Genomic DNA, 271,431 nt, shown 5'->3' with positions numbered 1-271,431 from the left:
CATGGGTAAAATTGGATTGCTATGCTCTTACATCAAAAATTTCTTAACAAATTAATCTCTGACCGGTTAGACTGTGCTAAGAGAGTATCTCATTCAGCTAGACAGTATCCGTTCTCAATTTGATAATGGTCAAATTAAATAATTGAATTTAGTGGAGCAACGTGGAAAATCCAAGAAATCAATTTCCCTTCTCATTCGACATTAATATGGGCCTTCAAAACTTTTATTAAGAGTTATCAGTAGCTGAATCATGTTGCTTGGCGTTGCAGTCCCCATCCATGGCATATTGTTGGTCAATATCTCCAGAGCCAGGATCTGGTGTAGTATTATAAGTTCCACAGTCAACAAGCTCCATGTCCTTGAACAATTCTGAATCCAAATTGGCAGTGAGAAATACATTATCGTCATTCTCTTGTGAGCCTGAAGCTGATTCAGAGGCAGTCGCTGAAGTAGTGCAGTCATTACTGTTGTTAATGGAAATAACTTTGTCAGAACCCGAACTGAAATCAGAAGGCTCAAGGAGATTCCATATAAGATCTACATCAACTTCGACTGGAAAATCCATTCCACTATCAGCAGTTGAACCATCAGCATTCCAATATGAATCAGAATAATGAGCACCGTTATCTCCTACAATGGCAGAATTCTGACCGATTTGATCACCACCCAAGCTAGATGAAGAATCATCTCGGGGTTTAGGCTCTAAAGCCAAAAAATCATAAGATCTTGGCTCAACAGCAATGCTTATACCAAGATTCCCAGTTGTGTTATTCATCATCTTATTCTTGGCCTGACCCAACAAACTTTCCAGGATATCTACAACATCTTGCAACTCCTCAACTAAAGTACTAGACTGCTCAATCTCTTCTAAAGAATCCCATAAAACCCCTCCAACGTTTCTCTTCTTGTTTCGCATTAGAGTATTAACATCACCCTCCAATGCCTTGATTTCTTCATAGAGGGAATTACTGGCTGACTTGATTCCAGCTTCGTATGCTACCGCTTCCGGGGCTGCAGTAAAATTGTAGAGGAACCTGTCGAAGACAGCATCAACGGAAGAGTGGCCAAAGGTATAAACTTTTTCTTTGGACCCTGTTGAGGAGACCATAATGGCAATTTGAGCATCACAAATCCTGCACAAATCTGCTGCTTTGTTGAAAAGACCTTGACGTCTTTTAGTAAAAGTAACAGACCTTTGCTCTGCTGTTTCTCGCTTCACCATTGGAATTTTTCTTGTTCTCCCCATGGTAAACTACTGCAGATAGCCCTGATGGGTTCTTCTCTTGCAGCAGAGTTCTTATCTTGTAAGAACGTGTCTACCTATATAGTAGGAAACTGGAAACTATGCGGACTGGAGCCCCTATCCTTGCGATTACGGGACTTCTTCCTTCCTTGAAGAAAGGGGACAAAATAACAACCCAGCAGCGTTGGCCCAAAATAATAATATATTATAGTATTCACAAATTGTTTTTTAATAGATTTTATTGTTAACAAATTCTCTTATATAATACAAATATATATTATGTGAATCACAAATTTATTTAGAGCTGCATCAACTAATATTAGAATTAAAAATTTTCTAAATGCTTTTATTTTGAAAAAAAAAATCAAGAGGAAAAAAATAAAAATCTTAATTTGAAGTAAAGAAAAAAATAATTTTTTTAAAAAAATTATTTTTAAAAGGCAAAAACAAACATGCTTCAATAAAAAAATTCAACCCAATCTCAAATGAAAAAAAAAATCATATCTATTTATTTCTTCTTTACTGTATGAAAAAAAACAAAAAATAAAGTCCTGAGTGTTGCATGGGCAAGACCCAACTTTAATGGATCTTGCAACATCTAGGCTCGTTGTTGCTAGATCTTATTGTACTCCTAGACCCACCATCATTGAATCAGGCGAATGAGCCAGGCTGAATAAACCTGGGTCTGGCTATGAGTAAGACCTATTAAACTTTGATCTTGGTAGAAGGATCCAACAACTAATATATATTTGGATTCAATGTTGTTGGATAGTAGACCCAGCATTATTGGTCATGCTTAACATAAAAAATAATGCTTAACATAAAAAATAATGAACCTAAAATCATTGGATCATTATTCATATTAACAAAAACTCTAAACCAAGTGGGATTTTTACTAATACATGCATTGTGAACCAAGAAATAATTAATTGTGGATTTGCACTGTTGCTTTCCACTGCTTTTGCTTTGCTTTTCCTCTTAAGTTACTATAAATAGACACACACGCATGAAAAACACTGTCATCCCGAACAAAGCTAATGTAATCTCTAAAAAATAAAATGTCTGCAGCTCTTCCAATGCTGGAAAAACACTGTCTGCAGCTCTTCCAATGCTGGAAAAACACTTAGGACCCGTTTGTTTGCAGTAAAGTAGTTTTTTTTGGAAAAGTGAATTCCAGGGAAAGTGAATTCCGGGAAAGTATTTTCCGATGTTTGGTAGTGTAATGGAAAATGAGCTGGAAAACACTTTCCAGTGTTTGGTTATGTTATGGAAAATGAGCTGGAAAATAACTTATTAATGTTTTATTTTTTCAAGTTTATTAAAATAATGAGGAACGAATCTTACAAATTAAAAAGTTGAATGAGAATGAAATTGAAAAAAAAATATAATTTCATAAATTATCTCAAATAAAATAAATAATAATCAAAATAATAGAGATTAAATCTAAAAAATTAAAAAAAAATGAAAAGTGAAGAAATTAAAATAATAATAATTAACATTTCATAAATTATTTCAAATAAAATAAGTAAAAATCAAAAGAATGAGGACCAAATGTGATAGATAAAAAATTTCAATAAAAAAATGATAAGGAAAAAGCAAATAGCAATTACAAAAATAAGGACCAAAATTAATATAAAAATTAAATTTTAAGAGATGAAATTAAAAAATAAATATTCAAAACAAATTATATATAGCAATCAAAAGTTTGAGGATCAAATTTGATAAAATCAGCAAATAATGACATTTCTAAATTTTTCACAACTTCCGGAAAGTGTTTTCCGCCCAAATTTTTCAGGAAAACACTTTCCTGAAAACCAAGCCAAATTTTCCTTTGACTGGAAAGTGTTTTCCGTTGACCAACTTTTCCAATGGCAAACAAACACATGAAAGTTTGGAAAGTGGTTTCCTGGAAACCACTTTCCGGAAAACAAACACAGCCAAAAGGGAAAACACTTTTCTATAAACCAAACTAAATTTTTCTTTGACTGGAAAGTGTTTTCCGTTGACCGAAAAGTGTTTCCGGTGACTAGAAAGTGTTTTCCGTTGACCAACTTTTCTAATGGCAAACAAACACAGGAAAGTTTGGAAAGTAGTTTCCCGGAAAATGAATTCCGGAAAACAAACATGGCCTTAAAGTCAGTTCAATTTGGTGTGCATAATGATATAGTTATCCTTTCCATTTAATGCACAGTGATTACCAATCGCAAAAATAGATCCAAGAGACTTGGCTCCATATGTACAAGCCAGCCCCAAAAAACTTGAGTTCGGTGATGCCAGACCTATGAGACTTAAACTACCAGTCAAGCCAGTCTTGGATATTATCTTGCTGCCATGCTAGACCCACCCAAGTAACTTGGGTCATGCAGGGAAGGCAATCCTAAGTTATTTAGGTCTGGCATCTGCGCCTAACCAAAGTTAACCAAAGTTATTTGGGTCTATCCCTGTGCTAGATGTAAATTTCTTGGATATAACATTTTCTTTGCATCCAAGTAATTTGGTTCATTTTTGTAGGTAATCTTTTTTTTTGCGCTTTGTGCACCCAATCATTCTTATCTTTTCTTGGGATCTGCTGGGTAGGACCCAAGTCTAATGGTATTCGATACCAAGCTGATGCTTTGCTTAATAACTGCTCATTGAGCAGCTTCTCCTTTTCCTTTTCTTCAACCGGATATTCATTGTAGCAGCTTGCTTGGATCCTGTTGTGGGCAGGACCCAACGCCATCGATCAAAAAGAGCCGTTGTTTTTTTTTTTATAAAAACAAAAAAAAAAAGAGCCGTTGTTATGTGCCTTTTTAGCTTGCGTTTGGAAACAGTAGGGATAATAATTTGTGTATGTACATAAGATTGTTAATAATAATAATAATAATAATAATATTTGTTTGTAAGAGAATGGATTTTTATTATTAGTTGTAAGAAAATGCTGGATTCATTCAGCATATTTGATTGAAAAAAATTAGAAAATGATAACGAAAATAATAGGTTGAAATGTGACGAAAGTTAAAAATGATATAAAAGCCTTTAACAGTAGTCAATGACTCCAATCACAAGTCTTGATAAAAATAAGTCTGACAAACTCTTCAAATGAAAGGGCAAAGCCCAGAGAGATAATTCTAAATTTTAAGCTAAATGGTTGAGGAAGTGGGGATCCAAGCGTTGAACCTCCAACAGTTGTTAGGCAGAAGTTTTTTGTTTCTTTGGCACTCTGTAACTACCAACGACGCAGGCATGGTCTCTCTCAAATCGATCCAATGTCACCATCTCTGCAGGCTTCAGCAGATCCGCCCTCAACCTGTCAACTTCACTATCGTATACTTTGCCAGCAGGCATGGTGGAGTCGATGCAGTTTGCCTTCAAGAAAAAGAAATCTATTAGCTGCTTCAGATGGCTAAGTAATGGAAGGAAGTGCAGAGCAGAGGAACAATTAAATGCTAGATTAAACCTTTATTGAGAGCACAAAATGACCTCCTGTTCTGAGGAAATAAGCTGCATTCAAAGCTAATATTCTTGCCTGCAAAGGAAAGAATAGCAAAACAATAGAGCAAAGCTGCAAGGGAAACCTGAGTGAACCAAAATGTCAAGAAGCACAGGAAAGCGTATCCTGTGTCTTCTTCAGCACCATATCTTATAGTCTAACTGTGTATCAACGATATGCATGTCTTAGCATTTAAACCCATGCTATCCTTCAAGTCACTGGCAAAATGAAATGGTGAAGACAGCAATATATATGACAGATTCACATGAGAATGAAGGAGCTGAATTTTGAAACCATGTTAAGTGAATAAAAACATGGAGAGTGTAAAGTTAAAATCTTTTGAAAAAATATCTCAGTGATCGCATCAGAAAAGGGCCAATTATACCTTCTGGTGAACCAACAAAACGAGAAATTACATCATAAGGCTAGTGGTTTGATTTTTATATTTTTCAGTTGGTTACTACCTCATTTTATAATTTATTATAAAAATATTTTTTTTCATGTAGAATTTAAAGCACTTTAATATATATTTACATTTTTTTAATGTGTTATAATACATCTTTTTTGTTTAAATACAAAATAAAGTGACACGACGGGTTAAAAAATTAAAAACTAAAAAAATAGACAAAACATTCTTTTTTTTTTAATTTTGTTTAAGAGTCTTTTAAAAAACTTTTGATTATTTGACCTGCGGCGAAGTGCGGTTTATATAAATAATGCTAAATCTATTAGAAAATGATGTTATTTCAGAGTTTTTTTAAATTATAAAATAATATTATTTTAATTTTTTTATAAATAAAACAATATTAATTTGAAAAAAAATATGAAACATTATTATTTTAAACAAAAATTAAAAAATAATTTTAAAGTTTATTTAATTAAGTTTTATCTAGGTTTGATTGAGTCAACTCACCAACATATTTGAGTTTGAAAAGTCAAACTTCTAATTTGATTAGAAAACAAAAATAATTCAGACCATATTTTAGATAGATAGATTACCAGGCCAACCTGTTAGTTCCACCGGGTTTGGTATCTATATCCAACACCATAGTGTAAACATGCAAAAAGCTAAAAGTTAGAGCACTCGAGAAGTTAATGTCTGATAAGTGTAAAGATCCTGAATTAAAGCCCTAAATTAATCAAACAATATAATCTTGAATAAACACCAAAGATTCAGCGAAATGCCATCGCCGAGTATCTTTTTCTCTGCGTCAATAGCTCCACTGTGGCTATCCATTAAGCTGTGCTTTGTCGGCCGAAGTAAAATCCTTTCCATGAGCCATGCAAGCAAAAGCAATCAATCTATCCACCAGATACTAGGAAATATTTCTCAAACCCATTATAGCTATAGCTTTGTTTCCTAAATAAGAAACAGGAAAAATTATTGCAGCAACTAATTGTTTCCTTGATTTGGAAAGAAAATCAGTGTTAGTGGTCACGGAAATCTTTTATATTTCCTATATAATGAAGGACCATAAGGTTATAGAAATATAATTGTTACATTGAGTGCTGTATTAGGTGTTTGGAGTTCCTAGCAGTCTGCCATTAAAGGTACTTTCTTCTGCTTTCTATTCTTTTGATTTTAATTTTTTTTTCTTTCTTTGTCTTTGTATCTTTTATAGTAATAATAACTGTTATTTTTCATGAGAAAATTAGCTCTTTTTTTTTTTGTTTGGAAGGATAAAATCTAGCTTCTATTTCAGGGTTGCATGAGAGCTTAAAGCTTTTTACCCTTTAAGCTCTTCCTTTCATATGCTTTATAGGGTTATAGTTTTTTTTCTTGATTTTAATTCTAATTTCTGAAAATTTAGGTTGATGTGGAACATGTAAATATAAAAGAGATGAATACGTACAGAAGAGATAGAGATAGTAAAAACATCATAATATATTTTTGTCGTTTCAACTAAACACGTTTTTGTTTTTTTGTGATGTCATTGATTCTTTGTGTTTCTGATAATTGTCACCAATGTGCTAGATCAAACAATGGGTCAAAAAAGAATCAAAATGGAATTGATAAGGAAGGAGAAATCTCGTATGCTTACATTCAGGAAGAGGAAGGCAGGTTTGCTTAAAAAGGCTTCTGAGTTCTCTATTCTTTGCGGTGTTGATGCATGCGTAATAATCTTTGGACCAAAGCAGAAGGATGATCATCAGCCTGTAGCACCTGAGACTTGGCCTCCAAATTCTGAAGAGGTTAGGTGTATTATCAATAGGTACAAGGGCAGTGATCAACCAAGAAGATGTTATCAGGTCTCTGACTACTTTGCTGATAAAAAGAAACAGATTGATTCTGAGCTTGCAAGATTGCACAAGCAAATTATCAAAGCTAAGTACCCTGCATGGGATGATCGTCTCAACAGCCTTTATGCAGGTCAATTAAGGGTTCTTGTTGGTCATTTGAATGCTAAAATCGATCTTGCTGACAAGAAACTTGGAAGTTTCAACGCAAATCAGTATGTCATGGGTGCACCAGGGGTGCAAGCTGCCTCGCTTAGTCCAAGCGTTTCTCACGACATGGAAAGCTACAATTCGAATCCCTTTGATGCTCAACCACCTATGGTATTCTACCCTGAGCAGAGTTCTCACGTGACCAACTTACTGGAGAGGAAGTATAACAATGGCTACTCAACAGACTTGCAGGTTTACTATGAACCAAGGCCTCTAGATGATGAGTTACCAGTCGGTTTCCAATCTAAACAGACTTCTCATGGGAATGCAAGTTTTTGGGAGAGCAACAATGACAACTGCTATCCAACAGACCTGCAACTTTACTTAGAACCAAATCCATTGAATGTTCAGCCACCAATGCATTTCCAACCTATGCAGAATGCTCATAGGACTTCGTCATATCTACATGCAATGGAAGATGCGATTATGAAGATGGCTTGCGATCAGAATACCAGCGATCAATTTGGTTGTAAGCTGTCTAGTAGTAGTAATCTGCCTTGTGCTAACCGCACACCATGGATGTGGGATAATGTATGGTTCAACAATGCTGATTCCTCAGTGAGCTATATTGCTCCAACCAAGCAGCCAATTATGCCATCTATACAATTTCCCATGTCAAGCTTTCCTCATCAGATGCAGTCTTCTGAAGCAAGTGATTAATTAATTCACTGGTAACCTAATTGAGTTTAGAGGGAAGGGTCAATGCTACAACTAGATGCATGCAGGATTTTAAATTTTTTCTTACAAATTATGCTTTAATAACTGTAAGCTACCACTTCAGGTTTATTGAACAGCTTTGAACAATAGCCCAGATCTAACTACAGTGATTTTTAGTTCTACATTTTGATGTATGAGGTGATGATTTGGGAATATCAAATTATCATCCATAATTACAGTGATTAATTTTTAGTTCTACATTTTGATGTATATTTGTGGAGACCAAGACGTTTAAAGAAGTTCAAAAACCAAAAAATATATATATAGAGAGAGAAAGAGACCATCGAAGCTCTCTCCCACGTCCCTTGCAAAAACGTTGTTTTCACCTTTAAAACCCACCAGTAGCTGTCTATTATCACTTATCAGTCTGGATTTTGTTCTTGTTTTCGTTTTCTATTTTTCTTATTTTCATTGCCTTCGCTGCTGGTGTGGGCTTTGATTATGTTATTTGTGTTTTCTAGTTCATGTATTTTGTGCATCCATTCATTCTTATCTTTTCTTAGATTCTATTGGGATAGGATTCAATTCTAATGGGCCAGCAAGATCCAATACATTGAATCCTAGTTGCAGTGTGTGCGTGTGTGTGTGTGTGTAATTTAAAGGAAAAGCAGAGTAAAAGCCGTGGAAAGCAACTGTGTAAGTTCTAAAAATTCCACACGTTTTAGAATTTTGTTAATAATTAGTAGTAATAATAATAATGTTAATGTTAATAATAATTTAGAGTTTCTGTTAATAATAATAATAAAATATTTGTCAGGGATTACTACTAATTATTTTTAAAACTGGAATTAGAAGAGAGGATAATTGAATTTTTCTATTCAAATATAATATTTTTAGTTTTTAAAATTTATACTGGTTTAAGAAACATATTTTAGATGTTTTCTACAATTTTTTCTATAACTTTTATATATAAAAAAAGACATGAATAATACAATTTTTATATACAAGCATTTTTAATTAGTGTTATAAAAATTAATTTTTTATTATAAATTTAACATAAATATTTTTTTTAGCTAACAATATAACCTTTTTATGATAATTTCTAATTTGAAGAAAATAAAATTAATTTTTTTAAAAAATAAAGAAATAAAACCAAGTAATTTGATTAGATTCAAATTCTTTAAAAATTAAAATTTAGTTTTATTGATTTTTTTTATTCCAAACCAAACTTTCAAGCTATATCTTATTTAATTTACAGTAAATAAAATATAAAAACAATCTATTAACATGTATTACTGTTAAAGCGATTGCCTGACATGAAACGAAAGGCTGAGAACGGCCCAGCTAATAACACTGCAAAATAAAATTATTTAGCCCACAACACAGAACCAGAACCTTTGAACTGACACTTAAAAGCCAGCTTCCTTTTTGGCTTCGCGACGACAGGAACTTCAATCAACAACTTGGTGCTTGCTAACTATCTAGCTCTGTAATTCAGACATTCGATTCCCTTCTTCCTTATCTTTAACTCACTGAGTTCCAAGATGGTATTGGTGGTGGCTGTTTGGTTTTTGTTTAGAGTGGAAAAACAGTGAAATTAGTTGTGTGTGTTCTTTTGTTTTCTTAAATGGTAACGGGTTTGGGTTCGGGCTCAGGGTCTGATCCGAATTCAGACTCAAACGGGTGGGGACGAGCTCGAGGGTTAGCGCTGAAGTCTCTGGTTTTGATTGGTGGGGTGTTACTAGTGAAGAGACTGACGAAGTCTACTACTCGTTGGGACCATGCGAAAATTGTAACTCAATCACTTACTGGTGAAAAGGTAACGTTTTTATGCTTCTTCTTTGTTTTTTAGTGATTTGGAATTCTGGGTTCTAGTTGAATATTGATTTTGATCTTCTTTTTTGGTAGTTTTCGAAGGAGCAAGCATCTAGAGACCCTGATAATTACTTCAATATCAGGTACTTTTTTTTTATTATTGTTTTGTTTATTTTTTAATCATTTAGTGAATGTTGTGTAAATGATGAATTGGAGTTTTAATTGTTTTGGTGAAATGAAGGGCAGTTGTGTAAGTTGTGGATTGGATTGGAAATTTTAATTAAAGTTTTGATTTTTGTGAAGTGAATGAATTGCTTTCAGCAACTTTAGTTGAGGGTTTTTGTATTTGGTGCAGAATGCTTACTTGCCCTGCAGCAGAGATGGTGGATGGTTCAAAGGTTTTATATTTTGAACAGGTTAGTTTTGTTTACTGCACTGCTTTTAGGTTCAGGTGACTGATTTCCGATTTAGTGAAAATTATTAAATGTTTTTTTAGGCATTCTGGAGAACTCCTCAAAAGCCCTTTCGGCAGGTATGCTGTTTTTGCTGCAATCTATATCAATATCAATACATTCGTGTTAAGGTCTAAACAATGGCATTTGGTTTTTGCTGCAATCTATATCAATATCAATACATTCGTGTTAAGGTCTAAACAATGGCATTTGTGGCAATTGTGTCCCCATTCAACTTGTATTTTTGCATAAGTTTGATATTTGCATCAATATATCTTGAGGGTTTTTTTTATTAGATTGCTGTTCCTTGAAAATGAATTCCCACGAAAGGCTTTTGCTATCAAGGTTAAGTGGTTGACTGGTCCAAAAAGAAGATATTGTTGCGAAAATGATTTAAAATTTAGTTGTCATGTTATCCGCTTTAATTCCTTACTAGTTTACATACTTTATTCTCTGTTCAGTTTTAACAATGCTTATGTTGGAGATAACTGACAAGTTTATTTTTATCAGAGGTTTTATATGGTTAAGCCTTGTCCAAAGGAGTTGAAATGCGATGTTGAGGTGAATTTCTTCTTTGATTCATTGTTCTATCAGTGCATAATATCTAACTGTGCTTCCTTATAATGTGAACTCATGTTTAAATATGTGAATATATCTCTCTGTAACTTTTTAGGGCGCACTTGGAAAATCTCCAGCATCAATATTGTTTATACTATTAGTATAATACTGCTATACATATTTAGTGTTTGTGTCAAAAGAAGTGCCTTTTTTTTTTACTGATTATATTATCTTCTCTATAACTATTTTTATTACCTTTTGATCCTTTACAATAATGGTTTCTGAAATTTTATCAGTCTCGTTAATTTCATCAGTGTTGTGATTCATTATTTACTTGGAAACATGTTCAGACTTACCATCAAACCTTGCATGGACTTCTTCTCATAGATGCTGTCATATGATTTCTTACTGTCATAAAACCACGAAAACTATGTATCATCCATGGATACGGTGCAAAACCATTTCCCTTTTGGCTTACCATCAGTGTTGTGATTGAATGGTTATTTATTTGGAAACATGATTCTCAGACTTACGATCAGACCTTCTATTTTCCCTCTCATTAAGTTTAATCGGTGTTGTGATTCAATTATTGTTTATCTGGAAACATGAATTTCATTCTTGCCATCAAACCTTGCATGGGCTTCTTGTTGATGCTGTCATAGTTTTCTTACAGTAATAAAACCACAAAACTATGCATCATCTGCGGATATAGCATGAAACAATTTTCCTTGAGCGCTTTTATTAGTGCAACTATAATACTTCTTTGTGGATTCTCAATTGTAAAATTCTTATGAATGATTGACTCCTATCTCTTGTCCTGTGATTAAATTATTGCCTCTCCCTTTGCTTTCTGAGATAATTTTAGAACACCTTAAATGGTATACAAAACTTTCTTTTTTATCTTCTATTCAATGGACAGGTAGGTTCGTATGCCATTAGAGATGCAGAGGAGTACAAGAATTTTTGTGATCGATCAAAGGACCAGCGCCCACTGCCAGAAGAAGTAATTGGTGTAAGATTTCTAGACACATTCAGATTCTGATTCCATGAGGTATTGGTTTTATTGGTTTTTGGATTGGACTTTGAGGAAAACCTCAACTATGAATCTCTCTACGTCTCTGATTAGGTGGGTTTTGAACCTAGGTGTGATCATAGTTGAGTCGGTAAAGAATGGCCCAAGACCTGCAACCTAATAACCTTGGAAGTCTCCTTGACAAATTTGTTCAGAATACTCAAAATACTCAAAGTAAAGACCACGTTTCTTTGTTTTACTAATGTAAACCAGATGGCTAGAATGTGCAACTGTTCCCCTGTCCCACACTGCATCTTTTCTCCCTTCCCCATCCTTGTAACATACCTACATCATTTGGAAAACTGTTGATTTCTATAAAATGCTACATTTTCTTTAGAATAAGTAGAGCAAAGCCTAGGAATGTTTAATAGTGACTTATGTTTTGTCCTGATCTTATGAGAAACGATTAATTTTAATTTTGTGAATAAATATTACCTCTGAGACTTCTTAATGAATTTGCATTGTTATGCATGGTGCAGGACATTGCAGAACATCTGACAACAATACATCTCAAACGCTGTGACCGTGGAAAACGCTGCTTATATGAAGGCTCCACTCCACCTGGTGGATTCCCAAATTCCTGGGTACTTGTTTTTCACCCTCATTGTTAAGTTCTCTATTTTCTCAGTCCTTGCAGGCATATTTTCTGACACCTGAGAGCTTTAGATCAATGCCACTTGTTTTTCTAGAAGAAGAAACAAGTTACATAGTATTAATATGGTCCTCCTTCCTTTGACAGAATGGAGCAACCTACTGCACTTCGGAACTTGCAATCTTGAAGAATAATGAAATTCATACCTGGGATAGGGGATACGATGACTGTGGAAATCAGGTTGCTTTCATGGTTACGCTTTTGATTTGAGCATAATTTTATTTGGGAGTGAAGTTGGATCTTATCTTTCTTTTTTTTTTTATTCCCTTCATTTTATGTTAACATTATTTTTGGTTACAGGTTTGGGGAGTGAAAGAAGGACCTTACGAGTTCAAGCCTGCACCAGCTTCTAGTGTCAGTGAATTATTTTCTCCTGTAAACCTCCCCCCTCTCCAGTCGATGGAGAAAAGAATAGAAGGTTCATTTGTTTTGCAAGTGTGATCGCTTGCTACATGTATAATCAACCACGGCATGCAACGTATCAAACTTCAAATTATTTAACTAATTTTTCTTGCCCCCCCCCCCCCCCCCCCCCTCCCGTGAGACCTTTCAGCAATTTTGTCTGGTTGTATAGTATCCTGTTATATTGCTATTACAATTTACAATCAATGAACGTACCTGGATTATGGTTGAGGACTTGAGGGATTAAATCATGATTACTAACAATCATGTTAGGATTTGAGAGGCATATAGACGGTGGCGAAACAGCTCAGAGGATTGGGCATATGGTGGGAATGCACAAGTTGTAGCTCCAAGGAATCTTATCTAATTTAGGTCAATATGATCATCTTCAGGAAATGGAATGTTTGTCTCTCCCCTTTTATTATTAGGCGAAGCTATTTGTCAAAGGAGATGTTGCACAAATTTCTGACTTTGTTGATGCTGCAAGCCCATCAAGCTTTTGTCTTATCGCCAAATTACCACCTTGAGGATCTCTAAACAAGCTACAACTCCAACCACGACTGGGATAGGCAATGCTCGCCTGACAAGTTCAAATACAAATCATTAGTACGAACTACATCAAATAAGCTATAAACAAAGTACTAAAGGAAGATTGCATTATTTCACCAGTTGTAAGGAATCATGCATACCCAATTGCTTCATCTCTCTGAATCTGTGTTTTACGTGCTTTTCAAACATCTGTGTCATTATCATTTTTTGCCACAGCAGGCATGTATTCCCTAAATCTCCTTTTAGGAGCACCACAAACTGCAAAGCATAATTTAACTCGGTATTTACCATAACCCTCCTTGTAATTGTCATCTAAAAAGGCCTTTAAAGGTTTGAAATTTATCACCATCAATTATTTATATTTTTATGTCAACTGCTTTTCCAGCATTTCCTTTATGATTAGATTGCAATGCTTAAATAAACCAATGAAATCAGCACTCTGTGAACAAGGCTATCTAGATTCCTGGGCATCCAGGACCAGTTTGCACTTGAAGCGAGGCAATTGTAAATGCAAAACATAACCACTAATAGCAGAAACTAGACATGATCAGTTGACTTCTTGAGGGTTGGCCACAACGTATTTCTTACACTGGAGAATGAAGATTCAATTTCCAGAGATGGAAGTTACTGACCAGGGCAGAAGTAATTATCAGGTAGCTTTTCAAATGGTTTTCTGTCACTGTAAATATACCTGCACCACCATGATTAATGAATTATATCAAATTCCAGTCATTCAACTTTAAAATGCTAAAACCAAAGCAAGAAACAATCAAGAAATAAAAGAAAAGGAGGGGGGGGGGGGTAATACCCGCAATCTCTACAAATGTAGGCTTGCTTGGCTGCAGCACGGATGGAGAATCTTGGAGCAGCAGGTGCAAGGGGCTGCTGCTGATGCTTATAAGAAGTAATCAAGAGGTGAAGTGAAGGAGAAAAGAAAGATGATTTTAGAGCAAAACGATCAGTTGGTCCTCTAAGGCCAAAATTGTTGCCTGTAAGAGATAAAAGACAAGGTGAGGTGATGTTTTTGTGGCTGGAAGCCTCGTGGGTGCATGCAACTATGCAAAGGCCATTTTTTCAGGACCTTCTCTTCTCAGTCTGTCTTTGTGTAACAGTAGTGAAGAGAAAAAATATGTAGTGATGAGTGAGTTGTATAAAGAATGGAGGTAAATAGTCTAGGAGTATACGAAGTTTGGAGAACAAGCGGAAGCGTGGCTTCCATGCTTCCCACACAGGCAAGCTCTTTCTTCTTCGAATGATGATAAAAAAAAGTACCCGTAGGGAAATGTCCATTCTAACAACATTATTTTGATTCGAGAAACATGAATTAAAAATTTCCAATCAACACATATTACAAGGTTTGATGCTGTTGCTTTAAAAATATTTTTTAATTAAAAAATATTAAAATAATAATAATTGTTTATATTAATATATTAAAATTATTCAAAAATACCTCAAAAAACATCAATTTAATACCTTTTCACATGAAAAACAATTGAAAAATCATTTAAAAAACAAGTTATAATGCAAAAATAAAACTCACTACTATGCTTTGTAGTGTTGATTCCAATTTCAAAACAAATTAAAATTGATTAAAAAAAATAAAAATAAATCTCTTCTTTATTTATGGATACAATTTTTTTAATTAACAATGGAAATAACTAAAATTTTACTTTTTTAATCTCTTATTTATTTATGGACATCATTTCTTTTTAATTAACGAAGCAAATAAAAAATTAACTACATTTCTTGAGGGATATGTTTGTTTGTTTATTTCTTCCTTAGTTTTTTCTTTCTTTAACATAATCATATTTCTTTTTTGATTTCTTTCCTCTCTCTTACTTTCTTTAGTTTTAAAACTTTTATTGTTGGCATAAATCAGAAACCCTAATAACAATTTAAGCTTTGTTTCAGAGCATGGGTGATATGCTACAATGAGGTTGTCAATCAACGGGATCAGAACATATTGCAGACCCCATTTAAGGTTTCTTCACCCAAGGCAGAATACGTCTACCAGTAACATCCTTGACCCTACATAATGGATGCTTAATCTGTGACTTATTAAAGTGAAAAACCAAGATTTACACTTTAGGTAAACAGCTGCCTTGATTAAACCAGCTTTGTCGGAAGGACTACGGGAGAGGCTGCTAAGAATCTCTTCAAGAAGCATCCTGTTATGGCTGCTACCAAGGTTTCAGGTCACCAACTGGACCTGCAGTCCAGTTTAAGATCTTCTCACCTGGTCTCAGGTAAACACTTCTATCATGAGGCAATTTTCGTGCAAGTCCATTCAATACTTGATGGAAAGCATCTCCTGGTTGAGCAGGTTGTGGGAATAGCATAGCCTGCTTCATTGAAGGGTTAGCGAGCAGTCTCTGCTTCCTCAATATTACTTCAGGTGGAATGGAAGTGAGTATGGTGTCCAAATTTGGAACATCTTCCTCATCTACATACACCCCAATTTCTTCCCATGGGATTGCATCAGCAAAGGGTAAAACAATGTCGTCTGCTATAATAACAGGGATACAGCCAAATATCACTGCTTCAACCAATCTTGGACTCCATGGGGCCCAGCCAAGGGGACACAAACAGAAAACAGCCCGCTGCATATCTTCGTAATATGTTGCTGGGTGCTCTGTGGAAATGTCAAAAAGCGGATTGTCCTTGAAATTCTCCCAGACCGCTGCTCTAGCACCTCTGTAAACTCAGAAACAAATTGATCAGCGATCTCCATTTAAGACTATCACATAAAGGATCATTGCTAAAACATGACATGTATTCTTTCTCTTCCACTCAGCTTAGAATTGAAATTAAGAAGTCCATGTATTTGACTTCTTTCAGTCTAATTGAAATACAAGAAAGGATCATGATTCTAGTTTCACAACCCATACATAACCTACCAGGTTTCATTTCTGTTGGCATTGTTCAAAAATAGACGTAAGCCTTCACATTCTATGGAAAAGAGTAGAAATAATCGAACATCTAATTGCTTAGAATTACCTTGCATAATAGCCACCTTCTGGGTCATTTCCTACATCATAAAACAATCCTCTGAAGTACACAAAAATTGACCTAGGAGTTTTCTCAGGAATCAGGTGGGTTTGCATTTTCTGTGGAGGAGCATATGGAGGAACAGTAATGGAACCATCTTTTAAGCAAACATGATTTCTTTGTCCAAAAGTTTGCACCAAGGTGGCACGTTGGAGCAAGGGAAGAATTCCTCTTTCAATAGCCTTCTCTTCCTGCAAAAATCATGAAGAACAGGGGAACATAAAATAAGAGTTGATGGCAATAAAAAGAATTGCCAGAGTACAACACTTTATTACTTATATACATATGCAATTAGATATAACAGAAAGATTGAAACCCCATTAGCTCTTCAGAAAACCACAATTCAGGTCAATTGATTCAAAAATCCAAATGCATTGAAAAAGATTGACAAAAGAATCTGAGGGAAACAAGGGAAGGTAATGAAAAAAGAAAAAGGTTTACTCACTTGATAATGGAAGCATGCTCCAAAGTCATGTGGCACTACAAAAAAGTGGTCAGCACCTTCTGTCCGATTCCAATAGGGCCAGTTTGAAGAAATAAGTTGTATTGCACTTCTCATCATTCGCGGTGATTTGAAAGGCAAAGGAAGGCCATTTGTTGTCAAATCACAGGTTGTATATACAGGAGTATAAAACCAATCAGCTTCATCGGGGTTTAGGGTTCTAACAGGGCTAGATAATAGAAACCGATGCATAAAGATCTCAGCTGCGAACATGTGGGTGAGGCATCTTGGGTCCTTTTGCAGAATCTTTTTATTGTATTTTCTTGGAAGTTCATAGACAAAAACTTTCAGCCTTCCAACAGGATCATCTTCCAAAACATCACCAGCACTTCCTGCATGTTGTATAGATCAATCATACCTAAAGATTTCTCATATATTGAACTCCAAAACAACTTCTATAGTTTCAAAAATCTACACATTACCAAATCTTGATGCAATAAATCTCCTGTATGTAAAAGAAAAAACTTGACTTTCATTTTAGATAGCAAGAATAAATCTTCACTTTACCCTTTCCTCGCCTCCACATTTACAAAATTACATCTCATATTGCCAATTGTTTTTATTGTCACATTGTTTTCCACGAGTCTCTATTCAAGATGCCATGTGGATCTAACATACAATATTTGGACAGTTACATATGGCTAAAGCGTTATTACTTTCAACTTTTCAATCTCAAACTGCATACAAAATGAACCTTCAATGTGATCTAGCTTTCCAGACTTGGGCGGTTCCTTTTCATGGTGTATAAGGACAAAGCACAAACAGAAACTAAGAACTAGGATAGCTCTTTCATCATACACTATGGCCACCTATGTCATCATTAATAGAAATGTGCCAGGTGTTAGGCACTTAGCACCCATTTACACACCAAGTTGTTTCCCCAACATGGAAACTCAAGACGTTAGAAACCTAAAGAGAAATTTACTTCCAAAGCACACCCCCCCCCCCCAGCTAAAACTGTATTTCAGAAGGGTGTTCTATCACTCAAAAATTACTGGGAAGCTAAGCTATTCTGACTGTAAACCACTTTCGGGAAAAAATCACTGCTAGAATTCTTCACTGGGCACCTAAAACTTCATCTTTGCTGGAAGATTGCAGTTCATTTCATCAGTTATGTATAGCATCACAAATTATTGGTGCAATATCATTAGCTTGCCAGCTAAGGTTATTAGAGAAATGGAAAGATAGTGCAATGCTTTCCTTCGGAAAGGTGATGACTCTGCTGCTACAGGTGCAAAAGTAGGTTGGGATTTTGTTACCTTGCCTAAACAGGAGGGAGGCTTGGGTATAAAGAAGCCTAAAGAACTGAATGTGGCTTGTATTGCCAGAAATATATGGAGTTTGCTGTTGAAGTCTGGTTCATTGTGGGTTGCTTGGTGCCATAGCTATTTACTAAGAGAAAGAAGTAGATGGAGTGTGAGCATCCCACATGACCAACTGGAATTGGAGGAAAATTTTGAAATTAAGAAGCATGGTTTGGGATTATTTGGTGCATGGTAATGGTAGTGGGAAGTGCATTTTTCTCTGGTGGGATAACTGGCATTCTTAACTCTTTTCATGATTTGATAAATCAACAAAGAAAGATTACTTCAGTACATTCCAGTTAGTTTCAACACTGAATGTTAAGCCTCGATGCTTCAATAAATCAAAGAGATGCCATCACAATTATACTAATTTAAGATAATAGGATCAATATTCCTCCCGCAGGAACTGCTTAAAACATATGGAGAAGTACCTAAATATTATAGAGAAAATGGTAAAAAATACACAATATCAACTCATTTCTAAAGGTCCCCAAATTTCAACTACACATACTCAACTTTTACTACACTGGTGGACATTCGGCAATCAAACTAAAGTTAGCAAATCATCCATTTCACCTAGATTTAAGCAGATCCCAAAAATCCACAAACCCAAAATATGCCATACAACTAAAACAAATCCCAAAACTAACTTAACCAAAACCCTACCTTCAAATTATTAAAACCTACATTACAGTTTAAAGACCACAAATCTATCCACTAATCAACTGCAAAACTATATTAGACCCAAAACAAAATAAAAAATGATAAACCCAACAAAAATTAATAAACTTCAACAAATGGTTAATTTAATGAAATACCAACCTGAAATCCTCTCAGTGTGTTGACTCCTGCCCAGCTCCACAGCACCAGTACTCAATACAAAACCAGCATACCAAAGAACCCCAACAAAAACCCATTTCCAAATCTCCATTTTCTTGCTTCTAATCCAATGAAATCACACAGAGAACCAAGTTTGAAGAGTCAGAGAGAAGGAAAGGTGGGTTTTCGAGAGGATACACCCACAAAGAAGGCGGCTTTATTAGCTTCTGAGAAGAAAGAAGAGATTTTTAAGCTTTAAAATATTATCATTACAGTTGAAATGTCGCAGAAGTAGTTAAGAGAGAGTTTTCTTTAAAAGAAATAGAGGAAATAGAGGAAGAGCCAGAGATCTTGATAGAGAATCTGCATCAAGAAACATGCAGAGAAGATTCTTGAAGGCTATTTTTTAAGTTTTTTTATTATTGTTATTTTTGATGTGCTGCCTGTGTGGTTTGATGGAAAGTCCATCTCATTACCAGACCACAGCCAATGTTTTTCAACCTGCTCTTTTTTTTTTCCTTTCTTTTAATTAATTTCAGCTTTTTAAAAAAAAACTTAATGTGTATATTTTACGAAATTTGAGGATTTTATGAAAATAGGAAAATTATACTTGTATATTTTTTTTGATCCATCTAATTTTAGTAAAAATATATAAAGATATATATAAAAAATCTGGGTTCATCATGCATTAAATGACTTAACAAAAATGATTTTTAAAAACATACATGACTCATAGTTTATGACGATAGAGCTATCCTAGTTCTTAGTTCTTGTTTGTGCTTTGTCCTATATTACATGTGAACCGCCCAAGTCTGGAAAGCTGGATCACGTTGAAGATTCAGTTTGTATGCAGTTGCAGATTGAAAAGTTCAAAATAACGATGTCAATGTTGTATATTTATTTTTTAATGATTATAAGTTTGAGTTTTTTTAAAATAATTAAAAGTTTAGATGATTGTTAATTTAAAAATTTATGGGTTTAGTTAAAATATACGTAAGTTGATTCGAACATTCATGTTAATAAATAAATAAAAATTTAAAAATAATAATGCTTAATTGTCCAAATATTGTATGTTAGACCGACATGGTATCTTTAATAGAGACTCGTGGAAAACAATGTGACAATAAAAACAATAGGCAATATGAGCTGTAGTTTGGTAAATGTGGAGGCGAGGAAAGGGTAAAGTGAAGGTTTATTCTTGCTATCTAAAATGAAAGTCAAGTTTTTTCTTTTACATACAGGAGATTTATTGCACCAAAATTTGGTAATGTGTAGATTTTAGAAACTATAGAAGTTGTTTTGGAGTTCAAAGAAATCTTTAAGTACGATCGAGCTACACAACATGTAGGAAGTACGGGTAATGTTTTGGAAGATGATCCTGTTGGAGAGCTGAAAGTTTTTGTTTATAAACTTCCAAGAAAATACAATAAAAAGATTATGCAAAAGGACCCAAGATGCCTCACCCACGTGTTCGCAGCTGAGATCTTTATGCATCGGTTTCTATTATCTAGCCTTGTTAGAACCCTCAATCCTGATAAAAGCTTATTGGTTTTAGACTCCTGTATATACAACCTGTGATTTGACAACAAATGACCTTCTTTGTTGAAATTCAATATGAAATAGGATTTAGATAATTTATAGTTTATAAAAATTTTAATATTAGCTAAACGAGGAATTATTGATGGAAAAGATTTTATAATAAACTAGTTTATTAGAATTTTTATCTAATTAGAATATTAAATTTCTTATTAGATTAGGATTTTCTTTTAATAGTTTAATTCTTCAATTAGTTAGAACTTGAGTCCTGTAAATAGATTTATAATCTTAAGTATAATAAACAAGTTGAGAGAGATATAGAGAAGAGGTAGAAAAATATACTTTTTAAGAAAACTCTTAATAAAATTATCATTTTATCTGGTTCTTGTTCTTATAAATTAGCTATCATATCCATATTCTTCTCTTAATAAAATTCCAATCATGTTTGCTTAAAAGATGGTTCCATTACTGTTCCTTTAAATGCTTCTTCACATAAAATACAAACCCACCTTATTCCTGAGAAAACTCCTAGGTCAATTTTTGTGTATTTTATAGGATTGTTATATGACTTAGGAAATGAGTCAAATGACCCAGAAGATGGCTATTAAACAAAATAATTCGATGTTCAATAAAGCAATTAGATGTTCGATTATTTCTACTCTTTTCTATAGAATGTGAAGACTTAAGTCTATTTTTGAACAATGCCAACAGAAATGAAACCTGTAGAGTATGTATGGGCTGTGAAACTAGAATCATGATCCTTTCAGAAGTCAAATACATGGACTTCTTCATTTCAATTCTAAGCTGAGTGAAAGAGAAAGAATACATGTCATGTTTTAGCAATGATCCTTTATGTGATAGACCCATATAGCATTTTTTTAGTGGAGATCGCTGATCAATTTGTTTCTGAGTTTACAGAGGTGTATTTAATACGTGAAGATTTTCAAGGTTTGTTTTTCTCTAATCGAGAGATCTTTTTACCTTCCCCATGCGAAGTGGAACTGATTGGATTCTTTGAAACTAGTTGTCACCCTGTTATTGGAGGGAATCTTTCTTGAGAATAAAAAAGATGGCTAATCTTTAAGGCAGGAACTGAAAAGTTTTATAGGGATTCGTTGTGATACGACGGGTCCCTCTTCCACCTAAACACGTATTAGTGAAAGCAAGGCTCGGTCTGGCTAGTGTCAGACCCCGTTATATTAGGCTTGATAGTGTGCCAAACTACGGCCACGCTGAGTCTGGTAGTGTGAAATGGTTATCCTTCCTTCTGCACACCCAAGGGAGGGTGCTCATTCTGGGCTTGGCAGTGTGCTCGTTTCCTTGGGCGGGTTCAAGGAAAAAGGGTTATCAGGGTTTTTTAGGCCCGTTAAAAATAAATTTATCACTTTGTTTTCCCTTTGTCTCTTATTCTGCATCTCCCTAATTCTTTATACCCCGCCAGCCCTCATTTTACAAAAAGAACCAGAAGAAGACCACAAAGGTAACTGTTCTAGGCTTTGTTGCCTTATACATGCTTCTTTTTCGCTGTTGTTTTGTATATGTAGTTAGTTTGTCGGTTCTGGTCTTTTTGGATGTTGGGTTTTTTGTATAGTGCACAATTCCGTTTGATGTTGTTGGGTACATCTGTTATGGTTGATCTTTCTTTATGGGATATTTGATCTATGCTTCCTCTACACCTGAATTTTGGTGCTGCTGATTTTGATCCCACCTAGCACTTGAAGGGAGGGTTTTGAGACGTTGGAATCAAATTGTGTGGATTCACTAAATTTCAGAGCTTTTGTTTATTTATTTTGCTTTATAGTGCAACCTTGTAGCTGTGATTTTTAAGGTAATGGATTTCATGAATCTAATATTTTGATCCCTATGTCTCTAAACCCTAATCTATCAGGGTGGAGTTTTCCTTTAATTTTTATGGGTGTGATTTGTATTTCTTTAGGATAAAAAAAATTCTGAATTCTCTCGTCCAATTTGTATGTATATGTATGTATGTATGATCCAAAAATCATTTCTCAATTTGGAATCATGTATTTTTAACGACACAGTACATATGTGAAGCCCTAGTTAATAACTTCTTTTTTTCCTGTAAAAAGAGACCTTAATTTGATGGCAACGTGGTTAAAGAAACGGTCTCGAAAACTGCCAATATTGTCACCGGTGTCGCCCCTACCACCGCCACCGGTACCGGAGATGCAACAACAAAGTGGCGACAACATGTATAGTTTATCAACAAGGCGTAACCACAAGAAGGCAAAACTACAAGAAGTAGTTGCGACGACTTGTCAAATTAGAAGTTGGAATGAAATGGACCATGACATATTGGTTATGATAATGAACAAGTTAGTGAAATCACTTGGGTGGCGGACATTGGATGATAATACCATGTATTTCTGCAAGCCATGGCTGTTGGCCCTCCTCGATGCTCTCTTTCCTCCTGGAACAACTCTTGATCTCCATTCCTATGACAAATTTCCCCCAGATAGTTATTGCAATCGTGCACGTGGAAGGTATTTTTTTCTTCTCCACTTGGCGCTTGGTCCTTTTCGACCTCAAAACCATTACACCAAGGTTTTGTTTGGCGAATTACCCGCTGATTTCTTTCCATGGGAATATTTTGGTTCAAGGTAATGTTGTAACCATGTTTATAGTTTGTTCTTAAGTAAAACGGTTGTGTTTTTACCATCATCTCTATTATATAATTAATTATACGTACAGTCATGAACTAATATTTCTTCCATGTATATATGTTTGTTGATGGACAATAGTACTATTGCAGGTTGCCTCTGGTAAGAAGTATCTCATTTCCTACTACTAGCATCGACCAATTTTTTGTTGTGGGGGCACTTCTACCCTGGAGAAATTTGGAAGAAGTGTGCTGCAATGATACAATAGTTAAGTGCCTTGCTAGATTCTGCAAGCGTATTCATAGTCTAACCCTTTTTGGGCGCATAAGCTCTCCCACTGCTTCTTTGATTGCAGAAAACTTCCCTGCACTAAAGCGTTTGATGATTTCATCATGTGTTTTGTCAGTCAATGCATTGCCAACTATTTTGGATGGGCAAAAGAAACTTGAATATCTAGATACTAGCCATTGTTTTTGTGTTGATGAGAAACATTTGTATAAAAAACAGGCGAGGGCAAAGGAATGGAAAGAAGAGATATATGTGAAGGCCGCAAAAAATATCAAAATACATTTGCAATGTGCAAGGGAAAATTGTCCTCCTTGTTCTCACCTGTATAGATAGATAGTTCAAGTTGTTTTAATTAATTTGGTTAAGTTGACACTTTGTAGGTAGGTTGCAACGACAATATTTTTGGTCTGTTTTATTCTTGTAAGAACTCATCCACATTAAGATGTTTGGAATTTGTGTTGCTGTCAACTTGAGATTGTCTAAATTAAAGGAACAAGTTTCTCAATTTCAGTAGTCTAACCACATATGCAGTCTTAAATTGCGTCATCAACTATATGAGTTGACCTGGTGTTCTTAATATTCCTTAATTGTTTTATTATTTTGCATTTTAGTTGAGTGTTCTCATAATGATATGATACCTCCAATCAACCCTGCCGCCTCACTGAGCTAGGGGAATTTTGGAATTTTTTTTTGTATATTTTATTCTCTGAAGTGTTTTTTTTAATTGTATCCCTTAATGGAAGGAATGTTTTGTGAGTTGCTACGCAAACAATGACATCTGGAGCTTCATTGCATTGTTTATTTCTCATTGAAATGGTTGCTTGGTTTTTGAATTGGACGATATTGGGTCTTGTGGCAGCGGGGTCTAACTCTAATAGATTCTGTTGTCAGCGGGGTCCAATTTTAATGGGTCCTGCTAACAGCAGGGTTCAACTCTAGTGGTTCTGCTGATTGACAGGATCCAATTCTATTGAATCCCGGTAACCGCAGGACCCAACAACTCAGGTTATTCAAACATGTGAAACTACTGTGGAAAAACAAATCGAAAGGCAAGCTAAAACTGCACGCAGAGCAAGCAGCAACGTTGAGCTATAACAAAAAAAAAAAGAGCAGAGCAGCATCCACGTAACTGCAAAAACTGAAAAGCTCATTGATGAAATTAACATCGGAGAAGGACCACATCCAGACCTAAAACCAAGATTCAGAACATAAAGTAAAGCAATAAGATGAGTCAAGCATGGGCTGTCCAAGTTTTTAAAGGTTTGACAAAAGAAGCTTCATTGAAGAAACAGTGGCCGATAAAATTAAGGAAAGAAGGGCAAGATACTGCTCCAAACAAAGAACGCAAAGAAAAGTGAAATGGACAGCGCTGGAAAACATACTTAGTTTCTGTAACTCTCGTGACCACACCAACTCGGAATCATCAGGAAAAAAAGACAAAAATCTTGCGGTTATATTTTCTCCACGCCTAATCTTGCATTGGGCCGCTTGCGCCCAACTTCTCTTGAGTTCAGTGTACAGCTGAACCCAACCATACCTGGGTTTAGTGTACAAACTGAACTAAAATACACCTGAGTTCAGTGTACAGCTGAACCCAATTCCTCTTGGGTTGAGCATAATGCTGAATCCAGCTCCTTTTGTGCTTAGCGTACTGCAGAATCAAAGTACGCAACCAAAAAAAAAACCGTCATTAGAGGAAAACAGGGCAGGGGTCTAAAAATCTCCGAGAAACATGAAAAAGGCTAGACTCAACTTGAATCAAAGACCACCAAGCAATGCAGGACCACAGAAAATCACAAAAAAAAAAGAACACAAAAGAAACAAATCTGCAGATCCCAGCTCAAAGATTTCAAAAGATGGGGAAAAAATCAGCAGAATCAATGGGCCCTCCCTCACAACAGGTAAGCACTGAGAGTCTACCCAACTTCATCTTCTTTCGTTCTTTCTTTCCTTCCTTCTTAATGTTAGAGTCTACCTCAGCCTCTGGTGATACACAGACACGTTTGATTTTATACATTTCTAGCACTTAAAAAATCACAGAAAACTTCTCTAGAGCATATATTTAATTGGTAGATATACTTCTCCCCTTTTTAAATTCTTAGTTACCTTCTTACTATTTTGTCAACCGAAAAGATTCTTAATTTTGTCTGAATAGCATGCTCAGAACTCAATTCTAATTTCCCAAGTGGGAAAATGTGATATCAACACACTAAATTGAAAACTAACTTTTGCGCTTATTGATTTTTTTTTCCTAACAGGCTAAAATTCACTAACGATGGTGCTGGCTGCTAAGTCCGTCTAAAAAAAAAAGCTGCATAACCCAACACATACGTGCAGCAACAAAGAGACAGAGCAGACACCCAGACCAGAAGCAAGAGAAACAACTGAAAACCAATCTAATAACAAAGAGATGGCAGAGAGTTTCAAGAAAATACACCAGCCACAGCAATAGAACAGGTACTAAGGCACATGCTACCAACCAGAAAACCAAAGCAGAGAGAAGAAGGAATGAGAAAAATACAAAGAATAAAATAGATTTTTAAGAAGCCTAGAAATAAAAGTGGAGAAGCAAACCAAGAAAGCATAAAGAACTGCACCGACAGCGGGGATGAAGCCTCGGAAGAACTATAAAAACAAATTAGCAACTTATAAAGCACACACAATTGATCAAACAACAGCTCAAACCAGTAAAAGAGAAACGCAAAGACAGGAAAAAGGAGAACAGAAAGAAAAAAACGAAGTCACCAATCACAGTCCCAACTATATAGAAGACCTGGCAAAAAACAAAGGAAGCAGAAGCGAAATCTAAAGCGAAGCAGATAGCACATGCATCACAGTGTGCGAGTTAGGAAAGTAACTATAATAGGCAAGGGGAAATGAAGATAACGTCCAAGAAGATAACCCAGAAATAAGAAGACAGAAGAGCAAAAGGAAAACAAAAGACGAAAAGAATTAGACTGAAATAACAGGTCCAAGTATCAGCATATATATAGACGTTCACAAACTTCTCATAGCAGCTCCATGTCAATTGTTATTATTAGTATATAGATAAGAGCTAAAACCAGTAACAGGGAGTTGTATTTCACTTGGACCTGAGCAAGGGAAAATTTGCATTGCAATGTGAAGTTGACAAGGGAGCTTGGGTCACCTAAAACACATCATCAGTTGGTCTTGAAGCACTCCATTTCTCTATGGAACTTCCAGTCGACAATTCAAAGCCTACATGGGCGTGGAATACTGACATTAAAATGATGTAGGGGAGAAATTTTATTACCTTAAGTTCCTTCCCGGAACTCTATGAAAGAAAATCTGCCTTCCTGGAAGTTTGGGTACCTTTCACGATTGGAAACTCTTGATCTCGGCTTTAATGCTGATGTTCATTTTGACAGGCGATGTGAGTTACAAAACGATCCTTTTGAATTGGGATGATTTGCATCGAGTAAAAAATTATAATCAAAATAGTGAAGGGTGCGCAAATACATTTCCAAAAGTGGACGCGAACTACTGTTTCCTATCATCCATGGTGTTAGACCCCATCAACTCCTGGGTCTTGCTATTACCAGAGTCTGTGTACCCGGGGTTAGATAAACTGCCAAACCCATCTTTAATTGGGTCTAGCCTGAGCCAGATCCAAAATTAATGAGCGCACTGCCAAACCCAAAATTCTCGGGGCTTGGCACGCTTCCACGCCCAACCGTGGCCAGGTCTTACCAACACCAAACCCACCGCACCTGAAACTTGACACATTGCTGAACCCTGGGTGCCCGGAGCTTGGCACTCTGCCAAGCCCAGCAGTACCCGGGTATGGGAACACCATACCTTTACTTGAACGTAAAAATATATTGATAAAATCTTCGCTCATCACCAATGAAATTGTTTCTCCATAAGTTCAACGCCATTAACCGTAGAAGATCAGCTATTTTTTCTGGATTTTTCCCGGTTAATCTGTTGCGAGAAAAATCAATAACCATTAACAGTCCAAGAATGCTTTCATACTCGTACTATCATCCATGTACTAGTCTACCCTATAAGATACTTCGGTGCCTTTAACTTCATATCTAACAGCTCCTAAATCATTTTCTTTTGGAATTAACTTTATAGTTCAACCATTAAAATTCATTAGTGACATCCAATTATTTCATTTAATACATAATATTTTTTGTGAATCGAACTTAGAAAGAATATTTGTTAAGATTAGAGTTGCTTATTTATTAGTCATGACGCAAGACCCCCCGAGCCTGGGGCGTGGCAGGCTGCCAAACCCTTGGTTGGGTGTGGCTTGTTGCGATAAAAGCTTGATACATAGTAAATGATACAACCTCTCTCTCTCTCTCTCTCTCTCTCTCTCTCTCTCTCTATATATATATATATATATTATATATATATATATATATAGAGAGAGAGAGAGAGAGAGAGAGAGAGAGAGAGAGAGGTTGTATCATTTACTATGTATCAAGCTTTTATCGCATCAAGCCACAAAATTCTTGATAGATATCACAAAATAATAATAAAAAAAAAACGTCACTTTCTGAAATTAAGGAGGAATAGAGTCGTCTTTTTCAGTTTAGACTGAAGGCATGCTTTCTCGATTGGACATAGCACCTAAATTTCTTTCTCTTGCTCCTTTCTTGAATTCAAACCGAAAACAAATCCACTGACATTAAACTCATGTCTCCATGATTTGCAATGTTATTGCATGAACGCGCGTCTATTAGCTTCCTTACTCTGTCGTATTTCCCCTCCATAGGTATCTTTTTTCGATCATATTTACAAGATTCAGCCTCACAGGTTGGGTGGATCAATCCATGGATCGACAGTTCATCCGGGTTGTTTGAGGAAACATGGATTATGTAGCTAAAAAAACATTTTTTATAATACTATTGAATAAGACTTTCATTTTTACAGATAATTCCAAAGCCTAGTTCTATAAAGCAAAAGCTTGGCTGGTCTATTCATTGCGTGAATTTGCTCAAATTAATAAATGCAGATTCTATTTAATTTAGTTTCGTTATTTTTCCTTGATTATTCTACATCTTTATGATTTTTAGCAATCCTTTTGTTTTGTTTTAGGATGATGATTTTGTCTATCTTGTAAAGTCTATTTCAAGCCTATCTTTGTAGAGAGATAAACTTAGATCAATATTTTATAAATAAAATTAAGATTTTCGAATTTTTTTTTTTTTTTTGTGTTTTAACTCTATTTGAATATTTAAATGATTGTTGTTATCCTTCTTGTGCTTTGGACTGCATCAATTACATGATGCTTTCCCCTTGGAAGATCCAAAACACCACGCTGCTGCTACAAAAATAAGGTTAGCAGGTGAATGAACAAGATAAAAAAAAGAAATGAAAAGGCATTGGATAATTGAAAAGATAAAAGCATCAAACCAGCAAGGGAACAACTCATTCTAATACGAAATTTTGTCGTCCAATTTTATATGTTATCTTTTAGGAAATCAAGTTTCATCTCGATCCCATGATGAGAAACGGTGTGTTTAATTCGGGTGCACGTGGCGTTTGTGTGCTTGGGATTTGAGAGAGAAGAACAATCATCAATCACATTGAGCTCAAAGACACTTGAATTGGGTTATGATCCTTCTCTTGTAAGGGAAAAGTGGAAAATCAAGAGTTTAACACGCACGATGTTTCTCTTTTTTTTTTGAATTAATTGAGCTTTGCATTAAACCTCATTAATTGGAATATATTCCCAGGGAAAAAGCAAGGCTCTTCTGATTGCTGGTCTCACTTTCATGTCCAGGAGGAAACACAAGATTCCTCCACTCTAGATCTGGTTTTATAAAGCTTGCCGGACTTGCTTTAGAATTAAGAAATTCGTGCCCTAATGGTGGTGGGGCCTATTCAGGGTCCATGGATGTGATAATCTTATCAGAGACTTCATGGTTCAAGGTTATGAGTGTACTGATAACCTAAAAGGATTTCATACAAAGGAAACATTCAGCCATTTGTTTCCGGGAGCTAGTGTACTTACTAGTTACTACAGTAAACGAAGAACATCACCGACAACATGTCCCCACCATAAGTTCTCTCAAATAAAATGGTAGTAATCAAAGTAAAAAAAACACAGAGAGGAAGCTGAGGATCCCACTATGGAACAGTTTGCCAAGTGGTGAGCCAGTGAGTCAGAGTGGCAATGTTGTTGGTGATGTCGTCATAGAATCACTCCTTAACGCCACCACAATGCCTTCTGGATAACTTTCTTTTGCCTCCTCCAACAGGACTTGGAAGATTTCACATTCCATGTTGTTGGATATCTTCGTCTCTGAGTACCATCTTTTGTTTTGTTTAAAAGAAAAATGAAGATGAAAAAAAGATTAATCCTGACATTTGCTACTGCAGAAGCTACAAAACACACACACAACTATACTTTTAAGGACGTTCAAGATGAGTTAGATAGGCTGAACTACCTCTTGCTTAAACGATCGTACAAAACAGAATTGTCAGTTTGCAGAACCACAACTTGATCAAACCATCGCTCTGGAAAGAAATCACAACCATGATAGTCCACTATGTTTCCACCTTCTTCCATTATATCTTCGAGTTCATCACACACCTACCTCCCGCCCCAAAAAAGGCAATATAAATTTTAGAAAATGAACATCCTGAAAATTTGACTAACATTTCAAATATCCATGTTAACATAGGAAATGAGATTGAAGTTCGGTAATATATGGGGTTTTACCAGGTCTTCATTAATTATGTAGCAGTCAAACTGGTCATCCCATCCATCATGCAAGTTCTTCTCTTTGACCAAATCTCCAATATTAATGTGGCGGAACTGGGTGGCCTCTGCCAGAGCAGATGCGGTAGTTGTTTTTCCAGTTCCGGGTGTGCCAGTTATCAATATGTTTGGTTTCTTCCTCATGTCACTATCTCTTTGTGGCATGCTAGCTGCTTTTCTCACTAATAAATCTATCAATTTGGTTAATTACACGAAACTAGAAAAAACTATAATTGCATAAATCTCATACAGCACTAATAATAGCATATTAGAAGAGCAGCTCAACCCCACGTTTCCAATAATTAATTTGAAAGGAACAAAAAACCTCAAAATTTCCAAATGAAGATTAAAGCTGGGTTTAGTGAGTCTTTTTAGGTCAAGGCACCATTCCTTTGTCAAGGGCGCAATATTCCATTTGTTTGCAACTATTAAATAAAATGGCTGAATAATTATCTGTCTTTCCGACTGACCACCTCAACAGGGAATATAATAGATATGGCCATCTAACTCCATTAAAAGAAAGGACTGTTACAAGCCATCTGAACATACCATCTCCATTGAGAGGAAGTGCTACTACAAGCCATCCAGAAATACCCAAGTGGTTTGTTCACTTCAAACCAGCAAAAGGATTCCAATTGATGGAAGCATATTGCATATATCCATATAATTTACATTTACAATGACATACACAACCAGCATATATATTGTTTATTTAAAGAACAACAATTCAAAAGGGAAAACTTTACCCTTCCCAAAGGTTAGGGGTATTAATAAAAAGAATTAGACAAATGAAGATCGAAGAGTATAGAGAAAAGAACAGAGAAGTAGATAGAGTTTTGATTATCCTTCAATGATCATAGAAAGAGTGCTAGAGATTTTACTTAATCAATTTATAAAGTGAGAATGAAAGTCATGAGAGCAAGAGAGAAGCAGAGCCACCGACAAGAAGCAGAGCCTCCAACGAGAAGTAGAGCCACCGACGAGAAGCAGAGCCACCCACGAGAAGGAGGACTTTTTAATCCGGTGGAAGAAGGATTTGTTTCGATGGGGGCCAGGGGTTTTGTGACTTTTGTCTCTTAGGATGGGAGCGGTGGTTTAGGGTTTATGGATAATAGAGAGGGGTAATTTGGTGCAAAGAACATAACAAATGTGTTTCGAATGGTTCAATTGTGTTTGGCAGTGTGGTTGCGGGTGCTTTTCAAATAACTTTTCGTGCTAAAATGCATGCCAACGATGTTTTTTTATTTTTTAAAAATCATTTTTGACATCAGCACATCAAAACGATCCAAAACGTACAAACCATATTAAATTTTTTAAAAAAAAAAAAACAAAAAATTTTCAAATTTTTTAGAAACGCGGCCAAACGGTGCCACTGATAAACTCCTTCCCAATTCTAACCAGTAAACCCTTCTTCTCCATGGTTTGCAACAAGAGGTTAAATAACCAGAAAGGGCCTTTTAAGGCCCTTTTGTACAAAGCCCATAAATGGTTAATTGAATTTAGCCCATATTTGGACTATCCTCTTTCCTTTCTTCCGCTCCCATTTCTTAGCAGAGAGACAGAAATTTTAAAACCAGGTAAGAGTGAGGTAGAAGGGGACGGAGGAGAGCGAGAAAGAGTACGGCAAATATGCAACTAAATGTGATAAAGAGGCTGACTACACAGCCCCATATGGGAATTATTAGGTGGAACCGTTCCTACAGTTCAGTACCAGTCTCTTCTCCTCCTCAGCAACATAATGCAGGTATTGTTTGATCACTTGCTCTTGTCCCTGGGTAATTTTTTTTTTAATTTTTATTAATGAGAGATTGACACTTCATTAGACACTTTTAGTGATGAAATTTGTTTTTGTGTTTAGATTAATGAAAGATTGACACTTCATTATCCCCTTAGAACTTATTGCTGGTTATCAAATTATATTATTGTCATTAGTGAAAGATTCTAAGTTTAGACCTTTTTTTTCTACAATTTAATGAATGGTACTTTTGCAGATTACCAAGAACTGTATAACCTTCTTCAATCAGGCAAAACCTCAATGGATATCAAAACTCTGAGTAAAATCCATTCAAGAATTATTACATTTAGTTATGGTACCAGTCCGTCTCTTATGGCTTCTTTGATGTTGAAATATGTGCATTGCAATTGCCGTAGTATTGTTTATAAAGTTATTGATCAAGTTTTCTGTTGGAGTATTGATTTGGTGGAGTTGAATTTGATCATTGATAAGTTAATGAGAACGGAAAATTATAGGGTTGCCAAAATGGTTTTTAATAAAATGCCTGCACGAGATGTGGTTACATGGAACACGATGATTGGAGGTTATGTTAGAAAAGCACGATTTGAGGAGGCATTGAGACTTTTTAGATTTATGAATAAATCCAACGTTGAGCCCGATAAATATACATTTGCATCAGTTATAAATGGGTGTGCAAAACTTGGAGCCCTTAAACATGCTCAGTGGGTGCACGAGTTGTTGATTGAGAAAAGAATTGAGTTGAATTTTATTTTGAGTTCAGCATTGATTGATATGTATTCCAAGTGCGGTAAAATTCAGACTGCCAAGGAGATTTTTGATGGTGTCCAACGCAACAATGTTTGTATTTGGAATGCAATGATCAGTGGTTTAGCAGTTCATGGGCTTGCTTTAGATGCAATCAAAGTCTTTACAAGGATGGAGGTGGAAAATGTTTTGCCTGATTCTATAACTTTTCTTGGAATTTTAACAGCATGTAGCCATTGTGGTTTGGTTAAAGAAGGTCGCAAATACTTTGATTTAATGAGAAGTCGATATTCGGTTCAGCCACATATTGAGCATTACGGAGCCATGGTTGATCTCTTGGGTCGAGCTGGGCTTCTAGAAGAGGCGTTTGCCATGATCAAATCAATGCCAATGGAACCAGATGTTGTTATATGGAGGGCACTTCTTGGTGCCTGTAGAACATACAAGAAGCCAGAACTGGGTGAAGCAGCCATGGCAAATATATCTCGTCTCAGGAGTGGAGATTATGTCTTGTTGTCAAATATCTACTGCTCTCAAAAGATATGGGATACTGCACAGGGAGTGTGGGAAATGATGAAAAAGAAGGGAGTTCATAAGGTCCGGGGAAAGAGTTGTTTTGAGTGGGCTGGTTTTCTTCACCCATTTAAGGCAGGTGATAGATCACATCCTGAAACAGAAGCAATATACAAAATGTTGGAAGGATTAATCCAGAGAACAAAGCTGGCTGGATATGTGCCCACAACAGACTTAGTTACAATGGATGTCTCTGAAGAGGAAAAGGAGGGAAATTTGTATCATCACAGTGAAAAGTTGGCGTTGGCCTATGGGATCCTCAAGACTACCTCTGGAGCAGAAGTTAGGATTTCAAAGAACCTCCGAATCTGTTATGACTGTCACAATTGGATAAAAATAGTTTCAAGACTTTTAAGCAGAGTTATTATTGTAAGGGATCGGATTCGATTTCACCGGTTTGAAAATGGTTTATGTTCTTGTGGAGACTATTGGTAGTAGTTCCTTAAAATTCTTGATAAAATATTTGGTGCTTTTATGTAGTTCCACAACTCAATAAGCAGAGGTGGCTTGGTTAATCTATACCAATGACATCCACAATTTGCATTCCAATGAACAAATTACTGTGAAGTTCAGGAGTTGCTTGGATGTTAATGAAATGATATGATTCTGCTGAGAACACAGTTGGTCGTTCACAAATTTGGGTGAGATAGCCTGAATTTGTTGCTTGAAATAGAAGTCAAGTTTACTTGGAACTAACAGCACTAGGAGGAATTTGCTTAGATTGAGCCTATGGAATTGGGACTTGCCAAAATTTGCAATATCTGGTAGCTGAAATTTGATCACAGGAAGAGTTTAAAGGATTGGCATTGATTAGAGCTAGCCCAATTAAACTTTTGGAGGATGCACATGTGAAATGGATGTTCTGTCATTGACAGGTTCAAGTGGATGTGGAACAGATTTGCATGAACCTCACAACACCTAATTGAAAACATTCAGCAAGGTGTGTCAATCTTTACAAGTTGAATGTTTATAATTGTATATTTTGTTCTCATTGAAATTAGTTTACTAATCCTGATGTTTTTTGTTCCTTGTGCCCTTTTGCCATTACCTAAACAGCTACTTTCTTTGTGTTGTGAGACGTGAAGTTTGTGATTGAAATTTTGCTTTTATCAGAAATGATGAATGATTCATCATGAAGCTGAGGAAATCAAGCTTGGATTAGACTTATCCTATAAATAAGGAACTTATATGTAGCTAGTGATTCAATGATTACTAGCAAGACATGCAAAGTTATTAGATTAGTTAGAGACATCATTTATAAGTTTGAGAATATGTGATATTGTGTATACAGAGCAAAATCACCTGCTGGGCTCCCCTGCAATCCTTTGTTAGATGATAATAGATAGGAACCAGTTATATCTGGTGTTCTTAAATGTCATGTGCATATTGCACAAGCATGCTCCTTTTCTTATCCCTGCATCCTATACTCGCATAAATATTTTCCCCACATATTTTGTTTATTGGCCCTGGAGTGTTATCAATTTTGTGTCTGATTTCTATAAAATGTTGGATATTGTAAAGACTAGGTTCTAATTTTAATGCCCTTTTTTAGTGACAATTTAATGGTGTCTTTTAAAAATCCCTGCATCTCACTGAATATGAAAATCGTGAATAATCTTGCTTATAATTATCACTTGAGAAGAGAATCTTAGGATTTGGTAGTGGATCTAGTTTTTCACTTTTTTTTTATTACATAAACTTATGTACATTGGGTTCGCTTAATCTTGCTTATAATTATTGATCAAGTTTACTGCTAGAGTATTGATTTGGCGGGTGGGTGGGTTTCAATATGATTATTGATAATTTTATGGGACTAGGAAATTATAGGAAGGTAATAATGGTTTTTATTAGAATGCATGCTTGAGATGTTGTTATGTGGAACTCATAGATGGGAGGCTGTGCTAGAAAAGCGTGATTTGTGGAGACATTGAGACTTTCTTGAGTTATACTGACAGATTGAGTGTTGAACCAGATAAATTTATATTTGCTTCAGTAAATCTCGTGCAAGACTTGGAGGTCTTAATCATGCTCAGTGGGTGAATGAGTTACTCGGTAAGGGATTGGATTGTTCTTATTTTGAGTTTCGGCATTAATGAACATGTACTCACTATTTTTGTGTGCTGAATTCGATGATGATCAGTGGCTTAGCAGTTCATCGGCTTGCTTTCAATGAAATCTAAGTATTTTCGAAGATGGTGGAAAATGTTTTTACCTTATTCTATAATTTTACTTGGAATCTTAATGGCATGTAGACGTTGTATTTTGGTCCAAGAGCGCCACAAGTACTTTGATTTAATGAGAGGTTGGCCCCAATTCAGCCACAACTTGAGCATCATGGAGCCATGGTTCATCACTTTGTTCAAATGGGTCTTCTTGACAAGGCTTATGCCATGATTGAATCAATGCCACTGGAGCTAAATGTGATTAAACAGAGGGCATTCTCAGTGCTTGTAGAACATACAAAAACAAAACTGGGTGAAGTTGAAGTTGCCATTTCAAATATATCGTGTCAGAAGTTGAGATTATGACCAACCAGCTTCAAATTTGTAGTCCAATCTATGTGTTTACCAAATCCCTGTCACATTACCATGGCTGCACACCCCCCCCCCCTCTCTGTACTCTTTTATTTGTCAAGGTTGCCCAAAAGCTAGGGTATTAGAAGATACGAGAGCTCTCTCACACGGATTCTTTCATTTGTCAACTCCCTTTCTCTCTCACAGACTTGTCAGGGCTGCTAAAAAGCTAGGGTTTTTTTTTTTTTTTTTGAGAGAAGGATACAGAAGCTTTTCTGAAAAAAAAACACTCTGTTTTCTTTTTCTGTTTTCACTGCTCCATCTAAAATGAGAACTAATTTGTTTTTTACAGGAGAAGAAAACACTTGTTTTTTTCAATGTCTATGAATGAAATTAATCCGTCAAAACTGTCTGTTCTACCCTCACAAATCCAACTCCTTCCTCCTTTTAATGCCTGTCAAATAAATATTATTATTATTATTATTATAAAAGAGTAGAGAGAGGTCGTATCTTCTACTGATCACTGTAGCTGGTTTCTATTATTATTATTATTATTATTATAAACATTAAAGATGCTCAGGTGGTTGGTTCAGTGTTTAAATTTTAGAATTTGGATCCCATATATGAAACAATTCTCTAACTTTTATGGCAGCTTAGCTGGTTGCAGTTGGAATCAAAGTTTTAGAACCCAACCTGGTTTACAGATAGGTTAATTTAATTTTTTTAAAAAAAAATCAAAGTAACACTCTTTTTTTCCAGTACAATTCTTTATTTTTTTTCTTAAACCAGACTGGTGAAGATTTCAGGTCTAGAATTGACCCGTGCGGGCTAGGGCTAGTATGGTTTTATAACAAGGGTTCAAATAATAAAAAGAGGTTCCTATGAAATCCAACCCGGTACATACTTGGGGTTGAGTGTAAAAGCGTCTAGATCCTACTTGGGGGTGGGTATAGATCCTCCATGTTCACCTTGGATTTGTGCGTGGACGTGTCCAGATTTAATTTGAGGATAAGCGTGAACGCATCCAGCCAAGTGGTGTTTGGGTCTGCCCCTCTCATTGGAGCCATCAAAGTGCTTGGTGGCGCTCCGGTGTGTCCAAGCACCATGTGGCTCTAGTATGCTATAGCCAATCATTTTATTAATGTCAAATGCATCCCAGAAAAAAAAAATATTAATTATTGTGGGGCTGAGCTGCTATTACGTATAACTGTCTTATACGTAATACACATTAATTGTTTTTTTAAAAAAAAACTGAAATTAATTAAAAGGAAGAAAAAAAAAAGCCAGGTTGAATTGTTGAACAACATTGGCTGTGATCTGGCAACGAGATGGACTTCCCATCAAACCACACAGGCAGCACACCAAAAATAACAATAAAAAAAAAACTTAAAAAACAGCCTTCAAGAATCTTCAGTGTGTGTTTCTTGTAGCAGATTTGCTTGGCCTTCCTTATCAAGATCTCTGGCTCTTCCTCTATTTCTTGTATTTCTTTTAAAGAAAACTCTCTCTTAACTACTTCTGCGACATGTCAACTGTAATGATAATATTTTAAAGCCTAAAAATCTCTTCTTTCTTCTCAGAAGCTAATAAAGCCTTCTTCTTTGTGGGTATATCCTCTCGAAAACCCACCTTTCCTTTTCTCGGATTCCTTAAACTTGGTTCTCTGTGTGATTTCATTGGATTAGAAGCAAGAAAATGGAGATTTGGAAATGGGTTTTTGTTGGGGTTCTTTGGTATGCTGGTTTTGTATTGAGTACTGGTGCTGTGGAGCTGGGCAGGAGTCAACACACTGAGAGGATTTCAGGTTGGTTTTTCTTTAAATTAACCATTTGTTGAAGTTTATTAATTTTTGTTGGGTTTGTCATTTTTTATTTTGTTTTGGGTCTAATATAGTTTTGCAGTTGATTAGTGGATAGATTTGTGGTCTTTAAACTGTAATGTAGGTTTTAATAATTTGAAGGTAGGGTTTTGATTAAGTTAGTTTTGGGATTTGCTTTAGTTGTATGGCATATATTGGGTTTGCGGATTTTTGGGATCTGCTTAAATCTAGGTGAAATGGATGATTTGCTAACTTTAGTTTGATTGCCGAATGTCCACCAGTGTAGTAAAAGTTGAGTATGTGTAGTTGAAATTTGGGGACCTTTAGAAATGAGTTGATATTGTGTATTTTTTACCATTTTCTCTATAATATTTAGGTACTTCTCCATATGTTTTAAGCAGTTCCTGCGGGAGGAATATTGATCCTGTTATCTTAAATTAGTATAATTGTGATGGCATCTCTTTGATTTATTGAAGCATCGAGGCTTAACATTCAGTGTTGAAACTAACTGGAATGTACTGAAGTAATCTTTCTTTGTTGATTTATCAAATCATGAAAAGAGTTAAGAATGCCAGTTATCCCACCAGAGAAAAATGCACTTCCCACTACCATTACCATGCACCAAATAATCCCAAACCATGCTTCTTAATTTCAAAATTTTCCTCCAATTCCAGTTGGTCATGTGGGATGCTCACACTCCATATACTTCTTTCTCTTAGTAAATAGCTATGGCACCAAGCAACCCACAAGGAACCAGACTTCAACAGCAAACTCCATATATTTCTGGCAATACAAGCCACATTCAGTTCTTTAGGCTTCTTTATACCCAAGCCTCCCTCCTGTTTAGGCAAGGTAACAAAATCCCAACCTACTTTTGCACCTGTAGCAGCAGAGTCATCACCTTTCCAAAGGAAAGCATTGCACTATCTTTCCATTTCTCTAATAACCTTAGCTGGCAAGCTAATGATATTGCACCAATAATTTGTGATGCTATACATAACTGATGAAATGAACTGCAATCTTCCAGCAAAGATGAAGTTTTAGGTGCCCAGTGAAGAATTCTAGCGGTGATTTTTTCCCGAAAGTGGTTTACAGTCAGAATAGCTTAGCTTCCCAGTAATTTTTGACTGATAGAACACCCTTCTGAAATACAGTTTTAGCTGGGGGGGTGTGCTTTGGAAGTAAATTTTTCTTTAGGTTTCTAACGTCTTGAGTTTCCATGTTGGGGAAACAACTTGATGTGTAAATGGGTGCTAAGTGCCTAACACCTGGCACATTTCTATTAACGATGACATAGGTGGCCATAGTGTATGATGAAAGAGCTATCCTAGTTCTTAGTTTCTGTTTGTGCTTTGTCCTTATACACCATGAAAAGGAACCGCCCAAGTCTGGAAAGCTAGATCACATTGAAGGTTCATTTTGTATGCAGTTCGAGATTGAAAAGTTGAAACTAATAACGCTTTAGCCATATGTAACTGTCCAAATATTGTATGTTAGATCCACATGGCATCTTGAATAGAGACTCGTGGAAAACAATGTGACAGTAAAAACAATTGGCAATATGAGATGTAATTTTGTAAATGTGGAGGCGAGGAAAGGGTAAAGTGAAGATTTATTCTTGCTATCTAAAATGAAAGTCAAGTTTTTTCTTTTACATACAGGAGATTTATTGCATCAAGATTTGGTAATGTGTAGATTTTTGAAACTATAGAAGTTGTTTTGGAGTTCAATATATGAGAAATCTTTAGGTATGATTGATCTATACAACATGCAGGAAGTGCTGGTGATGTTTTGGAAGATGATCCTGTTGGAAGGCTGAAAGTTTTTGTCTATGAACTTCCAAGAAAATACAATAAAAAGATTCTGCAAAAGGACCCAAGATGCCTCACCCACATGTTCGCAGCTGAGATCTTTATGCATCGGTTTCTATTATCTAGCCCTGTTAGAACCCTCAATCCCGATGAAGCTGATTGGTTTTATACTCCTGTATATACAACCTGTGATTTGACAGCAAATGGCCTTCCTTTGCCTTTCAAATCACCGCGAATGATGAGAAGTGCTATACAGCTTATTTCTTCAAACTGGCCCTATTGGAATCGGACGGAAGGTGCTGACCACTTTTTTGTAGTGCCACACGACTTTGGAGCATGCTTCCATTATCAAGTGAGTAAACCTTTTTCTTTTTTCATTACCTTCCCTTGTTTCCCTCAGATTCTTTTGACAATCTTTTTCAATGCATTTGGATTTTTGAATCAATTGACCTGAATTGTGGTTTTCTGAAGAGCTAATGGGGTTTCAATCGTTCTGTTATATCTAATTGCATATGTATATTAGTAATAAAGTGTTGTACCCTTGCGATTCTTTTTATTTCCATCAACTCTTATTTTATGTTCCCCTGTTCTTCATGATTTTTGCAGGAAGAGAAGGCTATTGAAAGAGGAATTCTTCCCTTGCTCCAACGTGCCACCTTGGTGCAAACTTTTGGACAAAGAAATCATGTTTGCTTAAAAGATGGTTCCATTACTGTTCCTCCATATGCTCCTCCACAGAAAATGCAAACCCACCTGATTCCTGAGAAAACTCCTAGGTCAATTTTTGTGTACTTCAGAGGATTGTTTTATGATGTAGGAAATGACCCAGAAGGTGGCTATTATGCAAGGTAATTCCATGTTCAATAAAGCAATTAGATGTTCGATTATTTCTACTCTTTTCCATAGAATGTGAAGGCTTACGTCTATTTTTGAACAATGCCAACAGAAATGAAACCTGGTAGGGTATGTATGGTTGTGAAACTAGAATCATGATCCTTTCATGTATTTCAATTAGACTGAAAGAAGTCAAATACATGGACTTCTTCATTTCAATTCTAAGCTGAGTGGAAGAGAAAGAATACTTGTCATGTTTTAGCAATGATCTTTTATGTGATAGAGGCTTAAATGGAGATCGCTGATCAATTTGTTTCTGAGTTTACAGAGGTGCTAGAGCAGCGGTCTGGGAGAACTTCAAGGACAATCCGCTTTTTGACATTTCCACAGAGCACCCAGCAACATATTACGAAGATATGCAGCGAGCTGTTTTCTGCTTGTGTCCCCTTGGCTGGGCCCCATGGAGTCCAAGATTGGTTGAAGCAGTGATATTTGGCTGTATCCCTGTTATTATAGCAGACGACATTGTTTTACCCTTTGCTGATGCAATCCCATGGGAAGAAATTGGGGTGTATGTAGATGAGGAAGATGTTCCAAATTTGGACACCATACTCACTTCCATTCCACCTGAAGTAATATTGAGGAAGCAGAGACTGCTCGCTAACCCTTCAATGAAGCAGGCTATGCTATTCCCACAACCTGCCCAACCAGGAGATGCTTTCCATCAAGTATTGAATGGACTTGCACGAAAATTGCCTCATGATAGAAGTGTTTACCTTAGGCCAGGTGAGAAGATCTTGAACTGGACTGCAGGTCCAGTTGGTGACCTGAAACCTTGGTAGCAGCCATAACAGGATGCTTCTTGAAGAGATTCTTAGCAGCCTCTTCGGTAGTCCTTCCGACAAAGCTGGTTTAATCAAGGCGGCTGTTTACCTAAAGTGTAAATCTTGGTTTTTCACTTTAATATGTCAGATTAAGCATCCACCTAAAGTGTAAATATTTTTAAAGCACAATATCAAACATATAATTAATAGCATCAAACCTTGTCATATGTGTTGATTGGAAATTTTTAATTCAATGTTTCTCGAATTAAAATAATGTTGTTAGAATGGACTTGCACGAAAATTGCCTCATGATAGAAGTGTTTACCTTAGGCCAGGTGAGAAGATCTTGAACTGGACTGCAGGTCCAGTTGGTGACCTGAAACCTTGGTAGCAGCCATAACAGGATGCTTCTTGAAGAGATTCTTAGCAGCCTCTTCGGTAGTCCTTCCGACAAAGCTGGTTTAATCAAGGCGGCTGTTTACCTAAAGTGTAAATCTTGGTTTTTCACTTTAATATGTCAGATTAAGCATCCACCTAAAGTGTAAATATTTTTAAAGCACAATATCAAACATATAATTAATAGCATCAAACCTTGTCATATGTGTTGATTGGAAATTTTTAATTCAATGTTTCTCGAATTAAAATAATGTTGTTAGAATGGACATTTCCCTTCGGGTATTTTTTTTTATCATCATTCGAAGAAGAAAGAGCTAATTGTCCTATGGTGAATTTGAGCAGAACTGTAATCTTCGTCTGAATTCAAAACTTGAAAAGAAAATAGAAAGCTTAAAGGCATCAGACTGTCCCAGAACATTGTGTAACATGAAAAGCCACGCTTCCGCTTGTTCTCCAAGCTTCGTATACTCCTATACTATTTACCACCATTCTTTATAAAACTCACTCATCACCACATATTTTTTTATGAAATTTACAACACATTTATAAAATGTAATAAAGATGTCATGCATTCATAGAATGCTGTTACGCTTTCAAAAATATATTTGTTCATAGAATGTTGTTTGTGTTGTGGACGCCACTGGGATCAAATGATCGGAAATGAAAGGAAAATTATGCAATTGCTTTTTGTATTATTTTTGAAAGATTATTGAAAAATAATATATTGAGATTGGGTCTTTTGGGTCTGGTTACCTGGGTCTGCTCTACTCTTCAAAATCCATGGCTAAAAAACAAAAGCTCAACTCCATATCCACCCAAACAGCAGAAAGAACTGCCGAAGAAACAACAACAACAAAAAGAACCACAAAAGGAAGAACCTCAACAACAAGAAGAGGAAGAGGAAGAGGAAGAAGAATATGAAGAAGTGGAAGAGGAGGAAGAAGATAATGAAGATGATCCAGATGAAGAAACCAATAAAAAATGCTCAGATCTCAGCTGTTGAGAATCTAAACGACGACAATGACGAAGATGAGGAACCGACTGAGAAACTTCTTAAACCGTTTGGAAAAGACCAGTTGATTAATTTACTTCGTGAAGCAGCGGATGGTCACCGAGATTTTGCAGATAAAACCCAACAAGTGGCTGACCTTAAAAGAAGGACCATTAGGGCATGATCAGCCATACCCAATGCCAGACCCAAGCCTTTTGGGTCCGGCTACCCAGCCAGACCCGAGGTCACTGGGTCGGCTGGGCAACCAGACCCAAGAGTAACGTGGGGATTGGACTGAAGGGCCCCCCTATTGAAACCAGCAGCAAGGCTTGAAGATTATGATCCCCAACTGTTTGTGTTGTGGCCGCCACTGGGATCAAATGATCGCAAATGAAAGGAAAATGTTGCAATTCCTCTTGGTGATTCTCTCCTGATACATTGAATGGCGAGACCGACATTGTTATTGGTTGTGGGATTGAGTTCCCTGACTGGATTTGCCCTGGAAACCCCGATGAATGATGAGTTGTCCGTGACGAGGAAGGCCCTAAAAGCCCTGTGCTGATGTAGTCCATGGGGGTCGAAAGCCACTGCTTTGCAGCAGCTGCTTTTTGGAACAAATAAGGAATGAGTGACGGATAAGGTAAACCTTCGGATAAAATAATCTCACATTGATTTAGTAAAATAAAATACAATGGATATGGAGAAAGAATTAAATTTGGAATTGGTGTCAAATACGAACAATAAAATCAATTATTTTTTTTTACAAGATTCTTACGTTGACAAGTAAAAAATTATAGAAATTAATGATAAATAAATTAAAAATAAATTATTAATATAATAAAAAATATATTAGATCATCATAATTTATTTATTTATGTTTATACAAATTAATATACAGGTTCATCTCAACCGCGTAACCCTTGATTAATACATAAGTGTTTTCTATTTATAGTTGCATAAGTTAATAGAAAAATAAAAGAATTTTTTTTTGAATTGTATTTAATAATATTTCTAATTTATATGTATAAAGTTATCTAGTACTATTTTGTTAAAACTTTATTTAGTAAATTGAATTTAAAATATACATGTTAATGTATGAATATAATTATGATGATTAATTCATAATTATTTTTTAATTGAAGAGGAAAAAAAACATCTTGGGAATTTTTTTTTAATTTGATAATTGTGTGAATTTTATCTTAAAAGTTTGAGATGTTACTAATTTAATAATTATATGAATTTTATCTTAAAAGCTTGGGTGTTACTAATAACACACAAGAGAGTAAGAATTTATTTGAAAAGAAATCTACATGCATCGAGTGGAATAAATTACATTGATTTAAAATATTTGAAAACACCAAATGAAATGAATATAGAAATTATTTGCATCACATTAAAAATTATTTGAACTACAATGAAAATAAATATTATTACTTTTAATTATAATAAAAATAAAAATATTGTATCATAAATAATTGTAATATTTATAACACAAATAATAGTTTTTTTAATATTAATACCTTTAATTATAACATGTTGAACCTAAACGCGTCTACACCCAACCCCACGATTAGTTGGACGTGTCCCCGGCCACCCCATGTTGGGATGGAGGCGTCAACGCCCAACCCCAAGACCTGACGTGTCCAGGCTTAACCCTACATCGGTTTTCTTAATACAATAATGTGTATTATAAATATTATTATTTTTCTTATAATTCAAAGTGTTCATATTAAAAATATTATTATATGTGATATAAATATTATTATTTTTATTATAACTTAAAGTATTGATATAAAAATATTATTATTTGTGTTATAATCATAATTGGAATTATTAATAGAATTATTTATGTTATAAATATTATTGTTTTTATTATAATTATAAATATTCATATAAAAAATAGTATTGTTTGTGTTATAAATATTATTATTATTATTATTATTATTATTAGTAGTAGTAGTATGAATATTAAAAATATTATCATTTGTGTTATAACTATTATTATTTTTATTATAATTAATAATATTAATAAAATAATTAATAAATTTGAAAAAAATTATTAATAATATTAAAAAATATATTATTTTTATATTATAAATTTTTACAATATTTTTTATGAAAATAAAAAGTAAACCTGCTGTGTAGCGCGAGCATCCGACTAGTATCATCTAAACCTCGTTGTTTCTATAAAAATACAGTGTAATACCTTGTAATTTAATACTTTCTTAAAGGAATTTTGAGCCTTAATATAAAAAAATAAAGATTTTTTTTACAGGGATTTAGATTCTCCCCTTCTTAAAAAATTTTGTCCTCAAAATTTAAGTTTTAGCCTTAATAATTTCACTAAGCATTGCATTTCAAAGAGCTCTCCATCCTATAAAAACTTTAACTTCCTTCCATTCACATTTAATACTCAAACTGTGGTTGGAGTATTCATACTCAATTATGTCAACTCATTGTTTTCTTCATGTATTTTCAGAAACCTCCTTTATCTTTCGTTCATCATTTGTTCTTATTTTAACATATATCTAATACTAGATAATAGATAATATTTGAACTTTCATCATCTATCATGATCAACTGAATCTTAACTAATAGTTTTGATATCAACTGTAACACCTTGTAATTTAATATATTTTTAAAGTAACTTTGAACCTTAATTTAAAAAAATGAAGATTTTTTTAATGGGGGTTTACATACAGAACTAAAAAGTCCTTTACTTTATGCGATATTAATGGAAATAAAATATCTCTTATATATCATTAATAATATAATAAATATGATAAGTCCCTTAAAATTTTTTATATAAAATCATTACCTCAGTATGAACGATTATACTATATAGAGAGGCATGACGATTTATTACATCATTAACATTTATATTATTGATGATTGTTTAGAATCAGGCATAAAATCTTAGAATTTGATAATGTCTAGGTATTCCGAGTCTGACTTGTGTGCTGGTTCTATGTTATTTAGAAAATAACATAACAGTTTATATTTTCATGGTAGAAGATAAAATTAAAATAGCAATGATGATAATAATCTTTAAATTCTATTTTTTTCTAATATAATAAAAAAATGGCTGGTTTTATATTTTAAAATTCTTACAAAGTCTTCATCAATTTAAACATTAATATTTTTAAATTTATTTTTCATTCATTAAGTCACTGAACTAGAAGTTTATTTCATGTATTTTGTTAAAGAAGAGCTTTAAGGAAATATGGCTGAGCTAAAATGATAAGGTGGTATAATTGCAAGATTTCATAAATTGATGATTTATTTGGAGTCTTCACAATAGGTCGCGTGCTTCAGTGTCTGCAGGTGAGTTGTTACTCATTAGCGGATTTCGACTTTCAAGTTCAACCACTTTCCTGCTGGACAGGCTGATTCTCTTTAATAGAAGCCTGTGCGTTTCACGGCTGCCCTTTCATTTCCAAAAATTCAAAATTCCCGGATTTTTTTTTTAAAAAAACCCTTACAGTAAACTATTTCCCGCCAAAATGATGATTGGCCACCGTAGACCTCCGATCTCCCCGTCACCGTCAAGAGCGATTCTCCAGTCGAAGCTCACAAAACTAGTCTCTCGCCACGAGCAAATGAAGATCTCATATCAGCAGCTGAAGTCTCAAATCGACACCGGTTTGCACCAAGTACCAAATCGTATTTATCACTATCAGTTGCTCGCTTCGATTTTTTGGTTCTTCTTCGGTTTTGTAGCTAAATTTCATTGATTTTGCAGGCAGAAGAAGTGTTTGCGTCTTTGGCGATTCCGTTGATGAAGCTTGTTGGTTTAAAAACTGTGGAAATGGCCAGTGAAGGACGATTCACTACAATTGTAATCGATAATAGTGATCTTAACCAGGTAATCACATCCTGAATCCATGCTTTTTATTATTATTATTTTTAGGTTATTACATTTTGATTTAATCGATATATTAGATATGTTTGGCAGAGGAATGGAGGAGTTGCTGGAGACCGAAATAATCAGATTAGTGCATTTGAAGTATTTTTTTTCTTTGAATGTTAAGATCTTGCTGTTAATTAGAATTAGAAAATTAATCTTGCGTGAAATATTTCGACTGATTAATTATCTAACTTCTTGTTGACCCTGTGAATTTGTGGATGAGATTAGTTAATTGTGCCTCCTTTGGACCTTCGTTTTATTAAATGGAAATCTGTTCAAGTTTTATGTTCTTAGTAGGATGATACTGTTAAACCTCAGCAATCAATATTTGGTTTGGCTTAGTGTGCTTGTGCATCCACGAGGTATGAACAAATTTTTCCCACGGTATCCAGTCCTAAACATTTGTTTACAATCCCAGAGGATTAGTTGCAAGCCTGCTACTAGCATATCTGCATAAGACCTTTGTTTTTAAGTTGTTCATGTTGAGCAAAGAGTTGTTATTGCAGTAAAAAAAAATGCTTGTTTATGGTTTGGGACTCTTTTGCCCTTTATCTTAGTATGGCAATGCTGAACATTCTATTATAATTCCGGAGAATTAATTGCATGTTTGTAAGTAGAGTATCTGTGGTAATGTCGGATGACAAAGAGTATGGCATTTGTGTTAAGTTGTTTTTTATGGACAAGAGAGTTGCAGGCTGCAGCATCACAGGGATAGCACTGATAATAGATTTTATAACTATAACTAGACTTGTGAAAAGCTCAAGTGGTTTTGATTTTTTTGCTGGTTAATTGTCTAACTTCGTTTGGGCTGTTTGAATTTGGGGATGAGAACAAATCGTAAAACGATGATGTTGGCCTACAGTTTCTTTAGAGTATATGAGATTTCAATAATTATGGAGTAAATTCAGATTGAAGCTTTTGAGTGTTCACACGCATATGGGTGAAATTCTCTCATGTTATCTGGTCCTAAACTTTGCCTTTTCAATCTCAGAGGAGTAGAACTCTGCAACTAGAACTTGTGTGATGCTGTTGCATGACAAGTTTGAGCTTATCTATACACGAAACTTTTATTAGTTAACCGTGGAAAACAGAGTTGCCTTTTGCCATGTCACAGCCATAGAAAATGCTAGTGGAAAATGTGGCTGTTGGGACATCCCTTGTATTTACTCTCAACCGGTATTTCATGTATTCAGGGAGAAAATTTTGCTTCTGGAGCAGCCATAGCTGGAAAAGAAATCATAGAGAAACGGAAGGTGCAATTTGTACAGCTTGTAAAACTCCTTAGACAAATTGAGTCCCAGGTCAATTCAAGCCAAGATGAAATCCTCCAGAACCTTGATAACCACCATGGCTTCCTTCAAAAACTCATTCAGAAATCCATAGGTTTAGTGTCCACCCTTGACAGTGAAAACCACGACACCACTGTCATCACAGTACGGCTTCTCCAAACCATATCCCACCATGTAACTACAGTGCTTAGATCAGTAATGGATGGTGTGGATGACCTAATACAGGGATTATCTCAACAGATGTGTAATCCTATGTTGGAATATGCCAAGGGCCTCAAGGATGATATGAAGAATGGAGCGTGCATGCGTTTATTGGCCATGGCGGATAAGATGGAAAAAGTGATGAAAGATGGCAGGGTTGAGTTGGAGGATGCAAGGAAGAAAGCGAGACTGGCTGAAGAGAGGAAGATTGAAGCGTTATGCAAGCTGAAGGAAACAGTAGAAAGAGTGAGGAAATTGAAGGAACACGTGACCTCTCTTTCAGAAGCCAAAAGAGGACTTAGAGATTCTTCATTTTCAGAAAAGGTACATTCACTTCACTCGTTCATCCTTGATAAATGACCAATCCCTCTTTTCTTCTCTATTCTACATCAATCCTTTGTTCTCGAGCATTTGATTTGGATTGATTATTGCACGTGTATGAAATGCATTGCTTTCGTGTTTTGATTAGGAGTACTGATATGATGTAGAAGCTGGCACACAGAATCAGCAAAAGTTGATATCACTATTTCACTTGGGTAACACATAGTGGTTTTGCTAGAAAACGTAATGAGAGGTGCTGGCTTTAGCCACTCCATCTGATCATTATGGAACTACTTTGTTTCACAAGGATAGAAAAAAACTGTTATTATTATTTTGCAACTGCAACAATAATTTATCGTTTTAAACGAGAAGGAAAACAAACTCCTTGGCTGTCTTTACAAACACGCGCGCGCGCGCGCACAGCTTGTGTGCATGCTTTGTTGCTTCTTTGACATTATACTGAAAAGAGTCAATAAGGAGTTGGAAATTCCAAGAATGACAAGATTAGTGGTTTCCATCAGCTCTTCATTCTAGCAACCAGTATTTGTCTCTCCTTTGTGCTGGAAAATCTTAAGAAAGCGAAAGGTTTGACTCATTAGTTTCTGCTTCAAATCTGAATGAATATCACAGAGACCACTAAACTTGTTATCGGACACATGATAAAAGCTATTTTACGTAGGTTTGTCGTTGTTCTGTGTTTTTTCGCCATCTCCATTTATTCATGTTCTGATTGGTCAACTTAACTCAAGGAAAAACATATGAAAGCAATTCACTTGAAAACATTTTCTTTTCTTTTAGTATTTGACGGTTTTGCTGGGATATTAAGCATCTGGATGGAGTCTTGCTTTTGTGAGCTCTTGGAAACAGTTGGTAATATCTTTCTTTTCCATCCCCTGTGAAGTTCTCAGACATGGAGGAAGACCGAACAAAAGATGACAAGCTATTGTGGGGGATATTGAAGAAGAAAAGAAAATGTAAAGTACCAGAGAGCCCCTTGGGACCTGAAATGCTTTTGTATTTTGGTGCCACTAAGGATAACCATAAGCCCAAAGGGGTGAGGCCATTGTCCAATCACAAACCAGCCAGAAGGAGCTGTACAGCAGGGCTGAGTCCAAAAACTCCATTCTTGAATGCTCTGATTCCTTTGGGCTCATCACCTTCAGCGGTAAATCAACCAGTAACTTCATTGAGGCACACTACTCACTGAATACTTGCTTAAACTTGTGGATTTGCTAGCTTTCATTGTCAATGGAGTGTTTTGCTTCCTTTTCAGTTAGCATGCCTGTTAACCTTTTAACGGGCTTGCACTAAGGTGCCATTTCTCAAATTGGAAGCAAATGCATGATTAAAATAGCACAATAGTCCCTTAGTACTGGAAGAGTTCTGTATGGAAAAACAGGCTTGCTTGTTTAAAGTTCACATATAAGATTAGTTGTAGGCCATTGCATCCTGTTTGCAGATTGAGAGTGCACTCTATAGTGACACTCACAATGATTACAAGAGAGTGAAATACTGAAAAGAAACGAAGTATGGTTCCCCTTTATTACAAGTGTTTTCTACTCGTGCAGATTTTCTGCAAATCGTCCAAAAGTGCATTTCTTATCTTTCAAGCTTTTGATGGTTAGTCTTTCAGAGAAAAACAGTCACAGAAGTTAGAAAGGCTCTTGGTCCAATTGGAGAACAGGCCTCAAAAACAATATTATGGCGTAGTTTGTTTCTTGATACTATTGCACCTGATGCTATATTTTGCCTTCCTTTAGAAGCTACATGTTTAGTAATACGCAGGTAGGCGGCCGTAGCCCACTCCATTTGCATTAAATACTGAAAGGGTGACTTTTCAAGTACTCAAGTTTGAGCTGGTTCTCGTCTATATGTCAACGAGGACATAAAAGTGAAGAATAAAGGAATGGAATATATATTGACCCAAACCCAATAACCTAACTTGTTATCAGAAGGAATATTAATCTCTTGGGAATCCAATCCTTGGATGTTGATGGATTGTCTCCTACTTGGTACCAATCAGGAGAGCCAGCACTCATCGATTCTCCAAGGAGAAGATGCAAGACACGAAATTTTCACCTTCCTGTTTGGGTTAACCTGTTTTCTCCAAAAGTAGGTGCATGAATAGTTATAAACTTATTTTCAACGGGTATAAGAAAACCTTATGACCCTCCTTCTTTGGGCACGCTCAAGAGATGGACCTCCCCTCTTCGCGTGCTCGAGGGAATGAGCATGCCCTGAGTGAGGGCTTGATAGTGTGCCAAGCTTAGACATGCTAGAACTTTGCAGTCTCCCAAACCCTAACATGCTAGGTCTGGCACTAGCTGGACATAAACACGATTGAGCTTGATGGTGTGCTAAACCTCGGATGTTAGGTCTGGTGATAGCTAAACTTAGATGCTATTAGGCTTGGTAGTCTAAGCCCCGGACACACCCATAAGAATGTGCATCCCCCGAGTGGGGTTTGACAGCGTGTATGTATATTTTCAGAACATTTTTTTTAAAATATTCTTATATTTTTTCTCTCTAAAAATATATTTATTTAAGGATAAAATAATCCCCATCTCCACTAAAAATGATATTTTGTAATTACTAGCCACAAACCATCTTGGTATACTAAGCACCAATTATAAGCTATCAACTACCTGGTTAGGAAGAATAGATAAGATTGCAAAAACTAATTGATTAACCGACTATCCAATCCAAGAATCATATTCCTAAACTACTTGAATTTTTGGTACATCATCTTACAATCTAGTAGTGTATAATCTTCACCTCTCTTTGATGACCTAAACTGCAAGTAACAGTGAAGTTTCGAACATTATGAAGCAATGCTGAAAATAGGCAAACCTAGAGAACCAGGGGGGAAAGTCGTAACCTAGAAATTTCCTGGAGCACAAAGACTAAAACAACCCAGGGCCGACCATAGCTTCATATCACAGTGCTCAACCCAACTTGGCCACGCAGGTGAACTCGGGGACCCCACAAGCCGACCCCTAGACCCATTGGGTTTTGTTTAAAAAAATTAAAAGTTTTTTGGACAAAAATATAATAGATCTGAATTAACCTAGTACGTAGACCCACTGTGTTCTCTTAACTATGCTCCATATGATGTAGACAGGAGACAAGAGAAACAAAATAGTCTAAAAAAAGGGTTCCATTGTCTTCCCGCTTCAATCTCGGTCTGTTGTGATAGAAATGGGAAATAACTGTTCTTCACTTTCTTCTCCAAATGGAGACTTAAGATCCATACTTTTCATATTGAATTCCATAATCAGCACCTATATGATTCACAAGGACAATCAAACACTATTTTACTATACTTTGAGAAAGTTCGACAGACTAAATATTCTACACGAGATATGATTTTATAAGGAAGTTTATTTTAGACCTCTGCTTGATGATACAGATAATAGCTCTTCGTTATAAGGGTAAAGAAACATGATTTAAAAATGATTGTAAAGTAATAATAGCATAAGTCAAGCTAATTAATGCATGGCTTTGCACGCATCACCTACCTAGATGATGTAGCTAGAGAAGAATTTGCTGGCGTCACCATATCTGCACGCCCAAATATTCTGATCGGCCGTTGCTGCTTGGAATTTGGAAGGGACAATTGCAAGAAGAGGATGATAGAGATTTTGCTAACCGACAGTATTCGTTTTCATACATGTTTCTGCCTAAGATTTTGCAAATATGACATTAATCCGTAGCTGGACAGGTTCGTTCAGATATTTGGAGAGATCAGATGCTTGTGCTAGTCAATTCAAAACCAAGATGGATAATTTGATATATTCTTTCAGCTATAGATTCCAAGTCTATAATGTATAGGTTTGTAGTGGCCTCTTGTTTCCAGATTTCACGAGACACGGTTTCCATTGAAAGTATACATCAAGGTTGAATCCCCCTTAATCAATCTGTTGACTTTTGAAGAGGGAATAATTCAAATGAATATCTATCTATTATTTTCCAAAAGCTGGCAACTATATACTGCTTTTGCCAGTGGTTTTACAGAAAACCAACAGTAGACAATATATTTAAGTGGAAATTCATCAGTAAGCTTGGTGCATATCAGATATGATATCCCTGCACTTTACAGGTATTAATTAAGATTTGGTTATGTGCACATGAGATAATGTAGAACGATAAAGAAAATGCTTCTTTTGTACCGATGATTCCACCAGAATTCAACAGCAAGTGGGCAAAACCAATCTATATAAACGCCATGAAGGCCTGCATTTTGTTATAGCAACCGAGAATAGGGTTTCATGTATAGTACAACAATGGTTGGAGAAGCTCCCAATCTCCCTCAGAGGCTTCCAATATCTCAGTTTATAGTAACTGCTTCAAATAATGAGAATGTTGGATGCCTTTGGGGGAGATTGAGAGCTTACTCCCCACGACTAAATGGGATAGATTCAATAAATTTATAAAAATACAGTCCACGATTCCTTCTCACACCAGCACAGCTCTTTGCTTCTCTTTTTAAGGATGTTGAAGATCCAACTTCTTCTGAACTCTCTCCCTCAACCGCTACTCTAGAGCTTGGCAATCCTTGTCAATTGTTTCTGTGTAGTGGTTGAGGTGAGGGGTTCAGAACATGTTGGCTTCGATCAGCTTCGAACTCCAGGCCATTTGCTGTTAAAACTCGCTTTACAGGATTTTCTTGTTTTCTTAATTATGTCTTGTTTTAAAATTGATCATGAATAATGTACGTATAAAAAAATGTGATTTCTTATTTTTTTTTTAAAAAAAAAAACATTGCATAGACATATCAAATAACTCATAGCTTGATTTTATCATTTTTTAATGCAAATTTATTATTAGATTTTAAATAATAGAAATTAATATTCAAAACTATATCGATGCGAGAAAAAAAAACTTATTTTTACCTTAATTTAAATTTTAGAAGAAATATAAATATTTATGCATATTTTATTCGTTTTCTTGTATATTTTTTATGAAGAAAATAAAATTGACACAATTTAATTAGCCTTAATAAACATATGAGATAAGGTCATATTGATATGTGTAACACATAGTGGAATGAGAATAATGTTATCTTAATTTTAATTCAATTTATTCAAATATATATATATATATATAGACACACACTAAAGAGTAATATTCTTTACGAAAAATAAATGACCATCAATTTTTTTGAGAAATAAGATTTTATAACCTATTCCAAAAGAATAATAAATGTTTTAAAAAAAGCTAATAATTGTTTTTTTCATTTCACCAACCGGACAAATATCACGTTATGGGAGAGTATGTAAAGACAGCAGTGGTTGGAGTTGAAGCCTTAGCTAATTTTCCCAATTTATTTTTGTTATTTTGTAATTTTTTTGCCAATATTTTTTTTTGTTGAATTTATATTTTGTATTGCAATGATTTTGTTCAGTGGAATCTTTAAATGTTTGAATGACCCAAAACAGCTACCGGATTTGTTATTTACCAAAATTTGGTTTTAAATTTGGAAGATTTATTTTCAAATACTGAATTTAATGATTCAAGGAGATTAAAATAGTATTTAATGATGGGCTCGTAGTGATTTTTCGAGGGGCAAGAATGAAGAGAAATTATTTAAAATGTAGATTAGGACATTAAATAAGTGTTTGGTAGTGTAGTAATGGTTGCTTTATAAATAATTTTTTGTACTGAAATACATGCCAATAATATTTTTTTTTATTTTTTTAAAATTATTTTTGACATTAACACATCAAAACGATCCAAAACATACAAACTATATTAAATTTTAGCTAAATGTATTTTTAAATAGGTGACTTGTGATCTGTCACAGGTGGGTTAAAAATTTTTTAATGTAAAAAAAAAGAATGCTTAAATAATAATAATATTTTTAAAAGTAAAAAAAAATTGGTTCATTGATTCAAATAGGTTTAATAAACTCGGTTAATCTAATAATATGATTAAAAAAAACCAATAATAATAATAAAATGACAATGACTAATCAAAAAAAATTAAAGTTTGTCAATATTATAAAAAGATACCCTCTAAATATTTTTAATATGTTTCAATGATCTTGTTTGATAACAAAAAAAAATTAAATGAGAACAATATAACCTCATAAAAAAAAATTGAATCTCAATAACCAACAAATCAAATGTTAAAAAATAAATTGAAAAAAAAATTAATTTTAAAAAATAATAAAAGAACCTGACTCTAATCAGCATGCCAAACTCAACGACGTACTTGTGAAATCAAAATAACTTCGTACAAAATCAAACGAATAAAATAATGAAGGTCGATTATCAATCAAACTAAATAATGAAAGACAAAACTAAATAAAAATTAATTAAAAAAATCTAAGTCAATCTGGGTTAACTTGACTGACTTGCAACCTAGGATATGATATTAGGATAACCCCATAGGAAAAAAAGCCGTAAAAATCATGAGATTTAAGGCTCAATAATCTAACGTTGAATAATGAAAAATTGAAGGGTTTGATGCGGTAATCGATGAGGAGAGAAAAAAAAGATCGTCGGTGCCAAATAGATTGTCTATTCCCCAAGTGTGCTGCCCAAATATGAAGAGGACGCCAAGCACTTTTCAACGCTGCTCTAGAATCTAGGGTTTAGTCATCATGCGACACCTTACACGCCGCTCGAAGCGCACATTAACCATCCACGTTGTTGATGTGTGTATTACATGTGTCAACCATTTGTTTTTATATTATACACGCACATACCAAATTGCCTCTCAATACAGTTAGTTATAATAAAAAACCATAATGAGAATATGAAAAAGCCCTTCAAAGCTAGTTTAGTTAATTTTGTTTTTAGAGATATTTTAGTTATTTAATGGAAAGACTAAAAGCTTTTGAACACTAGTTTAAACTTTTTGTTGTTTTTAAAAATAATTAAGTTATTTTGTTGTGTTAAAAAAGTGAGAATATCGATATACCCCTAACCATTTTGATAATATCAAATAAATCTCATGAAAAAAAACTATTTTTCCCTTTAATTTTCACTTTATTGATTATTATTACAAAAGTTAAAATTATCATTTTATTATGTAAATTCACAATAAAATATGGATGTGTACATAATAAAAGGCTGAGCTTATTTTTAAGTTTTTTTGGTTCTTTGGTGATGCGAAGAAGCACTTTGCTGTTCATCACACCAACTTGATTTTTTTTAACTCATAAATCATTTGTGAAAACTTTAGATAATCGATTATGTACTTGCTTTTGACTTGTGCTGGGTATTTGACTTTATTTTTGGGCTTTTATTTTCCCATTTATTTTAGAAAAAATTACAAATAATTTCATTTTCAAAAATTGAATAGGTTATATGATACTTCCTCAGGATCAAAAAGTTTATTTTTCAAGTTTTTTTTCAAATAATTTCATATTGTGTGATATTTAAAAAGTTTGATGTTTATGTTTTCAAAAAAAAAAAAAACTAAGATTATCATTAATCCTTTTTCTTTTTAAATTGAACCAATCACAACCCAGTAAAAGCCCATCCTAGTCAAAACTTTTATAAAAAACAAAAATGACCTTCTATAAACCTTCCTTTACTATTTTTTTCATTTTCTTTATAAAAGCAATACTAAAAAATAAAAATCTAACTTGTGAATTATACCGGTGATCCGGATCGTTTCCTGGGTCGTCAAGTTCTATGGCATCTTGGATGACTACAACATCTAGAAACCAGTTTTATCATAAACTTGGGATGTAGAATTTGATCACAATGGCGAGCCGATGTAGTTATTGCTTTCAATTTTTTAGCTCGAAACCATCTCCCAAAGCAAAATCCTAATTTTCGTCCACATTAGTTGCTCAATCTCCACCTTCTGTATTGCAGTTTATATAAGTTAATTTTTTCGTAAACAGCGTGTAAAGTAATTGAAACATCACACGCACACGCACACGCACACGGAATTATTAAGTTCACAAGCAGCAAATCAGGGTAACAACGATATATTCTGCAAATCCGCCAAGCATTTTAACAGACTCGATGTCAAGATAATAACCTCAAACAAAATCGTTGTTTTGCAGATTTAAGACAAGAAAGATCCCAATAAAATTTATTTATGACAACGATAAACCCTAGGAATCATTCTACGTCCTGATCAGATCAATATTTACAAAGACAGCTAAATGATGTTGATGATCGTGGTCAAACAGTCTGGATCTATTCTGGGTCTTCAAAATTTAGCTAGGGTCCTTCACGTCCACAGCTTCCTTCTCGAACCCAATCTCAGCCTGAGAGCAGCCATCACCAACCCAAGTGAACTTGCCTCCATGGCGATCCACTCATTCCAGTCTCCGATTTCCTATCTTTCCTAACATCAGACTTTGGATTGTTGCTAGAGCAGAATTTGCTGGCGTCACCATATATGCACGCCTAATTCTGATCGGCCGTTGCTGCTTGGAAATTTGGAAGGGACAATTGCAAGAAGAGAATGATAGAGATTTTGCTAACCGACTGTGTACGTTTTCATACATGTTTCTGCCTAAGTTTTTGCAAATATGACATCAATCCGTAGCTGGACAGGTTCGTTCAGATATTTGGAGAGATCAGATGCTTGTGATAGTCCATTGAAAACCAAAATGGATGGCCTTGATGTTCTCCAAATCGCGATAATGCTTTCCAGGGATAATTTGATATATTCTTTCAGCTATAGATTCCAAGTCTAGAATGTATAGTTTGTAGTGGCATCTTGTTGTTTCCAGATTTCAAGAGACATGTTTTCCATTGAAAATGAGTCAGTATACATCAAGGTTGAATTCCCATCAATCATTCTTGACTTTTGAAGTAGGGAATAAGACAATTGAATGTCTATCTATTATTCTCAAAATCTAGCAAGCTAGGTGCATATCAGATATGATATCCCTTCACTTTACAGGTATTAATTAAGATTTGGTTATGTGCACATGAGATAATGTAGAACGATAAAGAAAATGCTTCTTCTGTACGGATGATTCCACCAGAATTCAACAGCAAGTGGGCAAAACCAATCTATATAAACCCCATGAAGGCCTATATTTTGTTATAGCAACCGAGAATAGGGTTTCATGTATAGTACGTACAACAATGGTTGGAGAAGCTCCCAATCTCCCTCAGAGGCTTCCAATATCTCAGTTTATAGTAATTGCTTCAAATAATGAGAATGTTGGATACCTTTGGAGGAGATTGAGAGCTTACTCCCCACGACTAAATGGGATAGATTCAATAAATTTATAAAAATGCAGTCCACGATTCCTTCTCGCCAGCACACCTCTTTGATTCTTTTAATTTTAAGGGTGTTGAAGATCCAATTTCTTCTGAACTCTCTCCCTCAACCGCCACTCTAGAGGTTGGCACCTTGTCAATTGTTTCTGTGTAGCGGTCGAGGTGAGGGGTTCAGAACATGTTGGCTTTGATCAGCTGCGAACTCCAGGCCATTTGCTGTTAAAACTCACTTTACAGTATTTTCTTCTTAACTAATTTTTATTTTTGGTGCTAATTTTCTTCTCATGCAATGATGGCACCAATTAATTTCTTTTCATATATGTGAGTTTTCGTCAAAATCGATCATAATTCTTCAAAATCGCATGTATGGAGATTTGATTTCATGATATGATATGTTGTGATTTGATTTTTATGTTGTTATTCTAGTTTCATGATCCATATCGTGAATTGATGAATTAATTTAGTTAACTCTAATTTTTCTTTTAATAAATATTTTTTTCAGTTTCATCATTTAACCTTGAGTTTATTGAAAATTAGATTTCATGATTTGTTTTGATTTACTTTCTATAATGTTGTTCTAGTCTCATGACCGGAATCTTGAGTTTTGCGGGTTAACTTTATTAGAATCAAGTCATTTTATTATGTCCTTTTATTTATTTATTTTCAAGTCTCATCCTTTAACAATAAATTAATTGAGAATTGAGTTTTATAATTTGTTTAAATTTGCTTTTTATGGGGTTATTCTAATATCATGATCTAGGTCACGAATTCGACAAGTTAACCCGAGTTGACTCGGGTTATTTTTTATGTTTTTTTTTGTAATTAATTTTTTTTTCAATTTCATCATCCAATATTGAGTTGATTTTGAATTATGATTTATGAATTATTTTTATTTAATTTCTATGAGGTTATTTTAATCTTATGATCCAAGTTCTAAATTTTTCGGGTTAACTTATGTTTTTTTTTTTTGTTTCATTATGATTTTTTTAATCTCATCTTTCAACATTTTGATTGAGAATTGAGTTTCATAATTTATTTTAATTTGTTTTATGTGGGGTTATCATGGTCCATGACTTAGGTCGTGAACATGGAAGGTTAACTCGATTTAATTTAATATTTTACTATTTCTATATTTTTTTTTAAAAAATATTGTTTAAATTTTTTTTTAGTCAAACTATATTTCTACTGGCAGTCCAAGTTGCTTTCGGATCTATTAGCTAATCAGGCCACATCGGATCAATCATGCACCATTTATTTTTTTTACTAGAAAAATTTTATTAATATCTAAATATTTTTTTTACATTGAAAAAAATAATTTAACTGCAGCATAACGTGGGTGGGTCATGATGTAGTCCATCATAAACAATATTTTCAACCATTTCTCTTCTTCTAAACCCTAGAAAAATCAATCCAAAACCATCATTAAATACTATTTTAACCTCAAAAAATCATTAAATACAGTATTTGAAAATAAAACTTGCAAAATAAAAACCAAAATTTGGTAAATAACAAATCCGGTTGCGGTTTTTAGTCATTCTAGCATATAAAAAACTCCATTGAACAAAATCATTGTAATACAGAATATAAAATTTAACAATAATTATTGGCAGAAAAAATCACAAAAGAAGAAAAACAAATTGGGAAAAGCTAAGGCTTCGATTCTAAATTATTTTTAAAAATATAAAAACAGGAATGGAACAGAGAACGGCAGCCATAACGTCCGTAACCATGGTGAACGGGCCCTAAGGAAAAGGCCCACGATAAAAAAGGACCAAAGAGAGTGGAATGGGTCGGGTCGGGTCGGGTCGGGTTTTAGTTGAATTGTTTAAAATCATCCAAATCCAATTGATAATAACAGTCTACTCGATCTACCCAATTTTGCCAGAACTTGCCATATAGAATTTGATTACAATAGCCGGCCGATGTGATTATTACTTTTTAGTGCCTTTTTGGCAGTTTTTTTTTTACAGTTTTTAAATTATTTTATTATCTTGATTTTAAAAATAAATTTAAAAAAATAAAAAAATATTATTTTAATATATTTTTAAATAAAAAAAATACTAGAAACCAAGCAAAATCCAATTTTTTTCATCCACATTAGTTACTCAATATCCACCTTCATATTTTGTATCGCAATTTATATAGGTTTTTTTTTTTTTTAATAGCGTATAGAATAATTGAAACATCAACGAAATACACAAGGAATTATTAAGGTCAGAAGCAGCAAATCAGGGTAACAACTACTTTGCAAATTTTCCAGGCATTTTAAAGCCTTGAACATCAACATAATGACCTCAAACAAAATCGTTATTTCTCAAATTTTATACAAGAAAGATCCCAATAAAATTTATTTATTATAACGATAAACCCTAGGGATCATTGATCAGATCAATATTTACAGAGACAGCTAAACGATGTTGATGATCGTGGTCAAACAGTCTGGATCTCTTCTGGGTCTTCAAAGTTAGGGTCCTTCACGTCCACAGCTTCCTTTTCGAACCCAATCTCGGCCTGGGAGTAGCCATCACCAACCCAGGTGAACTTGCCGCCATGGCCTCCTTTCTTAGGCCACCCACTCAATCCAGTACCTGATTTCCTATCTTTCCTAACTTCAGACTTCGGATTATTGTTGCTTTTGCTGCTCTTCTTCATTCTCACTGTAATCTCTCTCTTATCCCAACAAGTGAAGCCTCTACAATGTGGAAAACGGTGGCTTGGGCGGTGTCTTTTATAGCGAAGGTTATCGATATTGAGGTAGGTGCGTCAGCCTTTGATTCGAGAACAGAAAATGGATAAGATCAGCTATGTGAAAAATATTATAATATCATGCAATTCTGTGGGTCGGATCAATCTGGATGGCCCATGTGATCATGACTCAGGAAGTTCAAATCTTGCCAAACCCTCAAGACCCTGTTTGGATCTGATTTGATTGCCTATGAGCTCGCACCTCGATCTATACTTGTATTTCCCTCTTCTTAGAGATCTCAGGTTGAAGCTATCTTTGTAATAAAAAAAAATGATTTTGGGATTTTTTTATCTGGGAAAATTATAATGACTCTTGACTGATCTTGACTGATCATGAGATTACAAACACTATCAATTCAAATACATTAAACACTAATATGGTAATGGTTCTTGACAAAATAAAATCATGTGGCTGTGGTTCTAATTTAAATAATTGATGCATGATATTTGGATGTTAAGACATTGGTGGTCTATCTCTCGTCCGAAGTTAACATTTTTTTTTTTGTTTAATTTTTACTTTTAAAGGGAAAAGAGGACATATGTTTGAATTTATATTGTTTTCAATTCAAAAGAGAAAGAAAAGAAAAATTAATCAGAAACATGTTTTTTTGTTAATTTTTTATTTATTTATGTAGAATAGAAGTCTGCTAATGTTTATTTTAATTGGATGTGCTTTTTATCAACTTATAAAATAAAAATACTTTACTTTATTAATTTTATAAACTTAAAATACTTTACTTTATTAATTTTGTAAACTTAGTGTTCAACTATAAATATCAAATGATAAATTCAAAGAATAGATTTTATAGCCTTAAGGATAGAATATTTAATACAACCAATTACATATAAAATATTTCAGAAATAAAATGAATATAAACTTGAACAAAATATTTAATATATTTACTTGTTGAAACATTCATACCATATAAAAAGATATAGATCATGTTAATATCAAGGATTAAATCTTTTATTTTTAAGATTTTATAACTCAAAAAAGATTACTCAAAATCTCTTTTATGAAATATAAGAATCTAAGCTTCAAAATAGAAAAAATTGAGTAAAAACAAAGAAAAATAAGGAAGAAAAGCTATAATGTACCAAAGTCTTATTAACCATTACAGTCTAATGTTTATATTTCAAAAATAAGGATTGTACCTGTTGTCGGGGTTCATCATTTGCTCTAAATTAAAAGGTTTTTTTCCTATTAATTTTATCCTTTTATTTTTTTAATTTTATCCTTTTAATTTTAATTTTTTTTTTGCTAGATTACCTTTATACTTGTCAAGTTGACTAAGTCATTTTAGAACAACTATCACATGGTTTAATTTAAAACTTGGATTAGACAAGAAATTGGGTGAGGAAGTTTTTTTTATCTAACTCATCATTATTTGTTAATTTTATCCTCATATGTTTTTTATAAGTTGATTAGGATGTTTTTCAACTCACCAAATTAATCGGATCATGTCAGAACAACTTCCATATGATTTAATTTAAAACTTGTGTTAGGTAGGAGTTAAATTAGAAGGTTTCACGGTTGACATGTTACTGAATTTAATAAAAATATCAAATAGTTCTCTATAGCCTAAATATTTTTTTATTTGTTTTTTAAAAAATATCCAACATGCAATGTAGCGTATACCTATAAATTAGTTTCCTACTAAAAAACATAGGTATAACAATCATCTTTCCTCAAAATGCTTGTGATTGTTTTAGTAATAAAATTAAAACTATAGCCCATGTTCTACGAGGTTGTGGTGTTTTTAAAATTTTATGTGGTGTGTTGGTTCCATGTGATAAGTTGGCTTCTTTTTTTCCAATCTTATCATAGAAGAGTTGTGTAAGACCCAAACTTTTAGTTTAAATTCAACCTTTAACTCAAGTCAACCCAAACCTACCTAAACTAACCTAGGTATTTAAAGAAAAAATTGCTAAGAGCATTGTTTTCCTCTCATCTTTTTTCTTTCTTTTTGCCATGACTCTCATCTCCTGCACACAAAAGGATTTCAGTTTTGAACTTAAGATTTTGGTATTAAGAAAAGTTGAAAAATCAAGTAAATGGTTCCCTCTTATGTTATTTTTTATTATAGTTTGTATATAGAAGGATTAAAAAAGAGATTATGGTTTTGTTATGACTTTTTATGATGTTTGATCTTGGATTTATAATTGAAATATTAGGGTGTTAGTTAGCTTAAAACGAATTAATTTGATGTTTGGATTATGGATTTGTTGAAAAACAATTTGTGTTTTTGAGAAATTTACTGAATTGAAGACTAGCAGATCGCGATTTTAGGAATCCCGATCAACCAATCGACCAGTTCACTTGTTGCTACCATTCGATCGGTTAGTTTAAATTGGCTGACTAGTTGGTTTATGTTGTAATCAACTGGTCAATGCAGTCGACTGGTTGACCCGATAATAGAGTTTTATAATGTCTGTTGGGTTCGATCGGGTGAAAAGGTTCAGCCTTGTAATTATGATTTGGTCTCTGAGTTTAGGGTTTTAATATTTTATGTTATATTGGTTTGAGTTGTTTTTTTAGTTTTTTCTATATCTGTTATAGGTTTTACTAACGTTCCTTATAATGAGCCTCAGTAATCTCTGATTTTGTATTTGTTTATCTTTTTGCTCTATTTTTTAGGTGAGCGGAGAAATTTCTAGTATGCATTACGCGCATATATATATATATATATATATATATATATATATATATATATATATATATATATATATATATATATATATTGGTATTAAATGATGAGTAAACTATGATTATTAATTATATAAGCTTAATTGATTTGTTGTCTTCTTTATACTCATCATCCGTTGTTTGATATAAACACGATCTATATAATCTTTATATTTGTTCTGATGGAACCATACTTGCATTGTGAATTATTATTATTCAACCATGAACCCTTTACATATGACATTTATTCATTTGGAAACCTACGATTATTGTTACCTTATCGGATCGTTATTAGAAACTCCAAACTAACAGAGGATAGTTCATTACTCCATGCTAACAAAAAATAGTTAGCCTATATGTACATTATATTCTGTTTTCTAGCTGGCGAGAAAGGTGTCGGTATCGTGTGGATTGGTCTCCCACAATTATACATATATGTGTGTGTGTGTGTGTGTGTTTTCTAGCTTACGAGTAGGATATCAATAATATGATATGTAATTCTGACATGCATACCTCTTTGATACACCATTTGATATGGTATCTTTGATATACTTGTTTTGTTCTGTACTTGATTCATTTAACTGTATTTATTTATTTTAAAATGTATATTAACATGTATTATAATTATTACCTCTCATTAAATAATTGGACTCACCCCTCCATTCATAATTTTTAGGTCTTTAGTTCAATTTCAGTAGCAGAATCTTTTGACCATGTACTTCTTGCTTTTTTGAGTCGATATGCCTCGTTTGTTCCCCGATGTCACTAGTTTAATCTTTATTTGTTATTCATAGATTCACCATATAATAGTTTTTAATTATGTTTTGAATTTGTTTTGGATTTTTTTATGAAAGAGTCATATTTTAATTTATTTATTGAATTCCTCAGTATTTGATATTTTGTTTCATGCTGCACTATTTTATGATTTTTATAATATCAAATATATATGTTTTGAGACTTAGCGCAGGCAAAGCACCTTGAGGTATTATGTTTGGGTTGTCAGTCATGGATTCAGGAATCAGGTCATAACAAGTTGTTTGAACATAATCTTTTTGGGAATTTTAGGATTGAGTAGTTTAAAGGTTGAAAATAATATTTAGATATGTCCTTTTGGTTTTTTTTTCTTTTATGTAAATAGAGCAATGAAAGGGTCATTAATCCCAGAGCTATTATCTAAAACCAACCAAATCCGATGAAACAACATATTATGTGGGATAGAGCCTGTTTGGAAACGCGGGTTAACTCGTGTTTTTAAAAAAATTATTTTTTTAATATATTTTGAATCGTTTTGATGTGCTAATCTTAAAAATAATTTTTTTAAAAAAAAAATTATTTTGATACATTTCGGCATAAAAAACACTTTAAAAAACAACTGCAACCATACTTCAAAATAGGCTAAAAAAAGCACCATGGAAAAGCTTTAAGGACACCCATTCTGCCTGCTAGGAAGTTAGCATGTATATTTATTGGTCCCTCCACGTTTGAAGGATGGTTGAAGGTAAATATAAATGGGGCAAGTTGCAGAAATCCTGGGATTAATGGGAATGAGAGGCCTGTTAGAGATCATATTGGTCGATTTGTTGCTGGAGTTGCAGCATAGGAGTTGAAAGATATCCAACAGTTAAACAAGAGTTATGTGCTGTTAGATGCGGTAGATTTTTAAATGGCTTTTTAAATAGCGTTTTATAAAAATTCAATTATTATTATTTATTTAAAATTAATATTTTTTTAATGTTTTTAATTTATTTTAATGTATTGATGTAAAAAATTATTTTAATATATTTTTAAATAAAAAATATTTTAAAAAACAATTATTACTATAATTACAACTTTAATTAGCAAGGAATCTTAAGCTCGAAGAATTGAACTTGAGGTGGATTCTCAACTGATTAAAAGGCTCATAATCGATGACGGAGATGGAGGGGAGAATTTTGTTGTTGTTGTTGTGAAGCCGATTAAGCTGTTGCTAGGAAGAGGGCGGTCGGTCCATATAAACCATTTTTGAACTTGGATTGAAAGTTTTTGTATTTCCCAGAATTTTTTAAAGAATCCTCCTATAGTTTTGTTGTGGTTCGTGGGCCCTCTTGCTATACTATATATATATATATATATTCAAAAAAATAAATGCTTTCCTCCAAATGGTACTTTTTTATTGCATGATGCATACAACTTATAAGAAAAATATAAACTTAATGGAAGAAAATCTAGTAATTTAAGGATCCATTTGAGAAAATTATAGCTTGGAGACGTAGATACCTATTAATGGATAAATTCAGGACTAAGTGGGAGGTTTGCTCTTTTCTTAAACATCTTCTCCCGAACCCTAAAGTTCAAGCCCAAGTAACCCAAGTCTGTACCTTCTAGTGGGCTCGGTAAGTAACCGCCATATTGGTAGGGTGGAAGCCCGGACCTTTTTCCAGCGATGGAAACATTTGGTTTTGTTAAAACTCAAGACCCTAACACTTTACTTCCCCTTCAGCAAGAAACAACCTCAAACGACAACCTGCTTTCTCACAGCTTCAAATTTTCTCCTGTAAGAAGATTTTCTGCTTCTTTTGATTTAAATATTTTATTGCTGAATAGAAAACTTTCTGCTTCTTTTAATCGAACTTTTTTTTATTGCTGATAAACTGTGTTGTCTCAATCAGTTCTGAATATATCAATTCAAAGCTTGTTTACGAATAATAATGTTGGATGCCGACTGGATTAGTTTTGCTTCTTGGGCTGCTTTTAGAATTGGTTTTCTCTGCAAGAAAGTAATCTTAACAATATCTTGATGGGTTTTGTCTCTCTTTTTATTTTTCAATGGTATTGAAGGATTTTTTTATATATATAATTATGTGCATAGCAGTGTAAAGGGAGATATTTTGTGCAGCATTGTCAGTTTTGCATACAAACTCTTTAACTTTGGAGAATAGTTGGTAAATTTGAGTTTTAGTTTAGAAAGAAATGACTTGATCTGTCAAATTTTGATTTTTTTTTTCAAGTTTGTTGATGATGTATGTAATTTATTGTGGATTGAAGGTGATTGATGAAAGCTATTGCGTAGCTGCATCAGTAATTTCTCTTCTTCTTTTTCTTCTGATAATTAAATATATATCTTCTTTGGAAAAATGTCTGTTTTCTTTATAATTTTTGAGGTTTCTTTGTTTTGTCTCTTCAATTACGTTGGAAATACACCTGTGTCATAACAGCTTGCTATGACATTGTAGGTTTGTTGAATTCGTAAGTAATCTTTCCAGTGCCTACTGTTCTGGAATTATACATCTCCTCAAGCGATGGTATGTTCTCTTTGATTATGTTATTCTTTTTTTTTAATCTTCTTTCATGCATCACACTACATCTCCTGACAATTATATGTTTTTTTTCTCCTGTCCATCCTTGACTGTATATAGTTTTGTTGTGGTATTACCCTGTTGATGAGCAATTGAATGACTTGTTGCTGACAAGAGCTTATTTTGAGCACCATGGCTGCTGCTTCCTAAAGTGGCCTAGCCAAATCCATTGTCTAGTATGAGGGGTGTGGGTGTCGTGGAGTTGTTTGGTCTCATAGTGAGCCACTTTGGAAACTGTGTTGTCAATGCCTATTTGCTTGCTAAGTGCATCTCTTTTAGAAAAATAAAGGGGGAATAGTGCCTTTTTTATGCATGGGTTTTATTTGGTGAGAGGTAGTAGATTCCCTTATGGAAACTTCTTGGTAATTTACATGGCATTTTCAACATAACTTGAAAAATATAGATGCTTTAAGAGTGAATCTATGTGATATGTTGCTAAATGTTTTGCTTGACTAGAAGTGTCATAGGGTCAACATAACTTGAAAAATATAGATGCTTTAAGAGTGAATCTATGTGATATGTTTTGCTTGACTAGAAGTGTAGGCACCAGATATCTTTAGATGCAAATGAAGGCCTCAATTCCCTTGACAATCTCATCTTAGAATTTCTCTTGTATTATCTTGTCAGTAATATCTAGTTTCTGATTGGTGTATGCAGTTTAGCTGCTAGGTTAATATTAACCATCTTGTCTTTTGTGCTTGTTATATTTTCACATCATGGAGGTATTTTAGACTGTACAATCAGATAAGACAGGTTCACAATACTTCAATTTAATAGTCTTTTGCAGAACCCAATAGATGATTTGATTTGATTATGCTATTTAACCGATACACGTTCAATCTAAATTTTGGATAATGCTGAAGGCCTAGATGGGCACAGTAAGACTGGTTGCTGGTTTATTATTCTTGTCAGCCAATGTTATATGCTATTTGTGTGGAGATCAGTAGTAGAGTTCACCATGTGGTCCATTAGACAATTCAGAATGGCATGGATCTTTGGACCCAGCACTCCTCAAGTGAAAGTGAGAAAGGGATTATTGAAGATAAATGATTATGTAGCTAACATGCTTTTATTTGTTTGTTCAGGCTGCAAGGCTGCTTGCTAATTTGCTTGTCATGGGATCTGGAATTATGGTGAGGGCATTTGCTCAAGCGTACCGTCAGGCACTTGCAAGTATGGTTTTCTTTCCAAATTCAGCCCTTGGAGATCCTTAGATTGGGTCACCAATCCAGCAAGCCTCACTTTTAGTTATTTTCATATTGTATTTAGCCTTCTTCAATATCTGGTTCACAACTTCTGTTGCCAATTGCAGATGCTTCAAAATCTGGTGTTGCCCACGAAACAGTGCAGAATATTAGAAGAGGAAGTAAAATGATATCTGAACCAGAAGCCAGGCAAATTCTAGGCATTACTGAGCATTCAACATGGGAGGAGATCTTGCAGGTATGTCTTCAATCCCTAGTAATGTATGTCCTTGGTGGAAAATAATGCCATTAACTATAACACTATAAGTAGTTATTATTTCAGAACAATATGTTTTCTAGCAAATTAGAAATCCTATTTCAATACCTTTGTTCCTTATCGCATTTGCTTTTATGAGAAATGCAAATCCATTTAAATGAAACATCTAAGATGGTAAAAAATGAAGCATTCTGTTATGTGTATCTTATTTTTAGCTTTTACATGTTGCATGGAACCTATTCTCCATGAAATATAAACAAGCATCATAGGAGATTAGCTCTTCTTAAATTTTATATTCTGAAATTCGTATGGATTTGTGAAAATTACAGAATTAGCATTCAAGTTAGAGATCACATTGGGTTCTCCACGAAGACATGAAATATTAGGAATTATTATTTAGATCAAACTGTACTTTGACCTTTTGTTATAGTATTAGATCTCTCATGGATTCCTAACAATATGTCAATTGTTGCTTGCTTGTAGAAATATGACAAATTGTTTGAGAATAATGCCAAAAATGGTAGCTTTTATCTCCAGTCGAAGGTTCATAGAGCTAAAGAATGCCTTGAAGAAGTATATCAAAAGAAAGCTGAGGGAAATGTATGATTTCTTTAGATGTCTGATCTTGAATGTTCATCAATGTGTTGATGCATCCCTCCAGAAACTATACTTTGATTTCATAGAATTATCAGCTATGAAGCCCGTTTTGACCTCCTTGAGTTAATCTAGATCAAATAGGTAGTGATCCAATATTACACCAATTGTCAGTGTCATAACCTTAATGTAATCTCATCAGTGGACTAAATTCTTGTGGACATTAATACATCAGTTGGGGTGTGTGGGTTTCTTTTAATTGGAAAGGATACTTTTGAATTTTGATAAACATTACAGGTAGCTTCTCCAATGCCTCTGGTGAAAAGCCAAAGGTGATTGGTCTTTTGACATCTTTCTGTAACGATTTCCGCATCAGAACAGCTGCGTTTTTAATGTCCCTCTGGAATGATTGACCCTTTGTGACTGGATAACAACCGTTTAAGTTGTGCTGTGGTTAACTACAGCAGCAGCAAATGACTGGTATCCAATCGAGGCAATGCCTTATTTTCTACCAAAGGCATTGGAAAAGTTCTCTGGCGTTATCTGGATTTGGAACTAGTTTGGGATTGACGGAGTTCACACGCTGCAGGTGTCTCTGTTATTTCTGTTTCGTGGCCTTCGCTCATAAATGACCTTATTTAGAGATTGAGCTTTATGTCTTGACAATCGAAAATTATGTTTGGATATCAGGACAACAAGCATTGACTTGTGTGTCAGCCCTTAGGACCAGACAGCTGATGTCGAGACAAATAGATCGGACTTCGGTCAATTTAAAGTAGGATAGAACGAATTTGGTCAGTTTAGGTAGCTTCCAGTGCCATTCACCCTCTGCAAGGACGGGCAGGGAAACAAGCTGTCCGAGGGAAAATAATAGACCTTTCTGCATCAAGATTAATTCCGCATCTCTCTTTCTATAAGAAGCGGCTATTTTGGGCTACTAGCATAGAAAATAAAATGTTTTGCTGACATAACGCGGCAGCAAAAAAAATTTGTGAATTAGCAGAATTTGATGTTGTTATGGTTCTGAAACGTGATACTTAAATAATATCTTTGTTCTAAAACGGAACACAAAAAACTAAGATTGGGAAATTGAGATACATAAAGAATTTGGTTGATTGTTTATGGATGAAAAAATTCATCATTATCTTAAAATTATTATCATATACATTCAGTACATGATGATATTAGTATTCATCAACTTGACACCTATAAGGTACATCAACTTCAATATTATTATAATTTCACCCCGTCCAAGTCTATGACACAATTTTTTTATTTCCGCATATGATATGTCTAAATTACTATTTAACTGAACACTACTCTTGCCATTGTAGATGATACCAATGTTTATATCAGAAACAATAGTATCATTGTAATGATATAGCATAAAGATATTATAAGACATTCTGTAAAAAAAATAAAATATGATTTTAATCAATCGAACATAATTTTAACTAAATTGCATTAAATCAAACCCTAATCGTCAAAATTCATAGAAAATTCAAACAAAATCCCAAAATATAATGCAATACATTATTCACCAAAATCCGACAAGATTCATGATATCAAGCCTAATTGATATTTTAACTCTCAGTTGTATAAAATCAAACATAAATTCATAGCAAATTCGGCAACTTATCCACAATTCAATGCAAATACATACCTCATCAAAATTCTACTTCATTCATGCTCTATTGCATGCAATTGTCAAGCATAATTGATAGCATTCTTAGCTGATTCCAACCAATTCACAAAATATCTATAATTCAGCAATTTATCTAAAATTTTATGCAATGCTTAATTCATTGAAATTCTTAATTCTTAATTGATGTTATTCTCATGTTAAACCACATCATATCAATCTTAATTGATGGCATTCATAGCAATTTTATCATTAATTCAAAAAACTCTAAATTCAACCTAAACTCTAAACAATAATTTTATTTCAACTAAGTCAAACATAAATTAAATATAAAATCCACGTAATTAATAACAATGCATTATGTTTACTTTACTTGTAGGACTACAAAATGTTGTGGCGACGGCAACGATCATTTTTGGTGGTTTTTTAAGAGGAGAACATCTTAGAATATTTGGAAACTAAGATGGGTTTGAGTTTGGGTGTTTTGAGAGGGGAAACAAGTAATTGTTAGGTTTTTTTTTTAGAGAGAGGAGGGATGTTGGTGTCATTTTTAGTGTGAGAAATGGCTTATGTGTTTGTGTTCTTTAATTTGAGCAAGGGTTTAAATTTCATGATATGTCATGCTTAAAAAACATGACATGTTAAGTTGTTGTTATTCTAAATTGTACATTATGTTTATCACGTTTGGTAATAATAATATTTACTAAATGTTATGCTTTTAAAGTGTGACAAGCTAAAACTGTGCTAACATGTTAAAAAATATTTAACTTGTGTTATTCCATTTAAATTTTTAATTAATTGTGATAATTTATTTTTTTAAAAAAATCATTAGAAGCAAGCCATTCATGGTGGAGACTATGATATTCTTGAGAAATTAGTTTATTATATCATTGAAGTCTATTTATTATTGTGATAGCGATTAGTTTTCAAAGTATTTTTCACTTGAAAATGCATCGAAATAATATTTTTTTATTTTTAATATCAGCACGTCAAAATGATAAAAATCACAAAAAAATAATTTAAAGCAAGAAATATAAAAAATATTTAAATTTTTATAAAAATATTTTTAAAGCAAAAAAAACAAAAGAAAACCTTTTGTGGTAACGGTTGCTTTTCAAATAACTTTTTGTGTGGAAATACATGCCAATAATTTTTTTTAATTTTAAAAAATTATTTTTGATATCAGCACATCAAAATAATCCAAAACATACAAATCATATTAAATTTTAATAAAAAAAATTAAAACTTTTTAGAAACACGGTTTGCACTACGTTGCCAAACACAGTCGTAGTATACGTACCTTACAGGTTTGGACACCGCACCATGCTTCATCAACAACCACGTCTGGTTACTCTAACTAGAATTGAAAATCAACCCTGGGATTCTGTTAGATTGAGCTTCGCTTTCAATTCTAAATGGACTTTCGTTGACTCCTGTAACTGACGGTGCCCACCCACGACGAATGACTCATTCAAATAGATTCCCAGAATTTTTTGAATAGTAGGAGTCTCAGTCCTTGTATATATATACATAATTTTTATCTATCAAATAATAAATAATAGATATTATTAAATGAAATTAAAAATACAAATACATGTATAGGTACAATATAAAGTATATTGAATAATAAATAATATCAAAATCATATGTAAATATTTAAAATTCATACTCGTTAAATAATAAATAAAATATAAATATTGGTTTTGATATGAGTGCATGTGAGCACAGATATGCTGTAAAAATCCTATTCATGTATTGAATTGAAACACGCTTATTTGATTCAAGTATTCTGTACAAGGTTCTGCAAAATGGTCTAGGCAAAATTATTTTTATTAGTCAATGCAATACTTTTTTAAAAACTGTTTGAATTGAATTTATGATATCCGAAGTTTCGTATGTAAGAACATGTATTTTTTTTGAGTGTTTTTTATTTAGAAATATATTAAAATAATATTTTTTTATTTTGTAAAAATTATTTTTGATATTAGTGTATTAAAATAATCTAAAAACATTAAAAAAATATTAATTTGAAGTAAAAAAATAAAATAAAAATTCAAAATTTTTTTAAAACAAAACGCAAAGACAAACATGATGTAAATAATGCATCATTCCACATCATTACTCGTTTACAACTAGGGATCTTTTTTATTATAACAAGGGGGGTTAGTCTACAGATAATTGTTTAAAAAGTCCAAAATTCACTTATTAGCAAAGAAAGTATCAATAAACTATCAAAGCACGTCTTATGTCAGTCACAAGCCTAAACTCCCATGCTCAGATTCTAGAAGCATAAAGAAGAAATGACGCCATGAGTTTGTCGACTTTAGCACCGTCAAAGCTCAATAAAGAAGTATTTAGCTTGAAGTTAAAACTTGGATTCCTATGGAGAAAGAGAGCAAAGAATATGAGAAAGGGGACAAAACTACGAGTCAAGTAAAAGGTTCCTTATTACGACAAGGTGAGAGCCGAAAACATTGACATGGAAAACCGACAAAAGCGCGGAGGCAGCCGAAGTGAGGGATGCGAATTATTGAACCCACGAGTTTACTCTTACTCCACCGGCCCATCATCGTCGGTTTCTTATTACGTGGGGACTGGGAGTGCCACAGCTGCGTTTAGTGTTCTTCCACTTGTCTAGTGAACATCTTGAGCTTTTGACTCTTTTTGCGAGCCTGTCTCTCCAGAAAAAGGTAGGGGGAGCTGTTCTCATCTCTTGGATTCAGGCTTCTTCCATTCCCATTCTATTGTTTGGCCTTTGGAGGAGTGTAGCGTTTAGTTCTGTTAGTTTTCATTAACAAGTTCAATCTTACACGCTCAAGCATAGATCTGGATCATGTAAATTATTACAGGTGTTTACTTACAATGGTTCGTGTTCCTGTAAAAATTGATAGTTATGTTAGAATTGGGCCCAGCTAGCAGCCATTTGAAGGATTTGGATCCTTTAGATGACACAAGATCGGATTGGCGCGGGTTCCTTTGTTTACTGTGTGTATTATTATTATTTTATCAAGATCACATTAAAAGTAGCCCACTTTATTCGTGGAGTATTTGGAGTGTTTGAAACTATAGTAATTTTAGTTTTTTAAGTAGGTTTTTATATCGTGTTTTATTTGAAAAATATTAAATTAATATTTTTTCTTTATAGTTTTAATACGCTAGAATAAAAAAATACAGGAAAAAACTATATTAATTTTAAGTGGAGAGCACAGGCAATTACAGCTTTTATTGAAAACACCACTACAACAGGACACACTAAAGCTAAGATGTACAAAATATACACGTAATTATTGAAAACAAGAACTTGGATGTTGGACTGCAGGTTAGGTTCTTTTCCAATTACAGCTCTCTTTAACCCCACTTCTCTTTTGTTGCTTTTTAACCCTAGAAGCCATATGACACACGTAGGGTTTATGTTGTTTTCCCTTTCCTTTTCTTCTCTTAAAGTGAACGGTGCCGTAAAGCAAGCTGAGGTGATGGGGATAGTGTAGCCGAAATAATTAGTAAATTACGCGTCTTCAACCTTTAATCTTTAAGAACTTGAATATTAGCTTATTAAAAAAATATGATTCTTGTAAAATGCTATATATAATCATGTTAAAGAACATTACTGTGATTTGATTGTTGAGGATGCATTCCTTTACTTCCTAGGTATATGTTCCAGCTGAGCTTTCTAGAGTTTCAATGAACTGATCTAGGCTTTGCACTAGAAGTGGGTTCAGATGTATAATTATGGAATATAAATTATTGATGTCGGGGTTCGCTTTATCCTTAATCCTATATGCAGGCCTAATCAGATCTTAATGAGAGGCTAGGACTCTTAAGATACAAGTAGATATATGTTGCCGCAGGTAGAACAAATTTTTTTTAATGTAAAAAAAGCGATACGTGAAAAAAATTCAAGTTCTAAGTCGTTGATTAAATTGATAGTTTAAATATTTATATATAAAAAAATCAATAATAATAAATAAACTGATAAAAAAATTACAAAAAAAAATTACATCCAAACCTATTCGGATTATCAAACAATCAAATGCTAACAAAACTAAAGGAAAATAAAAAAAAATCAAACTTAAAAATTAAAAAAACATTAGCTTAAGAGTTGCATCTTGTTAAATCATGGACCCGAGTTCAATCAAGAAGTTTAAATATCGACCATCCAATTTAATTTTGAAGAACGAAATTGTTGAAAAAACTATTAATAAAAAAAATTGCAAAAAAAATTAGCAAAAAAAAAAATGGGGCTAAATCTGACAGAAAAAAACCCAATGATGATGAAATCTAAAAAAACATTATCGCAAACAAAAAAATCACAATTAAAAGAATATTTAGGATCAATCTTTAAAAATAAAAAAAATCATAGCGAGTGAAATTGAAAATCATTTGAAATATGATAAATTATTTGTAGATTAAAAAATGATAGGGGTGAAATAGAAAAAAATATTGTTGAGGGCTAATCCAATTGAATCAAGAAAAAAATAACAAAAAAAAGAATAAAAAATAGGACAAAATCAATTTAGAAAGAGGAAAAACAAACATGGCAAACTTCTTAATTTTGATCTAATCTCTAAAAGTCACGTCCTGTGAATTTTTTTATCCAGATTCAATCAAGAAGCACAATTTTCAATCAATTTAATTTTAAAATCTGAGATCAGTAGAAAAATATTAATAAAAAAACCTGTAAAAACAACAAAAAGAATGACAATAAAATTTAATAGAAAAATCCAAGGAGGGTGCAATTTAATGAAAAAAATATAAAATAATCTAAAATAAAATAAATATCAATTAAAAGAATAAGTGTCACAGCCCGGCCTACCCTGCCAGATATTGTCCGTTTTGGGCCTTACCGCCCTCACGGATTTGTTCTTGGTGACCACGCATGCTCCCAAAACATGTGTCTAACAAGTCAGCAACCAATACTACTAATAAGGTCAGCTACCAAATCTTCACTCGCCAATATGGGATATTACAATTCACCCATCTCAAGGAGCCTGACGACCCTGTTGGCACAACCAAACAGCCAGTAAGACTAGCTCTAATACCAAATAATATTTTAACTTTCATCATTTATCATATTATGGTCAACTAAATCTTATCCAGTAACTCTGATACCAACTGTAACACCCCGTAATTTAATACATTCTTAAAGGAACTTTGTGTCTTAACTTAAGAAAAATAGAGTTTTTTTCCCTAAACTTATCTAGGACTTGCTGAAATTTTAGCAAAGTTTTTTCTATACCGAGAGGTCCTAAGTTATCGGCAATTATCTTGTACACACCTTATACTCATCTCTCAATTATATCATAATCATGTTGAATCTCAAAAACACATCATTCATGGTACATGCATAACATTTCGCATATTCGCTTCTTCCCCATTAACAAACATAATTAATAATAAATGGAAGTAAATAAACATTAAGATTACAATGCAAAATAGTATAATTTTATATCCCGACACTTAATGTAAAAGGAGTTCTATTACATATTAAGTCATTTAGTTCCTTAGAGACAAAATACATTAATGTTCATTTTCTTCTCTAATCATACAAAAGGAGACTAGAGGACCTAAAACACTACTCCTGGCATTAATGTGAAGGACCTGTAATTTCATAATGTATAGAATAAATATAGTAAGAATAAAATATAGCATAGAAGGAAAATCACACAATACATACACATGTAATTGAACATATATTCAACGATACGAAATCATAGTTCTTTGAAATTCTCATTTAACCTTCTATTATTACATCTCTATTCATCATTCCTGGAATCGTTCAAAATTGTCTTATTTCACCTCACGAGCGCATTTAATTCATTATAATGTCTACAATGTGATTTCTCTCTCTCCTCTTTATATCAATTTTAATCCTAATATCTATTATACTCATCATGGTTCTTCTATATAAATCGTCAAACTCTGATACCAAATGTCACAGTCCTGTCCAACCTGTCAGATATTGTTCATTTTAGGCTTATCACCATCACAGATTTGTTCTTGGTGACCATGCATGACCCAAAAACATGCTAGACAAGTTAGCAACCAACACTGCCAATAAGGTTAGCTACCAAATCCTCACCCGCTGATGTGAGATATTACAAAAATCATTAAAGGTGTAATTGAAAACATCTGTAAAAACAAAGTAAATCCAGACAAACATCCTAAACATTGGTTAAATCATAAAAAAACTCGCAACTTATGAAATCCTGGATCATGATCCAATTAAGAAGTTTATTTTAAGCCAATTTAAAAATATAAATTTTAAAAACTTTTCAAAGAAAAAAAAAATATAACAAAAAAAACCGCAAGTAAACCTGGCAACTAACCGAAGTCAACAAATCAAACACATAGCCTAAGACATGAAATTGGGTTGACCCTATAAATAGAAAAAGGAAAACAAATAACGCCAAAAAAATATTCAAAAGAATGCTTTAAAAAAGACAGAATTTGACCTAGGCTAATCCTTCAGATCTATTACCTAGGTCATGAGACCAGGGTAATCCATTACAGGCAAACTTGAAAAAAAATAAAGAAGCAAGATTTTTAATCAAATAAATATTAAGCAATGAAATTGAGAAAAAAAATTAAAAAAAACAATGCAAAAGAAAAAAATAGCAATTAAAAGAATTATGACTAAATTCGACATAAAAATTAAATGAAATCAAATGTTTAAGGAAAAATCAAATGAAATTAAATGTTTAGGGATGGAATTGTAAAAAATAAACCCATTAAGAAAATGATTAATAGCAATTAAAGGAATTATGATCAAATTTGATATAAAAATTAAATGAAAATAAATTACTAGGGGTGGAATTGGAAAAAACAAATCAATCAATAAAATAATTCAAAACAAAACAAATTGCAATTAAAATAATAAAGATGAAATTTGAAAACAAATAAAAAAATCAAATGAACATGGATGGGATTGAAAATAAAATTCAATTAGAAATAATTAATATAAACAAAACAATTGCAAATAAGAGAAGAGGGATTGAATCAAAAGAAAACATAAATTTAAGAGCTAATATGATTTTTTGCATGGAAACATAAATTTAAGAGCTAATATGATTTTTTGCATGGCTAGCAAGCAATCCAAGGAAGAAAGAGGGAAAAGAAAGAAAGAAAAGAAAAGAAAAAACATTTCAAGCTAAACCACGCCGAATCACCATACACGTACCACCCAGAGATGAAAAGAATGTCGGGACAAATCAAATGATGCGGTGAAATTACAATCACAACCATTGATGCCAGCTGCACGCGGTGCCAAAAGACGGTGAAGCGGCCGAGGCATATGAGGCTCGTGTTAGTAACTTTTTTGTTTTTTATTTGTACAAAACCAAAAATGCCTATAGGATTGAACAATAATAACAAATAAACCATGATGAAATTACAACCAAGCCCCTGAAGCCAAAGCTAAAAAAATCAAATAGTAAGGGTAATGTAGTAATTATATTGTTCTATCAAATATGAAAATACAAAAATGTCATTATACATAAGTCATTGACTTATTTTATTCAAGAGTTACATTAGTAATTTTATTGTGCATTAAAAAATCAATCACCAAAATAACCTCACGCAATCATTAAAAAATATTTTATGTCATGGTGAAAAGATTACCTTACCTTTAAAGCAAAGGCGAAAGATAAAATGATCAAGGAAAGAAATAGTAATTATATTATTATAATAAATAGTAATTTATATCTTGTAGCACAATGATATGATTAGGGAAAAAAATTCACTTCTAATTAAACTCAATATCTCAATTGAGAAAGGGAGAGAACCGAGTGCATATAAATAAATACCAATAGCATATCTTAAAGCATGCTGTTATTATAATGATTAAAAACAACCATTGATATAACGGTTATGTCTTTTGAGATGTTAATAGTTTTCATTTCCTTGCTTAAATATCCCTCTTATATATTAAAAAATAACCAGCAATAATATGTAATCAATTGAAATAAAAATATATATGTACAATATCATGTATATATATTCTTTTGTGATTATAAATTAATTTAAGTATTTAGAATAAAATTATCACAATGATTATGAAAGGATCTATGAATGTTTCATTTTTTCTATAATATTAAATTCAATTTTCACTCCTGATTATTTCTTTAATTTGTTATCTTATGGTATAAAAACAAATGATTTTTAGTTTAGAAATATGTAATAATATCATGTTTATTTATAAAAATAAAAATAAAATACAAATGATTTATCATGCTTAAAAAAATAATTTTAAAAATAATAAAAGCAGTACCTATAAAAGTCAATATTATAACCAATAATAATATATAATCAATTGAAAATACAATGCATGAAATTATAAGAGAAAAAATAGCCATCACTTTGATTATGTTTCTTTCTTCTTCGTCTTCTTTTTTTCAAATATAAAATTAAATTATCTTGATACTTATTTTATATAATGATCATGAAAGAATACATGACAATTTCATTTTTCTATGTCAGATTTAATTATCAGCTCTAATTGTTTATGATGAATATGGAATATATTTAGTTTAGAAATACTAATTTTTGTTATAAATAATATTTAGTATAGAAATAATAATAATTAACACATCTCATATGAGAATATGATCATTTATCAATCATATCATGTGTCACAGCTCGACCCAACCTGCTAGATATTGTCCGTTTTGGGTCTTATTGTTCTCACTGATTTGTTCTTGATGACTACGCATAGCCCAAAATGCGTCTAACAAGTCATCAACCAGCACTACTAATAAGATCAACTACTAAATCATCACTCGTCGATGTGGGATATTACAATCTACCCCTCTTAAGGAGCCTGACAACCCCGTCGGCACAACTGGACATCTAGTAAGGCCGACTCTAATACCAAATGTCACAATCCAGCCAAACCCGCTGGATATTGTCCATTTTGGGTTTTACCGTCATCACGGATTTGTTCTTGTTGATCATGCACGGCCCCAAAACGCGCATGACAAGTCAACAACTAGCACTACTAATATGGTCAGCTACCAAATCCTCACCCACCGATATAAGATATTACACCATGACATTAATTAAAACCTATGAAATAAAAATAAGATAGTATAAGAAATTAATTAAATCTAGTAAAAGCAATTAATTCAAACAAAGTTGAAGTGAAGTTAGATTTAATTAAATGTTTAATATTTCAACTCAAAAAAATAAAATCATAAGTGGATCTAAATTATAAGTTCTTAATCCTATAAAGCAATCTTGATTATGTCCCATTTATTCATAATTAAATTTACCTTTTTTTCATATTAATATGTATTTATACATATTAATATCATATACTGGTCTGTTTGGTATTGTAGTGACGATTGTTTTTCAAAGTGTTTTTTACTTAGAAATGCATTGAAATAATTTTTGAAAAAAATTTATTTTGATATTAGCATATCAAAACGATCGAAAAATATATAAAAAAATTAATTTCAAGCAAAGAAAAAAGAAAAAATTTTAATTTTTTTTAAAACACTTTTAAAATATAAAAATAATCGATTATTAAACCAAAATCATACCATATTGACTATAGTTTGAATGGAAATTGGTTTTCTAATCAGCCTAAGTTGATTCCAGTGATAAAAAACGCAAGAGACCAAGTCAAAATCCATCAAATCTTGTAATTGAGTCGATGGATCAAACATTATATATATGGTTAAAAAAAAATAATTTGTATCGTACGTATGGAACTTAATTAAACTTGGTACCGATCCATCCTCTTAAATCTTGCACTCACCATTTCTTGTTATATTTTATATGCAAAAAAATATACATATCAAGCCACCGGTCTAACCATTTATCTATTGGTTGAATAAAAAAATCGATCGATAATTTGACTAGATCATAGCACTAGTCCGACTCGATAATTACCTGATATAGATGAAGTCCGACTCTTTTAACGTGTTCGTGTAGTTCAACTAAGAAGACAAAAAGAAACGAAGTCAACGTACATTACTTCTTTCTTCTTTTTTAAAGTCTTAAGAAATCGTTTTCCCATAATTTATAATTAATCGATTCATTTATATATAGAAATCAAATCCACGATTAATTGTTCAATGTATCTATCAAGCTAAACAATAAAACCCATAAAGTATATATTAAATCCGACAAAAAAAAATAAAAAGAAAGCCGAGGATCGATCATAAATGTTAATGGATGAATATTTATATTGAAATTAAGCAAAAGAATCATTTTTGTTCGATACCTATATATATATATTATCCCATCCCCATCCCATCCCCAGGGCTCTAACAGTCAAAACTAGAATGTAGCTGAACAAGGATTTTTTTTTTCCTTTTTCAACAAATGAATGAGTTTGTCTGCGAGGACGAGAGAGCACGACGTTCCAGGGCTGCGCGCCTGACAAAATAACGCGTAATGCAAGAAACACGTATGGCAGCCCTAATTGTTCTTTTCTCATCTGTTTTGCATTGAATATCAGATTTCGTCAACTCCAGCCGAATTCCGTGACAAATAAAAGTTGGAGATTTTCACACCACTGACTTGAAACTGAAACCGCTAAGTGGTGCTGCCTCATACCTCAAGTTTCAGTGGTATACAATATATATTTTCTGGGGGTTATTCAGATAACTTAGAGATCTAGATCAAGCTACTTATATACGTATTAAGTCTCTTACCATATACTATATGGTCCATAACCACTTATATTCAAAATTAGAACACATGATTATATAATTATATCCATACCGCAAAACCTCTGCATAAATATATATCCAAGTATATTATATCAGTACTCTTTGAAATCTGATCCCGATCGAGTTTGCATGGCTGCTTCTCTCTTTGCTATTCAAGGTCTGCCCTGCGATCGATCGATCCTGTTTCATTTATAGTGGCATTAGCTTCGTATATATGCATGATGAAAGCATGCACCTCCAGCCTCCTTCCCAGCTTCCACGTGTCTCAGGTTTCGTACAGTAGTTGGAGACACAGAATTGATGTGGTGTATCTTAGATTTTCCTCTGCAAATATACTGTCGGAGATCGAGCTAGAGAGACATTAACAGTGATCAGGTAATATCTAGCTGCTGCTGTTAATTCATTCGTCATGTATATTTACGTGTCTATTCTCGGCTTCACAACATGAAGTCTTGATGATCAATACATCGGCAACAAAATTTATCAACTCTCTTTGTGGCTTGTTGCACCAATTCTATCCATGTTTTTATTCTCAGTATTTACATAATTTCCATAAACTCTAATATCATTTTCATAAATTCGAATCTAAAATAAAGCTAGAGGTTATTGCAATTTGATGTGTATATATACATATGGAACTGAATCAATTGCACGGAGAGATTATCCAGGAGCGAAGATGCAAACAAAATTTATTAAACAACATTTCTTGATCACCCTAGATGGGATTGTGGAAAATGATATTATAAGTTCAACAAGGAAAGTAATTAAGACAAGAAGAAAAGAAAAGGTAAAATAAAAAAAAAACAGCAAGTGAAAAAGAAACACCAACATCATAACTAGGAATTCAGCTCTCACCGATCTTTCCAACATCATAACTAGGAACTCAGCTCTCACTGATCTTTCCTAATTAACTTGCTCTCTTTGATCATGACTTGATTAATCAGAGCCCCTCGTCTTTGTATTTAGAAGGATCATAACGAGAGTTGTAAGAACTTCCAAACTGCATTGATAATCTTAAAAGTTCCTCTTGTTGCTGCTGCTGTTGAGAAGATATCGGCCACGAATTAGAAGATGTACTGGAGGAAGTCGGTGAAAGAAATGTTTCTCCACCAAATGGAAGTGCTGGCGGCATGACATGGCTTAAGCCATAGCCTGATGTGGTTCCAAGAAATTGTGGATATTGAAAATTATTTGGATCGTATGCTTCCTGTGATCGTTGGGAACGAGCTAGAGGAGCCATAATGTGATTAGGGACAGGTTCAGTAACCGTATGCAAACCTTGGCCTCTAGTAAAGAAACTTAATTCGGTCCCGCCAGATGGAACCCTTTCAGGAAAGTTGAGCTTAGCCTTGCTTCCTTTGAACCTAAGAGCTGCTTCATCGTAAGCAAGGGCGGCAGCCTCAGCCGTTTCGAAAGTGCCTAGCCACACTCGAGCTGCCTTCTTGGGATCTCGGATCTCAGCGGCCCACTTCCCCCACGGCCTTTGCCTAACTCCTCTGTAATGTCGTCTCCTTGCATTCCCTTCACCAGCAAAAAGATGTTTTTGTTTCCAGGTTAGTATTCATGAAATAACATGTAAATACTTAGTTACATTCGAATAAAATAAAGTAATACTTGCTAGCTAAAAGACTGATTTAAAGTGTTAAAAGGCCCGAAGCATGGAAATAGATAGAAAATTGATAGAACAAAAGGTAAATTATTAGTGGGGTAAAGGGTATACGTAACAGCACTTTCAAATGGTTTTCTTAGAAGAAAACACAATGATTATTGCACTCATGTCATGATGAACAGAAAAATTGGAAGTATATGATCTCTTCATTGCTTAACTATTATATATATAGGATCCATGCATTATTGTAAAGGTTCATCATTAAATGCTAAAAGTGATTTTTACCTTAAAAATGCCTTGTCGAAAACTCATTTCTGGTCTGATGTGTAGGAATTTGAATTTTATATAGTTCAATTCATTTTTGTTTGTTTGTCTAGCTTCATATATAGAAGGGTCACAATTTAGCTTTGAGTTTTTTCATTCATCCATTCCTTGAAGATTTTTACCTTTAAGAGAAATAAAAAAAAAAGAAAAATCATGAAGAATTTGAAAGACATGCAATCAGAAAACAATATATCCTACCCCCAAAGTCCTAATTAACAAGTGATCATGATCCATATATATTTGTTACCTGGAGATTTTGGATAGGAAAGAAAGAATTTGGGGAATTTCCAAAAATTATTATATATGTGCATGATACCTTGGTCTTGAACAGCTGGTTGGGTTTGATCATTAATTTCTGTGCTGGATTGTGTTGAGGTCAATGGATTTTCCTGCACTTGAGCTGAGCTATTGTGGCTGCTTCCAATTACTTGAGCTAGAGCTGAAACCATCACATCCATGTCTTGTTGAGATCGAGCCGAGTAGACAGGGAAGGTGTGATCTTCCTCTTTCTCCTCCGGTTCATCGGATGGAAGGGGCCTCTTCCCATGCCTTGGATCCACTTTATGAGCTATTGTTAATACCTTGTGATATGTTTTTTTGCCAAAGCATGAAGCAATAAATCAATGAGAGTAACAAATTTGTTGCTAGAAGCTATACTCGTTGCATTTATGTGGGTGTCAAGTCAAGACAGGGAGCATATATAATAGAAGTACTGGTATTAAGATCGGAAAGAGGCCAAAAAAAGGCAGAAGTGAAGTAAGAAAACAAGAATGGGAAGAAGGAAGACCTCAGCTCTAGGGTTTTTTATACATCTTCGGTGTGGCTTTGTGTGAACAGGAGTCAGTCGAGATGAAATTGGTGTCCAGTAATATCTCTCTCTCTCTCTCTCTCTCTCTCTCTCTCTCTAACATAACATTTTATTATTATTATTATTATTGAAAACGGAACGTATGTATGTGCAAAGGAAGGTATCTGCTTCCGACTTTAAGTATAAAGTCGCTAAGATCGATGTTTCAAGAGATAATAAGGGATCGAGATCCTTTCACATTTTAAATGACTTTAATTTATTAAACTAGAAAAATGAAATATAAAAGAATATTATTTTATATAGCTATTATTATGCGTGGAATTATTAGTCATTGTGATGCCAATTTGTTAAATATTGTGATACAATAATGAGATTAAAATAAAATCATTCTTTAATATATCTGAGTGTACGAACTCCTCTAAAGATAGCAATAATATATATATGATCTATCAAGTCGGTGAAATTCATATCAATATTAATTTGTATTTATCGGTTCATTATATATAATTTCACCTAAGTTAGTGGATGATTATGCATTTTTAAATTTATTAGCTATTTTTTTATTATGAATAAAATTAATGATTTATATATATATATTTGATGATAGTTAAAAGAAATGTGCAAGCAACTCACGAGTGAGAAAGTTCTATATCATAACTTGATGAACACTTGATGAGGGTCTTGTATATACCATGTCATTTTTGTTTTAGATGTTTTTATTACAAGTTCATAGATCAGACAGATAAGATCAAGTTCAAGAAATTAAGAGTTTGAATTAATTAAGCAACCTTAATTTCTAACAGAAACGTGCTTAATTAAGTTCTTGATCCGATTGTTAGATATTGGGTTAAAACAATTAATTTGAGCATGTTCGTAAGGCTTGTTCTCTTATAAGATTAGCTGAGTCGGGAATTAGACTCGGAATTACTAGCCAGCTGTTTTTTAAAAAAAAATTATTTTTCTATTTTTTTCTAGTTATCTATCAAAATTCTATTTGATTTAAGTTTTAATTACCTATTCTTTAGTTTACTATTTAAACAGATTCTGTGAGCTATTCACATTCAGAATTTATCAAATTAAGATTTCTTTCTAATTTTAAGATATGTGAAACCTTTTTTTTTTCTCTCTATACATAGCGTCGAACAACTTGGTCTTTTTATATTTTTGAAGCACAATAAAATTACTAACTTACCTTTAAAAAAAATATTTAACTAGTGTTTAGGGGATTTTATTTATTTTTACTTTTAAAAAACATATTACAATAACTAAATTATTCTTATAAGAAAAAAAAAATTAACTGAAATCTAGGGGCTTTTTTGCATTTTCACTCTGATGATTTGGTTATAATCAATTTGACTTAGGGGCAATTTGATATTTTAATAAATATAAAATATAATGTAAAAACAAATTTAGTTGGCACATGCGAAGAACATAGCAGCGAGTGGGCGATGCTCGTGCATAAGGCATCTCTCGATAACCAAACACTGCATTCCGCAATGGCATTAGAATCGTCTCAGTGACACCTCCGTTCCTAAATAGTACTTGTGACTTATTGACCTCTAATTTGTTATCAATGGCTTTTTCCCTTTTCTTTTCTCCTTTCTCCTTGATTTCTACGTCTGACTCTTCAAATTTTCAAAACAACCTTTTAATTTTTTTTCCTTCGGTCTTTGTTATTTTGATTACTATATGTTTTATTTGAAATAACTTATAAAATTAAAATTCTTTTTCAATTTGACCCTCCATCATTTTTTTTATCTATTATATTTGGCTCTTGTTTTTTATGTTATTTTTTATTTGAGATAATATTTTTATTTTTTTGTGATTTTATTCTTCTTTGTTTTTTTCCTATCAAATTTGATCTTTATTCTTTTAATTGGTATCTTTTTACTTTGGTTATTTTTTTAAATTGATATTTTTTCAAGTTTTATCTTTTAATATTAAATTGGTTGGAAATTGAACTTCTTGATTAAGTCAAGGTCTAGGATTTCACGGGTAGAGTTTTTTTTTAAACACATGTTTTTTTCAGTTTCATCCTTCAATATTTATTTAATTGGAGATTGAGATTTGTTATTTTTTTTCCTTGCATTCTTTAGGATTTTTCACTAATATTGAAAATGACTTGATTATCTTGAGTATTATTATTTTTTAAATTTAGCTTTTTAAAAAAGAAATTTGTTTTTGAGTTAAAATAAATGAATTGAATGTTGATTTTATTATATTTTATTTGGTTTGCTTTCTGGGTCATTGCTTTAACTGCGCTTGCAATCTCTTTTGTTATCTTCATGCAACCTTTGGTAGTGGTATTAGAACCATCTCTATGAGCTCTTGTTGATGGTGGAGCGCGATCTTTAACGAAGCGATGTTGTATTTCTACCTAACTTTTCTTTCTTTTTCTCCCAAGTATAACATTGACAACTCATTTTTTATTGTTATTCATTGCTTTTTTTTGTTCATTTTATTAACTATCAATGTTTTTTTCTTAATCATATTGTTAATTTAACTAAGATTTTTGAACCCAAACAATGTCCTCAAGATTATTTTTTTAGGTATTTATAGGTGAAACCACCCTAAAAGGTTTTTGAGATTCAAAAATTAGAACCCTAACTTTTTTGCCACCAAAGATGTCTGGAGTTTGAACAAGTTAACAACATGTCATCTACAAAAATGAATAATGCATCATCCATCTTATTCAAAAAAAATTCATAATAAGGGTAAATAATGCGTCGTCTACCCTTTAAAATAAGATATATAGTAAGATATGTCGTCAAGATGCAAGCTTGACCTTTTTTTTATTTAGAGCCAATAACGGTGGACCAACCTTTCAGGCCTAAGCACTTAACCCTTTTTTACATTGCCTTTTAATTTTCAATAGAACTCACTACAAATTAAAAAAAATGATATTTAAAATATTATCTGATTTTACCATAGTTTTTAAATAAAATTATATTTTTTATGATAATACTAATAATCACTTTGGGAATTATATATGAACCTAATATAAAATTTGTTTTTTTAAAAAAATATATTCATGAATATTCAATGAAAATAAAATTCTTTATTTCTTACATAGTTTTCTTAGGTTATTATTCTCTTTTTTTTTTCCTTTCTATCATGTATGAATTATCGAATCATGTTAATTTTTTATGCTTTTTTTATTGAAATTTGCTTTTTAGATCAATATAAAATTATATTAAAATAAAATAATATTTTTTTAAAAAAAATATATTGTTTTCAAACAAAAAATACATGAATAAAGAATAGAGAGAGAGAGAGAGTTCTTATTAAAACTGCTATGTAACATCCATGAGATAAAATCGATAGATACTGTATAATTAATTATATGGGATTAACAAAGTGATTTCATCACTCAAATTTTTGTAACAGTCACGCTACCTGTGATGTAAGCTCATACGTCAGATTGTCTATTTCTCAAAAATAGTAAGTCAATGATTAAGGCACACTAATTATTAAAATTCGAGTTACAAGTGGAAATCCAATCCAATTTCATTTGGCTCAAAAAAAGAAAGTTTTTTTATTTCATTTTTTATGGCTCGAAACAAGAAAGAAAAGTTCTTGACGTTGGAATAACTCTAATACCCTGAAAGTGCTTAGGACTTTGTATTCTATATATTTTGATAATTATATATTAATATCTTAGTCATAAAGCTAGCCAAGTGGATATAAAGAATATTTATCGGATCCCAATTGAGTTTTAATTAGATTATCTGAGTTTGATTAATTCAACTCCTCAAACAATTCACTATTAAACATAACTCGGATTATATTCTGAATTACTAGATTTATTATTTCAAGATATCATTAATTAGCTTATTTAAGCCTTTTTATAATATTTTAAGCGCATTCATATTGTTCATGTTTATTTAAATCTGATCATTTAAATTTAAAATATATAACGAGATATATTACACCCCGAAATATATAATCCATGGAGTAAAAAAGGGTCAGCTTGGCTCTGATAGCGAAACATCAGCCGCGGGATATTTTAAATTGAAAAAATACCTCTTTTATTGACAATAGAAGGCATTAAAATTTGGTCTTTGATAACATTGAGACCAAACTCAAGAGGATGTCGTTTTGGACCACAAAATTCGTAGGCAGGATTTTCAACATGATCAAGTGCATGCTTTCAGTCTCTATGATGGCCCAATACCCACGATTTTTTTTTTATCTAGAACTTTCAATATATATTCTTTGATATTAATAATTTACAAGTTGATTCCTGATTTTTTGTTTTGCATGTGGTTTAAATGGCTGATAGGAATTGTCAGATTTTTCTTCTTTGTGTGCTGTGGATATAATTTATTCACCGCATGAACATGATAAAACTTTTAAAATAAAATGTTGCTTTGCATGGTATTTTTGTGATTTATTGGTGTGATGGTGATTGAAAAATATTTTTCGGTGAAATTTAGTTTGGAAGATTTGGATGATATGATTGGTAGAAATGATATAGAAACGAGCAGTTTCGTTTGTTTTTATATTTTAAAAGTGTTTTTGAAAAAAAAATATTTTAAATTAATATTTTTTTCAAATATGTAGATCAGTGTGTTCATACTATCTTGATTTACTGCAACACCCGAACTATATATTAAAATATATGCATATATTTATCTCCCAAATTGTTCGTACCAATTAAGGCGTTGTATCCTTTAAACATAGGGAATGCAAAGTGTCAAATGATATTGAACCAGGAATTGGGCCTAAAACACCAGACTAAAACCCAGTCTACTTGACTTCCGCGTTGTTGTTATTGGACTTGGACCAGTGATTTTAGGCCTACCCAAAATTGCTTCAAGCGGGGACGGATGGCATTAGGGTTTCGAAGAAAACCCCAGCTATAAACTTTCTTTACCTCCGTTTCCAGCCTCCCTCTCCTTTGTCTGCCCACCATACACCACCCAGAGACTTAAGAGCTGGTGATCTGAAAATGGTGCAGCGTCTGACTTACCGGAAGCGTCACAGCTACGCCACAAAATCTAACCAACACCGTGTGGTCAAAACCCCTGGTCAGTGACACTTCCTTTTATTAAGAAAGTGTTGTTTTTTTTTTCTTTTGTTTATGCTAAAGAGAGTAGCAAAGTGGGTTAATGGGTGTATTTGTTGTTTTGTTTCTGGATTGAAGGTGGGAAATTGGTTTACCAAACCACCAAGAAGAGGGCTAGCGGACCCAAGTGCCCAGTTACTGGCAAGAGGATTCAAGGGGTAATTTTTTTCTTAATCTGTAATGTTCTTGTTGTGCATCTAACTGGGATGTTATTTGTTGAAACTGAATCCATCATTCATACAACATTGGACTCCTAAGGCTCTTTTTTATTCTTCTAGTATGGAAACCTGTGTACCTTTGATTTGCTTGTCTTGAGCTTTTGTTAAGGATTCTGGATGAAATTATACACATGGTTGAAGTTGATGCGTCAAGTTTTTTGGTTAAGAGTTGGAAACTTAACAATCTGTATCATGTCGAATTACGTTTACTTTTTACATGCCGTAGGTCCATTAATGCCTGTATAAGGGTAGGTCGATTAGTGCCTGTGTAAGGGGAGGAGTGATGGGCCGAGAGTTTAGGATGTACAGATAACATTTTTTTTGTAATGCTGATTGGTATCGCCCAGAAATCTGGTCAAGCAGGTTGCTGCAATCTCATCTTACAAGTGTTAAACCATAGAAGGGTTAATTCGAACAATATTTTGTAGTTTTGATGCTGTTTTGAAGTCAGCCCTGCATAAATGCACGTCTGTGATGTTTGTTGTTTGCATGATAATCAACAACACTTAGTGTAGTTGTCTAATAAGATTTTTTTCTTTAATCTTGTTAATGGTTTTAACTTCTACATATTGTTGCTTATTTGAATAAGTTTTTGATTTATATGTGGCTGGTTGATGATTTCTTACTTATTTTTAAAGATTTAAGCGAGTGAGCACTCAATGATTGCGGGCCACAGTGTTTTGAACTCTGCTTTTTTTAACAAGGAGTGATCTGATAGTACTTTGTTCTGATTGAGTTTTCTCATTCTTTGCAGATCCCTCACTTGAGACCTGCTGAATACAAGAGGTCTAGACTGTCAAGGAATCGCAGGACTGTGAACCGTGCCTATGGTGGAGTCTTGTCTGGAAGTGCTGTTAGGGAGAGGTATGCAACCCTGATAATATATTGTTCTGTGGTTTTTAGGAAGTGATGAAGGCTGGCTTTAAGTGGGGTTTCATGTGTTTATTCTACAGAATTATCCGGGCGTTCTTGGTGGAGGAGCAAAAGATTGTGAAGAAGGTTTTGAAGATTCAGAAGGCAAAGGAAAAACAGGCCTCAAAATGATGAAGTGAAGTCTTTTGAGTTAGAGGATGTGTTTGAGCAAAATTTTGTTATGATTAATGACAGTCAAATGTGGAGTTGATTGTTAGCGTGTTTGATTCTCTGATGACTTGGATGTGTTCATTTCACCTTTTGTCAATTTGATTTCCTTGCCTATATTTGGATAGATTGCCAATTTCCTTGCATTCCATGTTCTTGCCTGCTGCCATAAGATATCTAGAATCTGCTTGGTCTCTAACAAGTCTGAATTCTTCTTGCTTCTCCTAGTCTTTTCATGATCTCTTATTTCAGTCTTTGCTGCGGCAATTCAACAATACCTTTCATTAACATTTTTAAAATTTAAAGTCAGTTAAATATATTAAATTTTTTGGAGGGTGAAGCCATGCAGCCGTTAGTCCTTTTTAAGCATGAGGATGATCAGCTGATAAAGTGGGGAGGAAGTAGAGGATGAAATGTAAAAGTTTTGGTGGAAGGGTTAAAGATTATGCACATGATTAGGGCCTTCATTCATTATGCGCCAGTTGGTTCCTGCGCGTCAATTCCTCAGCAATTAATCAATTTAAAATATTTTATAATTAAAAAATACGAACTTGAAGCAATTATAAATAGTTTATGGTTGTTAAGATAGAGAAATGTTTTATGAGAAATATTTTAAAAAAAAATTATTTTTTTATTTTATATTATTTTTTTATCTTTTTAGATTGTTTTAATGTATTAATATCAAAAATAAATTTTAAAAAGTAAAAAATATATTAATTTAATATATTATTAAAAAAAAACATTCTAAAAAATAATTTACATCTCTCCTAAAGCAAACTCATTAATCAGAAGAAAATTTATCCAAAATTATATAAATAATATTATATAAACGCTCAAATCAATCACCTATGTTCAAACATTTTTTTATCATAAAGTCCCATAACAAATATAATTAAAATATATATATAATTCACATCCTGCTCACCAACAATTTGTTTTAGAAAAAAAATCTTCACAAACAAATTGTAGGCTTAACAAACCCAATTCTCACAAGGTTTGTCTATATTGGGCCGATCATTTTCTAGGCCCACCCAAACTGCACTAAGCGGCAACGTTTTTGCATTAGGATTCCAAGGAAAACCTTACTTGTACTAAACTCTCTGCTTTTGGTCGCTGCCTCTGTGTCACTCGTCTGCACACTACACACTACACACGAACACAGAGACTAAAGAGCTGATACGAAAATGGTGCAGCGACTTACGTACCGGAAGCGCCACAGCTACGCCACGAAATCTAACCAGCACCGCGTTGTCAAAACCCCTGGTAAAGTCAGTAACATTTACACGAATTGACCTATAATTTTGTTGTGTGTGTGTGTGTGTGTGTATTTGTTTGTGGTGAAAAAAAATGGCAACTGGCTAATGGGTATTTGTTTGGTTTCTGGATTGAAGGTGGGAAATTGGTTTATCAAACCACTAAGAAGAGGGCTAGTGGACCCAAATGTCCAGTTACTGGAAAGAGGATTCAAGGGGTATTTGTTTAATAATTTGTTAATGATTTTGTTTTTTATTGCATTTAATGTAATTTTGTTACAGCCTTGAATTGGTAAGTTGTGTTTAGGATGATATTGTTTTGTGTCATTGATTTTACTTGCTTAATCCTTCAATTTAGGATTTTGGATGAAATGATAGTGCCCGTTTGTCGTCGAGGTTGAACTTGTTTTTCCATCAAAATTTAAATTTTTTCTGCTTCAAACTATTTTTTTTAGCATTTTCATATCATTTGGATGAATTGATATTAGAAATAATTTTTTTTTAAACAAAAACATTATTTTAAAATATTTCCAAGCTAAAAGCATTTTAAAAATTACATCTATAACATTCTCAAACACCCTTTTACTTGATGTAGATTTTCAAGTTGTAGGAGTTGGAAATTTGATGTTTTGGATCATATTTAACTTGTTTTACAGAGTCATGGAATTGTATAGGGGGAGTGGGGATCCGTGCGTGAACGTTACTATAGGGGACAAACAGTGATGCGGGGTGGTGAGCATTGCTTAAAGCTTAGTAGATATAGTAGATATTATGCATGATAATCTAGGGACAAGCAGTGTCTTCTTTAAGTCAAACTAGCTTAATTGTACTTCCCTGCAGTTTCTTATTTGCATGATAATCTATGATATTTAGTCTAGTCGGCTAATAAGATGAATTATTCTAATGTAATTAAACAGTATATGATGGTACGTAAATTTTTTATTGCTTATTTGATACAAGGTTTTCATTAATATGTGAACGGGTGATGGTTTCCTGCATGTTGTTAAAGATTACCCAGTAAAAAAATAATTTCTTACTGCTTTGCAGATTCCTCACTTGAGACCTGCTGAATACAAGAGGTCTAGATTGTCTAGGAATCGCAGGACTGTTAACCGTGCCTATGGCGGAGTCTTGTCTGGAAGTGCTGTTAGGGAGAGGTACGTCACCTTGACAGGTTCCTGTTTTATGCTTCTATCAAGGTGACGAAAACCAGCTCTAACTGTTCTCGGTGTGCGTGTAGGATTATCCGGGCTTTCTTGGTGGAGGAGCAAAAGATTGTGAAGAAAGTTCTGAAGATTCAGAAGGCAAAGGAAAAACAAGCCTCAAGGAGCTAGAAGAAGAAGAAGCGGCGGATGATGTTTTCCGAGGTAGAGGATGATTCAGCAAAATTTTGTTATGATTAATGGCATTGAAATGTGGAATTGATTATTAGCTTGTTTGATACTTCTTTTACCTTTTGTCGATTGGATTTCTTTTCGAATAACTATCTCTTGTAACCTTTTCTGGTTTGCCGACCTCCATCCGACTGGTTTGCCAACCTGCATATGATATTTTAATATATTTTGAAGTTAAAAAAAATATATTTTTTAAAAGCAATCAATACTATGAACTTAAATTTTGAGCAAAGGAAAGCAACATGCAGTTCTTCAGCAATTACAAAATCTTGTCAAACAAATTGATTTTAGGAAACATAACATAGAGCACCAACACACCTAAAGAGTGTTACTCGACTTTCATCCAGTCCGTCTTGAATCACAAAGTCGTTTGAATACAATCATCTCAGAACAATGAATATTCGACGTTACAATCACGACTTTGTTCCTTGCATGGTCTTCCAGCGTTGCAAGATCATGCACTTGGCCCGCAGTTTCTCCCTCCCACCTGCATAAACAGGACTAGATGGCTCCAATGTATCAGTTCTTTCCTCGCAAGGTTGAATCCATGAAAAGATCTTCATTATGGATCCTCCCCCAGCATGTTTCAAAGCCATCAAAAGCCACTATTTCAATCTGGGAATAAACGTAGAACCTGTCCGGCCAATATGAACGTGACGAAGAATTGTATGTACACTATTTCAAATTGAGAGCCCACCTTTGCTGAGGTTTCTGTAGATAAATCATTGTTCAAATAGAGAACGCACTTCTAACCTCTTCTAGTAGAGGATGACCAGGGCCCAATCACCTAAGAAACATTGCGCATTTGGCACCATGGCCTACAAAGGAAAACTCTAGCATGAATCCACAGACAGAAAATTGTATGTACACTTCTTTTTACATAATCAAATGTTTGGTTGGATATTTCTCGATCGCATGTAGGATAAAAATTGGGTTGGTAGTTCTGCCAGAAGTTCTTGAACAACAGAAATCTCTCCACCTGCAAATATCATGCATGTTAAAAATAAAAAATAAAATTTAAGAAATCATTGAAGCTTCCATCCCAAATTGATTTACTAGATATACACTTACTTTGTACATCTCGTAATGGTATAAACTGGACTATATCACGCGAAGCTACACGTCCAGTTGAACTTTCTAGTCTATCTCCTTTATCAGCATCTAAAATCTGGGAAGCAATTGAACTTCAGATAATTGGAGGCAGCCATAAAATGATTGAGGTTTATACAATGGTATATTTCCACTACAGAGAGGTCTTGATGTGAAAAAAGATACCTCCATTTCTTTAAAGTCAGCTCCTCCAACTCCAACAATGAGGATTGATAGAGGTAGGTCAGATGCTTTCACTATGGCATCTTTGGTTTCTTGGAGATCAGTTACAACTCCATCCTGAGACAGTCACATTTCAGTGCACAAGAACGGTAAAAGGAATTAAACATGAAAGTTTTGTTTTCCCGAGAACATGATAAATCCATTACGAAAAACATATTATATTACAGAATTGGAAAAGGCTAGTGCTGAAAAGAATGCCTCGAAATGAAAAACAAAAGGTGCTAAACCGTGAAATTGGTGATAGAACTGGTAAGCGCATTTACCAAAGACAAAATTAACAGTGCAAAGAAAGATCAGCTTGATTTTCTATCTCATTCTTACTGTAATTATTAACAAAACAAAATATTTTCTTCCTCCATTTGCAAGAGACTGGCTAGCAATTAGTGCAGCATTGCTGATCACAGGTCCAAAAAGTGTTGGCCCTGCCAGAGAAACATTATAGAGAGCACTGGTATATGCTATCATAATTCCCTGGACACCTTCAACCTGTAAGAGAGAAATGCTCTTAAAACACGGGCATTGTAAGAAGGAACATTTGACTGCTGAGGCAATAAAGGCAAGTGAATGATTTCCAAGTATTTCACCTCACAGTGATTATTGCTTCCGTTCAAGTTAAAACAATGTGAGACTGGACCATCAATTGGTCGTGCTCCAAATCCCCAGGCTGGAAAGCGCTTATCTGAATCATAAAACTGCAACACCTCCCCGACCTCTATGATTGCCTGGAAAACAAATTGGCCAATTTAGTGACATATGTATGTTGTATAAAGAAGGTAAAAGGTGATGAATAAATAAAATAGATGGGAGCAATTTTCTTACTCTTTGGTATGCATTTAGCCGTCCAGAAGGATCAAGATAATGCAAGGAATCAGGGAGGCGGGGATTTCCATTAGAAGCTGTAATATGAAAAATCAAAGGCAGAAGAAGAATATGTTAGGGTGACTAAAACATATAAATTAAAAAGTTATTTAATCATTTTTACAATCTATTTATTCATTTTTATGAACAATTGTTTAGATGGAAACATCTTACATAATGAGTGGGAGTGAGATGACCAAAAGAATAAATGTGGAGGTAAATTATCATAAATGCGATAAACACCTCAAAACATGACTCTGCTTCCAGTTAAAAAGCTTTAGCCCCTTATGATTTATCATATTACAAAACCTCAAATTGTTCAGACATACTTTGAATCAGAGATAAATTTTGCTCTTTTTTTCCAGGTCTGTAGATCAAATAAAAATTCCTACAGATCATCATAAGTTCTGTAGTTGGTTAAAAACATTGTGCCACCTGTAGTTATAGATGAAAGTTGAGAGAAAATGTCAAAGAAACTGACAGAACTGGAATGAGAAAGGATATACAATATTCAAGAATAAGAAAAAATATTGACATGGAATCACAAACTTGTTCATCAAACCAAAAACAAATAATGATTTGCATTACACTCCAAATGTTGTTGGAAGAAAAAGGAGTTTGATTCATAGGGAGAGAAAAAAAAAGCGCTGTTGCAGCAAACATTCAATTTAGTAAACATTTACCTGTGAAATCAATTGCCACCATGAAGTTCAGTTCACATCCCCCGGTCAAGTAATCCAGAAAAGTGTGTCGACTGCTTTGGGAAAAATTTTCCACAAATATCTGGCTCTTTAATACCTGCATTAAAATATGCAAATTAGGCATGCAACAAAAAATACAGAAAGATTTATGATTAAAGTAAGCAGAGACCTTGTTCTGATAGTTATGCCCAATGGTAGTGGGTAAAAATAAATGCTCTCCTTCACCACTAGAATGAAGCTTTTCCAACTCAGCTAATGATTTTTGAACTTTTCTGATAAATCAACAATGAAGAAGATCAATCATCATGTCAGTGTATGGAGGTACGGTAAAAAATAAAAACAGAAGAAAAAGAGATCACCGTTTACCCAATTAAATCATGTTTGCCACTGCTATTAAAGTTAAAGCACTCGATCATTAATGGATTTTCCTGCAGTTTCAATTAGAAAGGTAACATTGCCCTGGAAGGCCATAGTGGGTATTGAACTCAAATTAAAGAGAAAACAAACTTGGACAGCAAGGAACTTGCTGTTACCTTGCTTCCAACTTGTTGAATGCTCAAAAAGACTGGTTTCCATATTGGGTGGCTATCGTTTTTTAGGACTTCTGTTTTACACACAGGTATGGGGAGCCCAACCTCAACAATTTTTGATATTAACAAAAAAGGGTCCTGCAAATATAAAACAAAACCATTATTTATGTTACTCGTGAAAAGTCTAACAAAAGAACAAGAAATAAGATTAGCTCATACACTTCTTGAGAACAGATCCTTTTGTTCCAAATTTGAGCACTTTAATATCATCTCTGTTGTCGTCTTTGAGCTAATGCATTCCTCGGCATGTACAATAAGCTGTCCACAGCGCCGTGGATTGCCTGGTATCATAGGATCTTCTCTGTATACAAGATCTAAAGTCAATGACCTGCTTGGCCTGGTCACAACCTGCACCAACAGAAACGAGACTGGTTCAGAAATTAAAATTTCAACTTCAAACAAGTTACTAAGGTCATTCAATTTTTATGTGTGTATCTCTCTTACTGAGAACAAAACATATTTGATATAAATTTAGCTCTCAGCTTTCATCGTAGTTACTATAAGGTCTCTCACTAGAATAGAGTAAGGAGGATTCCCTCTGGACGTAAGATAATGACATTCCCATTCTTCGTTATTTATAAAGAAAGAAGTGAAGAAGAGTGGCACTCTAATCATACCTCAGATAATACACAAGATGCTTCCCCAAGAAATTGTTGCTCCTCTAGCTTAAGCATCTGCATTTGTTGAATCACTAATTATAGATAGGGCATGCTTCCATTCATTCCAATGACAATAACTTGTGATTTCTGCACTGTTTCTTGAAAACAATTTTCTGAACACTGAACTATATCCATGTAATGGGTGATCATTTACGTGCATCTTACAAATCAACCAGCAAACACCTTTTATAGGGAAAGCTAAAGCCCAGGGAAACAGGCAGCAATTTGCTCAAATGTAGTCAGTGCAAATCTATTTATGAACACAAGTTTCTCTCCCCCATTTGCACAGAAATACATCATCAGCCATAAATATGGGGCATAACTAAATTAACAACCCCCACCCACTCCACTACCAAAAACATAATAAAGAAAAAATGCCACATGGTTAACAGAAAATTTTATCCTAAGATTATTCTCACTTGGTGCTTCATTGTGTCTATAGAACAGTTAATCAATAGCTTTCTTGCATCTTTAACAGACTGAGAAAATGTTAATTATTGAATTGAGGGCTAAATATGAACAACCATTAATTCCATTTTTTTTTTCCAATTTGAGTTCATATCAAATTAAGTAACTATAGAGATTTTGTATTTTATCCAGCGAAACTGATTTTTCCTCAACGGGGAGGGTGCAAAGGAGTGTCTCTAGTTTAACTGTAATTAGCTGTCCAATTTCATCACAAATTCAATGAGTGTATCTCTTGAAAATTTATTAAAAACATTTTTAGACTATAATGTCACTGTCGTTTTCTGTACCTAGAAACATATTATCCACCTCAAAATTAGTCCCTATAATAAAATATCGACAAGGATAAGAGCATGTCCCTTAAGGGGCCGTTCAGTGCTTCAACTTGGAGATTTGAAGGTCAAATTCAGGGATGAGAGGGCAGAAGTTTAAAAGGTTTACTTTGATTATGAAGCCCATGGCTTCATCAGTCTCCTGATGCCCCAAACCAAAAACAGAAGTAGCATTAAGGATGGGCGGTTTATGGAACCCTATTTTAAGTTGTGCAATTGCGGATTTCTTTTCTTTGTTCTCATGTGAGTTGTGTGGTACATTTTCAATGTTATCAAAACCATAATTATTTGACCATCCATCTCTTTAATTAAATTGATCCTTTACACTTGGTCTTGCAAATTCCAACCAAGACTTCAGTAAGAATCGCATGAATGGTGAAACGTTTAACATGTTGCTCTAGACAAAGAGTTATTATTGAGCAAACATACTGATCTTGCAAAGAGAATTAACTTTGTTAGGGAGGTTTTTTTTATAATAAACTACAAATAACAAAATCATGGTTAAACCAATTTCTTCCTAAACGAAGAGCAGAAACAAAGGAAGAAGTATACATGACTATTAAAGGATACCTTTACATCTATGTTGTGAAATTGAGTGTCAACGTCATATGCATGAAACCTGTGGTAAATTACACAGATTAAAATAGATTGAAACCATTAGAACTCATATTTGGTTGAGGAAAATATAGAGATACAGGCACAGAACTTACACCAACGTCTGAACAACTTCAAACTGGAATGTAATAGTGTGTTTTGCAATCCATGTTGGATTTAATGAATTAAGAACTACTTCTGTGCGAAAAGCTTCAGTAAGTGTTCCATCTCTTCCTTTGGTATAACCAACCAACATAGGGTCACTCTAAAGCAGATAAAACTTAAATGGTAAGAAACAGAACATACAAAAAAATCTGAAATGATTAAAAATATCAGGCTATTGAACAAGAGCTTAAAAATATCAAAAGTAACTAAACATGCCCCTCTGATCCCATGATTGGAAATTCAATCACTGTTTTATAGCAGTGTCCTTATAGTCAACCCCCAGCTTTAGGCTAGTCATTTGAGAACTCAAGGCAATCAAAATCATCTTTAAAGAAGTTATTATAATCAGAAAAAAAATGAGGAAATTTGCTTCTATCACATATAACAAGTTGGATGCTACATGGCCAACTTATACAAGATTAACACATGACTTCAATAAGTTGCCACTCTTCAACTATTAATTCTTAATCAAATTGCATAAAAAAAAAAAAACGCAAACCTTTGAAAGCACATCCCGGTCACGCATGTTCGTAGCAGAAAACGATAACTGCACAGATATTTGTTTTCAGAACACAAAATCAATACAAAGTGCGCAAAGAGCAACCTACACATGAAAATACACTATCTGTATAAAAAAAAAACAATATATCATTCCATTTTGTTGCCAAATGTCTAATACGTACTGGCTAAAATTCAACAAAAAAAAACCTAATTAATAATCAACCAACTCTGCTTCAGGTGATAGCTTCTATTGAATAGAAAATTTAGCATCTCAATAACACTAATTAATTACTGGCTAAAAACTGTTAAAAGCTGGAAAAAAGAGTCACTTCAGAATTTCATCTAATCTAACTAAACAATGCTACACATAACATTACTCAACTTGATTTTCAACGGTTAATAATTCTAAATCAAATTTATTTGCTGTAGTGAAGCAAGCGAGAGAATCAATGACTGACCTCGATCTGAGAGCCGTACAAGCCACGAGACTTAAGAAAATGATCTACAGCGTCGTTTCCAGCTGCGGCAGAAGCGGCAGCGGCGCTGCCGCCAACTGCCGCCCTACCGCCAGCAACGTCAGAGAAGCAATTCCCCATTAAACTGCGCCAGTAGTAAACGGAGCTGTCAATTAGCGGCAAATATACGTTTTTTTCACAAGAAAAACACGGAAAATAAGTAAGGAGAGGAGAAGAAAGAAACAAGTCTGATTATTTTATAATAATAATAAAAAAAAATGGGTAAACTATAAATAATAACACTCTAGAGTAAGTGCATGTTTGATACGTTGTGTTGTGGTCCCCGTCGTGTCGTCTCTGTTGTTTATCAAGTCCCTCTCTCTCTTTATATATATCCGTTTCTTTAATAACGCGTTTTTAAAGCGCGTTTAGCTTAAACTACATTTTGATCCCTGCAAATTCATCGATAAACTATATCTGTACCTGTAGTCTGAAACTTAAATACTATTACTCTTATAATCCTTAAGAACCTTTTTCTAAAAAACAATGAGTCTGGTTAACACTTTAAAAAAAAACTGTAATTACACTTTCAAACAAACTCTAAATATTATCATGATTCTTTAAAAAGATTTTTAAGGACTAGAATAGGATTTGAGATGAGGTTAATTTACTTTGATGCCATCGAGTTTGGGCTTTGTGGGCATGTGACTGGTGCTGTATAAATTAAGATTGTCAATTTCATTTTGTTTCTTTTGGAATGACAGAAATATTTCATACCAATTTAAAAAATATAACAAAATATAATAATTTTCATCTCATTTTAAATCTTGGTCCGTTCCGGATTTTTCGCCCGGAATGTTCCGGTTTCATTCCACATATTCTGTTCCGCTCTTGAAAAGCCATTGAATCAAATTGAACATTGTTCAATTTAATTAATTAAATCACCTAGGTATAAAAAGCTCTTTTTCATTACTATTTTTAATAACAATGATATTAATAATAATATTAAAAATTATTATTACTATTTTCATTAACAATTATATTAATTTTTAAAAATTAGATTTATCACTAATATATATGTTTTATATTCATGTTGTTTTTTTTCATGTTTATACTTTGTAGGAATTTGAGCAAAATAAGGGATGCTTTAGATTCTATTAGCTTTAATAACATTGCCCTAACTTTATATATAAAATATTTGTATTAAAATATTTTACTTTAATAATATTTTAATATTTTGTTTAAGTTGAATTACTTTAAGTTAAAGATCTATTTAATCTTGACTATTTAGAAATATTTTAAATTTTAAAGTTATATTTGTTTTGGCATTGTGTTTGTATTGTATAATTTATAATTAATTAATCTTAAATTTAAATTATGTATGTTGAATATATATAATATAACCCTGAAAACCATCTAGGTGGTGGCCCAGTAGTAAAAGCTTGGGACCAAGAGGTTTGCTCCTTCTGTGGTCTCAGGTTCGAACCCTGTGGTTGCTCATATGATGACCACTGGAGGCTTACATGGTCGTTAACTTCAGGGCCCGTGGGATTAGTCGAGGTGCGCGCAAGCTGGCCCGGACACCCACATTAAACTAAAAAAAAAATATAACCCTGAAACGGCACGCCAAAACACTTCAAAACTGAAACATTCTATTTCAATTAAAAAAATAAAACACCTACCAAAATAAAATAAAAAACCTTAGCATGAATAGTTTGAAAAATTGTTGGTTTTACGGCTTCAAGATTGAATTTGAAAAATAATTGTAGGAAAGTTAAAGATGGTATATGGGCGGGCTGTGGTTGCTGAGAAATTTAACCGTTTGAATGGTAGGCATCGTTGAATTTGAAATTCCAGAAATGACTCGAAACTTGGAAGGCAATTGCCTTGTTAACTCCAAGTACTTTTCCACGTATATGACTCACCAATAAAATACTAACTCGGATCGACTTTTATATTAAACTTAAAAATAAATTAAACTAAGTAAATTTTGGCTAACTCTCTAACCATTTTAAAATTAAGTCAAGTTAACATTAAGAATTATTTTTAACTAGAATAATATTATTTTAATAAAAATAATTGACTCGGACAGTATCACATGATTTCGCTTCTAATCTTTTGGTTTTCCAACCGATATGCTTGGACTTTACACTTTATTTTTTTTATAGCCTAAGCCAAACTGGAAATTAAATTTCAATTTAATGCCTTGAAATATTTCTTTCTTGACCATAATAAATATGATTGATTGAAGTATTTCGCGAAGAGAAAATGCGTGGGACCTTTTTACAAGAATTATGGTTTTGATGTATAAAAACTATTTATTTATAACACAATTTAGAGTTGATTTGTTTTTTAGGTAGCTTTTTTTACTGTGATTTGAAAAAAATAAGTTTAAAAAAGAATGTGGTTAGGTGTAATTAGTTAGATTTAGATACGTGTTTGGTAAAAATTGTAGTTGAGGTTTATGTATAGTAAAAAACATGTATAAATATTTGGTAGTTGTGTAGTTGTGGTTGTTTTTCAAAATATTTTTTACTTTAAAATACATTAAAATAATGTAATTTTATTTTTAAAAAACTATTTTTGATATCAATGCATCAAAATGATTTAAAACACCAAAAAAATATTAATTTGAAGTAAAGAAAAAAAATAAAAAATAATTAATTTTTTTCAAAAACATTTTTGAAACGCAAAAATAAACAGTGTTTTACGAAACTCAATTAAAAAAACGTGTAAAAACTGCTTCACGAAAACTGCGTTTCAAACTCAATTTTTTAGTGGATTTCACAGTATAAAACACAATTTTTACAGTTATCAAATACTTTATTATATTTTTTACACCACAAACACAAAAACACAGATGCAAAACAGACCCATCCTTACTTTAGAAAACCTTTCATTGTTTTTCACATAATAATTCCGCCCTCTCCTATTACTTTCACAAGGCCAGGGACCTGGCTGCAAGCTCGCAGAGGGATTGTTCAAAGGTTAAGACTGGAAGTAAAATCCATGAGTCCTGATCTCCGATCAAAATTTATTTTAAATGTTTTAAATTTATGTCCTGGTTCATCTGTATTTTGAAAATCGAGTGGGTCCATCACATAAAAATCAGCCAATTATTCAATAATTTTAATCACCAGCACCAGGACATAATTCAGATTTGAAAGTAACATTTTCATGGACCCCAGGGTTATAATCTCACAGCTTCTTCATCAAGTTTATGAAAAGTATTTAAAATATTAAAAAGAATATAGTATCTTTTGAGAAACGCCACTAATGATGCCTAGCAGTGTTAGAATATGAATAATTTGTCCTTGCCAGCTCAACAAACAAGAGTCTATGATGGGTAACCCTCCCAACTAACACTTCCTGTTTGTTGGTATCTTGAACAAGGATAAATTTGATTTTAATTTTTTTTTCTTAATCCAAACCGATAATCAATAAATAATAAAAAGTTATGAGTTCAAATCTTATTTCTAAAATATTTAAGTTCTTATATATAATTCAAAAATTAAACAATTTTTCATAATTATGTACACTTAAAAAAAATATAGGTATAAAACACCTATCTACTGCAGAAACTCGGCCCGTGCTCCCCTGCAGCTATTACATAGCTCATGTGGTCCCTCTTATATTCACAAGTATACCATATTATTTTCTATTCAAGTTATATTTCTTTTAATAACAATAAAATCAGCAAAAATTGACTTTCTTTCAACAATTTTTTCATTCACATTTGTGTTTATAATGCATCATTTAAGGTCATCGTTTTTTTTTAATCATAACTAGCATTACAAATCTTGGTTCCAAACACAACTTATTTTCTTTGAATGTTAAAACACAAAACTACACATTTTCTAAAGGAGAGAAACCCAATTTTGCCTCCAACACATCTAAATTATCTGTTTTAGCTGCTTGTTGAAATTGCCAACAAAAATAATAGTCTAACCTCTCCTCATATTTTTATCTATATTTGAATTTCTAGAACTCCAAATTAGACGAGGTCAATCTTGTTGAAAAACTAACATCCTTCACTATAATTTCTATGAAATAACATTTTCCAAATTCTATCATTTATAGGCTAGAAGCTATGGAGATGAATTTGTCCAGTTTCATTAATGTTTTAAATGAATCCTCAAACATTTTTATTTTCTACTCAGTTATAAAAACATGTAAAAAATAAGTTGAATTTTATTAAAAACGCTTTTGAGACGCAAAAACAAACATAATTTTACAAAACTCAATTACAAAAACATGCAAATATTACTTCTCAAAAACTACGTTTCAAACTCATATTTTATTTTAGTGGGTTCCACAATAAAACACACAGTTTAGTATATTGCCAGACACTTTATTCTATTTTTTTTGCCAAACACAAAAGCTACAGTCAAACAAACGCAGAATAGCTGCCAACGGGTGACCATAGCAAGGGAAAAAAAAGAACAAGTTCAGAAGGTGCTGCTGCCTAGTTTGGAGAAATTGGGAAGTACATATGGTTTGCGTGTGACTTTTTTTCCCCTCGTGTAAAAGCTTTTGTGGTGCAAGCTGGAATAATTGATTGTTTTTCTTAATTATTATTATTATTTATCTTAACTCGAGAAATTCCCGTTGGAATTCAATAATTTTATTTTTAGCTACACGAAACCATTATGGAGGAAAAGGAATTGGGCCCCCGGCAGAAAAGAACCTGCTCCACACGACAAAGCAGGGACACAGACATGGCAAACTACTGGCAGAAACCATGCATGTCCCTTGCTATTTGGCAAACTAAACCAGCGGCTTGCTTCCTATTACCCCCTAAAAGCATGGCATGATAACTAGACTCCATGCCCACCCAACAATAATGTTGCACGGTGCCACAATTGGTGTAGAAAAATAAAGAAGCATCATCTCACCAATCAGAAGTATTGCCTACGGTAAATAAAGTAGCAATTCAGGCCCACAAGAAAGATACTCCAATTTTTGCTACTGGTAGAACAATTTATAGAAAATTCATCCAGGTAGGGTTCTATTATTGAAATACTGTATTACGGCAAATAAAAGGAGATTAGGATAATGAAATGGATTTTTAAAAACTGAGTTGGTGTTCCAAACTTGTCATGGAGTCAACGAGCAAAAAGTTTAGGTCCAGGAGGTCAACCACTAAAGGGTGCATAGCGGTGGGAACAGATAGACTTGCCGAGCGTGTCCTAGCCATCTGATGGCCACTCTTGGTCGAATGATCTCAACACTCTATGCTAGGATTAGAACGCCATCCCATCTTGTCCCATATAACTCGAAATTCCATTTTCAAATTTCAAGGTTTCCCACAAGGAAGAAGACCGAAAATATAAAGCTTGACGCACTAAATGGAAGTCAAGTCTTCGGCGGTCCTTCATCCTTGAACAAGAAAATTGTTACTGTTTTATTGACGGGTCAACGGGCTCAAGTCCATCGTTGCACCGCATAGAGTTTCGCTGGCAAATGCACAAATATCTTCCCGAGAAAAGAACCATGGCAATGATGAGGAAACATATATCAAGATTCCAAGATGTAAACATAGGTCGCCACTTGAAAATTGACAAGGAGTTCAACATTGAATATAATAAAAGCTGTTTTTTTAAGTATAGTTTTTTTAAAAATCCATCAAAATAATATTTATATATTTTTTATCTTTTAAAATTCAACACTAACACATTAAAACAATATAAAAATATATATAAAAAATAAAACTAAAAAAATATTTAAAAATTTCCAAGAGTACATCCCAAACACCACCTAGAATTCAAGATGTTATACCGCGGCGACGCAAACAGTGCAGGATTAGGTTGGGCTACAATGCTTGAACCAAGAGATCGTACCAAAGACATCCCCTGCCATGATTTAAAATAGCAAGATCGGACCAGTGACAACATCGTGAACTTTCAAACCATGCTTCCAAGTTCATAACTATAGACTGCATATTGTCTTTATATCTTCTTGCATTCTTCTTGAATCAGCATGCATCGTATTGACTATTAACATTTATAACAAGCGTTATAAGATATAAGACGACCATTGGATTTATGAAAGGAATGACATTTAATGCCAATAATTTCAAGTGAACAAAATCAAGTTTGGATAATGCCTCTAGTGCGCATCTCCTTGTATTTATCTCATCAGGCCAGTTTGTTACCTCAGACAGACGCGGGACATTACTAGAAAATCGAAAATTGGGCGTGGAGACTGTTGTTACCTCCAGCAGTGAGGGAAAAAGATTTGAGTGAATGGCTTGTTCGTTTCAAATCATGTTGGCCACCTAGAACATGTATCAAGGCCCACAGCTGAAATCTATCCATTTGGCCACTATTGGTTCGTTCCCCTCGAGTTCTCTATCTTTCTCTCACATTTCAATGGCAAACTTGCGTCTCGACCCAAAAATGCTCTAAGATAAGCTGTTCCTCTTGAAAACAAATCATGGAACTTCCGCCCAAAGCAAAATGAGGAGCACAGCCAACATGAACAACAAAAGGAATTGCACAAAATGCATGAAACACAGCTACAAAGGTTATATGATCTTGTGCAGTCCAATGTGCAGATCAGAAGATATGGAAATCAGAAGCGGGAGGGAATAATGCCATACTGCTTTAAAGACTCGTTTCTGATGAGCTTTTATGGACTGGGATGGCTTGTGGTAATTGTACCTGATATCAAAGACATGGATCACAGGGTCTACCGAACCAGATGTGAGGTACAAACCATCAGGAGACCAAGCTTGATTGATCAGAGCTGACTGAGAGTCACTACTTTCTTGTTTAAACCCAAAGGAATGAATTTCCGTTTGCCTCAATCTAATATCGAACAACCTAAGTTGCTTCCCAAGAGTCCTGAATATGAGATCTTCTATTAGAAGATTCAAGAAGGTTAGAAAAAATATGGAATTACATGGAAAAAAAAATGAAACTTGGTTCTATGAACATGCCTCCCAGGTGACTGCAATAGTTCTCTATAGCTGCAATATACGTTTAGTGCTATTTTTATTAATTTTTTTGCTTCAAAGTCCTCACAAAACAATATTAATTCAAATATAATGCAGTTTATCTAGAAACCCAATGGAAGAGATGACAGTGTGTGAAACAATGTCACACCTAGTTAATTTAGTAGATTTCTACAAGCATAATAAGCACATTATTATTAATACTAATTGGCAAATGAGCTGACAAGGACTCAGGTCAGAAAGAGAGGAGAGGAAGAATGCTAATTCTTACCCTGTTTGGACCATGAATAGATTGAAGTCGCATGGATTTGGCAGAACACTCATGCATCTGCTGTCGAGTTGATGTTTAAAGTCTGCTCTCCCAACTTGCACATCAAACCCAACAATTCTCTTGTCTGCACCAGCAGACAGTACAATCTGCTTTTGCTGCATCCCAGCAACCCCCATGACTGCAGAAGAATGCATATTCCTGTGCAATGCCTTTGGCTTCCATGAGTTCTCTTCATCTTTCTCATTCCAAAGAACAACACCATGATCACTGCCACCAGTGACAAAACAGGTATTTTCCCAAGGCATGAACTCTATGCCGTTAATAATACCCTTAATATGAGGTCTGTCCTCCAAGAAAGTTACCCGTGGTCTCTGCCAACACAAAAGACAAAATTAAGATTATTTATCCAAAACCCTACATTTTACACGGAAGTGCATGCTCATATAGCATGATGGTGTGTGTACAGAGCATGCTAACCCCACTGTTGTCAAATCCATGTTATACATATGTAATTGAGACATCTATTTAAATGGCACTAGCATATTTATTCAGAAAGTATATTTCAACCATGATCCATACCCCTTGTGTTTTATTCAAATTCAGAACTGATATCTGAGCATCCCCACTATCTGCAGTGTAAGCAGAAAATAAGCTATTTCCCAGAGGGTGCCAAGCTATATCTTCTGGCCATCGCCGTTGCACTGGAGACACACTATCAGTGGTGCTAAGCAGAGAGGCACCTGACCTGCAATTTAAAAAGGGGTAAAGTAGATGCTAGATGAGAATCTTCACATTACAGTGCTGAAGATTAAATGATGAAACTGCATGTTTTAAACAGTGAAAATGTTTCATGCTTCAACCAACTCAAATGGAAGCAACTGAGAATTCTCTCTCTTGCATAATCAATAGCACCTACAGCTCTTTCTAATAATGATGGAAAAACCACTGATTCCTTCCCCTTTACATAACCCTCCTTACAGTTGGAAAAACAAAAGAAATGGAAAGAGAGAAAAAGGGGTGGCTGGTCTAGAGACAAAAAACCAAGACACTATTGTAACCATCACGAATGAGCTTAGCATCACATTTAGCTAAATAACTCCTCCAATTATGTATAAAAATCATGCCACCTTTAGCAAGTATTTTTATCAAGAATCCTGTTCTCCATACCTCGAGTCTGATTATAGAACCAATGAGTAGGTCTCATAGGAGGCTGCCGTAAGTTACTGATTGCTATGTTTGTCATGTTAGGGGATCTAAAGGCAGGAAGGTACATGAATGTATTTCCTTTGGCTTGTAATATTAATCTTGTCACAACTTGATGCTTGCAATCTATTGCAGTAACAAATTTATTACAGCATCTACTTTGTGGATGTGCCTTGGAAATGTGACATAGTGAGTGCTGAAAAAGAAATGTGCTTGTGGTATTGGGATATAGAACAAAATCCTCTGGAACGTGACAAGGCAAATGGTGCGAGGGCCGGGATAGTGTCTGAAAGAAGTGAAGTCTTGAAATTGTTTTTAAATCTGTTCTTCGTCAATGCAATAGCAAATAGATGTCAAATGTTTTTTTGCCAGAAAACAGCAATGGATGCTTGTGATTTGAAGGAAGCTGGTTGCTCAAATAAAAAAATTATCGATCCTCTCACTAGTTGCTGTCAACAGAGGTCTTCTCCAGAAGTATTTATTAATATTATAAAAAAAATAAGCAGTTAAATAACATAGGCCTGGAGGATTGTGAATTTGAAGTTCGTGGTGATTTTCATAGACACAAGTGTGGGCATGATACTTTTCTTTCTTTGCAAAAAATGTTATTTGACAAAAATCAAGAGAAGCACACATGAAGCATGCATGAGAGACAACCCTTATCAAAATACTTGCCAAATTGATATTGGGAAACATGATAATAGTTTTCATTAACCAGTGAATAGCACCCAGTATACTGACAGGAGTATCCCCCCCCCCCCAAAAAAAAAAAAAAAAAAAAAGGAAGAAGAAGAGCAAATAATACAACTCTGAATAGAGTCCCTGGAAAACACAAAGAAAACAGGCCTGGAAGGGAATCATATTGCTGCATCCATCATCAACTACTCGTGGAACCACAAACAAGCCTAGCAATTTCTCAGTGAAAATGCAACTCTCAGCTTCATATTTGTGGGAAGAGGTCGAACTACAAAGCAATTGTTCTAAGAAATTCTTCAGACATTACAAACTACCCGTTTCTATCAAATTGCTCTTGGATTAAATTAGAATCTATGGAGAGCTTTCCACACCCTAATCAATCCATAACATAAACCTTACACTGAAACAAGTCCAGGATTTAGCAACTACATTCCTGTTAAGATGTAAAATCTTAACTTGTGCACAGAGGATATTCCATACAGTATCATAAATTAAAGGAACTGACTGCCTAATTGAAATATCAATGCGAAAGCATCAACCATTCTTTGCAACTCTAAACCTAGCATAGGCATCATGTTTGTGGTTCACCATATACTGTATCTCTATCAAATGTACAAAAATGCACAACAGCATGGCAAGCATGCTCGTCACATGCTGGATCTATTTGTCAGCTATTCATGAAAGCTAATGTACACAATTGCACACAAACTTTAAGGCTTACCCTCTAGCTTGTAGTTGCCATAGGTTGATCATTCCATCTAAAGCACTGTATGTAAAACATTATAGAGAGGTTAGATTTCATAGATTATATGATTGAATAAGAGAAAACTAATATGACATGGCCATTTTACATATTTCCCTAACAAACATTATAAATTGGAAAAACATTAAGCAAGAAAAACATGCAAGATCAAATTGAGATGAACTTCTCCTCATAAATCCACCAATAGTCATGCATCTACTTCCTTAAAACCATAGAACTTATAGCTGGAACAAAAATTCTCCATGTTCGAAGCCACTTGCAAGTGCACTCTATGAGTTATGAACGATGTTGTTTTAAGTGATTGTAATAAAGTAAATGCCATTGTTGTAGCCTTCTTGTTCGGATAAGGAATAATGTATCTTTGAAAAGAGTTGCTGTTCTGGTTATGTACATTTCATTTTTTTTGTTACTGCCACTCCACATGGTATTCTTCTCTTCATGACTCAATCTCTCTCGCTAAGAACTTGAGTACCAAATATCCATCTCTTCATGGCCCATGTGCACTTCAGATGATCTTCTTTCTACCTATTGGCTAAATCAGTCTAACCTTCCAACAAGCACTATTTGATGATGCTTAATGCTTCTAAATATTTGTAAGAGCTAATGTGTTATGAAAGTTGTCCAAAGCAAAGAATTTGATTAAGTGAAATAAGTTGATGATGTTCTTCATATGGAAAACCACAATCTAAAATGTCAAAAAGAAATGGGAAACAGCAACAACTTATCATCTCTAGGTGATAGCACAAATATTTTTTAAACTACCTCCACCATCCTAATGGTGAAAGGCTAAGAAAATCACATGTGGTCAAATTTCATTTCATTTTCTTTAGTTTGATAGGTGATTCATTTATAAGTGAAATTTAGAGACAATAGATTCTCAAGTCAAGGATCATGTCAAAAGAACTTAAATTCATTCGTGACAACTATGACTACAATGTCAAAATTAATCGGGCAAATCACCTGGATACAAAAAGCTGATCATTCACCGGACATACAGCAACACTTCTCAACTTTCTTTTGTGCTGACTAGAGATATGATTACTTGTATGGCAGTGGACTGTGCATGGAGCAGAGCTCCTAGACACCAGCGGAATCAATTCCTTGTGTTCTTTCTGTTCTGAAATTTGATAGGAAAAAAAACAAGTGAACATGTAATGACATACCAAATGAAGCACAATGCAACCCCAAGCATGCAATTATAAACAAAAAACATACACAATAGCAATATATATATAAATGTATGTGTGTGTGTGTGTATATATATATATATATAAATGTATGTATGTATGTTTGTACCAATCTTCCTTTTATTTCCTCGATCCTGAATTTCAACAACTTCAACATCAGAAGAACTTCTGTGACACTTTTCCATCTTCACTTTCACATTCGCAGCACTATAAGGTTTTTCTACTTTCACATTTACAACACCATTAGAAGGAGCAAGAGAACTCAGATGAGCACTAGAACCACATGAAATCCTCGCACCAGAACCCACCGATTTTACTGTTTGGGGAACTTTCGGATTCACAGCAGGAATCACAAGTTCAGTTCTAGATTGAGGCTGACTGCTAGAAGAAGCTTCATTCAAACGAACCGGACTTGGCGACTTCCGCTCCATCTTCACTTTCTTGATACCGTTCTCCACATAAGGTTTATTCGCCACTGATGCATTGCTTCTTCCACTTAACCGAGCCAATTTCGTCTGAGAATCCTCTAACCTCTTCTCCGCTTCAACAAGCTGCACACCTTTCCAAGCAAATAATCAAGCACCGATTTAATTTTGTTAATTAAACCACTAATTTCAGCATTTTTCGTTCTATTTCAATCAATCTATCAAACAATCAAAAACCTACTTAAGATTCGAGAATTGATTTATTCTGTTATAATTAGAAAAATCAGATAAAAGCCCAAAATTTAATTATAACAATAAAAAAAAGATCAAAAATAAACAATATTTTATTGAAAAAAAATAGGAAATGAAGAGATTTGAAAATTAAAGACGAAGAAGAAGAAGGAACCTGAGTTTTATAATAAGAAAGTCGTTGCTTAAGATGTTGGACTTCATGAGAGCGGTGTTCAATTAAAGCAATGAAAGCGACCTTTTGCTCTTCTATGCTATCTTCTTCTTCTTCTCTGCCGTTGTTCTCGTTCGATTTTTGATTTAGCGACGCTTCATTATCGTCGTCGTTGTTTCGCTGCTCTAGTTTTGGCCTTTTCAGGATCGGAGAAGGCGTGCTCATTTTTTCTTTGTGTCTCTCTGTGTGTTTGTACAGTGCGGTTTTGGGTTTGCTTTGTTTTGTCGACGAGCGCGAGAGGGAGGGAGGGAGGGAGGGTATTAATATTTATATTTATGGGGACGAGGAAGGTGAAAATCTGGATTGTTTATTGGCGATTTATAGAAAGATTAAATGATAATATTGCATATTCAATGTTTTTTTATTGAAAAATAGTAAAATTTGTGGAAATGTGATCATCCAAAGCCAGTTTAAAAGGGGTAGCGTAATGTTTTTTAAAATATTTTTTATTTAAAAATATATTAAAATAATATTTTTTATTTTAAAAAAAATATTAATAATATCAACATATTAAAAATAATTTGAAAATATCAAAAAATATTAATTTAAAAAAATTATTGATTTTTTTTAAAAATATTTTTAAAATACAAAAACAATTGATTAACTAGCAATTTTTTTTTCCTAGAGATTTTACAATAATTGTAATTACATTGATTTAAAAAGTTAAATCAATTTATTATCCTAGGAAAGACGAGATGTATAATAATGTTATCATGATTGAAATAATAAAAATAAAATAATTATATTTTTTAGAAAGAAAATAGAAATCTCATTGTACTAAATAAAATACAAGCGGATCACTATTTTTATATTACATTTATAAATATCACAAATTGTTGTTTAGAAATACTATTGTGAGATAATTGAAAGGAAAAAAACCGTTTTCTAAGGTTGCAATAAAAAACTAATAGGATTAAAAGATATAAAATAAGTATGGTATATATTTTAAATATTTGTTCTAAAAGGTAATTTTTTTCTCCAGGAAAAAGCAATTAAAAGCACCTAAAACCTTTAAATTTTCTTGAGCAAGTATTGACAGATAGTTTCTTCCATCAGATGCTGCGCGCGTTCGCACACACATATATATAAAAACTCTTAAATATAAATTGAAAAATCTATGCACACATCTAATTAAACAACTCAATAACCATTGTGTAAAGTAATAAAAAAAAATCATTAACAATAAACAAAAATGAAATTGAAAAAACCAAGTGCAAAATGAAGATCAAGATATCTCACATTACAACACGGATAATTTATCTAGTATTGTTTAATAAATTATTCTATCAAAATAAATTTGCATTAGAAAAATATATAAAAATTGTAATAGAAACTGACATACACATACAATTTATTGAACAATAATTAAAAAAAAAAAACAATGTAAGGTTGTACATATGAAAAATCTTATAAAAAAATTAATCTATATAAAATTAAGAAAAAACCACAGATGAATCATACCTACCTAAACATAAACTTATCTTGCTGCATGTATCATCACATCTAATAAATGTAAGCATGGATGACTTGTTCGTATTTAATGGGATTATGATGAGCATCATAATTATTAATCTAGACTCCGGGTATGGAAAACTCAGGGTAAAGTGACTCTTCAGTTACGCACTCAATCTGAAGAATGTTGGGCTCAATTCATAACTGAAACCCAAAAAAAAAACGAGGCGCGGACGTATCCAAACCCAACATGGAGCTGGGCATAGTAACCTAACTTAGAACAAGCCCAACATGGAGTTGGGCATGGACACGTTTGGGTCCAACATTGAGCTTGGCATAGTCACCTAACTTAGAATTGAATGCCAAGCAAAACATAATCCTATCTTAGGTTATGACTTTCACATTATGAGATTGATTTCTTAAATGAGATTGATTTGATTTGAGAAATCATGACCATCACAGCTCAATTCTTAAGATTGTCAACAAAATATCATGTGATTGAACCCGATGAAAATGCTAGCTTTGGAATGAGTCTAATTAAGGGCTCATCTCTATTGTATTATAATTACATTTAGATAAAGGAAAAAAATTAAAAGATTGATAAGTTAATTTCCAACTTATTTATTATAATATAGTCAAATACATTTTTTATTACCAGACTTGAAAACAATTCCCTTCATAAAAACAACTTTCCAAAACAAAAACTACAAACGAGGCCTAAAAGCATTTTTATACTGCATTTACATCAGATATTGAAATTACAAGGTCCCATCAGGGAAAGATAAATAGATATGGAGTCGCGTTATGAAGCAATTTCTACACAAGTTCTAATTGTAAATTGAGTTTTGTTGGATTTAAAGTGAAAGTCTGTTTAGAAACTAAACAACATTATGGCTTAGAGGACTATTGAAAATGATTTATGGCATCGTTTAAAAACTTAAGGTGTCATGAGCATTTTATTTCAATCCACCAATATCCCCCCGGCATTCCCTCCTTATGTTATGAAAAAATAGTAGTTTTAGCATTCTTTCCAGAATGAACTTGCATTATTTTACAGCAAATGCTTGTAAGAATCCAACAACCATTTTCATTCTACAGAAACATACTCAAGCGAGGGTAAACTGTACATTTCTATCAGCGAGATAGAGCTCCTTGCTCACGCTATTAAGATCACAACTTACCATTCAACATTTTGGCTAGAGTTATCAACCAGAAGATATAATCCCTCCGAATGCACTGTTCAATGCCCGATAGAGGCAAGCAAGTTTTCCACCTTTATATGCAACCAATATTTGGAATGTAACCTTCTCTCTTCATCTCCTCATTCAGCAGGTGGTATATGTTCACCGAATGATGATGTAAGCTGTCACCAGCATGAAATTCATGAACATGAGCTCCAATGTCAATCCAACTACAGCCAGGGGTTTTAGAGACACCACACTGCCTCATCAACACCCTCATTTTTGCAGAATCATCCCACCTTTTCATATTTGCATATATCTTAGATGAGATAACATAGTTTCCTGAATTTGATACCTCCATCTCTAGAAACAATTGAATGACCCTTTCACCAACATCTGCATTTCTACGCCTCTGACAGGCACCAAGCAATGACCCCAGCACAATTTCATCTGGTTTTCCAGGCATGTTCTTGATTAAGTCCCAAGCTTCGTACAGAAGTCCTGCACGCGCACAAAGATCAACCATGCAAGAATAATGCTCGACTTTTGGGACCAATCCAAATGACAAATTCATTGATTCAAACAATTGGCGGCCCTCATCAACTAACCCAGCATGCACACATGCAGAGAGTACTCCTATGAAAGTGATGTCATTAGGCTGAATAGTGCCATTATCCTTTGACATGTGCCTGAATAATGACAAAGCTTCCTGGGCCTGCCCATGGAAAGCAAGAGCTGAAATCATGGCATTCCATGAAACCTCATTTTTATGGGGCATGCTCTCAAAAACCCTAAGTGCATCATCCAAGCTCCCACATTTTGCATACATATCAATTAATGCACTCGCAACATAGACATCATGCTGTAAACCTCTTTCTGATGCATGTGTCTCAACCCATTTCCCCAAATCAAGGGCTCCTATTTTGGAACATGCAGACAATACTTCAATCATTGTGACTCTATCTGGATGAGGACCTGCCTCTCTCATTCCATTGAATAGGACAATTGCTTCATTGGAAGCTCCATTCTGTGCACACCTATAAAGCGATAATTGAACAAAAAAAAATCATATTAACTCGAAACGTGTTTACAAATTTCATGTATCTGTGTGGTTTTTATTTCATAACTGATTAATTATGAAGATTTTAAATTTCAAGTTAGTTCAAAGGAGCAAAAATAGACACAATTCCATTATATATGACAATTATAAAGTATAAAACCGATCTACTTACCCTGTGATAATGGCATTCCAGGTGACAACATCCTTGTTAGGCATCGAATCAAAGACTCTCCTCGCAGATATCAAATCCCCACACTTACCATACATGTCAATCAAAGCAGACCCCATATACGAATTTACCTCCATCTTCTTCTCCAAAACAAAACCCTCCACCCATCTCCCTAAACCCAAATCCCCCAAATCCCCACAGGCTCCAAGAACACTCACCAACGTCATCTCATCTGGCTCAAACCCCTCCTCCCTCATTTCCATAAACAACCCAATTGCCTCTTTAGAAAAACCCATCTTAGAATACCCTGAAATCATCGAATTCCACGACACCAGGTCTCTGTCACCCATTTCATCAAACACCTTCCGTGCAAAACCCATTTCACCACACCTTGCGTACATCGTAATCAAAGAATGATTCACATACTCATCACCATCCAAACCAGCCTTAAACACCAGACAATGACCAATCTTTCCATGAACCAAACCCCGAACATTCCCACAAGCTATAAACAAAAAAGGGTATGTAAAATTATTTGCTTTTAGGCCTAAAGACTTCAGCTTGTAATACAATTCAACACAAAAATCATACCTTTTCCATGTGGTAGCTAACCCACGAAGCATGACATTGAAGGCATAAATATTGGGTTTGGTGAGTTGATTAAAAACAAGGGATGCATAGGCCAAGTCTTTGAGGTCAATGATTTTGGAAAGAAGGAAATTGGGTTTTGGTATTGAGTTTATAAGCATTTGTGCGTGGATTTGTTTTAATAGGTTTTTGGATTTGCATTTTTTTATCAGAGACAAAAGCTTTTCAGTTAAGGTTTGATGATGTTCTTTTTGGGTTTGGAAGTTGAGGTTTGAAAGAGGAAGATGATAGGGGGGTAGAAAAGAGGTAGGTCTTGTCTTGAGCATTGTTTTATGGAACTCGACTTTGCTTACACTTCCAAAACATATAACTAAGGCAGCGTTTGCTACTGTCTCCGGACACAACAGGCATAGCATAGATAGCTACCATCATTGTTTTAAAACCTCATCCAGAGTTTGTCCAGGACAAGGCCCGAGTTAAAGCAAAAAAATCGAGCTCATGTAGGTTTTGTCCAGAGATTGACCCCAAAAACAAATTTGGGTTTGCTAATTTAACAAGAAAGCACCAACCTTTTTGTGCCATTGAACAAGAAATTGCTTTATGGGTTAATGTTTCTTTAATTTTGATAACTGTTTCCCCACGTTTTAGAGTTTAAAATCATGCGGGTTTGCACTGTTTTTGTTTTCTCTCATTAACAAATTAAAGGACATCAAAGTCTCCCAGTTGCTTGTTATGTTTCAAGAAATTGACTTTTTTGAGTTTTGTATAATAGAAAGGCAAGCAATGAGCAGTGGGCAGAGCGAACAATTTCGATAGTAAAGAGAGCTTTTTGTTTAGAGTTTTTGGGTGTCTTAAGCTACACCATGCCGTTTGAAGTTATGGATCATAGGGGTAGTACTACGGCATCTTCTCACTATTTCGAGGACATTCATTTGCCTGCTGAGGTAAGTTCAAAGATTTATGCGGTGACCTTTTTTTTAAGTAATATAGATTGCTTTATATCTATGTGTGCTCTTAGGTTATCTTTATGTGCTGGAAAGAAGCAGTACTGTGATTTAATTTTTGTTTGTTATTTAAGTAATTTGCTTGCGACTTTTATTGGACAGAGACAAATTGGGTTTTGGAATCCGAATACAATGCCTGATCACCAAGGTTGGTGCCATTTAATTATTTACCCTTTGAACTATTTAAATCTGCTAGTTAGTGTTGCTTAAAAGCCTTCTCTGATGGAATTGGCTATTTGTAGTGGAATGCGCTGACATAGCTTGGCCTGGACCTTTTTGGTATGAAAGTCAATTCATTACAGAATTTGAGTGTTCCAAATGGAGTGAATGATTGAGCACATTGATATAGTGAATGATTTATGACATTTTAAACTGATTTATTCAAGCATCATCAGTAGTTTTGTGCAAGTGTTTCTGGTCTATCTATGGCTGTTTACAGTCCATGTTTGTTGTCTGACAATCATGATATCTATATTAGAATCTTAGTCCACTGAAGTTCAGATCCTTTTGTCAATCTTTTTTCCCTGTTCCTGTTTCAGTGTTCTGAAACCACGTGTGCAAGTTTTTATAAAGGATGTAATAAGTGTAGTGTCCCTGTTTTAGTATCTAATAATTCTTAATCAATATCTTAGTGCCATATATTTTAAAATCTGTCAAATGAATCTCTGGTTGTGTTCTGGATCAACATACGAAGTCTCTAGGAAGTACATTATTTCTTACTGGATTTGCCTAGAGGATCTCCCAGTTTTAAATGTTGTATAATTTTGTCCATCAGTTGGAATGGATGAAAAGATACTTATTCCTAGCAGCAACTGTGTTTGTTCTTCACCTCTGTAAAAACTTTCATCAGGCGGGCCACTATCAATGCATTATGCAGAGTTATCACAGTCAATCCTAGACAGATAAAAAAGAGAAGTCACTCAGTAGTGAACAAGGAGCTAATATGTGCGAGCATGCATGGAGTTCTATGGATCATCATCCAAAATCCTGGTCAAGTTTGTCATTGCAACCTGCATCTTATAGCAAGGGGAGAAGTAGGGCTGATATCAGTGCGGCCAAGTGGGAAAACAGTCTCTTCTCAAGCTCATTTTCAGAAATATTCAGCAGAAAGTGTAAGCTTCCTTTTCATCACGCAGTCAACTGTATTTTATCCTGTGTTCTCTTATGCTATTCGTTATCGTATTATGTGTTATTACAAAGAGCATCAATTGATTGTACATGTAAATTGCTAACTCAATTTTGTCTTGATAAATCTTTGAACGTGTCTAGTTTTCTTTTCTTTTCTTTTTTCTTTTCCAGCAATGCATTTTGTAGGTTGATTCTTTTCTTCCTGCTGCTGGCCCTATCTAAAAAATCTAATGTTACCAATTGCCCTATGTTTGAAAAAATTTAGTGTGCATATTTTGCAGTGAGGTTTTCAGGAAATGACGTTCATTCTCATCAACCTGCTAAAACCATTACTTCCTCCAACGAGGAAGAAGAACCCTTTGAATCTCTTAAAGAACTTGAGGCGAAAACTATTGGAAATCTCCTCCCTCCTGAAGATAACATGTTTTCTGGAGTGACTGCTGAGTTGGGGCATGATGCTCAGAACAATAACTTGGATGATCTAGAAGATTTTGACCTGTTCAGCAGTGGCGGAGGCATGGAATTAGAAGGGGAAGGGGGCCAAGGAAATTCAGGTCTCCTTAGGGGAGTTCCCAATGGTCAAGGGGACTCTAATGGTTCAACTGTTGTTGGACATCCTTCTAGAACGCTTTTTGTCAGAAACATCAATAGCAATGTTGAAGATTCTGAATTGAAGGCTATTTTTGAGGTGCATATCATTCTACATCATGAAGTGCTTTATTTGACTTTTGTGTTGGCAAGAGCATCCAGTTTGTCCTGCAAGTTATCGAACAATTTTTTTTTTCTGTCAGCAATTTGGAGATATCCGAACTCTTTATACAGCGTGCAAGCACCATGGCTTTGTAATGGTTTCTTATTCTATTTATATTTTGAATTTATGGGCATTATTATTTTTGTTTTTCTGATTTGTGTGTATATGTTTGAATGCACCCTGTTCATTTGACCTTTTTTTTCTTCTTACTTTCTATTCTATCAGGACAATCCATCAGAGAAAGATATGAAGCAGGGCACTCTAGTGGTCTTCAACCTTGATTCCTCTATTTCAATTGATGAGCTTCACCAAATATTTGGTGTTTATGGGGAAATTAAAGAGGTAATTGGTTTACGGGGTATTGTTTTGGTTTTTACATTTATAAAAGATGAAGAATTTCCCAATAAATACCTTTATTTGTCTGTGGTTTGCAGATCCGTGAATCCCCACAAAGGCATCATGATAAATTCATAGAGTATTATGACATTAGGGATGCAGATGCCGCCCTTTCTGCACTAAATAGGAGTGACATTGCTGGCAAGCAGATCAAGGTTGAATCAAGTCTCCCAGGGGGCACTAGAAGGTATTTCACTTCTCATGAAATTTTTTCTGTGGCATAGTTCCCTGTCAAGATTGACAGTAACTTTGAACGGGGCTTTGTGAACCTAATATTTATCATGTGACCTTAAAATAAGGAGGAATCCACATTGCTTGCTACCTTATGTTCTTTTTTACTTTTTGCTTGGATCTTCTTTTTTAACTCGGATCGGTGATTCGGTTTCTTTAATATGCTGCTAGCAGATTACCAACCCATCTTCTGACTCTTAATCTCAATCAATGTTGCTGATAATTTATTAAAATTTTTGTTTGCAGCTTGATGCAACAGTCTGATCATAAGCAAACTGAACCACATCCTTTTCAAAGGCCTTTTAAAGACTTGTTGTCTGGATCATTGGGTAGGATTTTGTTTGGCATTTGTTTTGATTATATGAACTTAAATGGTGTTTCTTAAAAGAAAATTTTCCCCCCTCCTCTGAAAACATGTCTTGCAGCCACATTTTCTCCTGGAGTATCAGCCTCCAGCTACATGGAAAACAGATCTACTCAGGTTTTACACTCTGCTATCCCATCACAGCTGGGTGCATTCACTGATCTTCATCGTTGTTCTAGTGTTTCAATTAACTTACCATCTCCAGTGACAGCAAGTGCTGCCAAACAAATCTCCGTTAGTGAAATGAAGTTTGGCAACCAATGTATTCCAAGTACTCATCCTCATTCTTTGCCAGAGTATCATGATAGTTTGGCCAATACTATTTCATACAACTCTCCACGCACTATCAGAGACATGCCCAGCAGTTTCACTTCCAAAGTGGCAGAAGGAATCAACAGCTTACACATTCAAGGAGTAGGGTCAAATGGGCACCTGATGGAGCGTATTGGAGGGGGTAAGCGCAGATGATCATCCTCCATTCCATTTATACTGTCTTTTTCATGTTTATCTTTTTGATACGAGGTTTGAAAATCAGTAATATTTTTTTTTATGATGAGAGAATTTAGATTCCTGATCTAGAAGTTGACCTTGGGCTTTCTAAAAAAGTTACAAATTAAAATGTTTGATGCATGGATAATAATAAGAGAACACATCTAGTTATGCTTCAGACATATTGAATAATTATGATCATCTAACTCTGTTATAAAATCTTGATTGTAGATAACCCATTTAGCTGCAAGTACTGTTTGTTTATGTGCAAAATGAACCGGTTCTCATTCTTTTTTATTTAGAAGTTAATTTAATTTACCATTGTTATTAAATCTTCCTCAATTTTTAATCTACCACTTATTGTTGTTGTTTTCATTCTTGTGTGAAATATTTTCCTAGTTTCTGGATCTCCTGGAGCTGGAAGCTGTTCTCTTCCTGGGCATCATTATGTATGGAAAAATTCCAAGTCAGGTCAGCAACATCCTTCAAGTGGCATGATTTGGCCAAATTCACCATCATTTGTCAATGGTGTTCATGCTCATCACCTCCCACACATGCCTGGATTTCCTAGAGGCCGTGCAGTTATGCTGAACTCTGCACCTGCACCCCATCACATTGGATCAGCACCAGCTGTTAATCCTTCTCTGTGGTAGAGGCAGCACGCATTTTCTGGGAAGTCTCCTGAAACTTCTAGTTTTCACTTGGGTTCTCTTGGGAGTGTCGGTTTTCCTGGTAGCTCTCCACCACATCCAGTGGAAATTGCCTCCCTCAACATTTTCTCCCATGTTGGTAGAAGTTGTATGGACATGACTAAGGCACCGTCCTGCCCTCTTCTCCATAGATGTGCCACATGTTCCCTGGGAGGAACTCAATGATTGCAATGCCAGCTTCATTTGGTTCTCCTAATGAGCGTGTGCGGAATCTCTCACATCGTAGAATAGAATCTAATTCAAACCATTCAGATAAGAAACTATATGAACTTGATATTGATTGCATATTGAGTGGCGAAGACAGCCGAACCACGTTGATGATAAAGAACATTCCAAACAAGTGTGAAAATCCTGCTAGCCCTTCCAACCTTTTTCTTGTATAATCTGAACTTCGTTTTTCTTTGCAAAATTATGTCTTAAAGTTTTTTTGAACTGTTTAAAGTTTATTATCTTGTCTAGTTCTGTGACAAAGCTACAATGTATAGCATGTTCTTTCATGATTTCCATCCATGCTGGATAGTAATATTTTGAGTTAGCTTCCTAATTCTCTGCTTGAGAACCGCCAGCAATTTCACAGCTTGTTAAAACACCACACCCACTTGACCAACCTAATTTAACATTAGGATGTTTTTGGTCTAGGCCATCTAATTCGACCATTTTAGCAGACCAGGACTTTATTGCATACCAAGGTGATTTTCACATTCATTGCATGTCAAGTTTGCTACTTAACACTAGGATGTCAAGTTTGCTTATTGAATCAGAAGGTGTTTTGATCCTTTGGGTGCCTTTTCTGTGTTCATTGCACTTAATTTTTTTCCATCTTCTGATTTTATTTGGTGTTTCTTGTAGATATACTTCAAAGATGCTTCTGGCTGCAATTGATGATCACTGCCGAGGAACCTATGATTTTATTTACTTACCAATTGACTTCAAGGCAAGTGATTTTTCTGTTGGATCAACCTCCACTATTTTACACTAGGGTGCACGGTGCATACACATGTATGTAACATCATTTATTGTTTTTAGCTTTTAAGCTCTAATTCCGATTTACAACATGATTTGACAGAACAAATGCAATGTGGGCTATGCATTCATCAACATGATTGATCCTCAACAGATCATTCCATTCCATAAGGTATGTTATTGGCTTGAGTGGGATGATAGTAATTTATGTTTTTCATTGGTATGAAATGAATTCCCCTTCACATAAATGAAATGATGAAACTAATTGAGGCTGAGCATGTCTTTTACAGGCGTTCAATGGCAAAAAGTGGGAGAAGTTCAATAGTGAAAAAGTAGCATCTCTTGCATATGCTCGGATTCAGGGAAAAGCTGCTCTTATGCGCATTTCCAGAATTCAAGCTTGATGAATGAGGATAAACGTTGTCGTCCTATACTCTTTCATACTGATGGTCCGAACGCTGGTGATCCGGTGTGATATTTTGCCATTCAGTTGGCTTGTTAAAATCTAATTATTGTAGAGATTTTTTGTATGCTATTATGCTGCCTCTGGTTCAAGCATCTTTATAAATGGAGATATCTTTACATTTAAGATTTAGTAAGGGCTAATAACTAAATGCTTACATCTTGTTACCTCTTTTCTACCAGTTGCATCTGATAGTAACCAATGTAGAGCTATTCTTTTTTCCCAAAAAACTAGCAAAAAAATAAAATAAAAAAAGTTGATCAACTGAAAGTATGTCTTGGATCAATAGCTGCCAGCCTTGTCTCCTGATCCAGTTGTTGTCTGGAAGCTTCTTTTGATGATTAATTCCACATCATAATGAGAATAAAAAATAGTAAAGAATATCAGAATATAAGCAAAGTTGAAGTTGTTGCGGACTCTGGTTTTTTGGTGATTAGGATTTTTCTTTTTTAGTTTTTCTCTCAGGATTATGAGTTTTAAGTAGTAGTTGTGGCTAGTCATATTATTACACTGAAATTTGTGAAAGAGGATTGTTTTTTCAGGACTATTTTCGGTGTTACTCGGTACTTTGCCTTCTCAATAACTTGATTGTTTCACTTATTTTTATGGATGCTAAAACCGTTCTATTTTTTATTTTTATGTTTTTTTATCTTTGCAGGAACCATTCCCTATGGGTACTCATATTCGATCTAGGTTGGGTAAACCTCAATCCACTGGCAACGAGGAGAACCACCATAGTGGGAGCCCGTCCACTTTGGCAAATGAAGAGGACTCCCCAAATGGAATACACTCTCCCTCGGGTTCTGATTATGTGGTTTTCTTTGGCCAAGACACTAACTCGAACCCTGTACGGGTGTAAATCGTCAACTCCACCCCAGCTCTGTAGATTAGGGGTGACCTGACTAGTGACACCTCCCTTTTTGGCTATATAGACTCATTTGACCAAGTTCTGAATGCCAGAGTGCATCTTCAGCGTCAGGTGGGTTCAGAATTTTCTTTGTTCCCGCAAAAATTTTCCCATCTAGCCTAATTATGATTATAGAGAATGTGGCTTAACTAGGCTTCAAATTTTGGATAATCGAATCATGTACAGAAGCTCGCTGGTTGTGCACCAGAGGAGGTATCTCTGTTTTTGTTCATTTTTGGACCTCTGTAATTTCATTTTTCCCCATATATTTTGGGGTTCCCTGATGGTTCTGTTACTGTTCTAGGCCAAATGTGGTTGCTGAAGGAGAGCCATCGCCCATTAATGATAATATTATTTGTTTGTCGTTCAATCAGCTGTTGTTTATTTTTCGTGAGTGTTGCTGGGGAACTTAAATATCCTCTAGAAGCAGTATGTATGCTTGTTGATTCCAGGTTGATCAATCACAACTTGATAACAAATTTAGAGTCTTGGAACAAGAAATTGTGGTAATTACCTTCTTTTGGTCTATAATTTCAAGCAGCATGGTGCAGTGAAATTCAAATCGATTTAAAAATATATATATAAAATAATTTAAAATAAAAAACAAGTTAAATCCTAAAAAATACCATTTCAACTACGTTTCCAAACCTTATAATTTAACGTAACAGCCGTGACACTGGGGATTTCTTCTATGGCAATTTAAATCCTTTCAGCAATTTAACGCTAGCAAAGCAATTTAAAATTGAGAAACTGGAAAGTGAAGAAAAACATAAATCCCCTAAGAGTATTGCTTCTATGGCAAATGTTGAAAAAAAACACAATATAAGTTTTGAGGTTGTACTAAATAAAACATAATGAACTGTAGATGGTGTTTTTCCTAACCTATACAATTCAATCCTAATATCTTACATGAATCAACCTTCTTCTTCTCTCTTATACGACACTAAAATTCCAGTCATTAACTTTAAAAAGTATAATTTAACTAGTCAAGCTTTAAATTTATTCTTTTAAAATCACCAGTTTAAATCTCACAAATCACAAGGCCATTAAAAGTTTATATAATCGTTAACTTCAGGACCCGTGAAATTAGTTAAGGTACATGTAAACTGACCCGAACACCTGTACTATTAATAATAATAAAAAAAAATTCCATCATCAACGTATCTAATGCTTAATGGTCATAGGAGGAAAACTCAATCAATTACAAAAGGCACATTAAAGGATAAAAAAAAGATGGGCTTTCTTCCATTTCTGTCACCGTACTCCAATGGATTCATCTTCTCTACATTCTCCGACATCGACTGCGGGTGTGGAATGCCCAATACCCAGGCTTGTTAGTTAAGCGTCAAGTGTCTGCATTCCTAGTGGAAGTGCCTCAGCTTAGGGCTACTGGCTGTAGCCTCACACATGCCCCCAAACAACACAATCTATAGTGAAAGCTTTTATAGTCCACAGTAAAAATACTTACAAGGCCGCTATAATACATGACAGTGTAATCCATAATGAATTTACTAATAATAAACAGTAGCCTACTTTACAGTAAATAAATAGTGTAGTTTACAGTTAAAGCTCTCACAGTTCACAGTATAAGTACTTGCAGGGCCGTTACAATGCAATTCATAGTAAATTCACTTACAATGCACAATAACCTGCACTATAGTTAAACACTAATCAGTTTTAGTTGCAGTGAATAAGTATAATAATTTCTTAATACCTGGTAGATAGAAAGGAAAAATTGATTACTTGAACTGTTTGGTAAGAAAATTGTGATTGTGTTATCTTTTTGTGCGTACCGAAGATGATTATATGTTATCAGTAGCTTGATTAACTGGTAATTCAGAAGATTGATTTCGATTGTTTAATTTTTTGAAGTCTTTGTGTTCAATCCCAGTTGTGAATATCGAATCTTATAATGTGCATTTGTTTTTTAATAAGCATTGCAAAGACGAGGCGTTGATGACTGTGTGATACCTAGTAATGCTTCCCATTTTTGTTTGTGCTTGCAGGAGGATGCTTTCAATTTATACATCTGTGACTAATATCATTCCAGACTTGGATGATCACTCCAAAATCTCTGGCCGTATCCTTTATATTACAATCGACTCACATGGATTTCCTTTTGTTTTGTTTTTTTATCGTGTTGAAATTCTTTCTTCCTATCGAGTGCCTTTCTTTCAGGTTCAATGCTGTTTGCTAATCGTGGAAGGTTGACTGTCCTTAATATTGGTTATAGATATTGTGCATAGAGATAACAAGGCTGCTGAGAAATTTGAATTTGATCCGACAAAGATAAGTTCATTTGAAATATGTCAGAGCATTTGGGAGATGATAAATAAGCAACAGATGTTTGGATATCTTCAGCTGGCTTGTGTGCTTCTACTTGGTTTTAATGCGTCTTTCTGTGATGTACTTGGTCACTTATTTTGTAGAAGGTGGTCTTCTTTTGTTGAATGTATTTGGCTTTCGTCCCTTCAGATGCTTTCGTCCCTTCAGATGTGATGGTGAGGCATTGCATTCTAGTGTTTGTATGTTCACTTTTGTTGCAGCAATGAAATGTGATGGTTTATGAACCTTGTTTCCCTGCTATTCTATTCATTATCAAAAAAGGCTAATATTTTTCTCAAAAGAAAGGAGAAAAGGAGAATGTTGATATGATTTTTCTGGATGAAAGCTACGAAATCACAGCACAAGGAGTTGAACTTTATTAAATGCATTTTCCCTTTCATTTATATGCTTGCAGAACCACTAATTACATCACCCTATGGTTTATGAGCTACAGGAATCCACCTGGGGAGTTCCTTGTGCAAGAACCATGCGTGGGAAATTGAAAGCCACAGGTACATACTCCCTTTGTTTTATTCTATAATAAAAGGATGCATGTATAATAATCATGCAAGGGTTTCCATCTTCATCTGGTGCTTCCCTGAACTGTCACCTGACCTTGCTTCACTTGCATGACAGGCTGATTGGAGTGAGGTGTCCTTGTTAATTGAGGTGTTGGGATGTGAACTGCAAGTCTTGGGCAAAGACTTGCCTTTGTATGCCTTGCAAACATAGTGAATGAAATTCACATAGTCCTGCATTAAAAAAATAAATATATAAATAAATAAACACAAACAAGGATATTGTTCAGAGGGGAATAGAGATTGTAGAAGGGTTGAGACTGACATCGAGGAGAGGTGTATCATCTACAACCACCCATGGCACGTATTCGTGAGGCGGTCTGAGATGATCTGTTTCTTTTCCATTTTGTAGGACAAGCTGCATGTTGTTTTACTTGAAACATCAGTTCTAGCATTTAAACTTAGATGCAGTATGCTTAAAGTGCTTATAGAAGCCAAGAACCATAGCAAGTAACTTTGCATCTCAAACTGTGCACCACCCTCTGGAAAATTTGAATCGCCTACCTTTAGGCTTGCCTGAATTCCAGGCAAACAAGTCTAATTAAATTTTTAATCGAATAAAATGTGATCAGTGGATGAACCAAACCTTTTTTCCATGTCCACTGTCATAGCATGTCTTCATGGATTGTGTAGACAGTCTCAATTTACCAGAACATACTTCCCAGGAATCTTCTGCTCCATTTCTATCACGAGCTTTATATTGCTTTTCGATACACTTGATGAAATTGAAGTGCTTCTTCTGCATAGTAATTTACTGAAGATCAATTTCATTCTGTGGCTGAATTGTATCATCTAAATTACAATAAATGCTTGTTTTTCCACCATGTTTATTTCTGTTCACAGTTGAGTATTTATCAGAGAGAGCAGGTTTACCAAATCAGGCCAGAGGTTGATGGCACAAGTATGTATGATGTTCAGATAGCATTCATCTTCCCCATGCTGCAAAATACCGAAGTAAAAGGTGATTGGTCAAACAATGGAAAGAGCAAGAAACAAAAAGAAAGAACAACACTGAAGATGGAAATTGCAACCTGACACTCAATGGTATTGTTGGAGTCTAGAATAGCATTTCCCCATGGAACCAGTCTGAGATTGAGAATGGTCATGAGATCAGTCTCCAGGACCTGAGCTAGGGGACCTACAATGAAACTGCTGCAATATGGACAAAGAGATTCATAATATAAAGACATTGTGACTTTCTCAGAATCGCGAGAGATTTTCCTGGACGTAACAGGAGGCGCTGGTTCTTGAGCAACATCGTACTGTGAAGAATGGGAAAGGGTGACGAACAAGAACATCAGAGAAGTGAGAACAAGGAAAGAGAGTAATGGAGAAGAGCCCATCTCTTTTTGATAGTTGGTGCATTGAAAACTCAATGTGGTGTGGGGTATTTATAGGTCTAGCAAGTGATGAGAAATATTTGTCCCAGTCAGATAACGTGACACCAAATGCCCTACCATTAATGCTCTGCGAGTAGTAGTTGAATCCCATCTGACATTTTCCCTTTTTAACAGTTCAAATGTGGTTTGTCTACTCAAGAACATGTTCATCTGAAAGACTGATATACACTTCAAATGGGCCTGATTTATTGAAGCATCAGCTTGAAATGAAGTTAATTAAACATAAATACTGGAGATAGAAGTGACATGCTTTTTTATATTTTTAATTTTAAGAAAATGTGAATTTATTTTAAAATTAGTATAAAAATAGATTTATATTATGGTTTTTTCTCCGTCTCTTCAGCCAAATACACTGTGTCCTTTCTGTTTAACATGAGACTAAAGCCAGCATAAACTTTGGCCACTGACCACCCTAATCGTCTAACAGTTATGGCAAGAGCCTACCAAATCACCCGATGAAATCATGGTGGAATATCGTGCAAGTGATCAACATTTAAGTGTGTACCCTTTTGCGTTCAGTGGCTGGCGTTAATGCCATGACAGTGATCTCATCCAATGAGTTTTGGGCATGTGCAACTCATTCTTAATGATTCAACCCAGCTTAGAGATTGAAAAGCTGAAGTCCTTCAAGTCTTCATAAGCTTGCTATAATAGTTAAGTGCATTTACTCTCCTGTCAGTCCCAGTTAGGAAACGATTTAGGGCAGAGGATGCGAGGGTTCTTCTGAACTTTTGCCATGGGAGATAATTTTAGAGACCAGAAAAAAGCCGTTCATCCTGCTTTGAGCTGTTAACGACCAGTCTCTGCTGTACACGAGTGGGGTGGAATAAGGCTGTAACTTGTAAGGTGAAAGAAGAGTGATTCCAAGAAAAAACTCATGCCGTTTCTCATATTGGTTAGGATGATTAGTAGCTGGCTGGTTGCTTCCGTTCTAGCACTTGGTCATCTTCAGCCAGTCACAGATTTCAAAAACATCGTTGGACAGAGCTCAGAAACTTTGTTACAAGTCAGAAAACACAGTAGCACCACGGCCATTGATCAACAGTTACCAATGCAGTGAGAAAGAGACATGAACCATGGTGAACTTATAGGCATTCCATTAACAATCAGATACCTAACCTCTTGCAGTGTTAGAAAATGGTTGTCACCAAAACAATTATACCCACATTGGAGTGGCAATCAGAAGCTCTTCCAAAATCCACAATAAGAAATACTCCTGGCACCATTCTTTATGGCTTATGCATTGATGGTATACCAATTGCCCTGCAGCAACCCAGAAGCCAGCTCCTAAGCTGCTTTTCCAGTCATTTGTTACTTTCTTTTTATTCAATTAAATGAACTTGAGAAATATAGGTGCCGAAGTTATTGCTCAACATTCCAAAGCACATGCAGATTCTATATATAGAGAGAGCTGATTTCCGAAAGCTATAAAAATAGATCTATTTTAAGGAACTTTTTTAAGATGTTAGCCAAGGCCATGTAGCTCAAGTGTCTAGACTGCCCAGTGTCAAAAAACTCTCGGCCATTGAAAGAACTGGAACATGCATCCTTACATCAGATTTGACATCATTCCCATAAAGCAAAACCATTTGGCTGTTGTCAGTATCATTTTTATGAAGAGATAGATTTTTATAAACCATGTAAGCTTTGGGCAAAGCTTGGAAACGCTAGGAAATCAACATCATTTTCTATGCAATCAAGGGTGTCAAGACAACCTCAGTTAGAAAGTACATCCCCTATCATGCTGTTGTCAAAATATCCGCATGTATGTCACACTCTTCAACAGGATACAACCTGCAAATGAATAGGAAATCAATAGTTAGGTGAGCTGATTGCTACCAAGCAATACATGTTATGAAGGCATAGAATTGTTTAAATAGGTTGGTCGAGAGAGTATTGAGGTTTCAGTCAAGACCTTACCTATAAGCGAAACATATTTGATTATGTTAGCTGTATTCATTGGGGTTTTCCCTATTTTGGATGAGAGGGACACCATCTTCCCTCCAAATTAAACGATCTTCACATAATGCAGCCATTACCTCCACATATAACTGATGCTCCTATTATTGAAAAGCAAAGGAAGACAACTAAATAAATTTGAAGCCAAAATGCAATCTTATAATACACTAAATAGTAAGTTCAAAATACCCTAGTCATCCAATAGTAGGTTCTTGTATAGTAATTCCTGGATGAACATCTCCCAGAAAATAACAGTGTCATCATTGAATAACATCATCTTGTGAAGCTACCAAGAACAAGTTTGACAACTGTCCTCAAATCAAACAAATTGACTAAGGCACTAATATAGGTTCAATATTTTTGATAATCATCTGGATAAACTGATGCAGACATCATAAACTGTAAAAGAAATCAATTTGACTGCAAGAATACATTAAACTGTGTTTGTCCAGAGAAAAAAAGAAAAAGAAAAAGAATACTGCTTCATTACCTCATGGAGTACCCTTGCAGCTAGCTCCTCTGCAGTGTCATTTGCAAGCACAGGTACAACTCTTTGAGCCAGGATACGCCCTGTGTCATAATGCTCATCAACAAAGTGGATGGTTGGCCCTGAGTATCTAACCAGGCAAAAAGGGCACAAGGACACTTGTTCAGAACACTTACAATAACTGCTTCTTTTTTTGTTTTGGGGGGGGGGGGGGGGGGGGAGCTCAAATAGGAAATAAATTTTGGTTACATTTTCCAAAAAAATTCATGATTTTGTGTACAGAAAAGGGTAGTGAAACATGTGACACCATGACATGTAATTACCTGGCTCCTGAAGCAATGACTGCTTTATGCACCTTCATACCATAATAACCTTTGCCACCGAAAGCTGGAAGCAGTGATGGATGGATGTTCAATATGGATCGGGGATATGCTCGGATCAACTCAGCTGGTATAAGTTTGAGATATCCAGCCAGAAGAATAAAGTCAACCTCAAGACTCCTGATTAAGAAAATGCATTAAACATTAGATGCATATTTTAGTAATCATTGCCCTTTCTTTAGGTTTTGTTTGTCTACATAGAAATTGCACTAGATCTATCTATACGCAATTTGAAAAATTTCAGAAGCACATTTCTCAAACACTAAATATTTCTTTCTTCTCCTTCTTCCTCTTCTATTTTTCTTTTTCTGTTTTGATTAGGAAAGGTAAAAGGACATATAATTTCCAGTTAGTATAACATAGTTCCAGAATTATGCTGGAATGACATGGGAAACACTGGAAAAAAGTTTCATGGCTGTATTGTAGATTATATGGAGTGCATGATTTCTTCATTGCTATGCTTCATTTAAGAAATATATGGAGTCTATGGATCCCGACAAAAAGTTTCATGGCCTGAATACCTAGTACTAATTTAAAAAAAAATATTGATCTAAAAATTCTACGATCTAAATCATAATCTAGATTAGATTTCAAATATATAGACATATTAAAATTTATGAGTAAATCAAAATAAAAATAGATAATTCATTTAAAGTTCATCGTAAAAATATTAAATTTCCATGTATAAAATATGGTCAAGGATGTCGTAATTGTTAAGATAAAAAAAAATAATAATATCACCTCTTTACATGCTTCTTAGCATAGTTGGTTTTCACATTAAATGTTTTTCGTGCTTGTATTTCCAAGATGAATTTCACAAAAACTCCTAATCCAATATTATCTTATCATTATTGCATTTCAATTATAATTTCATATAACTCACTTGCTCAAGTTTTTGAAAATCGACCAAGAGAAATGTGTTTCATGATTTTTCTTTTATTGGCAAAGAAAACACACGTAGTTGTGATTCTAGAAATATATTATGGTAGACGAAGGGCTAGAATGCTAAAATTAGAGCTTCAGGGACCAATAGGTTTCTTGTCTTCTATTATTTTTATTTTTATCGTCTCGTGGTCAGATGCTATTTATTTCTCTCCTTGTTCAACTACTAGAAAAGGCCCTTTCATCGTGCGAGGCCGGGGTAGATCGAGGCGTAAGGCGGGTGGGAGCCGCGACTTTTTTTTCTTTGGTAAACTACATATACACCCTCCAAATTGCAACCGATTTACATCTCAAGCCTCAAATATATTGTAATTTTATAAGAGTAAACCAACATTTGGATAGATGTCCTCTTTAAAATCCAGCGTGGACGTGTTTAATTTCTACGTATAAAAACTCACTTAGTCTATCTTGATTTTCGAAATAAAAAATATACAGTAATGTTACATTTTAAATATGACCGAAAATAACATACGTGTGTGCTAAATGTATGTATTTTGATATTATAATGTTATATTTTTTTATAATAAATTTTACAAGGATGTAATTTTACCATTGTTGCATTTGATTCGTAACTTCTCATAGTTCATTTGAGTGTGTTTGTTTGGTAACGTAGTGGATGCCCTTGTAAGTATATTTTTAATTAAAAATATATTAAAAATATATTTTTTTAATATCATTAAATTGAACTCATTTAAAACCATTAAAAAGTAATAATTTGATGTGTTTTTCAAGAAAAAACAATTTGAAAAAAAAGGTGATTGTGATTTTACAAAACTGAAATGCTGTCTGCCGGCAACATTAATGTATAAATTACGTTAGAGGAAAGGCTAGATGCTAAAACTAGGACTTGGGGGACTAGATTGGGACTGAGTAGATGCTTGAGGATCGTACATGTATCTTTCCATCGTTTTCTTGCTGTGTGTGTTTTCGTGGGGCCAAGCTGACATATGGACTGACAGAAAATTATTTAACTGTGTAACAAGTAAGCCGATCGGCAAATGCCATCGATTCCACTGCTAATTTTCATTTTTCAGTGCTGCTTTTTGTACAAATGAGTCTAATTTTGGCAAAAGTGCAAACCCACGAACTTCTCTCGCGAGATTCCCTTCTTTCCATCCATGCTTTTGGACCCGGAAATAGTACACTTTCACTCGGATCATGGCATGGCATGTCATCGTAGCAGAGCCAGAGGCTACGAATAGACTGAGCCCTCGTGATTTTTTTGACTTGCAAGATCTTTTTATGTTAATTCTGACCTCTTTTTTCATTGCCAATTTTGTTTAGGTAGTTTGATGGATTTTATCGCTTGATTAGAGCATGGTAGTTTCTATTTGTGTGTGTATTTTAAAAATATATTTTATTTTAAAACTATATTAAATTGATTTTTTAAATATTTGTATGGTTTTGAAGTGATGATATTATAAATAAAAAAATAATTTTTAAAAAATAATTTTACATCACGACATTATACATTCTCAAAATCAGGAATGCAAATTACAGTAGCATTTTCTTTTCAAAAAATATTTTAATATATTTTAAGAAAACATTTTATATCACAGCATCAAACATTCTTAAAATCAAGAATAGAAATTACAGTAGCATTTTCTTTTTAAATTTTATTTATTGATTTTCTTTTTCTGAAAAATAAAAAAGTTTTGGGTGAGCAATGCTTGCTTATGCTAAAGTCTTGTCACAGTTTAATCCATTTTAACATTCCACGTTCTCTCACAGTTTAACTATTTTACCACCAAATTAGACCGTCTTAAAATTTTTTTTTAAAAAAAGCAGAGAAATTATACACTTACATCCGCTACAAACACGGGAGTACATTTTGATGACATGACGGGAATATTTTTTTTACTGCGATTGTTAAAAATATTCCTGGATTAGCCAATGAAACGACTAATACTATCTTTTTAATTATCTCCAAGATACAACAGCTCTGCATGATATAATATATTTAAGAAAATAAAACTTTTCAAATACTAATCAACAACACTTAAACTCAGCAAATCAATAAAACCTTTGTGTATGTTTGGTAACTCGGTGTAGTATATTTTTTAATTGAAAAATACATAAAAATAATTTTTTTATTTATTTTTCACATTAGCATACCAAGATTATAAAAATAAATATTTAAACATATTTCTTATGTATTTTCTACTCAATAAATTACCCAAATATTATTTCTGAGTTTGGATGTAATATTCCTTTGAATTCGAGTTTGATACAAATTTAATTTATCAGTGTATTTTATTTAAGCTATTTTTTAATTTCTAGCACCATCGAATGCACTTAATGTTTTATTCTATAATCAAAATATAGGTTTAAAATTGAGGTATAAATATTATTTGATGGGTTTCCATAAATAATAGAAAAAATTTAAATATTAAAGAATTGATTGATATAAAACTTCAAATCAAGGGATGAAGGGAAATATTAAGAATGGATCAATATTTTTACATATTATAATAAATTTGAAAGAAAAAACTTATATATAATTATCTACATAACACAAATGAAGAGTGAAATTAAAAGATATAAATATTAATTTCAAAATGATTAAATATTATCAAATAAATATTTAATATAAATACAAGGAAGTATTATGAGAGAAAATAAAAAAAGAAACGAGATAAAGGAGGCCGAGAAAATCCTATATATATATATATATATATGATATATTTTTAAGTTTATAAACTACATGCACCATTAAAAGTATTTACGCTTTTTATTTTAAAAACTTTTAAATAGTGTTTTATATGGTCACGTCCTAAAAATGAAGCATGGTAATGAAGAAATAGCCAGTCTATGGATCCCGACAAATAGTAAGAGAATATGCAGAAATCATTGGCAGCTGTCCTTAATGCTAGCAGCATAATGTTACCAACTTGATTAATATCTGACAAGTACTTTTCTCACATCGTCCTCTATTTCTACACATTATAGGTTGTGCTTGCATGCACCATGTTCTTTGTTCTGCATTTCATTAATGTTATCATTCTCCCTCTGCTGCATCGGGATCTTCCTTTAAACAGCTTGCTCCCGTCTGCGGTCGTTTTAGCTGCAACAACATCATAAAATACCAATGAGAACAATTCCTGATTTACAAAAACACAGAGAAATGAACTTTTTCTTCAATCAGAAAATTAATCACATAATTGTTTATTCCTCCAAAAATCACTCTCATCAATCAGTGCCAAATGATTATATCATTTGGGGGTGGGGGGTCTTCTAATCAAGGGAACTTCACCGCAAAGTCAGCATATGCTATTTTTTCAGGGCAGGTTTGGGATGCGGTGCTTCAAATGTTGGAAGATTGTTTGGAAATGTCCTGGGCTCCAACGGATTCCAGTTTTCCTATGGCTGGTTTTGCGTAATCGCTTGTTAACAAATGTGGAATGTGAGTTGCAAATAACGACATATGACGGATGTAGCTCTACACGTGTGCCCTCTTTGGTCAGACATGGTAGAACAATCAACACAACTCAAGTGCACAGCCAATAGTTTGATGGAGAGGCGTGCCAATTACCATTACAGTTCCCAAGTACATAAACATAGAATTAACTGATAAAGTAAAGGAAAGAAACATGGTAGCCAAGAAAGTATATGAAAAATGAAAAGGAATGAACCAACAATTGGAGAAGACAGCAGAATGTGTTATTCAATTGATGAAGCAGAAAACATTTGCCAAGCAATCACAGTACTCACATTATGAGATGATCCAGCAAGACACGTCAGCCTTGATTTTGTGTTAGCCTCAGCCAATGGATTTGGCTTCTCTTTCATGGACATGCGAACATCCCAAACACGTATAACCCCATCTGACGATGCAGATGCCAATAAATATGGATCATCCACGGTGCTGTCATTCCTCATGAGCACAACGATACCTTTCACACGGGCAGAATGTGCATCATCAATGCAATATGCAACCTTCCCACTATTCACATCCCATGCTGTAATACTCCGATCCTCACCACCAGTGAACAGAAGTCCATTCTGTCAAAATTAGGGAAATTAAGCATAAAAATGAAAGATGGCAAAGATATGGTCATACCCAGAAAACGTTGTGGGGTTGCATGGAAATACTGGTGTTCTAGATGTTCATCCATCTCCATTCCACAATTAAGAGTTTGCATATAGATGCCAAGCTCATCCAGTTTTATGAGATGGAAGTCTAGCTACAAGTCTGAAAGCAATATTCCAACTTCATTTGGATAGAAGTAGAATGCTCTTCTTGGGTATTTATGACAAGCAGATTAAATAAACATAAGCATAATTCTAGAGCAGAATCTGATCAGCTGTCTTGCATGCCCATGAATAACATATGGGAAAACTAGTTGTAAAGCAAAGAATGGAGTCTTGGAAGACCTACCCTTTAGGGAAACCAAGCCCCTTTGAAATCATTAAATTGTAAAGCCATAAACAAATTGACATATGAGGATCTGAGAGATGAAGCATGAAGCATGATAAGTTGACTATGCTATAAATTCTTACAAGAAATTTAATGTGATACAACTCTTGCCAAATGAAGGTGACATGTGCAAGCAAAAATTTATATCAACACTTTTAGTAAGAAGCTAGGAAGCTTAGTGATAATATAGTTCAACATGAACAGTGAGTCTCAAACTTGCTGACAAGTTTAATGGGGAGGACTGGTGAATAACAAGATCATTCTCTTCACAAGGACAATTCAAGAGGGTCAATCATGCAAAGAAGGTGAATTGAATCAATCAATGAAATCATTTAAGAGTAACAACAACAACTATATACACAACTAAAACAGAAAATCATGGACACAGGGACAAAAACCAAAATCAATCAAAACAAGAAATGCATTACATGTGCTCCATGTGCTCATCCTTCTTCAGTGCACACATTTAATAGTTTTCTTTCACATATATGCCAAGCACGTTGAGTTTCGTGTGATGGAAGTTCAGAAACAAGTCTTATGGCAATTTTGAACTTCATTTAGAAAGAAGCAGAGGGATCTTCCTGGGATGGGTATGATAAGCAACTTAAATAACTTAAGACTGATCCTGAAATAGAATCAGACCATGTAGCTACCTAGATAACATATAGGAAAATAAATTGTACGAGAAAGAATGTCAAGGTATAGAACGAATCGTTCTCTTTCTTAAAGATACCTAGCCCACTGACATAATTAATCTGCACAGCAATAATCAAAACCCTTTGTAAAGATGTTTTGAGAAATGAAGAGATGATAACTTGATTTGTATCCGAGTTACAACAAATCAAACATGACTCAACAAATGGTGTTGCAAAATACAAACAAAAATCATTAGTATCAGTTTAGGAAGCTTAATAGTTACAGAGCTTATTTCCGTAAGAGCGAACTCTCAATTCAACAAGAATTTTGCATGCCAAAACCAAGCACAGGAAAGACTTACAAGCTATTCTCTTAGCATAAAGGATCATTGAACTGTGATAAATAACAATTCAAGAAGATTGATCAAAGAAAAAAGTTTAATTAACAACAACAATGAGAATATTTAAGATCATATCACAAAACAAAACAAAATCAAGCTACCACTGGCAACAAGAAACTAACCTCTCCAGGAGCAGCAGAAAGAACCCGTTTCTGACATACAAATTCAGTCACCAATTTAGCATCTTCAGCCTCATGAACCCCAACTTTCTCCTCAGTAACCATAAAAAACCTCTCCCCACCCAAATCAAACTTCACCAAACTGGCCTCCTTCCCCAATCTACAATAAAAGCTCCTTCTCCCTCTCACCAAATTCAACATCGCCAAACACTCATCTCTTCCAACAGTAAGCGCCAACTTCCCAGACGGGTGCACCGAGAGGTCGTTGACGGCCTTCTTGTGGACCAAAACAGTCTTCAAGTGGACAAAAGGGTCAGTGTCAAAAATGCAAACGGAGCCATCAGCAGAGGCAGAGAGAAGGTTGCGAGGGAAAGAGAGGGAAGGAGGGGTGAAGAAGGTGACAGAGGTGACGGAGGAGGTGTGTTGGTGGAGGGAGCCGAGGGAGGAAGCAGAAGGGAGGTCATAGAGGTGTATTGTGTCGTCAGCAGAGCCAGAAGCGGCAGCGGGGCCGGCGGCGGCGGCGGAGGTGATGTGAGCGAGGTGAGATTGATAGGAGAAAAGTGGGGTTAGCGTGAGGTTTTGAGAAGAAGGTTCGTGTTTTAAAGTTTTGAGTTTGAAACCCCATATGAATTTCTCGTAGGAACCTGCTATTAGACTCATTGTTCTTCTGTTTGCTTGCTAGAGGGTCTGGTGATTCTGCCAAAACCCTACAAATACAACAAGACTGAAAATTAGGGTTTTTCCAGGCAAAGGGTCTCTCTTACGACATTCAAATTGTCATCAATATAGAGAAACTTACAACTAGAAAAATAGCTTTAACCTAAATCAACCTAAAAAATAGCTTTTAATTAAAAAAAAATGCATAAGTGATTTATTAGCGGTTATGCATAAGTGCATAGTTTTTTAATTATAATAAAAATAAAAATAATTATAACATAAATAATATTGTTTTTAATATTAATATTTTTAATCATAATAAAAAAATACTTTTTTTAATATTAATAATACTTTTTTTAATTATTTTATTAATAATATCAATCATAATAAAAATAATAATCTTTCTAAGATTCACACTATTAATTATAATAAAAATAATTATATTTATAATATAAATAATTATATTAAGAGTTTTAAGGATGATTACAACACAAATAAGAATAATTTTTATATAAATATTTGGATTTATAATAATATTTATAATACAAATAATATTATTTTTAATTTAAATATTTTGAATTATAAAAAAAATATTTATAATATATATTATTATATTAACACATGTGATAAGACAAGGATGCGGTCATACCCAACATCCAACATCTAGATGGCGTGGACGCCAGGTGGTGCTTGAGTCTAGCCCTCGCATTGGATCGCCCAACTGCCATATGGTGATTGTGTTTTCTCATGCGCCACGTGGTATTGAGACTGTGAAGGCTATTCAGGTCTTTTAGCAAGACCGAGCACCTCGTAGTGTCGTGGCAGCCGAATCCAATCAGGCCTTTTGCCATGATCAAGCGCCTTGTAATATTGTGGCTGCCGAATCCAATCAAGCTTTTTACCAAGATCCAAGCACCTCGTACTATTCTAGCTGCCAAATCCAATCAGGCCTTTTAGCGAGACTCAAATGTAATATTGTGGCGCTTGGGTCTGCCCGTTAATTGACGGACCCCCCGCCGCACTTAGGGATAATATTGAAATATACAGAAAAATGTAGTTGTTGTGTAAGAATTGAGAAGTGAAGTTTACCCTATGGTAACAAGTTCCACTGTCATGTCCACACTCCAGTCGAAATAGCCGCTTAAGGTCCTCTGTCTCCTCTACGATCTTTCTTCTTTCTCCCTTCAAGGTTTTTTCTTTATAATCTGTTTCAATGGAAGCTCAAAATTTGCTTTCTGGGTTTTTCCCAAACTACAATATTCCATTAACCCGGACCTCTAAAAAACCCTTCTCTTCTTCTTTACCATCAAACCCTTCTTTTCACTCTTTGCTTCAATCCCACAATTGCGTCTCCTTCAAAACACACCATTCACCATGCTTTAAAGGGTCTTTGAAGAAGATATTTTTTTGTGTAAATGCTTCAGAAAATGCTGTTCTTGAAGAGAAAGATTACAAGAGGCCCCAGGTTGTTCAAAGGAAGAAGCTAGCTGTTTTCGTCTCTGGTGGTGGTTCAAACTTTAAGTCTATTCATGGTGCTTGCTTCGAGGGGTTAGTTCATGGAGATATTGTTGTTTTGGTTACGAATAAACCTGGTATGTTTTTCCTTTTATTTTGTTTATAATCCTTTTATGTGCCTCAACTGACCACTTTACTGGTAAAGTCACTATCTTTCTTTTGATGTGTTTTTGGTTGCTCTCGGTTTTGTTGCCCAAGTTCCATGTTTGTGTTTGTAATTTGGTGCCCCTTACACGTGATTGATTAGCAGTGAGAGTGTTTAATGATTGTGGCTTTCGTTTGGTTTTTTTTTTGTTTCTGGTTTTTAAGCACTCCATGAGATGAGTAGTGTAACTTGCTTACTCTTTATATTGTTATGAAGAATCTTTTGATCAGAATTTGAGGCATTCTACAATTTGTTATTTGTATCTTTCCCTTAAGGAGCTAGATATGTGTTGCAAGCTAAAAGACAACATAAAAAATTGTTGTTTGGAGATGTAATGCTTGAATTTTGTTTGGCATTTGCATAAGACTTCATATGTGTTCCTTCTGTTTATCTCACAGATTGTGGAGGTGCAGAGTATGCAAAAAATAAGGAAATCCCTGTTGTTCTGTTTCCTCGAACAAAAGATGCTACTGATGGGTTATCTCCTAGTGACCTTGTTGCAGCTCTTAGGTTGGGCTTGCTAACTTGTATAATTTATCGTTCTTACTTTTGCTGGCATTTGTGAATGTAGAATTACTATTTATGCTTTGTTAACTAGTGAGATGGTTCCCTCTTACACATATTTTACCTTCATTCAAGCTCTAGTCTCCTGATTAATCCTTCTAGATTTTCAGACTTGCAGCCATTATATAAAGAGTAGTTATGTGGAAATAAGTGCTGGCAATTTCTAGCTTGTAGGCTATCCATGATTGGTTAGAGATATGGTGTAAGAATTATGGTCACTTGATAATGTAACCAAAGGCTCCTCTTTTGCCCTTCATTCCCTCTTAACCAGAATCATCATATAGTGTTTAAGCATATGCAAGTGCTTGAGTTATTGTGTTCTTGGGGCGATTGTTAATGGTGTCACTGACCCATCTGTTATGGAGTCTGAGGTTCCTGTTTTAGCTAGGAATTTTGGATGCTCTCAACCCATATTGTCATTGACATTGTATGTCATAGTTACGTCCTGCACATAGGCCTCAGAAATTTGAAAGAATGAGAGAAAAATGTACATGAATCATACTCTCCATATAATCTACAATACAGCCATGAAACTTTTTTCCAGTGTTTCCCATGTCATTCCAGCATAATTCTGGAACTATGTTATACTAACTGGAAATTATATGTTCTTTTACCTTTCCTAATCAAAACAGAAAAAGAAAAATAGAAGAGGAAGAAGGAGAAGAAAGAAATATTTAGTGTTTGAGAAATGTGCTTCTGAAATTTTTCAAATTGCGTATAGATAGATCTAGTGCAATTTCTATGTAGACAAACAAAACCTAAAGAAAGGGCAATGATTACTAAAATATGCATCTAATGTTTAATGCATTTTCTTAATCAGGAGTCTTGAGGTTGACTTTATTCTTCTGGCTGGATATCTCAAACTTATACCAGCTGAGTTGATCCGAGCATATCCCCGATCCATATTGAACATCCATCCATCACTGCTTCCAGCTTTCGGTGGCAAAGGTTATTATGGTATGAAGGTGCATAAAGCAGTCATTGCTTCAGGAGCCAGGTAATTACATGTCATGGTGTCACATGTTTCACTACCCTTTTCTGTACACAAAATCATGAATTTTTTTGGAAAATGTAACCAAAATTTATTTCCTATTTGAGCTCCCCCCCCCCCCCCCCCAAAACAAAAAAAGAAGCAGTTATTGTAAGTGTTCTGAACAAGTGTCCTTGTGCCCTTTTTGCCTGGTTAGATACTCAGGGCCAACCATCCACTTTGTTGATGAGCATTATGACACAGGGCGTATCCTGGCTCAAAGAGTTGTACCTGTGCTTGCAAATGACACTGCAGAGGAGCTAGCTGCAAGGGTACTCCATGAGGTAATGAAGCAGTATTCTTTTTCTTTTTCTTTTTTTCTCTGGACAAACACAGTTTAATGTATTCTTGCAGTCAAATTGATTTCTTTTACAGTTTATGATGTCTGCATCAGTTTATCCAGATGATTATCAAAAATATTGAACCTATATTAGTGCCTTAGTCAATTTGTTTGATTTGAGGACAGTTGTCAAACTTGTTCTTGGTAGCTTCACAAGATGATGTTATTCAATGATGACACTGTTATTTTCTGGGAGATGTTCATCCAGGAATTACTATACAAGAACCTACTATTGGATGACTAGGGTATTTTGAACTTACTATTTAGTGTATTATAAGATTGCATTTTGGCTTCAAATTTATTTAGTTGTCTTCCTTTGCTTTTCAATAATAGGAGCATCAGTTATATGTGGAGGTAATGGCTGCATTATGTGAAGATCGTTTAATTTGGAGGGAAGATGGTGTCCCTCTCATCCAAAATAGGGAAAACCCCAATGAATACAGCTAACATAATCAAATATGTTTCGCTTATAGGTAAGGTCTTGACTGAAACCTCAATACTCTCTCGACCAACCTATTTAAACAATTCTATGCCTTCATAACATGTATTGCTTGGTAGCAATCAGCTCACCTAACTATTGATTTCCTATTCATTTGCAGGTTGTATCCTGTTGAAGAGTGTGACATACATGCGGATATTTTGACAACAGCATGATAGGGGATGTACTTTCTAACTGAGGTTGTCTTGACACCCTTGATTGCATAGAAAATGATGTTGATTTCCTAGCGTTTCCAAGCTTTGCCCAAAGCTTACATGGTTTATAAAAATCTATCTCTTCATAAAAATGATACTGACAACAGCCAAATGGTTTTGCTTTATGGGAATGATGTCAAATCTGATGTAAGGATGCATGTTCCAGTTCTTTCAATGGCCGAGAGTTTTTTGACACTGGGCAGTCTAGACACTTGAGCTACATGGCCTTGGCTAACATCTTAAAAAAGTTCCTTAAAATAGATCTATTTTTATAGCTTTCGGAAATCAGCTCTCTCTATATATAGAATCTGCATGTGCTTTGGAATGTTGAGCAATAACTTCGGCACCTATATTTCTCAAGTTCATTTAATTGAATAAAAAGAAAGTAACAAATGACTGGAAAAGCAGCTTAGGAGCTGGCTTCTGGGTTGCTGCAGGGCAATTGGTATACCATCAATGCATAAGCCATAAAGAATGGTGCCAGGAGTATTTCTTATTGTGGATTTTGGAAGAGCTTCTGATTGCCACTCCAATGTGGGTATAATTGTTTTGGTGACAACCATTTTCTCACACTGCAAGAGGTTAGGTATCTGATTGTTAATGGAATGCCTATAAGTTCACCATGGTTCATGTCTCTTTCTCACTGCATTGGTAACTGTTGATCAATGGCCGTGGTGCTACTGTGTTTTCTGACTTGTAACAAAGTTTCTGAGCTCTGTCCAACGATGTTTTTGAAATCTGTGACTGGCTGAAGATGACCAAGTGCTAGAACGGAAGCAACCAGCCAGCTACTAATCATCCTAACCAATATGAGAAACGGCATGAGTTTTTTCTTGGAATCACTCTTCTTTCACCTTACAAGTTACAGCCTTATTCCACCCCACTCGTGTACAGCAGAGACTGGTCGTTAACAGCTCAAAGCAGGATGAACGGCTTTTTTCTGGTCTCTAAAATTATCTCCCATGGCAAAAGTTCAGAAGAACCCTCGCATCCTCTGCCCTAAATCGTTTCCTAACTGGGACTGACAGGAGAGTAAATGCACTTAACTATTATAGCAAGCTTATGAAGACTTGAAGGACTTCAGCTTTTCAATCTCTAAGCTGGGTTGAATCATTAAGAATGAGTTGCACATGCCCAAAACTCATTGGATGAGATCACTGTCATGGCATTAACGCCAGCCACTGAACGCAAAAGGGTACACACTTAAATGTTGATCACTTGCACGATATTCCACCATGATTTCATCGGGTGATTTGGTAGGCTCTTGCCATAACTGTTAGACGATTAGGGTGGTCAGTGGCCAAAGTTTATGCTGGCTTTAGTCTCATGTTAAACAGAAAGGACACAGTGTATTTGGCTGAAGAGACGGAGAAAAAACCATAATATAAATCTATTTTTATACTAATTTTAAAATAAATTCACATTTTCTTAAAATTAAAAATATAAAAAAGCATGTCACTTCTATCTCCAGTATTTATGTTTAATTAACTTCATTTCAAGCTGATGCTTCAATAAATCAGGCCCATTTGAAGTGTATATCAGTCTTTCAGATGAACATGTTCTTGAGTAGACAAACCACATTTGAACTGTTAAAAAGGGAAAATGTCAGATGGGATTCAACTACTACTCGCAGAGCATTAATGGTAGGGCATTTGGTGTCACGTTATCTGACTGGGACAAATATTTCTCATCACTTGCTAGACCTATAAATACCCCACACCACATTGAGTTTTCAATGCACCAACTATCAAAAAGAGATGGGCTCTTCTCCATTACTCTCTTTCCTTGTTCTCACTTCTCTGATGTTCTTGTTCGTCACCCTTTCCCATTCTTCACAGTACGATGTTGCTCAAGAACCAGCGCCTCCTGTTACGTCCAGGAAAATCTCTCGCGATTCTGAGAAAGTCACAATGTCTTTATATTATGAATCTCTTTGTCCATATTGCAGCAGTTTCATTGTAGGTCCCCTAGCTCAGGTCCTGGAGACTGATCTCATGACCATTCTCAATCTCAGACTGGTTCCATGGGGAAATGCTATTCTAGACTCCAACAATACCATTGAGTGTCAGGTTGCAATTTCCATCTTCAGTGTTGTTCTTTCTTTTTGTTTCTTGTTCTTTCCATTGTTTGACCAATCACCTTTTACTTCGGTATTTTGCAGCATGGGGAAGATGAATGCTATCTGAACATCATACATACTTGTGCCATCAACCTCTGGCCTGATTTGGTAAACCTGCTCTCTCTCATAAATACTCAACTGTGAACAGAAATAAACATGGTGGAAAAACAAGCATTTATTGTAATTTAGATGATGCAATTCAGCCACAGAATGAAATTGATCTTCAGTTAATTACTATGCAGAAGAAGCACTTCAATTTCATCAAGTGTATCGAAAAGCAATATAAAGCTCGTGATAGAAATGGAGCAGAAGAATCCTGGGAAGTATGTTCTGGTAAATTGAGACTGTCTACACAATCCATCAAGAAATGCTATGACAGTGGACATGGAAAAAAGGTTTTGGTTCATCCACTGATCACATTTTATTTGATTAAAAATTTAATTAGACTTGTTTGCCTGGAATTCAGACAAGCCTAAAGGTAGGCGATTCAAATTTTCCAGAGGGTGGGGCACAGTTTGAGATGCAAAGTTACTTGCTATGGTTCTTGGCTTCTTTAAGCACTTTAAGCATACTGCATCTAAGTTTAAATGCTAGAACTGATGTTTCAAGTAAAAAAACATGCAGCTTGTCCTACAAAATGGAAAGGAAACAGATCATCTCAGACCGCCTCACGAATACGTGCCATGGGTGGTTGTAGATGATACACCTCTCCTCGATGTCAGTCTCAACCCTTCTACAATCTCTATTCCCCTCTGAACAATACCCTTGTTTGTGTTTATTTATTTATTTATTTTTTTTATTTTTTTAATGCAGGACTTTGTGAATTTCATTCACTATGTTTGCAAGGCATACAAAGGCAAGTCTTTGCCCAAGACTTGCAGTTTACATCCCAACACCTCAATTAACAAGGACACCTCACTCCAATCAGCCTGTCATGCAAGTGAAGCAAGGTCAGGTGACAGTTCAGGGAAGCACCAGATGAAGATGGAACCCCTTGCATGATTATTATACATGCATCCTTTTATTATAGAATAAAACAAAGGGAGTATGTACCTGTGGCTTTCAATTTCCCACGCATGGTTCTTGCACAAGGAACTCCCCAGGTGGATTCCTGTAGCTCATAAACCGTAGGGTGATGTAATTAGTGGTTCTGCAAGCATATAAATGAAAGGGAAAATGCATTTAATAAAGTTCAACTCCATGTGCTGTGATTTCGTAGCTTTCATCCAGAAAAATCATATCAACATTCTCCTTTTCTCCTTTCTTTTGAGAAAAATATTAGCCTTTTTTGATAATGAATAGAATAGCAGGGAAACAAGGTTCATAAACCATCACATTTCATTGCTGCAACAAAAGTGAACATACAAACACTAGAATGCAATGCCTCACCATCACATCTGAAGGGACGAAAGCATCTGGAAGAAAGACACTCGATAGGAAGAAAGAATTTCAACACGATAAAAAAACAAAACAAAAGGAAATCCATGTGAGTCGATTGTAATATAAAGGATACGGCCAGAGATGTTGGAGTGATCATCCAAGTCTGGAATGATATTAGTAACAGATGCATACGTTGAAAGCATCCTCCTGCGAGCACAAACAAAAATGGGAAGCATTACTAGGTATCACACAGTCATCAACGCCTCGTCTTTGCAATGCTTATTAAAAAACAAATGCACATTATAAGATTCGATATTCACAACTGGGATTGAACACAAAGACTTCAAAAAATTAAACAATCGAAATCAATCTTCCGAATTACCAGTTAATCAAGCTACTGATAACATATAATCATTTTCGGTACGCACAAAAAGATAACACAATCACAATTTTCTTACCAAACAGTTCAAGTAATCAATTTTTCCTTTCTATCTACCAGGTATTAAGAAATTATTATACTTATTCACTATAACTAAAGTGATCAATATTTCACTATAGCGTGGGCTATTATGTACTATAAGTGACTTTATTGTGGATTGCACTATAGTAACCTTATGAGTGCTTTCGTTATGGACTACATTGTTTGTTCACCGTAGAGCGGGTTACTGTGCACTGTAAATAAATTCATTATGGATTGCACTGTAGTGGCCATATAAGTATTTTGCTTTCACTGTCGACTGCACTGTTTGATGAGGGCATATGTGAGGCTGCCAGCAACCCCAAGCACCAAGCTAGAGGCGCGCCCACTGGAAACGCAGACACCTAGCGCTTGGTTTACAAGCCTGGGCATTGGGCATTCCACACCCGCTGGTCACGCCCCAGGCTACAGCCACCTGGCACGCGATCTGCCTTGCCTGGGGCGCTTGGGCTGCCTCCTATGTACTGGGCAAATCAAGCGTGCACATGGTGTTTGGACTGATATTTGTGTGAGAAAATTTGTGTTGTGAGTATTATTATTTTCTTCTAATACAAAGTATTCATATAAAAATATTATTATTTATGTTATAAATATTATTATTTTTCTTATAATTCAAAATATTCATATCAAAATATTATTATTTGCGTTCTCATTATTATTATTTTTTTTATAATTCAACGTATTCATATCAAAGATATTATTATTTTTATAATAATTCAAAGTTTTAAAATAAAAAAATATTATTATTTGTGTTATGAATATTATTATTTGTACTACAATCAAAAGTATTAATATTAAAAATATTATCTTTTGTGTTGTAAATATTATTATTTTTATAATAATGAATATTATTAATAAAATAATTACTAAATTAGAAAAAAATTATTAATAATAATAAAAAACAATCATAGATTTGATTTGAAAGGTAAAATTAAAATTTATTATTATTATTATTATCAACATCATTAAAAAATTTTAAAAAAAAACAATTATCACTATAAAATAAAAATCATATAAAAACACGTGGCGTTTGAGCTGCTTACTCACTCGTGTGTTAGCAAACCAATTGCGCAAGTAATGCTTGGGTTGACTGCATTGTGCTGGGCAGATCTCAGTGTGTGTATACATGCCGTTTGGGTTTTACTAAAACCCAACTATCCTTGAATCTTATTACTGCAGAACCTAAAATATTCTTTAATGTATATATAATTTTTTTTTATATAAAATAAAAAATCTGACCGATGTAGGAATGCATGCAACATAACCAGTATATCCCTGCAAAAAGTCCTATCCCTTTGGAATTGTGGTTAGATAACACTTCTTATCATCGAAAGATACCAACAGTCTCTAATGCACATAACTATCATATAAATTATTATACACGGTATCTCTTCCTCTTCTCCAGAACCAAACCTAAATATCATGAAGTTCAGGCAAAAATACCAACATGGTGATCTAAGACCTTCACCCAGGCCCTTCCATTGCTCTCCTTCAAGAGTAATTCTATGGCTTTGCTTCTCAATTTCTCTTCTCTACAACCTTTACATCTTGAATTTACTAGATTATTCAATGACTCCTAACAACATTAAACACTTTAATAAACCTTACATCCTCAGCATCGAAGAACATAAGAAAGCAGAAAACACAAGTCTTCATCACCTAGTTTTTGGCATTGCTGGATCTTCTCATACATGGAGCGAGAGGCAAAAGTGTATTCAGTTATGGTGGAGACCTGATGAGATGAGGGGTGCAGTTTGGTTAGATCAGATAGTGAAAAGTGGTACAAACGATCATCTTTTGCCCCCGATAAAACTCTCCAGTAACACATCACCTTTCAAGTATGAAAATCCTATTGGCGACAGGTCTGCGTTACGGTTGACAAGGGTAGTGTCAGAGACCTTGAAGCTAAGCATGAAGGATGTGAGGTGGTTTGTGATGGGAGACGATGATACACTATTTTTTCCTGATAATTTGGTTAAGGTCTTATCGAAGTACGACCATAATCAGTATTATTATATAGGGAGCACATCAGAGAGTCACAAGCAGAATATAGTCTACAATTATGGTATGGCTTATGGTGGTGGTGGATTTGCTATGAGTTATCCTCTAGCAAAGGCTTTAGCAAAGATGCAAGATAGATGTATTGAGAGATATCCAGGTTTATATGGATCTGATGACAGGATTCATGCTTGTATGTCTGAGCTTGGTGTCCCTCTCACCAAGGAACGAGGGTTTCATCAGGTTAGTTAAATTTATTCGTTTTTTTTCCTTCAAAATTAAAAGTTTAACAATCTATTTTTTGTGCATTTTTTCTTATCAGAACGATTTCTACGGCAACATATTTGGCATCCTTGCAGCTCATCCTATCACCCCTTTAGTCTCCCTCCACCACTACAATGTGACTAATGCAATATTTCCGCGCATGGATAAGTTAGAAGCCCTGGAAAAGCTTAGAGTTCCGGCCAAACTAGACTCTGCTGCACTCATGCAACAATCCATTTGCTACGACGCAGCACGAAATTGGACTATATCGGTATCTTGGGGCTATGCAGTTCAAATAATTCGGGGCATACTTCATCCACGAGAAATAGAAATGATAGCGAGGACATTTTACAGTTGGTATCAGACAGTTGAACGTGAAGGTTTCATATTCAACAACCGCCCCTATTACGAGCACGTATGTCAGAAGCCATTTGTGCATTTCTTTTCTAATGCAACGTACAACAGCAGCACAGATCAGACACTCAGTGAATACATCAGGCATGATCATCGGTACCCACGTTGTGATTGGAAAATGGCCGATCCTTTGCCAATAGCTCGAGTGGAGGTTCTAAAGAGACCTGACCCTTATGTATGGGATAGGGTAAGGAAATCTCTTTTAAACTACTTGTTTTATTTGCCTTTTTTAAGAAATACTAATATGATAATGTTATAGTTTTTAATTTTTATGTGTGCGTGTTGAGTAGGCTCCTAGAAGAAACTGTTGCAGGATCTTACCCACGGAGAAAAATGACACTTTGGTAGTCGATGTCGGAGAATGCAGAGAAGATGAATCCATTGAAGTGCGGTGACAGAAATGGAAGAGAGCCCATTTTTCTTCTTTTTTTCCTCTAATGTGCCTTTTGTAATTGATTGAGTTTTCCTCCTATGACCATTAAGCATTAGATACGTTGATGATGGAAATTTTTTATTTTTTTTTATTATTATTAATATGGGTGTTCGGGTCAGATTGCATGTACCTCAACTAATCTCACGGGCCCTGAAGTTAACGATTATGTAAGCTTTCAATGACCTTAATATTTGTGAGACTCGAACTGGTGATCTTTAAAAAACAAATATAGAATCTGACAAGTTAAATTATACCTTTTAAAGTTAATGACTGAAATTTTAGTGTCGCATAAGAGAGAAGGAGGAGGTTGATTCATGTAAGATATTAGGATTGAATTGTATAGGTTAGGAAAAACACCATCTACAGTTCATTATGTTTTATTTAGTACAACCTCAAAACTTATATTGTGTTTTTTTTCAACATTTGCCATAGAAGCAATACTCTAATGGGATTTATGTTTTTCTTCACTTTCCAGTTTCTCAATTTTAAATTGCTTTGCTAGCGTTAAATTACTGAAAGGATTTAAATTGTCATAGAAGAAATCCCCAGTGTCACGGCTGTTACGTTAAATTATAAGGTTTGGAAACGTAGTTGAAATTGTAATTTTTAGGATTTAAATTTCTTGTTTTTTATTATAAATTATTTTATATATATATTATTTAATCGATTTGACTTTCACTGCACCATGCTGCTTGAAATTATAGACCAAAAGAAGGTAATTACCACAATTTCTTGTTCCAAGACTCTAAATTTGTAATCAAGTTCTGATTGATCAACCTGGAATCAACAAGCATACATACTGCTTCTAGAGGATATTTAAGTTCCCCAGCAACACTCACGAAAAATAAACAACAGCTGATTGAACGACAAATAAATATTATTATCATTAACAGCACTCTGAGCACATAAAAAATTTCTACAATCGGGATACATTAATGGGCGATGGCTCTCCTTCAGCAACCACATTTGGCCTAGAACAGTAACAGAACCACCAGGAAACCCCAATATATATGGGGAAAAATGAAATTACAGAGGTCCAAAAATAAACAAAAACAGAGATACCTCCTCTGGTGCACAACCAGGGAGCTTCTGTACATGATTCGATTATCCAAAATTTGAAGCCTAGTTAAGCCACATTCTCTATAATGATAATTAGGCTAGATGGGAAAATTTTTGCGGGAACAAAGAAAATTCTGAACCCACCTGATGCTGAAGATGCACTCTGGCATTCAGAACTTGGTCAAATGAGTCTATATAGCCAAAGAGGGAGTTGTCACTAGTCAGGTCACCCCTAATCTACAGAGCTGGGGTGGATATGACGATTTACACCCGTACAGGGTTCGAGTTAGTGTCTTGGCCAAAGAAAACCACATAATCAGAACCCGAGGGAGAGTGTATTCCATTTGGACAGTCCTCTTCATTTGCCAAAGTGGACAGGCTCCCACTATGGTGGTTCTCCTCGTTGCCAGTGGATTGAGGTTTACCCAACCTAGATCGAATATGAGTACCCATAGGGAATGGTTCCTGCAAAGATAAAAAAAAATAAAAATAAAAAATAGAATGGTTTTAGCATCCATAAAAATAAGTGAAACAATCAAGTTACTGAGAAGGCAAAGTACTGAGTAACATCGAAAATAGTCCTGAAAAAACAATCCTCTTTCACAAATTTCAGTGTAATAATATGACTAGCCACAACTACTACTTAAAACTCAGAATCCAGAGAGAAAAACTAAAAAAGAAAAATCCTAATCACCAAAAAACCAGAGTCCGCAACAACTTCAACTTTGCTTATATTCTGATATTCTTTACTATTTTTTATTCTCATTATGATGTGGAATTAATCATCAAAAGAAGCTTCCAGACAACAACTGGATCAGGAGACAAGGCTGGCAGCTATTGATCCAAGACATACTTTCAGTTAATCAATTTTTTTATTTTTTTTGCTTGTTTTTTGGGAAAAAAGAATAGCTCTACAATGGTTACTATCAGATGCAACTGGTAGAAAAGAGGTAACAAGATGTAAGCATTTAGTTATTAGCCCTTACTAAATCTTAAATGTAAAGATATCTCCATTTATAAAGATGCTTGAACCAGAGGCAGCATAATAGCATACAAAAAATCTCTACAATAATTAGGCATTTTAACAAGCCAACTGAATGGCAAAATATCATACCGGATCACCAGCGTTCGGACCATCAGTATGAAAGAGTATAGGACGACAACGTTTATCCTCATTCATCAAGCTTGAATTCTGGAAATGCGCAATAAGAGCAGCTTTTCCCTGAATCCGAGCATATGCAAGAGATGCTACTTTTTCACTATTGAACTTCTCCCACTTTTTGCCATTGAACGCCTGTAAAAGACATGCTCAGCCTCAATTAGTTTCATCATTTCATATATGTGAAGGGGAATTCATTTCATACCAATGAAAAACATAAATTCCTATCATCCCACTCAAGCCAATAACATACCTTATGGAATGGAATGATCTGTTGAGGATCAATCATGTTGATGAATGCATAGCCCACATTGCATTTGTTCTGTCAAATCATGTTGTAAATCGGAATTAGAGCTTAAAAGCTAAAAAAAAAAAAATGATGTTACATACATGTGTATGTACCGTGCACCCTAGTGTAAAATAGTAGAGGTTGATCCAACAGAAAAATCACTTGCCTTGAAGTCAATTGGTAAGTAAATAAAATCATAGGTTCCTCGGCAGTGGTCATCAATTGCAGCCAGAAGCATCTTTGAAGTATATCTACAAGAAACACCAAATAAAATCAGAAGATGGAAAAAAATTAAGAACAATGAACACAGAAAATGCACCCAAAGGATCAAAACACCTTCTGATTCAATAAGCAAACTTGACATCCTAGTGTTAAAGTAGCAAACTTGACATGCAATGAATGTGAACATCACCTTGGTATGCAATAAAGTCCTGGTCTGCTAAAATGGTCGAATTAGATGGCCTTGACCAAAAACATCCTATGTTAAACTAGGTTGGTCAAGTGGGGGTGGTGTTCTAACAAGCTGTGAAATTGCTGGCGGTTCCCAAGCAGAGAAATAGGAAGCTAACTCAAAATATTACTATCCAGCATGGATGGAAATCATCAAAGAACAAGCTATACATTGTACCTTTGTCACAGAACTACACAAGATAATAAACTTTAAACAGTTCAAAAAATCTTTAAGACATAATTTTGCAAAGAAAAACGAAGTTCAGATTATACAAGAAAAGGGTTGGAAGGGCTAGCAGGATTTTCACATACTTGTTTGGAATGTTCTTTATCATCAACGTGGTTCGGCTGTCTTCGCCACGCAATATGCAATCAATATCAAGTTCATATAGTTTCTTATCTGAATGGTTTGAATTAGATTCTATTCTACGATGTGAGAGATTCCGCACACGCTCATTAGGAGAACCAAATGAAGCTGGCATTGCAATCATTGAGTTCCTCCCAGGGAACATGTGGCACATCTGTGGAGAAGAGGGCAGGACGGTGCCATTAGTCATGTCCATACAACTTCTACCAACATGGGAGAAAATGTTGTGGGAGGCAATTTCCACTGGATGTGGTGGAGAGCTACCAGGAAAACCCACGCTCCCAAGAGAACCCAAGTGAAAACTAGAAGTATCAGGAGACTCCCCAGAAAATGTGTGCTGCATCTCCCACAGAGAAGGATTAACAGCTGGTGCTGATCCAATGTGATGGGGTGCAGGTGCAGAGTTCAGCATAACTGCACGGCCTCTAGGAAATCCAGGCATGTGTGGGAGGTGATGAGCATGAACACCATTGACAAATGATGGTGAATTTGGCCAAATCATGCCACTTGAAGGATGTTGCTGACCTGACTTGGAATTTTTCCATACATAATGATGCCCAGGAAGAGAACAGCTTCCAGCTCCAGGAGATCCAGAAACTAGGAAATATTTCACACAAGAATGAAAACAACAACAATAATTGGTAGATTAAAAATTGAGGAAGATTTAATAACAATGGTAAATTAAATTAACTTCTAAATAAAAAAGAATGAGAACCGGTTCATTTTGCACATAAACAAACAGTACTTGCAGCTAAATGGGTTTTCTACAATAAAGAATTTATAACAGAGTTAGATGATCATAATTATTCAATATGCCTGAAGCATAACTAGATATGTTCTTCTCTTATTATTATCTATGCATCAAACATTTTAATTTGTAACTTTTTAAGAAAGCCCAAGGTCAACTTCTAGATCAGGAATCTAAATTCTCTCATCATAAAAAAAAATGTTACTGATTTTCAAACCTCGTATCAAAAAGATAAACATGAAAAAGACAGTATAAATGGAATGGAGGATGATCATCTGCGCTTACCCCCTCCAATACGCTCCATCAGGTGCCCATTTGACCCTACTCCTTGAATGTGTAAGCTGTTGATTCCTTCTGCCACTTTGGAAGTGAAACTGCTGGGCATGTCTCTGATAGTGCGTGGAGAGTTGTATGAAATAGTATTGGCTAAACTATCATGATACTCTGGCAAAGAATGAGGATGAGTACTTGGAATACATTGGTTGCCAAACTTCATTTCACTAACGGAGATTTGTTTGGCAGCACTTGCTGTCACTGGAGATGGTAAGTTAATTGAAACACTAGAACAACAATGAAGATCAGTGAATGCACCCAGCTGTGATGGGATAGCAGAGTGTAAAACCTGAGTAGATCTGTTTTCCATGTAGCTGGAGGCTGATACTCCAGGAGAAAATGTGGCTGCAAGAAATGTTTTCAGAGGATGGGGGAAAATTTTCTTTTAAGAAACGCCATTTAAGTTCATATAATCAAAACAAATGCCAAACAAAATCCTACCCAATGATCCAGACAACAAGTCTTTAAAAGGCCTTTGAAAAGGATGTGGTTGAGTTTGCTTATGCTCAGACTGTTGCATCAAGCTGCAAGCAAAAATTTTAATAAATTATCAGCAGCATTGATTGGGATTAAGAGTCAGAAGATAGGTTGGTAATCTGCTAGCAGCATATTAAAGAAACGGAATCACCAATCCGAGTTAAAAAAGAAGATACAAGCAAAAAGTAAAAAAGAACAGAAGGTAGCAAGCAATTTGGATTCCTCCTTATTTTAAGGTCACATGATAAATATTAGGTTCACAAAAGCAGTTCAAAGTTACTGTCAATCTTGACAGGGAACTGTGCCATAGAAAAAATTTCATGAGAAGTGAAATACCTTCTAGTGCCCCCTGGGAGACTTGATTCAACCTTGATCTGCTTGCCAGCAATGTCACTCCTATTTAGTGCAGAAAGGGCGGCATCTGCATCCCTAATGTCATAATACTCTATGAATTTATCATGATGCCTTTGTGGGGATTCACGGATCTGCAAACCACAGACAAATAAAGGTATTTATTGGGAAATTCTTCATCCTTTATAAATGTAAAAACCAAAACAATACCCCGTAAATCAATTACCTCTTTAATTTCCCCATAAACACCAAATATTTGGTGAAGCTCATCAATTGAAATAGAGGAATCAAGGTTGAAGACCACTAGAGTGCCCTGCTTCATATCTTTCTCTGATGGATTGTCCTGATAGAATAGAAAGTAAGAAGAAAAAAACAGAGAAAAAAAGGTCAAATGAACAGGGTGCATTCAAACATATACACACAAATCAGAAAAACAAAAATAATAATGTCCATAAATTCAAAATATAAATAGAATAACAATGACTCACTTTTGGAATTGAATAGTGAATGTCAAGTTTCCTACACCTCAAAGGTTTATTTTGAAGCGCATTCATTGCATTTCGAGCTGCTCTTATATCATAATAAGAAACCATTACAAAGCCACGGTGCTTGCACGCTGTATAAAGAGTTTGGATATCTCCAAATTGCTGACAGAACAAAAAAAAATGTTAGATAACTTGCAGGACAAACTGGATGGACTTGCCAACACAAAAGTCAAATAAAGCACTGCATGATGTAGAATGATATGCACCTCAAAAATAGCCTTCAATTCAGAATCTTCAACATTGCTGTTGATGTTTCTGACAAAAAGCGTTCTAGAAGGATGTCCAACAACAGTTGAACCATTAGAGTCCCCTTGACAATTGGGAACTCCCCCAAGGAGACCTGAATTTCCTTGGCCCCCTTCCCCTTCTAATTCCATGCCTCCGCCACTGCTGAACAGGTCAAAATCTTCTAGACCATCCAAGTTATTGTTCTGAGAATCATGCCCCAACTCAGTAGTCACTCCAGAAAACATGTTATCTTCAGGAGGGAGGAGATTTCCAATAGTTTTCGCCTCAAGTTCTTCAAGAGATTCAAAGGGCTCTTCTTCCTCGTTGGAGGAAGTAATGGTTTTAGCTGGTTGATGAGAATGAATGTCATTTCCTGAAAACCTCACTGCAAAATATGCACACTAAATTTTTTCAAACATAGGGCAATTGGTAACATTAAATTTTTTAGATAGGGCCTGCAGCGGGAAGAAAAGAATCAACCTACAAAATGCATTGCTGGAAAAGAAAAAAAAAAGAAATGAAAACTAGACACGTTCAAAGATTTATCAAGACAAAATTGAGTTGGCAATTTACATGTACAATCAATTGATGCTCTTTGTAATAACACATAATACGATAATGAATAGCATAAGAGAACAAAGGATAAAATACAGTTGACTGCATGATGAAAAGGAAGCTTACACTTTCTGCTGAATATTTCAGAAAATGAGCTTGAGAAGAGACTGTTTTCCCACTGGGACGCACTGATATCAGCCCTACTTCTCCCCTTGCTATAAGATGCAGGTTGCAATGACAAACTTGACCAGGATTTTGGATGATGATCCATAGAACTCAATGCATGATCGCACATATTAGCTCCTTGTTCACTACTGAGTGACTTATCTTTTTTATCTCTGTCTAGGATTGACTGTGATAACTCTGCATAATGCATTGATGGTGGCCCGCCTGATGAAAGTTTTTACAGAGGTGAAGAACAAACACAGTTGCTGCTAGGAATAAGTATCTTTCCATCCATTCCAACTGATGGACAAAATTATACAACATTTAAAACTGGGAGATCCTCTAGGCAAATCCAGTAAGAAATAATATACTTCCTAGAGGCTTCGTATGTTGATCTAGAACACAACCAGAGATTCATTTGACAGATTTTAAAATATATGGCACTAAGATACTGATTAAGAATTGTTAGATACTAAAACAGGGACACTACACTTATTACATCCTTTATAAAAACTTGCACACGTCGTTTCAGAACACTGAAACAGGAACAGGGAAAAAAGATTGACAAAAGGATCTGAACTTCAGTGGACTAAGATTCTAATATAGATATCACGATTGTCAGACAACAAACATGGACTGTAAACAGCCATAGATAGACCAGAAACACTTGCACAAAACTACTGATGATGCTTGAATAAATCAGTTTAAAATGTCATAAATCATTCACTATATCAATGTGCTCAATCATTCACTCCATTTGGAGCACTCAAATTCTGTAATGAATTGACTTTCATACCAAAAAGGTCCAGGCCAAGCTACGTCAGCGCATTCCACTACAAATAGCCAATTCCATCAGAGAAGGCTTTTAAGCAACACGAATTAGCAGATTTAAATAGTTCAAAGGGTAAATAATTAAATGGCACCAACCTTGGTGATCAGGCATTGTATTCGGATTCCAAAACCCAATTTGTCTCTGTCCAATAAAAGTCGCAAGCAAATTACTTAAATAACAAACAAAAATTAAATCACAGTACTGCTTCTTTCCAGCACATAAAGATAACCTAAGAGCACACATAGATATAAAGCAATCTATATTACTTAAAAAAAAGGTCACCGCATAAATCTTTGAACTTACCTCAGCAGGCAAATGAATGTCCTCGAAATAGTGAGAAGATGCCGTAGTACTACCCCTATGATCCATAACTTCAAACGGCATGGTGCAGCTTAAGACACCCAAAAACTCTAAACAAAAACTTCTCTTTACTATCGAAATTGTTGGCTCTGCCCACTGCTCATTGCTTGCCTTTCTATTATACAAAACTCAAAAAAGTCAATTTCTTGAAACATAACAAGCAACTGGGAGACTTTGATGTCCTTTAAATTGTTAATGAGAGAAAACAAAAACAGTGCAAACCCGCACGATTTTAAACTCTAAAAAGTGGGGAAACAGTTATCAAAATTAAAGAAACATTAACCCATAAAGCAATTTCTTGTTCAATGACACAAAAAGGTTGGTGCTTTCTTGTTAAATTAGCAAACCCAAATTAAAAAAAAAAAAAAACCCTACATGAAAATGACTCTTTTACAACCAGAAAAGACCATAAACATCAGTATAGTTGTATATTATTATCAAAGAGTGGGGAAACCCCACTTGCCTACCAGCAACCACAACATTAATGCAAATGCAAATGCACCCCTTGATTTCTTAAACGGAATAATAATTATATCTTCCTAATCACTTTTTCTTCAGGAAAAAATAAAATAAAACCTCACACACACCTTAATGGCTTTATAAAAAAAAACAAGTTTTCCCACTTTTAGAAAACTCAAAGACAGAAAGGAAATGTAACAGATCTAGCAAACAGAAAAAAAAAATAGCAAGCAAGCTGCAGTCTTGAAGGAGTTGTGATTTTACTTAAAATTAACCATTTTTAAACACATGGTATCAAAAGCTAAAACACAAAGGACCAAACCCAAATTCCCAATCTGACGAACCAAGATGAACCAAAAACAAGCAAAATTCAAACTTCAAATTTGATTATAAAGCTAAACCTCAAAATTAAAAAAATTTATAAAAAAACAACTTTTAAAACACAGTAATCACTGGGAAAAAAAAGGTTGAATTTCGTATGACCGGGATTTGACCTGGTCCAATAAAACAGAAAAAACTCACCTTTCCAAAAAAAAAAAAACAGCTAAATCACCTTCACCACCTCCAATTTCCCTCCCTCTCCCCCCCCCCCCTCCCTCTCTGAAAATTGTGAATATTAAAAATACAAAAAGCAAACAGAAAACAATATACAAAATTAAGGAAGCAGGATCAAAGAGAGGAGGACGAGGAGATGAAATTGAAATTTTGTTGCCTACAATGCAAGCTTCTTGAAATGTAAAGAGCGAGAGAGAATTACAAATTAAAGGAAATAAACAACAAGAAAAAAGAAAGAAATTTTACTTTTGTTATGACATGATTCGGAAACCGGAAGTGAAAATCCCGGGGATTTAGAAAGGAATTCCCGGAGCGATTTGGGTGTCCGGTGACTCAGTGAGTTCGAGAGAAAGAGAGAGGAGGGGTGCTGTGTTAGCTGAGAGGGGTTTGGTTTGAAAAAGAGACAAAACAAAAAAGAAATAGGCGGGTGTAAGAGTCTAATCTGATGGCAAGCATTTTCTCTCTTTTTTTTATTTTTTTATGTGTAAATAAAACGAAACGGATTTTTATTTTACAAGTGCTTGTCAGGCAGCTTGTTTTCCTCGTGATCATTTTATAAATTTTTTTATGTTTATTTATTAATTAAAAATAATTAATAAAATATACTTTTCCCTAAAAAAAATTAGTTTGGTTTTATTTAGGCAGAAATATTTTTTAAAAGTTGTGGAAAAAAATAAAAAATATTTTATTATTTATTGAATATATTAAATTTGGTTATTTGAGATTATTTTTTTATTTTATCTTTTATGATTTGATTTAATCTTATTTTTATATTAATTTGATTTTTCTTTTTTATTTGTTTTATTAAAAATTTTATTTATTAATATGATTGTTATTTTTTTATTTTAAATAATTTATTAAAATTTTTTTATTTCATTATGTTTTAGCTTTTTTATCTATTAGATTTTATCTTTATTTTCTTAATTATTATTTATTTTATTTGAAATAATTTATAAAATTAAATTTTGTTCTCAATATTATCTTCTTTGATATTTATTATCTATTAAATTTTGTTTTTATTTTCTTAATAAACTTGAAATGGGTAAAATATTTATAAATTATTTCTTAACTCATTTTTTATGATATAATTAAATAATGAAAAGTATTTTTTTAATTTATTTTATGAAACATTATTAAATATTAAAAAATAATATATTTTTTTAGAAATTCACTTACCATATAAACTACTATTCAGCAAATAAATTGATGATTTATTCAGCAAATAAATTCATTTATGTTTGGGGTTTGACTCCCACCCCGTTTTTCTGTTAGTTTTTCCGGTTAGCCACGTTATCCAATCGTTTTTTTTTTTTTTTTAATTCTGTGTTGAGTTTATATCTCCAATACGATGAAGGATAGCCTATTCATGTTAACTCGGAGAGGGTATGGATTACTAGGTTTTTTTTATCATCGGATGGGATTAATTATTTTTATTAAAATAATATTATTTAAAAAAAATTATAAATATTAGACCAGGTTTTCATTGAATTAACCATGTTATTAAAAACTTGATTGCAAACGGGTTTTATAAAAATTCAATTTTTTTTGTTTAAATTTTTTTTGTTTATATGTTTTTAGATAATTTTGATATGGTAATATCAAAAATAATTTTAAAAAAATAAAAAATATATTATTTTAATGCATTTATAAATAAAAAAATATTTTAAAAAGTAACCCCTGCTATACTTTTAAATGCACACTTGATCAAGTTACGGTGTTAATATTTTGAGTGTGGTAACGATTATTTTTCAAAATATTTTTCATTGCAGCATACATTAAAATAATATTATTTTTTTATTTTTAAAAAATTATTTTTGACATAGCACATTAAAATAATTAAAAAAAATTAAAAAAATTAAATTAAAAAAATATTTTTAAATCACAATACCAAAACATAGATGGTCGGTTCAACTAAAAAGTTAGTTCAAACATGACTTGAGATCTTGAATTGCTCAAGCATATCCAGCCGCGTTTATATATATATATTTTTTTTTTACAATCTTACCTAGGGTTTGAAATTTATGACTAGAGTAAGCGTACTCAGTTGACCATCGAAACAACCTGGTTGGTTTGGCTACTGCTACTAGCTAAGGTAGGAGGTGGGGGTGGCACGTGGCAACGGCTTGTTGGCTGCCTTGAGCTTCTATGGGGCTGTTTTTTCGTTGTTTTGAATTTATATATTCCATAACGTGGTATTGGTTATTTTTTAAATAATTTTTTATATTAAAATATATATTAATGATATCTTTTTAATTTTTAAAAATTATTTTTAACATTAATACATTAAAATAATTTAAAATATATAAATTATATTAAATTTTAATAAAAAAAATTAATTTTTTTAGAAACTCAATTTTCACCGCGTTCCAGATGCTAATGTTAACATTTAGATCTGCGATAACATTTTTTTTATCGATTGATATAGATTGTATTTTAAATTTCAATGAAAAAAAAATCGCCTTGCCCTCCAATTTCTTGAAGTTGTATCTCACATTTGCGGTGTTCAAACAAAAAAAAACCTCAAATTGCAGGGTAGATATTATTTTAATTCATCATTACTTTAATTATTTTTACCCTTTCTCACTCTTTCTCGGGCACATCGATAAGCTATCCATTAAAGTAAAATTAATTATGGAAAAATATATTTTTTTCGAAAGTTAGCTTGATATTTTAATAACATGATGAGCAATCTAGTTAAGAAAACAAGTCTAAAAATTATTAATCTCGTGGTTTTCATCGATGCAATAACTGCAGTCCATAGATGCAAGGAGGTAAATGGTTTGAGTCAAGCCTGCCCCAGTGGACAAAAGATGGGAAAATGTAGCCATCTCCTTTCCCTTTGTTTTCCCATGTGAAGTGCCTAACCATGTGACCAGGTGATGAATTGTGAGTCTTAACTCTAAACTGTCCTTGAGTGGTTCAAGAGTGATGTGATTACGGTTGTGGTTTAAAATATTTTTTATTTAAAAATATACTAAAATAATATTTTATTATTTTAAAAAAATTATTTTTAAAATTACCATATCAAAATAATATAAAAAAAATAAAATTTTAAAGGAATGCGGTAAAAGGGTTGGACCCGTGTGAAGGACACCATGCTGCCATTAAGGAATTGGATGAGTTTGGTAATGGTAGTTATGCGGTTGAGGAAGGCAAATAAAAGGGATACCGAATATTTATGAATTCGAAAGCTTGCCTTCTATCTTTCCCGGGATTGCTTGAAATGAGTGTCGTGTACGAAATGTTTTGGGTTTTACTTTAGAAAATACGTGGAAGCTGTCCTATTCAATACAAGATAAGGTGTTTTGATCCTCCTCCCTGTCTATTCCAGGAATAAATTGATAAATAATATTGGTTTGTTTGAATTTGTATATAATAAAATAAGATCATGGGAATGCTTCTTCTTACTTCTTCTTTTTATTTTACATTGACATGGGGATGTTTATATATCTTGATTAATTCTACGGGTTTTGAAATTAATAATTATATAAGTTTTTAGTGATTCTGAGATTTATGGGACTCGAATTGATGATTTTTAAAAATTAAATTCAAAATTTAATCAATTGAGGGTTTTTTTATTCATGTGGGTGTTTGGTCCAACTTGTGAATATCTCTACTAATTCTCATGAATTTTAAAATTAATGATCACATAAATTTTCAATTACTATTAATATTAACAATCATAAACATCGAGTTATCACTTGATCATGTATTTTTTTTATTCTTTTCTTATTTTGGCCGCGTGGGGCACGAAAACCACACTGGCTGGTAACTTTTTTTTTACATGTATCAATCCTGATGCCCAACTGGCCAATACCTTTTACTCGCCCTTTATTTATTATGAAAATCTCCCCCTTATAGATGCCTTGATCATTTCATGCTGACTTATCCAGGGCATTTTTTTCCCTCCATGAAATGACTTGATCAAGCTTTTAACGCACCGAAAATTTGGTGATGTGTGTGTTTTGCTGATGAAACCGATTTTCTTGATTTTGTTTTTGAATTTTGTATTAATTTTTATATTGTTTTGATATATTAATGTTAAAAAATAATTTTAAAAAAATAAAAAAATATTATTTTCATGTATTTTCAAACAAAAAACACTTTGAAAAGTAACTAGTACCACGCTTTTAAACACTGTAGTTATCTACTTTCATATGTGCTATTGATGTTGCCCATCCTGTGGAACTTTTTAAAAAAATATCAAAGTTTGATAAAAGTCTTTGGTGAAATGATATATGATGTACACGTATTTGGAAAATAATACAGTTTCAATACAACTATAATTCTGAATATTGGTTTTGTAACAATCTTGATTGGGAATAGCAGTTGTTTACTCAAATACCATGTGTGCATGTCTTGTACATATTAATTAACATATACAAAAGTCAGCAAGAAAAATTATGAAAATCCAATGGTCAATATATGATATTCAAGATCCAATGGTAAAGAAATAAAATGTAGATAAACTTACGTGACATGAGAGAGAGAGAAAAAAGGGCTAATAGGAGCATATTGAGGCTCCATTTTTACACACGTGGTATTATTAAAAAAATATCGACAAGACAATTATAATCGTATCATGAAAGACTATCAAACAAAATCATAATTAGTTAGTGATTTTTGTTTTGGGTTGAAGTACTTTAGGGTCTGGTGAACCCTGAACGATACCACTAACCAATTACAAGCTTTTTTGGTGGTCTTTCATGATACAGTTAGAACTGTCTTGTTAGAATTTTTATAACGGTATCGAGTATATAAAAAATAGAACCCAAATAAATCCCTAGTGACCCATTCTTTATTTCCCTTCCTTTTCTTCCCCCAATTATTTTTTATACCATATTAGTTTATCTCTCCTCTTATTTATTATCTATAAGATCTTAAATCTCATATCTCACAATTGCATCTTAACAATGTTATTTTTTAAAATATTTTTTTAACTTGTGTTATATTTCTAATATTTCTACCAAACTGGATTAGAATGCTAAAATACTCCAAACCCATTCAAATTTATCCTTGTCTGGACTGGCTAGTATGGTACCTTTCCAGCATTTGGCAAACCTCAAACCAATTCAAGCACATGCTCTTGATTTCGTATTTTCTACTCCTAAAAATAATAATCGCAATGTCTTTGTTTACATGGCTCCATCGACGGTAATAATTTAAAATTCAAATTCAAAATCTTATTTTTCTCTCTTTTGGAAAAATAAATTGTCACGAATGTTGGAAAGTAATATTATTTTTAAAATTAGTATATTAAAATCATCAAAAAAAAATATTAAAAAAATAAATTTATATTTTTTCAAATAAAATATATTTAAAAAAAAAAACATTAATCCCAAAACACTTTTATAGTCTTGAAAGGAAAGAAAAACGAAAGAGTGCGTGCCATGTCAATTAGATGCGGTTTCTCTCATAATTATCCACTAATTAATGACTATTCCTTAACGTGTCAATCTATCTAATCACCACCTAATTCTAAGCATAACACGGGTCACGTTAATCTGCTGGTTGCTGGAACAGGAAAGGACATACAAAGCCAAGCAAGTCCAGGGAGGGAGGGAGAGGGGTGGGGGAGTAAAAAGTCATTTTCGTTGCCTCATTTCTTCCCTGGTCGCCCAATGAACCTCTTGAGGCAAGAATTTGAAAGACGTTGTTTTTGTGTTTAAAAAAAATTAAATTTGTTTTATTTTAAATTAAAATTTTTTAGTATTTTTAAATTATTATTTTAATACATATCAAAAACATTTTTTTAAAAATAAAAATATATTATTTTAATGAGTAAAAAAAACCCTCGTACACAGTACCAAAACCTTTAACGTTAGAAAAGCATTTATCGGTGGTCCTGTACTCAAGGTTTCCACCTGGTATCCTGTTATTGGTTGAGTTATCAAAAGCTGCAATCGAACATGAAGTACTTTTTTTTGTTTTTAAGGAAAAGAATCAAAACGACTTTAACCTGCCCCCCTCCTCTTCTCTTATTGGGGCTTGTGCCGTAGGATTATCTTTGTTTTTTTTTTTTTTTTTTAATTTAAAGACATCTCCTTCTTTTTCTTTAACATGTTTCTGTTAGAATTGAAAAGGTTTCGAGACTCTCGTGAACAAAAAAAATAAATAAAATTACTTTCAAAAACTTTTGATGGGATGGAAATTCCGAGCTAAATAATACTATTGCATTATAATACTTTTTAAATAAAATATACATAAAAAAACTGCACTCCGAAACACTCGCTCCAACTAGCTCTCTACAAAAAAATAATTAAGATGCATACTCAATCCCTTTGCTGATACTAAGTTTTTACCGGTAGCTAAGATGCCTTCCAGTATAATTTGTTTTTCAAGAAAATGAGCTCCCGTCCACCAGAGTTTTCAGGTGGATTCTTGATAATTTGATGAAGCCCCACTTACAAGAGGATATATATGCTGTGTGTGTGGAAACATGGTTAAAACTGTGTTTTTTTAAAATTTTAATTTTTTTATTAAAAGTTATTTTTTTATATTTTAAAATTGTTTAGATATATTAATTTTAAAAATAATTTTTTAAAAATAAAAAATATAATATTTTAATATATTTATAAATAAAAAAAATATTTTAAATTACAATCGTTATCACATTTATATCCGGCAGGTGTCTTAAGTTGCCGCATGTTTTCAGAGGTCACCTACATTAGATGAAGCGGGGCTGGTCCCGTTTGCTGAGCTTTCGCCTAATAATTCAAGAGACCGTCGTGCAGCAGGACAAACTAAAACTAGCTAATAATACAACTAAGAGGTGCTTGCCTATGCTCTCTCATCTCTGGCATGACTTACAATTTTCTCCTCATGGGCTGGCACAATCATGCAAGTGTTCAATATCGTGATTGAATTCAAGCTCCAAATTTTGTCCAAAGTTTTGTATATTAAATCTCATGATTAGGCTGTGAGGGGCACTTTGAAATCTATATTTGCATCTCATAAACATTATTGCGAGACATGAATCAAGGTATTGATCATGGGTTCACCAAGTAAACCCCAGAGATATATTTTTTCATATTTCTAATTAGATGATTTGTTTTTTTTGAAAAAAACTTATAAAGTTAATCTAGTCAAACCTCATCTTAAATTAGATGTATCAACTAAGTTCATTAGGTTTGATTAGATTGAGCAGGCTTAACTAGTTAATTTTTAAATTATTTTATAACAAAACCCTGCTCGAGCTAAGCTTCGAGTTAATGAATTATTAGGTTTAACTTGCCGGGTCAATTTAAGTTTCGCAACCATGCTCGCAGCAACCCAGTATAGCCAAATGAATTTTAATCCCAAATATCCAAATATGAATGGTAGTTATCTCAAAAAAAAAAAAAAAAAGAGCATTTAATTTTGGGGGACCACATTTGTTTTCGCCCAAAGTTAAGGACATTAAATTTTGCATTGATGATGTGAGATTTGCCCAAAGTTGAGCAATTGCCCAATAATTCAGGAGAGCATAGCGTGGCAAGGACAAATTAAACCTATTTCAATTATAGGAACACTATGAAACATAAAAAAGAGCAAAAATACAAAGAAAATGCAATAAAGAGTGGCCAAACTATACTTGCATGATTTACATTTTCTTTCCGAGGCAGTCCATGCATTTTATTTGGAGTATCAGTCTCACAACTGGATTGAATCTCCCGTCTATCTATCCATAACAGTGGAATTCCATGACAAGACAAACATCATTTTCAATTACAACCGCAGCAGAGTTCAGCCCTTTGAATTGAATTCTAATCAAGGGATTGAATCATTATTTAGAACCCATGTAAAGCAGGTGCATCGAGTTTGAATTTTTCAAGCGGCGTGACATATGTATGAACACATTGTCTTTATGTGGCTACACGAGGTAGGCAGGGTCATGCTGTCACGCAGCTTCTAACAAACTTCCGGTAAATCGGACAGTTGTAATGAGAGCGAAAGGGAGGGAAGGAGGAGGGGGTGGGGGGGGAGAGAGAAAGGTTGACGATAAAAAGGTTCACGTGGTCGTGGTGGTTTCATGGGCGTTAGATCTACAGCTAGAGAGCTTGCTTCTTGTTGTTGTGATACGTATATGAAAGTGACACAGGAATGGGCATTGTTTTTGGAGCGGAGTGAATCAATGGCCTAATTCCTGCTCAACAAATAATGGCTTTATTTATTTTCTTTTATCCTTGTATTAATAATTTGTTTTTTTAAAATTGAGTCGGTCGAGGTTGGTAGCTAACTATCATCCAACTACTCTTTTAACTGGGCATAATATGAATAAATATTTTAAAAACATAATAAAATAATTTTAAAAAACAAAAAATACTTAAAAAAAAAACTCTTTAGCTTTGTATATTTTGAAAGTTTCCAAACTTGGTCAAATGATTCACCTGTGAAAAAAATGAGGAGAAAAAGAAGGGCTAGAAAAGAACATGGACCACACCTGGGACTGCTGGGGGTGTTTTGCATAGCCTCATATTTAGTTGCTTTTAAAATTTGTTATTGGTTTAGATATATATAATTAATTTTAGATGGTGAGATTCGTCATGTTAATAATATATATATATATATATATATATATAATCAAAAAATTATTTTTAAAAAATTACTTATATCATAATCTCAAACACTCCTTAAATATTATTTAGTATTATGACAGTAATTACTTTTAATAATGTTTTTTATTTAGAAATATATATAAATAATTTTTATTTTTTAAAATTTATTTTCATATAAAAAATAAAAAAAATAATTTAAAACAATAAAATAATTTGAAGGCTTCGAGTGGAAATTTAGGTTTGTACTTGGGGGAGGGAGGGGGGGGGGGTGGAAACAAAAAGGGTAAACAGAAGCCTGGTGAGGTTAGGATCTGATTAGCAGCTTTTTTAACTTCCATTAAAAAGAATCACTTTCCAGATTTGCAATAATTCAAATCTCCTTTCTGACAAAAAAAATAAAAAAATAAAAAATGCTAGGTTGATGTTATTCTTGGTGACAGTGTTTTGTTAGTTGAAGGGAGGTTTGATATGAATTTCGTTTTAATTTTTTTTAAAAACCGAAGTTCAAAACATAAACAGAAACAAAAAAAATGATTAGTTTTGCTTTTCCATAATAATTTTTTTTGAAAATAATTAAGGATTGTTCAGAAATAAAATAATATTTTATTTTTTAAAAAATAGAATCATAAAAAAAATAATCAGAATTTAATGTCCAGGTACAATATTTTTACTTTTGGAATTTTTCAGTTATTCAATCTGCAAAACTTTTTTATATTTTTCTTACAAATTTTTCACCGTTATATAATCCAAATTACAATGTTTTTACATGGGTTTACAGCATGAGTTTTTTCTTTAAGATAAATATGAGTGTTTAGGTTAACTTGCATGTATTTTAATTAATTTTATAGGTCTTCAATTAATATTTATATAAATCTTCAGTAATTCTAAAATTTATAAAATTTAAATTGGTGATTTAGAGAAAACAAACTTAAAATTTGATCGGTTAAATTATAGCCTTGAAATAGCACGAGTTGTAATTTAAGCATGTTGGATATTTTTTGGTAAAATATAAAAGTGAAAGATATCTTGGTTGAAAACGAAAAATGAAAGGGAAATCACTTTATCTTTCACTCTCTGCTCCCACTCTTCTGCGAACTGCGGGAGTACTAAATTAAAGATCTGCAGAGAGCAAGCGATGCCGTTCTTGACACTTCCTCACGAAATACGACATCTATCTTTCTTTGGTTTTATTTCAAGGTTTTTGTTTTGTTGTGTACTCTGTACAATTACTAACCAAAGGGGCATACCTTGAAGACAGCGCTTACATTCACCGAAAATGACCATGAATTATAGGTAAATTTGAATAAATTATTTTCATTAAAAAGCATTATTTTGTTTTTTTAAAATGTTTTTAGAATTAACCCTATCATTTTATAATCAACTTTAATCGAGTTAATTGAATCATTAAAGAACTAGTTGAATTAAGTAGCTTTACCAAGTTAATATATTTTTTATTCAATTTAAATTTGATATGGATTTAACTCTAAAACCTTGCTTGTTTTTGCAGGGCACCACATAAACAGATATAATATATTTGATATTGTGATCTCTTTTGTAATTATGATTTTAAAAAAGCGAGTCTAAGAAAAAAAAAATTAGTTGTGATTTTAAAAAAATGTATTTGATTAAAATTGATGTGGAATTAATTTTTGTATGTAAAATAAATAAATAAAATATTTTAATTTTTACAAAATCAATATCTATAAACAATTATGTGTAAGAATTAGTGCAGACAAACAAAAGCTGTGAGAATAGTTTTTTCAACCAAACAAAAGCCACCATAATATTAATACCATGTGGTCTCCAAGTCCCAAATTTCCTAGATCTAACTAACTACGAGGTTTAAAGTGTATTTAATATTGTGATAGTGGTTACTTTTCAAAGTGTTTTTTGATTAGAAATGCATTAAAATAATATATAAATACACACATGTAATTTTTAAATTTTATTTTTATACCAGCACATCAAAACAATACAAAAATACAAAAATAAAATATTAATTTGAAGCAAAAACATTTGCAAAAGCATGGTCGCGTAGCCAAGCAGGGTAATAACCATGGTTTAAAAAGATTTTTTTTTGTAAAATTAGCATAAAAAAAGTAGAAAATTGATAGAATAACATCATTTCAAAAAGATTTTGTGAAATAATACAGTTTGATCACGTCACACTTAAAAACATGACTTTTGATGAATATTGTAAAATACAGCGCTTTTGAAACGTGACAACTTAAGATGTCGCACTTTAAAAGTGCGACATCAATTAAAATCTAAACTCTTCAGATCGAAGAACAACAACACACATACACTGTCTCTCTCTCTCTTAAAATACCATTGACCCCTTCAATTTTCTCTAAAAAAACCTTTTAAACACTTAGATTTTCCCATTAAAATAATAAACAATTAAACTCCTCCCAGTCTCCAAGCATCATTGAATGTTTTTGTGTTAAAAATCCATCATTACCTTTATCGCTACCGTCTTTATTACTGTCGCCACCTTAACTCTTTTTATAGTCTTAGGAGCAAGGTATACATATTACATTGTTATGATCTTGTGTTTGGCTTGGTTGAGATGAAATAATTGTTTAGGTCAAATTCATGGTTCATAGTGAATTTTAGGATTTGTTGAAAATGTTAAATTAGAGAATGTCATCAATTAGAATTGATTTGATATAGTTGAACATGACAATAAATTAAATTAATTATTTTAGTTAATTATGTTTTGCATTTAATTGATATCAAGCTATCGAATTAGGGATTCTGTGTATATCATTAGAATCAACTAATAATACAATTAACCATACTTGGTGATTTAATGAAAAAGAGTATGAATATTGTATTTGCGTGACGAATTACATATTCCATTAAATTGTTGATAAGTTCAAGAACATGATATTTTTTTTTTTGAATTATATTAATTTTCTATAAATTCAAGTTTAATTTAATGCAATTTAGCATGGAAATTTCAATAAATATTTTGTTCAATGAATTATGTTTAATTATTGATGAATTTTCTCTGACGTTAAATGTTGTACAATTATTTCTAATTAAATATCGTGATTTAAAATCACAATAAAATTATAATTAATATCGTGATTTACCATCATAATATTATTAAAATATTATATTTTCTAAACTATAATATTTTTAAACCATACTATCTCACCAAATATTTTTTTATCTAATATCAACTCCCCGTTTAGTTATATTTTGTGTGCTAATTATCTAGCTTGTCCGATTTAAAATCAATTCCCGCCTTTGCCATCGGAGTTAATGAAAGTAAGACTCTAGAGACAAAGAAATTTGCAAATTTAACATCCGCACAATCATCGCCTTTTTTTCACGTTTTTCAAAAGCCACCTAAAGAAAAGGAGTGGAAATGAGTCGGTGGCTGGGGTCACGTCACAACGTCAGTGGTCAGAACCATTCAAATATTCAATGTGCAAATCAGAATATTCCCTCGCAGTGGCCGTTTACTTGGATTTGTATGGAAGAGAGTGCAGCAGGGCGCCAAGGTAACGTGGGGCAAGCCCATTGAGAGTGAAAGCTACCAAATATGGGCTTTTGCTCAAGCGGCAAATGGCCCATATAAAATTCTTATAGCCCTTTGAAAGATGTTTTAACCATACAAAAACCCATCATGACTTGAAGGCTGGACCGTCCAGCAAACCCAGGTTGATTAGCCTTGCGCAATCCTTCCTGCTAAGTGTTCCATTGGTTTAAACGACTGGACACTGCGTGTTGTGTGAACAGACGCCTTGTCTTTACAGTTCATCAACACCATGTTCATTCCACATGGTCTTTTGATTTTATATATCCCAAGGGAAGGTGGTTCCAGTGTTTTGACTGGTTCTGATATCATGAACTTCTGGGATAGGGTGTGCAAGACTTTCGCAGTAAGGTTTGTACTCTTGATGATCTATAATTCACTTATTTGTGTATTTCGGTGCATGCTTTGCCGCTCTACGTTACGAGCAGTTGATGTTCTTGTAATCGCGGTGTCTTTGAAATTTTGTTTTTTTTTTTAATGAATTGTTTTTAATATTTTATATTATTTTAATATGATGTTTAAAATAAATTTTTATAATTTTTATAATTTATTTTTTATATTAATATATCAAAATAATTTAAAAATATTTAATTTAAAATAAAAAATAAAAAATAAAAAATTTTAAATTCATTATAATTGTTTCTTTTAACCTATCTGTTCTACAGTATGATGACCGGCGAAGCCCTACCTATTTCGGCAGCCTTTCTCCGCTCACCGGATCCGAACCTGTCCCGTTAGATTTCTTTGGGCCACACACACACAGACGTTATAAACCATGTTTTCATGGGGTGACGTAAAACAGTTCTGCTGGAAGTATAGGTCTGTGTCGTGTTTTCTTTTCCTGATCTTACATGAACCATGTTTTCTTTAACCCAATTATGTACTTAAGAGATCTGTCTACGAGGCAAGAAAATAAGCAAAAAGATGTCACTGTTAGTATTGTTTTGAGATAGATCTCATATATTTGGAGGACCCGTGTTCATGGTTTGAATTGTTGTATTTGAGTTTGAGAAAAGGATGTGTGTTTTCATGGCTATCTGCTGTGTTTTTGTGATGAGGCATAGATCAAAGAAGACAACCCCAAGAATAGATCAAGACTTAGCAGATTATTAGGCTTAGATTTATTTATTTATTTATTTATTTATTTATTGAGTCTCTTTTCCTCTTCTGGGTAGTGTTTAGTTCTGCGTTTTATTTTCCTACATTCCAATTATTTACCTGTTTCAGAGAAATCAATAATTGCAGAACATTGAAAATTGTTTTTTTTTCCCTATAGTCTATTAGGTCATCTTTTTTCTTTATCTTTTGTATTATAGGTGGGAGATTTCGATGGAAACTTAACCACAAACCAATAAAGTGACTTACAGTATTAGTTTGTTTTTTTCCTCACCACTTGTTGCCCTGAGACAAGTGTTTGAGGTTCTTACAACCTTGAGCTTTGGATTGATTTGAATCCAGAAATATTACCAGAAAAAAGGTCATTGTACACATGGTTGTCAAACTCGCGAGTTGACTCGTAAAATCGTTTACGAGTCAACTCAGGTATATCGAGTGAAATCGGGTAGAAAACTCGAAAATCAGTAAACTCGGTCAAACTCGGTTAAAATCAGTCAAACTCGGTCAACTCGGTAAACTCGGTCCGAGTTTACCGAGTTTAACAAAATTATCAAAAACTATGGAATCTTCTCACTGTTCTCAGTCCTCTCCTCTCCATCCCGTTAGTCTCACAAAAATCCCCCCTTTTCCTTTCCCCTTTCCCCAAATCAACCCTAGCAGAAGCAGATCTCACATTCTTTTATTCTCAAATCTTAAACCCAGCAGAAGCCAACGCCTTCCACTCTCTTTCTCTCAAAACCCCCATTTTTTTTCTTTATTTCGTTTGCCTTTGATCTGATTGTCTCCGCCTCTCCGGTCTCTAGTTTCCAGTCTCCACTCCTCTGCTTTGTTTGCTGGATTCTTTCATTAGTGGTCAGGTTTGCTTGCTGGATTCTCTCCTTCTCTATCATGTTTTATTATACAAAAGAGGGCCATCAATCTTATATCATTTTTGGGTGATTTGGCAGTTAAATAATATTGAACTTGCTGTTAATCTTGCAACTGGTGCTGAAAATCTTCCAGGTAAACACATTATTTTTTGTTAATCTTTTCTTCTTCCTCCTCATCCATGGCGATGAAGTGTCTGATATAGAAAAAGACTTGAGTGCCTATCATATTAACATTTGCTCATTTGCTGAATCATAAGATCTTTTCTCTTTTGTAATTTCGCATGCCTTATTAACTGTGCTGACAAGTCTTGTATGTGTATATATATATATTGCCATATTGGGTTTTTGCAATCTTTGCATGTTTGTGTCCTAATCTGATAGACGGTACCAAAGATGTTGCTTTCAAATGGTTGCTTTCAGTTTCTGGTTTTCATAATTTTAATTGTCCAAGATCCTTTGTAAATATCTAATGGTTTCGGCAAATAATTAAATATATAAATGAATCCTCTAAGCTCTAACAGGAGTGATCCCGTGATAGAATTTGAATGAATCCTGAAGCCAACCACTTTGGACAGCTAGGAATTTTAGAGTATCCTGTTAACTATTGACGAAAACAATGTGGAGATTGCTACAATGCTGCTACATCATATATAGCTCCAAAACCCATCTTTCTTTTTATTGCAATTCCCACCAGAAGGGCAGAGCATGAAATGAATGCTTAATAGTGTCCTGAATTTTGGTTGCTGTCTACTGTATTTTTCGAGCCCATGCTTCCTATATTAGCATATCTAAGATGAAGAAACATACTCCACAACTTGTGATTATTGGAATTCATATTATCTTAGTCAAACTGGAGTTTCACGTTGCAAGATCATTGCTTGTTTTGTCAGTGAAGCAAGCTCTACCATTCTCTTTAAAAGCTCTTTTTATTTCTCTAATATTTGCAAAAGGGCAGAGCATGATCTAATGGTCTCTGTATGTGTTGCTTTAGCTTTCGGTATTCCCTGGAAAGTCTGATAAATAATGAGATAAAAGAACAACTTATGACGGTATTGTTGTTTAAAAAATCTAATGAACAAAATTCATATTTATCTCTTGGTAGGCTACATTTTGCTTATAATTTTAAAATAGTTTCATTTTAGTTCATTTAAAAAATCTATTTGTTGCCATGTTGGTTTTTTTGTTATATTTTATTCAATTCTCAGCACTATACATCCGAATTGGTGTATATATTGATTCTTGAACTGCTGGATACATGCCGAGGAAGATCAAAGCAATGAGGTCATGTTTAGTTTATATAACACACCAACAAATTATTTGTTTTAAGTTTGTTAATTTTTAGTTAATAAAATTCTATGGACATAATTGTATTGTATTGTATTTTTAAGTTATTTAAATCATGTATGAATTTTAAATCATGTATAAATTTTTATTTGAATCATGTTTTTTAAGTGTTTGGAAATTTGTATTGTTTATTAGTTTATTTCACTTTTACTTACGATTTTACGATTTTACGATTTTACGATCCGTTTTTACGATCCGAGTTTGGTTTGCATGTTCCGTGCCGTGTTAAAATCGCGATTTTGACAACCTTGATTGTACATCTGTATTCCGTAGTAATTTAGAATATCTTTGAGAATTCACTTTTTATACAGTTCATAGTCTGAGAATTGCTATGGTAATTGCTGTTGGGTTGTAGGGATCGCATTTTAATACCTGTGCCTCCTTGAGAAAAGGATTGATTCTTCTTTATTTCTCATAGCCTTATGCAAATTACTGTGTCACTTTTGTTGGGTTAAGAACAACCATTGGTTGCCCAAGTGTTTGCTCAATTTTGTCCAAAAATTTGTCTGGTTTTGTATTTGATGATACAAAACATCCATTGTTAATGTTGAAAACAATTCCATCGCCTAGGAATTAAATTTGAGAGTAAGTTTTTTAGGCACATTGTTATCTCGACACAACAGAAATAGTTAAATGTATTCCCTTTTGCTCATGATACCTATGTCAGCCGAAACTTTGTAATGCTCAAATCCATGTCCGTGGAATTCTTTTTAGATCTTAGTTGATTTGTTTTCATCCTTAAATTAGTCACTGGATTGAGGTATTTGGTTGGTACTCTTAAGATTTTGAAATTAACATCTAATTTTTAGATATGTTTTTTTTACAAATTCCTTTGGTTTTCTACTATTCACAAAAAGTATTGCTTCTAATTTACTAGTTGGTGTGTCAGCAATTTGAAGCATATGACTTTCAGGTTTGTGTTCAAGTTATATGATTATTTACCATTTCTTTTTAAGAATTTTCATATGTTTATTGTTTTCTATATTTCTAATTTTTAAAGAGAATAGTAGCTGCACAATATATTAGAAACTTGTTCTGGTTCTTTTATCAATGGTCTTTGCACACTATTATTATGCTATATATGCATGTCACGAAACCAATCATAAAGAACCTAATATTGTGGGATGATTAAGTTAGGAGTAAGAGTTCTAATAGTTATCTCGTAGGGACGAGAGAGCTAAATTGTCATGGAGAAGCTCAATTAGATTAGGCCCAAAAGCTTGTGCTTGTAGTATATTAAGTTGCAAGTTCCCAAGTTTTCTTGCATTGGGTTCAGTAGCAAATAAACTTCATGCTAATAAGTAGATGTGATGACTTTAAACTAATACATGTTTCAACCTAGGTTACTCCCTGCTTGCATCTTACCTGCATTCAAAATAAATTTTTAAGGTCAGCTAGGTTTTTCATGAATGTTAATACCGTATTATTCCTATGGATACCCCAATCCCTTCAAATTAATAGGCAACCACACAACCACACAATTATGAGGTTCAACTAAGAATTAACACGCATCTATTATTTGATTCAAATAAAATAACATGCAAGCAACATTCATTGTTGATTAATAGAATTTGTTGTCTCAACTACCTTGATGGCAACTCATAATTGATTATTACAAGCAAAAAACTAGGCATTTATGTTAATTCAACCTCATGTATTTGATTATTAATCACATACTACTATATATAAGCAATGTACTGAAGTTTGAAAAATATGACATCATTTTGCTAAAAATTAAATCAAATGCTACCTGACATCTAGACTTGCTTAGGAAGGTGACTGCTCTTGCATAACCTCATATAGATTGGCTTTGAGTTGTGGTATGACTGTGTTTATGTTGATTCTTTTTTTATGTTATTATTGTTTTGTTAATGTTTATTTGGCATAGATAGATAACTTACCTGTAATTTCTTCTTCCTAAAAGCCTTTTTTTTCTTAGCGTTCTCAGCTTTTATCTTTCTGTCCTCTATCACCTTATTGCAATCATGTTGCCGCTAAGCAATAAGTGAGGCCTTGATGTTGACATGACCGCATTTAAAACATGATTTATTTACAACCATTTCAAACCTTGGTTGGTTTTCAAGCATCTGATTCAATTACAATTTACTATTACGAAAATGGAATATTACTTTCAATTTAATATTTCATTTTCTGAAAAAAGCCACCCAACATTAAATTGAAAGTACTATTCAAAAAATGAAATATTATTTTCAATTTAATATTTCATTTTCATAATAGTAAATTCTAATTGTGTCAGATGCTTGAAAACTAACCAAGGTTTGAAATGGTAATAAATAAGTCATGTTTTAAATGAGATCATGTTAGTATCAAGGCCTCACTTGTTGCACAACGGCAACATGATTGCAGCAAGGTGATTGAAGATACAAAGATAAAGGCTGAGAACACTAAAACAGAAAAATGCTTTTAGGAAGAAGAAATGACAGATAAGTTATATATTTCTAATAAACATTAAAAAAGCAATAGTAAAATTAAAAAAAAGAATCAATTTCAACATAGTCGTAACACAACTCAAAGCCAATCCATATGAGGCTATGCAAGAGTAGTCACTTCCCTAAACAGGTCTAAAAATATCGGGTAGCATTTGATTTAAATTTTAGAAAAATGATATTATATTTTCTAAATTTCGGTACATCGTTTATGTATGGTATGATAGCATGTGGCTACTAATCAAATGCATGAAGTTGAATTGATCTAAATGCCTAGTTTTTTGCTTGTAATAATCAATTTAGAGTTGCTATCAAAGCAACCGAGACAACAAATTTTATTAACTAACAATGTATGTTGTTTTCTTATTATTTTATTTGAACCAAATAATAAATGCATGTTAATTCTTAGTTGAACCTTGTAAATTAAAAGTGACAACTTTTGATTTGTATAATTGTTTAGTTGACTATTATTTTGAAGTGACTGGGGGTATCTAGAGGAATAACATAGTATTACATCATCTTACTGTCCTTAAAAACTTTCTTTTAATGTAGGTAAGATGCAAGTGAGGAATAATATGCATGTATTATTTTAAAGTCATAACATCTGCTTATTAGCATGAAGTTTCTTTGTTACTGTACCCGATACAAGAAAACTTGGGAACTTGCAACTTAATGTGCTAGAGGCACAAGCTTTTGGGCCTAATCTAATTAATCTAATCAGGCTTCTCCATAACAGTTTAGCTCTCTCATCATAACTATTAGAACTTCTACTCCTGACATAATCATTCCATTATATTAGGTTCTGTATTATTAGTTTCCTGACATGCATATATAACATAATAATAGTGTGCAAGGACCATTAATGAAAGAACCAAAACTAATTTCTAATATATTACACAACTACTATTTTCTTTAGAAATATAGAAAACAATATATATATGAAAATTCTTAAAGAGAAATGACAAATGATCATAGAAACTTGAACACAAACCTGAAAGTTATTTAACCCTGCTTTACTAGGGGCATCATATATGCTTCAAATTTCTACACACTAGCTGATAGAAGCACTACTTTTTATGAATGGTTAAAAACCAGAGGAATCTATAAAAAAAAAATAGATCTAAAAATTAGATGTTAATTCCAAAACTTTAAGATTACCAACCAAATATCACAACCTAGTGACTAATTTAAGGATGAAAACAAATCAAAATCAGCTCTCAGTCAATGTTGGTTTGAATTTGATAGATTAGAAAAAGTATTCCACTGCAATGGTTTGAATTTGATAGATGAAAAAAAGTATTCCACAGGCACAGGCAACGCAGAGCCCTTTTCACTACTTTGTGGAAAGAATCTGATAGCCAAACATATTACACAAACACATTCCATATAATTTCCTAGATTCTGGCCACATGAATTGCTTCACAGTGAATCTCCGGTACTCAAAATGGACAGGCAATATAATGAATGCAGAGAAGAATTATAGAATGGAACTGAGTTGTTAGCCATGTTGAATGCCCATCCTGCACATGTATAGTCCTTGAACTCTGGTTGCCTAAAGGACATATTAGAGCATCGATTACAATTTAGTGAACTTAGAGTTCATTTAGCTTCCAGGGAAATTTTACTGACAAAAATCTCACATAGCCATTCCTGATCAGCGCCTTTAAGATATAATATATCCAGCAGAAAACGAACCTCGGTAAGGACGATGAACAAAACAATTCATGAAAATCTCAAATGAAACCAGAGACTTTGCCAGTCCGACTTGTCTCAACATTTCTTAACAAGCCAGGGAACATTATTCTTAGTCCTTCTTCCACCTTTAGATAATGAGAACAAGACCAACTGAAATTGGTAACATTTTCCAAACTATAATGACAGAAATCAACCTATGAAACAGATACAAATATGAACATATAGAACCCCATAGAGTTGAGATGGTTGGACTTTTTTTCTCTCCCATAGAGTTGGGACTTGCTGTCCATTAGGATTTAACACGGCCCAATAGTTTTGGGCTTGCTGCCCAACAAAATTCAATAACATTGAGTCTTGCTATTAATTAAAAAAAAACTAAAAGGGCTCAGGAAAACACTGTAACATGTGAGTAAATTTACTGTGGATTCAAACAGTATTTTTCGTTATAATCTCTTTATTCTCTCCTTTCTTCTCGCGTGATTTAATACTCTTACTGGCTTTCTTCTCTGCACTTGCAGCTTGATCGAAGCTTCAAGTTTTGGTGAGTTGATGTGATTGGTGTTATTGATTGCTTTTTAGAGGGGCTGGCTGCAGCTATATATATATATATATTAAAAACAATTGTTTAGGGGAATTCATGATATGCGTATATTTATTATTATAACTTTAAATCTTTAGCATTTGAACCTCCTCCTAAAAATATGAGTTTCATTTTCGAGCAACAACAATGGAAGATACAAAAAGAATCTAAAGGAAATAAAAATATTTTTATTTTCTAAATATTAAATATAAGAAAAACTAGATTGTATTTATTTGTAAAACATAAATTTTCATTAATTTAAAGGAAATAAAAATATTTTTATTTTCTTAATATTATTATTAAAAAAAAAAACTAAAAGGGCTCAGGAAAACACTGTAACATGTGAGTAAATTTACTGTGGATTCAAACAGTATTTTTCGTTATAATCTCTTTATTCTCTCCTTTCTTCTCGCGTGATTTAATACTCTTACTGGCTTTCTTCTCTGCACTTGCAGCTTGATCGAAGCTTCAAGTTTTGGTGAGTTGATGTGATTGGTGTTATTGATTGCTTTTTAGAGGGGCTGGCTGCAGCTATATATATATATATTAAAAACAATTGTTTAGGGGAATTCATGATATGCGTATATTTATTATTATAACTTTAAATCTTTAGCATTTGAACCTCCTCCTAAAAATATGAGTTTCATTTTCGAGCAACAACAATGGAAGATACAAAAAGAATCTAAAGGAAATAAAAATATTTTTATTTTCTAAATATTAAATATAAGAAAAACTAGATTGTATTTATTTGTAAAACATAAATTTTCATTAATTTAAAGGAAATAAAAATATTTTTATTTTCTTAATATTATTATTAAAAATAAATTAAAACTGCTCAGTGTTTCACTATGCGCTAAGCAGCCTTCTTCTTTTTTTTAAAAAAAAAATTCATATTTTTTTCTGTTTTTTTTTCTTTTTCTATGCCTTTATAGGTTTTTTTTGTCTTTTTCTTTGTGTATTTTTCTTTTAATGACTTTTTTTTGTTTAATTTAGTTTGTTAATGTTAATTTTTTTATTTAGTTATCAGATTTTCATAACACGGATCCCGGGTTTGACGAGTTAACCCGATTTAATGAGTTAACCTAAATTTTTTTTTAATTAATAACATATACTAAAACTGTTTAGTGTTTCACTGTGCAGTCCACAATGAAACGCTAAACTGTTTTTTTTTTCATTTTTAATTTTTTTTTCTATTTTATTTATTTATTTCGGTTTTTATACCTTTATGGGTTTTTTTTTGCTTTTTTTTCTTTGTGTTTTTTTATTTTCATGAATTTTTTTGTTTAATTTAGTTTATTAATTTTAATTTTGTTTTTAGTTATCAGACTTTCATGACAAGGATCCCGGGTTTGACGGGTTAACCTGGTTTGACGAGTTAACCTGAAATTTTTTTTTTTGCTTTTTTTAAAGTTTGACGAGTTAACCCGGAATTTGTTTTTTGCTTTTTTTTCTTTTTAAGTAATGTTTTTCGTTTAGTTTAGTTTTCTAATGTTAAATTTCTTTCTATTTAATTATCAGACTTTCATGACACGTATCCCGGGCTTGATGGGTTAACCCGTCAATTTTTTTTTCTATTTAGTTATCAAACTTTCATGACGCGAATCCCAGGTTTGACGAGTTAACCTGATTTGAAGGGTTAACCCAATTAATTCAGATTTTTTTCTTTTTCTTCATTAGTTTTTTTCTTTATGTAGGTTTTTTTTCTCTTTGCTTTTTCCTTTTTAATTAATCTTCTTTTTAATTTATTTTATTAATAATAAATCATTTTTTCTATTTAGTTATCACACTTTCATGACACGAATTCCAGGTTTGACGGGTTGACCTGATTTGGCGGGTTAACCAGGTTGATTCAGATTTTTTTTTCTCATTAATTTTGTTCTTTTGATTTCATCTTTTAATATTGTATGCAGTCCACAATGAAAAGGCTAAAGCTTTTAGTTTTGTTTTTGTTTTTTTTTATGCCTTTCACTGTGAACTGCACAGTGCAGTCCGCGGTAAAAAGACTGATGCTTTCTTTTTTTTAATTAATTTTTTATGTAGTTTGTTGATATTATTTTTTTTTCTATTTAGTTATCAGACTTTCATGACACGGATCTCAGGTTTGACGGGTTAATCCAGTTAATTTAGATTTTTTTTTCTTTTTCTTCATTAGTTTTTTTCTTCTTATAATTTTTTTTTCTTTTATTGTTTCTTTTTATTTAATATTTTTTTTATTTAATTTAGTTCATCAATATTAAATTTTTTCCTATTTAGTTATCGACTGATGCCTTTAGTTTTTCTTTTTTTTTCTTTTTGTTTTTTTGCTATTATTATGCCTTTAACTGTGGACTGCACACTGTAATCCATAGTAAAAAGGCTGATGCCTTTTTGTTTGTTTTTTTCTTTTTAATTAATTTCTTTCGTTTAATTTACTTTGTTAATGTTCAATTTTTTTATTTAGTTATGAAATTTTCATGACACGGATCCCGGTTTGATAGGTTAACCCAGTTAATTTTATGGTAACCCGTCAATTTTTTTTTTCTATTTAATCATCAAACTTTCACGACATGAATCCAAGGTTTGATGGGTTAACCTGGTTTAAAGGGTTAACCCAATTAATTCAATTATTTTTTTCTTTTTCTTCATTAATTTTTTTCTTCCTTTTGTTTTTTTTTTCTTTTTACTTAATCTATTTAATTATCACACTTTTATGACACGATCTTGCAGCCAGACCCTCATCCAAGACTATTGGGTTTGATATTGCAGTCAGACCTACTTAAACTTGGGTCATGCAAGTTTAATATTATTATTAATATTATAAATATTACTCTGGGTCAGGCATTGCAGCCACATTCAAGACTCTTGGGTATAACTTTGTAAAAAGACCTAATACTTTTAGATCTTAACTTTTTTTTATATTTTTTATACAAAAACTATTGTCCCGCGGCATCGCGCGGGTCATGTAACTAGTAGGATCTAATAGAGTCGAGTTGTCGTAAAAAACTCGTGACACTTAATAAAGTCTCCATGCTTTTTATGTTTTTTTTATATTTTTAAAAAACTTGTTATTGATTTAACTAGTAAATATGCTTTTTTATAGCAATAATACAGTGAAATACGTCTATTATGTGAAAAGGTAAGAAATCTCTCAGTGATGTACTCAACTTAAATCTCGAATTTCGTAAATATACGAGTTGATTTGTGTCTTGAATTAATTTTTTTAAAAATACCACCTAAAAAGGTATCATTTCAAATGTTTTTTTTTATATAAAAAATTGAAATGTTATCATTTTAATAAATAAAAAACGGTATAAGATGAAACCTGATGATCGTTGTCTTATTAAATTAGGAAGCCAGGATCAAATATGCTAGTATACGTTAAAATGGTGTGGAGTGGCGTGGTTTTGAGACACTGAGCGAATGCAAATACAGTTACCGCTGGCGCTGGGGGTTTCAATTTATCCCTTTCAACCCCAACAGGCAACCTTCACAGATTTGGCTGATTTCCGAAAGATCTAGAAAGAAGGAAAAAAATGTTGAAGTTCCTCTCAAAGGTAAAAATTGAATTCAACGCACTAGACCCACGCGTAGCCTCATGTATGGAGTTCTTAGCTCAATGCAATGCCCGCAAGGCCAAAGAATCCAACCCTGCTTGCCAGGTTCTTGTCAAGCGCCGCACCGACGATTTCCCACCACAGATCACTGTCACTTTCGTCAACGGCGTCGAGGAAGCTTTCGATGCCACTTCTACTCCTGCACAGGCCATTAGGACCATGATTTTGGAAAAGGGTCAGCTTCTTGAGACCGAGCAAATGTTTCGTGAGGCTGGAGAGAAGTGGCCTGTTGTGATCCCTGAAGAAGAGCTCCACCAGTTTGCTCCCGGTACAAAGGTCAGTGCTTGCTGGTTGTATTTGTTTTTGGTTTTTTGATTAGGCGGTTTTTTGTTTTTTTGCTCTCGTTTGGACATTTCGTCGAACAGGTGGTGTGTTTTGCTGTTACTCCATGGTAGGACTTCACATCTATTGTGATTTTCATTTGGGTAGCCGGAAGTATCACAGTTGTTCTGTAGTTTATCATAACTTATTTTGTAAGTGGAATGAATCACTGATGATGGCTCAAATTGTTGAGGAACCAAAAGTATCACTCTTAATTTTGGGTCACTGGTTGAATTGGAAGAAAGAAGTGATGGACCTGTGATACATGATATGTTGACGATAGTATTAAGGATTTTCCAGGATAAGAAGGCACATTGTGAATCACAAATGCGTGTTCGAAAATATAACGGGTACTGGCCTTTTGCGTCTTTTGTGTCAGCGTGTATGCATCTAGATGATAAGGATTGTGACATATAACAGTGTCCAAAAATTCAAAAATTCTCATTGAATTTTGTGTTTCATCTTCTGCTGCTGCTGTAAGGTTAAACGTGGCATATGCTAGAGTCTTTTGTGGGAAGATTTAACTCACCCAATCTGTGGCTTCTTTGGAGTTTTTGACTACGCTTCTACTGAATTAATGCCTCCTTCTATCTGTGTATGTGCTAACAGCCTGGTGTGTGTGTTTCTCCAAATTCCTCATCTGGCATGAGTTGTTAAGAGTGACTAATGCATTAGCTTGGCTGTAGATGGTGAGTTTGCTTCAAGTGATTTCACGAGCTCTCTTAGAGAGCCTGCTTTAAAGGTTCTGTGCTTTTTAGGTTCTGTCTTGGTTGGGGTGGGTGTTTTTACTATATTAAGTCAGTTCAGTTATGGGGTTTTTGACTGATTGGGTGTTTGCCAATCATCCTCACTGGTATTCTTTAATTCTTTTAATATTAATAATAAAACTGCTTAATTCATAAGATTATAAAACAAAGAAAGAAAAGGAAAAGGAAAAGGAGCGGAGCCAGCCCACTTAATTGGCCAAGTTTAATTGCATTAAAAAAGAGGCTCCAATAACTCCTGCTTTCATTCAAGTTAGGCAGTCAATTAGTGGTGTGAATTGCCTTCTAATCATCCAGTTTGAATCTTGTTGTGCCTTGATTGCTCATGATTCTTTATGAGAAAGGGTTGCTTATCAAGAAAAACATGAGGCAGGAGGTTGTGAAATGATAGAAATAGGAGCTGGTGCTTAAGGGCGTCATTCAAAAAGCTATGCCTTTTCTTACTGACCACTTGTTCCGTTCCCCTTACACTTGGTAATGAGGTGACAATGAGATTGCATCTTCTTTCTGCACTCCTTTCTCCTGGTTTTCCATGATCTATGCTTTCTTTTGCATATTTACATGTTACCACCTCCCTCTATTTTACATTTTTATAATTCTCTGTTTTTTTTCCTCACAGCCAAGGAAGGCAGAAGAGAAGAAGCAATAATTGTATGTTGTCTGTTCTACTTGCTGCATGGGAAACTCTGAATGACCATAAGCTCTGCCGGAGCAAAGACACCTTAATTTTTTGCGAGTTATACCTCCTTTGTAGGCCAGGATTTGAACCATGCTAGTGCTGCTAGCAACATAAGTTTTGATTCTCCATGGAAGTGTTTCGTATGTCTTGATTTTGAAACAATATTGCTTCTTTGTTGATGCGTACTTGTGCTTTGATACTGTTGCTGGATAAAATGCAGCCTGCTGTACTTTATTATCTGTGCTTGCAGACTCGCTGTATATTTTTCTACATTATCAATGCTTTAGTGTCACACCCGAGCCATCTCCCATGATAATATCATGATGCCTCCTTATGTAGCCAGTCGAGCTCATGGTCAGTGAGCATGCGATAACTGGGTTCAATCCATGCACAATCCGAAAAAGTTGTGGTACCATAATAATCTTCTCTGCCATGATTGTTGCAAGAAGTGTGAAATTTACCTGCCGAAAGATCATAGAATGCACAAGTGCCATCCTTCTTGTTGAACCTTGGAAAATAAATTCTGTTTTCCAACCCTGGAACTTGCAGGTCTGTTGTCTTTGTCAGCCCTGATCCGGTTCGGCTCAAAAAAAGCACGCGATCACCCAAGTCTTTTGTTTCCTTCCAAACCATACTTGAAGGATCAAGCATGTAAACTCTAACCCATTGTCCCATATAACCCACAAAAACTGACATTAGCTCTCCATTACAATCAACTAAATAGCAGTCGCTTATGGGACTACTAGTACATGGATTTCCAGGATTATCAAGCACAGCCCACTTATCCAACTCCTCCTCCTCCTCCTCGTCCTCCTCCTGCTCCTCCTCCTCCTCCTCATCCTCCTCCTCGTCCTCGTCCTCCTCCTCCTGCTCCTCGTCCTCCTCCTCGTCTATTTTTGGATCAGAAACAGCCAGACATCCAGTCTGTCCTAAAAAATAAAAACATCCCTTGTGAAAGACTGGACTACTATAAGATGGAACGAAACCTGATTCAATGTAAATTGGATCCGAAGTCCAGCTGTCCTCGCCGCGACGAATGAAGGTAGGGAATACCCAATAGGTTTGAACATGGATGGCCAGGACTGTGCAATTAGGCGATGTTGGAGATTCTGAAAAGGAAATTCCATCAAAAACAACTTCTCTTCGAGGTAACTCGGGAAGATCAATCCTTTGATTTGTTATAGGATTGAGGAAAAACACAACATGTTTTCCCTGAGAGACAAGCAACCACCCGTGTTTTGCGAAGCGAATTGTTTTTGGTTCATGGCAATGGCTGCGATCGGACTCCCCTTTCTGGCAACACTGATCATGCTCATTGTCTTCAATATCAGAGCTGAATTTTGTAGTATCAGAAGTAATAATATTCTTATACACGGAGTTAGCTATTTCGGGTGTAGAGCAGCAGAGCAAGGGGCTGAAGAAATTAATTAATTGACCATCAGACTTTAAATAAACCAGTGTTGGGAATTCTTTCTTGAATTTTGGGAGGGGAATCGAACTCCAGCTCTTGCAAACAGCAACAAAACAGTAGCAATCTGGTGCACGAAGACGAGAAATAATCAACGCTACCATGTCTCCAGGAAGATCAGACCAACATCTCTTTTGATCACAAACACCTTCGTGCAAAGTCGTCGTCATTATCATTCAACCGTCCAATTCGTGTTACAGAAACTGGAGCTCAGATTGATTGGAGGGAGGGAGGGAGGGGCTGATATATTTATGTGCTTTCGATGTGTAGCTAAAGCTTGTATATATAGAGACAGACATGAAATATTGCAAGCAAGTGTTTCCTTTCCTATTTAGGAATAGGAATCCTTAATTATGCGGGGATTTCTTATTTTTTCCAATAATAAAATCCCAACAAAATTAGGATTCTAAACCCCATGATAAAAACGGAATACTTTTTTTTTAAAAAAAAAAATTCACCTGGGATTTATGCTAAAGAATAAATTCTAGTTAATATAGAAATCCTTAATAAAAAAGGATTTGTAATATACTAGTTTATTAGATTTATTATTTAATTAAAATATTAGATTCTTTATAAAATTATGATTTACTTTAAGTAGTTAATTCCTTAATTATCTAGGACTTGAATCATATAAATAGAGTTGTTTTGTTGATTTTCTTGGCACGCTATATCTCGGGCTAACTCAATGGAAGTTAATACCACGGAGGAGGAGGAGGAGCAAAGCTTGCAGTGTTGGCCACCAGCTGTAGGATTACTTCCATGTCTTGTTTTCTTCCATGGAAGTAGTGAAGAAGGCCAGACCTTTTATGACATCTCAGAATGTCGTTGCCACGTCAAAAACATTCCAGGGTTGCAAGGTAAACTAATAGGGACGTGCTCATATGGTTGGTTAGTCATAGCCGGAGATTCGATTTCAGATGATTGTTTTCTGTTGAATCCTATCTCTACGAAGAAGATCCAATTGCCGTCTTTGGCACCTGACTTCACCTGGACAGATTGTGTCCTTTCATCGCCTCCTCATCGTCCCGAGTGTGTTGTCATGTTTTTGAATTTTGGTTATGGGATTCTCAACGTCAAGTCCTGCAAGCCTGGTGATGTTGAGTGGACAGGACAAGACCTAGAGCTTCATGATGAATGGTTTGATGACTCGGATTGGGGCGTATCAGTTGGAGTTCATAATGGAGACATTTACATACTCACCTGCTATGAGCATCTCTACTCTGTCAAGTTTAACAAGTCTTGTGGCATTACATTAGTTGATCTGAAAGTGGATGATAGCACGAGTCCAATCACTAGGAAATTTCATAGTTGCTCCCCAACATATCTGGTTGAAACATGCGGGGAGTTCCTTCGTGTTCATTGCTATATCCTTCATGGACAGCTGATGGATATTTCGGTTTATAAATTAGATTTCAATGAGAAAGTTTGGATCAGAATAAAAAAATTGAAGGACCAAGCAATTTTTATAGGTTACTCTGGGGCACAAGTTCTTGATTGCTCCACAAAAGAATCAAGAATTCAAGGAAACAGAATCTATTTGACATTACCTGAAGATAGAACCCTGTATGTGTATGATCTTGATTTGTGTGGTCTCGAGGTCTGTTTGCCATGCCCAAATGTGAAGGCTGATTGGATTCAAAATGATTGGATCTTACCTCTTTTCGAGGATAAATAGTCAATTAGGACGTGATTTTCTATCATGAGGATAAAATGCTGTGTATTTCTCTTTAAATTAATAAGAACAGGTAGTTTCTCCTTGATTCATATTATCTCACACCTCAATAAAAATTAAATTCCTTCTCCTCGATTGATTTTAGAAATAGAATGTTAAAACTCGAGAAGTTAAGAGAACGGGATTCCTTGAATATTACATACGCTTGGACTTGAGATGTCCTTCGATCTAAGACTTTTTAGAAGATTTGCAATAAATAAGCAGTATTGAAAAAAATGTTTGTTCTTTGTATCTTAAATGCTCTTTAGAACCATCTCTATTTCCGAGAGTGCCAAGCCCTGTTAGTTTTGGGTTCTCATTTACTAGACCCAACTAAAATTGGGTTTGATCGTGTATCATACTTCAGGCACACTGGATCTAGTATCAGCCAGACCCGGTCATACATGGACTTTACATTGTTTCTAACCCAGGCGAATTGGGTCTGGCTAGACGGGTTCTAACACCATTGATGATAGGAAACAGTAGTTCGCGTCCACTTTTGAAAATGTATTTGCGCACCTTTCAAATGTATTTGCGCAAGACCTAATAGCATTGAATTTTCCTGCACCAGGATTTAATTGAGTTGGGTGAGCCCTGATTCATCAAAACCCAATAACTTTGAGCTCTGCCACCCACGCCCAATAGCATCCAATCCAAAAACTAAGCAAGAAATAAACAATGCAATTGAGCGCAGAGGCAAAGGCACATGGAAAACCAGCTCCAGATGTCATTGTATACATGGCAGCTCACAAAAAAAAAAAATCCTTCCCTTTAAGGGATACAATTACAAAAAAGAAAAACACTTAAGAGAATAAAATATACAAAAAAAAATCCAAAATTCCCCTGGTTCAGTGAGGCGGCAGAGTTAATTGGAGGTATCATATCATTATAAGAACACTCAACTAAAATGCAAAATAATAAAACAATTAAGGAATATTAAGAACACTAGGTCAACTCATATAGTTTAAGACTGCTTATATTGTTAGACTACTGAAATTGAGAAACTTGTACCTTTAATTTAGACAATCTCAAGTTGACAGCAACACAAATTCCAAACATTTAGGAATTCTCTAATATTTTCTGAGCTGGACTATGTTTAAGCTTCCATTATGTTAACCTAAAGCTAATTGGGGTTCAATAAATTGTCTTTCCTCTCTCATTGACTCACTCGTGTGTTAGTTAGCGAAACCATGAAGAATACAATTATTTTTTAAATTGCTTTTTAATTAAAAATATATTGAAATTTATTTTTATTTTTTAAAAAATATTTTTGATATCAGCACATCAAAACGATACCAAAACATTAAAAAATAATTTGAAGCAAAACACCTCGAATTTTCATGAAAAACATATTGAACCGCAACCCCAAGCGGTTACTATCCCCCAAACTAGGGGGTGTTTGAGAGTGTGGTGGCGGTTGCTTTTGAAAATATTTTTCGCTTAAAAATACATCAAAATAATATTTTTTAAAATTATTTTTCACACCACAACGATTTAAAAACACACAAAAATAATTAATTTGAAGCAAAATTAATCAAATTTTCATGAAAAAAAAAACTTAAAATTCTAAAACTAATAGGACCAGAAAAGAAGTCAACGGAGAATATGTGGTCTAAAATGTACTTTTCACCAAATTTGAGATTGGTTATGTTGTTTTGTTGTTGTTGTCATTTTGATCCCTTTTCTTTTAAATTTGTCTTTGTGCTACAAATTCAAACCATATCTCATTAAATTAGCTCACAAGAACATGTAGAGTGAAGAAACCATCAACTCATGCTAGTTTGGTCCCTTTTATCTCTCTCTTTTTTTTTTAATTGTTTTATTTACATTGATTATTTCTAATTGAATTTTATTTTCAATTCCATCCCTGGTTATTTAATTTTTTTTTAATTTTTTAATCAAATTTGATCTCTTTCTTTTAATTGGTACTTGTTTTGTTTTGAATAATTTGCTTGGTTGATTTGTTTTTTCAATTTAATCCATAAACATTTATTTTCATTTAGTTTTAATGTCAAATTTGATATTAATTCTTTTAATTGCTATTTTTTAAATCATTTTCTTAATTAAATTTTTTTTTTAATTCCATCCTTAAACATTTAATTTCGTTTATTTTTTTTCCTTTAATATTTAATTTCATTTAATTTTTATATCGAATTTAATCTTAATTCTTTTAATTGCTATTTTTTTTGTTTTGCATTGTTTTCCTTATTGTTTTTTTATAGCAATTTCATCCATTTATATTTATTTGATTAAGAACTTTACTTATTTGTGTTTTTTGGGTTTGTCTTTATTAGGGTCACCCCATTCTCATGATCTGGATCATAGATCTAAAAGAATAGCCTGAGTGGACTTCGATTTTCTTTTAAAGTATTTTTCATATAAATCTTTTGCTTGTATTTTTTTCACTTTTTTACTTATAGAGCCATCCCAACTTCATATCCTAGATTGTGTGTTTGATTTGTTGATCAAGGTTGGCTACTGGGTCCGCTCAAGGTTTTTTTTATTATTTGTTTTTACGTCTTTCCATCATATCGACAGGTGTCCATTTCTTACATTTTTAGTTTGGTTCAAGTTATTTGAATTTGTTAAACCTAGTTGGCTCGATTAGCCGAGTTCATATTTTCTTTGAGTTCTTTAAAAACACTAGCATCATATGATTTGTTTTTTTTGCATTCAGGATAATTTTTGCCCACTTACAACATAGTGATTAACTTAGGTTTTGAAGATTTATCCTTTATTTTTTTTGGGGAATATGCTTAATTATTTTTTACTAATTTTAAAAACAACCCAAGGCTATCTCAAAATTTTAAATTCATTGTTTTTGTTAAATTTATGATTTTTTTAAATGGAGTTTGATTTTAAACTAAATTAAATTAGTTGCTCTATTTTTTAAAAATTATATAGTCCACTATGTCACCATCTTCATATTTATTCTTAACATTTTTTCTAACAGCCTATAAAAATAAGCTCACCTACACCGCACTGCGTGTCAAGTCATTTTTTTTCTAATTTTTTAAAAAATATTGAGATGTTAGAAAGTCTGAAGTTTGATGCATACTGAATAAAAAAACATTTTTAAAATACTAAAATTAAAATATATTGGATGACATATCACATTTAATTGATATGGACTAGCCAAAGTTAATCAATAAAATCTAAGATGTTAATTAAATTAAATTAATGTGGGCATATGATTCTATTGTTGTGGTAGCATGGTTTCATCTTTCCATGATTTGTTTGGTGCTTTATATAAATTAACTTTATTTTTAGGGATAATAAAAATTATTTTATAGTAAAAGACAAGCTTTACAACAAAAAAAAATACATTTGTATTAGTTATAAAGTTTGGCTTTGGATACCAAGCTTATATATATTTTATTTTTATCGGATAATTGTCCTTTTTTTTTTGTAATTTTATCAGTGTGAATGCTTGTCTATAGCAAAGCAGGTCGAATTGGAACTCCAATATTTTTTCACAGGTGGTTCTCGGCTAATTTAATTAAATCACGAGCTTCTATATTTATATTTATAATTTTTTTAATGAAAAAACATTTTAAAAAAACATTCTTATTTTTCTAATAAAAATAATTATAAACCACAACAAGTCGCATATTAATAATTTATCTAGTTAGATACGTCATTTTAATTTATTTATTTTAATTATGACACAACCGTTTTCATTTTTTTTTGCTAAAATTTTTTTTATTCCTGGCTGTGGAGAGCGGATTCCATGACTAGTAGAATTTAAAGGGTGTTCATGGCATTGTGCAAATAACTAAAAATTTAAGCTAAATTGCCAATGTTATAGTTGTGTTTATTCCTTACACATTTGTTAAGAAAAAGACTTAATGATAAAAAAAGTCACGAATAAATTAATGAAATGAATGAATAAAATCTGTTCTTTTTACCCGGATATTATCTAGTAAGTTAAAATTGCTCAGTGTCCTGCTGTACAAGTCTACAGTAAAACGTTGAGCCGTCCTTTTTTTAATTATTTTTTTTTCATTTTAAACTAAGTTGTCTTTTTCTTTCTCTCTTTTTTTTTGAGCTGTTTTTTTTATGCCTTTCAGGGTTTTTTTTTGTATTTTTTTCTTTTAATAATTTTTTTGTTTATTATCTAATAAGCTAAAACTGCTCAGTGTTTCACCGTGCAAGTCCACAGTGAAACGCTAAGCTATCTTTTTTTTTTGTGTTTTTATTTTTTTATTTTTTTTGTTTTAAACTAAGTTGTCTTTTTCTTTCCCCCCCCCTTTTTTTTTTGTTTTTTGAGCTGTCTTTTTTTTTATGCCTTTCAGGGTTTCTTTTTTACAGTTCTTTGTTTTTTTATTTAATTTAGTTTTTTAATGTTAAATTATTTTTATTTAGTTATTAGACTTTCATGACTCGGATCTCGAGTTTAACAGGTTAACTTGGTTTGACAAGTTAACCTAATTTTTTTTGTTTTTTTGTTTTTAATTAATTTTTGTTGTTTACTTTAGTTGTTAATGTTAAATTTCTTTCTATTTAGTTATCAGACTTTCATGACACGTATCCTAGGTTTGACCGTTAACCTGGTTTCACGGGTTAACCCACCCGTCCATTTTTTTTGTTTTTTTCTTTTAATAAATTTTTTAAATTTAATTTAGTTTGTTAATGTAATTTTTTTTATTTAGTTATCAGACTTTCATGACACGGATCCCGGGTTTAACAGGTTAACCTGGTTTGACGAGTTAACCCAGAGTTTTTTTCTTTTTAATTAATTTTTTTTGTTTAGTTTAGTTTGTTAATGTTAAATTTCTTTTTATTTTGTTATCAGGCTTTCATGACACTTATCCCGGATTTTACGGGTTAACCTGATTTCATGGATTAACCGAGTTAATTCTAGGTTAATACGTCAATTTTTTTTTTCTATTAGGTCATCAAACTTTCATGATGCGAATTTCAGATTTGACGAGTTAGCCTGGTTTGAAGGGTTAACCCAATTAATTCAGATTTTTTTCTTTTTCTTCATTAGTTTTTTTCTTCATGTTGGTTTTTCTTCATTAGTTTTTCTCTTTTTAATTAATATATTTAATTATCACATTTTTATGACACGACTTTACAACTAGACTCACATCCAAGGCTCTTGGGTTTAGTGTTGCAGTCATACTCACTTAAACTTGAGTAATGTAAGTTTAATATTATTATTAATATTATAAATCTTACTCTTGAGTCAAGTGTTGCAGCTAGACCCAAAGCTTTTGGGTATCTCTTTGCAGAAAGAGCTAACACTCTTAAATCTTAGCTTTTTTATATTTTTATGCAAGAAAAAAAAATTAACCCGTGGTGTATGCCTTTGTTTTTTTTCCTTTTCCTTTTCTTTTCAAGCCTTTTACTGTGAACTGCACAGTGCGGTCCATAGTGAAAAAGTTGATGCCATTAGTTTTTTTTGGTTTTTTTTTAATTCATTTTTTAATATTAAATTTTTTCTATTTAATTATCAGACTTTCATTTTTTGGCTTCCCGCTGAGCAGCAAGTGAGGCAACGATGTTGACGTAGCCGCATTTAAAACATGGTTTGTTTGATACCATCTCAAACCTTGGTTGGTTTTCAAGTTTCTGACCATAATTACAATTCACTGTTAGGAAAATGGAATATTAAATTGAAAGATAGAGAGTCCAATGTTACAAGCTGTTTCAAATAAGGAAATTCAAAATAAGGACTAAAATTATGATATATTCAGAGCAGTGTTTCTGCACTTTGCAATTAGTTACTGCCATGGTAGTATAGAGCACTAATCTTTGACATTTTAACATCACTGTTGCATAATGGAAACAAGAAGTTACTGTAATGTTAGTAACACAACACTATATGATGGAATCTTGTATAAATTCTATTTTGAATTAAAATTTGTCAAATACATAATGCAATACACATCATGTATAAAATAAAATTCTCCTTCCAGTAACATCATGCTATCCTCTCATATGAAATCACTATTGGAAGATTAAATTGAAAGGATCAAAGGAAGTGTACAGCATTAAAAACTGTCTCAAAGAGGAAAAATTAAAGAGACCTAAATGTTAGCATATTGGAAACAAGTGAAGATCATGTATAAAATAAAATTCTCCTTCCAGTAACATCATGCTATCCTCTCATATGAAATCACTATTGAAAGATTAAATTGAAAGGATGAAAGGAAGTGTACAGCATTAAAAGCTGTCTCAAAGAGTTAAAAAGAGACCTAAATGTTAGCATATTGGAAACAAGTGAAGATCCTGTTGAATTTAAATTTATCAAAAACATAACAATACAAAATTTAATCCACAACATATGTAAAATGTAATGCTTCCAGTAGTAACATTCAAAACCTAAATGAGAAACTCCCCGATTGGAAACCCTAAATGACCCAAACTGATACCCAATTAACCACAACCCAACTTCTAATAAACCTTATTGAGAAACCCTAGATAGCTTCAATACTCGATTTGCTCGCTTCTCTTTCTTCCCCATGCCTTCTCTGCCTCTCGCTTGATTCTCTTAATAGGAGTTAAATGAACTGCCTTCTGTGCCTCGCGCTTGATTCTCTTAATAGGAGTTAAATGAACTGGTTTAATTTGGTTCTCTTCTATTATATATAAAAATAATAATAATAAAAAAAAACCTTGCCAAAGGGGAAGGCAAATGCTCTATGCACTAAGATTCAAGTTACTATTCACTATCAACAGTAAAATAATTGCCTTCCTAAAAAATCCGAAAGCCTGGTGTCAAAATACAGGATGGGGCCTTTTGGAGTTTTCATGTTGGTTTTTTTTTTTTTTGTAATTGTAGGGTAATTAAAGGCATATTTATCCTTTTATGTTATTTAATATTTAAAAAACACTTGCTCGTTGGAGGCGGTCCCACATTTTAAGTGGTGCATGCAGCGCCTCCTAGTGATAGAAAATACCTTTCCGTTGTGTGCTCTTCCTCTCAGTGCAGCACGCGTCAGCAGATGTTGGGTGGTTTCTTCTTGGTTGGTCTTTTTTCTTTTTCTATTCTCTCTTTCTTGAAAAGTATAGCCTTATTCCTTTTTGTTTTTTTTTAATTTCATCTTAAATCCTTCTTTTGATTTTAAATTTATGTCTTTGGCTATTTGGTTAAAGTTTTTTTTCTTTCAATTTAATCCTCAATTCTAATTCATCATTACATAATATTTTTCAACTTGGTCCTTTTGATTTATGTTTTTTTCCTTGGCTTTTTTCTCAAGTTTTTTTTATGATTTTTAATTTCATCATTCTATCCAAGTTTGTGGTTTTTATTTTTTATAATTTGGTTTTATTTATTTTATTTTTGATTTTTGTCCTTTTGTTATTTTTTTTTCAATTTAACCTTCTGAAAATTGTTGTTGCCCTTAATTTATTTTTTATTTAAATTTTCACCATCAATTTTTAATTGCTATATTTTTATTTGCACAAAATAAATCACACTGGTTAGCCTTAGTCAACCAACTTGACCTGTGACTTTTCCCGGGTTGACACCTGGGTTGGTTTTGAAAACTAAGCGGTAGATAACCTGGGTAAATCCAATTTTTTTTATTGTATAAAAAATGTAAAATCGACTACATTTTGGAAAAAAAATATTAAAAAGAAAAACGATAACAAGTTTTGACTATTTTTTTAAGGCTTGTTGGGTTGCAGGTCAACCTGATCTTTTGATCGGATCATGCAAGGTCAATTATCTCCAATTTTATTTGAAATCCAGCTTTGTCTGGATTCAGATCACCCGAGTCACGGGTCAAATTGCTAGCTACGGTCAAGTTTTAAAATATTGATTTGTCAGGTTATCTCGTTTTTATTGTCAAGGCCACATGTTTGTAGGTTAACCTGACTTTACTTGCTACCTTGATCACATGTTGTCACACAATACTAGCCTTTTGTTGTTATTTTTTTTTATATTCAATCACACACTTTTAGAGGGTTTATTTCCAGGTTACTATGGGTTTTTTTTTTCCTTTTAATTTTGCGTGTTTGCTATGGGTTTTTATTTTGCAGTATACAAGCCTCGGACGGAGTAAGGAACACTCGAATTTTTCCCATCATCAAAGCAGTATGTGGAAACGTGAGCTCGAGTTCTTTCACATGGTGCTCAATAGCATTAAGCATTTATGATAGTCGCGAGGATCAAGTTGGGAGTAAAGGAAAATGTAGTTTGTACCAAGGTTAAGAAATTAGTGGGATGCCAAGGAGATTTGGATGGCAGTCTTGGTAGGAAGAACAGAGAGGATGGAAAGGAGTATATTTTCTGGCCAGCACAAAGATCAAGAACAGTCACATGGCCAGCTCTGTTGCTGCAACCAAATCCTCTCCACAGGAAACAAGCATTACTCTTCCAAGAAGAAAGAAAACCGTTGCCATGTATAACATATAGTTTGGATTTGAGAAGTGCATGTCTCTCCCTCTCTATGCAATTTTTCTTTCTTTACCGACTTGCAGAATATATTTTCCTTTTACATCAAAGACATAAATTTACACCAATAGAAAGACAAAACAAGAGTTAAAACTTCACCAAACCCGCATAACAATACATACATATATATATATAGAATAATAATATCATGATGCCTCCTTATGTAGCCAGTCGAGCTCATGGTCAGTGAGCATGCGATAACTGGGTTCAATCCATGCACAATCCGAAAAAGTTGTGGTACCATAATAATCTTCTCTGCCATGATTGTTGCAAGAAGTGTGAAATTTACCTGCCGAAAGATCATAGAATGCACAAGTGCCATCCTTCTTGTTGAACCTTGGAAAATAAATTCTGTTTTCCAACCCTGGAACTTGCAGGTCTGTTGTCTTTGTCAGCCCTGATCCGGTTCGGCTCAAAAAAAGCACGCGATCACCCAAGTCTTTTGTTTCCTTCCAAACCATACTTGAAGGATCAAGCATGTAAACTCTAACCCATTGTCCCATATAACCCACAAAAACTGACATTAGCTCTCCATTACAATCAACTAAATAGCAGTCGCTTATGGGACTACTAGTACATGGATTTCCAGGATTATCAAGCACAGCCCACTTATCCAACTCCTCGTCCTCCTCCTCGTCCTCCTCCTGCTCCTCCTCCTCCTCCTCCTCCTCCTCCTCCTCCTCGTCCTCGTCCTCGTCCTCCTCCTCCTGCTCCTCGTCCTCCTCCTCGTCTATTTTTGGATCAGAAACAGCCAGACATCCAGTCTGTCCTAAAAAATAAAAACATCCCTTGTGAAAGACTGGACTACTATAAGATGGAACGAAACCTGATTCAATGTAAATTGGATCCGAAGTCCAGCTGTCCTCGCCGCGACGAATGAAGGTAGGGAATACCCAATAGGTTTGAACATGGATGGCCAGGACTGTGCAATTAGGCGATGTTGGAGATTCTGAAAAGGAAATTCCATCAAAAACAACTTCTCTTCGAGGTAACTCGGGAAGATCAATCCTTTGATTTGTTATAGGATTGAGGAAAAACACAACATGTTTTCCCTGAGAGACAAGCAACCACCCGTGTTTTGCGAAGCGAATTGTTTTTGGTTCATGGCAATGGCTGCGATCGGACTCCCCTTTCTGGCAACACTGATCATGCTCATTGTCTTCAATATCAGAGCTGAATTTTGTAGTATCAGAAGTAATAATATTCTTATACACGGAGTTAGCTATTTCGGGTGTAGAGCAGCAGAGCAAGGGGCTGAAGAAATTAATTAATTGACCATCAGACTTTAAATAAACCAGTGTTGGGAATTCTTTCTTGAATTTTGGGAGGGGAATCGAACTCCAGCTCTTGCAAACAGCAACAAAACAGTAGCAATCTGGTGCACGAAGACGAGAAATAATCAACGCTACCATGTCTCCAGGAAGATCAGACCAACATCTCTTTTGATCACAAACACCTTCGTGCAAAGTCGTCGTCATTATCATTCAACCGTCCAATTCGTGTTACAGAAACTGGAGCTCAGATTGATTGGAGGGAGGGAGGGAGGGGCTGATATATCTATGTGCTTTCGATGTATAGCTAAAGCTTGTATATATAGAGACAGACATGAAATATTGCAAGCAAGTGTTTCCTTTCCTATTTAGGAATAGGAATCCTTAATTATGCGGGGATTTCTTATTTTTTCCAATAATAAAATCCCAACAAAATTAGGATTCTAAACCCCATGATAAAAACGGAATACTTTTTTTTTTTAAAATAAATTTCCTGTATAACACCTTGTCCTTGTTGACACCCAACTCAACCCCTATATATTTATATTGGTAAACTTAAATATCACCTGGGATTTATGCTAAAGAATAAATTCTAGTTAATATAGAAATCCTTAATAAAAAAGGATTTGTAATATACTAGTTTATTAGATTTATTATTTAATTAAAATATTAGATTCCTTATAAAATTATGATTTGCTTTAAGTAGTTAATTCCTTAATTATCTAGGACTTGAATCATATAAATAGAGTTGTTTTGTTGATTTTCTTGGCACGCTATATCTCGGGCTAACTCAATGGAAGTTAATACCACGGAGGAGGAGGAGGAGCAAAGCTTGCAGTGTTGGCCACCAGCTGTAGGATTACTTCCATGTCTTGTTTTCTTCCATGGAAGTAGTGAAGAAGGCCAGACCTTTTATGACATCTCAGAATGTCGTTGCCACGTAAAAAACATTCCAGGGTTGCAAGGTAAACTAATAGGGACGTGCTCATATGGTTGGTTAGTCATAGCCGGAGATTCGATTTCAGATGATTGTTTTCTGTTGAATCCTATCTCTACGAAGAAGATTCAATTGCCGTCTTTGGCACCTGACTTCACCTGGACAGATTGTGTCCTTTCATCGCCTCCTCATCGTCCCGAGTGTGTTGTCATGTTTTTGAATTTTGGTTATGGGATTCTCAACGTCAAGTCCTGCAAGCCTGGTGATGTTGAGTGGACAGGACAAGACCTAGAGCTTCATGATGAATGGTTTGATGACTCGGATTGGGGCGTATCAGTTGGAGTTCATAATGGAGACATTTACATACTCACCTGCTATGAGCATCTCTACTCTGTCAAGTTTAACAAGTCTTGTGGCATTACATTAGTTGATCTGAAAGTGGATGATAGCACGAGTCCAATCACTAGGAAATTTCATAGTTGCTTCCCAACATATCTGGTTGAAACATGCGGGGAGTTCCTTCGTGTTCATTGCTATATCCTTCATGGACAGCTGATGGATATTTCGGTTTATAAATTAGATTTCAATGAGAAAGTTTGGATCAGAATAAAAAAATTGAAGGACCAAGCAATTTTTATAGGTTACTCTGGGGCACAAGTTCTTGCTTGCTCCACAAAAGAATCAAGAATTCAAGGAAACAGAATCTATTTGACATTACCTGAAGATAGAACCCTATATGTGTATGATCTTGATTTGTGTGGTCTCGAGGTCTGTTTGCCATGCCCAAATGTGAAGGCTGATTGGATTCAAAATGATTGGATCTTACCTCTTTTCGAGGATAAATAGTCAATTAGGACGTGATTTTCTATCATGAGGATAAAATGCTGTGTATTTCCCTTTAAATTAATAAGAACAGGTAGTTTCTCCTTGATTCATATTATCTCACACCTCAATAAAAAATAAATTCCTTCTCCTCGATTGATTTTAGAAGTAGATGATAGGAAACAGTAGTTCGTGTCTACTTTTGGAAATGTTTTTGCGCACCCTTCAGTATTTTGATTATAATTTTTTACCCGATGCAAACCATCCCCATTCAAAAAGATCGTTTTGTAACACACATCGCCAGTCAAAATGAACATCAGCATTAAAGCCGAGATCAAGAGTTTCCAATCGGGAAAGGTACCCAAGCTTCCAGGAAGGAAGATTTTTTTTTTTTTTTTTAGAGTTCCAGGAAGGAACTTGAGGTAATAAAATTTCTCCCCTACATAATTTTAATGTCAATATTCCACATTGATGATGTGTTTTAGGTCACCCAAGCTCCATTGTCATCTTCACATTGCAATGCACATTTTCCCTTGCTCAGGTCCAAGTTAAATACAACTCCCTGTTACTGGTTTTAGCTCTTATCTATATACTAAAAATAACAATTGACATGGAGCTGCTATTAGAAGTTTGTGAACGTCTATATGCTGCTGATACTTGGACCTGTTATTTCCGTCTAATTCTTTTCGTCTTTTGTTTTCCTTTTGCTCTTCAGTCTTCTTGGACGTTGTCTTCATTTCCCCTTGCCTATTATAGTTACTTTCCTATCTCGCGCACTGTGATGCATGTGCTATCTGCTTCGCTTTAGATTTCGCTTCTACTTCCTTTGTTTTTTGCTAGGTCTTCTACATAGTTGGGACTGTGATTTGGTACTGAGAGTTACAGAAACTGATTTGTTCTCCTTTTTCCGGTCTTTGCGTTTCTCTTTTACTGGTTTGAGCTGTTGTTTGAAGAATTGTGTGTGTTTTATAAGTTGCTAATTTGTTTTTATAGGGCTTCCGAGGCTTTATCCCCGCTGTCGGTGCAGTTCTTTATGCTTTCTTGGTTTGCTTCCCCACTTTTATTTCTAGGCTTCTTATAAATCTATTTTATTCTTTTCATTTTTCTCATTGCTTCTTCTCTCTGCTTTGGTTTTCTGGTTGGTGGCATGTGCCTTAGTACCTGTTCTATTGCTGTGGCTGGTGTCTTTTCTTAAAACTCTCTGCCATCTCTTTGTTATTAGATTGGTTTTCAGTTGTTTCTCTTGCTTCTGGTCTGGGTGTCTGCTCTGTCTCTTTGTTGCTGCACGTATGTGTTGGGTTATGCAGCTTCTTCTTTTTAGATGGACTTAGCAGCCAGCACCATCGTTAGTGAATTTTAGCCTGTTGGGAAAAAAAAAATCAATAAGCGCAAAAGTAGGTTTTCAATTTAGTGTGTTGATATCACATTTTCCCACGTGGGAAATTAGAATTGAGTTTTGAGCATGCTATTCAGACAAAATTAAGAATCTTTTCGGTTGACAAAACAGTAAGAAGGTAACTAAGAATTTAAAAAGGGGAGAAGTATATCTACCAATTAAATAATGCTTTAGAGAAGTTTTCTGTGATTTTTTAAGTGCTAGAAATGTATAAAATCAAACGTGTCTGTGTATCACCAGAGGCTGAGGTAGACTCTAACATTAAGAAGGAAGGAAAGAAAGAAAGAAAGAAGATGAAGTTGGGTAGACTCTCAGTGCTTACCTGTTGTGAGGGAGGGCCCTTTGATTCTGGTTATTGTTTTCCCATCTTTTGAAATCTTTGAGCTGGGATCGGCAGATTTGTTTCTTTGGTTGAATTTGTGTTCTTTTTTTTGTGATTTTTTATGATCTTACATTGCTTGGTGGTCTTTGATTGAAGTGGAGTCTAGCTTTTTTTCATGTTTCTCGGAGATTTTTAGACCCTTACCCTGTTTATCTCTAATGACGGTTTCTGTTTTAGTTGCGTACTTGGGTTTAACATTACGTTGAATCCAAAAGAAGCTGGGTTCAACTGTACGCTGAACTCAGGTGTATTTAGGTTCAACTTGTACATTAAACTCAAGTGTGGTTGGGTTCAGCTGTAGGCTGAACTTAAGAGGAGTTGGATGTAGACGTGTCATGACCCAACTTAGAGTTGGGCGTGAGTGTACTCCGGTTCAATACAAGATTGGGCGTGGAGAAAATATAACCCCGTCTTTGGTTATGTCTTCGTGTGATGGCTTTTAAATATGGGAGGTTTATAGAAAACCTTGACCCATTAGATCGTTGCTTCTTCTTCGCCAGTGGCTAGCTAGCTGAGCCCAGATTTCCTTAGGTTAGGTTGTTCATGACTTCATGGCACGTGTGGATGGTTCCGTGTTTTCTTTTGATCTACTAACTTAATCTCAAGCTTTGCATTGTTTTATGATATTTCACTCATCTGGGGTCAGAGTTCCTTCTATGATTACTAGAGTCCTCATTTTTTCTTTTTTCGCGCTACATGTCTGCAAGGTTTTTGTCTTTTTTTCCTGACGGATTCGGAGTTGGTGTGGTCCTGAGAGTTACAGAAACTAAGCATGTTTTCCAGCGCTGTCCATTTCACTTTTCTTTGCGTTCTTTGTTTGGGAGCAGTATTTTGCCCTTCTTTCCTTAATTTTCTCGGCCACTGTTTCTTCAATGAAGCTTCTTTTGTTGTGGCACTTTCAAACCTTTAAAAACTCGGACAGCCCATGCTTGACTCGTCTTATTGCTTTACTTTATGTTATGGAACTTGGTTTTAGGTCTGGATGTGGTCCTTCTCCGATGTTAATTTCATCAATGAGCTTTTCAGTTTTTACAGTTACATGGATGCTGCTCTGCTCCTTTATATATATATATATATATATATATATATATATATATATATATATATATCTCAATGTTGCTGCTTGCTATGCATGCAGTTTTAGCTTGCCTTTTGATTGGCATTGGATTTGTTTTTCCATTCTGGTTTTGCATTTGCATGGTTAAATAACTTGAATTGGGTTCTACTGTTAATAGGACACAATAAAATTAGATCCTACCTCTAGTAGACCCACTAGCGTTGAACCCTGCAGACAGCAGAACCCATTGAAGTTGGGCCCTGCTGCCTAGGATCCAATATAGAGTTGGGTTGATTGATTTCTTTTTTCCCACTAAAGTTAAAGTTAGGTTTGCTGCTTAGCAGGATCCAATGGACCGTGCCACCACCCCAATAAAATTGAGTCCTCCCTCCGCCCAATATCTTCCAATCCAAAAACCAAGCAACCATTTCAATGAGAAATAAACAATGCAATGTAGCGCAGAGGCAAAGGCACATGGAAAACCAGCTCCAGATGTCATTTTTTACGGGCTCCAAGATTGCCTTACCAATATCTGCCCACTATAAGGCAGTCTATGATATAAGAAACTTGTTCCAGGCTATCTGGTCCTAAAGGTTAGCCTCCAACCGCTAAGAAAGTCAACTTGCTATATGTGTTTTACAAGGAGTTCTGCTAAGGGTACTCTAACCCAGGTAGCGGAAAAATCTGCTGAATATGGCAACTTTTTTAATTCTCTAATTCTTGGACCTTAAAATGGCAAACAACTCACAGCTGAAATTCCCAAAACAAGTCCTCTCGATTGACTCTTTTCGGGTGTGGTTACCAACCTTTGAGGTAAAGGACCTTGTTTTACTACACAAGGTTTCATCCAGTTCAATTTATCTTTTGATTCCCCAATCTGTGGTTTAAACACAGAGCTGCTTCACCATAAATTTATGTTTTTCACATGTATTATGTGTCACAGCCTCATTCAAATCCTCCCCCGTAGTTTACTAATGTCTGAAAATTCCATATTTGCAAGTAGAATATCCACAAATCACTCATGATCAAGTTCCAACCTAAGCTATAACCATTTTGAGGAAACAACTTTAATAAAAGATATCAACTAAATTCTCATTCTCTGACAACTTTCCCTTCGAGACATATTCCTCTGCTCATGCTACATTCTGAATTATATCTTGGCATGCTCAAAACTGTAGCTTTCTTAACAAAGACTAGCCTATTAGGTTTCTGTAATGTTTTAATGTTAGATTGCAGAAAAAAATCTATGCCATGTTCTGTGCAAATTGTCATATATCATTTGTTTCTGATTCCATATTCAACCTTTTAAAATGTGCCTTAGAATTAATTCTTACATGCCTTTTTCCAAGTCACAAACTGATTCTCTTTGTTCAGTGCATGTAGGTACAACCAAAAAACATAATCTAGGTTCTAATACATGGACAGGATCGATGTCTAGGGAGGGATGGAAGAAGAGGCGCTTATCATCAGATGAATGTGAGGACACCAATCTTAGGGACATGAACATGCTGAAGTAACAACTACAAGCTCAAAACACTAATTGTAAGCTGGATAGGGAACAAAGGACGGTCCATAATGATAGCTTAGTCAGTGCACTCAATAAGCTCACGGATGCTTTAGTGAAAATTGCTGATAATGGTTCAAAACAAAGAGATGTTTATGAAGCTTCCTACATTGTAAATGAGCATTATGACATATGCTAGCCTGGATTTTGCTCCAGTTTCTTCTTCATGAAAATAATCGATATGATATGAATCAGACATAATATTTGTTTTTTTATTCAATAATTCTGCTCTGCTTAAATTTCAATAATAAATGAGCTCCCAGCATGAAAAATTGCTTGATAAATACTGTTAAAATTAGAAAAAGGATTAACAGGTTGCAATGCATTCTCTTTAAGAATCTCAAGGCATAAGAACTACAATGCTAGTCACTCTCTTGTCATCTAGTTTACTGAAATGAAACATGTACAGCGAATATCTTGCACAGAGAAGCAGACAAAAAGCTGAAAGGAAAAAAAACAATTGCTTTTCCTAAAATAGCAATTGGTGTCATCAATTGATCACTGGGACAATTAAAGGATATTTTAGATGAACATAAAAAAATTGCAAGTTGTATCAAATGTTACATACATGGTCATCTAATAGACACTTGAAATACATGTAGTAAAGGAATATATTGATGACAGCATAGAGAGAAAATTCAAGGCTCTACAAATTAGTAAGAAACTCCCTAACCATTTCTAGCAACAGAGCAACTGCAATAATGGCAAAATTCAAATCTAACCTCTCTTCCATTTATGCAGGAATAGCTTCGACGAGTCTTGCAAAGTAGAACTGAGTAGTAACCAGGCCTCTCTTCCTTATTTTCCACCCAACCTTCTTCAATGCCCTCTCTACATCTGCCTCTGCATGTAAATATGCTCTTGTTGCCTTTGAAGGCCCAGGAAACAACTCCCCTACTCTCTTTAACAGATCATAGTAAAATGTCTTCGGAGCAAAACTCAAAAGTAGTCGATTCTCAGCCAATGATGCAAGATGGGCGATCATCCCATCTGCTTTACTTTGTGGGTAATGTATCAGAACATCTAGACAGACCACCGTGTCATACTTCCCGTTTAAACTCTCTAAATCCTTCACTTCAAATTTAGGCATCACCAACTCCTTTTCACTTCCTGCTTGAAGCTGCTCTTTTGCCTGCACAAAAATTCAAAACCAAGTTAGGTTTCAATAACATCTTCAGGAATTGATCAACATAATGTTTCCTTTTAACTTTATGCTGTTCAAGAATCGAAATCATGGTTCCGAACTGCTAATGTCACATATGGTCACAAATACTTCAGACTGCCACGGTTGTGGCCTCTGTCCTACCATGACCGTGCATGTGTAAGCGCATGTCACAAGCGTTTCTGAAATTAGGCAATTGTCAGTTTCTTTCAATCTTTAGTTTGTAATAAGTACATGTGTTGCTATTTCGTTAAGCTCAGGAGGCTGTTTAGTGAAGGTCTCTCTCCCTCTTTTCCCCTCTCTTCTTCTTCTATGGGCACTAACCCCTACCAGCCATGGCTAGCCTTGACAATGAACTCTCAAAATTCACCCAAATACTGCAAAGAGATTCCAGCAAGAACCTCTTCAATTCAGCATGTAACAGTGCAACAACCATGATTGCACTCGCCACACCGGCGACTGTCCTCACCATTCTTCAAATTGAATTCACCAGAATCAGTTCTGTAAAATCCCCAATTAAATTTTCTAATACAGCCTAAAAACCCCACTAAATCAAATCCCATTCATGACAACAAAACCATAATGTTATCCACAAAAAACTCACCAGAACATTCACTTCCGTAATCCACAAAACCAAACATCATTAAAGAGACACAAACCCACATTTCCAATGTAAAGCAGCATTTCAAGAAACCGTTAAAAACAGTTACACACCAACACAACCTGCCAAGAAAAGAAAAAAACAGAACAGAGCAAAGAGCCAACAACCACCGCTAACTCACCTGTTTCTCAGCCTCAGCCACCATGGCAGCCGAAATATCACTAGCATAAACAGCCGCCCCTTCTTTCGCCAAGGGTATGGCCAAACACCCAGTACCACACCCAGCATCACAAACACTTACACCCTCCAACGACCCTTCATCTTTCAACATCTTCAGCACATTCTCAACAGTCTGTGAATGACCAAGCCTAATATCTTTCTGCACTCTATTAACCTCATCAGTCTCTCCATAAATTTTTCTCCACCGTTGAAACCCAGAATTGTTGAAGTACTCCCTCACCACCTCCTTGTCTCCGCCGCCCACCTCTTCCGCCTGGAGGCGCCGCCGCCTTTCGGGGTCGGTGAGTGATATGGCGGCAGCTAAAGCCGCCACTGACCCGCCTCCGATGACAGCCAAGGTGGTTCCGTCGAGGTCAGCGGCAGTGACGGCGGCGAGAGGCGGAAGTGCAGCGGTGGTGACGGTGGTTCTGGGTGGTTTTGGTTTATGAGAATTTGGAGGGAATATTCTTTGGTTGCTTAAAGGAATGTGAGAGAATATTGAGGATGTAAATGCCATTTTCTTTTTGTTTTTTTTTAAAACAAATTCCGGCCGGCGGGAAGAGGGTGTTACGTGGAGATTGGTTTGGGCTGTGGGAGGTGGTTGTGATGGTTTTTAACGTTTTGTTATCCTGTGGATAAGAAAAGTTATCAACTAGTCTTGATTTTTTTGGGCCCATTTTAAGTATGGGTGTGTATTTTTTTTATTTTTTCCTTTACCTTTTCTTTTTGTTTATTAGATGTTGCTTATATCATAGTTTTTTAACCTGATATAACAGTCGTTAAAGGGTAAGTTTAGGTCTTAGGTTGAGTTTACCTAAGTTAAACTTTTTTTTATTTTATAAAAATTAAAAGTATTATTATTTAAAAAATAAATAAAATCAATAGGTTTTGATGATAATAGAATTAATCACGAACCAAGTTTTTAACTGGATAATATAAAATTAATTATCTTTTTATTTTTATTGAGATTTGAACTAATCTAGGTTTTGAATCATTCTTTATATCATGTCGGGTTTTAAAATAATAGTTTAGATTAAAAGGTTATTTATTTTTTTATTTCAAAATATTGTTTTTTTATTAAGAGCACTATCATAAAATATATATATATATATATATATATATATATAATTAATGAAAAACATTTTGTTTAAATATAATAATACACTATTTCAACATAAATAACTTAATCTTAAAAGCTGCTATAAAGACGAAGTCTTTGAAGTAGTAAAATGCACCTCGCTCTTAGAATTTGTCTAAAATGAAATAATTTTTCTTCTGATTAAGTTACTGGCGTGTCAACAGGAAACTAACTTTCAAGAAAATCTTCACTTCGCTGTGATTCTGTGCATCAACCAAGCTAGAAACGACCAAGTCTTGTAGTATACTATAAAGAGTTGGTATAGAGATAAGCTTAACTTTCACTGAGTCAAAAACATGCCTCTATTCAATACTAGAGAAAGAGACACTCACGTGCATACATTCAGGTTCACCAAATAATCCCAAAAGAATCTTCGACAAATCAACAACAAATCCCAAGCTCTGATTTCTACCGAAGATATGTCCTTGATTAACTATTCACACAAAACCCTTCACGCCATAGCTGGCTGGCTTGGTTGCTAATGCTATTATCCCCTTCACTTATTGTTTGAAAGGGACATTTTGTTCTTATTTTAACTACATATTCCACATCACTGTTACAAAACAATAAGGTTAAGACAGCAACATAGTTTTGAGCTTTCCTTGGTAGTATCTACAATGAAATGCTCACTTTTGATCATATTTAAGCAAGCCCTTTGAGATTGTTAACATCACAGACAATGGGAGTTGTTCAGACATGTTTTCTGTTTGTGCTAGTGAGTTTGTTGTGTGTGGAATCAAAGTACATAAAGTATGATACAAGTTCAGGTATTGTTCCTGGGAAGATTAATGTTCACTTGGTGGCTCATACCCATGATGATGTTGGCTGGTTAAAGACTGTTGATCAGTACTATGTTGGGTCTAACAATTCCATTCAGGTCTGTGCGTTTTCTTAATTGGTATGTCCTTTTGCTGTTCGACTGTGGATTTGTTTGATTTGAACAATGATTTGTCAGTGTATGTATTGTTATGCAGGGTGCTTGTGTTCAAAATGTGCTGGATTCTATAGTACCTGCATTGTTGGCTGATAAGAATAGAAAGTTCATATATGTTGAGCAGGTCTGTCGCTACTTTCTTTTACTTTGTTTTTTGTTCTTAGTGGCAATGCTTCAAACCTTGTAAAGTATTTGAACCTGAGTTAATGCCTTCTCTTACGTTAATGAAACTGATACAAGTTCTGAAATTTTACATCTCTACATAGGAAGCCATGATAGAGAAACAAAAAAATTCTCTTCTTTTTGCCTCCTCTCTGGTTTCTGAGCTGCTAGAGAGCTGAGTTATAAAGTTTTAATTTCTGTCTTTTAATTTGGGATTTGTGGAAATGCTTTTCCTGTATAATACAGGCCTTCTTCCAGCGTTGGTGGAGAGATCAGAGCGAGGAAGTACAAAATGTAGTCAAGCAGCTTGTCATCTCGGGTCAGCTTGAGCTAATGTAGTGTAAAAATTCCAACTTCTATTTATCTGTGTTCTTTTGGTCACAAAATGCAGGATGTAATGATGCATAATTGCATAAACCTTTATATTGAATTCGAACACTTCAATGCGGAATTTTTTCAAGCAACGTTCTACTTTTAACCAGAGAGTCCAATCTGTCATGTCTATCGCTTCTTGCTGTCCATGCTAGATAAGAAGTAGTTTTTGGTATTTGTAATTTAAGCAGTCGGGTTTTCCAATTTTTTGGTTGCAGAAATGGAGGTATGTGCATGCATGATGAGGCAGCTCCACATTATATTGACATGATTGATCAAACAACTCTGGGGCATCAATTCATCAAGGAAGAATTTAACGTGACTCCAAGAATTGGTTGGCAAATTGATCCCTTTGGACATTCTGCAGTGCAGGCATACCTGTTGGGGGCAGAGGTGTGGTTTCTCTCAAATCTTGATTTGAATCTGCGCGTTGAATTGTTAACTTGTAATCTATCTGTACCTTTCATCAGTATATGATGCTTCAAACTACTTCTGTTAAAATGATGGGATATTAGACCCCTTTTCTTTTAATAAGTTGAGATGTTAGACTAATTTATTGAAAGTTATCTCATCAAAAGAACCCTTTGTTGTTCTGCATATATCATCTTCTATTCTATCTAACACAAGTTCTGTTGGTACAGGTTGGATTTGACTCCTTTTTCTTTGGAAGAATTGACTATCAAGATAGAACAAAACGAAAAGGTGACAAGAGTCTCGAGGTTGTCTGGCGAGGATCTAAAAGCCTTGGTTCATCTGCACAGGTGAGTATTTCTAAGTGTATTACGTTGTCCGCAATGCTGTTAAATTTACTAATTCGTCAAGAGATTCAATTTCTGTTAAATTTATTCCTGTAGATATTTGCTGGTGCGTTCCCTCAGAATTATGAACCTCCAAGTAACCTCTACTATGAAGTTAATGATGATTCCCCTATTCTCCAGGTAAATTTTTAGTCAATCACTGAATATTACTTGATGCACATTAGTGCAATATGTGACTACTTTTCCTTTTATCTTGAAGGATAACCCCAATTTGTTTGATTACAATGTCGCTGAGCGAGTGAATGAGTTCGTATCAGCTGCAATGGATCAAGTAAGACTTATTTTCTTTTCTTGACAAGCTTCGCATATTCTTGAGACATCTCATCAGCTTCGCAAACCATCAAGTTGCTGTCTGTTGGTGCATGTTATTGATATTAGTTAGGTCTTAGTATAGTATCTGTTCTTTAGATCTTCAACAAATCACTGTTTAATATCCTCCTTTCCAGGCTAATATAACTCGGACAAATCATGTGATGTGGACTATGGGGACGGATTTCAAGTACCAGTATGCTCACACTTGGTACAAGCAAATGGACAAGTTCATTCACTATGTAAATCAGGTTAGTTTTATTGTAATGCATTGACTGCCTTAAGAGGCCCTGAAAAATCAGCATAATCTTATGGGATTGGTTCTTGATATGGAAAATGCGTATCGACAGATCATTGAAAATCAGCAGTGTGATGGCTGAAAAGCTTGTCTCAAAATCTTTTTTCATTTTACTTAATAGGATTCTTGGCATCTTTTTACTTCCCATAATTTGATATGTTAATGGAAAGTACTGGATTGGAATGTTTCCAGGATGGGCGTGTCAATGCCCTATACTCAACCCCATCAATATATACTGATGCAAAATATGCGACAAATGAGTCCTGGCCTCTTAAGACTGACGATTTCTTTCCGTAAGCACAACATTTAGAAGATCAAATTTATAAGCATATAACTATTCCTCCTCAGCCTGTTATCATACTGAATGTTGAATACCCAATATCAGATATGCAGACATTGCAAATGCTTATTGGACTGGATATTTTACGAGCAGGCCAGCCCTCAAAGGCTATGTTAGAAAGATGAGCGGCTACTATTTGGTAAGTTTACATGACTGGATCTGGAAAATTCTTAATAACTGATGCTCATGAGAACCAATATAAACAGGCAGCAAGGCAATTGGAGTTTTTCAAGGGAAGGAGTAAAGCAAGAACCAACACAGATTCTCTGGCTGATGCTTTAGCTATTGCTCAACATCATGATGCAGTTAGTGGCACATCAAAGCAGCATGTGGCAAATGATTATGCCAAGCGGCTCGCAATAGGATATGCGGAGGTTTATCTTAGAAACTTCACTGTTTCCTGAGTTGTTTTTTTCAATATGCTTGAACCTTTTCGAATTCAAATCTAAGAATCCTTCTTGCAGGCTGAAGAGGTGGTTGGAGAATCACTTTCCTGTATTGCAGAATCGGCATCAAAAGGAGGTTGCATGAGTCCAACGAACAAGTTCCAACAGGTAATGCTAATCATGTTTTATAATTCATCAGTGGACTGTTTTTACATTGTTACAAATCTCATAAGAAATCATACTTCTACTAGCCCCAAGTTCATGAAATTTCCAGTTAGAAGTGAGGTTATTTGAGACTTAAAGCTTGCCTACTAATAAAATTTATAGTGAAGAAGAAATGCAAGACATAATAAATAGACTACCAACTTGTTTCATTTAATTTCTTGCAGAAAAAATATACATTGCATCCATCTATAATTAATTATATTAACTTCCAATGATGACATCTTTTCAAATGCATGACGGCTCGCTTAGTGATTCCAAGCTACCTGGAAAGACCTTTGTACCTCAGTAGTCTTTTCACGGACTCCTTCTGTAGGTTTAATGTTTCAATCTAACTTGTGATATTACTGTTTGAAGACAAAGTTTTTAACATGAAATACAGAGATCTCGAACATATTACAGGATATGCCTACGTGAGGATTTTCATCCATGTCTGTCAATTGACTTACCTGCTACTGTTAAAAAAATTCAGTTGGTCTTTTTCACAAGATAATGGTGCATATATTGAGGCTTTAGTGCCTGTTCATCCTCAATGGCAGTAAAGCAGTGTCTTAGTACATGAAAGAAATTGTATGCAAGGTCAGCTTTGACTATCGCAAGAAGTAAAGCAATAGCTTTACGATGACAATAATCCTGAGCATTGGAGTTGGTATTCAGATTTATCTATTTAAGAGGGAAAAAAATAAAATTCATTAAATATGTTTTCATAACATTGTTGATTTTCTCAAATTTTGACTTTAATGATTTATTCATTTGATAAATCTAATTTCTGATTACTCTTCCTTTGTCCTTTCTTTCATTCTCACAGTGTCTCCTTCTGAATATAAGTTACTGCCCTCCATCAGAAGTTGATCTTTCAAATGGAAAGAGCCTGGTAAAGGAAATATAAAATGGAATTTTGTCTTTTGTTCTGCTATTTATTGGATTGAATTTGAAAAAAATTCAATTTTATTCCACTGTAAACAGATTACTATCTGATGTTTATTCTCTTTTATAGGTGGTTGTTGTCTACAATTCCTTAGGATGGAAAAGAGAGGATGTTATAAGGATTCCTGTGAGTGCCTTTGTTTTGCTCAATGCTGATCTTTCACTTGTGCCTACAAGTTTAAAGAGACATCATGTGAACACATTACTTTCTTTCAAACATCATGTAAAAACGTTTACTTTATGTAAACAAGAAGAAATTTTGCGTAAATATTTTTAAAGAGTAAAAAGCATGCTATGCATGTGCACGCATGCGCAAAAACACAAAATCCATGCAATATGTATACATGCTTGTGTTGTCATCAAGCCTCATTTCCTTTGTCAAGTTGATATATAGACACTGATGCTTCTGGAGTGAAAGGTGAGTAAAACATTTTGTGATCTCTAAATGCGCTTTCAACCTGCCTATCTTGTTGCAGGTTATTAATGAGAATGTGGCTGTTAAGGATGCTGGAGGAAAAGAAATTGAATCGCAGCTCTTACCTCTGCTGAAGGCCTCTGTAGGCATAAGGGACTACTATTCGAAGGCATACTTGAGCATGGCCTCAAATGTAACCCCCAAGTACTGGCTTGCATTTACAGCATCTCTACCACCTCTTGGTTTCAACACTTATATTATTTCCAGTTCCAGCTCAACTGCTAAGCGAGCAGGTAAGCATGCCAGTTGCTGCATTTGACATGTTCATCAAGAGAAGAAAAATTATTTGGTTATCTTCTCCGGTACATTAACATGGAATGTGTTTTTCATTTTGTCCACTCTATGACTACAGCTTCTACTTCAAGCCAATTATATGACACAAAAGCGAGTCAAAACGATACAGTTGAAATAGGACCAGGGAACTTAAAATTGATCTATTCCGGGAAAGGAGAACTTACTCAGTATATCAACAGCAGGAGCTTGGTATGTAATATTCGTTGAAACTTTACGGTTTTTCAGGCTCATTACAATGTTTCTCTCCCTATGGTGTCTCGTGCCAATCTGCACATCTTGGCAAAGTTGCTAACCTAGATGATCCGACTTTAAAGAGACAATGCTTTCTGTTGCTTTTAAAGTGAAAATTTTTGACCGACCTCTAAGTTGTTTGTCTAATTTGAAGGTCAAGGCATCTGTAGAGCAATCATACAGTTATTATGCTGGATATAATGGAAGCAAGGATAAACAGGTATTTCCCTCGGTTAAAACCTTCACTATCTCAAGCCTCTTACTTCGGTATTTCCCTCGGTTAAAACCTTCACTATCTCAAGCCTCTTACTTCGGCTTTTTATCTTTGTTCTCACCGTGTCATGGTTTCTACATTATTACTCTGTGATTATATGTGGATACTAATAAAAATGTTGGTTTAACTTAACTTTCTAAAGGCCTCTGGAGCATACATCTTCCGACCAAATGGCACATATTCCATCAACTCTAAAGGACAGGTGCTACAACACCTTCTGAAGTCCTTGACTAATGAATAACATGTTTTCTGTCAATAAGAAAATAAGGAGTTGTAAAATTTTCAGGATGTTTTTACTGTTTTGCGTGGACCTTTATTGGATGAAGTGCACCAGCAGATCAGTTCGTGGATATATCAGGTAGCATTAGCTTGAATATCTCGTCGCAATAGCTTCGGAATTGGTCATTGATTTTCCTTTGTGATAACTAGTTTTCTTTTGTGACCTTTTCCTATCAATCTAACAATTCTAGAATACTGAAGTGAATGCTTTGAGAGATTACATTTCTAGTACCATCTGCAACTGACCTTTTGAGTTCATAAACAGATAACCAGAGTTTACAAGGGAAAAGAGCATGCTGAAGTTGAGTTTACTGTAAGTCTGTTAAATTTTTGTTCAAATGAATCCTTATATCTGTCACGGCCTGAATCCCGGATCCATGACTAGCAACGTAGGAGCGGTGCTAGCAGGACACTACACTTACGCTAAGCCTCATAATGTACATATCACAGACAAAACTTTATAAAATCCACGCGGCATTTCATAAAGTTCTAAAATATTATATTATTCAAAACTAATAACGTAAAGTTCCAAAATATTATATTATTCAAAACTAATAAAATCAAATATCACTTCAAAATAATACACAATACTCGTTACATTGTCAAGATCAAAACTTTAACTAAAACAGTGTAATAGTGGAGCGTTTATGATATCGAATCAAAACTTAAAAGGAAAGCCTCTCAAAACAAGTAAGGCATATCAACCAACACTGAAAACACAAGAACACGCAACAAAGTCCACCTACTAATAGAAACTAACATCCTGAAATAATATTAAAAATAAGGGGTGAGTTCAATTAACTCAGTGAGAAAATAACATTTTAGATATTAATAATTTGCAAGTCTGTTTATCTTGATATATATATACATACTAAGCATATTATCATAAAGTAGTGGAATACATGTCAGAGATCAAATGACACCTGAAAATGACCACCGTAGAAGGATCAGACTACATGCTGGTGTCTATCTCACCAGCTAGGTATACAGAACACTATGTGTACATAGGTTAACTACTCTCCGTTAGTATGAAATTACCGACAAGTCCTTTATCTGATAGATATTCGTATAATTATCAAAATAATGTATATCATATCAAATAGAATTTAGTTCAATATAATACGAGTGCAAACTCAAAAATAAATGAGTACTTGGAAATTAAAGCAGCATATATAAATATTCAAGAAATTAATTAGTCATAATTACCTTATAATTAATAATCATATTTATTTATATTACATAAATATTAAAGATTATCTCTCTTACTCACTCACTCACTCGAAAAACAAAAGCAAAAAAAAAAACGAATGCAAAACTAGAAAGACAGAAACTATTGAAGATCGTTAGAAGAAACATCAGCAGAACCTATAACGGATATATAAAATACTAAAAAACAACTCGAAGCAAAGTAACATAAAAGATTAAAAACTCTAAGTTTAGAGACCAAAACATAAATATAATGCCGAACTGTTTCACCCTATCAAACCCAAACTTAACTCAAACTAATCAAACCCAATAAAACTCTATTGTCGGGTCAACTGGTTGACCATATTGACCAACTAGTAAACCACTACACAAATCAACTGGCCGGCCGGTAGCAACAAGTGAACAAGTCAAGAATATCCACCTTAAGCAGTGTCTTTGAAAACCAAATGGTTCTTGTAGGATCTGTTTTAGCAACAATGTCTTCTATTTCAGGTTGGGCCAATTCCTATTGAAGATGGAATCGGCAAAGAGGTTGTAACGAAGATCACAACAACTGTGAAAAACAACAAAAAGTTTTATACAGATTCTAGTGGGCGTGATTTCATAGAAAGGGTATGTTCCTTTCTTGCTTTGCACATGCTGCTGGAAATTTCTCTTTGGTTCCATTTATAACTTCACAGAAATATTCTTTTTCAGGTTCGAGACTACAGAAAAGACTGGGAACTGCAAGTGAACCAACCTATTGCAGGAAATTATTACCCTGTATGTTTTCTTTACAATCACATTCAATCGAGTGAGAATTTGTTTTTCTTATTAAAAACTATTTGTAGAACATTCAATATTTTCACCGGCAGACATGTCATCTACTAAAATTTGGATTAATGGGCTTCCATGCCTTCAAGACTTGAAAGAAAGGTTGTGGCCAAAATTGACAATAGCCTTGTGATTTCTAAATGATGAAATCTGCATGTCTTATTATCGAAGAATAGAGTACATTGTGCAAGAAATTATACTATACTTTAAAATGGGGAAAATATTACTGTGTGCATAGAGTGTTTGCATTATGGATTACACTGTAAATGTTTAGAGAACCATGAGAGTAGTTTTTTTTCTATTTTTTATTTAAAAAGTTGTTGGGTCTGGCATAGTTTCTAAACCTAAGTCGTTTGGGTCTGGCACGGCCGCCAGACCTAACGCCCTTGGATATGCATTGACGTCAAATTCAAGGCTCTTGGGTCTGGTATGGTCGTCAGACCCTGTGCTGGTACTGTGTACATAGAGTGTTTATATTGTGGACCACATTGTAGATGTTCAGAGGACCATGGGGGAGTTCTCTTTTCTATTCTTTAAAACGCGTGGGAAAATCACTATGCTAGTACTGTGTATGTAGAGTATTTGTATTGTAGATCACACTGTAAATGTTTAGACGACTATGAAGGTGTTCTCTTTTATATTTTTTATTTGAAAAGCTGTTGAGTCCAGCATGGCCTCCAAACCCAACTGTCTTAGAACTGGCATGGCCGCTAAACCCAAATTTTTTAGGTTTGACATGACTATCAGATCCAACAATCTTGAGTCTTGCATTGCCGTCAAACCCAAATTATTTTAAAAAAAAATTGATATCGACCTACAGCAAAGCGCAGGTCAATATAGTAGTTTGGTTTAACATGATGTTAGCTTCCTTCTAATATCTGAACAATTCAACAATCAATTCTCAAAAATCAACTTGAAAATTATATGTGCATGCTCATGCATTTGTATGTAGTTCGATTTTCTCTTGCAGGCATCAAATCACTAAGTTCTTTTCTTTTCTCCGTTCAGATTAATCTCGGGCTTTATATGCAAGATAATAGCTCAGAGTTCTCCGTCCTAGTTGATCGATCTGTGGGGGGATCAAGTATTGTGGATGGGCAGTTGGAATTAATGCTCCACAGGTCTCGTCTCCTCTTTCTCTTAATCATGTTCATCTTTTTTTCCGTAGTGTTATCAATTTTTATACTTTACGGTACAAGCATATTTAGTTTACTAATTTTTATACATTAGTGTTCAAGCATATTTAGTTTGCTTTTTTTTTCCCCAACAGGAGGTTACTTTCTGATGATGCCAGAGGTGTTGGAGAGGCACTAAATGAAACAGTTTGTGTTCTTGAAGATTGCAGAGGATTGACCGTAAGCACAAACTAACTTGCCATAGTTTTTAGACTTCACTGAAACCTTTCATGTCATGTTCAGTTTACTTGCATACATTTTACAGATTGTAGGAAAGTACTTCCTCAGAATAGATCCTTTACGAGAGGGTGCCAAGTGGCGTCGATCATATGGTCAAGAGATATATTCTCCCTTACTCTTAGCCTTCGCAGAGCAGGTGAAGAAAAATATTCCAGCATTTGTTTCCAGTAAAGTCAGTCTGTAACTCATAGATGTATCATTCTCGTTTTTCAGGATGGAGATAGTTGGGCAAGCTCTCATATAGCAACCTTTTCCGCAATGGACCCCTCTTATGCTCTACCTGACAATGTTGCGATATTAACCCTCCAGGTGCATATCTCTCTGCCCTTTCTAGATAAGACTGGACAAGTGGTAAGGACAATTAGGGCCTCTCTTAGAAAAATCAGAAAACAGTAAACTAAACAGGTCCATGGTCTTCTATTGGATGGATCACCAAACTAGTTGCTTTGATTCGTCAAACTTTGAACTCTCTAATGGTAACTGAAATTGGAAAGTTGCTTTGATTTGTGTCCCATATTATACTATGAATGTGTGCCAAATAGAAATACCAGGTATTCCTTGCTGAGTTAAAGTGTTTTACCTTTTCTTTTACTCCGCAGGAGTTGAGTGATGGAAAGGTTCTCCTTCGGTTAGCACACTTATATGAGGTATGCAGATTGCCTTTTCATAGTTCTAGAAAATGGAGGAAAATATCTTTAATCTTTTGAGTCATTTATACACTGTAACTGTAACTTTTTTCATGAAATGCTTGATGCAACTGCAGAATATGTTCGCCTAGATTGCTGCTTATTCTTTTACCAGTTCACATGATCCTCATTTTTTAACTACTGAATTTATTTGATGATCTGTTGACATTTGTTTCACATGATTTTTCCAGTGGCATAATTTTACTTATGTTTCTTCTTAGGATTCATGAGAAAAATTCCCCTCTTCCATGCTTTTCTATGAAAATTATCTTTCAACTTAAATGTTAGTGTGTTCTTATGAGGAAACCATTCCCATCTTCTTTTGTATGTCAATTCAGCCCTGTATTCTTTAATCTGTGTTTCTTTTGATGCTTCGAGGTTGGGGAGGACAAGGATCTGTCAGTAATGGCAAGTGTAGAACTGAAAAAGGTGTTCCCAAATAAGAAGGTAGAAGAATGAGTAAAAGTTTTCATGCTTGCCGGCAAAGAAAGAAAATTGAATTTTTTTCATAATGCTTTAATTTTCTACGATTATCAGATCAGCAAGATAACAGAGACAAGTTTATCAGCCAACCAAGAAAGAGTAGAAATGGAGAAGAAGAGGCTAGTCTGGAAAGTAGAAGGCTCTTCAGAAGAAGAACCTAAAGTGGTGAGGGGAGGACCTATCGATCCAACAACACTAGTTGTTGAACTAGCCCCAATGGAAATTCGTACCTTCCATATCACCTTTGATTAAATTTGATAACTACAAGACCAGAATTTCTCTTTGTGCAAGAAAAATTCTTGCGATCGGATCATGTTCTTTAACCAAATTTCTTGGCTCTGAAAGTCATTTTTGGTTCTTATTGTTGATATCAAATGTTTGTAAGCTTTCCAAAATGTAGATCTTGTTCGGGCTCCTCATGTGTAGCTACTCAAATAAAATTTATCTCATTGATATATCAATAAAGTTTAGCTATCTTCAACATTATGCTCTTTGCAATTTTCTCTCATCTGATGTATCAGAAGTCAAGGAAAATCCATTTTCCTATCATCTTGCAAATTATTCACCATCCAAAAAAATAAAAATAAAAGCTGTTCTGACTAAAATTTCCGTGTTAGAAAATAAACAGAAAATTTTCAAACATTCCTGCACTCGAAGATTCATTGGTGCTTGGAAGTCACATCTTCATCGCAGGCGACATGTCTTTGATTACAGGATAGGCCACACATTGCTTACAAACAGTATTCACTGACAAGAAGGTGACATGTTTTTTTATGCTAAAAATGAAGCACGCCAATAGCCATAGCTCATGTTCTTCTGCAGCAAGTAATTAACAACAAATGATAAGCACTTTACCTACCTTGTTCCTTTTTAAAATTCTAGCACTTCAACTTCCTTTCATTAAAAAACAAGAACAAGACAACAAATGGTGTTCTTCTTTAATACTCACGCATGTCATATGTATATACCCTCCTACATAATCAAAACTCTCTTTTGAACTTTAGTTCCATCAGACCAGGAAACATCTTTATGGACACTCAAAAATGCTTTTTGATTCTGCTATTACTGTTGATTTCATGTGTAGAATCGAAGTACATGGTATATGACACAACATCTAAAATTGTTCCTGGCTAGCTTAATGTCCATTTGGTGCCTCACACACATGATGATGTTGGGTGGTTAAAGACAGTTGACCAGTACTTTTGGCAATATTGATTTCAGTTTTCACTGCAACTTTTGGCAACCATTTATTTGGTAATCTTACCTTTCACAGATACTGGGAAAGTATTCACTCAGAACAGACCCTTTAGGAGAAGGTGCTAGGTGGCCTCGATCCTATGGTCAGGAGATGTATTCTCCATTCATCTTGGCCTTCGCAGAGCTGCAGGTGAAACAAAGATATGGATGTATTCTTGTTCCTATTGATATTAATCTACAACTCATATAGATTTAATCACCATTTTGCAGGATGGAGAGACTTGGACAAATTCTCATGTGGCAACTTTTTTCTGGGATGGATCCCTCCTGTGTTTTACCTGACAATGTTGCAATTACAAGTCTCCAGGTGTATATCTCTTTCCCTGGTAAAAGAGTTGGATTTCAATGTTTGAGCTAATTTTCTTGAATTCCACGGGAGCTGGATGATGGAACAGTTCTCCATCGCTTGGCACACTTATATGAGGTTTCCACAGTTCCTTTCTTTCAAATTTTCATATAAAATCTACCTCTTCATTATACCAACCTCGATGCCTTGACTGAGCCTTGAAAAGTTTCACTGGTACTGATGAAACTTATTATTATGTGGATTTTGAGCAACAAGCCTCCTTGTTTCTATAGACTCATTCTCTAAATTCTCATTTCAAATGCAAGATTGGAGAGGACAAGGATCTATCTGTTATGGCAAGTGTGGAGCTGATAAAGGTGTTAAAAGCTAAAAAGGTAAAAACAACTAGATGCATGGGATATCAATCCATACTTACAAGCAATTAGTTGTGTTATCAATGTTCTATTCAACTTCCAGATGAAAAAGATTAACAGAAACAAGCTTATCCGCCAATCAAGAAAGAGCTGAAACTGAAAAGAAGAGGCTGGTCTGGGAAGCAGAGGGCTCTTCTACACAAGAGCCTAAGGTTGTTAGAGGAGGACCAATCGATCCTTCTACTTTGGTTGTTGAACTTGCTCCAATGGAAATTCTTACCTTCATTATGGACTTCGACAGTAAATGGTCAACCACTTTTAGAGGAAAGGAAGACGATCACCATCAGTTTGTAGCAAATTTCAAGAACATATCCATTGTCTATTATGTGGGCAAGAATCTTTCAAGTGGATTGAACTGAAGTTCACTGTTGTCTATTATGACTCATGCCATTTTGTTGGCTCTAAGCACTTGTAATTGATGGCTCAAGAGCAAGCAGGCCAAGTCTATTCTTCACTTAAGCCTGATAGTTCAATAAAATTTAATTTCTTCATATTTCCCATAGTTATTGAGTTGATCATGTTTATTGATTGAATTTCTTGGCATCACTATTTTTAAACTCAAACCAGTTAACATTCATGACTAGAAAAAATCTAATTTGATTATTTATAAAAAAAAATCAAAATTCTTAGTTATTACATTAACACATGTAGTTAGGCGCGGACGCGTCCAACCCAACTTGGGGGTGGACGTGGACGCCCCCATCTAGGAGTTGGGCGCGGACGCATCCAGGCAAACGAGTCCATGCCCACCTTAGAGTTGAGCGAGGATGCGTCCAAAGTTAGGGGAAGACACGTCCACGCCCACCTTGGGGTTGGGCGAGGGCACGCCCACTTGGAAGTTAGGCGTGGACGCGTCCAGGCCCAACTTGGATGTATGCGTGAACACGCCCAGACTTTTAATTATAATAAAAATAATTATAACACAAATAATACTATTTTTAATATTAATACTCTTAATCATAATAAAAATAATTATAACACAAATAATAATATTTTTAATATTAATACTTTTAATCATAGTAAAAATAAAAATAAAATTAATAAAATAATACTATTTGTAATATTAATACTCTTAATCATAATAAAAATAAAAATAATTATAACACAAATAATATTATTTGTAATATTAATACTACCTGGGGTCTGCCCCGCGCAGTGGAGTCGCCCAAGCGCCAGATGGCGCTCGGGTCTGCCCTGCGCAAGTGTAGGGTCGCCCATGCATCATGTGGCGCTCGGTCTGCCCTGTGCAAGAGTCAAGTAGCCTAAGCGCCAGCTGTTCTTGCGTGGGTAGTGCCAGCACCAGGTGCCTGCTCCCCATAGCTTGTAGCCCTACCAAAACTTGTGTTGATCATTTTCTCCTCAGCCAACCCTTCAATGTCAAATGCACCCCAATAAAAAAGACAACCCCATCCCTCCCCTGCAACTCTTTGTATCATGGGCTAGGCTGCCATTACACTAATTCAATTCAAAGTGTTTTATAGCAGAGGCACGGAACCCTTTTAAATATATTTTGTAATGTAATGTAATTGTAATATATTGCTGCTAAGAAGAATATTGCTGCTAAGAAGAAACCATTTCATTTCACTGTGAATTAAATTGAAATATAACATTTCCACATCCAAATTGGTATTTACATTGTTACAAGAGCTTTTATTAAACCCATTACTTAGTGGAGGAAAAAATAATGACGCGTTTGTATGCAGAAATCTTTAAGAATTCATGCAATGAAATGTTGACAAATATTCACCACCTGGGAAAAAAATTGCAATTTCTATTGCACAAAAATGAAAACAAAATATTATTTTAATTTTTTTTTCCTTGGCTGATGGGAAACACATACATTAGTTATTCCCTCTTTGGAGCTGTGAATAGAGTCCGAGGGAATTCTGCATGTGCTGTCGCAAAAACATTGACAAGTCCCTGTTATTTTCCTTTTGTATGCAAGTATAAGCCTTCGCAACATACCCGAAGTCCTGTCCATACATGTGGGACGCACATGCTGCCTTGTAAGTTAGGAGCTGCCAATCACCTGTTGCAAAAAAACCATAAAGGCGTCATGTAGATTTAGTTTTAGGTCGCGGCCTTACAAAGACAGCTTGACAAAACCCTATTTAATCATGTTAACTAGATAGACCAACATTCTATTATTGTCATATTCTATCATGCTCCAGTAATTTCAAAATATAATGAGTGCATTAATTGGCATGTGGATCATAGTCTCACAGAGATGATTAGAGAGGTCGGAAAAAAAATTCTCGTTGGGAAACATGTCCCTTGCTCACAGGTCGGTTGTGGAACCAGTATAAGGAGTTCAAAGATATGCAATTTAAGGATAGAGTGATCAAGATCACTTAATATATGTGTCAGCTTATAGAGACGAAAGATAGGTACCGGCATCAATTTCTGATGCAAGGATGCTCTTGCTGAAATGACGAGTTGACCACCATCTGCAGCGAGACCTCCAAAGTCCTACTGACTTCCCCTGGGTAAACATTTTAGGGATTCCATTATAGCAAACAGAATAGGATTGCCTTTTTTCACCTTCATTTCCATGCTGACAAACTGACATCTCATCCTCTTCACTCAGAGAGACTTTAAAAAAGCACAAAGCAAACTCTCTCCAAGTATCATATTCCACAAAGACAGCATCTAAATGCAAGGCTATCATTTCCAACAGGGATTGAGGGCTATAATCCCCTGCAATATATCAAAAGAAAGCAATTAGAGAAGGGAAAACAGGCTAACCAGATCGTTTTATACATTGAGAACATTTACCCGAAACACACACCACATGCCAATAAGCACATACTGAGAACTCAGAAACCCATGGTGTTGGTAGGTGATCATGATGGCAGTAATTGTGGTGGCAACTAGAAGAAAAAAAAATCTGAATTTTCCTTTTCCATACCCACATCTCACGTGGTGATAAAAGTGCACTAAAGTTAACTTTCATTCCCCTGTCAATCATACTAACCAAACAATGGTTTTAAATCACAGTTGCAAAAAAGAAGGCAAGTGAAGGATATCGCAAGCGAGAAAAACTGTTCCAGCCACATTGTAAATTAGCAACTGTGAACAAATTTAAGAAGATGGATACAAATTTAAAAAGATGGATCTTTGAGATACAAAAGCGCAAAAGTTTCCAATACTGCAAAAGGTAAATAAACAATACCCTGCGGCTGGGTATTCAGGAACAAGTTCATGTCCAGAAAACTAGAAAACCTTGCCTGATGCATACAGTGGTAACTTAGTTATTTAGAGCGTAGAGTACCTTTCTGATGCAGGCTGATAAGCCTTGCCAATGACTGGCTGCATTTAGGATCACTCTTTAAGGTGTCCTCATAACAAGTTGCAAGAACGACACTGTTATTAGGATCAACGTGCTCCAAAATATTAGCCTTCATTCTGCACAAAGTACATATTTTATTTCATCATGAACAAGATTAGGAGAATATGATTGAGTAAAGGATACAGCTCAAAGATAAGTATAGCTGCATGAAAATTTAAATACACGCTAACTGGTATTAGACCCTCTTTTAATGGACTTCTATTTCCTTAAATATGTGTGTGTGTGTGTGTGTGTACATATGCGCGCATCACTACAACCAGCTATTGGAAACACCAACCAACACTGGTAATAAAAGACAAAACCAAAGAGAAACAGGAAGTAGCACAACAACAAAAATGTATCCTCCTTGTCAAAGGTTACAGATGTTCTTCTGCCAAGTCAATCAGATGCATATAATTACTTTCTTGGATAAGTAACACATTATCTACACCAAAGGCTTCATTGCCGATAGAAGCAGTTTAAAACTCAGCAAAGCAGTACCTCTTAGGAAGTGCTCCGCTTGAATTGGCACAGAACTTCTCAATTTCATCAAGGGCCTCTTTGTCTTTGCATCCAATCAGCAATAACTGGCAAAAGCAAATTTGTATTGTTTAGGTATCAAGATTCAAACAGTAATGATATTCACCAATGATATTCAAATCAATAAATTCTACATACACACTAATGACTGCAATTATTTGAAAAAAAAAATATGAAATCCTCACTACTTTGTCATAAGGGTAACATGATCAAGTCAGCGATGATCAGCGACAGACAAAATCATCTTACACATTACCAAAACCGCACAACACATACATGTTAAGAATATAAGGAATTTCATAACATTGGAGGAGCTCAAGAATGAGACATCTGTTGGCCAAATCTTCTATATCACATGGTCAACCTGCCTCGATCTAAAAAAGAGTGTTTCAATAATTAGATCAAGGACAGGTTTGTTCTGCATAACAGTAGAGCCCCATATTGTAATGTCTCACATGCTGGTGCCTTGGATAAACTGTTGAAAAGATATAATCTCCAGCACTCTTAAACATAACAATGTTGTGCCAACTTCATCACAAGGAAGGACAAGGCAGGTGGTTCATAGATTGTAGTTCTTGTTTATTTCATAAAACATGGAGACATGCTAGAATGATGTACATACTACGGGCCTCCAGAGCCTCACCTCTTGGAAAAGGGGAAGCATTGAAGTGAAGAAATACAAGCAAACGCATACAGTTATTTGTCTTGTGTAGTTGTAAATTCCATATCCTCACTCTGGTCTCCAGGACTGAAGGTTGCATCAAATTGAAAAGGTACACCAGCTTAGTTCTGGTCTCTAGGGAGGCAATATACTATTTTGTGGTTCCCTGTCAACAATCAACTACAGTATAGGTATCCTGTATGCTACTCCCAAGGTTGTAAAAACATTATCTGTCACTAGTCTATGTAATGGTGCAAAATGGGAAAATATTACACAGGCAGTCTTAAACTCACATACTTTCCCCAAGGGAAAAAGCTACTGTGATCAAACTATTTCTCTTAGAAACAACACTATAGAATAACTGAATGCGGCAAGTACATTTCCTTAATGGCAAGAGTGAATGCTGTGTCCTATACAGAAAAGTTTAAATTCTTGCAATAATATTTTAACAATGTTTACAAGATGTAAGTCATCATTTATGTTCCCTGTACCTGTACCAAAGGAAGCAAGGCTGCTGGTACTGGAGGAGTGGAGTGTACGGCTTCTTGCAAATACTTCACTGCATTCCTATATTCCTCATCATGAACTATCTGATCCAAGTCCCAATTCCCAGTTCGCAATGGTAACAGCCATGAACCTGAGTTCTCTTTGGCAAGACAAATAAAACATTTAGTATGCATATTTAGCCATGTGCTTGCATGCGTCAAATTTTTCCATGTACTGAAAAATAACGATAATCATCACAACAGAATCATGTCATAATCTTTAGCTCCTACCAGTGAAATTTAAGCATTTCAACAAGGGGGATCTAATAGTGTAACGATGCAACAACTAATGAACTTCACATAACAGAAGTACATGGTTTTGAATCCTTTATTGAATGTTTTGGGATCAAGATTTCAGAATCACATCCCTACTGGCTGTAACATAACTACACTAGCAACTGAGAATTTCAACAGATAAAGTTGCTTAGATTATGTTTTATCTTTCATAGCTTAACAATTTTATAGATGTAAAATTATTTGCATCTTAAAAAAAATCAGAAATAATTTGCAACTACCACTTCCAACTAGCTACACTGCCGGCACAGACAGCATCATCATGAATTAAAATTATCCTGTGGCTTTGGAAATGTTAAGGAGGTTTTCTCCAGGTTTACAATTGATTTATCTATTGAAACAAACATAGCAGAAAACAATTGTGTGCCCTTTTTTCTACCTCTCTGCCTTGCAATTTGACTTTGTCAGCAACTAGCAGTGTCAACACTATTTCAGAATTCAATCAGTAATCATCCCCCTTGATATTCACTAAAAAAAAACACGCTAGTCTTCATCAGCTTATTAGCAATTCACCAGCAAGAAGATGCTATGACTATTAAAAGACACTATAATTAATGAAATTATATCCATAAAGAATTCCTTTGTGCCATCATTAGAATTTAAAAGCATGTCATATTAATTGATGACTAGTTCAATTTTTATTGAGAATGACAACTTTTGGCATTTAAAATGTGTAGTAGCAATCGAGTTAATTACTAGAACTACATCTAAATATAGATAATTTCATGTTGGTGCATGGGCAAGGATGATTTTTCATGGAGTAACCCAAAAGCAATTACGTTCTATAGATAGTTAAATTCAGGAAATTGATTTTTCCCCAACTTCTCTATACCTTCTTATTTAGGCCTCATTTACGTATCCATCAAAGCATACATAACATGCATGCATGATTCTCTACATAATGCAAAGGCCCCTCCCAGAATAAGTAAAAATATAAATGTACTTCAGTTGCCACAGCAGCCTGGGATATGCAGCATAAACTTATCATCACTAAATGTGATTCTAGGGTGCTCCTTGATGGAGTGAAAGATATAGTATTGCTACGCCACTTGGGTAGGAAGAATTATGGGACCTCATGGAGGTGTGTTGTTATCGCAACTAGGCAGAATAACATTTCTGGGTTTGATTTGATCTTCAGCACAGGCCTTTGAAGGAGCTTCCTTTCTCACTAAATTGTCCTAAATGTTTCCATTCTGATTTTTTTTCTGTTCCTTTTTTTCCTTTTTCAATGAGGCTGTCCTATCAGTGCATTAGAAAAAGCAACAAGAATAAACAAAAAAATGGGATTTGGAACTCACCAAAGGCAGTCGGATTAGCGACAAAGTGCATGTGACCACCATTATTATCAAAGGAGGCATCACTTTCAGCGGAGTTCACATAAAAGCCTTGTGGTTGAAAGTCTTTTTGGAGATTTTCTTTGTGCAGTTTACCAACCTCCACAGGTAACGCTTCTCTGTTAAAGCTACCATCAACCTCCACAGATATTTCTTTATCTTTCATGACAGAAGTCTCTGAATCACAATGAAAGGAAGCGCCACTTTCTTCATTAAAAATTGCATTGTGCCGCTCTGAGTCCCCAACTTCATGGCTGAATCTCATAGCTGACATCTCTAGTTGTGAAGGAGTGGCTGGCATGTCTGAATGCGTAGGGGAATGAATTTGGAAAGTATCCTTCCACTGCATTTCTTCCGGGAGACTAGAATACCACAACTGACTAGATATCAAGCCCAGGATCATATTAAAAAATGGATGATTCTCGTATCCACGCTCTTCCATCATGCTGGGAAAACAAAAGAATGATGCAGGTTAAATGATCAGAAAGCTTTTGGAAATTACATATAACCTGAATCTCAAATTCTTGATCTATAACTTAATATTATCACATCTATATAAGAAGAGTGTTAATGAAGAGCATGCAGGGTGTACAATTTACTATACAAAAAAACAGAAACATGTTTGAAGAATTTAGGAATCTACAAAATCTAAAACAAACTGAATAAAATATTGTTTCATGTATCAGAAGTGAAGAGTTTTAATCCAACTATCCTGAAGGAGAGAAGTTTTTCCTTCTTATGACAGTTTTCCTGTTAGATGGACAGTGTAAAACTTACTTATCGTATCACTTGGGCAAAACAAGACGTTAATAATCTTTTAGATGGAGGTGTAATTCTAAATATGCAACATTGATAAAAAAAAAAGTGAAAATCAATCTATAATGACAAATCTTGGTTGCACTACCTCGAACAGTAAAAACATAAGAACATGAAACCCACAAGTAGATCAAAGGGCATCATGGGTTTTTTTCCTTTCTATGTTAAGTAGTATTTGTGCCTAATGCTAGTTGCTGACGTGGGCACATAATTTCTTATTTTAAAGCAATGAAACAACACAACATGTAGCATTGAAATATCATTATGGTCATATAGCATTACGCTGCAAGTCCCATTATCTAGTCAGCTATGAAGTATGAAAAAGTGATAATCATACATTTTGACATTGTGACGTTCAGCTTCAATATCTCCTAGCATAACACGGGAAAGGATGAACTGCAAACGAACAACAAAGCTATCCTGCTCAACAATCATAGTCTTTGATCAGCACAAAACAACTTTAGTGCACACAAAAATCTGAAAAAAGAGCGGGGTTAAAGTGGTGTACTCCAGCTATATCATGGGCGCTGAACAAATAATGCTTATGTAAGAATAGAAAGAGAACTTTTCAACTAGACCTCTTTCATTTGCCCATCCTTGTTTCTTGTATTTGATAAGTTGGTTCCAATCCTTGCCATCCAAGTATCATAAATGCTAGAAATTGCTGACAAACTGACATCATCACCTTCTATATGCTTAAGAAGATCCAGCGAAACCTAAACATGCTACCATGTATGTTAAAAGGTTGTATTATAAATGCCCTAGATATCATTGAAATTTTTCATACATACATTACAAGCAATATGATATAAAGAATGCTTTACAATCTCAACAGATCAGAATGATCAAGATATGCACCCAATCCTAAGCAATGGATAAAAAGTTCAGCTGATTGCTGCCACGTTGCAGCTGAAGCTAAATTGAGGATGCAACACAATGGTTCCAAAGAGAAAAAAAACTGACATCTTGTCATTCATTGGTCTTAAGTCTCTGTGTAACCCACTAAATGGTCTTTGATCTCCTGTAGATTCTATGATCAAAAACTCAGTCTCTCACGTTGCCAATAGCCAGTTCACAAAACATATTGTTTCATCACCAAGCAAAATAGAATATGATAAAACAGTTGTTTTGACAATTTCTCCATTTCTCTTCGAAGCACAAATAATAGATAACCAAAGCACAAATAATAAATGATAGAAAAAAACTTCAAGTTGCATCATTGCAGATGCCCCAAATGTGAACATCTGAAATTTCAAATAATATCAATTTATGGCAACACACTTAGCGCAGCAGTAAAGAAAAAAATACAGGGCAAGGCTGTGGTGGGCATCAGAAACATACGGTATACTTGAAGCGATTCAAGATAGGAGATTTATCTTTGCATGTGGCTCTCAAAAACACACTTAGCACCCCAGCAGCTTCTGTCCAATTGTGTTGTCTGACTAATTTTTGCAAAAGATGGAACAATCTCATACGATTTTCATGTCGAATAAAGTTGGAACCAAGTCCGAGAAGGTAGGATGGCTTGGTTAAAGACAGCATAACTCTAGCATAAGATTTTTCCAGTTTCGTGATATGACAATCATTAGCAACCATTGTACTACAATGAGTTCTCCTTTTGCGTTTTTTCGATTTTTTAGCATCAACTTCAAGTGCTAACTTCACGGGTGGGCTCTCCAATGCTTTGCTACCACTGGCTTCGTCCCCCATTGGGAGATTTTCCGCCGTTTCAACATGCAAACACATCCTCGCCCTCCTCAAAATCAAAAACAAAAAAATTAATTCATGGGAGATTGGTAGAATAATAATAATAATTCAAGTAACATGATTAAAATCAGAAAAGGAACGTCTTTACCTGTTGCAAAACTCTGATCAAATTAAATATTTAAGAAACTGAGGGTAATAAGGAGAGATTACAAGTATTAGGGTTTTGAGATTCGATGGATACGTATTAAAATTACAACAAAAACTAGAACGCATCAGCCTTTACTGTAGCAAAAAAATTATGCACTCTCATAATTCGGATTGCAGCAGTGTATTTTTTATAATTTTCACTTTGATACTTGAACTTTTATTTTATACAATTTAACCTTTTTAATCCCAAATTAGCCCCCATTACATTTTTTTTACGAGGAAGAATTGCTTTGAAAGCTAAGGGACTGAAGTAAGACTCTCGGGTAACATGGGATGAGTTGAAAATTTTGTTGAAATATTCATTTTAATTCTCTAATTTTTTAGATATTAAGTGACTAATCCCTTTAATTTAAAGACAATATATTTTGATACTTAACTTTATTTATTTTTTTCAGTTTTTTTTTGTTGGAAGGAGAGTGATGAAGTCATCGAATTCTGATATAGAGAGAAAATGGTTGTTAGAGAAGATTCTAACCACCAAAACAGTTGATTTTTATATCAAAATGTTTCATATAATAAGGGGGTTATGTTTCGATGTTTTTTTTTACCTTGAAAACACTTAAAACAACATATTTAAGCTCGAAAATTTTTTTATTTCAAGTGGATTTCGAGTTTTGGGGCGGTTTGTTGGCTTTTTTACAGCCATAAATTGGTTTAACAAAGTCTTTAGAGTGTTTTCTAGGTGTTTTAGATCAAAAATTGGTTGAAAATGGGATTTTGGATGAAAAAAAAAGGACTTGTTTTTCCAGCCACCACAATAACCGGATTTTGGGTTTCCCATGTAATGCATCATTTTTTAAAAAACTATTTGAGACGAAAGACTGTTGTTTGCCTTGTTAAATATTTTTTAAAAAATAAAGGCTCATGCTTGGGTTTGGCATTGCAGCCCGTGCTTTATTGGGCCAAGCACTAGGCCTACCTTTTTTATTATTTTTAAATTTTTATTTGTTAAAAAAATAATACATTATTTGTGTATATTTTTTAAAAAAATAATGCATCATTTTTTAAAAAACTATTTGAGACGAAAGACTGTTGTTTGCCTTGTTAAATATTTTTTAAAAAATAAAGGCTCATGCTTGGGTTTGGCATTGCAGCCCGTGCTTTATTGGGCCAAGCACTAGGCCTACCTTTTTTATTATTTTTAAATTTTTATTTGTTAAAAAAATAATACATTATTTGTGTATATTTTGTCAAATAATTTTTTAGTTTATGTTTCAATTAGATTGTGATTATTTTTGAATGAGAGGTAGGTATGATTCATCTATGGTTTTTTTTCTTAATTTTATATAGATTATTTTTTTTTGAATGTTGATTTTTTTATAAGATTTTTCATATGTCTGACCTTACATTGTTTTTTATTATTACTTTTCAATAAATTTTATATTTTATGTGCACCCTTGCATTGTTTTTTTATAATTATTATTCAATAAATTTTATATGTATGCGGTTTTTATTCTAATTTTCATGTGTTTTTCTATTACAAATTTATTTTCTATAGAGAAATTCATTAAACATAATCAGGTAAATTACTCATGTTGTGATGTTAGATATCCTGATCTTTATTTTTTGCTTAATGCATTATTTGTGTATATTTTTTCAAATAATTTTTTTGTTCATGTTTTAATTAGATTGTGATTATTTTTAAATGATATTAGGTGTGTTTAATTTTTAGAGAGGTAGGTATGATTCATCTGTGGTTTTTTCTTAATTTTATATAGACTAATTTTTTTCAATATTGATTTTTTTATAAGATTTTTCATATTTGTAGCTTTACATTGTTTTTTTTTAATTATTGTTCAATAATTTTTATATGTTATGTGCAGCCTTATATATATATGGAGAATCTGGTGGAGGAAACTATTTGGTCAATATTTGTTCCAAAAGGTTTAAAGGTTTTAGGTGTTTCTAGATTATTTTTTCCTGGAGAAAAAAATAACTTTTGTGAGACGAGTATTTGAGATATATATCATACTCATTTTATATATCAAGTCCAGACACATAAATAGATATATAAAATATTTTTATAAACACTTAACTAAGTTATTTAGGTATTTACAGTAATAAGAGGTTGACAAGCATTTGTTGCTCTTTAGTTGTTAATAATTGATGAAACTTTACTTTTCACCCAAAAATTAGACTTTCATACTCCTTTTATTAATCATGTTACTTTTTATTTTGAGTTGTTTAAACTTTATTTATATTATATTGTTATCCCTTTACATTTTACAATTTAATTTTTATATAAAATTTAAAATAGTTTAAATAAGTTTTTTACAGGTTATTTAATTGTTGTTTGTTTGTATGTATCTTAATTTCATGGATGATGGTTTCATAATTACATATTTTATTAAAGGCTTTAGAATCTCACATGGCGAGCTTGAGATCAAACTTGGGCATTCTTGTTGATAAATTAAAATAAAAAATCAAGAGCTCATTTTTTAGAGTGGAGGTTGGTTGGTTATTTATTTATTTATTAATATAAATATTCGAGTTAATTTATATATACTTCAACTAATTTTATTGATCTTAAAATTAATTATCGTGTAAAATTTTTAATAATTTTAAAATTTATAAAACTCATACTAAAAATTTATAAATGACTACCTTGTGAACTCACAGTTGAGCTTCACTCCTCAATTATATTTATGTTTTTTAATTAATAAAAAGTTTTTTAATATCAAAACCCTTTTGCGTTTCATCACTCTTCTTTTCAACTCTCCAATGCTTTGCTACCACTGGCATCGTCTCCGATTGGGAGATCTTCCACCGTCTCTACATGCAAACGCATCCTCACCGTCTTTTAAAAAAATTAATTCATGGAAGATTAGTATATTGATTCAAATAACATGATTAAAAACAGAAAAGGAACGACTTTACCTGCTACAAAACGCTTGTTAGGTTTGGGACAGAAATCAGAGAAATGAAATATAAGGCACTGGTAATGCAGCGCGGGGTGAGCTAGCTTGGGAAAAGGGGTAACTGATTTTTCTTAGTCCTTCATCTCTTAATAAAAGCTCCTTTTCAGTCTCATTATTTTCTTTTTTTTATTTGTTTTCGTTTTCGTTTTCGTTTTCGTTTTGGTCCTTGAATTTTTCTTATCCTTTTATTTATTCTTGCTTTTTGCTTTTTTTTCCCTGCTTAAAAAACAGTGCGCACGCTAAAAACCAGGCGGGGCCGCAACCACCACCACGTAAAACCCCCTTCCATCACCCTACCAGCACTCCCTTTGTATTTAAATTCAATCTCTAATATCCAGATCCAACTACTTTTTTATTTCCTCGATTATTGTTCTTTTGTTTGTTTGAAGGAATCATGGTGAAAGAAAACGAGGTTGCCGCAATGGAAATCGAGGGTCCAAAACCGAACAATTCTGATCAGATCAATCCGAGATACTCAATCAATGGTTGTCATTATTATCGAATGAATTTGCAATCTCATTATTTATTTATTTCAGTTTAAACAAAAAATAACCGAATACTTAAATTGAGTGAAATTATTAATTTTATTATTTTGATAATTGAGGTATTTTGTTAATTAGTGTTGCAATTACTGAAATCTGCGCAAATGCAGCATGGATTGAGGCACGGGGATTATGCGCGTTATCGGTATGTGACTTTAGTTTATTGGATTTTGTTGGTTGTTAGTTAAGGAATTTTGATTTGAACGTGTAAATGGTTGGATTTTGTTGGAAGTGTAGGAGGTATTGTACTGCGCGGTTAAGGAGGTTATACAAATCATTGAAGTTTACTCATGGTCGCGGTAAATATACGCGTAGAGCTATGAATGAATCAACTGTTACTGAAGTGAGGTATGCCTTGTTGATTACAGCTTTTGTTTAGTGCACCTTTTGTTTTAGAATTTGTATAATTTTGTTTTTGGTTGATTTTCTTGTTGTTTCTTGTTTCTCCATATGCTTGTGATGTTTGTTCATACCAGTCAGCTTTGTTATTTTTTTTTATAGCTGCGTATTTTCATGAGTTGAAATCCGTTAGGTCGTTTTGCTTTAGAAGTAAGAACTGGATATTTTGAAACAAATATGATATCCATGACAGATTAAATCTATGAAGCATTATAATGTTTCACTGTCTATGAAGATTATAATGTTTCTTGTTTGAAGAAGAATAGGTATCTGCATCTGGTTCTTTATACAGCGGAGAGAGCATGGAGCCATGCCATGGAAAAACGACAGCTTCTAGATGGCCCAAATGCTAAGCAACGTATTTATTTGATTGGGAGACTGAGGAAGGCAGTGAAATGGGCTGATTTATTCTCAAGATTATGCGCTGCCAAGGGAGATTCCAGAACATCTTTAGAAGCGGAGGTGTGTCCATGTTTTTAGTTCTCTCAAGTCATATTGCTTTGGTATCTCCTTATGATTATTCAAAGAAAAGTTTGTGCAAATTGTGTCTAGTATAATGATTGCATCAGCAAGAATTTCTGTGGATAATTCCTGCACATAGAATAGGATGAACTTCCCCATCAAGATTTTTTTTTAGTGGTGGTGAGCATGACCACAGCAATTGCTCTCCAGTTTTGTCTTAAGAACATCTTTTTTAGAGAGAATGCAAAAGCATGCACGTAATCACAAGTGCAAAACTGGAGTCTATATGTATGTTCTGTCATCTATCATGTTTTTTACCTTTTGATGTTTTGGTCATTTTTTTTATCACTTAACAGCACCAAGTTGTTTTGGATTCTGTGTTTTGCTAATAGCTGCTCAATATGTACTGCATGTTGAGGAGCATTCCTATAGTTTAGTTCATGTTGAGATAGCTCATTCATTCTCAATTAACAATGCTTTTTTTATGTCCATTTTATAGGCCTATGCATCATGCATGAATGGGCTTTTGTTGTTTGAACAAGATCGGAATTGGGACACTGCATTGAAGAATTTCATCAGTGCCAGGTTACTCTTGTCTCTATTATATTTGATCATTACCGCTACTGCTTTTACTTTGGAACAGTGTTTCTCTTTGTCAACAAGCTTTTTGAAAAAAGGGGCCATTTGCCTGCCCATGTACTTCCTGAGCTGTTACTTGAAGGGATGTGGTTTTGTGTATGGTGGCTATTTTCCAAAGAAACAATTCTATGTACTTGAGTTTATTAGCCTGAGAATTTTACTCTCTCCATTATGCCATGTCCTTGCTCTTTGCTTTCATCTATCCCATAGTGATTATCCACTTAAAATAGTTAACATTAAGTTTACATCAGTTTGCTAAATTGTCCATCATACTTTTTATATAAATCAAAGTAAAGCAACAGAAGGTTAATATTTGAAACATCACTATTTAATTTGTAATTGTTGATGCAATAATTACACTGTCCCCTTAAAACATTGACGCTCTCAAAGAAGGCCAACATTTTGATTTCGAGTATCACTCTCTCAGACCAAAATCCTCTCATCAAATAATTCCAAGTATAAAAAGATTTATTTAGTACTTGATAAATAAGTTTTTGGCCTGTATTACTGAATATTGTGTTTGACTAGCTTGATATGTTGTGTAGAGCTGTATATGAGGAACTTGGGAAATATGGAGACTTAGAGAATCAAGTTTTGTGCCGTGAGCGTGTTGAGGAGCTGGAACCTAGTGTTAGATACTGCCGACACAAAATCGGCGAGTCAAATCTGAAAACTTCTGAACTCTTGCAAATTGGTGAGATGGAAGGTCCTGCCCTAGACCTTTTCAAAGCAAAATTGGAGGTGAGCATGGTCTTTTATCAGAATTTGTGCATGACCTGCTTCTTTTCGTGTCTCCTACTTTCAGTATCTTCAGTAATTGCCTGTTTTTATTCTGTTGCCTTATCATTTGAAAAATTAAATTCTGGCAATAACAGTGTCATAGTTGATGAAGCTTTCTTTCTGATTATAAAAATGATTTTGCACACTTGAAGCAGTGTAAGCAGAATGTTCATGTTAGACCAGTTCCACTCTAGCCTTTTTTATATATGCGAGTGATTCTCTCTGCATTGAATTCTGTCTAGGGCATCATGTTAGCCAATGGTTATTGAATTTGTAAACTCATCTTTTGTCTATTCTGTAGTTTGATTTGAGGAATATATTATGGTTGTTTATTTTGTCATTTTCGTTCTTGCATTTAAGAATATTCTGCCCTGTTTTGTAGGCTGCAATGGCTGAAGCGAGATCTCAACAGGCTGCATCACTGACAGAGTTTCACTGGCTTGGTCACAGATTTCCAATTTCGAATGCAAAAACTCGGGTTTCCATTTTAAAAGGTTGGCATTTGATTTCTTTGAGTGAAGATTTAGGTGGGAATATTATTATGGAGTACTATACTTTTAGGTGTGTAATCACCTGCTGGGTTTGCTTATTTAGTAAACATCCATGCCTGGTATGAAATCTTCTCGTTTAGCAGTTCTTGAACAATTACATGGATGGTCATTATGCTATTTCTCCAGATTCTTTTTTATGAATCTCCTCTCCAAATTTCATGGACTGATTCTTGATAAATTCTGTTCATATGCATCTTTAAATGGAAAAGTATGATTCAATGCAGGTGATGGCAATATATGCAAAATGGTTTTTTCTCTGTGGGTGAGATGCATTGTTTTACTTTTGACGAGTATAATTTTTCTAAACTTCATTGAGAAATCGGTATCTATGTTTCCATAATTAGATTTCATCAATTCCCTTACTGAAAATGATTCTCTTTGTTCTTCATGTTGCATATTTAGTGATATTTATGAGGAGGCTGACATAATTTGTTGGCCATTTCCCCCCTCAATTTATCTTTATGCTTCTAACAGAGCCTGAAACTATTTTTCTTTTATGGTGATCATTTCAGCACAAGAATTGGAGAAGGATTTGCATGGTCCTGCAGCAGATTCACTCCCAGTTGAGAAAAAATTAGCAGTCTTTGACAAAATTTATACTGCATATCAAGAGGCTAGGAGCTTCATTCGCAGTGACTTGGTATGGAAGTTCAACCAAATTATGTTAATTATTTCCTTCTTTTTTCCTGCTTTTACTATCATAACTTTTTTTTTTCTTATAAATATTTTCATATCCTTAGTTGTGTTGATTATTTTTTGTTCTAATCCTTCGTACTTGATTTTTCTTCCACTTTTTTAGGCCAGTGCTGGTAATGCCGACAGTGTCAAAGATGACTTAAATGGGCTTGATAAAGCTGTTGGTGCTGTACTAGGACAGCGGACCATTGAGCGTAACCAGTTGTTGGTTAGCATTGCCAAGAGTAAACTTGCTAGGCACCGAGATGACAAAAATGAGAAAGTTACCAAGCCAGAAGAGCTTGTTCGCTTGTATGATCTTTTATTACAGGTCAGCATTATTTCCTTGTGTATGTGTTACCTGCATGGATTTTCTTTTTAGAGGATTGATTTCAACCACTGCTAAGTACAACACATGCCACTACCTTAGTTAAATAGCTGGCTTTCTATGCTTATGTTAATGTTATGTTTGACAGAATACAGGTGATCTTTCTGATTTAGTTAGTTCTGGAAGAGACCGAAAACCTGAAGAAGTTGCATTTTCTGAAGACTGTGTTCTTCGTAGTATGGCTTTCCGAGCCCAAAGGTTGGAATCTGAAATTTATACGAATTATTAGATTGGGTTTTTTTTTTGTGCTGCTTCGATTACAGTTTTTCCAATTGATGGTTCTTGATTGATTGAATGTTTGGATGATACCTTTTATATTTGGGGTTGTTATAAGCATTGTTCAAGAAATCAGTTGATGACTAGATAGTACATCCTTTCATGCTCATCAACTTTTAACATCCTTTGCCCTTCCTGTGATCTTTCTTCTGTTCTTTGCCTAAGCATACCCTTTGCAATGCACATCAACACTTACATTTCTGCTTATCAAAATTAAACATTAGAAGCTGGATCTTTAAAAACCAACCAATCTGTTTTTTTATATTTAGGATTTTTAATCTTATATCTCTGAAAATATTCGCAGGTGCTTCTACTTGGCAAAATCATACAGCTCAGCTGGAAAACGAACAGAAGCATATGCATTATACTGCCATGCTCGATCCCTTGCTGAGAATGCCCTAAAGAAATTCCAAACCACGATGGACACTGATGAGGTGATGTAGCCTGGAGAAAGGAGATTAAAACTTTAGGCAATACTTTTTATTTCATTAGCTGAGGTCAATTGGCGATTTGTTTTAGCTGCTTTGCTCTATGGAACATTTTCTTGATGCACTCTTGGTGTGATTTTGATTCATGACCTCCAAGTATATGACATGCCAAATATTTTACTTGGACTGTTAATGATTTCGTATAACAGGCAATGACCAAAGAGTTGAAAACACTATACAACGAGTGCAGAGCTAACAGTTGCATAGAGCATGCAACTGGGATTATGGAGGAAGAGAAGGCCCCGGAAAAACTCTCAAAGAAAATTTCTGCAATATCACTCAGCGGAGTGGACAAGAAGGTAACCATCTGGACTTTGTGATTCCCTTTTGTTTCTCTCAGAATAGGCAGGATGATTATTCTCAATCAGTTAATTGTGTACCAAAAGAGAGTAAACTGGCAAACAGGATGGGTGATATAATTGTATTTCAATTTATCATTTCTTGCGTCTTACGTTGATTTACCATACATTAGCCAAGTAAAGCACTGGACAAAGATGCTAATAGTTTTTTTTTGGTTTCTATAGCTAGAGTCTCTGATATAATATTTGCAAATACTTCTATAAGCTATCCTAACCAACTATAATGTTAAATTTTTCTGGAGAAATATTATATTGTGATTAGTTTGTGAGTTCTAATTTGGATTCCAACTTATTAGCCTTTTTAACTTTTCTTTTCCTTTCATGCTTCTAGTTGTATGCAATTATTATGCAATGTTTGTCCATCCTATGAATAATGTAAGACAGTTGCTTTAGCTCCTGCTCTTGCGTGTCTGATCTTGGTTGACCTGCTAATTTGAATGCGTCAGGTGGAGAAATTCCTCGTTGAGAAACTAGATGTCTACGAGTCTGCTGTTGGTGAACCAAACGTCAAAAGTGTTCCTCGCATTGGAGTCTTCCCTCCAGCTTTCCAATCAATACCTCGAAATCCTATTGTTCTAGACCTTGCCTATAACTGCATTGATTTCCCATCTCTAGAAAACAGGATGAAGAAGGACAAGAAGGGTTTCATAAGTAGACTCTGGCGATGAGTTCTGTAGATGAGGCATTTGATTAGACACCTTCCCCCACCAGAAGAGAATAGGGGCTAGAGAGAATTCATTTTCAAGGCGCTGGATGTGTTCACTTTGTAGTCAGAGCTGATGAATTTAACTGTATTTAGTCTATTGACCGGTTGATAATTCTTTTTGAATCTTGGGATTGATAAATTTTGTGCTAATTTATTTACAAACTTCAATAAAGTAGCTAAACAGGGTGGTTGTGCCTCTTATATTTTGCCTTGTCTGAAATGAAATTCCAAATTTCACGTTCATGCTATCATTTTGTTAGATCCTACCTGACAGTTTTTTATCCAATTTCATGGGATATCCCTTTGGTCATCATCATCGTTTTCTGAGAAAATCATAAGAATTTAGTTTGAGGAGCTCATTTTCCTTCATTTTCTGTTTCAGCCTTTAGGCCAAACAGAAAATAAAGTCTTAAAATTTAGATGCTTTCTGTTCCCTCAAAATTTTGTATGTGTATATAATCATCACATTTCTCCTGCTAGCTTGCTACTATGTGATTTATATAAATGTACGGTCTGTTGATTAACAATCCTAGGACCACACAGTTCCGGCTTGGCCCGGTTTGTTGGCCTGAGTACTGGTCAGGACCGGGTTTTCTTTTGGATCATTTAGGTAACTGATCTGGGAAAAATACAGAAGAAACAGGAGAGCTGAGCTTCACTCTTTGTAACCAGCCCATGTTTCTGATATAAACGACATCGTTGAGTCAAATCTCATGAACAATTTTGGGTTTTTTGGCCCAAGAGAATAATCCATGGCCTTCCTGCAAATGGTGTTTGAAACATGCAGGAAGAGGAAACAACTTTTAAAGCTATGATCACCCTAAAATCATCTTTAATCACCAACACCGCAATGCCAATCAGAATCCCCGCTCCCCTTCCCGGGCACTTGGGGTGATTTTTTTTTATTTTTGGATCCAACTTGGGGGTGAATTGAAACCTTATTAAGACATATAGATGACCACTTGAGGTCGGAACTCAGAACAACAGTGAGCTCAATGAGCTTTCATTTCTCTTCTTCGAAAGAATTCTAGCACCAAACAGGCTACGCGTGTGTGTGTGTATAAATTTTTGTCTCGTGTAATGAGAGATTTGAGATGTGCTTGGAGATTTGGTCATACCATAGTGCTTTCACACCTTGAGCAAGAAACATGTAACAAGTGCGCAACATTATCCTCGTGGATGGGAGGTTAATTGGCTTGCACATCAACTTGAAATTCAAACATAATAAAGGGGAAAAAATCATCATAGCCCCCCCACAATCAAATTACATGTCGTGGGTGCATGAATGTTTACAATTCTGGTCCCTTTACCTAGTAAATTTTGTCAACGAAAAAGACTAGCTCATGCCACGTGTATACTTACATGCTTGTCAAAGAAAAACTACTCCGAAAGACCCTCGAACAAGATGAATAGATGTTGTTGATTCAATACACACACGCTTGTCTTTTTTGTCTTTGAGGAGGTCAAGAGGGATTGATGAGAGAAGAGGAGAATGGCACACGTTTAGGGCAAATGAAGATCGTATGAATAGCCCCCCTTGGCTTGCTTGCTTGGACCATACATGTGTTTGATGTAGAAAGACGAAGAAAAGGCAGAGATTAAGACAAGATGTGTGCTTTTGTGTTTCGGGTGATGAGTGTGTTTGCACTTTCCATCATTCTACATATTTTTAGTGCCGTGTTGGAACAAAATTCCCTTCAATGGCACTGCTCTCTCTTTATGCTTGCAAAATACATGTGTCTATATGAAATAATATTAATTTATGCATAGTTCTCCACCTAGCTAGATCCATGTCATCCATTTATTATTATATTCGAATATTCCCCTCCTAATTCCATCTGAATTTTAATCGGAAATATATATATATATACACACAATGTATCTGTATGAAATAATATTTTTGCATAGTTCTCCACCTAGCTAGATCCATGCCATCCATTTATTATATATATATATATGCAGTAATTAAGCATGACTTATAAGCGGCTTAGAGCTTGCTTTTATCACTAAACATATCTCTTGAGATTGCTTGTCAGTATCCTTGCACAAGGAGATCGAACGAACGGATTCTGAGTGATTATTAGTTCTTGCTTGAAATCTTTGTAAAAAAAAAGGAGGAGGAAGAAGAAGAAGAAAATCCCTATCTCTAACATGACACGAGTTAGAAATTAAGAGGTTATGATAAAGACATGATCTTGCCATTTATATATAGTCTACGCAAAAGGTCAAGCCAGGCCACTTTCCCTGCATGGGTAGAGAAAGAAAAAAATAATTTTCAGACCGCAACTGCCTCTACATATCCTCTAACGTGACTTATCTTGTCTAGTTAGAACTACCTTTGGACTTTCTCGTCCATTTTGAAAGCTTCAGACGTTGCAATTGTTAGGAAATGTGCTCGAATCTAGCCAGTCCGGCCCCCTCCTGTCCTCCACTGGTGGGTTTGTTGCTTATCTTATCCTCTCATCACTACTAGCCTCGAGCTCCCGTTATAGATGATATCTCATGGTTTGCATGTCTCTAGTTTGCGTGTGTGGTTAGGTTTCCCATCTATTTTATGAATTCACGCAAAGTTATTATGACAAACAATATTTACATTCCAAGCACTGGAAACTATAGGAAAAAAAATGTGACAATAAGAAAAATATATTGGTCTCGTAATATATATTTAGTCTTGCACTTCTGAAAAAAAAATTAATTTTCCACCAGCACCTTGGCAATTTGACATGAAGTTTCTTTTGCATGGAAACCCTATATATCTTTTAATTTTCTTAATTATGTTGTAATTAAACACGCTTAAGCAGCCATAGTCACTATAAGCAAAACTTAGCTTGCAATTATATATATATGAAAAGACAGCTGTTTCACCGAGAGCAGCCCTCATTTTTGCCCTGTCTACCACAGGCAGAAATGATTAGGAATGCTAGTCTCTCCATATTAGACAGGACGCACGGGCCAACAAAAATATATCACAGTTGAGCTTTTACTAACAAAATTAACTTAAATTTAAATTTGGATTTATTTCAAAAAATTGCATCTCAAGACATATCATACGGGCATATAATTCACATGCCTTTAATATCTCTATATATACAAAAAGAAAAATTAAATTTTATATACCAGACATATCATATAGATTATATAAAGGACCATTTGATTATTATCTCATAACATTAGAGAACAAAACAGAAGGGATATATCTTCATGTACTTTATATTTTGAAAATATAGAAATTCATTATAATAGTATCGCAAACGCTAATTTATTTTGTTTTTGTCTCTATATCCTCAACCAAAAACGTTTATGTCCATATTATCTCTATTTTTTCTATATCAAGACAGTAATTTTATGTTACTTAATGATATCTTAAAAATTCAAGTTGTTTAGAAACAAGATTTATATGTTAAATAATTAGTTGATCTCTTAATTTTAGCAAATTGATTCATTCTTTTTAGTCAAGGTGGTTGGTGCCAAATGTCTAGTAAGTCAAGGTGGCTGGTGGCAAATACATACAAAAGGTCCTCCTTCAATAGATCTAACGACTCTCACATGTTTAAATAAATATCTTTTTAGAGAGAGTGCAATAATATTTTAGAGAGAGATGCTCTGGAAATATGTATGCAGTAGAGAATGAAGATTGTGAACTTAGAGCTTGAAGAATTAAAAGAAAATTTATAGTTCATGAGTCTTTATTCTTTTGTGGAAATGAGAGATTGAAGAGTCATTTTGCCCAGATAACATTAATGAAAGATAAATATATTTTACACAATCATTAATAAAATAAAAATATAACAAGCTTTTGAAAGATTTTTTATGCACATTAAGGTTGTAGAGAAAGTAGGATTCAAAATGTATTTGATCAGTAATCATGAGGCTTGGTTTTTTTTTAGGCTAAGCCCATGAAAACTGAACTCTTCTTCAAAGTTAAGCTCATGACCAATTAGGCCCAGGCATTTTGTCTAAGATCATGGGTTTTTTAGTCTAATTTTAGCTATTAAATTTAAGTTTATTACTTTTTATAGATATCAGGGTATAAAAAAATAGAATTTAAAATGTATTAGATCAGTAATCATAAGGCTTAGCTTTTTCTCTAGGTTAAGCCAAAAGCCCAAAGGGACTGAAATATTCTTCTCCTAAATTGAGTCCATAACCAATTAGACTCATGCATGCATATAATAATATGAGACCATGAATTTTTGATTTTTCCATGGATTTTAGCCCGTTTAATTTAAATCTATTACTTTGTAAGGAATTTATTGAATCCTTATTACCCAAGGGAAAATGGCATTCCTCTCTCACACCCCTTACTGCAGCAAACCAAATGCAATTTAGCCATAGCTTGAGCTTAGGTCAAAAGTTTTACGTGTCATTAAATTTAGGTCTGCAAATGAGAAAGAAAAAAACTACGTACCCTGGTAGCCAGTGAAGTCATTACTTCTGTAAGAAATTAACATAGGGCGGTGGGATTTAATTTATCATGTGTTATGTGCCGATAACTATAGCAAGTGATTGCCTTCCTTGACAAAGACAGGTAGCTAAAATGTGTCATCAAACCCCAACCCTTTTCAACAAATCTTTGTTAAATTATTTATGCAAACGCAATTCAGTGGTTACTGTAACGCATTTCCTTTCAACATGGGATTATTACCATTTAATTATTTGGCTCAAGAAGCAGAATTATTGGTCGATGTCGGCAACTGGAGTTTACTAATGCTAAGGTCTAGCTGAGCGGTGATTATATATAGCAGCCGATTAATCACATAATTCCCGACATCTGGACATGCTATTTAGGTTAATAAAAAAACTGGATGCATCATGCATGTTTACATTATTATGTATACGGATTTTTAAGGCTATATCTTGCTCATCAACAATGGTATTCTGGGCATGATTTGCTGAATATCTTGTTAAGCGCGTTGTCTTGGTGTAGAGTAGAAGGAAGTTTCTCTTTCGTGTTTTTTTATTTAATGAATTATTCTGAACCATATTTTTTCAATTTTTTAAAACTACTTCAAGCCAAACTAATTAACATGAATTTGAACAAGCCAAGCTACTCAACAACCGGAACCAAAGCTATGGGGACACAAGAAAAAATAAACACATGAAAAAATGTGACACGAGGGCTGTGGGGTTCGAATTCAGAGACTCTTGATTGATTTGGATATGGATAGCATTATTCATGACCCCATTTCCTCCTTTTCTGCCCCGAAAAACTCCTTCCCACCACAAGCATTCCACATCAATCTACGACTCTTTCTGCACTGCCTAGAATCTAGATGCGATGCCCTAGCTCTGTTTAATTTGTTTGACTAGGTTAGTTTTATCTAAACGTTTGTGTATCTGTTCAATCTACCAAGCCTGTTGAATGACATTTTTCGTTTACATTCATCACAATTATGTGTATATTTCAATAGTTAAGGCTGCAAAATATTATATTATCTCATCTTCTAGAGCTATGATATTAATAAAATACATAGAAGATTATTGATAAAAAAACGTGAAGCAGCAGCCATAACATCGGACTTGCTTGCCCACTTGCAAGTTAAGGAGCCAGCTACCATGACAAGCAATATATGTGTCTCAAAAGACCTCGACATTACGTATTTTAAACTTGATTTCCAAGTAATGATGGCGGCGACAACTCTGTCCAGTGCGATACAAGCCTCCGCCATTCAGCACAGGACAAATTCAATCCTCTGCCAAAAAGAAAAGAAAAGAAAAAGGAAGTGTATGTGGAAGGAGAAAAGCGACGCATTCATCCCGATCAGGTTGATTTGGTCTTCACAATGAGTTTTGTGGTTTGGAATATACCAAGCATCCAGTATATTAAATACTCTCTTGTAGCTAGCTGGATAGGTTTGAACTTTGTGAAAGAGACCTACTATTTTAAATAAATCTTTCCTTTTTAATAAGATTGAGATTATTTTTTAAAATGTTTTTTGTTTGAAAATAAATTAAAATAATAATATTTTATTTTTTAAAATTAATTTTTGATATCAGTATATTAAAATGATAAAAAACAACATAAAATATTAATTTAAAACGAAATTTTTTTAAATACAGCTGGACCACAATATTAAATATCTTCTTAATAACAAAATCTTGATAATTGTCTAAATAAAACTTAATTAAAAACATGTCGATATTTTTTTTAAAAAAATATCATTTTAATTTTTTTAATTATTATTTTTTCAATTCTCTAGAATTGTAGTTCAAGCCTGGCCTCCGGTCGGCTTTTTGAATGGGTTTCAAATCTATAAAAAGCCTAATATTGATTTGGGTTGCAAAATCTTTACCTTTGAGGTTTATTAATTATTTTTTATTTATTAAAGAGAAAGAAAGATGCTAATAAGATAATTATTTCCAAGAAAGTTGGGATACCTAATTGACCACACGTGTTGCTACTTGCTACACCCTTTGTTCATAGATTTATATTATCTTGCTAATGGTTTCTTTATTGCGAGCTTAATGGCTAATGGAATAATCTAATCGCTTAATGCACTCATGCATCATAAACAAAGCCAGCAACTCATAACAGTGTTTAGGAGTTCCAGCACCATACATTAATTATTTACAGTGTTGTTAATCACGAGGTTTGACAGTTTGATTTTCTTAATCTAGAAACTAACACAAATTAATTACCCTCCCGTTTTCCCTCGACGGGCACTAGCTAGCTAGCTAGCTAGTGCATGCCCACCTCGGCTCGCGTTGCGAGGGCGGTGAATTTCATAAATTATTTCATCGTAAAAGCTTGCACGTTGTCTGTGCGTAGTGTCTTGGCTAGCTAGGTGGGTGAATTTTGTACTTTTTACCTCGTGGCTCGAGTTAGGCTGCCCACTACCAGGATTTATTAATGGTGATGGCAGACAATTCCTTGAAGAGCTAACAAGGAATAGTTGATAACAGCTAATAATGCAACAATCATGGCAATGCTGATCGAATTAACCCAAAAAAGGTGGTAATTTTTAGCTGTTAATGATGGTAAATGTTGATTGATTAACCCTCTTTCCATGAAATGATCATTATATTTCAACACTTTCGTCTTCTTTAAACGAGGTTAACCAGGCAGAAAATTTACATGTTAGGTTCCTAAACATCTCATGCTCTCTTCCCGCAGGCAACAGGATTTTATTCTTACCCATCTATTAAGATATTTGATAGCTTAATTAATAAAAAACTATACAAATATTTTATATAATGTACGCATCTTAATTAATAAATATCTCTAAATATTTGGATATTTATATTAAATATTTATTTAAAAAAAATTATATAAACAAAGCTCCATCTCTCTAGAGTTTATCTTTCTATACAAAACAAATCTAATATTAGACTTTAATAAGTTTTAAGGAATATTTAAACTTATATAATACATCTTATTCTCTATTTCACATGCATAAACACTACATTAATTTAAATATCGGGATGTTTTGTTTACGGGTGTTGCCGAGCCGACCAAATCCTCCAAATCCAGTTATATATGCCCATATAAAGCGTCCTAAATCGGATTTTTTCTAGCCTCATAGGCTCTTAACTTCATATACAAGTTACTGAAGTTCCAATTATGGTTTGGTTTCTAGAACTAATTTATGAAAACGAAGCTAGCTTCTACTTGGGGATATATAATATATATTGTGTGCTGGATTATTTAATGGTATTTGAACGGATGCAATAAAATACTTGGCGACAGCTGACAATCCTCGGCAACTTGCTTGAAAGTTCACGAAACAAGGTGTCGGATTGAGAATGCGGAAAGCGTTGGGACACCAGATGATCATAGAAGACATTCTACAGTTAACAGTTCCCCCATGAAGTGACTGCATGCCCTCCCCTGAGTCAGAACTCGAGCTTCAACTACCATCATGGTTGATGACAACGAGTCAAGACTCGGCACCAACTCATGACCCCTGTATATTCTCCCATCTTTCGTTAAAAAAAACTTGCTTGAAATGGTTGGTGTGGTATTTCCATGTTTCTTTGTGTAAATCCAAAGAAGCATCTTCCTTCCATCATTGCCCATCATTATTTTATTCCTAGTTCCAAACCCATGATCCTAGCTAGGGTTTCCACCTTCCGTTTTACAAAGTATCGTTGAAATATAAGTCTTTTCAATCAAACATCTTATTTAGTTCGGTGAATTGACTTGATAAATGCATGATCATGAATCTAACTTGAATTAAATTTTAATTTTAATTAATTTTGATATTAACTCGATTAAAACTTTAATAATCTAGCGAGTAGATCCAAGATTTAATTTAACCCAGTTAAATTTAATCCAAAATATCTCAAAAAAGTCTAGAATCGAAAATAATTTTTGTGTTTCTATTGATATTTGTCACATTAATTAGCACAGACGCTCCTTTCTTCCCTTCGCGCTTGAGAAATTTCAACCCCGGCAGATACGTGCATTTCAACGACAATATTATCCATTTATCTATCCATCCTCTAGGACAAAATTGATTACAAAAAACAAAAATAGAAATTCATATTTCCGTGGTCTGCATGAATGCGAGACACATTACTTGAGTATAGGGTAGTTTTTGTTTTTATTTTTATTTTTTAAATTACTTTTCATATTAAAAATTATTAAATTGATGTTTTCCGGTATTTTTTAATGTGTTATAAAATAAAAATAAATTATTTTAATATATTTTTAATTTTAAAGAACTACACGATAGTAATATATACAAATCACACACTAAATCAATAAATTAACAAAGGTGAGCTGATAAAAACACAAAACAACAAAGTATTTATGCAAATCACAGACTAAATCAATCCATGGAAGTCTTGGCAATGAACTTACAAGGAGTTTCCCAGATCATTCACCAAGGCAGCAAGCTTTTCTCGTGTCCCAGTAAAAATAAAGGCGGTCCATAGCCAAGAAATATCACACATGGAGGGGCCATGATATATACATGGGGGTCCATATTTGTGGAATTTTCTTCGTCTTTATGACCTGGTCTCACTCTTTCCCCACCAATCCACCCACCAAAAAAACCAAAGTATTTATTGAAATAAATATCTCATTTTGTTTTCCTAAAAATGTGAAGCAGACGTGCCGGCAGCCTCCATAGCTTACCTCCTGATCACTCAAGATTAACTACAAATTATTAAATTAATTAACTAATAAGGATTATCAGTGTTCCTGTCCTCCGGCCACTCTACATCATTCCTTGTGCCACCCCGTCACCCTCACGCCTAACACCCCACCTGTCTTCTTTTTTTGAGGTTTACTTTTCCTCACGCCAATGAGGATTGCCGCCATTATTGTCATTATTCTTTACTTCCTTAATCAAAAGTTATTATTTTCCATTTCATTGTCATTAATTATTTATTTTTTGCAATTTTGTTATGAATTCCTTGTTGAAGGTTTAAAGGTTAGAGTTACATCATTGAATTTTACTGCCACTTTGTGTTTTTCTTTACATCTTGCCGTGTCAACTCGAGGATGGCTGGGAATTGAGTTGTGAATTGGCAAAATTAAATTGTTTTAATGCTTGGATTAAAAATAACAAGAAAAACATATAAAAAAACAAGAAAAATTATTTTTTATGAGTGAGATTGGACCGTAAATTCTATTATATTTCCAATCACATTAATTATTATATATTATATTCTATTATATATGAAATTGATACAACTGGCCTGCATGTTTTAAAAAATTTAGTCATTTGATCGCCTATAATTAATTATTAACTATTAATAGCAACACCATGTGCATTTGAATTCTAAGCATTGATCACGTCCACCAAGATGTCTCCATTAGTGAAATAATGATGTTTATGGAGAAGATAATCATTCATTAATTAAAGTTAATTCGTCCACAGTTTTATAAATGATGTCGCTCATACCGTATAATGACATCACCCCGTAACGCTCTTATCTTCACTTAAAAACGGTTACGAAACCTGCGTGACAGGACGTAACCAAAACCGTCCAGCTCATACCCACGTGGCCCCCTTTTGGACTATTTGTAAACGTGGCAAGAAACTACCCATGCACTTAGCTTCATTGCAAAAGTTTGAATTGACCACATTAAAAAAAAAAAAAAAAACGCAATTAACCAAGGGTTTTTTTAATGTTTTTAGTATTGCGATATCAGTTGTTGTTATAATTTTAAAAAAATATATTTTTTTAAAAATATTTTTAGTTAGGATTAGTTTGAAAAAATAGATATTTAGTTAAAACTGTGGTTGAAATTGAAGTTGAAGAAAACACAATTTAATGTTTTTGAAATTGAGGTTATAAAATAATTTTAAAAAATATATATTAATATTGATGGTTTTAAATTTAAATATTGTAAAATTAATTACTCCTATTACATCATGAAATAAATAATACTTTATATAAAATATTTTTTATTATTCCATTAAACTATTTATAATTTCATTACGTACAAAATTCATCGGATAAAAACTATAGTTTTCATAATTTTTTGAGCGTGTAATAAAATTAGATAAAATATTATCAGGTATAAAATTAATATTACAGTGCAAGTAAATTTAATTTACTCTATACTAGTTTTTTAGGGAAAAAAATATTATTCACATCACAATGCGAATGAATTTAATTCACTCTAAATTTTTTTTTTAATGTAAATAAAATTAACACACTGAAGAAAAAACAATTGTATGAACAGTGCAAGTGAATTGCACTATTTATTGTTTTTTAAGTGAACAGTTCAATTATCTTGTACTGTTCACTTGAACAATGTACCAATGTACACTATTTATACTAATTGCACTGTTCAGTGAACAGTGCAATTACCATGCACAAAGCGTGAAAAGTAGGATTTCCTTACTTTTCATTAATAGCATTTTGAATGTAAAAATCATGTGAGACCCATGAACAGTAAATCATTTTTTTCATTACCCAACGGCTGCAAACTACGTTTTAATTAAAATGCAGCCGCGTAAACAAACGGTCTCTTTATTTTTTTATTCACCCTGCTTTTTCAAAGTGTTTTCACTTAAATGTGTGAAAAATATTTTTTAATAATCTTCATATGTTAACATCAAAAATTAAAAATAATAATTAGGTGTTTTAATCTAATTAATCGAGTTAATATTTTTTTTTTGGATCGGGTCAGTTCCTGACTGGCTTTTTTTTTACATTTTCTAAGTTGAGGGGTGGGTTGATCAAGTTTAATAAAAAAATTTAATTAAATATAAAAATATTATTTTGCACAAATAGTATTGACCATTGTATTTATATGAGTAGATTCCACGTGGGTATTGATTTAATGGCTGTATACATTCAGACGGGAATGAATCAGACTTCTGTGTATGTGGATGGTGAGAATGTAGAATTTCTATTTTGACGTTAGGATTGTTTGAAACGTTTCTAAGAAGAAATAGGAGGTTCTAGATTTAAAAAAAAAAAAAAAAAACCCTTCAAAGTGGCCGAGGCCATCCCTAGCCCACCTTTAGATTCGTCTCTGCTTTCTAGAAAAAAAAAAAACTAATTCGAGATTGAATTATTCCTCATTTAATATTAAATAATGAAATTTTATATGGGGAGATTGAAATGCTACTGCTGGGTAATGTTAAAATGGTGATTGAGAGTGTACTTGTAATTGTATTTTAAAGTATTTTTATTTGAAAATATATTAAAATAATATTTTTTTATCTTTTAAAAATTATTTTTGATATCAGCACATCAAAATAATTTAAAAAATTAAAAAATTAAAATTTAAAACAAAAAAATCAAAATTTAATGATGCACCAAGTTCTCAAACGGTGTCTCACATTGAACGGTGCTAAAATTCTTGTTTTTGATTATTTGTTCAAAAGTGGTTTTATTTTATAAAGTGCTAACATAATGTTATGAAAAATAAATTAAAAAATATTTTTCAAAATTTAGTTATGTGATGAAAAATAAATTTTTAATTTTTTAATTTTTTTTCAAGTTTATTTAGGGACCAAATATAACAGATAAAAATTAAAAAAATAATGAAATTAAAAAATATATAATTTTATAAATGATTTTAAATAAAAAAACTACAATTAAAAGAATATAGACTACATCTGACAGATAAAAAAGTTGAAAAGAATAAGATTAAAATAAAATCTAATTTCATAAATTATTAATAAAATAAATAACAAAATCTAGTTTATAAAAAACTCAAATAAAAAAAGATAAGAAAAAACAAAAAAAACAATAAAGATCAAAGTTGATATAAAAATCAAATCAAAATAAATTTAATGGATAAAATTGAAAAAAAATTATTCAAAATAAAATATATACAATCAAAAGATTGAGAAATAAATAAAATATAATAAATAAATAATAAGATATTTTTAAAAAAATTTATAATTTTTAGAAAATATTTTTTATCCAGAATTAAAGAAAAATATATTTAAAAAACCAGGTCAAATTTTTTTTTTACTTAAAAGTATTTTTTATTAATAAATATTTTAACAAGCACAAAAAAATTAAAAAAATTAATATTTAAAAAATTACTTTCCATGAAACATCCGAAACTAAGAAAAAGAAAAGAAATATTAATAATTAAGGGCAGGTCTCGATTTTAAAAGGGTAGGGAAGGAGAGGGAGACATGGGTTTTGGTCTGCGGGTTAGGGGTCAAGAAAGGAGGGGTTAAGGGATTGTCCAAATTGCTAGATGAGAGGAGGCAGAGTTAGAGGGGGCCCACTAACTTAGATTAGTGTAAACTGAACTGAAGACATTTTGTCGGTCCCATTTAGGGCTGGTTCTTAAATCTCCTTTTCTTTTCTTTTTTCCTTTTTTTAATAGGAGGGCCTTTTTTTATTATTTTTTTCTGGATTCCCTCTCTCATTCAAGTCTCGCCTCCGAGTCAAGCATACTTTCTTCCATTCCATTCCATTCCACCACCGACCCCAACTTATAGCACAAGATTGAAACCAGGAGCTGGTAAATTGTGAAGAAATGGAAGACCTCGGCTAGGGTGTAAGGGGTCTGTTGAATTAATTCGATACTAGCTACTAGCTAGTTGCATAAGTAGGCACATAAATGTCTTTTCAATTGGTTAGATTAGTTAATTAAGTCCACGCGTCAAGGGTTGAGTGGACAGGCACGGGGAGAAGAGGCAAGGATACTTTTGTTTTGCGTCAAAATATTGTTTTATACGTAAGAGATTTTGTATGGAATAATTTCTACAATATTTGGGAAGGATATGGAAAATATTATTGGGTAAAATGAAAATAATAATAATAAATAGGTAAGGTGGTGGTGGTGAATTAGTGGTGGTTGTGGTTGTGGTGGTCTAGTTGTATGGTAGAGATAAGAGGGTAATCCTATAATAACATAGCTATATAAATTTGGATGTGCGCATGTGTGCGCCTTTTATTTTACACAAAACATTATTTTGTTATTTTTTTTAATTGAAGTAATAATTATTGAAATAATTAGATAATATTATAAGTTAATTTCTTATCATATGATGTTTTTTGTAATTTTATAATTCAATGAATAAATTAAATTTATTAACTGTCTAAAAATTTAAGTGCGGGACGTCTTATGCAAAACAAAAATAAATAAAAAACCAGAATTGTTTTCTTATATTTAATGTAAAACAAATATATTGACTGGCCAAATTTCTCTATAAAAGTTATTTGCTAGCTAGTCTAGTCGGTAAAATTACCTGGCATCACATGATAAGAGATAGAATTACTACAATGTTTGTTTCTATATTTTAAAAGTATTTTTAAAAAATTTAAAATTTTTTTATTTTTTTATTTACTTCAAATTAATATGTTTTTAGTATTTTTAAATTATTTTGATACGCTGATGTTAAAAATAATTTTTTAAAAATAAAAAAATATTATTTTAATGCATTTCAATACAAAAAATTATTTGAAAAGTAATCACAGCCACATAAATATTTATAAATTATAGGAGGTGGAGAATTATCCAAATTCCCACTATGTAATTCAAAGCCTAAAAGGTGGCAAAAAAGACACGAATAATTAGCAGTATTAAATTTGAATTGAATATTTTAATTATTGGATTGATATATTCTATCTAGATATCATCTTTTGCCTTGGCTATTACTTAATAATAATTGTCAGTAATCTTGATACAAGTATCCTGTGGGTTCTAAACAAACATCTTTCGTGTGAGTGGATGTAAAATGCTCTCTATGCCGTCCCTTTCTGACCATGCGGGCATAAATCATCCGGATTAAAGAATATCATATTGAGGTTGCACCTTGAAAGATAATGATTTGTTCTAAAATAGTATTAAGTAGCGTGCCTGTTTGGTATTGATTATTTTTTAAATTATTTTTTTTTAAAAAAATAAATTTAAATAATTATTTTTTTAAAAAATATTTTTAACAATAGCACATTAAAATAATCTAAAAACATAAAAAAAATTAACAGAAAAAAAAACAAAATTTGTATTATAACACCGTTCATGTTCATGTTGTGTCTTAACTGTGTTTTAACAAATATTAGATTGTTATTTTTTTAATATTTTTAATATAATAATATTAAAAAAATAAAAAATTATTATGATATATTTTTTTATTAAAAAATATATTACGTTGCGGTGCAGGACACATCAAGAGTTGCGGTGCAGGACACATCAAGAGAGAAAGAGAGAGATAATAATTAAATATTTTTTAATAAGAAAACAAGACATACTGAAGGATTGGATGGCTCGATCGATATCCTCATGTCTTAATCAATTTATAACTCCATATTATTGGTTTAATGCGCGGATCTTAAAGCATTAATTTTAGGGTGTTGCCATATCAATCATCATGGACCGAGTCAGGCAATTTTTCCACTTTAAAAAAAGGTATGAAAATTAGCTTGATGATAACTTTATGATGAGATAAATAATAAATAAACATGCATATTATCAGACAAAAATACATATTTTTTAAAATTAAAAAAAAAAAAGAAGCTCCTGACAGATGAGTGTCACGGGGGTTGGTCCAAAAACAAAAGATCAAAGGAATAGTGATTGATTATTTGCCCCCGTTTCTCTCTCTGAAAGCCGGTCCACTGTCAATGTTTTGGACACCCACGATCAATTTACATGATCATATCAATCTTTGTATCTGGACAGAGCTTTTTAACTCAGTGGAGTTACAGACCACCTGGCAAGTTTGTAAACTGCAAAATAATTGGTGTTCATGGAATTATACGCGCGCGCACAGTTCGAGCTATTTTTATGCATGGATGCAAAGTCTGCGGTGAAATATAATGCAACTTGAACTTTCTAGGAGTATAAATTATGTTAATATTCTTTTTTTTATTATTATCGTGGGTGTCCGGTTCAGCTTGCATACACTATAACTATTCTCCACAGCCCACTAAACATCCTGCAAGTCCAGTGAACAGGTAAGACATTGCGGGGATGATAAACATGCACATAGAGAATCAAACTCAGAACAAGGATGGAACAAGTCACACGGTTAACCATAAGTTAGACCCTCAAATGCTGTTAATATTCTTTAATTTCACAGGTAACCTTGAATTAAAGGTAGAATCTAGAATCTAGCCCGCCTGTGAAAGAAATCATATATACAGTTGCGTTAGGATACCGTTGGTTGTATCTTCGGATTGCCCATCATGTACGGCTGGCTGGCTTGATCTTGACATGCATAAGCATGCTATAATGTCTACGAGTCTCGGTCTCATACGCCATAATTAATGTTTTTATTTTCTTGATTTAATATATAGTATTTTCGAACCATTTTTTGTCTACGAAATATTTACCCTTGTTGTCTTTCTTTTTAGTTCTTGGAAGTCAAGTTCAAAAGTTGAATGAAAGCAGGTTTCAACAATCTCCTAGTTGGTAAAGATTTGACAAGGCTGTGTTTGTGTGAGATTAAGGGATTTGCAAGTTCTAAGCTAGATTGATGATTTGTTTGAAAAATCAATTTATAGAGATACAAACGAGTATAAAAGAGTGTGAAAATAGAGTTTGCGGTTTCACTTCAATAAATAATTTATGAAAAGTCTTGTGGTTGTAATTGTTTTTCAAAATATTTTTCATTTAAAAATATATTAAAATGATTTTTTTTATTTTTAAAAAATTAATTTTGATATTAACTCATCAAAATAATTTGAAAATACTAAAAAATATTAAATTGAAGTAAAGAAAAAAATAAAAATAAATAAAATTTAATTTTTTTCAAAAATATTTTTGAAACGCAAAAATAAACGGGAAAAGACTAAGATTATATTTTAAATGGTGTTTTATGAAATTTTAATTTTTTATATTATTAAATTATTTATATATTAATATTAAAAATAATTTTTTAAAAAACAACGAATTGGTCAAGAGAGTATTCCAAAAGCATGGAGGGAAGTGGATTGGAGGTTAAGTTTTGAAAAGTATTTTAAAATAATAAAAACACAACTCAACTCTGAAATGATCACATCTTGTAATGGATAATTAATCAATCATATCTTGCCGTATTAGATTTGTTAAGAGATACGACACATTCTCTGATTCTCTAACAAACATGGTTGCGGCAAGCTCGACATAAGCAACATTTTCCTAACAAGCGTCATACATAAGGGTGTGTGCTTGTTCTGGGGAGAAATGGAGAGGAAAGAAGGTCCTTCTTCTTTAAAAAATGGAAGAAAAATCTTTTAAATTTCCCAAAAAAAAAACAAGGGGGTGAAAATTTGTTCACTTAGAGAGCGGGGTAAATTTCTCCAACTATTTTAATATTAAAAAAATACAAAAAAATCATTTAGGTGGTGGTCTAATGGTAAGAGCTTGGGACCAAGAGATTTACTCCTCTTTATAGTCTCATGTTCGAGCTCTGTGGTTGCTTATATGATAGCCATTGAAGGTTTACATGGTCGTTAACTTCATGGCTCGTGGAATTAATCGAGGTGCTTGCAAGCTGGCCCGAACACCTATGTTAAACTAAAAAAAAATACAAAAATAATAATAATATGATTTGGTCGGTTAATTGCACTTCATATACGATGACTTAATTTTCATTATTTTAATGATTTCGAAATGTTTTTATTCTATTGCTTCTTGGTCTCGAGGCGTGTGTTGTAAAAATAAAAAAATAAAACGAAACCTTGCATAATTAATTCACTAGTATCTCTTTCCCCTCCATCCAAGCTACATGTCAGAGCTTCAAAGACATTCCGTCTAAATTTAAAACATGTGTCTTAAATTTCCAAAATGCCCTTATTGCTGAATTATGCTAATATACTAGTCAATATAATAATTGATAATTTGACATATTGACTGGAATATATATATATATATATATATATATATAATTAATGGTTGGTGTGTATAATAATTTTAATAATAAGATGGTAAAAAAGAAGAATTCATGAATTCAATGTTTATTTCTTTATATCCGTGCTACCCGAAAAATGACATGGGTGATCATGTATGGTCTGTGTTCGTAATGAGGGGAGTCGATATCTCAACCAATAAAAAATATTTTTTTTATATTAATATATTAAAAATACGTGAAAAATATTAATTTAGTATTTTTAAAATAAAAAGTTACATGACAAAAACAAAAACCGGGTGACATTAACGTAGCAAAGTTTCTCCTTGGACGAGACAAAGGGCGAGGAATAAAGCACCAATGACCTTGCAGAACGTGTGCGTGTGTGATAGGGCTAGAGCAACAGTGGTGGCAGAGGATAGCGTAAATAAAATAGAATGGGAGAATGTTAAAAAGATTTTTCTTTTGGAGATATAAAAACTTTTCAGGACAAAGATTCATCCCTTTGTTGCTTTAGACCACACACAACTGCTAATAGACAATGCATGTGGGGCCCACTGACTCCCATCACCTGCTCTTCCTCCCCTGCTGCCTGCTTGGACCCTCACGTGAACTTGCCCTTCATTTTCTCGGCACCCGTTTTTGCTCTTCTCGTCTCTAATGTAATGGTGTGCTGTCGAAGGAACTCATTTATACCTGACCCGTTTTGTTGTTGTACCTGCCTTTTTTTTTTTATTTTTTTAAAATATTAAATTATTTTTTTAAATTCATTAATCATTTTAATATATTAATATTAAAAAACTTAAAAAATATTATTTAAATATATTTTAAATTAAAAAATTAAAAAAATTATGTATCACAATTATTAAACAAGAACTAAATGTTTAATTGACCAAATCAAAACTTCATATTTGTCTAAAACATCTAGCATCTTTTCTCTTATCTATATTGTAATATTTATAAATGTGATTGTGATTGTTTTTAAAATATTTTTTATTTATAAAAATATAAAAATATTTTTTTATTTTTTTGATATTTATTTTTGATATCAACACATTAAAATGATTCAAAAATATAAAAAAATTAATATATTTTTATCCTATTCGTACTTCTAACAAAATATCACTTTCAACAGAAAAACCTTCATTATCATTATTTAATTAATAATTATAATAGTAGTGATATCATGCATCATATTCTCAAATTTATCATTGTCTTGAAAAAAAATAGAAATAGAAATAGAAATAGAAATAGAAATAGAAATAGAGTTTCCCCTTCCCATTTAAGTTTCATTTTAATAAAATAAAATTTCTCACAATTCGTTTTGGTGTAAAAAAAAGCATCATTTACTACATAAAACCTTTTTGTGCGCTAGCAGAGGCTGTTTTGGCAGTACAAAATTAACTAGAATGATTCTTGTAAAAAAAAAACCTTTTTATTGAAGATTTTTTTTATGCAACGAGATTTGCTGTCTATAATACGATTTTCATTGTTTATTAATACTGATTATAAAATTGATGAGGTATTTGGTTTTAATTTAAATCAAAGTACATTTAATCAAGATTCTTCTGGGGCTCCAAAATTTGTCGTTTATGATATAAACATCACGTAACGACGTCGGTGACATTGTCTTTTACACGCTTGTGGTTATGAATTTTTTGAATATTCTAGCACAATTATATATATATATATATAGAAAGGTGGTATATCTATGTATATGAATCATTCAAAATTTCTTTTATACTTGAGCGTCTTCAATGTATGAGAAAAAAAAAACTATTTCTTTTACTTTTCTTCCATGTGTTGTTTTGTAGCTCCAATGGAATAGTCAAAATATTTTTTTTGTAGAAGAAATATTATTTCTACATATCTATTAAAAAAACAAGAATATTAAAATATATTATTTAAATATTCTTTTTTCATCCATTAAACTTTTCCAAAAAAAAAGTCAAAAGTATTGATACTAAATACATTAAAAACTTGAATTGTTTTTTTTAAATAATGTTTGTTTAACTTCTTAATAGTCACTGCCTTGTGTATGAGATAATTTCACAACGCCTTTGCATTTAAAATAAATCAAGTACCTACTTTTTTTATATTCCAAGAAAAATGTATTTTAATTTCTCAAGGAATTTTTTGATGACCTGGAAGAATATGAAAAAAACAAATATTTCTATCAAATGTATTCCTCCTTAGTGCCTACTTGATGGAGACTCGTTTAATACAACAAAAAGTGTCTTTTATTGCGTGAAATTTATTTTTCATTCACTAGGACGAGGCATTTGATATAAATATAAAAGTAAAATATATCTAATTGAGATTTATTTGGAACAACAGAATTTGTCATCATATATAAACTTGCTATAATGTTACTTGTAAGCTTGTCCCCTACACGCCTATATGTATTTGTGTGTGTGAGTATATATAAAAGCAAAACATGAGATTTTAGTGCATGTTTGAGATTAGGGTAGTTTTTGTTTTTCAAATTATTTTTCTTTTTAAAAAATATTAAATAGATGTTTTTAGTGTTTTTTTTATGATTTTGCCATAGTAATTTTTTAATTAAAAAATACTTTTAAAAAATATATTATATTACATTGTCAAATACATATTATTCATTTTCAAGATAGATTTTCCTTGTTTGTCTTTAAAAATGGAAGGCCCTAAGTGAACCAAGAAATTAGGTCTCCACTCTCAAATAACTTTCTAGGTCTCCACAAATATCTCATACCTCCTAATTTGCACATAATTACTATAAAAAGCAAATTAAATGGTCATTAGTTTCTGCAAAGACAACATGGACGCACCATTTGCTACTCAATTTTTTTTAAAAAAGCAATGATCAAATGTTTACTATAGGGCTAATTGGCGATGCAAAGCATGTACTATATTATATAAATGTCTATTTGAAATGGGACATGTCTGGCATGGCGAGCATGGATCATATAAAAAATCAAATTTTGCCTTCATTTCTCCATCATGCAAAATAAAATTTCGAAACCATTTTTTTTCTTGGTTTCATAGCCTTCTCTATCCCTCAAGAAACAATTTTTTTGTTAGTGGAAAACAATGTTTTTGTCTTGATCATAGGTTAGTGCTCATCACCAGGCACCAGCTGTAGGTTTTGCCTTTGATCTTTTAGGAAATGGAGCAAGAAATCGAATAAAGCCTGGCTTTATAGCTTTATCTTAGCTCAAAATATGTAAAGATGACTGTAAACATTACCAAAAATAGCAAAAGTAGCCACCTCAATTTCATGAAGACAAACATTATCGTATAAAGTCCCTGTCATCAATAAAGTAAGAGATCGAATCTCTAGTTATGTTTACCGCGATATAATCAGATTTCTCACGAGGAAATAATCGTACGAGATAGTATGGGTGACCATGGCTGTTCATAATTGCGGTACCCTACAACCCATGGCGCACGACAGCACATGGCGAAACAGCTAGAGAAAATGCAGTGAGATTAAAGAAGACAGTTCAATAGATAGAGACATTGCTAACGTGCGCCATTGAAGTTAAACTACACACCCCTCCCATTTCACTTCCATCCAAACCTGCCTGTTAATAGCACGGCAAAGCCACTTCCCCATAAAATCTGAACAGCTTTTCCATTATAACAAACGCCGTTAGATGGGAAGCACCTATCATACATTGACACGGCTTAACGTCTAAGTCAGCTCCGTTAGCTCCAAGCAAATAAAAAACAACCGCCTTTTTTTTTTTGTATTAAAATTATTACCATCTCTTATCCGGTAATAAACAAGACAACCTTTCGAATCTCCTCGTGTCCAAGCTTGGAAACAACAACGTTTTTTTCTTTTAATGTATTTTTTAAAAGATTTTAATCTTTTTTCCCCAAGAAAAATAAAATATGGATTTTGTAAAATTTTTAAAGTCTTTCTTGAAAGCTTTTAAAAAATAGATTTTAAAAATTATATATTTCATTAAAATTGCTGTAAAAGTTTTTATATGTAATATAAATAAAAACGTAGATTTTCATAAATAAAAAATAAGTTATTTTAGCTTTTAAAAATAAAGATTCAAAGGATAATTATGTATGAGATATCTCCTATTTATTTTTTTTACTTTAAATTATTTTTTAATGTGTTTTTAGGTCGTTTTGATATACTGATATTAAAAATAAAATTTATTTTTTTAAAATATTATTTTAATATATTTTCAAGTAAAAAATAATTTAAAAAACAACCACTGTCATAATACTAAACTTTACTATAATGTAAAAAAGAAGAAGTTATTTGATTGGCCAAATAATTTTTTTAATAATCATATAAAAAATAAAAATTATTACAATACTAAATAATCTTAAAATCTATAAAATGAAGGGTTTTAGATTTTATTTTACTTTATTTAGTAAAATAAATTTTATATTTTTAGATAATAGTTTCTAAACTAAAATTCAAACAATAACGAAAATATACAAACCTCCCAAAATATTACATATAAAATAAATAAAAACACTCTAAGTCTATTATTTATCAGCATATCAGCCCATATAAAATAATTCCTTTAAAAATGAAAGTATTTGCAAATGCATTCCCAAAGCGTTGGCATTCTTTTGATAGAGACAAGTAGTATATACTGAATGTTAAGAAAAATAATAAGAAAATACAGGTGACCGGCTAATGCCGGTAATAAGACTGGTTAACATTTGACTGCAGTTGAAATGATTGCAACTCTGTTTTGACCAGAGATGGTTAAAGTCTCTCTTCTTCCACAAACAACACACAAAAAAGAAAACGCACACAAAGAAGAGAGAGAGAGAAACATAGAGAGAGAGAGAGAGAGAGAGAGAGAGAGAGAGAGAGCTAGAATTGCAGAGATAGAGAGAAGTGAAGAGCGAAATTGAAGCTTAAACGAGGAAATTTTATGGAGAAATGAGAGAGTAGTAGTTTTATGGTGTTGGCGTATGTAACTGTGAAGATTAATTGTGTTTTAGAGAGAGAAAGTGGAGAAATGGTTGATTAGAGTTGGATTATTTGTGAAATTAAGTTAATTATTCTGTTTTAAGAAGAGATCTAAAGTAAGAGAAGGAAAGATTGTGATAATTTTATGGCTTCCTCAGAGATTTCAGCAAAAGCTAACAGTGGAAACATTAAAGGAGGAGGAGAGAGCTTCTCTTCTGGTTACAGTGAAGCTATGGAAGGGCAAAAAGGTCATTCCACCCATCCAAGCTCAGCTAGAGGTACAATTCACTCTTCAGTGGATGTTTGAAGTGATTTTTTTTGTGGATTTCTCTTTTGGATTTTGAGTTTGTTTTGTGCTGTTGTAGATGCTGAGACTGCGTTGTATAATGAGCTATGGCATGCTTGCGCTGGTCCTCTAGTGACTGTACCTCGCGAAGGAGATCATGTGTTTTATTTCCCTCAAGGACATCTAGAGCAGGTTTGGTTTTGTTTTGTTCTATCTGTATCTTTTTTGCCCTTTTCTTTGAGATTTTTTAGCTATAATTCAGCAATCATTTTTGCGGGTTTAGTTTGTTTTCTGGACTTTTGAAGGTTTTGTTGTTGGATTTTTGGTGTGATTGGGTTGTGAAATGGGTGTAGGTGGAGGCATCGACGAATCAGGTAGCAGACCAGCAGATGCCGTTGTACAATCTTCAACCGAAGATCTTGTGTCGTGTGGTTAATGTTCAATTGAAGGTATGCGAAATCTGCTTATTAGTTCGTGTTGGGTTTTTTAGGGTTTTGCGTGTCTGGTGGTTTGCTTATGCGATTAATTTGTGAATTATCACAGGCTGAACCGGATACTGATGAGGTGTTTGCACAAGTGACTCTACTTCCTTTGCACAACGTAAGTATTCGCTGTTGATTTGTAATTATGTAGCGTTCGGGATTGGAATAGAAATTCTGATTTTTTTTCCATGGATTCTTTAATGTCAGCAAGATGAGAATGCATCGGAGAAGGAGCCGCCTCCACCTCCACCACCGCGATTTCATGTACATTCATTTTGTAAAACCCTGACTGCTTCGGATACCAGTACTCATGGTGGTTTTTCAGTTCTTAGACGACATGCAGATGAATGTCTTCCACCATTGGTGGGTTTTTACAGCTTCTACCTGGGGTTTACCTGTGGGTCTTCTTGTTGAATTAGGACTTCAGTTGTAAGTGTGGATGTTTAATACTTGCTGAATTACAGGATATGTCAAGGCAGCCTCCAACACAGGAATTGGTTGCCAAGGATTTGCATGGAAGTGAATGGCGATTCAGGCACATTTTTCGGGGTAATCATCTTATACTCAATGACCCTGTTATTTCCTCTAATACACCTGTGGTGGGAACATATTCAAACCTTTCCCACCTATTTGTGAATGTATCGAGATCCCTTTTAGTATAATATCTCAAATGTTGCGATGATGATGTGAACTTGCTGCCATAAAGCTTTAATGCATTTAGTTTCAACTTTCAAGGCATGGATTGTTGTTGTAGCATTTAAGCCACCAGTTGCTTGATACACAAAATGATTTTAATGCCAGGTCAACCACGGAGGCACTTGCTTCAGAGTGGATGGAGTGTGTTTGTTAGCTCTAAAAGGCTTGTTGCCGGTGATGCCTTTATATTTCTAAGGTCTGCTTTCCTTGTTATACCCATTAGATTTGATGTTCTAATTTAATTTTGACTTGTCTGCGTGGAATAAAATGTGTATTTTGCATTTTATAGAGGTGAGAATGGAGAACTTCGAGTTGGTGTTAGACGTGCAATGAGACAGCAGAGTAATGTTCCATCATCGGTCATATCCAGCCACAGCATGCATCTTGGTGTTCTTGCTACCGCATGGCATGCTGTTTCAACAGGGACAATGTTCACTGTTTATTACAAGCCAAGGTGAGTGGTTTATTACTAACATGTGTCGAGAACAAATGAACTGGTAGAGCAATTTATTTATGAGTTTTTGATATGCAAATTTGTACATGTTTTGATTTTCCTTGATTTTGATTTTTGTTCATCATGGGATTTGATTGTTGATTAGCATGGCCTGGTTCCTTGAAGTGGAATGGTCTTGTTTTTGTAACTTATTCTGGTAAACAAAAATAAGGGGAATACATCTATCATATCTAAATATTAAAATGTACAATCGAGCGATTAATTTCTTGCCTTTGGTTGGTAACCTTAATTATTCTAATTGTCTTGCCACAGGACAAGTCCTGCTGAGTTCATTGTCCCATTTGATCAATACATGGAGTCTGTCAAGAGTAATTATTCCATAGGGATGAGGTTTAAAATGAGATTTGAAGGAGAAGAAGCTCCTGAACAAAGGTATGACTGCTGCTTGCTTTCAGGTTTTGTGCTGAAAGCTACCTGTTATTTGGAAGTTTGATGTACCCTGGCAATTTCTTGTCTGTGATTTAAGCTATGTAGGATTATTGGATGTTTGTGTCCATGGAAAACGTAACATTTTGGTGGTTCATGATTTTCTGTTGTAGATTTACTGGCACTATTGTCGGAATTGAAGATGCTGATCCCAGTAGGTGGAAGGATTCTAAATGGAGGTGTCTTAAGGTAGTATTGTAGTATATATGATGGCAGGTAGTACTTTCATTTAGAGTGCTAAACAGTGTTTTATGTTCCTACCAGGTGAGATGGGATGAAACTTCTACAATACCTCGACCAGATAGAGTTTCACCATGGAAAATAGAGCCTGCTCTTGCACCTCCTGCACTAAATCCTCTTCCAATGCCCAGGCCAAAAAGGCCCCGAGCAAACATGGTGCCCTCATCTCCCGACTCCTCTGTTCTTACCAGAGAAGGTTGGTTCTGTCGTTAATTGATGATGTCTGTTGATAATTTAAGTAGTTAAAATGATATTTAAGTCTCTTGACTATTAATGTGCAGGTTCATCCAAAGTAACTGCAGACCCTTCATCAGCAAGTGGATTTTCAAGGGTCTTGCGAGGTCAAGAGTTCTCAACCTTGAGAGGCAATTTTGAAGAGGGCAACGAGTCTGATGCTGCTGAAAAGTCTGTTATGTGGCCACCCTCAGCAGACGATGAGAAGATTGATGTGTTATCATCTTCAAGAAGATTTGGATCAGAGTGGTGGATATCCTCTGCCAGACAGGAACCGACCTACACAGATTTGCTATCTGGCTTCGGGGCAAATGCTGATTCTTCCCAAGGGTTTGGTGCTCCGTTTGTTGACCAAACTGCTGGGGGTGCTAATCCAATGAAGAAACACTTGTCAGATCAAGGGCGGTTCAATTTGCTTGCCAGCCCATGGTCCATAATGTCCCCAGGCCTCTCTCTAAAGTTGCCAGAGTCAAACTCTAGGGTTCCAATACAAGGCAGCAGCGATGTAACATATCAATCAAGGGAAAATATCAGATACAGTGCATTCAGTGAGTATCCCATGTTTCATGGTCAGAGAGTCGAGCAATCTCATGGAAACTGTATGATGCCTCCCCCGCCATCTCATTTTGATAATCATGCTCATACAAGAGAGCTAATACCAAAACCCAAACTGGTGCAAGAACATAATACCGGAAAATCTTTGGATGGAAACTGCAAGCTATTTGGTATTCCCCTGAAAATTAGTAAACCCACCACACCAGAGCAAGTAGGACCAACAAACATGGTGAACGAACCGATGGGTCACACCCAACCTGCGAGTCACCAACTCACATCTGAATCAGATCAGAAGTCAGAACACTCCAGGGGTTCAAAGTTGGCCGATGAAAATGAAAACGAGAAACCACTCCAGGTTGGCCACATGCGTATGAGGGACAGTCATGGAAAAGCACAAAACAGCTCAACCAGGAGTTGTACAAAGGTTCTTGCCTATTTGCTCACCAAACATCTTTCTTTGGTTACATGAGATGTTTGGTATATGTATGCCTGTTAGAAAAAATTCATAAGCTAATTGCATCTTTTGTTACTTCAGGTTCACAAGCAGGGGATTGCACTTGGTAGATCTGTTGATCTTACGAGGTTCAATAACTATGATGAGTTGATTGCTGAATTGGACCGGTTGTTTGAATTTAATGGTGAATTACTGGCTCCCCAAAAGAATTGGTTGATTGTGTATACCGATGACGAGGATGATATGATGCTTGTTGGAGATGATCCCTGGCAGTAAGGACTCCTTAAATTTTGTTTGAAAAGTTTATTGTCTGTTGTCTTTTGACTCAGATATAGGCATTTGTCTGGGTTTCTTCCTGCTGTGGTCTTGTATAACTGCTGACATCTTGTGTGAAACAGGGAATTCGTCGGCATGGTTAGGAAGATTGTTATTTACACCAGAGAGGAGGTACAGAGGATTAAACCAGGCACTTTAAATTCAAGAGTCAATGAAAATCCATCGGGCGAGGAGGGTGAGGATGCTAAAGAAGCCAAACATCTGCCACTTCCTTCAGCATCTAGTCCTTTGAGTTGTTAGATTTGGCTTCCTCGGGTTCAAGGTAATTTTCTAGCTGTGTAAAGCAAGTTTTTACATTTCTGTCCTTGCATTCCTTAGCAGTAAATCCTGTTCAGATACCATGAGAGCCCTTTCCCTTGCGTTTAACTATTTTTAGAATGTGGATATTAACAGAAAATTATGTGCTGTCCTTCTTATGTCAGGTTTTGGGTTCAGGCAGCTAGAGAGTGCAATGGCTATTTCAGTTGGTAAGAATGAGATGGGTGCCAGTCTACTACTATTCAAGATGTCAAGTTTGCTGCTATAAAAAATAGATGCAAGAATGATATAATCCAATTTTGGACCTTTTATGGAGCTAGTATTGTATGGTGTCCAGTTATACATAATTTATATATAGCTGCAATGTCTAGCGATACCCTTGCTTTTTTTCTGAACCAAACCATCCTGAACCTTGTACATAACTACCTTACCTTTACCCTACCTCTTAATGTAAGTAAGTTTATACATCATCTAATGGGTTTTTGGGCAAGTCTAGCTCCCTCTTCTCCTAATGTTCAATTTTGTTGGGTTCCGTGGTTCTAGCCATCTCAAAGCGTACTAGCAAATCATTTATCGTGCAAGGACCCCCGGAATTGGTTTCTAACATTGACGTCTATCACAAGTGTTTGTTATAATGTAGGCTCGAGAAGTTGGTGGAGCCTCGGAGGTCAGGATTTTAGGCATATACAGTGGAAAAAAGGTAAAGAAGTGGGTGGTGGGTGGTTGTAACAGAAGAGTGACCCGTTCTGCTTCTCTTGGGGAACCCAGTAAATAAAGGGGTTTCAGTCGCCTGCATGTGGGTTGCGGGCCAGGGCACCCTTTGGTGAGGGGTTCACATTGATGGGGAACAAGGGGGTGCCCACATGTTAAAGATAAGGCAAAAACGAAACTGGGTTTCATTTGTTGCACGGCCAATTGACGATATGGAAGTGTCATCTTATCTGATCCAAGGCATGTACTTGATGTTTTCCATCGGATTGGATCAAAGGAATTGGACGGTTGGGAATCTGAGGTTGTCACTCATCTTGCTTTGAATCACTTTTTGCGTGCTTGCCATTTTAAATTTTGGTTTAAGCAGTGGGGATTTCCTGTTCCAAGGACTGCATCTGCTGCTTACCTGGATTTGTTCTTCCATGGTTTCATGTAGTATCTTGCTTGGTGGATGGGAAATTCAACGTGCTCTTAAGTAAAATCAAAGTGTTGCACAAAGTATCAGATAATAATCTGAGGAAATTCTTATCTGGACATGGTTTATGATAGGCCATGCTTGCTGGTATTATGAGATCCAAATCAGGAACTTTACCATGAGTATGGTTCATCTTCATCAGTTAACCATGACACTTGTTTTTTATAAACATATTAAAAATACCTTGTGCTGTAATTGTTGTAGTTCTTTTTTATTCCACAGGGTAAAAGATTTTACTTGGAAAGTGAAGGCTCTTTTACATTACTTTCCGCGGTAAAATCCATAGAAAGGACTGTGTGGCCTGTGTAAAAACAAATTAGAAATCAGGGAAACTAGCTTTGGCAAGACAAATGAACTGTTACAGTGCTAAAGACATGGAGAATAAATGTGAAATTGTTTCAAAAGGATGAGTGGAAAGCTCTTTAAATAAACCTTGATTCTCAGAGATGGATGATCCTTGCTGCAGAGATGAAGACTAGAAAATCATGAGTTGAACTCAACCAGTATATGAGGAGAGGCCAAGTATTGTAAATTGAGCAAGCATGGCAAGTCTATATGTGCAAACGTTGGAATAATCTATGTACGTCGTGGTTTTGATTATTTTTTTTAATATAAAATAACATTCAAGCGTTGTTAATGCATGTCTTAGAAGAAAAAAAATTAATTGACATGATATTACTTTGTTGATTTGAAATATTTAAAAATAATTCAAACAAAAAAATATAGTTTAATTTAAAATTTAAAAAATAATCAAGATTTTTTAAATAATATTAAAATAATAACATGTTAAATTGACTCAAATTAACTTGGATTAATCTTGCAAATTTTGTTATTTAGAATATAAAACCCTTACAACCAAATATAAAACAAATAATTTTTTATTAAATTAAATTTACAATTAATTTAATATTGAAGGATAAAATTAAAACCAAACTTAATTAAAAAAATGAGCTGAGTCAATTCAGATTAACTTGCTAAACATGGGTTATGAATGCGGAATAACCCAATAAAGAAATCAAAACAAATTATGAAGCTTAATTTTCAATTAAAAAAGGGACACATAAAATTACCCGAGTTAATCGATCAAACTCATGAATCGGGTTATAAGACTAGAATAACCTCGTAAAACACGAACTAAAACAAATTATGAAGCCTAATTCACAATCAATTCAATATCGAATGATAAAATTGAAAAACAAATCAACAAAAAAAACTTGAGTCAATCAGCTTAACCATAACTCGAGTCATAAGACTACGATAACTGCATAAAAAACAATTGAAAAATAATTATAAAACTCAATTTCCAATCAATCCAATGTTAAAATATTAAATTGAAGAATAAAAAATAAAAAACATAAAAAATAACTTGAGTCAACTCGGGTTAATCTACCAAAGCTGGATTAGAAGACCGAGATAACTCTATAGAAAATAAAAAAAAAATATTATTAAGTTTAATTCTCAATTTACTTAATATTGAAGGATGGAATTGAAAGAGAAATACTCAAAATGGTAGAAAAATATCGAGTCGACCTAACTCATAAAACTCAGGAGCCAGATTATAAAATCATGATAACCCTATAAGAAAAAAATAAAAAAACAATTATAAAACTCAATTTACTACCAACTCAATATTGAAGAATGAAGTCGATAAAAAAATAATTAAAACAAAAAAAATAACTCGAGTCAATATAACTAACCCACAAAACTCGTGATCCGAATCATAAAACTGGGAAACTTTATATAAAAAAATCAAAATATAACACTCAATAAATTCAATATTAAAAAAAAAATCTGCACCAAAGTCAACGGGCTTAGTTTTCACTGTTTGTTCAAAGCCAGGTCCCTTTAGTATATATTTGATTAATTAATTAATGGGTATTTTTATTGAAATGCTGAAAGCAAGGCAGGAGAATATAGAATCTTGATTCTTTCAAAAATTCAAACTGATGGTGAGTTTTTCTGCATGATACCTATCCTACAGCAGCCTTTAGAGGCAACTAACTAATAACACTATTGGTGACATAGAAGACCACTTTGATTGACAGAAAGACAACAATTGAGCAACTTTTCCCGTCACCAGGCAACTGAGCTTCATAACGTTTCTTCAAGTTCAACTGATTACTACATCGCGCCATGGAAGCCAGCTGAATCCAGTAGGACTGCTTTAATTTGATCTGGATGCATGTCCTGCCCTTCTTTGCATTGCTGAGAAATAAAATGACATGTCAGTAAGCCAAGGATGAAACACATACAACGCAACAATCGCATCCAAGTTTGTGTACATCTAAATAAGAAGGTAAACCCTCGAACAGATGCAAGAAGGAAGACGTGAGGGAGAGTATATCCAATGGGATATAAATAAAGCCATTTGCATGATATGCATCCCAAGATTTTAAAAGAGATTTGCAAACAGACAAGCTCGAATCTTTGCTATATAAAAAGGTTGAAGTTGGAAAATCATATGGATCAATGCGTAAGATACCTCAAAGTTTCACTTCCAATTTAATGGAGAATAAATACCAACTAATGGGATCACCATAAACAATATGATATTTGCTTTGTTTTTAACTAACAGGTATCATTTTAGACAGGGCTTGCAACACATGATGTGGAGTTTAGCTGTATATTCTAGATTAGGAAGTAAAGGACAAAGAGTACCTCAGCTCGGAAGATATCCATGGCAAAACCATTGAAACAGCTAATGACAGCTTGCTGGATGTCTAGCCCAAGGTTATCCAAAGCTCTCATAGTGGAGAGCAAAAGACCTGGTTTGCGGCCACAAAACATGTGGATGTTTACAGCTCGCCCTTCTCTCACTCTAACCTCGACCTGTAAGTTTAGCAAAATAGTAACTCAACAGATGAAACGCTCATGTAATATAAAATGAACCACCCATTTTAAAATATACACTTGAGAACAGACTACATACAACCAAGTAATGAGAAATGAGACCAACATTGTGTTTGATAGGTTATTCAGAGCCCACAATATCCAAGTGTTCCCTTTTTTGGAAATTTTAAAAACTGAAACTGTACGTCATAGAAGTATAAAATAGGATAAGCTAATTCCGTGACCATGCTAAATCCAACAGAGGCAATAAGAAAAAAAAATAAAAAAATTTACCCTTGCAGGTTGGCCATTTGGGCTTGGCAATGAGCCGGGGCAAAGTTTGTCCATAATACGGCTGGGCAATGCTGATGGAGTCGGTGTCAAAGGATGAAAACTAGTGGTTGGCGTCAATGAAGAGCTGGGAGGAGTTGACTCTAATTCATTATGGAGGTCATTAATCCTTTGCAGAAGTTCTTTCAAGTATTCAATTGCATCCCCAAGGATTGATGCCCTATCCATCTGTCAGTGCAAGGCCAATAAAACTCCATAATATGATTTTAAAGCACGGGTGAAAAATATGAGTTCCAAAATCCAGATGCATCTTTTAATAATTTGGCTTAAAGAGCGGAAGAGTTCTGTTTTCCTCCAGAAACGTCAGATTTTGGAGAAAGCATTTTTGAGATCAGCCAAATTAAACAGAGAGTGCAAAAACTGAAAGACTATTGTTTCAAGAATTTGTCATCTCTATTATGAATCTCAATATTCCTCAGTCCAAGATGAACTATTGAATCGTCATGTCAAAGAGTGATAAAATTTCAAAGGCAGATACCAGAGTTCAGCCAATGCAGACAGTACAAAAAATAGGTCATTTTGAATTTGTTTGCTTCTTCTGTGGTTCCTGAATCAGTAAGAAAAACTAAATGGGAAATGATGTTTCGGAGGAAAATTCAAAAATATACTCTTAAGATCCACAATACAATGAATCAGGCTATGTACTTTCTGATTGAAGGAAGCTTAGGAAGTACAAACAGTTGGGAGAAGGCTGCAAATTATGTTGGACTGTGAAGGGGAAGAGTTTGGCTTTCGGCAGAACTTTCACAAATTCAAGGTATCCTGTGATTTTCTTATATGGTTCAAAGCTTAAAAGTTGAAATAAAATCCAACCTTTATCTTTTCTCTTGTTCAATACACAATCTCAGATCTCTTAAGTAAGCTTGCAAATAATATCAGAATCAAAAGCTGTGTATTGGAAGTGGATTTCTTAAAATACTCATTGCTGAATGCAAGCTTGATAATCAACCTTATGAATAAGTAAACCAAACACCGAGATCCATGAGTATGCCATGGGAAGAAAGCAAACTATACCAAGCAGGAAACACAGACAAATTAGAAGCGTCAGGAACATGGAGCTTCTAACAGGCACAGATAAAGAGGATTGTAAAGTCTATGGAAGAAAGCATAATATATCAGCAAAAGGAATTGAAAGTCATAAGATTTAACCGATTCATAGGAAAGAAGGAAGAAAAGAAAAGAAGAAATCTGCAATTCAACAACTTCATGATGGAGAAAAAATAAAGGATTATGGTGAAAGTAAACAATGGTACCAGGGTCGTCCATGTGAGAGGATTTAATGCAACTTTTTTTATCCATGCACAAACAAAAGATGCTACTCATTCAAAAAAACAAAACAAATTACAAACACATTCTCTCTCACGCTCAAAGACATACTAAATGATTGTAAGGACAAAAAATAGCAGTGAACAATTCAAATTCACAAGAAAATGACGAGGAAGAAAATTCTTACTTTGCTGATCTTTGGAACAACAGACCTCAGCATGTACAGCCTATCATTGAGCTTCTTCCGGCGCCTCCTCTCTGCCATCAAATTCTTAGCTGGAAGCCCCCTTTTCTTCCCCTTTTGATCCACACCACCACCAGTAACACCACTATTCGCCTTTGAACTGTTTCCACCATTCTTGCCAGTCTCCTCCAACTTAGTATTCTCGGTAAATTCATCAGAATCATAATTCAAACCCGACCCATCAAAGCTAACATCCTCAAGAAAATCATCTCCACTACTAAATTTTCTCTTCTTGTCATTCTCTTCACTAATTTGAGTCATTTCTCTCTTCCCTTTATCTCTCTCAACTTCACCCAAGTTCTTCCTCAAAGCTGCTCTCTTTTGAAACAAGGTAGGCTGCGCGCCCATTGAAGGGTAAGTTTCAAGAGGCCTTAACAATTTAGACCTGTTAAAAAACAACTGATTCCCCGAAATCTCATCAAGCCCTCTAAAACCATTAAACCCAGGACCATTTTCAGGCAACTGAAGCATGCGGGAACTTGAAAATTGTGGATCAGAACATAAATTAGGAATACTAATCTGACTGTTTGAACTCAAATCAGTGAAATTCCCCAAATTCCCCAAAACACCACTTCCCCTGTTTAACAGAGATGAAACATTTGCTGTTGTAGTTGAATTTGTTCCTTGATTCTCAAGGAAACCAATTTCACTCAAATCAAACCCATGCTCTAAAGGGTTGTTAGAAACCACATTGAGGAGTGAAGACAAAGTGGGCTTTGGATGCATAAAGTAATGTACCTGAGAAGGATCCAAATTGTTGAAAACTGAAGAAGAAGGTGAACAAGAAGAGGAAGAATCCACTTGGTGAAGCAAAAGATTATCTGGGTCGACAAGACTTGGTGAAAAAGTGAGGTCTTTGATACTATCTTGATGGTTTTGATGAATAGTACTATTGTTGTTAGTCACGTACCACTCATCTTCCACTTCAAACATGGATTTGAAAGTAGAAAGAGAACCCATTTCTTCTTTTCCCTCCAACATAACCCCACCACAACCAGCTGCAGTATTGGTAATGTTGTTGTGGTGATGATGGTTTGTTGTTGAATCTTGCTCTTCTTTATGATCTTCCAGCCAAATATTGTTGCTATTGAGTCTATAAAGCATGGTTTTTTCTAGTCTTTTTCAGAGAAAACTGAAGGAAAGAAAACAAAAACAAATTGTTTAAAAAGAAAAGGAGAGAAAGAGAGGGAGTTAAAGAGAGCGAGAGAGAAAGAAGAGGACGTTGCAGAAGGAAAAGGGCATTAGCTTTTTATAAGCTAAGCTTTACTGGCATTGGAGGAGCCAGAGAGGTAAAGGATATCCATTTTAGAGAAAGGATGGGGCACGCTATCCCTTTGAACGTTACTCTAATCTCTACAACTCTACATACAGGCAGCTTTGTCTCTTTCTGTGTTTTGTCTACCCAGTTGGTTTGGGAATCACATCAGGGCCACTCGTTCTTCTAACCTTAATTTTGTGCATCTTGTTCCTGTTACAACTTACAGGTTGCCGCTGCCAGGAACGAAATAGACCCACGTCAGAGAGTTCTGTTAAGTTCCCAGAAATTATGTTAATTATTTTAGCGGGACAAATAATAAATTATCTGAGATTTATGCACTTAGATACAGCTTCAAATTGCGGTTGAACAGTATTTTTTATTTTTATTTTTTTAGCATTAAATTATTATTTTTTTATTTTTTTAATACACTAACATAAAAAATAAAATATTTTAATATATTTTTAAGTAAAAAATATTTAACAATAAACTTGTAATATATAATTGTCTTATTTGATTTAGTGTGTGTTCGATAATATAGTACATGATATTTTTTAAAAATAATTTTTAATTAAAAATATATATTTTTTAATTTTTTTTATTCTTAACATTAACACATTAAAATTATAAAAATAAAACTTTAAAATACATCAATTTAAAGAAAAATATTTTAAAAAAACATAACATATCATAATCACAAACAAGCACATGAGACTAACTTGAAAAAAAAACATGAATTATTAAATTATTACATCAACTCCGTTGATAATTTTTATTAAAACAATATGGTTTACAGAGACATTAACAACTCCGATCCAAACATCTCATTTTATTTACTTTTTATTGATGTAATTAAGTTTATATTAGGTTTGATTATGTTTACAGAGACATTAACAACTCCGATCCAAACAATTGGATTTTATTAAATCAAAATTTGATCATATTAAAATTAAAAACACGATCCGAATCAGAATGACTTGAAATTATTACTTATTTGTTTGTTAAATTTGCACCAGTTTTCTTATTTTTTTTATTCCATGAAAAATGAGTATTTAATAATTTAAATACATATCTCCTTAATTCATTAATATTTTGATTACCAAGTCACCATATATATAAAGGAGATATTGGTGTTAAAAAAATAATATAAAATTATTCTTAAAATATTATTTAATAATTTAAATTTCTGGGTTCACCTACTTTTTTTTAATACGGTGCCA

The 271,431-nt window shown here is 34.0% G+C and overlaps 28 protein-coding genes, 2 long non-coding RNA genes and 3 pseudogenes across 48 annotated transcripts; 18 read left to right on the top strand and 15 right to left on the bottom strand.

Annotated features, from left to right (window-relative positions):
- Positions 1-6,698: 6,698 nt before the first annotated feature.
- On the top strand, positions 6,699-7,823 carry LOC133678479 (agamous-like MADS-box protein AGL62). The gene has a single exon (XM_062100784.1). It carries the CDS (start codon positions 6,699-6,701, stop codon positions 7,821-7,823), a length of 1,125 nt encoding a protein of 374 aa, XP_061956768.1.
- Positions 7,824-9,200: 1,377 nt separating this feature from the next.
- LOC133678001 (chromophore lyase CRL, chloroplastic) lies at positions 9,201-12,874 on the top strand. Of its 2 annotated transcripts, XM_062100146.1 has the most exons (9): positions 9,203-9,639; positions 9,729-9,778; positions 9,991-10,051; positions 10,132-10,167; positions 10,598-10,648; positions 11,565-11,657; positions 12,197-12,301; positions 12,457-12,549; positions 12,670-12,874. In XM_062100146.1, the coding sequence occupies exons 1-9, from the start codon at positions 9,448-9,450 to the stop codon at positions 12,808-12,810; spliced, it is 822 nt and encodes a 273-aa protein (XP_061956130.1). In that variant the 5' UTR covers positions 9,203-9,447; the 3' UTR covers positions 12,811-12,874. The 2 variants fall into 2 exon arrangements, with proteins under 2 accessions (XP_061956131.1, XP_061956130.1); XM_062100147.1 differs by lacking the exon at positions 10,132-10,167 and having other exon boundaries at positions 9,201-9,639.
- A 46-nt stretch (positions 12,875-12,920) lies between these two features.
- LOC133678003 (uncharacterized) lies at positions 12,921-14,390 on the bottom strand (annotated as a pseudogene).
- A 769-nt stretch (positions 14,391-15,159) lies between these two features.
- On the bottom strand, positions 15,160-19,502 carry LOC133678699 (probable beta-1,4-xylosyltransferase IRX10L). Its single transcript, XM_062101150.1, has 4 exons — positions 18,997-19,502; positions 16,814-17,202; positions 16,318-16,559; positions 15,160-16,014 (listed from the first exon to the last, which is right to left on the bottom strand). The coding sequence occupies exons 1-4, from the start codon at positions 19,103-19,105 to the stop codon at positions 15,501-15,503; spliced, it is 1,254 nt and encodes a 417-aa protein (XP_061957134.1). The 5' UTR covers positions 19,106-19,502; the 3' UTR covers positions 15,160-15,500.
- Positions 19,503-21,750: 2,248 nt separating this feature from the next.
- LOC133677766 (uncharacterized) lies at positions 21,751-23,943 on the top strand. 3 transcript variants are annotated; one of them, XM_062099873.1, is made up of 3 exons: positions 21,751-22,009; positions 22,620-23,033; positions 23,303-23,943. In XM_062099873.1, the coding sequence occupies exons 2-3, from the start codon at positions 22,633-22,635 to the stop codon at positions 23,769-23,771; spliced, it is 870 nt and encodes a 289-aa protein (XP_061955857.1). In that variant the 5' UTR covers positions 21,751-22,009; positions 22,620-22,632; the 3' UTR covers positions 23,772-23,943. The 3 variants fall into 3 exon arrangements, with proteins under 3 accessions (XP_061955857.1, XP_061955855.1, XP_061955856.1); XM_062099871.1 differs by having other exon boundaries at positions 21,752-22,009; positions 22,620-23,150; XM_062099872.1 differs by lacking the exon at positions 21,751-22,009 and having other exon boundaries at positions 22,016-23,150.
- A 5,395-nt stretch (positions 23,944-29,338) lies between these two features.
- Positions 29,339-31,341, bottom strand: LOC133678114 (adenylate kinase isoenzyme 6 homolog; annotated as a pseudogene).
- Positions 31,342-31,585: 244 nt separating this feature from the next.
- On the top strand, positions 31,586-35,585 carry LOC133678260 (pentatricopeptide repeat-containing protein At5g50990). Of its 4 annotated transcripts, XR_009835918.1 has the most exons (4): positions 31,586-31,921; positions 32,169-34,190; positions 35,223-35,302; positions 35,391-35,585. XR_009835918.1 is itself a non-coding variant. In XM_062100527.1 (2 exons), the coding sequence occupies exons 1-2, from the start codon at positions 31,807-31,809 to the stop codon at positions 33,683-33,685; spliced, it is 1,632 nt and encodes a 543-aa protein (XP_061956511.1). In that variant the 5' UTR covers positions 31,586-31,806; the 3' UTR covers positions 33,686-34,623. The 4 variants fall into 4 exon arrangements, 1 of the variants encoding a protein (XP_061956511.1); XR_009835917.1 differs by having other exon boundaries at positions 35,223-35,585; XR_009835916.1 differs by lacking the exons at positions 35,223-35,302; positions 35,391-35,585 and adding an exon at positions 34,307-34,623.
- Positions 35,586-37,051: 1,466 nt separating this feature from the next.
- Positions 37,052-41,278, top strand: LOC133678638 (probable beta-1,4-xylosyltransferase IRX10L). The gene is made up of 4 exons (XM_062101038.1): positions 37,052-37,567; positions 39,357-39,745; positions 40,000-40,241; positions 40,556-41,278. Exons 1-4 carry the CDS (start codon positions 37,459-37,461, stop codon positions 41,067-41,069), a joined length of 1,254 nt encoding a protein of 417 aa, XP_061957022.1. The 5' UTR covers positions 37,052-37,458; the 3' UTR covers positions 41,070-41,278.
- A 4,459-nt stretch (positions 41,279-45,737) lies between these two features.
- LOC133678498 (uncharacterized) lies at positions 45,738-49,699 on the top strand. Its single transcript, XM_062100804.1, has 4 exons — positions 45,738-46,091; positions 46,181-46,303; positions 47,539-48,159; positions 49,058-49,699. Exons 1-4 carry the CDS (start codon positions 45,942-45,944, stop codon positions 49,361-49,363), a joined length of 1,200 nt encoding a protein of 399 aa, XP_061956788.1. The 5' UTR covers positions 45,738-45,941; the 3' UTR covers positions 49,364-49,699.
- Positions 49,700-65,171: 15,472 nt separating this feature from the next.
- Positions 65,172-68,466, top strand: LOC133678332 (mitochondrial import inner membrane translocase subunit PAM16 like 2-like). Its single transcript, XM_062100625.1, has 5 exons — positions 65,172-65,320; positions 66,000-66,068; positions 67,208-67,295; positions 67,435-67,565; positions 68,067-68,466. Exons 2-5 carry the CDS (start codon positions 66,066-66,068, stop codon positions 68,187-68,189), a joined length of 345 nt encoding a protein of 114 aa, XP_061956609.1. The 5' UTR covers positions 65,172-65,320; positions 66,000-66,065; the 3' UTR covers positions 68,190-68,466.
- Positions 68,467-81,159: 12,693 nt separating this feature from the next.
- LOC133678395 (ethylene-responsive transcription factor ERF114) lies at positions 81,160-83,322 on the bottom strand. The gene is made up of 2 exons (XM_062100686.1): positions 82,742-83,322; positions 81,160-82,013 (listed from the first exon to the last, which is right to left on the bottom strand). Exons 1-2 carry the CDS (start codon positions 82,881-82,883, stop codon positions 81,433-81,435), a joined length of 723 nt encoding a protein of 240 aa, XP_061956670.1. The 5' UTR covers positions 82,884-83,322; the 3' UTR covers positions 81,160-81,432.
- A 4,763-nt stretch (positions 83,323-88,085) lies between these two features.
- Positions 88,086-89,726, top strand: LOC133678149 (large ribosomal subunit protein eL34). The gene is made up of 4 exons (XM_062100364.1): positions 88,086-88,263; positions 88,380-88,459; positions 89,274-89,383; positions 89,473-89,726. Exons 1-4 carry the CDS (start codon positions 88,185-88,187, stop codon positions 89,561-89,563), a joined length of 360 nt encoding a protein of 119 aa, XP_061956348.1. The 5' UTR covers positions 88,086-88,184; the 3' UTR covers positions 89,564-89,726.
- A 964-nt stretch (positions 89,727-90,690) lies between these two features.
- On the top strand, positions 90,691-92,335 carry LOC133678527 (large ribosomal subunit protein eL34-like). Its single transcript, XM_062100853.1, has 4 exons — positions 90,691-90,862; positions 90,991-91,070; positions 91,900-92,009; positions 92,093-92,335. The coding sequence occupies exons 1-4, from the start codon at positions 90,784-90,786 to the stop codon at positions 92,184-92,186; spliced, it is 363 nt and encodes a 120-aa protein (XP_061956837.1). The 5' UTR covers positions 90,691-90,783; the 3' UTR covers positions 92,187-92,335.
- A 230-nt stretch (positions 92,336-92,565) lies between these two features.
- On the bottom strand, positions 92,566-99,174 carry LOC133678526 (protein BONZAI 1-like). Its single transcript, XM_062100852.1, has 16 exons — positions 98,902-99,174; positions 98,442-98,489; positions 97,894-98,042; positions 97,754-97,802; positions 96,345-96,401; positions 95,887-96,075; positions 95,671-95,805; positions 95,504-95,565; positions 95,307-95,409; positions 95,120-95,234; positions 94,398-94,474; positions 94,163-94,300; positions 93,900-94,064; positions 93,522-93,635; positions 93,318-93,414; positions 92,566-93,225 (listed from the first exon to the last, which is right to left on the bottom strand). The coding sequence occupies exons 1-16, from the start codon at positions 99,037-99,039 to the stop codon at positions 93,131-93,133; spliced, it is 1,731 nt and encodes a 576-aa protein (XP_061956836.1). The 5' UTR covers positions 99,040-99,174; the 3' UTR covers positions 92,566-93,130.
- Positions 99,175-104,919: 5,745 nt separating this feature from the next.
- LOC133678111 (uncharacterized) lies at positions 104,920-111,129 on the bottom strand. Of its 2 annotated transcripts, none has more exons than XM_062100310.1 (7): positions 110,805-111,129; positions 110,083-110,524; positions 109,747-109,903; positions 108,745-108,789; positions 106,704-106,869; positions 106,125-106,495; positions 104,920-105,743 (listed from the first exon to the last, which is right to left on the bottom strand). In XM_062100310.1, the coding sequence occupies exons 1-7, from the start codon at positions 111,024-111,026 to the stop codon at positions 105,425-105,427; spliced, it is 1,722 nt and encodes a 573-aa protein (XP_061956294.1). In that variant the 5' UTR covers positions 111,027-111,129; the 3' UTR covers positions 104,920-105,424. The 2 variants fall into 2 exon arrangements, with proteins under 2 accessions (XP_061956294.1, XP_061956295.1); XM_062100311.1 differs by having other exon boundaries at positions 110,083-110,532; positions 110,805-110,945.
- Positions 111,130-113,241: 2,112 nt separating this feature from the next.
- LOC133678110 (pentatricopeptide repeat-containing protein At2g34400) lies at positions 113,242-115,863 on the bottom strand. Of its 2 annotated transcripts, XM_062100309.1 has the most exons (3): positions 115,315-115,454; positions 114,727-115,228; positions 113,242-114,531 (listed from the first exon to the last, which is right to left on the bottom strand). In XM_062100309.1, exons 2-3 carry the CDS (start codon positions 115,122-115,124, stop codon positions 113,589-113,591), a joined length of 1,341 nt encoding a protein of 446 aa, XP_061956293.1. In that variant the 5' UTR covers positions 115,125-115,228; positions 115,315-115,454; the 3' UTR covers positions 113,242-113,588. The 2 variants fall into 2 exon arrangements, with proteins under 2 accessions (XP_061956293.1, XP_061956292.1); XM_062100308.1 differs by having other exon boundaries at positions 114,727-115,863.
- A 255-nt stretch (positions 115,864-116,118) lies between these two features.
- LOC133678109 (protein MEI2-like 1) lies at positions 116,119-123,087 on the top strand (annotated as a pseudogene).
- Positions 123,088-125,417: 2,330 nt separating this feature from the next.
- Positions 125,418-125,974, bottom strand: LOC133678102 (uncharacterized). Its single transcript, XR_009835900.1, has 2 exons — positions 125,886-125,974; positions 125,418-125,794 (listed from the first exon to the last, which is right to left on the bottom strand). It is a non-coding gene; the product is annotated as an uncharacterized LOC133678102 (long non-coding RNA).
- A 214-nt stretch (positions 125,975-126,188) lies between these two features.
- Positions 126,189-126,963, bottom strand: LOC133678876 (gamma-interferon-responsive lysosomal thiol protein-like). The gene is made up of 3 exons (XM_062101383.1): positions 126,652-126,963; positions 126,494-126,559; positions 126,189-126,359 (listed from the first exon to the last, which is right to left on the bottom strand). The coding sequence occupies exons 1-3, from the start codon at positions 126,961-126,963 to the stop codon at positions 126,189-126,191; spliced, it is 549 nt and encodes a 182-aa protein (XP_061957367.1).
- Positions 126,964-128,435: 1,472 nt separating this feature from the next.
- LOC133678445 (phosphoribosylglycinamide formyltransferase, chloroplastic-like) lies at positions 128,436-129,985 on the bottom strand. Its single transcript, XM_062100737.1, has 4 exons — positions 129,790-129,985; positions 129,470-129,596; positions 128,941-129,080; positions 128,436-128,814 (listed from the first exon to the last, which is right to left on the bottom strand). Exons 1-3 carry the CDS (start codon positions 129,825-129,827, stop codon positions 128,967-128,969), a joined length of 279 nt encoding a protein of 92 aa, XP_061956721.1. The 5' UTR covers positions 129,828-129,985; the 3' UTR covers positions 128,436-128,814; positions 128,941-128,966.
- A 3,596-nt stretch (positions 129,986-133,581) lies between these two features.
- LOC133677869 (uncharacterized) lies at positions 133,582-137,157 on the bottom strand. Its single transcript, XM_062100004.1, has 3 exons — positions 136,364-137,157; positions 134,500-134,790; positions 133,582-133,852 (listed from the first exon to the last, which is right to left on the bottom strand). The coding sequence occupies exons 1-3, from the start codon at positions 137,018-137,020 to the stop codon at positions 133,787-133,789; spliced, it is 1,014 nt and encodes a 337-aa protein (XP_061955988.1). The 5' UTR covers positions 137,021-137,157; the 3' UTR covers positions 133,582-133,786.
- A 678-nt stretch (positions 137,158-137,835) lies between these two features.
- Positions 137,836-141,589, top strand: LOC133678163 (phosphoribosylglycinamide formyltransferase, chloroplastic). 2 transcript variants are annotated; one of them, XM_062100392.1, is made up of 6 exons: positions 137,836-138,609; positions 139,076-139,187; positions 140,062-140,238; positions 140,429-140,555; positions 140,792-140,856; positions 140,945-141,083. In XM_062100392.1, the coding sequence occupies exons 1-5, from the start codon at positions 138,231-138,233 to the stop codon at positions 140,849-140,851; spliced, it is 855 nt and encodes a 284-aa protein (XP_061956376.1). In that variant the 5' UTR covers positions 137,836-138,230; the 3' UTR covers positions 140,852-140,856; positions 140,945-141,083. The 2 variants fall into 2 exon arrangements, with proteins under 2 accessions (XP_061956376.1, XP_061956375.1); XM_062100391.1 differs by lacking the exon at positions 140,792-140,856 and adding an exon at positions 141,211-141,589 and having other exon boundaries at positions 137,840-138,609; positions 140,945-141,084.
- Positions 141,590-141,696: 107 nt separating this feature from the next.
- Positions 141,697-144,425, top strand: LOC133678875 (gamma-interferon-responsive lysosomal thiol protein-like). The gene is made up of 5 exons (XM_062101382.1): positions 141,697-143,373; positions 143,466-143,531; positions 143,666-143,818; positions 144,048-144,140; positions 144,237-144,425. The coding sequence occupies exons 1-5, from the start codon at positions 143,062-143,064 to the stop codon at positions 144,423-144,425; spliced, it is 813 nt and encodes a 270-aa protein (XP_061957366.1). The 5' UTR covers positions 141,697-143,061.
- A 2,425-nt stretch (positions 144,426-146,850) lies between these two features.
- LOC133678874 (uncharacterized) lies at positions 146,851-148,352 on the top strand. The gene is made up of 3 exons (XM_062101381.1): positions 146,851-147,522; positions 147,602-148,144; positions 148,248-148,352. The coding sequence occupies exons 1-3, from the start codon at positions 146,851-146,853 to the stop codon at positions 148,350-148,352; spliced, it is 1,320 nt and encodes a 439-aa protein (XP_061957365.1).
- Positions 148,353-149,249: 897 nt separating this feature from the next.
- LOC133678162 (protein MEI2-like 1) lies at positions 149,250-157,735 on the bottom strand. Of its 3 annotated transcripts, none has more exons than XM_062100390.1 (15): positions 157,569-157,735; positions 156,252-156,423; positions 156,044-156,089; positions 155,078-155,341; positions 154,375-154,742; positions 154,112-154,270; positions 153,850-153,966; positions 153,609-153,757; positions 153,237-153,319; positions 152,748-153,140; positions 151,660-152,311; positions 151,064-151,148; positions 150,862-150,930; positions 150,564-150,743; positions 149,250-149,914 (listed from the first exon to the last, which is right to left on the bottom strand). In XM_062100390.1, exons 2-15 carry the CDS (start codon positions 156,330-156,332, stop codon positions 149,714-149,716), a joined length of 2,847 nt encoding a protein of 948 aa, XP_061956374.1. In that variant the 5' UTR covers positions 156,333-156,423; positions 157,569-157,735; the 3' UTR covers positions 149,250-149,713. The 3 variants fall into 3 exon arrangements, with proteins under 3 accessions (XP_061956374.1, XP_061956371.1, XP_061956372.1); XM_062100387.1 differs by having other exon boundaries at positions 154,375-154,781; positions 157,569-157,734; XM_062100388.1 differs by lacking the exon at positions 157,569-157,735 and adding an exon at positions 157,290-157,348 and having other exon boundaries at positions 154,375-154,781.
- An 11,790-nt stretch (positions 157,736-169,525) lies between these two features.
- Positions 169,526-172,790, top strand: LOC133678444 (uncharacterized). Its single transcript, XR_009835971.1, has 4 exons — positions 169,526-169,757; positions 170,072-171,379; positions 171,470-171,524; positions 172,597-172,790. It is a non-coding gene; the product is annotated as an uncharacterized LOC133678444 (long non-coding RNA).
- A 7,995-nt stretch (positions 172,791-180,785) lies between these two features.
- On the top strand, positions 180,786-183,051 carry LOC133678140 (uncharacterized). Its single transcript, XM_062100352.1, has 2 exons — positions 180,786-181,326; positions 182,755-183,051. Exons 1-2 carry the CDS (start codon positions 180,970-180,972, stop codon positions 182,782-182,784), a joined length of 387 nt encoding a protein of 128 aa, XP_061956336.1. The 5' UTR covers positions 180,786-180,969; the 3' UTR covers positions 182,785-183,051.
- Positions 183,052-202,277: 19,226 nt separating this feature from the next.
- Positions 202,278-204,435, bottom strand: LOC133679010 (magnesium protoporphyrin IX methyltransferase, chloroplastic-like). The gene is made up of 2 exons (XM_062101567.1): positions 203,774-204,435; positions 202,278-202,961 (listed from the first exon to the last, which is right to left on the bottom strand). Exons 1-2 carry the CDS (start codon positions 204,326-204,328, stop codon positions 202,563-202,565), a joined length of 954 nt encoding a protein of 317 aa, XP_061957551.1. The 5' UTR covers positions 204,329-204,435; the 3' UTR covers positions 202,278-202,562.
- An 812-nt stretch (positions 204,436-205,247) lies between these two features.
- Positions 205,248-216,359, top strand: LOC133678548 (probable alpha-mannosidase At5g13980). The gene is made up of 29 exons (XM_062100895.1): positions 205,248-205,826; positions 205,924-206,007; positions 206,292-206,380; positions 206,636-206,810; positions 207,059-207,178; positions 207,272-207,355; positions 207,435-207,506; positions 207,682-207,795; positions 208,035-208,135; positions 208,228-208,321; positions 208,389-208,556; positions 208,647-208,736; positions 209,599-209,664; positions 209,788-209,844; positions 210,194-210,425; positions 210,545-210,675; positions 210,872-210,937; positions 211,134-211,193; positions 211,278-211,349; positions 211,536-211,583; positions 212,969-213,088; positions 213,173-213,238; positions 214,298-214,410; positions 214,560-214,644; positions 214,730-214,840; positions 214,918-215,013; positions 215,304-215,351; positions 215,769-215,837; positions 215,928-216,359. The coding sequence occupies exons 1-29, from the start codon at positions 205,629-205,631 to the stop codon at positions 216,123-216,125; spliced, it is 3,027 nt and encodes a 1,008-aa protein (XP_061956879.1). The 5' UTR covers positions 205,248-205,628; the 3' UTR covers positions 216,126-216,359.
- Positions 216,360-219,408: 3,049 nt separating this feature from the next.
- LOC133678036 (uncharacterized) lies at positions 219,409-227,374 on the bottom strand. Of its 6 annotated transcripts, none has more exons than XM_062100191.1 (10): positions 227,224-227,374; positions 226,710-227,121; positions 225,947-226,084; positions 225,706-225,788; positions 224,517-224,998; positions 222,871-223,025; positions 221,680-221,765; positions 221,122-221,255; positions 220,242-220,547; positions 219,409-219,879 (listed from the first exon to the last, which is right to left on the bottom strand). In XM_062100191.1, the coding sequence occupies exons 2-10, from the start codon at positions 227,112-227,114 to the stop codon at positions 219,692-219,694; spliced, it is 1,977 nt and encodes a 658-aa protein (XP_061956175.1). In that variant the 5' UTR covers positions 227,115-227,121; positions 227,224-227,374; the 3' UTR covers positions 219,409-219,691. The 6 variants fall into 6 exon arrangements, with proteins under 6 accessions (XP_061956175.1, XP_061956177.1, XP_061956178.1 ...); XM_062100193.1 differs by having other exon boundaries at positions 222,871-223,016; XM_062100194.1 differs by having other exon boundaries at positions 225,706-225,764.
- Positions 227,375-230,011: 2,637 nt separating this feature from the next.
- Positions 230,012-236,666, top strand: LOC133678898 (uncharacterized). 3 transcript variants are annotated; one of them, XM_062101408.1, is made up of 15 exons: positions 230,012-230,257; positions 230,432-230,472; positions 230,590-230,685; positions 230,821-230,887; positions 230,980-231,090; positions 231,408-231,603; positions 232,103-232,188; positions 232,788-232,983; positions 233,405-233,516; positions 234,086-234,213; positions 234,373-234,579; positions 234,725-234,834; positions 235,217-235,346; positions 235,550-235,699; positions 236,206-236,666. In XM_062101408.1, exons 3-15 carry the CDS (start codon positions 230,595-230,597, stop codon positions 236,425-236,427), a joined length of 1,806 nt encoding a protein of 601 aa, XP_061957392.1. In that variant the 5' UTR covers positions 230,012-230,257; positions 230,432-230,472; positions 230,590-230,594; the 3' UTR covers positions 236,428-236,666. The 3 variants fall into 3 exon arrangements, with proteins under 3 accessions (XP_061957392.1, XP_061957393.1, XP_061957395.1); XM_062101409.1 differs by having other exon boundaries at positions 230,013-230,257; positions 230,432-230,685; positions 230,853-230,887; XM_062101411.1 differs by lacking the exons at positions 230,012-230,257; positions 230,432-230,472; positions 230,590-230,685; positions 230,821-230,887 and having other exon boundaries at positions 231,403-231,603.
- A 21,761-nt stretch (positions 236,667-258,427) lies between these two features.
- Positions 258,428-263,592, top strand: LOC133679002 (auxin response factor 2A-like). Its single transcript, XM_062101557.1, has 15 exons — positions 258,428-258,877; positions 258,965-259,077; positions 259,239-259,334; positions 259,429-259,485; positions 259,575-259,730; positions 259,832-259,916; positions 260,169-260,259; positions 260,353-260,517; positions 260,830-260,949; positions 261,117-261,192; positions 261,268-261,439; positions 261,525-262,456; positions 262,568-262,758; positions 262,885-263,084; positions 263,245-263,592. The coding sequence occupies exons 1-14, from the start codon at positions 258,745-258,747 to the stop codon at positions 263,060-263,062; spliced, it is 2,565 nt and encodes an 854-aa protein (XP_061957541.1). The 5' UTR covers positions 258,428-258,744; the 3' UTR covers positions 263,063-263,084; positions 263,245-263,592.
- Positions 263,593-266,121: 2,529 nt separating this feature from the next.
- On the bottom strand, positions 266,122-270,424 carry LOC133678659 (transcription factor ICE1-like). The gene is made up of 4 exons (XM_062101076.1): positions 268,900-270,424; positions 267,390-267,614; positions 266,925-267,095; positions 266,122-266,471 (listed from the first exon to the last, which is right to left on the bottom strand). The coding sequence occupies exons 1-4, from the start codon at positions 270,058-270,060 to the stop codon at positions 266,388-266,390; spliced, it is 1,641 nt and encodes a 546-aa protein (XP_061957060.1). The 5' UTR covers positions 270,061-270,424; the 3' UTR covers positions 266,122-266,387.
- Positions 270,425-271,431: the final 1,007 nt, after the last annotated feature.

This window comes from Populus nigra, chromosome 18 (genome assembly GCF_951802175.1).
Source record: "Populus nigra chromosome 18, ddPopNigr1.1, whole genome shotgun sequence".
NCBI lineage: Eukaryota > Viridiplantae > Streptophyta > Magnoliopsida > Malpighiales > Salicaceae > Populus > Populus nigra.
This window is presented reverse-complemented; position numbering and strand designations above follow the sequence as displayed.

Coding starts and splice junctions, on each gene's coding strand:
- LOC133678395 (XM_062100686.1), bottom strand. CDS start 82,883: ATGGATGTGATGGTTTCAGCTCTAGCTCAAGTAATTGGAAGCAGCCAC. Junction 82,014..82,741: donor ACCAGCTGTTCAAGACCAAG/GTATCATGCACA, acceptor TTGCTGGTGAAG/GGAATGCAAGGAGACGACAT.
- LOC133678260 (XM_062100527.1), top strand. CDS start 31,807: ATGCAACTAAATGTGATAAAGAGGCTGACTACACAGCCCCATATGGGA. Junction 31,922..32,168: donor TCCTCAGCAACATAATGCAG/GTATTGTTTGAT, acceptor GTACTTTTGCAG/ATTACCAAGAACTGTATAAC.
- LOC133679002 (XM_062101557.1), top strand. CDS start 258,745: ATGGCTTCCTCAGAGATTTCAGCAAAAGCTAACAGTGGAAACATTAAA. Junction 259,486..259,574: donor CTCTACTTCCTTTGCACAAC/GTAAGTATTCGC, acceptor CTTTAATGTCAG/CAAGATGAGAATGCATCGGA. Junction 259,917..260,168: donor ATTCAGGCACATTTTTCGGG/GTAATCATCTTA, acceptor TTTTAATGCCAG/GTCAACCACGGAGGCACTTG.
- LOC133677869 (XM_062100004.1), bottom strand. CDS start 137,020: ATGAGTCTAATAGCAGGTTCCTACGAGAAATTCATATGGGGTTTCAAA. Junction 134,791..136,363: donor TTTCTGCTGCTCCTGGAGAG/GTTAGTTTCTTG, acceptor TAATTTTGACAG/AATGGACTTCTGTTCACTGG. Junction 133,853..134,499: donor TTGCTGGATCATCTCATAAT/GTGAGTACTGTG, acceptor ATGTTGTTGCAG/CTAAAACGACCGCAGACGGG.
- LOC133678548 (XM_062100895.1), top strand. CDS start 205,629: ATGGGAGTTGTTCAGACATGTTTTCTGTTTGTGCTAGTGAGTTTGTTG. Junction 206,811..207,058: donor CATACCTGTTGGGGGCAGAG/GTGTGGTTTCTC, acceptor CTGTTGGTACAG/GTTGGATTTGACTCCTTTTT. Junction 213,089..213,172: donor GGCGTGATTTCATAGAAAGG/GTATGTTCCTTT, acceptor ATTCTTTTTCAG/GTTCGAGACTACAGAAAAGA.
- LOC133678149 (XM_062100364.1), top strand. CDS start 88,185: ATGGTGCAGCGTCTGACTTACCGGAAGCGTCACAGCTACGCCACAAAA. Junction 88,264..88,379: donor CCGTGTGGTCAAAACCCCTG/GTCAGTGACACT, acceptor TCTGGATTGAAG/GTGGGAAATTGGTTTACCAA. Junction 89,384..89,472: donor GGAAGTGCTGTTAGGGAGAG/GTATGCAACCCT, acceptor TTTATTCTACAG/AATTATCCGGGCGTTCTTGG.
- LOC133678527 (XM_062100853.1), top strand. CDS start 90,784: ATGGTGCAGCGACTTACGTACCGGAAGCGCCACAGCTACGCCACGAAA. Junction 91,071..91,899: donor CTGGAAAGAGGATTCAAGGG/GTATTTGTTTAA, acceptor ACTGCTTTGCAG/ATTCCTCACTTGAGACCTGC. Junction 92,010..92,092: donor GGAAGTGCTGTTAGGGAGAG/GTACGTCACCTT, acceptor GTGTGCGTGTAG/GATTATCCGGGCTTTCTTGG.
- LOC133678699 (XM_062101150.1), bottom strand. CDS start 19,105: ATGGAGATTTGGAAATGGGTTTTTGTTGGGGTTCTTTGGTATGCTGGT. Junction 16,560..16,813: donor GAGCATGCTTCCATTATCAA/GTGAGTAAACCT, acceptor TGATTTTTGCAG/GAAGAGAAGGCTATTGAAAG. Junction 16,015..16,317: donor GAAGGTGGCTATTATGCAAG/GTAATTCTAAGC, acceptor CTGAGTTTACAG/AGGTGCTAGAGCAGCGGTCT.
- LOC133678036 (XM_062100191.1), bottom strand. CDS start 227,114: ATGTGTTTGCATGTTGAAACGGCGGAAAATCTCCCAATGGGGGACGAA. Junction 225,789..225,946: donor AGGATGGGCAAATGAAAGAG/GTCTAGTTGAAA, acceptor ATTGTTGAGCAG/GATAGCTTTGTTGTTCGTTT. Junction 220,548..221,121: donor TATCAGCCTGCATCAGAAAG/GTACTCTACGCT, acceptor GATATATTGCAG/GGGATTATAGCCCTCAATCC.
- LOC133678140 (XM_062100352.1), top strand. CDS start 180,970: ATGTTGAAGTTCCTCTCAAAGGTAAAAATTGAATTCAACGCACTAGAC. Junction 181,327..182,754: donor AGTTTGCTCCCGGTACAAAG/GTCAGTGCTTGC, acceptor TTTTCCTCACAG/CCAAGGAAGGCAGAAGAGAA.
- LOC133678659 (XM_062101076.1), bottom strand. CDS start 270,060: ATGCTTTATAGACTCAATAGCAACAATATTTGGCTGGAAGATCATAAA. Junction 267,615..268,899: donor TTGTTCCAAAGATCAGCAAA/GTAAGAATTTTC, acceptor TTGCACTGACAG/ATGGATAGGGCATCAATCCT. Junction 266,472..266,924: donor TGGATATCTTCCGAGCTGAG/GTACTCTTTGTC, acceptor TTTATTTCTCAG/CAATGCAAAGAAGGGCAGGA.
- LOC133678001 (XM_062100146.1), top strand. CDS start 9,448: ATGGTAACGGGTTTGGGTTCGGGCTCAGGGTCTGATCCGAATTCAGAC. Junction 9,779..9,990: donor GATAATTACTTCAATATCAG/GTACTTTTTTTT, acceptor TATTTGGTGCAG/AATGCTTACTTGCCCTGCAG. Junction 11,658..12,196: donor TGCCAGAAGAAGTAATTGGT/GTAAGATTTCTA, acceptor TGCATGGTGCAG/GACATTGCAGAACATCTGAC.
- LOC133679010 (XM_062101567.1), bottom strand. CDS start 204,328: ATGGCATTTACATCCTCAATATTCTCTCACATTCCTTTAAGCAACCAA. Junction 202,962..203,773: donor TGGCTGAGGCTGAGAAACAG/GTGAGTTAGCGG, acceptor ATTTTTGTGCAG/GCAAAAGAGCAGCTTCAAGC.
- LOC133678111 (XM_062100310.1), bottom strand. CDS start 111,026: ATGAGCACGCCTTCTCCGATCCTGAAAAGGCCAAAACTAGAGCAGCGA. Junction 110,525..110,804: donor TTTCTTATTATAAAACTCAG/GTTCCTTCTTCT, acceptor AAAGGTGTGCAG/CTTGTTGAAGCGGAGAAGAG. Junction 106,496..106,703: donor ATTTGAATAAAACACAAGGG/GTATGGATCATG, acceptor TTGTGTTGGCAG/AGACCACGGGTAACTTTCTT.
- LOC133678479 (XM_062100784.1), top strand. CDS start 6,699: ATGGGTCAAAAAAGAATCAAAATGGAATTGATAAGGAAGGAGAAATCT.
- LOC133678638 (XM_062101038.1), top strand. CDS start 37,459: ATGGAGATTTGGAAATGGGTTTTTGTTGGGGTTCTTTGGTATGCTGGT. Junction 39,746..39,999: donor GAGCATGCTTCCATTATCAA/GTGAGTAAACCT, acceptor TGATTTTTGCAG/GAAGAGAAGGCTATTGAAAG. Junction 40,242..40,555: donor GAAGGTGGCTATTATGCAAG/GTAATTCCATGT, acceptor CTGAGTTTACAG/AGGTGCTAGAGCAGCGGTCT.
- LOC133678332 (XM_062100625.1), top strand. Junction 67,296..67,434: donor GTACCGTCAGGCACTTGCAA/GTATGGTTTTCT, acceptor TGCCAATTGCAG/ATGCTTCAAAATCTGGTGTT. Junction 67,566..68,066: donor CATGGGAGGAGATCTTGCAG/GTATGTCTTCAA, acceptor GCTTGCTTGTAG/AAATATGACAAATTGTTTGA.
- LOC133678874 (XM_062101381.1), top strand. CDS start 146,851: ATGACTCCTAACAACATTAAACACTTTAATAAACCTTACATCCTCAGC. Junction 147,523..147,601: donor AGGAACGAGGGTTTCATCAG/GTTAGTTAAATT, acceptor TTTTCTTATCAG/AACGATTTCTACGGCAACAT. Junction 148,145..148,247: donor ACCCTTATGTATGGGATAGG/GTAAGGAAATCT, acceptor CGTGTTGAGTAG/GCTCCTAGAAGAAACTGTTG.
- LOC133678110 (XM_062100308.1), bottom strand. CDS start 115,727: ATGCTATGCCTGTTGTGTCCGGAGACAGTAGCAAACGCTGCCTTAGTT. Junction 114,532..114,726: donor TGGAATGCCATTATCACAGG/GTAAGTAGATCG, acceptor ATCGCTTTATAG/GTGTGCACAGAATGGAGCTT.
- LOC133678498 (XM_062100804.1), top strand. CDS start 45,942: ATGATGATTGGCCACCGTAGACCTCCGATCTCCCCGTCACCGTCAAGA. Junction 46,304..47,538: donor ATAATAGTGATCTTAACCAG/GTAATCACATCC, acceptor TCATGTATTCAG/GGAGAAAATTTTGCTTCTGG. Junction 48,160..49,057: donor ATTCTTCATTTTCAGAAAAG/GTACATTCACTT, acceptor TCCCCTGTGAAG/TTCTCAGACATGGAGGAAGA.
- LOC133678526 (XM_062100852.1), bottom strand. CDS start 99,039: ATGGGGAATTGCTTCTCTGACGTTGCTGGCGGTAGGGCGGCAGTTGGC. Junction 95,566..95,670: donor TTCAACAAGTTGGAAGCAAG/GTAACAGCAAGT, acceptor TTGAAACTGCAG/GAAAATCCATTAATGATCGA. Junction 93,636..93,899: donor TTGTTTTGTTAATAATTACA/GTAAGAATGAGA, acceptor TGACTGTCTCAG/GATGGAGTTGTAACTGATCT.
- LOC133678876 (XM_062101383.1), bottom strand. CDS start 126,963: ATGGGCTCTTCTCCATTACTCTCTTTCCTTGTTCTCACTTCTCTGATG. Junction 126,560..126,651: donor ACAATACCATTGAGTGTCAG/GTTGCAATTTCC, acceptor GGTATTTTGCAG/CATGGGGAAGATGAATGCTA. Junction 126,360..126,493: donor TCAACCTCTGGCCTGATTTG/GTAAACCTGCTC, acceptor ATTACTATGCAG/AAGAAGCACTTCAATTTCAT.
- LOC133678163 (XM_062100391.1), top strand. CDS start 138,231: ATGGAAGCTCAAAATTTGCTTTCTGGGTTTTTCCCAAACTACAATATT. Junction 138,610..139,075: donor TTTGGTTACGAATAAACCTG/GTATGTTTTTCC, acceptor TTTATCTCACAG/ATTGTGGAGGTGCAGAGTAT. Junction 140,239..140,428: donor GTCATTGCTTCAGGAGCCAG/GTAATTACATGT, acceptor TTGCCTGGTTAG/ATACTCAGGGCCAACCATCC.
- LOC133678898 (XM_062101408.1), top strand. CDS start 230,595: ATGGTGAAAGAAAACGAGGTTGCCGCAATGGAAATCGAGGGTCCAAAA. Junction 230,888..230,979: donor GGGGATTATGCGCGTTATCG/GTATGTGACTTT, acceptor TTGGAAGTGTAG/GAGGTATTGTACTGCGCGGT. Junction 231,091..231,407: donor TCAACTGTTACTGAAGTGAG/GTATGCCTTGTT, acceptor GAAGAAGAATAG/GTATCTGCATCTGGTTCTTT.
- LOC133678875 (XM_062101382.1), top strand. CDS start 143,062: ATGGGCTCTTCTCCATTACTCTCTTTCCTTGTTCTCACTTCTCTGATG. Junction 143,532..143,665: donor TCAACCTCTGGCCTGATTTG/GTAAACCTGCTC, acceptor ATTACTATGCAG/AAGAAGCACTTCAATTTCAT. Junction 144,141..144,236: donor ATGATACACCTCTCCTCGAT/GTCAGTCTCAAC, acceptor TTTTTAATGCAG/GACTTTGTGAATTTCATTCA.
- LOC133677766 (XM_062099871.1), top strand. CDS start 22,633: ATGGCAACGTGGTTAAAGAAACGGTCTCGAAAACTGCCAATATTGTCA. Junction 23,151..23,302: donor TGGGAATATTTTGGTTCAAG/GTAATGTTGTAA, acceptor GTACTATTGCAG/GTTGCCTCTGGTAAGAAGTA.
- LOC133678162 (XM_062100387.1), bottom strand. CDS start 156,332: ATGCCGTTTGAAGTTATGGATCATAGGGGTAGTACTACGGCATCTTCT. Junction 153,967..154,111: donor TTCACTATTCAATTCCAAAA/GTGAGTCATTGT, acceptor CTATTCTATCAG/GACAATCCATCAGAGAAAGA. Junction 151,149..151,659: donor ATAAAGAACATTCCAAACAA/GTATGTGAAAAT, acceptor TGTTTCTTGTAG/ATATACTTCAAAGATGCTTC.
- LOC133678445 (XM_062100737.1), bottom strand. CDS start 129,827: ATGAAGGTGCATAAAGCAGTCATTGCTTCAGGAGCCAG. Junction 129,597..129,789: donor GTCATTGCTTCAGGAGCCAG/GTAATTACATGT, acceptor TTGCCTGGTTAG/ATACTCAGGGCCAACCATCC. Junction 129,081..129,469: donor CTGCAAGGGTACTCCATGAG/GTAATGAAGCAG, acceptor TTTCAATAATAG/GAGCATCAGTTATATGTGGA.